The sequence below is a fragment of the Siphateles boraxobius genome, unplaced genomic scaffold (genome assembly GCF_051911475.1).
Source record: "Siphateles boraxobius isolate OS27281-9 unplaced genomic scaffold, OSU_SipBor_1 35, whole genome shotgun sequence".
NCBI lineage: Eukaryota > Metazoa > Chordata > Actinopteri > Cypriniformes > Leuciscidae > Siphateles > Siphateles boraxobius.
In genome coordinates this window covers 17,305,697-17,594,054 of record NW_027508975.1, presented here as the reverse complement: position 1 = coordinate 17,594,054, position 288,358 = coordinate 17,305,697, and the positions used below count along the sequence as shown (strand labels likewise).

General features: G+C 43.5%; 2 protein-coding genes and 1 long non-coding RNA gene across 21 annotated transcripts; 2 read left to right on the top strand and 1 right to left on the bottom strand.

Annotated features, from left to right (window-relative positions):
- Positions 1-46,209: 46,209 nt before the first annotated feature.
- On the top strand, positions 46,210-51,445 carry LOC143702590 (CCN family member 2-like). Of its 2 annotated transcripts, none has more exons than XM_077196576.1 (5): positions 46,210-46,349; positions 47,218-47,434; positions 47,611-47,862; positions 48,168-48,379; positions 49,870-51,445. In XM_077196576.1, exons 1-5 carry the CDS (start codon positions 46,293-46,295, stop codon positions 50,173-50,175), a joined length of 1,044 nt encoding a protein of 347 aa, XP_077052691.1. In that variant the 5' UTR covers positions 46,210-46,292; the 3' UTR covers positions 50,176-51,445. The 2 variants fall into 2 exon arrangements, with proteins under 2 accessions (XP_077052691.1, XP_077052690.1); XM_077196575.1 differs by having other exon boundaries at positions 47,611-47,874.
- A 9,763-nt stretch (positions 51,446-61,208) lies between these two features.
- Positions 61,209-209,435, top strand: epb41a (erythrocyte membrane protein band 4.1a). 18 transcript variants are annotated; one of them, XM_077196632.1, is made up of 22 exons: positions 74,563-74,694; positions 93,735-94,135; positions 100,196-100,927; positions 101,908-102,012; positions 102,563-102,605; positions 102,707-102,782; positions 112,378-112,596; positions 112,883-112,970; positions 113,710-113,862; positions 114,788-114,885; positions 115,002-115,177; positions 134,635-134,873; positions 135,547-135,621; positions 135,915-135,953; positions 148,940-149,002; positions 152,944-153,114; positions 177,463-177,516; positions 189,916-190,044; positions 191,844-191,942; positions 192,364-192,444; positions 192,777-192,893; positions 206,941-209,435. In XM_077196632.1, exons 2-21 carry the CDS (start codon positions 93,743-93,745, stop codon positions 192,873-192,875), a joined length of 3,132 nt encoding a protein of 1,043 aa, XP_077052747.1. In that variant the 5' UTR covers positions 74,563-74,694; positions 93,735-93,742; the 3' UTR covers positions 192,876-192,893; positions 206,941-209,435. The 18 variants fall into 18 exon arrangements, with proteins under 18 accessions (XP_077052765.1, XP_077052747.1, XP_077052748.1 ...); XM_077196633.1 differs by lacking the exon at positions 135,915-135,953; XM_077196635.1 differs by lacking the exon at positions 148,940-149,002.
- Positions 209,436-230,812: 21,377 nt separating this feature from the next.
- LOC143702611 (uncharacterized) lies at positions 230,813-237,443 on the bottom strand. The gene is made up of 2 exons (XR_013190470.1): positions 232,861-237,443; positions 230,813-231,853 (listed from the first exon to the last, which is right to left on the bottom strand). It is a non-coding gene; the product is annotated as an uncharacterized LOC143702611 (long non-coding RNA).
- Positions 237,444-288,358: the final 50,915 nt, after the last annotated feature.

The following is a 288,358-nucleotide window of genomic DNA, read 5'->3' as shown; positions in this document are numbered from 1 at the left end:
GTTACGAGACGACAAAGAGCCCCCAGCACAGGTCCTTTGGATAGGAACCAAGTTTCTTTCCATATGACCAGAGCACGAAGGCAGTGCCGCGTGACTTTGATTGTGCAGAGTGGATTTCCCCTCGGGGAGAATCCCTTGGTCCTGAGCCACCACTGTTGTGGTCTCATGTACAACAGGCCGCAAGGTATAACATTGGACGCTGCTGCTATCAGACCCAACAGTCTCTGAAACTGCCTTACAGTGAGTAGCTGGCCTAGCTTTACTTGTTTCATGGCTGAAAGAATCGAAGCGATGCGGGTCGGAGAGAGTCGTGCCCGCATCGTGACCGAATCCCAAACGACGCCTAGAAAAGTGGTCTTCTGAGAAGGTGATAATACACTTTACTTTGCGTTCAGCCTCAACCCCAACTTTCTGATATGTGCGACGACGACATCTCGATGCCGAATTGCCATCTGCTCCGTTTGAGCTAAAATCAACCAATCGTCGATATAATTGAGAATGCGAATGCCCTGAAGTCTCAGAGGCACTAGTGCTGCATCCATGCATTTCGTGAAAGTGCGGGGAGATAATGCTAGACCGAACGGAAGAACCCAGTATTGGTACGCCTCGCCCCCGAAGGCAAACCTCAGGAACTTCCTGTGTTGTGGAAGGATGGAAATGTGGAAGTATGCGTCCTTTAGATCTATCGTCACAAACCACTCCTCGGACCTGATTTGTGACACGATCTGCTTGATAGTGAGCATCTTGAATTTGAGCTTCCCTACTGAGAGATTTAATAGGCGCAGATCTAAAATTGGATGCAACCCCCCATCCTCCTTTGGAACGTTGAAATATCGGCTGTAATAACCTAGCTCCAAACTGGGAGGAGGAACCCGTTCTATAGCCTCCTTTTGAAGGAGCGTTTTCACCTCTTGTTCCATTACCAGAGCCTACTCGGGGCCCACCACTGTGGGCAGAACCCCTCTGAATTTTGGTGGACGACACCTGAATTGGATTGCATAACCTTTTTCTACTGTCTGCAGGACCCATTGAGTTATTTTTGGAAGGCTTTTCCACTCTGCCAGAAATTCTACTAAGGGTACCAGTCTCTCGAGACTGGCCTCTGGTGTAACCTGAACAGCAAACACAGTGCCCTGTAACGGCGCACCGGCAGGGAACAACTGGTTTGACTGCCCTGAGACCCTCCTCAGAGGGAACGAGCGTCCCTCGGGAAAGCGCTCGCTGGGACCGTCTACGCCCCGGCATAAAGGGGGGTTGGCAGAACGGGCCCCTGAGGGCACAGAGGAAGAACGGGCACCGTAAAAAGAGGTGAACACCTTTCTCCCTCGGTGGGGACCACCCTCAGTGTCCTGACCCTTATGACGTCAGGACTTTTTCTTGGCCGAAGTCTTTTTAGCCAATGTAACTGTCCTTAGATCAGTTCTACCGCCAGAAGGCTTCTGCTGAGAGTGCCGCGTCTGGTCCCACTGTCTAGCAGGGGGAGTGCGAGACGCGACACTCTGCTTCTGCTGCGCCCTATGCGAAGAGCTCATAGACGGCCGGGACTGCTCCCCCCCAGCAGCCCCGGGGACGTGAACTTTTAATGGAAGAAACCTTTTAAAAGAACCTGAACTTTATCAATGACAGAATTGACTGAATCACCGAATTACCCCGCAGGGGAGAGAGGAGCATCTAAAAGAAAAGCTTTTTCTTTCTCTTTCATGGTAGATAAATTAAGCCATAAATGTCTCTCTGCGGCCACCAAGGCTGCCATAGATTGACCCATTAATTTAGCCGATTCCTTGGTGGCACGCAGAGATAAATCAGCAGCCTGACGCAGTTCTCGAACCACGTCAGAACTGACCTCCTCACTCTCGCTCACGTCCTTTAGCAGATCAGCCTGGTATGCCTGCAAAATAGACATAGTATGCAGACATGACGCAGCCTGACCTGCCGCTGTATACGCTTTACCCACCAAAGCCGAAGTATTTCTTAGTGGCTTGGAGGGTAATGCCGGTGCTTTAAATGATGAAGCAGCCTCGGAAGAGAGATGGCTCGCAAGCGTCTCTTCTACCCGAGGCATAGCGCCATAACCATAAGATTTAGCCCCCACTATATTGGAATATGTAGATGTTTGAGGGCTAAAAATTCTGTATGAAACCGGCTTCTTCCATGATCTCGAATCCTCAGTATGGAGATCATGAAAGAACGGTAAGCACCGGCGTGGAGGTTGTACACGGGAAGGGATAAATCTCTCATCTAATTTAGATTTAGTAACAGACTCCTGCCTAGCCATTGGCCACTCAATGCTTAACTTTGACACAGCTCGAGTGAGAACCTCCATCAGCTCTTTGTTTTCGGGAGTGTGAGGTGGCGAGTCTTCCACATCTCCCGTAACAATACTGACAACATCCAGCTCCTCAGAACTGGATAGTTGCAGTATTGGTGCCTCAGCCCGGGCAGAAGAAACCACAGAGCGTGCTTCCGAACCCGCTTCCGAGGCACTGGATCTAACAGGTGAAGGCAGAGATAAGGCAGAGCCCGTCTCTAACCCCGCTGTTAGATCCATTTGCGATCCCCACGATAAGCGTCGCCGCTCTGCCTCGGCAGAAGCGGGACCTGAACCGCGGGGAGCGCGCACCAAACCACTCTCCTCAAAGAGTGCCCGGCGGGAGCGGAGCTGCACTCCCAAACAAACAACACAAAGATCGTGTGTATCCCCACCCGTTAAATAGCGCGTACAGGGATGAACACACCTTCTAAACTGCTGTTCGCTCGGCATTTTATATATTGATTGTGTGGTGTAAATTGTGATAACTCCTGCCTAGCAAATACTAACGACAGAAACTCAGTGTTTACACTCAGACAGATTCACATATAGCGCTTACTGAAGGCACAGAAGCTGTTGTACTTGTGTTTTGGGGTGCTTTTATAGTTTCCTGGTCGATGACGTCACCCGCCTATGACGTTCCGTCTCTCCATTGGACTGATTCCATATGTGGTTCATGACGCACACACACAGGGGCGTCCCCACAGCGTTCGACGCAGCTCGAGTTCCCTTGAAAGGGAACTCCTCCGGTAGCCCCTTAAATAAAAAAACGAACAGTCCCTTAGTTAAAGTACAGTTAAAGGGATTTTTCAAGTATAATAAATAATATCTACATTTGAACATAGTAGTATATGGCAAGTGCAAAAATAAGGTATAAATAGTAAACTATAAGTGTAACGTTTTGTACACTTAAAGAAAACTTACAAGTATACTTGCAGTATAAACTACTAAACTAGTAGTATACTGAGAGTACACTTCAGTGTGTACTTTCATAAACTAAAAAAATTACTACTTGTATTAAAATAGTAAATTACTAGTGTAAGTTTACTTGTAGTACAGATGCATTACAAATGAGAAACCTAGTTGTGTACTTAAAGTTTACTACTGTTACACTTATAGTACATTTAAACGTATACTTTTATATACTAAAAGTGGCCAATTTACTGCCAAGCAGTATTGAAATAGTACACTTACAAGTTCACTACAAGTAAACATTGATATTATTATACTTACTATATTATGTATACTTAAAAATATACTTGAACATTACTTAAGTATACTACATAAAATTAACTTGAAATATACTTCTTTTTTGTAAGGGAGTGAAGGCCTGGTTTCACAGACAGGGCTTAGATTAAGCCAGGATTAGGCCTTAGTTCAATTATGACATTTAAGTAGCTTTTATTAAAAAAAAAAAAAAAAAAAACATGCCTAATAGCATCCTAATAGAATCCCATTTACACCCTAAAAGCAATCACTAAGTTAAGTGCTCTAAATATACAGTAGTCAACATTTGAAGTTGATCAAAAAAGTTAATCAAAGTTGTCCTAAAACAAGAACAGGTAATAAGATAAGATATATTTTATTTGTCCCTGAAGGGAAATTTGTTTTGGACTCTGTCTGTCCCACAGCTTTACAGAGACAACACAAAATACAAAGAATAAACGTCTATCAACACATCCTCTCACAAAACATGCTCTCATATACATTAGACAGGTATGTAGTCGGCACATTAACGCCTTTCATTGGCAGTTAAAAAAAATATATATATATGGTGAGAGGCATAGGACCATAAAATCATTGAATCATCTGAATGTAATGGTACCTACCTGCCTGTCAACATATGCATTTTCTTACCTCATCAGCACGTCATCAGCACGTTTCATGCTATGCAGAGTTAAGCCCAATTTATACTTCTAGTAACACTTTACAATGAGGTTCATTAGTTAACATTAGTTAACTACCTTAGTTAACATGAACTAAGAATGAACAATACTTCTGCAGCATTTATTTATCTTAGTTAAAGGGGTGGTTGATTGCGATTTCACTTTTGTCATTTTAAATAGTGTGTAATGTTGCTGTTGGTGGATGAACAGTATCTGCAAAGTTGCTGCACTGAAAGATGTAAGCAGAGATATCGTTTTTTAAAATCAGGAAGTTTAATGCCTACAAAAACGACCTGAATGGGACTACAACGAGATACTCCCGGGTTTTATACGTAACTAACCCATAACCAACCCTCCCTCCGGAATATTCAAAAAAGGGGGCATGGCCATATTTCTGCTGCTTTGTTGAAGAGGAAGAGTTATAGTGGAGAGCAGTAGCCATGCCGTCGAAAGTGTGTTATTTTCACCCAGCTGTCAGGTCTTCTGTGTTCGGGCTTACTACGGACGCTGTAGTTCGTCAACAATGGCTACAATTTATGTTTGATTATGTTCCTGAAGATTACAACCGTAATCTAGCTCTCTGTGCTGCGCATTTTACGGAAGACAGCTTCCAGAATCTCCACGAATTCAATGCCGGATTCAACTGTTACTAAAACATGAAGCAGTTCCAACTTTAAAATCTGAGGCAGCAGTTGTTGGGCCACAACCTGTAAGTAAGACTTAATCATTTTAAATGTATTTGCATGTATAATTTCAGACGTAATGTAAGGATGTAAACAAATGCCAGCGCTGGCTTTAGTAGCCACTTAGTTATGCTATTTCGTTTATGACAAACGCGTACGAACCTTTTGGACCTGAATTTGTAATTATGTACTAATTTTGTAAATGTATTTTCCATGTATACTTTATGACGTAATTTTTCGATTTGATCAAGAACGTAAACCAATGCCAACGCTGTTTGTTTATAGTAGCCAGTTAGTTTGATGCTATTTTGTGTGTGTAAGACAAATGTGTACCTAAAGAAAACGATACACTGAGTAAACTAAGTTTTGTGAATAGATAAACGGTTGTTCATTATATCGATAAAACAATAACTTTAAAAAACGGTATTACTCTGTCATTTATTCAGATATATTAAATGTTTAATGAGGAGAAAACCGTATCTCAAAATCTATAAGCAGCAGTAGCATTTTCAAGTAACAGCGTATCGAAATTCTTATATAATAATAGTAGAATAGAAAAGAATAGAAAAGAATAGAATAGAATAATAATAATAATAATAAAATATACCAATAAGAAACGTTTTGTAAAAGCCGTGGGGAGGTTCTGCTTGACTCTCTTCATTGCCTCTTTCTGGGTCTGATTCTGGCTCAAACTGATAGCCAATTACAACACACCGGCCCAACTAACCAATCTGAGCCCATTGCCTGTTTCTGAGGGAGTGGTTTCATAGAATCAGGAAGTCAACCGGTCGTTCAAATGACAGAGGAGAAAGCGTCTTACAAAAAAGGTGAAATTTATGAAAAATAAGGCTTTTAAAAAAAAAACACACACACTTAGACATGTTATATTGCACCCCATAAACACAATCATGCAAATAAAAAAAGCACTAAACCACCCCTTTAATATTAATTCCAACATTTACTAATACATTATTAAAATCAAAGGTTGTATTTGTTAACATTAGTTAATGCACTGTGACTAACATGAATAAACAATGAACAGCTGTATTTGTATTAACTAACGTTAACAAAGATGAACTAATACAGTAACAAATGTATTGATTATTGTTAGTTCATATTAGTTAATGCATTAACTAATTTTAACTAATGAACCTTATTGTAAAGTGTTACCAACGCGTCAATTCTACGTGGACTGCAAGCGCTGTGATTGGTCTATTAGAACCCCTCGCTTGGGTTTCAGATGCTCCCTCTGCGTGTGTAATTGCACGTAAACGCGGACAATGACGCAGAAGTATAAATGAAAACCAATGCGTAGGCTACAGCATAGAGGCTCCGGCGTAGGTCCGCAGCAGAAGTCTAAATCAGCATTTAGGCCGTGTGTCCACCAAAGTGTTTTTAGTCAGCTGAAAACGCCAGGTGCTCTGGTGAAAACGCCTAGCTGTGGGGGCCTGAGAGCACTTCGGCAGCACAGTGGTCTTTTAATTTTAGTTGAGATTAGTTTGCTTGCTATGATACGTACGGAATAACTGTGGAAAAGTTACTAGCATCTCATTTCACAGATAGTTTGTCTCTGTATGTTTCTACAATTTTTTTTAATACAATGGAATTTAATAAAATTTTTCCTCTGGCTCTTGTTTTAGATTATTTTGTTCCATTATTATGTTGTTGTCGTCTGTTGCCATTGTACAAGCAGCAGGATGTGGCGTTTGGTTGGTGGGATATTTGTCCCACCCCCCTCCTCCACTGTGATTGGACGGCTGAGTAAAAAGTTGAACATTCTTCAACTCTTGGCGACCGGTAAAAGACGCAGAACGCTCACCATGAAATAGACGCTCAGCACCTCGTCACGCTACTGGTATTTTAAAAACTTTGGTGCTCCCATTGAAAACTATTGGAATGGCCTTAGACGTCAGTCACAGAGCACAGCAACTGAAACAGCAGCCCCCTTTACAGTCCCTCCTGAACCAAAACAACGAGCTTATGCTGCGTTCACGTCATAACTACTGTAATTTGGAAGAGATGGAAACCCCTGACGTTATACGCAGGGCGGTTCGTGACTCGAATTTATCAACTCGATTTATATAGATTTTCGATTTATAACTTTATTTATATAGCACCACTAAAAACAACAGACCAAGGTGTTGACCCAGGTTCTGTACACTATATCAGAAGTCATCAGCATTTAGCACCAAGTACAACATAGATTACAAAATAAAACACAAAACAGACCAGAAACAGCATATATCAACTACAGTTATAAGCCAAAGAAAAAAAACAAAACGTTTTGAGCTTTGCTTTAAACTCATGCAGTGAAGAGGCAGTTCTAATAAGGACAGGTATGCTGTTCCAAAGTTTTGGTGCAGCAACGGCAAAAGCTCAATCTCCTCTCGTTTTTAATCTAGTCCGAGGAACAGTTAACTGGTTCTGGTATCTGGTTGGATGACCTAAGAGACCTTCCAGAATTGTGACTGGATAATAGATCAGTCATATATACAGGAGCCAAATCTATTCAGGGATTTAAAAACAAGCATCAATACTTTAAAATCAATTCTGTAACGGATTGGGAGCCAGTGCAGAGATTTCAGAATTGGAGTAATGTGATTTTGTTTGCGCACACCAGTAAGAAGCCTAGAAGCTGCATTCTGTGTCATTTGCAAACGGTTGAGTGATGCTTGGTTAATGCCCAAATACAGGGAATTACAGTAGTCAAGCCTTGTTGAGATAAAGGCATGTATCACCTTTTCAAAGTCTTTAAAATAGAGAAATGATTTAACTCTAGCTAGGACTCTGAGATGAAAAAAAAACTGGTCTTGACTACCATATTAATCTGTTTGTCAAATTTAAGAACACAATCGAATGACACGCCCAAATTCTTCACTAATGGTTTCAAACATGGAGACGGAGGGCCAAAATTTAAGCAGCGAGAACTAGCAGCTTCTGATGGTTCAAAGACTATAATCTCAGTTTTGTCTTCATTAAGGTGAAGAAAATTTAGGGACATCCAAGCCTTTACCTCCGCTAGACAAGCCAACAGAGTATCCAAACCCATGTTGTTTGCTCCCAGGGGAAAATAAATTTGGGTATCGTCAGCATAACTGTGAAAGGAGACGCCATGTTTACTAAATATCGACCCCAGGGGAAGCATATACAAAGAGAATAAAATCGGGGCAAGAATAGAACCTTGAGGGATCCCACATATAAGAGACACTGCATTAGAAGTAAAGTCACCAATACTAACAGAGAACCTTCTACTACTCAAATAGGAATTGAAACTATTTAAGGGTCATTTCCCCGAATGCCCACCCAGTGCTCCAGACGTGAGATGAGGTGATGGGGGAAGAGCGTCATGGGGGGATCCTGAAGGTTTGAGCTTGTCTACAATATCTTGTAAAGCAGGCAGAGTTACAGGCTCAAAGTGACTTAGGATACTAGTGCAAAGTGGCGGGAGAGAAGAGTCATAAAATGCAGTGGAGATATTTAGCCTAATATCACTTATCTTATCCACAAACATTTTTAGAAATGTGTCACACATAGCCAGAGATTCTGTGGGGTAAAGACCAATGGAGGGTTTTAACAGCAGCATTTATGTTGGAAAAAAGTGCTCTTGGGTTATGATGATGTTTTTCAATCAGATCTGAGAAATACTTATTTTACTATTTTCACCCCATTCTGATATTCCTGTAGAATATCTAGTATCCCTGAGAATTCAGTACAGGTAGTCGGTGTGATTTTACGAGACCATCGAACAGCCTTAGTGGGTCTTGTAATATTAAAACAAGTGGGGACTCTAAAAGTAATGATCGGAAATAACATGGTCATCTATTGCAAGGTCGCTGACTGTCAGGCCATGTGAAAGCACCAGATCAAGAGTGTGGCCCTGAATATGGGTGGGAGCATTTACAAACTGTACCAGATCAAAAGAGTCAATAAGGCTAAAAAATTATTTGGCTAATAAATTATCTGAACAACACACATGTATGTTAAAATCCCAGAGAATTAACAATCTATCAAAATTGGGGATAATCCAGGGGAAAAATCTGAAAACTCATTGATAAAGTCTTTGTGAGGTTTAGGTGGACGATAAATTACTGAAATCGCCACTGGATTATCCAATTCCAAGACAAATAATTGAAGTTCAAAACTTGAATAGGCATTAGTCGCTAACATCCTACAGCAATTCTGTTTAAAAATAGAAGCCAGTCCTCCCCCTCAGCCCACAGAGCGAGGAGAGTTTAAAAATTTACAGTCAGTTGGTGCAGTAAAAGGGCTCCTATCCCCTGGAGAAAGCCACGTTTCCGTGATGAACAGAAAGTCTAGGCTGCGTGAAGTAAAAAAGTCATCGAGAATTACCGTCTTGTTAACCACTGACCTGGCATTGATCAAAGACATACTGATCTGCCGCGGACTCAACGGTCCACTGTGTTGCCCGGCAAAGTGGATGGAGGTGACTAGTGCAGACGCCGCCTCGGCGCAGACGGGGTGAGCGACTCTTTGGAAGTTGATACGGTGGATCGCCTACGATCGGTATATTCCACGCATGCAATCGTTCCAGCGAGCGCCCCACAGTGAAGCGGCAACGCCCTGCCATGTAAGCGCGAAGGCCAACGCCAGGCGGAAAATCCTATTCAGCCATCAGGAGAAGCTTAAACATCACTGCAACAACTCCGAGTCTTCCCCATCTTTTGCGACGCTTTCTTTGCGGCAAAGGACAAGGCGGGCAGCACAGATAATCAGGTATAGTCATCGAGGTGGAGGCAAACTGAGTACCAGACTTGACATCATGGAATAGCTTTTCAGTGATGTCTTTAATGTCAAGCAGCGTTTGACGATCATATGTTAAAAGTGATGAAACATTTTGTAAAATAGCTAACATAAAACACGTTAAAACAAAAAAACGGGCAGGTATAATAGACAACAGACGTCAGGCCATACACACCGGCGCCATCTTTTCCCTGAGGGGTCAATTAAAAAAAAGTTAAAACCATCACCGTCGAAATGAATCTACAGCAGTCAGGTGGTACTTTAAGTTGTTTATGTTAATTATTATTATAATTTTATGTGCTTTGAGACATGAGGTGTAGTTTTGCAAACTCTACTGTATGTGATCATGTGTTTTAAAGAAAGCGTGGCTTTTGAGAGCGCTCTGAGAAAAGGTGGGATATTATGCTTTTAAAGCTAATTTGCTATTGGCCAGGGGCGGTTCTAGGGTGAGTGGATATCCGGGGCTTAGCCCAGAGAAATCAATGTATGTGTCAGGATACAAGGAATACACTTTAAATGAAATGTTTAATATTTGTTTTTTTGTTTTTCTTTAAATTTTTTTTTTTAACAAGGTAAATCTTTCTGGCTTACTAAAATTAAAAGTTACAATATCACACAGAGTTAAACTGAAACATCAATCCACCCTCATCAACAAAAATGCAATAATGCATTCCAAAGTAAGAATACCAAACATTCCAAGATGCTATTAACAAACAAAGGGAACAGAACAGGTCAAGTTCAACATCAGGTCAAGTGCAATTCAATTGCAATTGATAGCAATTACACAGCACTTAAAATTTGCATAAAAAACTCGTATGAGGCTAATGTATCAAATATCATATTTGGAATACAGAAATAAGAAATATTGAAAAAATTAGAATGGTACTTTGCCACTAGATGGCGGCAAGCCACTGCCTTAATTAGTGAGTCGGTTTATTCAATCGATTCGTTCAAAACAGATGATTCATTTAGAAAAAAATTAAGAAATCAAGGGTTCAATGTTACTTTATTATGTTTTTTGAAATGTTTTTGGAATAGCGGGGTCAGTGAATCGTTTACAAGCAAATTCATTCAGTAAACACCGTGATGCTTTGTTTGAAACCATTTTCGTTAGTGAAATATTTTCTTTACTTTTCTTATCTTTTTTATCTAATTGTTGCCCTGACACAGGCAGGCCATGCTAACCAAACATATAACGCTCTAATTGTGTGTGTGTGTGTGTGTGTGTGTGTGTGTGTGTGTGTGTGTGTGTGTGTGTGTGTGTGTGTGTGTGTGTGTGTGTGTGTGTGTGTGTGTGTGTGCGTGGGTGTGTGTCCTGTTGCTATGCACCCATTAACTGTTAGACGATCAAAATGTAAATCAGACACAATTTAAAACCGAATAAGAAATATAATACTATGATTAAAAGTTACAGATACCAGCTGAAGCTGTTGTATCTTGTTTTAGTGCTGGCCGGGGGTGTTTTACTTCCTTTTTTTTGAAGAATTTTTATATACCCATTTTACTAACTTACACATCAACAAACCGCCTGGCTCCAAAATATCTAATTTCATTGGCTGGATGATCGTACAGATGCTGAACTTCTCATCGATGGTTGGCCAGTTTACATGTCAGTCAGAAGCACTAGCCTGAGTGAGCGGTTCTTGTCGGTTGTGAATGACAACGCGTATATTGAAAGACACTGTAAATGTGAGAGTCGAGAGATAAACATTTAATTCATTAAATTCTAATAAAAAATATTTTAATGCGCATGAAAGCTCAGTGATGGTGCGCACAATGCATAAAATGCATGTAATAAAAACATTCGGGGCTTTACTGAAAACATTCGGGGCTTCAGCCCCCTTAGCCCACCCCTAGCGCCGCCCCTGCTAGCCGCTCCAAAAGTTGCCTACCCTACCTTTAAGCCTGGTCTGGGAAACCGGGGGATAGTCTTCTTGAAAATGATTTTCTTGTTGAATTTCAATGTTTCATGATGACTTTAACCTCGTTCCTAAATTTTCAGGTGCTGCTGAACTGTTACTGCTGTTTAATAACAGGGGTCTCATTAAGAGATTAGAAAGGGTTGCATATGGTTCATTGACCTTAGCTCAGGGATCAACTATTAGTAATATGTTTAGACCACCTGCAGGCTGAAATGGTTTACAGGTGTCTGTACATGCATTCTTTGTGGATTTACATGCTTTCATTGTTTCTTATGGCAGTTAGGATCAGTCATGTGGCAGCTTTAAAATGTCAAATGTCTGTGTGAGATAGATGCTTTAGAGAGGCACATCTGGGCTGCAGACTTGAGATCTTTCATTGGTAATATTGACATTGGTGGAATCTGGAAGCACAGGATGTTCCGGAATTAGTGGAACATTGAACATTTAAACATTCTATTTTCCTTTTCATGTTGGGGGCCGACAGTAAAATCTCCACCTTTGTAAAAAGCAAGGCTTTCTCGAGTTCACGAGGATGCATTGATTCCATGCCAATAGCAAATTGCACCCCAGATCACCTTTACTTGCAGATAATATAATATTAATTAAATAAAAGGCCACAGGTATGCATTCATGAATAGAAAGTACACTTATATAATAATGTGCACTTTATACTAATGTTTTGTACATTGTAAGTTACTGTATATTGTTTAAATTATCTTTTGTCATACTTCAAGTACCTCATTATAATTTAACTGTAGTATGTTATTGAATATTACAGTACAAAGTTAAAGTTAATTTAAAACGAATCCTGAAACCCTAGTGATCAGACATTAATAGGACACAGACTTTTGAATCTCATGTGTGTTTCATTAGTTCATCATACAAACCACAAGCATTGACAACTACATTGAGCTCTATTATGCATGATTTAACAAAGGCCAATTTCCTTTAGCAAATCTCAGAGGCGAATTACAGCAGTCAGCAGTCTTGATTCTCTTCATCCTCGGTGTATTTATTGCATCATGCATCCAATATAAGATCCCAGGCCAGTGCCAGAGGGAAAAAACTGTCAGATTCCAGAAAGGGAGCAAAAAATAGAAAACATTTTAATTTGAAAAAAAAAAAAAATCAGCTGTTTAAACTTTACTCATCACTAGACGATACTGCAGAACACCACAAAACCACAGGTATGGGACACAAAGTGCTTCTCAAAAACCATCCACGTTGAGACAAGAGGGAACGGGAAAGTGGAAAGAAAAAACAAAAAAGGATGATGATGCAGACAGGCCAAGTGTGTAAGGAATGTACCAGCAGCTTCAACAACATCCTGAGGGAAAAGAGAAAAAAACTATTTTTAGCCGAGTACGATTCACCTCATTAGAGACAAGGTGCTTTTGTCATCACAGTGGGCTACACGAAATTGTATTACATAAAGTCCAACAAAGTGGGCTGCTAAAGAAATATTTCACCCAAAAATGGAAGTTGTGTCAGCATTTTCTCAGCTTCATGTGTTTTCAAACCCATTTGATTATTACTGGAGCACAAAATGTGTTATATAAAAGGTGAATAATTGAAGAATATATTTTTCAATGTAATGAAAGTTCGAGTCGGTCAAGTTTTACATGCTGTAGCTTGTGATGAACAGACACTTCAAATATTGGTGCATTCATGAGAGAAGTATAACAATGTCTGATTCATGAACAAATTATGAGTCACATCTTCTCAGTCTCAGAAAGATCAGTGAATAATGACTTCTAGTCAAGTTTGGATTGCAAAAATAAGGCAATCAGTTTCCAAAAATGTTCTAAGCAAACTGAACTGAACTTGAACTTACAGTACATGTGATTGCATGGAATAGAGAACCCAGTACATTACTCAACTTTGTTTCTTTTGTGTTCCACAGAGTAAAGAAAGTCACGTGAGTGTTTAGTGACATAAGGGTGACAAAACAAAGATAACAGAATTTTCAATTTTTTTAATGACCAGTGCATTAATGTCCACACATTTATATGGATTTTGTCTATTTGAAATGTTCGTCTACTATGAAACTTTAAATGAAGCCTATAAGTTTTTCCTCTTCTCTATTAGACAGTGTGCTTTTACTTTCTTCTTTCTTACTTTCAGTTTTTAGTGCACTTGTGTTCAGTCACAGATTGAATGGGCTCTTTATGTATGTTGGGAAATTTCGTTGGTGTTTTAGATGTTGAACATACTCTCTAATATTAAATTAGCTTTGACGGAATTGTGCTTGACCATTTCAGACAGATTGACATTTCAGATATTGTTGCAATTTATTACAGCCAACCAAAACTATTTGAAAACCACCGTCATTAGAGGGAGTATTGGATTTGTACAAGGCTCTCATTGACAATGTCTTACATAAATGTTTTGGAGTTGGATAAAAGAAAATGTTAAAAGTTGGACTCCCTCTTGTTTAAAAGAATGTGCCCAATAAAATAACAAATTGTTGGATTTCTTTAAATGGATTTTGGGGGAAAAATAATTTATAATATCATAAATCTGTCCCTTTCTTTTCAATATGTATGCTAAAGTTTACAGCAACCAATGAATCTGCTGTAAAGTGCATTTGGCGTATAATATCAAATAGACAACAATAATGGCTTCTATCTTCCATCATTAACATCATTATCTTCTTTAACTCTGCAAATAAATAAAGGTTCCATAAAGGAACCACTTTTGGTTCCTCAAAGAACTTTCAGTGAACATTTCTGAAGTTTTTTTTCTTAGTTATTTTTATAGGACATTTTAACAAGAACCTTTTTTCCCACTGTAGAAGCTTGTACAATTTAAAGGGTTAGTTCACCCAAAAATGAAAATTAAGTCATTAATTACTCACCCCCATGCTGTACCAACCCCGTAAGACCTTCGTTCATCTTCGGAACACAAATGAACATATTTTTGATTAAATCTGAGAGGTGGATCACTGCTACATAGGCTGCCAGAGGGAATGAAACTTGACGGCCCAGAAAGTCATTAAAGAACATGTTTAAATATTCCATGTGCCTACAGTGGCTCAACTATAAGTTTATCAAGCGACGAGACTACTTTTTTCCCGAAAAAAACCCCATAAATAACGACTTTATTCGACTATTCCTTTTCTTCCTTGTGGGCCTGAGACGAGAGTTCAAGAGATTTCCACGACGCATGCGCGAGAACTGAGAAGAGGACGTTCTTCTTCTAATACTTCTTGTTCAGTTCTCGCGCATGCGTCGTGGAAATCTCTTGAACTCTCGTCTCAGGCCCACAAGGAAGAAAAGGAATAGTCGAATAAAGTCGTTATTTATGTTTTTTTTTTTCGGAAAAAAAGTATTCTCGTCGCTTGATAAACTTATAGTTGAGCCACTGTAGGCACATGGAATATTTAAACATGTTCTTTAATGACTTTCTGGGCCGTCAAGTTTCATTCCCTCTGGCAGCCTATGTAGCAGTGATCCACCTCTCAGATTTAATCAAAAATATCTTCATTTGTGTTCCGAAGATGAACGAAGGTCTTACGGGGTTGGTACAGCATGGGGGTGAGTAATTAATGACTTAATTTTCATTTTTGGGTGAACTAACCCTTTAAACATTCCATGGATGTTACGTTCTTAATGGATGCATAGATGCCATTAAAGAACCTTTATTTTTAGGAGTTATATGACATGCCCATGCTCAGGCTCAGGCTCACAATAGGAATGAAAGCAGAACATGCATGGGACTTATTTTACCTCACTTCTGAAATCCACCATTATGTCTCTTTCAAGTCTCTCTTTTGGGTTTCCTCTGAATAAAAATGGCACTACTTTATTTTTTTATAATTTTGTACTTCCTCTACTCCCATTTACGTATAAGACGTCCATTTATTACGCCAGTTCTAAATCCATCAGTTATACTGTAACTTCCTGAAAAAAATGCTGGTGTCCGCATCAGGCCTATTAACTTGCTTAATCAGCAAGACTTCCTTGGACAATCAGCTTCAGCATTCCACCTTTTGCACTCCTGAAATCCCCTACCTTCAGCAAGAGGAGCCATATAGAAATCAGATGGAGAGTAAAGCAAAGGCAGGTGTGAAGTATGACATACTCATGAGAACAGGTGCTTACATCTGCATTAAATCAAAAGGGGAGATTAACTAAAACTAGAGCCGCCTAATGAAAGTACCTTTAGCATAAGCATGAAAATACACTCAAAGCTCTGCCCTGTCTGGGCCTCTTTGAAGTGGGAGGTAATGAACTGAGAACAGGATAAGTGCACTGATGCTGAATCAGAGATCTTTACAGAGATGACATTTATCCTGCTGTCCCATAGCACACCACCACCAGAAAATATGGATCTGAACACCTCTGATCGAAGAAAGAAATGCACTGTGCTTCTTTCTTTTTAATTTATTTAGAATGTTGGTTCAGTAGGTAGCACTGTTGCCTCACAAAAAAAAAAGGTGTGTGGAGTTTGCATTTTTGCCCTGCATCAGCGTGAGTGTAAATGTTTTTTATTTTTTTCGGGGTAAATGTCCAGTGATGTTTTTCTCAAAAGCATCATTATCTTAAGTGGATTGTAGAAACTACAGGCACCAATGATATCTACATGTACATACAGTATCTACTGATGTCTACTTAGCCTTACAATACGTTTAGCAAACAGTAGGTTCCAGGATGCCCCATAAATAGGATAATGATGGATGGATTGAATCTCATTGCGAGTGAGATGTTCTGCTCTAGCATAATTTAGAGAGGTAAAGGATCTAAAGGTAACCCTTGAGGAACCCCAATATAAAACCTTTTAATCTTTAAACTGCCATTTTGTCTAATAGAGCTAAATAGTCAAAGGCAAATGCAAATTTCAAACAAGGTCTTCAATTGTTTATTGTCTTTTACAGGTCAGGAAGTCTATACTTTAACACCCCTTTGCTACAGTGGTGATTTTGCAATGTGCTGCATTTTAAATTGTAGTCAACAAAATCAAGCTTGCTTTCATAAACTTCCATAGAGAATGTTTGGATGCCTCTAAAACACATGCATAATTTTCTGTAAGGTAACTGTAAACTATCCCATTCCTACATAGAATTATATATCATCCATGTTTGTTGCTTTCATGAAAGCAGTGCTGCAAAGGTTACCTGCTGAGGCTACCAAGAGGAACCAAGATGCCTGGTCGGATAAGGGCAAGCACCTCATGTAATGGAGACTGCAGAGAGGTCAGAACCCATCCTCATATCCTTCTCTCTCCACACCAAACAGGGCCAAAACACTTCCGTTAGACCACTGGATAGATGCATGTGATTTGGGTTGACAAAGTTAACATGTCTCTGGTGAAGGGTGTTACATCTTCCTGACAGTGCAAATGTAGTGGACTGTTTATTTTTAAGCTGTGTAGTGTGATTACCGGCAGATTCTCCTCATAGTTAATCGGTGTGGCATGGAGTTCACAGCTACAGCAGCTCTGCTGAATCACTGAGAACCAGGAAAAGACCACAGGGCTGCATCCCAGTTTGTATACTTAATCTCTGCACAAAGTAAACACTTAACAAATATTTCATTATAGTCAATGTTTTCCCATTGAATGTTTTCACTGGGAAGGGCTGAATAAAACGATGAAATGGATTAAAATTAATATTTTCCCTGTCTGCTGCCTTTGAGTCATTAGTCACACAATAAGGCTCTGGTACAACTTTGTTTCCTGGTGGACTGTTAAAGATCAACACACAGTATAAACAAAACGTGGAAAACCTGTTGAAGTCAGCCAATCAGATTCAGACTTTCGCCTTTGTGAAAGTGTTTCATAAGTGTTTTTATAAACTTCTTTGATCAGAATTGAAAGCTAAAGATGAGCAAAGATGACAGCAAGCATGTTTCACACTTCCATGTGGTCCTGTACCAGCCAAGAAACTACAATTGAGATGAATGGAAATGCTAACATAGCTTTGTCCATCTATTAGACCTCCTTGGAACATACTACATGTCGTAAAATAGTGTATTGATACCATAAATCCCCTTTTTGCAAACACTTTAGAACCTCCAAGTGTCTGTAAGTAAGGTGTAAGATTGTAATATTTGAGATGGTACAAGCTTATCCTAATTATGGAATTATGAATGTTATCAAATTTGCTGCTTGGAGCATCTAATTATCACTCAACATCTGGGCAACCAGAAATGTTGTGTCCCATCCTGCTGTAGTCTGAAACCGGTAGAAAACTAGCACAGAGCAGCCACCAGTCACAGATATGACATAGACCGAGAGTACAGTTAACAGCCTGTCCTGCAGCAACAGAGTCATGGCAACTCCACAGTCACACAGCTTGAGGATATTTATGGCACTCCTTAGTTACGGTTCTGTTTTTAACTTATTATGACCATTCTGGAGTATCCCGTTGTCAAAGCACAATCCCCATCCCACCACTCCGTAGGAGAGAAAAGAGACCACGGTGCGCTGCCTGCTGTTACATTCCTGCACCTCAAGTCCCCCAGCCCTGAGAAATAAAATTCCCATGAAAACAAGTGACCTCGTAGCACAGAACAGCTGGAAAATGCCTCTGTTTGCTGCAGATATCGACACATTTTAGTGGGCCAAACGTTCACTATTATAAAAGTGTGAAATGCAAACATTGTTAAAAAGCTTTAACACACTGTAAAGCAGAAAGACATGTTCTGAGGTTTTGGTGTGATACATTTGTTTAGCTAGCATGAAATATGAATAATTCTAAGTGTAAAACGTGCAATCAGTAGTTTTGGAGCTTATATAAAATGTTTTACACATTAAGAAATTAATTTATGAATTTGTTTTTTTTGAAGACTCATGAGACAGTACTCATAATGAAACACTACATCACACTGGCCTGGCCTGCCTATAAAAGGTCACCTGTAGAACACATTATCCTCTTCTTTGTCTTCAGGGATTGTTTGTTTGTGATGTGTTGAAGGTGACTGTGGATAGTGCTATTGTGTAGAATTTCAGGAAGTGTGTGCATACGTGTCAGCGCTATCTGACACCTGATGGCTCACAAGAACTGTGTGTTATTAGAATGGACAAGGAGCATGCTCACTTAGTCCTCAGGGGGGGCTGAATGTGAGCATTGCAAGAGTTTCTCCATGAAATAACACCACTCTCGTTTGTCCCTTTACTTGAGGGAATTGGGGCAAGCACCTGTGCCTTCTGCCAAGGCGAAGAGGAAACTGTGTTTTTGGGGTTTACAGTGGGAGCTTGCCAAGGAATTTGAGGGAGGTATGGACTTTTCTTGTTCTTTGGTGGCTTACGAGGGCGATCTGCTGGACGAGGATGTGTTATCACTCACATCCTCTGATCCAGCAGGCAGCTCACTTTTGGCTTTGAGCCAGGAAGAGCAGGATGTGGCTGATGAGGGAGAAGATGATACTGAGCCCTCTTGGCTTGCCTGCCCCCCATTTTATGAGCTTCTTGAGGTTATGTCCCGTGTCACTGACAGATTAGATCTGCTTTACTGGCGTGAGAGATTTAAACTCACTCGTGGCAGGTTAGATAAGCGTTTTTTTATCCGGATATAACCACCATGCTCCTGTGAGCCTGCCGTTTCTACCTGATATCCACGCTGAGGTAGAGAGATCATGGAGGAAACCATATTCTGCCCACATCCATCCATTTCAGCAGGGAAATTATGCGAATGTGGAAGGGAAGCAGGAGCATAGATATGTGTTGAAGCTCGCTAGCATCTCTTCCACAGGGGGCAATCTGTTACATCTTGGTTGAATGGCAGAGCATACAGGGCAGCGGGTTAGGCTGGGGCTGCCCTGCACATGATGGCTGTGTTGCAGGCATATCAGGCTGCCCAGCTGAAGGACCTGGACCAGGGTCAAGATTTACTCCCTGAGGCAGTGGCTGAACTGCGCCACACTACAGACTTGGCTCTCCGGGCCAGCAAACAGACTGCTGCTGTGACAGGCAGATCGTTGGCGGCGATGGTGGCCACGGAGTAGCATGTCTGGGTGAACTTGTCCGACCTCGGGGAGAAAGAGAAAAACTTTATCCTCAATGTGCCGGTTTTCGCCTTTGGAACAACTGTTGAGACGGTGGCTGGGAAGTTTAAGAATGTGAAGTCAAGGTCTGCAGCCTTAAAGGGGCCTGACCCCTCTGGGTCTCGGACCGTAGACAGGGCCAGAGGGGTAACACCTGCCTCTTTTCCTCCCCCCCCTGAACATGGGTTAATGAGCTGATGAGTTGAATCAGGTGTGTTTGATTAGGGAGACATAGAAAACGTGCAGTGTTGGTGGGTCGCCAGGACAGGTTTGGGAACCCCTGCTGTAGAGGACAATCATGACCAAGCTCTGTTAGAGCCTAGTCCAGATAGTGATACCACATGGAATGGCTCTCTCTGGGTCTCCTTGTTAGTTTGTCTGTTGGTTGAGTGTTGCTAGGTCTCCTTTCGTCTCATTGAGACTGTCGCTCTCCTGAGTTCCACCTTGATAATGATATCAGGTTGTATGGTTCTTTCTGAGCATCCTTGGTAGGGCTATCCTCAGCGTAGAGTGTAGTTAGGCCTCCCCTCATTCTAGAGGGTCGTCATGCTGAGTGTGGCAAGGTGTGATGAGGTCCTGCTGAGGCGTCCACTCCTAAAGGCTCCACCTTAATTGTAGTATCCGGTTGTATGGCTCCTTTTGAGTCTCCTTGGTAGGCTAGTTCTTAGTGTATAGTTTAGTTAGGCCTCCCCTTGTTCTAGAGTGGTGGTTCTCAACGGGGGCGTTCAGAGAACAAAGTGCTGAGGATCCAGATTTGACACTAAAGATCCAGGCAAGACAAAATGAAACATGTGATTACTTGCAAAATAATTGCCTACAACATTCTAAAATCTGCCAGTTTAATACGACATGTAAGCTATGTATCGTTTATTTTGCAACGACTCTATTATTTTTCCAGTAATAGACCTGCGCTCAAGCACTGACTAGAATCCAGCGCTGACAAGAATCAGCATTCACGTGCTCAAAAATGTGTTTTGCGCTGACAACAATCCGGTGGTGGCTAGAATCCGCTGCGGAGGAATGGAAAGTTGACCAGCCATTATAAAAGTATTGACTTAAGAACGTCCCGGGTTACGTATGTAACCCTAGTTCCCCGAAGGGACGGACGCTGCGTGTAATCGCAGTGGGAACGCCCCCCAGCGTAGCGCGTCTGAAGCATGAATGAAATCAGTCAATGGAGCGTCACAGCGGGTGACGTCACCGACCAGGAAGCTATAAATATCCCCTGAATACACAAGCCACCAGCTTCTAATGTTACTAAAGCAAGCGATCCAAGGGGATGCCGAGAGTATGGCAGGACACGCAGCGTCCGTCCCTTCGGGGAACTAGGGTTACATACGTAACCCGGGACGTTCCCCTTCAGGGACTACCGCTGCGTGTAATCGCAGTGGGAACGCAATACCCACATCCCCATACGACCAAATCCCCGTCGTGTGTCATAAGGAGACACAAGCCGACGAGAGAACCTGAGCCCCGGGAGTGGAGCTAAGGTCAAGGGAATAAAATCTGACGAAAGTGTGCGGTGAGGACCAGCCTGCCGCATCACAAACGTCCTGAAGAGAAGCTCCTGAAAGAAGAGCTGTAGAAGCAGCCATACTCCGGGTGGAATGAGCCCTTACAGCCAAAGGTGAAGGCTGATGGGCCGAACCGTAAGCAAGCGAGATGGCCTCGACCACCCACTTGCTCATCCTTTGCTTAGATGCTGGACACCCCTTCTTAGGTGACCCAAAACAGACAAACAATTGTTCTGATTTCCTCCACAGGGCAGCTCTGTGGACATACGCATCTAAAGCCCTAACAGGACACAGCAAATTAAGTTTCTCCTGGTCTGACGTCAAAAAAGGCGGAGGACAGAAAGCCTGCAGAACTATAGGTCTAACCGAAGTGGTTGGTACCTTAGGAACATACCCTGGTCTCGGACAGAGAAAAGCTTTTACCATACCAGGAGCAAATTCCAGGCACGAGGGAGCCACCGAAAGTGCTTGAATATCTCCAATTCTTTTTAGAGACGAGACAGCAAGAAGAAGGATAGTCTTTAGTGTAAGGAACTTTTCCGAAACTTCCTCGATGGGCTCGAAAGGAGCTAGGGAGAGACCTTCCAAGACGATGGCCAGATCCCAAGCTGGTACCCTCGTGCGGACTGCAGGCCTCAGCCTCAAGGCGCCACGAAGGAAGCGAGATACAAGTGGGTGTCTCCCGAGAGAACCTCCACTCGAAGGGTCGTGGTAAGCAGCTAAGGCCGCCACATACACCTTCAGTGTGGAGTGAGATAACCCTGTGGAGAGCCGGTCCTGCAGGAAATCCAGCACTGTACCAACCGGACAGTTAACTGGGTCCTGCTGGCGCTCTCCACACCAAGAGGTGAAAAGTTTCCACCTCGCGGCATATAACTTCCTTGTGGCGGGAGCTCTGGATTGGAGGATGGTCTCAACGACCTCAGTCGAGAGACCAGAATCTATGAGCTGGGCCCCCTCAGAGGCCAAGCCCACAGCCTCCATAGTTCTGGGCGGGGGTGAAAGATCGACCCACTCGCCTGAGAGAGTAGATCTCTCCTGATCGGTATCTCTAGGGGAGAGCCGTCGAGGAGAGACACTAGGTCCGCAAACCATACTCGGGCCGGCCAGAACGGGGCTATTAGCAGAAGACTGAGCCCGTCCCGGCGAACCCTCTCCAGAACTCCCGGGAGCAGAGCGATCGGGGGAAAAGCGTACAGACGTGACCTCGGCCACGGATGTACCATCGCGTCCAACCCCAGTGGGGCTGGCAGGCTGAGAGAGAACCACAGTGGACAATGTGATGTCTCTCTGGAAGCAAATTGATCTACCTCGGCACGACCGAAATGTTCCCATAGGAGCTCCACCACCTCGGGGTGAAGACTCCATTCCCCGGGCCTCGGCCCCTGCCTCGACAGGATGTCTGCCCCCTGATTTAAGTACCCTGGGAGATAAATAGCTCTCAAAGAAAGAATTCTCCCCTGGGACCATAGGAGAATCTGACGTGCCAGTTTGTAAAGTGGGCGAGAACGCAGACCCCCCTGATGGTTGATATAAGAGACCACCGATGTGTTGTCTGTTCGAACAAGAACATGGTGGCCCCTTAGGTCTGGGAGGAAGTGTTTCAGAGCCTGAAACACTGCCAACATCTCTAGACAATTTATGTGCCATAGACGGTGATGGTCCCCCCACAGACCCCGAAGCTGGGCAACCACTCATGATCGCCCCCCACCCCGTGAGAGAGGCATCTGTCGTTAGCATAACGCGACGACAAGGAGCTCCCAACACCGGGCCTTGGGACAGAAACCGAGGATCTTTCCACATAACCAGGGCGCGAAGACATCGTCGCGAACTCATGATCATGCGAAATGGATTTCCCCTCGGGGAGAATCCCCTGGTTCTGAGCCACCACTGTAACGGTCTCATGTGCAGGAGGCCAAAAGGTATCACGTTGGACGCAGCTGCCATGAGACCTAACAGTCTCTGGAACTGTTTTACAGTGGACGACTGGCCTAGCTTGACCTGATCTACTGCGGCGAGAATCGAAGCAACACGAGCAGGTGACAACTGTGCCTGCATCGTCGTCGAATCCCACACTACACCGAGAAAAGTGGTTCTCTGTAATGGAGAAAGAACACTCTTCTTGGCGTTGAGCCTCAACCCCAACCTCTTGATGTGAGCAAGAACGACATCCCGGTGCCGAACCGCCTGCTGTTCTGATTGAGCTAGAATTAACCAATCGTCTATATAGTTCAGAATACGAATGCCCTGCAGCCTCAGCGGGGCTATAGCTGCATCCATACACTTCGTGAACGTGCGGGGTGACAGTGCTAGGCCAAACGGAAGAACCCGATATTGGTACGCTTCGCCCCCGAAAGCGAACCTCAGGAACTTCCTGTGTTGAGGGAGGATGGATACATGGAAGTAGGCGTCCTTTAGGTCTATCGTGACAAACCAGTCCTCGGATCTGATTTGTGACATGATCTGTTTGAGAGTGAGCATCTTGAATTTGAGCTTCCCTACAGTGCGATTTAAGAGACGCAGATCTAGAATGGGACGCAGCCCTCCATCTTTTTTCGGAACGATGAAGTACCGGCTGTAGTATCCTAACTCCCTGCTGGGCGGAGGAACCCGTTCTATAGCCCCTTTGTGCAGCAGAGTTTCTACCTCCTGTTCTAATACCAGAGCCTGCTCGGGGCCCACCACCGTGGGCAGAACCCCTCTGAACCGAGGTGGACGCGTTCTGAACTGAATAGCGTACCCGTTCTTTATAATATTCAGGACCCACTGAGAAACATTGGGAAGCATTTCCCATTCCGCCAGGAACTCTACTAAGGGAACCAGCCTCTCGAGGCTGGCCTCTGGATGAACATCCCGAGTGACAGACACAGCGCCCTGTAACATACTGGCAGAAAACAGCTGGTCTGAGCACTCCACAACCCTCCTCGGAGGGGGCGAGCGTCCCTCGGGAAATCGCTCGCCGAGTCTCTCTACGCCCTGTATAGGCAGGGTTAGTAGAACAGACCCCTGAGGGCATCGAGAAAGACAGGGCGCCGTGTTTTTGAGCGGCGAACTCAAGTCTTTCCCGATGGGGACCACCCTCAGAGTCCTGACGTTCAGCCCGTCAGGACTTTTTCGACGCGGCCTTCCTGGCGACAATGACTGACCTCAGATCAGTCCTGCCCCGAGAAGGCCGCGCCGGAGACCGCCCCGCCTCGTCCCTCCAGTTTGTCTGCGGGGGGGCACGAGACGCGTCACTCCGCTTCTGCTGTGCTCTTTTAGAAGACGAACTCGACGGCTGGGACTGCCCTCGCTCAGCAGCCCCAGTGACGCGCACTTTGAGAGGGATAAACTTATGAAAAGCAGCCGCCTGTTTTTTCTCTTCCTGGAACCTCTCAGTGACAGAGTGAAGAGCGTCACCGAAGAGGCCCGCAGGCGAAACAGGAGCATTTAATAGGAGAGATTTATCTTTTTCTTTCATAGAGGTTTGACTCAACCATAAATGCCTTTCTGTGGCCACCATGGCTGCCATAGACCGGCCAACAGATTTAGCTGTTTCCCTGGTGGCCCGGAGAGTGAGATCAGCAGTCTGCCTGAGCTCATTGATCATATCTGCCGAAATTTCTCCCCCCTCACACACATCTTTGAGCAGGTCAGCCTGATAAGCCTGCATAATGGCCATTGTATGCAAACATGCAGCCGCCTGCCCAGCCGCCGAGTAAGCCTTCCCCACCAGCACAGAAGTATTTTTCAGTGGTCTAGAAGGAAGAGCCGGTGCTTTAAGCGAAGATGCCGAGGCAGGAGAGAGATAGCTCGCGAGCGTCTCCTCCGCCTTCGGCATCGTCACATATCCAGCAGACTTTGCACCAAAAATATTACCATAAGCATTGGATTGATTGGTATATATTCTGCTCGAAACCGGTCTAACCCAGGTCTTTGAAACCTCAGCATGAAGGTCTGGGAAGAATGGTAAGCACCGGCGAGAAGGCTGAGGACGTGCAGAGAGAAATCTATCATCTAGTTTGCTTTTATTTCTAGATTCTTGTTTATCAGTTGGCCATTCAATACTGAGTTTTTCAACAGCCCGAGATAACACATCCATTAAACCTTCTTCAGCAGTATAATGAAGTGAGCTAGTTTCCTCTGATGCCAAACTTTCGACATCCAGATCCTCAGAACTGGATAATCTAAGTTCCACATCATCGCGTGCCTCCACCCGGGCAGAAGTAACCGCCGCAGCGCGTGCTTCCAGAGCCGGGTGAGAGGCACTGGATCCCGCCGGAGAAAGCTGAGATAGGGCGGGGCCCGTCTCAGCGTCGCCGGTGAGATCCATCTGCGAACCCCAAGTCAAGCGCCGCCGCTCTGCCTCAACAGAAGCGGGACCCGAGCCCTGGGGAGCTCGCAACAAACCACTCTCCTCAAAGAGCGATCGCCGCGAGCGCAGAGTTCTCAAAGGAAAACGCTCGCAATGCTCACAATCGACTCCCTCGAGAGCCGACTGGGCATGCTGAACTCCCAAACAAGCTACACATAACTCGTGAGAATCCCTACCCGTGATGTAACGTGTACAGGGGGGAACACACTTTCTATACTGCTCGCTCATTTTGTTTTTTTTATATATATATATATATATAGTGAAAACTCCTGACAAAATCAGACAAACACAATCGAAAGATATCAGACACACACAGAGCGCTGCTGAAGTAACAGAAGCTGGTGGCTTGTGTATTCAGGGGATATTTATAGCTTCCTGGTCGGTGACGTCACCCGCTGTGACGCTCCATTGACTGATTTCATTCATGCTTCAGACGCGCTACGCTGGGGGGCGTTCCCACTGCGATTACACGCAGCGGTAGTCCCTGAAGGGGAACCACTTATATATATTCAAATATTTTCAATAAATCATGTTCCCATTCACTCAGGCGACGAATTTTAAAATTAATTAAACTAAAATCTATTTATAAGGTAAAACCTTTACATTTTTGGGCATTAACTAATGCCAATGCCTAATGCCAAAATGTTTTCTTTGTTCACCAAGTAATTTACTGGTCAGGCATTATTGTTAACTCGCAAGACTGTAAGGAGAAGATGACAGTTTGATGGATAATTTAAATGTATTCTGTAATCACATTTTGGTAATGTATTATTTCGCCACATCTGAGCACAAAACGCTGCTTGGATAGTTTCAAGATAGTTAAAAATATTTAATAATAGAATAATAAATTAATTGTTCATATGTGTTTATTCTTGTTAGAATAATTCTTTTTTTTTACTGATTATGAACACAAATTAATCATGACAAACCAAATTAATTGTAACGGTCTTTTTTACTGTCCAATGACAGCCGATCTTATATCTACTTTGAGTGGCATGGGAGAGAGTCAGAAGTTCATTTGTTCCCTGTACGAGTTTATAATAGCATATTTTAACAAGATTTTCAAATGGATAAAGAAAAACAAAACTGCCAAAATATTTTTAAATGTTGGCTTTATTGAAACTATGTTTTAAACATGTCAATAAACAGTCTCATATGTCTATTTATTTTTAATATAGGCCTACTATTTATTCATTTATTGTTCTATTTTATTTAACATTTTTACATTTAACATGAATAATCAAACATTTAAAGTAACACTAGGTAACTTTTCAACCTTCATAATATATTTCCAAGTCTCTTGTGATGGTACATCGACTTACAATAGGTTGAATGACACGTCTGCCATAGCCTGACGGGGTCTGTAGCGTTTTTAATCGCACTTTTAAACTTCGGGTTTCGGGTAGTAACCGGCGAACAAAGAGAACTACAAAATTCGACTGCTTTACGGCATATACGTCACTTCCACCACCACCGCCACTTCCTTAAAATCGGACGTGCGAGCCAAATGTTATAATCATGGCCGAAGCAGCACAGAAAAACAAGAGAGCAAAGGATTTATCGGAGCAAAGCAAAAAGAGAAAAAGAGAAAGTGATCGCGTTAAAGGCAGAACGAGGATCAACATTGGGCCAGCGTTTTCTCGCTAGTGTGAGCTGAAGGAGGAGGAGGGGTGCCCAACTGATGCGGACTAGTAAGTACAGGTCCTTCTCAAAAAAATAGCATATTGTGATAAAGTTCATTATTTTCCATAATGTAACTATAAAAATTAAACTTTCATATATTTTAGATTCATTGCACACCAACTGAAATATTTCAGGTCTTTTATTGTTTTAATACTGATGATTTTGGCATACAGCTCATGAAAACCCAAAATTCCTATCTCAAAAAATTTGCATATCATGAAAAGGGTCTCTAAACGAGCTATTGACCTAATCATCTGAATCAACTAATTAACTCTAAACACCTGCAAAAGATTCCTGAGGCTTTTAAAAACTCCCAGCCTGTTTCATTACTCAAAACCGCAATCATGGGTAAGACTGCCGACCTGACTGCTGTCTATAAGGCCATCATTGACACCCTCAACCAAGAGGGTAAGACACAGAAAGAAATTTCTGAACAAATAGGCTGTTCCCAGAGTGCTGTATCAAGGCACCTCAGTGGGAAGTCTGTGGGAAGGAAAAAGTGTGGCAAAAAACGCTGCACAACGAGAAGAGGTGACCGGACCCTGAGGAAGATTGTGGAGAAGGACCGATTCCAGATCTTGGGGGACCTGCGGAAGCAGTGGACTGAGTCTGGAGTAGAAACATCCAGAGCCACCGTGCACAGGCGTGTGCAGGAAATGGGCTACACGTGCCACATTCCCCAGGTCAAGCCACTTTTGAACCAGAAACAGCGGCAGAAGCGCCTGACCTGGGCTACAGAGAAGCAGCACTGGACTGTTACTCAGTGGTCCAAAGTACTTTTTTCGGATGAAAGCAAATTTTGCATGTCATTCGGAAATCAAGGTGCCAGAGTCTGGAGGAAGACTGGGGAGAAGGAAATGCCAAAATGCCTGAAGTCCAGTGTCAAGTACCCACAGTCAGTGATGGTCTGGGGTGCCATGTCAGCTGCTGGTGTTGGTCCACTGTGTTTTATCAAGGGCAGGGTCAATGCAGCTAGCTATCAGGAGATTTTGGAGCACTTCATGCTTCCATCTGCTGAAAAGCTTTATGGAGATGAAGATTTCATTTTTCAGCACGACCTGGCACCTGCTCACAGTGCCAAAACCACTGGTAAATGGTTTACTGACCATGGTATTACTGTGCTCAATTGGCCTGCCAACTCTCCTGACCTGAACCCCATAGAGAATCTGTGGGATATTGTGAAGAGAAAGTTGAGAGACGCAAGACCCAACACTCTGGATGAGCTTAAAGCCACTATCGAAGCATCCTAGGTCTCCATAACACATCAGCAGTGCCACAGACTGATTGCCTCCACGCCGCATTAAAGCGGTCATTTCTGCAAAAGGATTCCCGACCAATTATTGAGTGCATAACTGAACATAATTATTTGAAGGTTGACTTTTTTTGTATTAAAAACACTTCTTTTATTGGTCGGATGAAATATGCTAATTTTTTGAGATAGGAATTTGGGGTTTTCCTGAGCTGTATGCCAAAATCATCAGTTTTAAAACAATAAAAGACCTGAAATATTTCAGTTGGTGTGCAATGAATCTAAAATATATGAAAGTTTAATTTTTATCATTACATTATGGAAAATAATGAACTTTATAACAATATGCTAATTTTTTGAGAAGGACCTATATATTGCTTGCATACTATCTCTTTGGTTTTTTTTGTCTGCCTGACTATGTTAGGGAAGCTATCTTATCCTCCGTTTATCTTCATGAATCAAGTAATGATAGTAGAGTAGCAAATTATCAATCTGGTAGTAAACGATATTCTAGTTTTTGATGGTTAGCTATCGCTAGCATTCTTCGTTCTGATTTGAACTTTGCAATCGATGAAATGCAAATAGCAAATGTTTGACCTAGTGTACTCTACTCAACGTGTACAAAGAAACAAATCAAATGAAAGCCTATGTCTAAACGGCGTGTACAAGTTTGGTAGGGGTTACATTCTTGCAAGTAAATATATAAGATGTACAAAATCATATTTTAGGATACCTAACATGTCTGTGATATTTGTTTATTTGTCTTGCCTCAACCTATAATTCAAATCGATTTGTAAAATTTGCAGATTCATTTATGGTAGCTTGATATTATAATATTGACGATATACGGTTATTATCTACAACTCAAAGATTGCATTGAAGTATCTTGTAAACGTGATCATCGCGATCATTTGTCGTTAGAAAAAAAATAAAACCCATGAAATTATATTCATATGACATGCTGAAATATATGCCACTGTACCTGGGATGAAGACATTTCACACGCGACGCAAGCAGAACACCTGCATGTGACCTCCTCCTACAGTGTTCAGGGCTATCATGGTTGTCAACAAATGCACGTGCATGTAGGATGACAGAGTTTACGACAGTAGTAGAGGACAATACTGTTTCCCAACCGTAGGGGGACCCCGAGAGCAAAAGTTACCTGGTGTTACTTTAACATAAAACAAGAATTGCACAACAATTTAAATGTCATTTGTCCATTTTAAAATGATTTATTGATTTACATTTTTATGTTTTAATCAAACTGATTTATCCTTTTCCTTATTCTTTCGGTTTATAAGGTGTCACAACAAATCCTGCATTCCTAGTCTTCCATACATAATAGCCTCTGTGACATTTAGTCACTTATCAGTTCAAAATCACAGTCCACAAACAGTGCATTTAAAAAAAAAAAATTTGTCCACTTTTGCGCAGGCAAATACACTATCATGAAAACAATTGAGCAAAATGGTGCCGCCGAACAAGAAAAAATGACATTGAATACCTTAATTATGGTTTCAAACCTTCTTCCACCAATGCAGAGCTTCCAAAATGTTTACTCCGTGAACAAGTTTTTTCAAATGAAGCCATGAAACCTTCACGTCTGAAGGAGCACCTTAGGAACCACGTTCTTCCAGGCCTTAAAAGATCATCATGGTATGAGAACCATCAGCAGTCTCTAGAATACCAGCCAAAATGATAGTAGGCCAATAGCGTCATATAAAATCTCCCTGCTGATCACCAAATGTGGACAGCCATTCACAATTGGAGAAAAGTTGGTTCTTCATGCCATCAAACAGGTAATCTCCACCGTGTGGAGCGTGATCCCACGAAGGTGCTGAAATCAATCCCTCTCAGCAATGACACTGTGACATGCAGGATAAATGAAATTGGTGCAGATACAGAGGAGCAGCTATGTGCCATCCTGCGGGACTCTCCATTCAGCCTTCAGCTGGACGAGACAACCATCGCTGACAACAACGCTCTGCTGATGGCCTATGTCCGTTATAGGGCCTCGAGATGGCAGAGGAATTTTTTTTCTCTAAATATCTGGAAACCTCCAGACCATTTTTAACTCGCTTTCTGCTTATCTACTGGAGAAATGAATTCCCATCTCTAACATCCTTGCATGTGCCACTGATGGTGCCCCCGCTATGGTTGGCAGGTACCGTGGGTTCACCGCTCTGCTGAAGGACCAGGTGCCGCACAATCACAAACACAGTCACAATCCACTGTGTTTTGCACCGCCACAAACTTGTTGTCAAACAATCCAGTTCTCCATGAGTCTCTCCATGTTGCAGTCAAAGCAAGAAACAAAATAAAAGCCCATACACTGAATGACAGACTGTTCTGACAGCTGTGTCAGGAAAACGATGAGACTTTTTTAGCGGCTTCTTCTCCATACTGTTGTCCGCTGGCTCTCAAAGGGAAACTGCTTTGCTCGTTTTTGTGAGCTGTTTGACAGCATCGTTGAGTTCCTGGAGCAGGTTGATGGAGCTTTCTGGGATAAGGTGTCATACAGCCGCTGAAACATCATGTACCTCGCAGACTTTCTTGAGAAAATTAATGAAGTCACGTTAAAGCTCCAAGGAAATGACATCACTCTGGTCAAATCCAAGGCGGTTATCCACAGTCTCACCACAAGGCTAGATCTCTACGGGCAGAGTAAAGGCAGGAGGCAGTTTGCTAATTTCTCACAGCAGGCCAAGGTGATATTTTTTTTCAGAAACAACACTAAATAGATATAACAGGCCCACTGTTATTATAATTAGCCTAATATATTTTATATCCATGAATACCATTTGTAATGTTTATTATTTCGAGTGATTATATTGAGTCTGAAAATACAGACCTAAAGCACACATTACCTCATAAATATAAATAAACATTTTAGTAGAATAATAAGCAATAAAACAACTAATTGAAATATATAATATCAAAAAATATTCATGGAGATAAGAGAACCATTGAACTGTAAAATAATACTCATTATAGGTGTCTGAGGCCCCATCTACACTACTACGTTTTAGTTTAGAAACGGAGACCTTTTGCTACGTTTGCACCTCCCGTCCAGACTAAAACAACAAAAACAAAGACCTAAAACGGAGAAGTTTAGAAACGCTTCCGACCCCTTTTTGCATTTTGAATCTCCGGAGGCCATTTTAGTGAAGACGGGTCAAAACGGAGGACTTTAGAAACGATGACGCAGAGGCTCACGCTCGGCTCTCTGATTGGGTGTCATACAATGGAAGAAAACATACAACAACAGCCTGGACTACCAGTTACGTTAGTGCAAGTAAATTCTGCATTTTAAATAAAGGATAATGTAGAGCGAGGCGGTTGTTATAGCGAATACAACTGGCTGATGCGAAGCGGAGAGGTCTTGAATCAGCCTGAAGGGGTTGTATTCGCTATAACAACCGCCTCGCTCTACATTATCCCGCTTATTACATGGCTACCTACCAAATAATTTGACACAAAATATTGATTTAAAAAGGGGTTTATTGATTTAAAAACGATTGTATTGCTTCCGCTAAAGAAAATAGTCCGTTCCGTCTCTACTGTTAGAATCCATGGCAATGCTCTGTTTTTCATGGCAACGGTGTGTTATGCCTAAAAAGACTTTGGTTATACTTAGCAACGGTCTGTTATCAAGAAAATAACAGACCGCATTCTACATTAGAATTCAACCAAGCCATGTAATAAAATGCTATAACTGGCTACATGCGCCGGAGGCAAGCTATTATTCGTGCGATCTGTGACAATTCTCGTGTGCAGAGGCGGTATCTACTATACATGGAGCATCGGTTTTGGGTTAAGCCGGGAAGAACCAGCGCGTGGTGGGATAATTTTATCAATGAACTTGTGGTTCCTGAGGAATGGTGCAAAAACTTTAGAATGTCCAGAATGGCACTTATCAACCTCTACGAAATCTGAGGAATAGTCAATCTGTTTCCTGTTTAAACCGGCACGCGCATGCCCAGTGTAGGTGAATGGTCACGTGTTCCTCGTTTTCAGTCGTTTTAATGTGGACTGAGATCAATTATAATACGCAGCTAAAACGCTGGTGTGGACGGAGATCATATTCGTTTTAAATCTCCGTTTCTAAACTAAAACGCAGTAGTGTGGATGGGGCCTGAGGCTCTTACCGATGACCTCCTCCTAGTTTACACTGACCACCTGAGGATGGTTAAGGCTGACATCCTCAACCTTGTGTTAGGGTTCTGTCACTTCTGTCTAATCTATTTCTTGGTTTTGTGACAGAGCCCTGACACTCCTGTTTTGTCTTGTACTGTGTAGCACACATCTTGTGTTTAACACTAGCTGTGTGCTTTCATGTTGTCATGTTTCGTGTGAACACATGGCTTATTAGTGTTCCATTAGCTGCGTGTTCATGTCTCGTTTTGTGTGAGCACATGGCACAAGGAAACATACATGACAAGCCATATGCTCACACAAAACGAGACATGAACATGCAGCTAATGAAACACTCATAAGCCACGTGTTCACACGAAACATGACAACACGAAAGCACACAGCTCTCCTGTCTATTGTCTAACCCTGCCGATCTTGTTACCTGATTATTGATTCATTTGCCCCACCTGTCCTCCCTCGTTACCTTTTTTTGTTTGCTTCCCTATTTATTCTCTTTGTGTTTTCAGTCCTGTGCTGGAAAGGAGTGAGAAACCAAATGTTATTTGTGTGCAAGAAGCATGGCTTAGGCCTCACTTAGGTTTTATATTACATGGATATATGGCAGTACGCAGGGAATGTGGCACTGGAGGTGGTGTAGCTATGTTTATTCAACAGGGAAAATGATGTAGGATTATAAATATAAGCAAAGAATATGAGGTGATTGTAGTTGAAGTAAGGATAGGAAAAACAAAAATTTTGGTTAGTGAACTATTATAATCCATGTGGGAAATTAAGTAGAGGCACTTGAAAAGATAATTGGTGAAGAAACACAAGACAGTTTGGTGTGGGGATTTTAATGTGCTGGTGCACACACTGATAATAATGGGAGTGTGGTGGAAGAATTTATAGAGGATCAAGATCTAGTTTGTTTGAATGATAGAAGAGTAACTAGAGTAGATGTAGCAAGAAGGTTGCAATCTCCAATTGATCTCACTTTGGTATCTCAACAAATAGCAAGAGTCAGTAAGTGGGATATTGTACACGATACCACAGTAGGTAGTGACCATTACCCAATAATCTGTGAAATATATAGTTGGAGGAAATAGGTTTCCCTAGATGGAAATTAAGAAATGCCAACTCTGCACTTTATAATATGACATGTAGTATGAGGTTAGAAGGAATGAGTCAAAACAGGTATGATAGTGTAGATGATTTTAATGCAAACATAGTAGAAATCATGCACTCTACTGCAATAGAAGTCATTGGTGAAGGAAGTGGATTAAAACAACATAAGGTAGTCCCCTGGTGGTCAGATGAATGCAATAAAGCAATTAAGGCAAGAAACAGAGCTTTTAGAAAAGTTAAAGGATCTTTTTCTTTTAATGACCAAATAGAATTAAAAAAGACACAAGCAGAAGTTAGACGAGTGTTTAGAAAAGCTAAGCGAAATTGCTGCAAGCAATTTTGCTATAATGTGGGGAGAGAAACACATATCAGTCAAGTGTGGGGTATAATACGAAGGATGGGAGGGATTAGGATGGAGTATACATTGCCAGTTATCAAATATAATAAGAAAATTATGATAACAAATAAACATAAGGCAGAGGCTCGAGCAAAAACATTTATAAAAGTTCATAGCTCTACAAATCTGACACCTGATGCAAGTGTAGCAGGGTATGTATAACCCTTGCTGTTATTGGTTGGTGTCATGCTAACCCTGTGAGCAGGGGTTAAATTGGGATTTATTATGTGGGGGTGCTCTCCCTAGGGGGGTCCGGGGGCATGCCCCCCCGTGAATTTTTTTTTGAAAAATAAACCATTAAATAGCACTTTCTGGAGAGTTTTGTGCAAAGAAATGGAGAAATTGAGTATTACATGATATGTGAAAAACTGCAAGGTTAAGAGCATTTACTTTGCAACAGGTATTAGGACATTTAGCATTTACATTACTGCTAATCAGTCATCACTTGATTACACGTTGTAATACCTTGTTATGATATAGTGACCCATACAATGTGCCAAACATAATGTGCCACATGGAGAGACAGTGCAGCATATGACAGTAGCAACAGCTGAGAAGATTTGGGTCTGTGGTGACCAGGTCCACCTCATACAAACTTCCTTCTCCCATTCTCTCTCTTTACTACGACAACGCACACACACACACACACACACACACACACACACACACACACACATTAGCAATTCTCTTGGCGGTTTGCTGATAATCCGGTATCTGAAGTAAAATGCTCAAAACATCTCCTGAGAAAAATCACATGGTCAACCTAGTCCTGGTTATTTAATTTTGATTTAGTCTTATTTTTCTTACCTTGTCATTCAAGGCCAGGGCACTTTTTTGACATTTCTGGAACATCCACATCCCGCGCAACCACGGTCTCCCAGGAACATTCATTATTGCTGCGTACATTTATCCGTGTCAGATGCGCATGCGCGAGCGGTGCGCGATCATGGTCGACTGACAACGAGATTAAGCAGCTGAACAAAAATACGGCCGTGTTCCGATTTTTCTCATCTCAGCTCCGCCGAGACAAAATAGACATGCCATTTCAAAAATCTTTCATTTATTGTCAGAAATATGTTTTCAAAAGCATCACTTTCATCAAATTGTATGTGACATAATTTCCAGTAGGCAACTGACTGCAAACGAGCAGGCTTATGTGCCGGGGCTGAGCCCCGGAGAGCCCCGGCCCAATTTAACCACTGCCTGTGAGCCTATGTCCGTTATAGGGAGCCTATCAGTGCCCAGTTTGGGGAGTATAAATGAGTGGTTTGTTGGCCAGGTATGTGTCACTATGGGTCCTGTCCATTGTAAACTTCATGTTGTGAGTAATGGTAGGTGTAGTAGCGTTGGGTTTGAACCTAAAACTTTGAACTTGATTGAGATGTTTACATCAATATATTTGTGGCTGGCAGGAGAGTTTGATGCATCCTCTGGTTTTGCTCTCTAGTGTGCACTGGCTCTTGCAATAGCTGCTAGATAAGTTTATGTATATTAAAAAGTGTTCTTTGTTAATGGGAGACTGAATTGCTTGCATGTTTTTAGTGTGTTGTTTAATAAGCGGCAGCATTCTCATAAGGCGAGTGACGATGTGTAGTACAGTGCTGCAAACCTCCTGTGGTATGTATGATTTTAAGTTAATTTAGTTTGTTTTTAATTCTAAGTAATTGTTTCTTATCTTTGGAAGGTGCGACAATGTCCAAGGGTTCCTGTGATTTATTTGAGGGCGGGATTTAAAACTTCTAATGTGACTGCACTGCTGCTTTGCCTGGGTCTCAATTGAATGCTCTTGTTGGCGACGCTTGCTTTATTTTTGTTTTGTCTAAAACTTGAGTTAATTTTGTTTCTGAGTAAATGTATTTGTTATTTTGGTTTATGAATGTGTACTTTTGTTTTACAAGTATAGAATCTTTTATATGTCAGTAGTTTGTGTATTTTCTTTCCATTGTTTCATTGGATCGCTGAGTGGGAGGGGTTGGCCGTGGTTATAATTTGATTTTATGTATTTGCAGGTAGTGCGGTTAATAATTTATCACTGTGTGTATTGGATATTGAGTGTGGGGTGGAAATCCAAAGTGTCTCTGCTGGCCATCTTCCTCTTTGTGTCTTTAGTAAATGTTATTTGGTACGGTTTACTAGTGAGACTGTTGCATTAGGTATTGTATGTCTTCATTCTCTTTCTTTTGTATCTTAATAAAGTGACTTGTTGTTTGTGTATTTTAGTCCACCCATCCTTGCTCACCCCTGCATTTGGCAACAAACCTGTGTGCCCTGGTATAGGGTTGTTATTTTCCTGGTGTATTCCAGGTGGCGTAGTCTAGCATTGATTATAGGATCTTTGGTCCCCTTGCGGGTATTATACATTTATTTTCAAATGTCCTCCGCTTCGCCACATTTGGCGTAGTCGGCCGGGTGCCATAGCTCGGGGTGAGCTTGTATAATTTTTATTTTTTTTGTGGAGGGTGTTTCGAAAATATATTGTTTGTATTTCTTGTTTTTTTTAAAGGCAAAGCAGCAGTGTATTTCAGCTGTGGGCCAGTCTCTTCTGTGGTTATTTCCCTCTACAATGGGTAAGTAGTGCGGGGGAACCCTTGTTATGTCAAGTTTGCAGAAACCCTTGGGCGTGGTCAAATGGTTGAACAGGAGGGACGTAGCTCTTGCATTAAGTTGGACGCTAGTGAGGCCATTAGATGGGAGCAGGAGGGAACTCCAGGGGGTGTTTGGGATCCAAGCCAGTTCTCCTTGTTCCTGTAATGTAGTATGGGGGGGCAGGGGAGACCGTTGTAGAGCTACATGGTGGAGCTGGGTGTTTTGAGGGAACTGTTGAAAGCGCAGCAAGCCCAATTGTATCAGCTCTTTGGAAATTGTGGCCGGGTCATGGGTCTCAGAATGTAATTAAGCCCCTTGGGTTCGTGTTTCGTGCAGATTGTATTTGGCATTTTCAATTAGCAACAGTAAATTGATCAGTGTTTTCTCTATGATCGTGTGCTTTTTGAGCCTTCTAAATCTAGCCTACTAGTGGGATTGTTGGCCTCCCCATTATCTGTGTAGGTAAGTTGGGGCACTCTCGATGGCAGGGAACGTGGCTATTATTGTGGTGCAAAATTCACGCTTTCGTTCCATTTTATTAGCATCCAGGTCGCCAGTTTCCCTTCAGGGGTTGTCTTTCTTTTTAAAGGTTTAGGCTAATATCTGGTTAGTTTTTAATGTCCATCACTTGTCAAACACCGTGGCGGATGTGGTAAGAGGTGCTATGTCATCTTCTGGCGTAATATCCGGTGATGTATCGGATTCCCTTTAGGCCTTGGGATGATTCCTGAGGTTTGTTCATCGTCAGGGCGACGATGCATAATGCGGAGGTGGAATGTAGCAGGGTATGTATAACCCTTGCTGTTATTGGTTGGTGTCATGCTAACCCTGTGAGCCTATCAGTGCCGAATGTAGCAGGGTGATGTATAGCCCTTGCTCTGATTGGTTGGTGTCATGCCAACTCTGTGAGCCTATCAGTGCCCAGTTTGGGGAGTATAAAAATGTGAGTGACATTAGACCTGCCACTCTCCGGAGCTCTCTGTTTATGGATTGGTATAGACTCTGGTTCCTATGTCCTAAAGTGACATGCCAGGAGTGTTATTACAACAACAGAAAAGAGGCAATTGACCTCCACTGCCATGATCCTGAGTAACGCAAGGTCGCTGAGGAATAAAATCGCCGAACTTTGAATTCTAACGAGGGAATACTTTCAGTACTGTGAGTCCCGTATTATGCTTTTTACAGAGACTTGGTTACACCCAGAGATACCTGATAGTCTTGTTGGAATAGAGGGGTTCTCACACATTCGCTCTGATAGGAGTGAGCTGTCTGGAAAAATTAAAAGGGGGTGGGCTTTACCTGTACATAAATGACAAGTGGTGCAGACAGCACACAGTTCGGGAGAAAATCTGTAACTCTGATGTAGAACTGTTTTGTGTAATTCTAAGGCCGTTCTATCTGCCACATGAGTTTGGTAATATCCTCATCTGCTCTGTTTATATACCCCCCAATGGTAATGCCCGAAGAGCTGCAACACAGGTGGCAGACTGTGTTCATGAACCACTACAGTACATCACATCCCAAATGCCCCTATTTTCATCATGGGAGATTTTAATCATTAAGGCTTTGAACAGTAGCCTGTATTAAATGTGATACCAGGAAGAATATGACTTTGCACAAATGCTATGGTAATTTAAAACATTCATACACAGTTATAGCTAAACCCCCCAGTCTAACTCTGACCATAATACTGTTAATCTGATCCCTACATACAAGACAGCCCTAAAGAGTTGAAAACCCTCGCTTAAATCTCATGGTCAGAAGACAGCATTGAAACACTGTAAGGTTGTTTTTTATACACGGACTGGTATATTTTCACTAGGGAGCAGAAATTACCACAGATTACATCAAATTCTGTGTTGACACTGTGATCCCAAAACAGAAAATAAAAGTCTACCCCAACAACAAACCTTATATCATAGAGGAGGTGAAGGACTGTGTAGCAAGCAGGGTGGGGCTAAGAGCCGTGAGAGAACTGTGTGAGGCCGGTGGTGTGATTGATGATGAATCCCACCTTTGGCTGAACCGGTCTTGTATCTCTCATGGAGGAGCTTCGGAAGCATAAAAGGAGGAGTGACGACATTGAAAGATGAGAGAGGACCAGGCCTGGACTTTTTTAATGTTATGTTTTGGATTGTGTGTGTGGCAGTCGTCCGTGAGGGGCTGCCACCATTACTTTCGTTTTGTGTTTGTTTATTTTATAATTAAATTCTGAACGTTCGCCAGTTCCTGCCTCCTTTCCATAACAACATAACCCTGCCCACAGGAGAATTATGATTTTAGACCTATTTTTTGTTTATTTTATAATTCAATTGTGAATGTTCGCCAGTTCCTGCCTCCTTTCCATAACAACATAACCCTCCCCACAGGAGAATTATGATTTTAGACCTATTGTTTGTTTATTTTATAATTAAATTGTGAACGTTCGCCAGTTCCTGCCTCCTTTCCATAACAACATACCTCGTTACAGACTGTATTAACAGAAAAAAAACAGGCATGTAAGACCAAAGATCATTTACAACTTAAAACTGTACAAAAGGAATTGAACCAGAGGCTTAAAAAGCAAGGGAACATCATAGGGAGTTGAGAGAAGAAAGCCTCCAAACCATGAACTCTAAAAAATGATGGGACTCAATGAAAATAGACATGAAACCCACAAAGAAATCTTTGCATGTTGAATGTAGATGAACTGGCAAAAGCAAAATGAGTTTAATTATTTTTATAAGAGGTTTGACAATTATGATTTCTCAGCTGAATGTGACATGGTGCTTGATAGTATTGTGATTGATGGTGCTGATAGGCTAGAGATTTACCCTTAATCCATCAATAAGGTGTTTAAGCAAGTCAATGTCAATAAGGCCACAGGTCTAGCCCATTCGGACCCTTCGTCCATTACAATGGACATCACATGTCAGCCCCTTTTTTCCCCTTCTGGAGCATTTCACCTAGTTTAAAGCCTGCAGTCAATGAGATTGGATGTTTGTCATCAAATCAAATGTGAGTAAAGCTCTGCATGTAGTAATTTAAAAAAACAACAACACTACATTGAAGAGAAGCATGGCAGCATTTCTCTCCAAACACAGAAGTAAGCAACATTTTCTATGGTTTTATTTACATTTTTTATATGTTTGTATTTCATAGTTTGTCTGTAAAAAAGAAGGATTGAGTCATATTCTTCCTGGTATCACATTTAATACAGGCTACTGTTCAAAGCCTGGCAATGCAGTATTTAAATTAAATGATTAAAATCTCCCATGATGTATACAGGCCACCAGGGCACCATAAAGATTTTATCAAAGAATTTGCTGACTTTCTATCAGAATTAGTATTGACTGCAGATAAAGTCCTAATTGTTGGTGATTTTAATATACATGTAGATAATGGAAAAGATGCAATGGGATTGACATTTAAAGACATTCTTAACTCTATTGGAGTTAGACAACACGTGTCAGGGCCTACTCATTGTCGTAATCATACTCTAGATCTAATATTATCACATGGAATCAATGTTGATGCTGTTGAAATTCTGCAGCAGAGCGACGACATCTCAGATCATTATCTAGTCTCATGTAAATTACATTTACCCAAGGCTGCAAAGCCAACTCCGTGTTACAAGTATGTTAGACCTATCACTTCTGCCACTAAAGATTGCTTTATCAATAATCTTCCTAATCAGTTTCATCGTCTCAGCATCCCAGATAGCTTAGAAGAACTTGATATTGCAACAGAAACTTTTAACTCTCTCCTTTCCAGCACTTTAGATACAGTTGCTCCGTTGCGCTTAAAGAAGATAAAAGAAAATAGTCCAACACCGTGGTACAACGAGCATACCCGGGCCCTTAAGAGAGCAGCCAGAAAAATGGAGCGCAACTGGAAGAAAACAAAACTAGAGGTATTTTGGATTTCATTGAAGGAGAGCTCGATTGCTTACAGAGAGGCTTTAAAAGCTGCTAGATCTGCTTATTTTTCAACCCTATTAAAAGAAAATAAACATAATCCAAGGTATTTATTTGAAAAAGTGGCTACACTAACGAAAAAGAAAGCTTCAAGCCCAGAAGTTTCCAACAAACACAGCAGTAATGACTTTATGAACTTCTTCACTTATAAGATTGATAATATTAGGGACAAAATTATAACTATGCAACCGTCTACTACAGCATCACATCAGGGAGTGCATTATAGTCTCCCCGAGGTAAAATTTGATTCATTTGTTGCCATAGGAGAGGAAGAATTTAGCAAAATTGTTAATTCATCTAAATCGACAACATGTATGTTAGACCCTATACCGACTAAACTACTGAAAGAGATGCTTCCAGAAGTCATAGATCCTCTTCTTAACATCATTAATTCAACTTTGTCTCTAGGATACGTACCAAAAACCTTTAAGCTGGCTATGATTAAACCGCTTGTTAAAAAAACGCAACTTGATCCTACAGAATTAGTCAATTACAGGCCGATCTCAAATCTACCTTTTCTGTCAAAGATACTAGAAAAGGCAGTATCCTCACAACTGTGTTCCTTTCTTAAAAGAAATGGTATCTGCGAGGATTTCCAGTCGGGATTTAGACCGCACCATAGCACTGAGACAGCTCTCATTAGAGTCACAAATGATTTGCTCTTATCATCCGATCGTGGTTGTATCTCTCTATTAGTGTTACTTGATCTTAGTGCTGCATTTGACACCATTGACCACAACATTCTCTTAAATAGACTAGAAAACTATGTTGGCATTAGTGGAATTGCATTAGCATGGTTTAAATCATATTTATCTGACCGCTATCAGTTTGTAGCAGTAAATGAAGAGATGTCTTATCGATCACAAGTTCAGTATGGCGTACCACAAGGCTCAGTACTAGGACCGCTGCTGTTCACTCTGTACATGCTACCTTTAGGAGATATCATTAGGAAACATGGAATTAGCTTTCACTGTTATGCTGATGATACTCAGCTCTATATTTCTTCAAAACCTAACGGAACTCACCAATTCACAAAATTATCGGAATGCATAGTTGATATCAAAAATTGGATGACTAGTAATTTCCTACTACTAAATTCTGAAAAAACAGAGATTCTAATTATTGGACAAAAAACTTCCACACGTAATAACCTCTAATACCGTCTAACACTTGATGGCTGCTCTGTTAAGTCTTCGTCGTCAGTTAGGAACCTGGGTGTGCTCTTTGATACCAATCTTTCATTTGAAAGTCACGTGTCTAGTGTCTGTAAAACCGCATTTTTCCATCTCAAAAATATATCTAAATTACGTCATATGCTCTCAATGACAAATGCGGAACAACTAGTTCATGCGTTCATGACATCAAGGCTAGATTATTGTAATGCTCTACTGGGCGGTTGCCCTGCACGCTTAATAAACAAACTACAGCTAGTTCAAAACGCAGCCGCTAGAGTTCTTACCAGAACCAGGAAGTACGACCATATTAGCCCGGTTCTGTCAACACTGCATTGGCTCCCTATTAAACATCGTATAAATTTTAAAATATTGCTGATTACTTACAAAGCACTAAATGGTTTAGCTCCCCAGTACTTGAGCGAGCTCTTAACGCATTATAGTCCTTCACGTCTATTGCGATCTCAAAACTCCGGCCAGTTGATAATACCTAGAATATATAAATCGACTGCTGGCGGTAGATCCTTTTCCTATTTAGCACCAAAACTTTGGAACAATCTTCCTAACATTGTCCGGGAAGCAGACACAGTCTGTCAGTTCAAAGCTAGACTAAAAACGCATCTCTTTGACCTAGCATTCACATAACACTCTATAGCCTTCTATAATTCAATATTAGGCTGCTTAGATTAGGTCAGCCGGAACTGGGAACACTTCCCTCATATCCTGATGTACTCGTTACATCATAAGAAGAATGGCATCTACGCTAATTTTAGTGTCTTTGTTTATCCCGAGGTTTTCCCGCAGCCTGCTGGATCCAGGCCATTTCCAGATCTGACGAAGGACTTTCGCCTGGACCTGATGACAATGCAGAGCTGAAGTGCCAACTAGCCTCTCCCAATGGAGGATCCCTATACCACTCTACAGATAAAGCGTTGTGGAATTTTTCGGTTTGCGTACCTTCCCAAAGTGATAAGATAAAATAAAAATTCTGCATCAAGATTTATAGACAAGTAGTTTGTTTAGGCATGGTTTGTAAGGAATTACAAACCTGCGCACATATATTCAAACGCACATAACTATAGAATCAATTCTTAATGCGCATGTGAACGCCATCAGCGTCTATCACAGGTTCACGTTTAAAGTCTGTTTAGAGAGAACGGTGTCGTCTTAGCGGCCCCTAATTGAACAACAAATGATCATTTAGACGGAAGTGAATCAATCAAAACTAACTTTAGCTGGAAAAAACAATTTTCAAGAGCCACTATAAAACCAAACCAATCTCTGTTACCTTAAATTATATGTTTATCTCTGTAAAGCTGCTTTGAAACCATCTACATTGTTAAAAGCGCTATATAAATGAGGATGTCTTGACTTGACTTGATTGAACTTATTAATTAAAGTTAAAAATCATTTGTAGAATTGCAAGTTTTAAGTCCATTAGAATGTATAGTGGGTTCAAACACCTGTTTCTGAATCACATGTCCAGTAATGCTGATTGAAATGTCTTTAAAAAATCTGTATCACAGTACTAATACATTTTTAATTAATGTTTTTAAACTTTAATATGCAGAATATACAGTTCTTGAAGTGCTTGAACATGTAAATGATGGAAATATCTCAGATGTTGACTTTATGTGAAGTGATTAGGAAGATGGAGATGGAAATGCGGATGATGCTAGATCTCCGACAATTGATAAGTTTATAATGAAAATTAGGGATAGTTAGTTAAGACTTTCATACAATTAGATGGCCCTAAATGTATTGGATATTGATTTATTGGATATACAGTTTCATTTCTGTCCTGTAAAAATAAATTACAATATAAAACTTGTATAACGTTGTTTGTAAGGGACAGTTTTTGGTAATAATTTCAGGGGAGGAGAGAGATGAGCCACTACCAGTAGTAGGGTAAGAAATTGAAATTGAGGCAGAAGAAAGTCAGAATCAAGAAGACAGAGAAGATTATGACCATGAGGCAGATGTAGAACCAGTACTTGGTGATGTTCCTTTTACAAACATCACACAAAAGAGTGATATTCAGTGGTGTTGTCAGACCCGCTTTACCCCAGGAAAAACAATGTGGAAAAAGTCCCACCACTTAGCCACTAACACCACACGGCTACTTCAAGTAGTATGTTCCAAGTCAGATGTTTGAGCTGATGAGCACAATTACCAACATAAGCAGAACAAAATGGAGATTGAAGTCCTTGTCGGTCTACATATGGCAATATGAGTTCTTGGTCTTCCAAGAGTGAGAATGTTGCTTGATTTCATCATGTTGTGGCCTGATTTCGTTGTGTTGGTTGATTTCGTCGTGTCGTGGCTCAATTTCACTGTGTCGTGGCTTGATTTCGTCGTGTCGTGGCTTGATTTCGTCGTGACGTGGCTTGATTTCGTTGTGTCGGGGCTTGATTTCGTTGTGTCGGGGCTTGATTTTGTTGTGTCGTAGCCTGATTTTGTTGTGTTGTGGCTTGATTTCGTTGTGTTGTGGCTTGATTTCGTTGTGTTGTGGCTTGATTTCGTTATGTTGTGGCTTTATTTTATGTCGCGGCCTGATTTCATTGTATCGTTACTTGATTTCGTTGTGTTGTGATTTGATTTCTTTGTATCGTGGTTTGATTTCGTTGTGTTGTGGCTTGAATTCACCGTGTCATGGCTTGATTTCGTCATGTCGTGGCCTGATTTCGTTGTCATGGCTTGTTTTCGCCGTGTTGTGGCTTGATTTTGTTGTGACGTGGCCTGCTGTGATTTTGTTTGTTGAAATTTGTAATATTTGTATTTGGTCTCATTTATAGAAGCCCAAATACAAATACTGAGAAAATTTACTTTTATATTTTTCAGAAACATCTCTGCTTTTCTATTAAGAACATGTAGAGATGAGCTGACACCTGCCTGGTGCCCCATTTTTCAGAGGTCCCTACATTCTTACACTGTACCAACACAATGGAAAAAGGCAATCATCACACATGTCCCAAAGAAACCCTATCCACAGGAGAATTATAATTTTAGACCTATTGCCTTAACTTCTGTTGTGATGAAGTGCATGGAAAAGCTCATTATGATCAAACTACAGCTGGATGTAGGCCCACAGCTAGATCTCTATCAGTTCACATACAAACACCAGAGAGGGCACAGATGCAACCAACAGTATAGTGCACCTAGTGACTACACACCTTTAGAATCCTAGGACCTATGCTAGACTATTGTTTGTAGATTTACTTCACCCTGCAACCTCATGTTTTCTCGAAAACCCTGCAAGGGATAAATGTCAACCTTTTCCTTATTAAGTGGTTTCACTAATTTCTGACCAATTGCAGTCACAGCAGGTCAGGGTGAACAGGACGTTGTCTGAACCTTTGACCAGCACCATTGGCACCCCTTAGGGGTGCGTTAGTTCCCCAGTCCTGTTCACACTGTACACTTATGAATGGACAATGCACTACAGTTACACTTACATGATTAAGTTCTCTGATGACACATCCCGGGTCTCATATTAGACACATCAAATTCAGTTGCATATAAACATGAGGTTCAGAACTTTGTCCAGTGGTGCGATAAACATTTTCTTACTATCAAAGATAAGAAAACAGTGGATATGGTGTTTGACCCCAAATCCATTAGAGACCACTTACCAGTGGTCATCAATGACCAGAATATAAATTGTGTTTAACACAAGAAAGAAATTAAGGTTTGGAATAACATGGAGAAATAAGAATAACATCAGAATATCACCAGATTTTGGAGTCTTCAGAAATGTAAGAGTCTAGTTTGAACCACTTGCTGTTGTTGAGCACATTTTGTCTCTTTCTCTGACTGACACGCTTTAGGAAATAGCTGCAAAAAATAAACAATTTCATTCAACTATGTTTCTTTCTCTGCACATGACGATTTCATGAGCTTGTTTTGTATTTCCACTAAACACACTGTCTCTGTGTAATTTTGTCCCAACAAACATTAAATTGTGGACCGTGTCATATCCTGCCCTGCAGGCCTGTCTAACATGACCTGGTGGGAAATATATATATATATATATATATATATATATATATTTTTTTTTTTTTACTGTTTAATGCAATACCGTTTGATGTCAGTCCAAACATGAAGTATGCACGCATATTTTCACACATCACTTGTATGACGTCTAAACATTGTTGCATTACAACAGTATCTGATAAACATTCTAATCTATCATCTGCCAAAACATCTTTAACCATCCTGTAGATTGGCCTACATTAATTTTCCGATAAACGGCAGTCAAACCATGTGCAGAAACCAGACTTTTTCCCATGTGCACGCTCTGGAATCTGTGGTATGATTAATTGAAATGCTGGTCTACAGCATCTCTTGCGTTTTCAAACATTATGGAAAACCATCTGGAATTGAAATATTTTCACCCCTCTGGGTCGCGTGGCATGGCTTGACTCCGGTGGGCTACACCCCATTCTGGTAGTATTTAAAGAGGGGCTCTCTGCTCTCCACTTCACAACAGTCCTGCAGTCTAACCGTGATCACAGACACCAGAGAACCAAAAAAAAAAACGTGGAGTGTGCTTCTGTTGGGAACTCTTTGAGGAAATGGCTGGAACAGTATTCACCAGATCATGCATTGTTCTCTGCTTGCTTATACATATGGTGAGTGAACACATGATTAATATATTCAAAGTAAAAGGACCTGTGTTGCTATAAGCTTTATGCAGAATTGACATGAATTAGCTGATTTGATTATGTAAGTTAATTATGTACTATTTTACTATCATTTCAAATTAAATAATGAGACACATAGGAATTAAATTATCAGTGTACAAGTGTATGTTTGTGCTACTATCTGCAAAGTGAGGCAGTTAGTTGGGGATGTGTTTCACATCTTAAATAGTTTTGGGTAATTGGTCTAATTAGTTTCATTTAATGCATTATAATAAAGTTTCCCATGATAACATGAGAGGGGATTATGTAAGTCACTAACTGGTTTGTGTTCACATGTGATGCTCAGAACAGTGATCTCAATGCAAACTGAATCATTTGAAGGAAAATATTTTGCATACTTTTAATGTATAATATTTATATATACAAGCGGTATTTAATAAATTTGCCTAATTTACTATTATTATTTACTGTTTTATATTCAGTATATCAGTCACTTTTTAAATCTGTCATATTTTTGTCCTGCTTCATATGAGAAGTTATACTAGAGTAATTCCAAAACATCACTTCCCAGTTGACAAATCTACATAATCTGTAATGCATTTTATCCCACCATGTGGCCATCAAGAGTATTGCATATGGACTGTATGATCTGTTAATTTGTCACAGGCAAATATACACATTTTAGAATAAACAGCTGTCAAACAACAGAGAAAACAAAACTTTTGCTCTGTGCATGCTCTGGAATCTGGTATGATAAAACTGTTATTACCACAGATTTATGAAAGAAAGCTTCTATGAGGGATTGCTAAATCTGATGCAAGTTGAAACCCTAACATTGTGTCATTGTTCTATGCAGGCGATGTGTCAGGAATGCTCTCAGCCCTGTGACTGCCCAGCTGAGAGCCCTTTATGTCCTGTAGGCACCAGTCTAGTGCTGGACGGCTGCAGCTGCTGTAAAGTCTGTGCCCGGCAGGCAGGAGAGCCCTGCTCTTTCCTGGAGCCATGCGACCATCATAAAGACCTATATTGTGACTATGGTGTGCTCAGTGACACTGAGACAGGCATCTGTATGGGTGAGTAAATGGGTGCAATGTTGTGTTTTGGAATGTAATTACACATTTGTTATACAAAGAGGAGAGAATTGAAATGAAAATCAATGTTTCTGCATATATTACACAACACTTTTTGTCCACAAGTGGGAGCATCTCATTGTTATGAAGTTGTCTTATGTCTGTTGTATGTGTTGCAGCTCAAGAGGGTCAGACGTGCGACCTGGGGGGTGTGATTTACCGCAGCGGTGAGACGTTTCAGCCTAGCTGCAAACATCAATGTGTCTGCATGAATGGGGAGATTGGCTGCGTACCAACCTGTGCAAGCAACATACGGCTGCCCTCTCCAGACTGTCCCTACCCACGACGTGTCCAAATCCCCGGCAAGTGCTGCGAAGAGTGGGTGTGCGACCAGATCCCACAAGAAGACACCTTCCAGTCAGCAATGGCTGGTAGGTCAATCGGCAAGTCAAATTTTCCTTCATTTTGCTTCACCATGTAGAAACAGCTGCTTCTTTATCAAATCACTCAATCTCCCGAAAGCTCCTGTCATTGGGTATGGGGAGAAGGGGGCCACCTATGAATAAAAATAATGAAAAATGGTCCTGGCGGGCCCTGTGAATTTCCACATTTGAGGTCTTTTTCCATAGCAAACTTATTTTACGAGCCGCTCTGTATGACAATCATATGCTTTCCATTTTCATATAAGTTATTGTCATTGGCACATGGATTTAACATCCACTTTCTCTTCTTTCAGCATATAGAGAAATAACTGATCAGGGTGTCCAGTCTGAGAGTGCAAGGGACAACTGCATCGTTCAGACCACTGAATGGAGTGAATGCTCTGCAACTTGTGGCATGGGTGTGTCCTCTCGTGTAACCAATGACAATGAGCAATGCCAGTTGGAACGGCAGACCCGCATGTGCATGATCCGCCCCTGCCATGCAGAGCTGGAAAAGGACATAAAGGTAAGAAGGGTTGAGAGCACAAAGTAAAGCTGAAAGTATACTTCCCTTGTCCATGTTCCACTCCGGACTGTGGACAGTCCCCATGAAATGATTGTAGTCCTCTATGCATTGCGCATGCACTGAATGTGTCCATCCATGCATATGATCAACAGAGTATACTTTGAAAGGCTTGTGTGATTAATTGTGAGTTAGATGGAGCTGAAGTATACAATGGGCTTTAAAGGGTTAGTTCACTCAAAAATGAAAATTCTGTCAGTAATTACTCACCCTCATGTCGTTCCAAACCCGCAAGTTCATATCCGGAACACAAATGAAGATATTTATGAAGAAATTCGAGAGCTTTCTGACCCCACATGCAACATAACCACCACTTTCAAGGCCCAGAAAGGTAGTAAAGACATCTTTAAAATAGTCCATGTGACAGTGGTTTAGCCTTAATATTATGAAGTGATGAGAATACTTTTTGTGTGCAAAAAACAAACAAATTATCATCGCTTCATAACATTAAGGTTGAACCACTGTAGTCACATGGACTATTTTAAAGATGTCTTTACTACCTTTCTGGGGTAAGAAAGCTCTCAAATTTCATCAAAAATATTTTCATTTGTGTTCTGAAGATGAATGGTCTTACAGGTTTGGAACGAGATGAGGGTGAGTAATTAATGACAGAATTTTCCTTTTTTGGAAACTAACCCTTTAAGGGCGAAACTATGAAGTCCTTGACATGATATGCAGGGGAAATTAGATGCATATTAAGAATTCACTGCTATGACTTATTCACTTGTTCCCTTGTTTTAATTTAGTTAAATCATGGCCATGTCACAACCAATTTTGTGAAAAACAAATGAATACAAGTTGGCCACAATTTACTTAAAATGAGAAAAGTAATTTATGCAATGTAGGGAAAAAGCCTTAATTCGTGGCCATGATTTTGACATCACAACAGGTCATGTGAGGGGCTCCATACGAAAAATACTTTACGCAAGTATTTTATATGTGATTGCATTCTGAAGTGTTTTGCAAATCATAATGTGATGCAAGTATGCATTGTTCCATGGTGCATTATGGCGGCCACTAGTGTAAAATGGGTTGTTGTGCAGTTCAAGTGAACTTCTGTCTGGGTTCCTGAAGAAAATCAGAGCAATTTTGTTAATCAAAATAAACTAAATAGTTAAGCAGGTTAGTTAAACTGTCAACATGATTATATGTAATGGCACAACATTTTAAGATTAAAAACGAAAGTTTTTATTGTACAGCCCGTCTGCATGCGCAAGTGATTTGAGCAGGGAAAATGTAGTATAGACCTACCTGGGCCTTTATTCTATCGGCTCCTTGAATAGGTATAAAGTTTGCTACGGTTAGAGTATTACAAAAACGCATGCCTAATGTGACCCAGTGCATGCCGAGAGTTTGTTTATGATCTTCACATTTTTCAGTAAACCTATCAAAACCGTCTTAAATATTAATAGCCCACCTCTTCCCCATTACAGAGAGGGAAGAAGTGTGTGCGGACCCCAAAGAGCCAGCACGGGATGCGTTTCGAGTTGTCTGGATGCCAGAGTATCAGGCTGTATAAGCCAAAGTTTTGTGGGGTGTGTACAGACGGCCGCTGCTGCACACCTCATGCCACCGTCACAGCCGAGGTGGAGTTCCGCTGTCCTGAGGGTGACACTTTCAGGAAGAGGATGATGTTTATTAAGACCTGCTCCTGTCATCACGACTGCCCCCGGGAGAACGATATCTTCCTTGCCTCAAACTCAAGGAGAATGATTGGGGACTATGATAATGACATGTGAGGAGTTGTCCAGTGTAACACACACACACTGACAATCAAGCACATGTGCACATGAGGCAGCTCCGTGTTTTACTGAACCCTGAAATACTCACGCCCTGTGAGCATAGAAAACTAGAATGTTTGACATGAAGTGGGCATTGTTTATGGCCCCGCAAAACTTCTCTTCTCTTGTTTGTAATTTTTGATGCTCTGAAGTCATCTGGCTGTTTGACTGGTCATGCTACAGCAGACTTGAAGCACTGAGAACTTTGTGTTAATAGGATAGTTCACTCAAAAATGATAATTATGTCATCATTTACTCGCCCTCATGTTGTTTCAAGCCTATGAGCTGTTTTCTTTTTTGTTTTGGGAACACAATAGTGGAGTTTTTGAAGAATCTTGATGCAGCTCTTTTCCATAATTATAAAAATTCATAGTAATCACATCTGTAAAACTCAGAAAAGACACCAATGAAATCAAAAGAAATATAGGACATACAATTTTTAGACAAATTTAAATCAGTAACAATTTGATCACTATAAACTGTTATTGTGTAGAGAACGGGTGAATGAAGAGTCTTTAAAAATTCTCTTTTTTGTGGGTGACATAATTTAGGTTTGGAATACTGTGAGGTTAAATAATAATATTTTTTTAACGATTTGTATTATTATTATAATTTTAATTATAATTATAATTAATTATTATTTTGGGTAAACGATTCCTTTAAGACATTGTGTACTAATGGAGTAGTTAATTTCAAGAACGTTTTCCTCAATACAGGAATAGATTGAAATGACAATAATGTAATCATACAATTGATATATATTTTTTCTTTAATTTGTAAAATGTCATTAGGTCATCATTATTTACAATTATTTTTACCTTACAACAAGGAATAATATTTAACAACTGACGTAATAACTTTCAATGTTTGTATCTAATTGAACACAATCTGTCAAGTATGAAAATCTAAAATGAGTCCCAAAGTATTTTGGGAAGAAAACATTCTAACAAAAGAGGCTCAGATAATGAGATACTGCCTATGCTGTTTACTGTTTATTTAATAGCAAATGAATGAAAAAGAATTGAACAATGACGAATACACCTTGTGTAAATAATGTAAGACCGTGTACAGATTGTACTAATTTATGTAACTGTCGTTTAACTCTTAAATGTAGTTTTGTACGTGTACTGTATTACTCTGTGTTCATTGTAATCACCTGGCAATGATACCAGAGAGTTATTTTCTGATGCACTTTTATTTTCCAATAAAGAAATTATATTTTTATATATACTCTGTGGATTATTGGAGTCACTTAATCCTATATACCAACAAAAGCCAACTGCACGTTTAATGTGATACATAGGTATAATTAATACAATTATAGAGGTCTAAAGAGGTAAAAGTGGTTTGCATGGCTCTGTCATCCAAGCTCACAATACCATCCCTTTGGCCGTATTTACATGACTGCAAATGACCCAATTCCAATTTTTCCTCCTATGTGGCACAGATCACATATGACTCACGAATTTGTAAGCAGGAAAAAAGCACATGTATTCCGATTCTCAGATCATGGAAATAAATCTAAATCTCAATCAGACATGTGCATTTGCATCTGCCATTTAAGCGGTCAGATCAGATTTTACCCTGTCAATGCGAGTCATACATCATTGAAAAAGCAACAGTTGCGAATGACACCATCCACGATCACATGACTCGTTTCAATGCCCAGGCTGCAACAAGGGCTCTCTCCTCTTTTCTTCTCTGCAGAGAAAAAGCATGCTTTAAGAGACCAATGTTTTGCTGACCTTTAAAGATGGTGCGGAAAGCAAAACTAGTATTATTTTCTGCCCAAGCAGTACGTCTTGGGTTGTTTCATCAAGTGTTTAGTAGTCAATGCAGATATCGCATATGGGCAGTGCTGAGAGTAACGTGTTACAAAAGTAATGCATTACAGTAACATATTACTTTTTGCTGTAACGCAGTAGTGTAAGGCATTACTAATCAATTTTCAGTAATATGTTACTATATAATATGTTCAGTTACGGTTGCGTTACAACACACTTTTAGTTTTAATTGTAAAAAACAACAACAAAAAAACAGCAAGACCGCGAGACATTAACGAATGAAAAATGCAAGTAGGCTAAGTTACCTGTTCGTGGTAGTAGTGAATGCGCCAGAAAGAAATGCACATTTCATACAGATAAGCAGAGAGCAGTCTGTTTTCTTTCGTTTAAAGAAATTTGTGTCTTCTGTTTGAGGTCTCTGTGAAAGTTTCAAAACAGTCTTTTAGTGCCGCTTCAGAGCGGTCGCGTCCGTAACGGAGAACTGTCACGTAGGCCTACATTGTTTTTTCCTCATAAATGCGAACACGAAAAATAAAATAAAATGAATATTTTATGTTCTGTGGAGAGCCAACCCTTCTTCATCCGGTGGGTAGTATTAGCCTACTTTTGATTTGCGCAGTGTAATTCACAGAATTACAAAAAAATATTTTGCCACCTAAAAGTTAAAAAAAAAATTTGTCACGCATGAATGCGTGTATTTCCCTAATATTAAATATAAAACGCATGTGTAGACTGATATTTTTACAATGTCTGCACTCTTTTAAGGGGGTATCCTATGGATATACAGACGTTTCAATATATTGGTATTAAATGCATTTTCTGAGAATTTATATTTCAAGTTTTGACTGCAAATGTTACGTCCAAAACGCTGGAATTCCCCAATTTTAAATAATTTATCCTCAACTAGTTTTGTGGTGTAGGTCTACGTATTTTATAATGTTAACTTCAAAATTCAAATAATACTAATAGTAATTTAAAGATGTGGTAGCATTGGATCTGGACGGGATGAATAACTCTTGGAGTTGGAAGGGGTGTGTCGCGATTCTGCAGGTTCGTGGATCTGAGAGTCGCGATTTCGGTTTCATATCGCATATCGTTACAGCCTTAGAATGTTAAGTTCTACTACTGTATAGCTATTTTGGTGAAAGTAACTCAAAAGTAATACAAGAGTAATGTAAAGCATTACAATTCTGAGACAGTAATATTGTATGGTAATGAATTACTTTTAAATTACAGTAACAAGTAATGTATAATGTATTACAGTTTGGAAGTAACTTGCACAACACTGTCTGCATATGGGTCACTTTTAATAGAAGATGTAAGCTGGTCATCAAAAAACTAATTGGCTATAGTGAACAAATCAGATGTGGGCATCAATACCTGCAGTGTAAATGTGGCCTATGAGTCTTGACTCTTTCCTCATGTTCTTTGTTGTTATAAATTAACCTTAACCTAATGTCAAAATGATGGTAAAGTTACATGAATTGTTGGAAATAATATGTAGGCTAATATAAATATTCCTTCAATTGATTTTAATATTTTTTTCTGATGTTGTTCACTAAAATAAATCACCTAGTTAACATTAGATGAATAAGAATTAGAAGGAATTATAAGCATTTCAATCAGACAACTCTTGGAATGGTTTTAGCAAGTGTGGGCAGGAAAAGAGAGAGATGGTGCTTGATTTATATTTCTAGCAGAGGCTCAGTATGCTGCAGTTCGTTGTGTTATTGAGGTTGGCTCAAAGGCAGGCGGTTCATTCAGCTAATCTATAGATTGACTGTCTCTCAGCTGCTGAGACAGTGGCTACCATGTGTTGCTATTTGTCCATCCTTTAAAGGGATAGTTCACCCAAAAATGAAAATTCTGTCAGTATTTACTCACCCTCATGTTGTTTCCAACCCCGTAAGACCTTCGTTCATCTTCGGAACACGAATTAAGATATTTTTGATTAAATCTGAAGGCTGGATCACTCCTTCATAGGCTTCTTAAGGGATTGACACTTGTTCCTCGAAAAGTTATTAAATACATCGTTAAAATAGTCCAAGTGACTACAGTGGCTCAATCCTAAGTTTATCAAACGACAACAATACTTTTTTTGCGCAAAAAAAAAAAAATAACGACTTTATTTCAACTATTCATTTCCTTCACTAGTGTAATAACGTAAGCTTCTGTTGTTGTACGTCACACGCATCACCCACATGACCAGCCTCGGCCAATAGTGAGCCTTTGTGTGAGTAGTTCTATGCAATCACGCTATGTTAACTGACTAGAGTTCCCTATCGGTCAGTCACTACAACGTAGGTCATGACTGACCAATAGGAATCTCGCTAGAGAGGCCAATCTACTTCGAGTGAAACTAAAACAAGCCAATACACATTGGCGTGCAATCATTTGTATCAGCTGCGCGCCCTCGTTAGCGCGGGTATAAACGAGCAGCTGGTGCGATTGCACCCTAGCTTTTTGCTTCGGAGCCAAACACTTCGATGTCTCTGCTTTCAGTTGAAACCAACTACTACGAGCCTTTCTGGACCTCTCCTTCCCGGTGCGGGCGTGACAGCACGGCAGCGCGAGCAGTTTCTCTTTCTCTCTCTTTCTTTTTTTTTTATTTTAAAAACTGAGCAAAGAAAAAGAGCTGTTTTAACAGCTGGTGAGGTGCGCTTCAGAGCGCTTAAAAGCTGTTATAACAGCTGGTAAGGTGCGCCTGGCAAGCGCTCAAAAGCTGTTGTAACAGCTGGTAAGACCTCCAGCGAGAGAGATCCAGCGCACAGACGGGTGCACATTCCCGTCTGTGATCGCTGTGGCTGTTCCCCTGCGTGCTTCAGCACCAGTGAGAGTAGTCCCTAAAAGAGCTCACACAGATAGTTCGCGTCTTTTTCAAGATGACGTTCTATCTGTGTGTTTCTGGATGCGGTCGTTACCTGGGGTCGCGGGATGGTCACGATCGCTGCCTCGTGTGTCTGGGCCTCGAACACGCACAGGCAGCGTTCGTGGATGAGTCATGTACCCATTGTGGGAAGATGACCATCTCGGAGCTGAGGTCGAGACTCACGTTCCTGCAAAGGGGCGGAGTCCCCGTGCCTGCACCTCGTTCCAACCCCCCTTCGCGGGTTGCTTCGGGCAGTGACACGGGTGACCTGAGGATTACAGTGAGCGCGCTTCCTTCGGGGAACCAACCCCCTAGGAACCCTCACTCCTCTCATGCTCCGCAACCAGTTGAGCTGCCAACGGAACGTTCTGGACCGTCCTCGAGATGTGTACCGGTCGTTTCGTTCGGCGCTCCCTGCGACGACCAGATGTCGATCGCTGCATCGGAGGGTGGGTCAGACCTCTCTGCGGACGACGGCTCGGAGCCGCTGCCTCCTTCAGGTGTGTCAGCGGTGCCCGAGTCGGACCCGGAGATGATGGCCATGCTTTCCCGGGCCGCCAACAGGATCGGGCTCGTGTGGAACCCTCCACCGTGTCCCGAGCCCTCGAGGTTGGACGATTGGTATCTCGGGGTGGCGCGCGCTGGTTCTCAGCAACCCACCCCAGTGCCTTTCTTCCCGGAAGTGCATGAGGAGCTCACAGGGACGTGGATGGCACCTTTTACTGCCCGAAACCGTCTCGGTGGCTCCTCCTCCCTCACCACCCTTGATGGCGGGGCAGCTAAGGGATACGCGCGTATCCCGCCAGTGGAACGGGCCGTTGCTATGCAACTGTGCCCTAACTCCACTTGGCGTGGAGAACCGTGTCTTCCTTCCCGGGCCTGTAAGTACTCGTCGGACCTGACCGGCAAGGCTTACAAGGCCTGTGGGGAAGCTGCCTCTGCCATGCACGCTATGGCGTTGTTGCAGGTTCATCAGGCCAAGGCACTGAAGGACCTGCACGAGGGTGGTCATGATCCACAAGTTCTCCAAGAACTTCGTGCCGCAACTGACCTCGCGCTTCGTGCGACGAAGGTCACTGCGCGGTCAGTGGGTCGTGCGATGTCCACACTAGTGGTCCAGGAACGCCACCTCTGGCTGTGTCTGGCTGACATGCGGGAGACCGACAAGATCAGGTTCCTTAACTCCCCCGTGTCCCAGACCGGCCTCTTCGGCGACGCGGTCGAGAACTTCGCCCAGCAGTTCTCGGCTGTACAGAAGCAGACTGAGGCCATTAAACATATCCTGCCGCGGCGGTCAGCTGCTGCCTCCAGCCCACCGCCCGCGGCTCCTCGGTCTGCTCGTCGCCGTGGGCGTCCGCCTGCGTCTGCCCCTGCTCCCGCGCCGCAGCAGCAGCCTCCATCCAAGCGGCACCGTGGAGCCAGTCGCAGGCAGGGCGCCCCGCCCGTCCAGGCCCCCGCCAAGAGGGGTGGCAAAGCCAAAGGTAAGCGGCCCTAGGACGGGCGACCCAGAGGTGGAAGGGACTGCTCTCCAGGAGACGATGACTGCATCGCTCCCTCCCCCGGAAGAGGGCCGGGTGGAAAATCCTTTGTTCCGTTTTGTTTGTGTTCCGCCGCTGGCCTTAAAACCAGCGGTACCCAAATTTTCAATAAAAGAGCAGTTTCTATCATCTCTGGGTCCGAAGAGGGCCCGGAGAGTAGTGGGGGGTCAGAATCCTCACCACTCTCATCCGCCTCTTCTATCGCCAGCCGGCAGCTGCGTACGGTCCGAGAACGCCATCGAGCCGCCTCCCGCACCTCCTGCCCCGTGGAACCAGGTAAGTGCTGCACAGCACACTCAGACCCCGCTACGGGCCGCCTCCCAGAGAGAGCCTCCCGAGCTGCGTCCCTGTGTTCCACCTCGCTGCCCCACTCCGGGTACGCCTTCGGTCCCTTTGGTCCCGCTTGTACGGTCTCTGCGAGCCTGGTTAGCGCTCCCCAGGCCGTCTCGCTGGCTCATTCGAACCATCAGGCTCGGCTATGCGATTCAGTTCGCCCGGCGTCCCCCCAAGTTTCGGGCCATCCACTCCACTACAGTGAGAGCAGCCGATGCCCATGTCTTGCGTGCGGAGATCGCAGTCCTACTGGCGAAGGATGCGATAGAGCCGGTCCCTCCAGCCGATATGAGGTCAGGGCACTACAGTCCCTACTTCATTGTACCCAAGAAAGGGGGTGGGTTACGACCGATCTTGGATCTGCGAGTTTTGAATCGGAGCCTCCACAAGCTACCGTTCAAAATGCTCACGCAGAGACGCATTTTCGAATGCATCCGTCCCCAAGATTGGTTTGCAGCGATCGACCTGAAGGACGCGTACTTTCATGTCTCGATTCTTCCTCGACACAGGCCATTTCTGCGCTTTGCGTTCGAGGGTCGAGCATATCAGTACAAAGTCCTACCCTTCGGGCTGTCCCTGTCCCCCCGTGTCTTCACGAAAGTCACGGAGGGGGCCCTTGTTCCCATGAGAGAACAGGGCGTTCGCATCCTCAACTATCTCGACGACTGGCTCATACTAGCACACTCTCGAGATCAGCTATGCGAACACAGGGACCTAGTGCTCAGGCACCTCAGCCAGTTGGGTCTTCAGGTCAACTGGGAAAAGAGCAAACTCTCCCCTGTGCAGAGGATCTCTTTTCTCGGTATGGAGTTGGATTCGGTCGCCCAGACAGCGCGCCTCACAGAGCAGCGTGCTCAGTCGGTGCTGAACTGCTTGAACACTTTCAAGGGCAGGACAGCGGTCCCACTGAAACTCTTTCAGAGGCTCCTGGGGCATATGGCAGCAGCATCAGCGGTAACCCCGCTCGGCCTGCTACATATGAGACCGCTTCAGCACTGGCTTCACGGCCGAGTCCCGAGATGGGCGTGGCATCATGGCACTCACTGGGTGGCAATCACACCGGCGTGCCGCCAGACCTTCAGCCCGTGGTCAGACCCCTCGTTCCTGCGGGCAGGAGTCCCCTTGGAACAGGTGTCCAGGCATGCTGTGGTATTCACAGATGCCTCTGCCACCGGCTGGGGTGCCACGTACAACGGGCATGCAGTGTCAGGGGTGTGGACGGACCCTCAACTGCATTGGCACATCAACTGCCTCGAGTTGCTAGCAGTACATCTCGCCCTGACCCGCTTGAAAAGACGGCTACAGGGCAGGGACGTGCTGGTCCGTACGGACAACACTGCGACCGTTGCGTACATCAACCGACAAGGTGGTCTACGCTCCCGTCGCATGTCGCAACTCGCCCGCCATCTCCTCCTCTGGAGTCAGAAGCATCTGAGGTCGCTTCGAGCCATGTATGTCCCCGGCTTGCTCAACCGTGTGGCCGACGAGCTATCACAAGCTGTGCTCCCGGGAGAATGGCGACTCCACCCCCAGGCGGTTCAGCTGATCTGGAGAGAGTTCGGGGAGGCTCAGGTAGACCTGTTTGCCTCCTCAGAGACCTCCCACTGCCAGCTGTTTTACTCCCTGACCAAGGGAACACTCGGCACGGACGCACTGGCACACAGCTGGCCCCGGGGCCTTCGCAAATATGCGTTTCCCCCAGTGAGCCTACTTGCGCAGACACTGTGCAAAGTCAGGGAGGACGAGGAGCAGGTCCTTCTGGTGGCTCCCTATTGGCCCACCCGGACTTGGTTCCCAGAACTCATGCTCCTTGTGACAGTCCCTCCCTGGCCCATTCCTCTGAGGAAGGACCTTCTGACTCAGAGACGGGGCACCCTATGGCACCCGCGTCCAGACCTCTGGAAACTCCATGTCTGGTCCCTGGACGGGACGCGAGGGTTTAGGTGACTTACCCCCTGAGGTACTTAACACCATCACTTCAGCACGGGCGCCGTCCACGAGACGTGTTTACGCCCTGAAGTGGAACCTGTTCGTCGAGTGGTGTTCTTCTCGCCGAGAAGACCCCCGAAGATGTCCGATAGGGTCTGTGCTTTCCTTCTTGCAGCAGGGGTTGGAGCGTAGACTGTCTCCCTCCACCCTCAAAGTACATGCTGCCGCTATTTCAGCTTATCACGACCACATAGATGGCAAAGCAGTGGGAAAGCACGACCTGGTCGTCAGGTTTCTTAGGGGGGCGAGACGATTAAATCCTCCTCGACCCCCCTCCATACCCTCTTGGGATCTTTCCCTGGTGCTTCGAGCACTTCAGGATGTTCCCTTTGAGCCTCTGCAGTCAGTAGACTTAAAGCTTCTTTCCATGAAGACTTTGCTGCTGGTTGCACTGGCCTCTGTCAAGAGGGTAGGAGACCTGCACGCTTTTTCGGTCGACGAATCGTGCCTAGAGTTCGGGCCGGGTGACAGCCACGTGGTACTAAGACCCCGGCCTGGCTATGTGCCCAAGGTTCCTACCACTCCCTTCAAAGACCAGGTAGTGAACCTGCAAGCGCTGCCTTTGGAGGAGGCAGACCCAGCCCTGGCTTTGCTCTGTCCCGTTCGCGCTCTGCGTATGTACGTGGACAGAACTCAAAGCGCCAGGACCTCAGACCAGCTCTTTGTCTGTTACGGAGGCCAGCAGAAGGGAAAGGCTGTCTCCAAGCAGAGGATGGCCCACTGGATAGTGGATGCCATCGCCTTGGCTTACCAAGCACAAGGCGTGCCCTGCCCGCTCAGGTTGCATGCACACTCCACGAGAGGCGTTGCATCCTCCTGGGCGCTGGCACGTGGCTCCTCGCTAACAGATATCTGTAGAGCTGCGGGCTGGGCGACACCTAACACGTTCGCTAGATACTATAGCCTACGTGTAGAGCCGGTGTCCTCCCGTGTTCTCACCCTAGACGGGTAGAAGCACTGAGAGGTCTGGCTCTGTCGGCTTGCTGCACCCTACTGTGCACCCTTATTGCTCCAGAGTAAAACCTGTTGAGTCCTCCAAAACCCCTCGGCCCGGACTTGGCGGAGCGTCCGGCGCCAGGCCCTTATCCGCTGAATCCTTGAGAACCGGATCTGGGCTGGGTTCCATTTGTGTGACCCTACGGGGATCCCATATGTGTATATTCCACGGCTGCTCCTATCGGAAGCCCGTGTCTTTCCCTTGGGCTAAGTCACCCTTTATTTCATATGCAGTACAGCCTTTGGCTAGTCCATATGCATTTCCACATAACTCTTTGAAGAAGTGGCTTCCGCAGCGTTCCTTCCTAAACAGAAAGGGCACGCTTTCCCAGTGTTATCCAATATCTCACTGTATGGGTTATTACGGAACAACAGTGTCAGACTCACTCTGTGTAAGCCTCCGCCTATCGTCCTTCCAGGCAAGAAGGTGTAGAGGCTTGCACGGGGGCGCTGGATGGGGTGCAGCGGCTGTGGGGCTTTGGTAGGGATTCCTATTGGTCAGTCATGACCTACGTTGTAGTGACTGACCGATAGGGAACGTCTCGGTTACATATGGTAACCCTCGTTCCCTGAGGGAGGGAACGGAGACGTAGGTCCCGTCGCCACATCCGCTGCCGCCCGCCGGGGCGGCCAGCTTTCTCAGGCTTGGCTCCTCAGCAAAAAACTAGTGTGCAATCGCACCAGCTGCTCGTTTATACCCGCGCTAACGAGGGCGCGCAGCTGATACATATGATTGCACGCCAATGTGTATTGGCTTGTTTTAGTTTCACTCGAAGTAGATTGGCCTCTCTAGCGAGATTCCTATTGGTCAGTCATGACCTACGTCTCCGTTCCCTCCCTCAGGGAACGAGGGTTACCATATGTAACCGAGACGTTTTTGAGTTCTTTTTTTTGGAATTTTCAGTGTGACATCTATTTACATTACAAAATGGCATCTAAAGTGCATCAATGACACATCTACTGTTTCAAAAGTAGCCTATACATAGACTTATTAAACTGCCTCATGATTAGGCTACTTTTACAATGTTGTTTTGAACTTTTGAAGCTTGACAATTTTGGATTTGCAGATTTTCAGTGGATGGACAAAATGACAAGAATTTAAAAAATAGCCTAAGCTATATATAGCATATCTTCATTTGTCACAGTATCTTCACAAGTCTTTGGAACAACATGAGAGTGAATAAATTTGGACAGAATTGTTAACTTTAACATCCCTTTAACCGGTATGATAAATGTCACAATGCAAAAATTCATGAATCCTGAATTAATGCACTCTCATTATACTTTCATTCTTTACAGTATTGTTGGAAATTGCACATAGGCATATCCCTCCTAGAGTATCCAAACGTTAAATGTCTTGATCAAGGGCTCAGTAGTGGGTAGTTCATAGATAAACCCTGCTGGGATTTCAATCTACAACCATTTTTTCAGTCAGATGTTTAACCACTACATAACCCACACCGCAGAAAAGGAATCGTGATTTGAACATTAAGGGGGCATCACCAGAGAAGAGCTGTGACGCTGGCCTACGAAAGAGCACAGCGTCGACAAAAATATTATAGGCTACTGGAAAACCAGCTCACAGGGAGAAAGGACAGCGCCTTTCCTTTGCCGCAGGTAAACACTTCTGGGTTAGCCGTTTAATCCGGCTGGTCAGAATAATGAAGATAAATATCACCGACCAGTATCGCTATTTCGAGGACAGCATGTGCGACTGTCTATTTCTGAGGTGTAAAGTCGGTGTATGAGGCTGATTGACAGATAATGTTGCTATAGTTACAGCGGCCGGTGATCGTTAGAGCGGTTCGCGCTGTCAGCTGGATCAGCGCGTGCATTGAACGGATCTAAATAAAACACTTTCAGCTGGATTTTTACGTAAACAGAGATTATCATTCTGCTCCTTGTTAGCACGCTTACTAACACTGCATTAAGCTGCCGTTAGATCTGTCATTTCGAAGTCGTGCTAAATTGCTGTTGTCATTTAGTTATATTTCATAATATATCCAACCATGCACTTTCGGTTAATGTTAGTTGTAGTCGTGTAAAAAAAGAAAAGAAGAAAAAACACATCTGAGGCATGTGGCTTCATTTCTATCCGTGTCAGTATTTGTAAATTATGTAATATGCATTATTATGGTGTTATTTATCGTACTGCAGAGAAATGAGCAATATCTCGGCCCTCTCCCCCAAAATGTCGTGTGGATTTAAACGTGCTCAATGGAGAAGATGAAGAAGGAAAAAAAAGTTATTGTTCATTAGATTGATTTTGTTTTACAGCTGCTTTGGGCATTTGTACATGGATGTTATGACGAAAATCATTGGTTGAGGCAACCAAGAGTTTTTTTTTATTACATGACATTAAAAGGTCACAGGACTTCCTGATTTTGTTTCCATAATGGTGTGAATTATGATGCTATGCTATCATAAGATGTAGCTGGCAAAAGGTATTTGAAACGAAACCCCAAATTGCATTGGCACTAACTGGCTCATCAAGCCGTGAAAATTGGGTTAAATTCAAAATCCCAATACAAGCTTTTATAGAACACACATGGATTGATGTAGGCCTATCCATACCACAACTTTTTAAATGCCCATAATCCTATTGAAACATAGCCTAATGTTACATCACAAAATATTGGGAAAATAAGGAGAAATGGAGAGGGTTGGACAAAATATATCATTAATGACCAGAGAGTTTTGCTTTTTGTAATCAAAAAGATACATTCACAGAGAAACACATAACCAGTGTTGGGGGTAACTTATTACAAGTAACTTGAGTTACATAATCAGATTACTTTTTCAAGTAACTAGTAAAGTAACGCATTACTTTTTCAATTTACAACAAAATATCTGAGTTACTTTTTCACATTTATTGACTGACAGCTCTCCTGTCCCCATGTTGAGAGAAATAAAGAGAGGTGTTGTGTGCATTTGCATTGAACATGCATTTACTCATCTCACTTGCACAAAAACATTCAGTATTCCTCAAAATGAATAAAAACAGTAAAATGCAATCTCAGAATTTTGTGCAAAAGTTTTATAATTAACTATGTTAAATTACACAAATATACTTTATTTATTTAATCTCACTTTATTAACCAATGTCTTTGCTGCTGACCTACAATGATCTAATTCAACCATACTAAGCAAAAATGACTTTAGATTAGGTTTAGAAATAAGAGTGTTGAACTTCCTTCTCCTGTATCCTATTGTTATTTAATCAAGAACAGCAGCAGCTGAAAGGTTTGTTTCAGCTGCGCCCTCTACTGTACATTAGTAAATATGCATTTCCTTCAGCCTTAGGCTTATTCATTTAACTTTTGATGTGAAAGGGCCTTAACAATTGGCAAAAATAGATTGTTTTAGCTGTTATTAAAAAACAAACAAACAAGCCCATGCAGATGAGAAAAAGTTACGCAAAAGTAATGTAACGCATTACGTTCCATAAAAAGTAACTAAGTAACGTACCTAGTTACTTTTTTGGGGAGTAACGCAATATTGTAATGCATTACTTTTAAAAGTAACTTTCCCCAACACTGCACATAACAAATGTACAAAATGCTTGTTCATGATGTTCAAAATGTTTAATCAAAATGTGCAACAATTACCTTTAGGGCTACAATAGCTTATCACTGGGGTAGTACCCTTTAGCCTAAGGAACAACATTGTACCTCACACCCTTAAATTAATACTATGAACTTTTATGGGCAAGGCACATACAGGTAGATGCCCCTTTAAGGGTACATGCCCCAGTGACAAGCTGTTATACCGCTAAAGGTAGAATGTTTGGCCATTTTTATCTGAGAGAGCAGGTTATATGAACATGTTATGTAATGTATTAAAGGGCAGGTGATTTGGGGTCTGGGCATACAATAACCAGGTTTATTATTTTTTTTTTAAAGTAGAAATTGTAGTGGGGTAAAACTGTTATTAAAAGAGATGCTCAGGTGGGCATTGTTTCATAAATTGGAGACCTGGAGGTGGTGGTAAGTATGGGTGATCTTTTAATGTGATTTTGGTGCTACAACAGATTTGAGATTGATTCAGTCCTTTAATAGCTATGTAGTCTGCATATCTGAAGATGTTATTGACATGAAATGGGATGTGAAGTGGTTTGTCTAGGGAAAAAAGCAACTGAGATGAATGTTAAGTTCTTAAGGCTGAATGCTGATTGTCATATTCACTATTTTTCATGGTTTGACATTGTCTGTTATTTTTCTGTACTTTCATGTCTGATATTATACCCAGTCTTTCATTTTTAGCAGTGGCCTAAAAAAAGTTTTTTTGGGGGGAGGTGGGAGTCGGACTGAATGTAATTGTTAAATAACCATTTAACATGACGATATAACAATGTATCACTATTCCTTAGCTAAAAAGTGGAAGTTGAAAATTCAACTGTTAAAGCATTAAATAAGGTACCATGAATCAGTGAATTTGAGTTTAATGTGGGTATATTTTCAGTAATAGATTAATCATTAAACAAATCTGTTATTTTTTTTAAATCAGCCATTTATATTGATGTGATTCAAAGATGAAAGCCATAATACTAATGTTGTCCCCAAGAGGGAGCCACAGGATAACAAATCATTTTTAAGATCTCAGTTCAAAGGCTGTGAAAATTGCTCAATAAATTGACAAGTAAAAAAAGGACTTTGAAATTGCAAATAGGGAAACCAATAAAAGGCATGACTCACATGCAGCTAGCCAAGTCCATCAAAGCTCCATGATCCTTATATATTTTATTCATTTGAATGCCTTGTAAAATGATTTTTTGTACAAATAAAACCGAATTTACTTTCATTTATTTTCATCAAGAGATATAGCGCCTTGAAAGTCGATAATGGTCCAATTACATGAATCAACTATATTGATTCGCTAAAATCAAAGGAGGGCGGGACAATCTGAAACAATCCAATTAGAGTGCAAAAGTCACAAGTTTCAAAAGTTTACTGACCTACATAGATCTATCACATAGACACCCATTTGTCTGGCGCCGTGCACACATAAAACGGTGATTTGAAAAGTCGATGATTTTTAATAGGTGCTAACATGACTACCAGTCGAATAGTAGCCTATGGCTAAATAATGCTTTTTCGTAATTATTTTGCTATATATATATATATATATATATATATATATATATATATATAACTTATTTTTAACATTTTGAAGTAGCCTTCTTCTCGTGCTAGCACCCCCTATTGACCAGCCGCCACTGTTTAGCATATAATGCTGTTTATCTTGAACTTGTTATATATATATTATAATTTTATGACAGTTTTCTGGTTCTTTGGTTCTAACACGTTTTTGGACAATTAAGCCATGCATAAACACATATGGATTGCATTGGACCTAGAGGCATTTATTTTACAAAATAAAATTATGAAAATAAAGTATGTAAGCAATAAGGTACGAGAGGTTGTGCTGTATCGTGAATAAGTCACGGCTGAAGGGGGTTGTTATGCATGACGGGAAGCGGAAAAAATAGTCCCATCCTGTGCTGAGGGCACGCAAGGTTTCTCGCTCTCTCCCTCTCTGCCGTGCGCGCGGTACACACTTTGGAGCAAATACAGTAGGCTATGTTCTGTCTCGCATACGTGGCTTTAGATTGCAGGAGATTTTATCTAATTTACGGGCACCAGGGAGCCGCTATCAATATGCAGGATTTTGATAGGTTAATTTTTTTTAATCAATTCAGCCCAACTCTAAAAAGGAGGACAAGGGAGTGTCCGGCTTGAGGCTGCGTCGGACGCCGGACAAGGGGCTTAAAATCCGGACTGTCCGGCCAAAATCTGGATTTATGGCCACCCTGCCTGTGAGGTTGGGTGATTTTAGGGAAAGTGCGGTGCAAGCATAGTCTGGCCTACGTTAGGACGCTCCCTAACATATTTGAGGGTTATTGTAACAAGAGATGGATTTATTTGGATTTTGTTATTTGCAACCCCTTCAGCTTTTAAGCTGCTCGTTGACGTGCGACTTAAGCATAATTCCTTGCTCTAAAAGAACCAATCCATGGGTGTACAGCTTGGCAGCTGAGAACTTAAGTGGACTAAGTCGCAAGTAGTGCTCCGCTCTGAATGGGTTGGTTCTAGTATACTCTCTTTTCAAAGCTTGGAAGTTGAGAGTTGAGATGGACTAAGTCACTGAAAGCAGCCCACTCCCTCATTTGTCGCCCTCAACAATTCATTTCATTGGGGAATAATGCAGGGCTATGAAAGTTGTTGATGCTTTTGTCTAACTCTGGGTCAAGGCCCATCGAGATCTTCAGTGTTTGCCTGACAAGATTGTGCTTGATAACGTCACAGCTTTGGGGCAGGCATTGGTCATGAGGGTGTAGTGTGTATTAGCATCTCCATAGCTTCAACATCTGACACAGCGTCTCGTTCCCTTCACAGAGAACTGGGAAACATGGGTAACCCTAAGATGCTTTTTGTTCTCTTGTCAAAAAGAAGTACACTTAACATATATTTAAAAAGAGTACTACTCATTACAGAAATAATATAGGCCTACTAATTATATTAAATACAATCTGTTGAACGTAAGAGTGATTTGACCCATTTTAAGTAGGATCTAAGTACTTATTTATATATAATTTCATATTTACTTCTATTGTCTTTAAAATATGGTTAAAGTATACTATTGAAATTATTGACTAGCATTTATGGTGAACTAAAATATACTTCAATTTTTATTGAAACTTGTACGAAACGGGTCTTTAAATAATATTATTTGTAATCACATTAGTGATGATGAATTTGCAATTTAGTACATTTAAAATATATTAACTTAATGTAATCTCAAATAACACACTACAGCTAAAATTATAATCAAGTACTTCATATGTGGTTTAGAATGCTAGTCAGCACATCAAAAATGTGTACTTTAAATCATGACGAAATATTATTAAAACATAATGGTTTAAAAGTCTAAAGTGGACAATCTTTAAGTTCACTTAAGTGCCTTTTATTTCATTAATATTATATAATTTGCAAGTACAGTTTTAAGATTTGAATTACACTACAAGTGCACCTTCAATACAATTAAGTACACTTATTTTTCAGAATGTTTATTAGAGCTGTATAATAAAGTTATATTGCAAACTATGGCACTTTGTCACCTGTACCAGAAAGTAAGTATATTAACTCTCCCCTGTCTACATTCTGTATAAATTACCACATAAAAAAAAATACACAATCAAAACACAATGCCCCATAGACTTCCATTGTTTAAGTGTTCTGTCAACACATTTTGTTTTTCACAGTAAGGATTACTGTACCTTTTTTTATTCTGATGAAAAGTAGCCTTTGGAACAGAGTTTAAGTTCTTTTTCTCTATAAATCTACCTCTTGGTATGTCATTCATATGCTCTTTTGGATCAAATCATGGTCTTCATTATCTTCTGGAAATAGAATTTAGGGGAACAAGATAGGCCGTAGAGATGAGCAGCTATAATAATGAAACATGAGCTTAATGGGAGTTTGGTTTCATTCTTGGCAACATTAAATATTGAACACTTTGAGTGATACGAGCAAGAAAAAGTATTAATAGAGAGCTAGCTCATATTTTCACTCTCTGTCTTCCATTTTTTCAGTCTTCTGAGGTGGAGAGAATGGTCATTGTTGGAAATTTGGGAAATTTTATAATAAACATAAATTTTCCAATTTATGACAAGTCCTAAACTATGTTTTGGTGTAGAAATTGTTTGTAAAATGTTTTTTTTTTAAATTCCTTACCCAGTAAATTTCGTAAGTCATGTGGCCTTTGAATGTCATTGTGGACAATGTGCGGCCTTGACGTCAATGATTCTTCGTACAAAATCAAATTTTGAAATCAAAATTAATATTAATATATTACCTTGAATAGGCCCAAGATTGGTCTCAATTGGTTTCAATCGTTACATGCCATCTGCAGCCAGTAATTCAGCGCACAAAAATCTTTATACTATGCAAGCGAACCATTAAGTTGGTGTCATGTTTTCTTTTACATTCAGTAATTTTGTTCATGGTTCTTTCGTTTTTTTTTTAATGAAGGAATATCAACTTTCACTAAGTGACATATACATTTGATTGTACTTATACAAAAGTTAAACAAAGTTTTACTAAATACACTTTTATATCTGGCTGTATATGTATTGCTAATACTTTTTCTCTGCCTCTCTTTTTTATCTTTCGCATCCTGGATTGGATTATCCTTCATTGGCTGATGATTTTGCTGGAAATGACTCGGTGTGATTTGTGGTGAGTTTGTCATATTACTGCCTTTATTTATTTTGAGATTTGCAAAGCTCAGCAGAACAAAGACTTGTTATTCATTGTTTCAGGTCACATCATGGTTCCCTCAATAAACTCCACATTTGCTCACAAAGTAAAGACATTGCTTTTGAAACAAGGATTCAGAAAGTACCAATATTAATATTTTGTCTGAGACAGACAGATGACACTGTACTGAGATTTAGATCAGTCTTATCTGTGCTGGCAGATGAGGCCTGAAACACAAAACCTCAGGCTGAAAAGGTTATCACATCACTATAAAAGCTTTTTACACTCTTCAGACACTGACAGATGATGGTAACCGGGAACAACTGATAGATAAAAAGAGACACTGCTTAAGAAGGGTTTGTACTTTCAGAAATTCTTATTAAATTAATTCTTATTATTTTTAATTAAAATAAGGCATTAAAGATTAAATTACATTCCTTTTTTGAATTTATGTTTTGCCTGACTTTATTGTGACAGCTCACAGCAGGACTGAGGGTTTTATGGTTGAGTCATCTATGTATGTGTTTCATGGATAAACATGCAGCCAAAGTAATTACATACAAGAGATTCATCATGTCAACTTTCAACTACCTTTGCAATGATCTTACTGTATACATATTTTCTTCAGAGTATTAGTGATATGATTAATCAGTGTATCAAGTACACACTAAGCTTTATTTTGGATGTGAATGTGTACATGCAGGTCATTAGGAAGCTATGCGGTGTATGAATGTTTGGGTCAATGCCAGTCTTTTTGTTTTATGGTCATTTTATATTGACAGTGTATAATATATGCAGAATTGCCGTCTTTGAAAAACTGGAAATATTGCAAATATAGGGTGAAAATAGTTTTAATACATAGCAACGAGAAAATGGTTTTCCTTGATAAATATCAAGCACATTTCTTTATTCATTTTTCTCTACATTTTCTAAAGAACACATCTTTTTATCATGCAGGATAAAGATATTTTATTTGCTTCATCTTGTGAAATAGAGATTCAAAAAATGACATTAAATTATTAGCTCCCATGTAGTTTTACATAATGTCAGCAGATGGAAGCAGAGAGTCTGATGGGGAAATTGAGGAACAGGTGGTCACTGGCTTGAGCTCTGGATTAACAACATGCAAACAGAAAGAAAAAAACATCCTCCCAGGAAGAAACAGTGAAACTCAAAAACACCCAGAGTAAGAGAACATTTACTGTGGATGTTTTCATCACATCAGCCTTTTGTGTGTGTGTGTGTGTGTGTGTGTGTGTGTGTGTGTGTGTGTGTGTGTGTGTGTGTGTGTGTGTGTGTGTGTGTGTGTGTGTGTGTGTGTGTGTGTGTGGTATGCACTTTTGAACAACATTTCCCAAAAAAACACAATTTTATATTCATATAATTCATCATTAACAATATATGATGTGATAACATTTATAATACAGTTATTTGATAAATAAAATATATTTAAATTAAAAAACATTTATATATTTAATATTTATTTTATTTTAGATTTTAATTTTGTATGATGCCCAACTGTTAAACTTTATATTTTGTTACATTTACATTTACATTTAGTCATTTAGCAGACTCTTTTATCCAAAGCGACTTACAACTGAGGACTAAAGCAAGCGAGTTATTGTTATTGTCTTACAACTATGACTTATTCTATCTTACCTCTGAGCAATGAAGTCCTCGAGTCTAGAACCCTAGGAAAAGATATTAGGCTATTTAACAACAACTGAGCTGACAACAGTCAAAATGCATTATGTCTCAGATTTACAGGCCCCTATGTAAGGGGGGTCATAAGTCAACACCATTGCTGAGTATTTTCTCTTTAAAACGGCAATGAACAGTCTCAAAACGCGGTTTGAAATCCCTGGTGTTTCTGACGTCACAAACTACTTTGTAACCAATCACGTCAATGAGTGATGTCAACTAGTGGATCTCTGAGCTGGTGTGAGTGAGTGGAGGCGGGGATAATTTGCATATTCATAGAACTGTGTATACTAAATGAAGCAAGGGTTTAGAGTTACATTCAAGCTATTTTAAGGCATGAAGAATAATTTTTTTCAAGGAAAAAACACTTATATCATTTTGGTGATCAAAGATGAGTTTTAAGAGATAAAACTATTGACTGCAGATGGACTTTAAAAGAAAATAATGCTTATAATAAATGCTTATTATTTATAAATATACGTCCACATTATAATTGTTATTTTTCAAATGAACAGTTATGATGCACATTCAGCCCAATCTCACGGCAATTCGTACGGATTTTACGAGGTGGCTAATTCGTACGAATTCATACGACCTCACTCGTACGAATTGGTAAGATTTTTGCTAAATCGTACATATTTTACGAGTTGCCCAATTCGTATGAATTTGTACGAATGACCTACCCCTGACCCCGCCCCTAAACCTACCCATCACGTGGGTTTAGACAAATCGTACAAATCAGTACGAGTGAGGTCATACAAATTCATACGAATTACACACTTTTTAATCACTCGTACAAATTCGTACGAATTGGTCGTGAGATAGCGTTGGCACATTGCACAATTTGCAATGCAAATAGGTCCAATCTTTGACATACGATATTACTAAAGATACTAAACACAGGGACATTGTACATTGTAATGCCATCAATGCTTTTGTTGTGTGTAATATTCGTTACAATTTTATTTTCTTACTACTTTCTGTATTTTCATGTTATTTATGATAGTTATTTCAAAAGTGTTATCTTCATTACTATGTGTATATATAATGCTATGACTAAAGACCCTATCCCTGTAATGAATTATGGGTGTAATGGGTTGTGTTTGAAACACAGCCAGTGTGTTGACAATTTTTGGCTGCACTAACGATCCCCAAAATCTCTTGACCATATTGGTGTGAGCATGTCTGACATGACATCATTCATTCAGTAGGAGGTATCCTATGGCCTATCAGTTTTGAGATATTTGACTAATGCTGTGGTGGTTGACAGAGCAGTAATTAGGGGTTTCGTGCCCAGCTGGTGCCCACTATCACAGCTGTTAATGGAGAAGATCTGGGGGTGGGGAGGAGACGCAGAAGGTTCTAGAGGGACAGGGTGGGGTGGGGTGGGGTGTGTGTGTGTCTCCTCTCTGTCGCGACCATCTCTGGGGACTTTGACTGTCTGGTTGGTGCTGTCACTTTGTTTTAGCAGATGTATTGCAAAGCACCTGCCCTTTACATTATCCATGGGAACTTGAAGGGCCAATGCTCCTGATGTGGGAAACCACATTAGAAAGTGACAGACAGAGATCCATATACTATTAATTATCCATGAAACCAGCCACTGATAAAAGATCAAGTTTTGTTTTAAGAACCAAAAAAGATTCAATGATGTCCTGCTACTGAATAGGTCCCTCTTAGATTTTAACAAAAACAATAACACATATTTGTGACATTTTTCAAATGTTTATTTTATTTTATCATTATTCTTGGCTGAATGCTTACAAAATAAATAGGCTTAAATGTGAACAAACAAAAGTGCACATGCACTTTTTGTTTGTGCAGTTACTAGGGCGGCACCATCATGCATTATTTACTAGTAGTGATGGATGATGGCTTGTTTGTAGGGCAGAGACACCTAACCCTCCAGTCATGATTATTGTGTGGATAGACAAAATGCTGAGATTTACAATCCTATGAAGACATTACTGTATATGTCCATTAACCTCACATATCTGATGTAACTGAACCCGAACTACACCAGAAAGTTTTTATCTGAGATTTGTGATACTAATTCATTACATTAATACAATACAAAAAATAAAATAAAATAAAATTACACACACACACACACACACACACACACACACACACACACACACACACACACACACACACACACACACACACACACACACACACACACACACACACACACACACACACACACACACACACACATGTAGTGTTTCCATATTTTATGGGGACTTTCCATAGACATAATGATTTTTATACTGTACAAACTGTATATTCTATTCCCTTCACTAACCCTACCCCTAAACCTACCCATCACAGAAAACTTTCTGCATTTTTACATTTTCAAAAAACATCACTTAGTATGATTTATAAGCTGTTTTCCTCATGGGGACCAAAAAATGTCCCCACACGAACAAGGATTTCAGATATTGCCATCCTTATGGGGACATTTTGTCCCCATAATGTAGGGTTTACCAGGCCACACATACACACACACACACACACACACACACACACACACACACACACACACACACACACACACACACACACACACACACACACACACACACACACACACACACACACACACACACACACACACACACACACACACACACACACACACACACACACACACACACACACACACACACACACACACACACACATTTACTATGTACTTACTTTAACAATTACTAGGTGTGCATGGTAACACCTTATTTTACAGTGTCCTTGTTACATGTTACATAATAGTCAACATTTGAAGTGGATCAAAACCTTTCATCAAAGTTATACGTGAATTTTGAACAATACCCATTCTAGTCTTAGGACAACTTTGATGTACTTTTTTGATTCACTTCAAATGTTGACTACTGTTACTTTAGTAATTATTTACATGCAACTAACGTAAACCACACCCTCAGCCCAACCCTAACAAGTAAGTACATGTAGTTAATTACTGTAATATTACTCAGTACTTAAATGTATATTTACACTGTAACTACAGTGAATAAAAGTGACACTTGAAATAAAGTGTAACCGTGCACACTTATTGTGTTCATGTTGTATTGCAAAACAGTTTTACTGCTAGTTATGTCTGTCTGACTGAGTCTGGTAAGATGTCAAGAAAAAAAAAAAAAGAAGATCAGATCTAAAAGTATCTACATTCCCTTTATGTGATAAACTAGTTCTATCAAATGGAAATATAGGCCTTATGTAAATCTTTTAAAGCCACTGTTGAATTGATGGTGGTTTGTCTTTAATCCAATTAAGTAAAATACATCTTCGACCAATATAAAGCAACATGTGCTAAAGTTATGTCCCCTGTGCAAGTGTCAAGTTATTGCGTACCAGACCTAGGATAAAGCAGAACCATGGGCCTTTACATATAGTATAACCATTATGTTCTCTAATCTCCTTTGGACCTTGCTCCAGAATCGTGAGATTAACGGACATAAGCAAAACACTACTTTTACACTTTGGGCAAATTGACAGCTTTGCGGATTAATTTTAGTTTAAGGGTTAGTTCAGTCAAAAATGAAAATTCTGTCATAATTTACTCACCCTCGAGTTGTTCCAAACATGAATACATTTCTTTGATCTGCTGAACACAAAATATGATATTATGAAGAATGTTTGTAACTGTTGTGGGGTACCATTGACTTCTATGTTATAGAAAAATATATGTAAGTTAATGTATCTTACAATATATGCAACCAAAACTGTTTGGTTAAAAATATAATTCAAAATATCTTCTTTTGTGGTCAGCAGAAGAAAGAAAAGGTTTAGAACAAATTGAGGCCGAGTAAATGATGACAGAATTGTCATTTTATTGGTCAATTGTCTAGGTCAATTGGTACTTGCAGTTTGGATATTTTTCAGCCTTGTTTTTTTTTTATGCCAGATCGATCTTGAGAAATGTTTTTCCAGATCACTAATCATTTTCCTGCCGATGTAAAGCGGATTCATTTGTAACCGGTACAGTAGTCTGGGAAGGATGTTCATTTTAATTCATCCTATCCGACCCAGCCCGACCCTTTGTTTACAGTTTACGTCACATTAAGATGTTATAGCCTATTTAAGTTTGCAGAGACATGAATTCCCAAATAACAGAACCCTTCAACTGACCACCTAAATGGGAAACTGGGCAAGGCATTAATATTGCCAAGTGCACCAAGAGACAATACTTTCAGACTTTGAACTGAAAATGTCTGTTATTGTAATAACAGCTGGCTCCGACTTCTCAGGTTCTGTCAAGAAGTAGTTTTAAAAAATATATATAAGTAGGCCTACAATGTAAAAACATGTAACGTTAGCCTATGTGCACAATAACTGCATTGTATCGAATGATCAAATTGTATCAAATTTAACTGAAATGTTAGTAGGCTACATAGAAGTTAAAGACACATATAAAATGAGACCAAATATTTACATTTTCAGTGGAAGAACAAGTTGCGTTCACTATCACAAAACAGCATAACCTATTATGTAAGTGTCTGAGATTCATCCAGTTGAGTCAAACAGTAAACACTTTTTTTTCACCTGAAATTTGCAAAGCATTTGATATGGGAGATAAACTGTAATATAAGCTAAAAGCTGATCAAATGTTGTTCCTTTTTTAGTCAGTCATGCCTAATTTGGAAACAAAGTAGCATCTGAAATTAAACAGTTACAAAACGAATCCAGTTGATCCCGTTTCTAAGTCTCCTTGGTTACGATGCTGCTGCAGCCTCAGCGCCAGGGACCGTAGCTCTGTGATCTCACATCTGATTGGCTCATGTCTACCTCTGCTTGTCTCCCATTGGTCGCTTTTACAAATACTCTTGGCTCATTGAATAGATTGCCCCTCCTTTTTACTAGAATCTATACAGCGTTTTAAAAAAAGGTTGGATAATTTTGTACATGGTTTTGCTTGTGTGATATCTGTGGAAAAGCGATTTCAGGATATTTTGTAGTGGATTACTTCTAACCGTTGATGAATTAAGGGAAAGGTAAGATGGGAATCTTGATGCTGGATTATGTATTGTGTGATGCTCGCGAGGACGGGAATATGTTGACATTTTTTTCACATTCGGCGCCATTTTCAGACACTCCATTAACGCGCACGGCGCACCTGCTCACGCACTATAATTATCAATATCACAGCATTTTGATCGACAGCTGTCAAAAAACTACAGACGTTTTAAAGTTATAGTCGATTGATGAGCGCTTTGATTTATTGTATTGTTTCGGTGCACTGTTGGTGGGCTGACCGTGTCTCACATGTTGGATAGTTTAAGACACCCATAATGCTTTCATTTTTATCATGCGCTTTGATTTAGTAACTTAATACAGCAATGTACGTCTGGAAAAGGGTTAATTTCTGTGTAGTTTATGTCCGTTCGGTCGTGTCGTGGGAAATTGTCCCGTTCAGGTGTATCAAAATAAAGCGCATGTCTAGGCTACCTCATGCACGTATATTTACTGTAAACAATATTATATTGCTATGTCAGTGTTTATTACTAAAGATGGTTGTGCATGACGCGGTTAGATAATTAGATACTCTATCCTCAAATTAAAAGACGCTCATATTACATTTCTTTCTTTCTTTCTAATTCTTTCAAAACTTGTCTTACTGATTGAGTCAATATTATTTAATATGACAGAATAAACCTGGCTGCATTACATCAACAACAAAAAAAAAAATAGTTTCAGATCATATTTTGCACAGTTTCACTTTACACAGTGCATCATCAGTCTGTGTGAGAACTGCAAAGCTGATATTATTATATTTAGAGGCCCTGTGACACTGGATATGTCATAAAGACTAACAGTCTTGAAGTCAACAAATCATATGCTGTGACTTCTGGTGACTTTGCATTGCATTTCATTCAAACCCAGAGGCCTTGTTATTTTAATACCTACCTTAACTTTATTGTTTCTGAGGCTTTAGCCTCAGCTTGTGCCCATTCAGAAATGTTATGCAATCAAACCCCATTTATAAATTGGATGTGCTGTAAGCCTTCCCATGTATTTGTATGAAGAAGAAAAAATGACAGAGATGTGTAATAAAAAAAGTGCCTTTTCCTTTTGATTGAACAATGTTCTCTCTGATGTGATTTTCTGACTGCGCATGTTCTTTGCATGGCTTTTGTTATTGTTCTGCCATGCAGCAAAGGCACTCAGGAATATCTGTTTATAAGCGAATGTGAAGTAGGCACATGGTTCCTTTTAAGGTCTTTCCTGACGTGTGTTCTTGATGGCCCAACAACTTCTGCATATAATGCAATTCAGTCTAGATGGTAGATTAACACACCACCAGGGTTCATCTGGGTGTGTGTGTTTTGCGCTGCTGGTTATACTGAATTAGACATTCTTAGCAGAATTACTTTATAAGTTCTGATGTGTTTGTGTTCATTAGCCCATGCACACTGTAGTGTTAATAGTTGAAGTGTTATAGGGCCCTGCGTGTTATGCTTAATAAAAGTATAGCCGCGTATAGGCTGCGTTTCTCAAAATTCTAAGTAGATGGAACCAATGATGTCTACGATCGAAAGCTTAAAATGCTTTTGTGAAACGCAGCCCTATAAGTTGCAAACAAAATTGTATTCCCCTGAATCAAGTTTCTTTGTACATTTTGAGTTATTTTCTTCTCTTCTGTTATGTTGAAACAAATGTTTTCAGGTTCTTCTTTTTCCTGTCTTTCTGCTCTCCGTTGTGTCTTTCTGCTTCTGTATGTCTGTTTTATTCTCGCTGCCTCGAGCGACCGCCCCCATCCGTTTTGTGTCCATGGAGATCAGGTGCACTGTGGCGGTCTGTGCGACCATGTGGTCATTGATTGGTTTGATTGTTCTGAGTACATCCTCCTGAGCCCCAGTGTGTGTGCAAGTTTACGCCTCCTGTAAAGCAAATTAAGGCTTCTTAATTTGGTTTATCAAATTTTTGTCTTACTGGAAGTTTGTTTATTTAAATCTTGGGTCTGCAAAGGTAAATTGTGTGATTTTGGCACCATTAATGGCACCAGATGGAATTACGAAAACGTTTTTTCTGACTTTTTAAGGGGACATGATATTATTTCCCTTTTTACAATATGTAGCCTAATCTTGAATGCAAATCTCTGGTGTCCCCAGAATGTCTCTGTGAAGTTTCAGCTAAAAAAAACCCAGATAATTTATTATACCATTTTTGAGTGGAAGGAAAAACATGCTGTTTTCGTACATGTATCTTTAAATGCAAATGAGCGGCTGCTCCCCACCCCATTTTCCAGGAGAGGGCGGAGCCTGTACTCTGTAACTCCTACCTCCGATACTCTGCCAAAAACTAAGACATCTGTTTGGTTTTGATTATCATCTCTATCGCAGTCACCTGCACGTGACATTGCAGTTCTTCATCATCATGAAAGTTAATTATCTGCATGGGTTTTAAAGCCATAAAAGTGTAAACTTCTGACAGTTCACATCCAAAGCACATGCACAGAAAGCTGTCTGTCAGATGGTGCGTCCTGAGTATTAAACTGATTTCTCGTCAGTGCCGAATCCACCGGCGTTGTACTTCGGGGCAACCCGAGTTCGAGTCCTGGCTCGTGGACCTTTCCCGATCCCATCCCCCCTCACTTCCTGTCTACTAGCTACTGTCCTATCCTAATAAAAGGCAAAAATAAATCTTAAAAAAACACAACAACAACAAAAAAAACCTGATTTCTCTTACACATCTTATTGCACTTAAACTGTCACATACACACAAGGTTATGTCAAAAACACACAAAGTTCCCAAACACATGTTATGTCTGTGAACGTAAACAGCAGGGAAATATATCTCATGTGTATATTAGATCTGTGTTTTAAAGTGAAAGCAGCGTAATAGCCTATACAGTACCTACTGCTCTTAACCAGTAGGTGAACCAAACAACAACAGAAAAACTGAAAATCACTCACTTCCCTGATTAAATAACTATTAGCTTTAATAAGAATACATTTCTTACTTGAAGGCTGCTGTTAAATGCTCTGGCGAGGAGATAAACATGGCGGACTGTGTACAGCTTACTCAGGGGAGGAGCTAAGCTAATAGAGCAGTTTGTCACCAGTCATGGGCGGGGCTTACACTCACGTAAGAGAAGTGGGAAATCTGGAACCGCTCGCTTGGAGAGACTGTTTATGATTTATGGGGATTATAAAAAAGGACTGGGTGGATTATTATTATTAAAGGCTGGTTGTTTACACACACTGTGGACACACATCTGTGTTCAAACACCTTATAAAAGTGAATTTTTGCATAAAAGGTCTCTATTAAATAGGTCCATATTAAAATGTGAATTGTGCTTACCTATACAAAACTCAAAATGCTAGGTTGTTGGTTGTGAGCGTGTTGCTAGGTTGTTAAAATGTCCTCTAGGTTGCTGGTTACATAGGTTATGTACATAGGTAGCTGGTTATAATTACATGCGTAATTATAATCAGGCTGCAGCGGGTTTGGTGTAGTAATGTAGAGCTACAGTCTTTATGTCAAAGTATTCACCTTATTCCTAGCGTAAGAACGGGCCATTGTAACGTGATTGTATCAAGGCTTTCGGTCTCACCCGTTTCCATTTATTTTAGCTGTCTGTTATGCTGCTTAATATTGCAAACTTTTAGTTGTTATTTTATTATTTTAATTTATTAACGTAATCATAAACAAACTGGTTTGTAGTGCGAATTATTTGATAATTTACAGCATTTTGTTATTGTTCCTATTATCTGCCTATGGCAGCAAATGAATCGGAAGTGTCCACACAATCACAGAAAATAGCTTACGTATAATTAAACATTTGAAGGATCCCATAGTGCAAAAAAATATTTTAAAACATATTTCCATATTTGTTTCAAAATACAAATGTCCAAAAATATACTACTAAAATAGATTTTCTATTTCCTTTTTTAATATATTTATTAAATATATTTAAATATTTGTAAATATATATTTGTTTTGTCCAAAATATATTAAAATATATTTTGCATTTACCTAAAATATATTTTATGGTTGGAAATGCATTTGAATTGAAATATTGGAATATTTTGAATATATCCTCCTTATGCACCACTGTTTACTACATATATTATTATTTTAAATATATAGTTTGTTCGACTGAAACTTAAAGTGTATGTAAATGTAGGGGTAAGTGTACCCATTAAGCCCACCAAAATCTAAGTCTAGGCTTTTTTCATAGATATTGACATGGTTTATAAGGAAAATAATTAGTTAAAATGCAATATTTATCTCTCATTTGAAAATGTATCAATTAGTTGATGTACATTGTAGAATATAAAATTAGGAAAATTTAGGAATAAAGTGAGAAGTCTGGCATGGCCTTAATTGGTACTTTTGGCACCATTTGAGCCCGCTTGTGTTCCAAATAAGCCCACATCATCATTTATTCACAAAATATAAAAATTAATTGATTTTAAAGAAGTAAAACATCAATATATTTATTCAGTGACAGGGAAGTATTAAAAAAAATCCTTTTGCTTATGTTTGATTAGAGCCCTGGGTGGGATGGGTGGGTGTTAGTGGCCGGTGGTCTGGAGCCTTAAGTCGTTTTGACTGGAGTTGTAGCTAGAGTCAAGCTGGAAGTTTGACCGGGTGTATCTCGGAAGCCAAGCCGAGTTAGGGCTCCATACTCGTGGCTTAGGGGGGCCTCCTATTGGGCCCCCCACACCGGGAGTCTGGAGCCTTAAGTCGGCTTGGCTCCCGAGTTATGCCTGGTCAAAGGTGGAAGTTTAACCTGGTATATCTCGGGAAGGAAGCCTAGTTGGGGCTCCAGACTCTGGGGTTTCGGGGGGTCTCCTAGTAGACCTTAGGTCGGCTTGACTGTGGAGTTATGCCCGATCAAAGTTCAACAGGAAGTGACCATATCTCGGGAAAAAAGACGAGTTAGGGCTCAATACTCCCGGCATAGGGGGCCCACTGGGTAACCCCTCCATGCCTGAGATATATCCAGCTGCAGACCCGCAGCACCACCAGTTTCAGAACCCCAGTGCCAGAACCCCGGCGCCAGAACCGGAAGTGAGGGAGGGGCGGAATTATTTACAATGACACAAGCATGGTTATTTTTGCAAGTAAAAATATTAAAAATTGTTGCACCTTTTAAATAATATTTAGGGTATGTTTTTATTACACAGTGAGTCACTGCTCGTTGTATGAACTATAACTGGTATGTGACAAATAAAGAGCAAGACAGTGCTCGTGTTGTTTGAAGACGTGAGAGTGCGCGCGCGCGGCCGGGGCTCTCTCTCTCTCTGCTCGTTAAGCGCCCTGTCATGCGCAGCAGTCATTCTATTCCGCCAAAAAGCGGACGATCTGATGGGTTTTAGAAAATTTAATACAACCTGAAACTAAAAAACAGACCCGACCTCAATTTGAGACCGGACTTATATTTACCCAGACCTGCAGCCACGCCAGGCGTGTAAAGAGACAATCGTCTATTTGGGACTCGGCTATTATTTGAAGTACGGTACATTTTTATGGTTTCTTTTAAAACAATGCCGGATTTTCTCTCTCTTTTTAGATTTTTGACATTATTTTACATAAAGAAAAATGCATGCTGCACATGTTCTTGTGAAATAAAGTATATTTTATATAAAATGACCATAAGTTTCAAGCATTATTTTCACGATTAGGAAGTAACTCTCATAATACAATAAAACGGATAACTATATAGAATTATATTACACAAAATCAATGTTTTAAATGCTTATTGTACTATACCTTAATGTATCATTATAATAAGTATAAAGTATGACATTTCGTGTGTAATAATGACGTTTCGTGTCTAAGCAAATTACGCTCCAAAACGTTAGGTGGCGTTACTCGGTTTAGAACGTAAGCTCCGCCCCTCACTTCCGGTCCTGGTGCTGGTGTTAGAACGTAAGCTCCGCCCCTTACTTCCGGTTCTGGCGCTGGGGTTCTGAAACTGGTGGTGCTGCGGGTCTGCAGCTGGATACTATTGCCATGCCTGGAGTCCGGAGCCCCAACTCAGCTTGGGTCCCAAGTTTTACCCAGTCAAAGCTGGATAGGAAGTGGCGGTATCTAGGAGCTGGACAGTCCCAGGGATTCAGGACTGTGGGGAATGTAGGGTCCCTCTGGGACCTCTCCATGACCGAAATCTCAAGCCTTAACTCAACTTGGCTCCCAAATTATGCCCGGTTATACATAAAGGACTTTAGGACAAAATGAGCAAAAATGTAAGATATGTTTACAAATACATGCATGGACTTTAAATATACTGTGGACTAAGTATCATAGTAACTTTCATTTTCATTGTGTAAAGATTAACTTTGAACAGAAGCTAATAAAACTCATCTTTCCATTTAAAGGAAAATTATATAAAATGATAAAGTACTATTTGTTAATAGAGTGAATGCATTAACGTCACTTTCCCACCGGAACACGCCCCCTCAGCCGGACTGAGTGGCAGAAGAGCTGCTGCGTGACTGGATTTAATAGGGAAAACTGCGAAAACGCAAGTAAAACAAACGATTATCAGTTTAAACTAAAGATTGGACTCAATATAGTGTTCCTTACAACTTACTAAAGATCCAGTGATCCATGGATATTAACATGCAGCCAAGAATCGTGTTTCCTGACATTTATATGTGCCTGATTTTGACACCAGGGAAATACATACAGCAAATTTGCCTGTGAATGCTTTATATAAATACAAAATAGGCAGGTCTAAATCCAGGTGATCACTTATCAATGTTATATAGCCTATATCATCATATCGTCTAGAGACTTAAAACTTGTATAGTTTATTGTCAGTGTTTATTTAAAAATGTCAAATTATACAGAATATACAGTGGTAAATATTTGATTGATGAGTTGTCACTGCAATATATAACAATACAATATATAGAGAATGATTTTACCACTAAATTCAGCATATTGACACAAAAATGATAACTGCAAATCCACCTTTCGCCGCCTGGAGTCCAGTTGTTTCTATGAATTGCAGCGATCTATTTGCTTCTCTGTTCTGTAGCTTTAGGTAGTCTGTAAAAATATTCCTCATATTTCTTGTCAAATCTAGTTGTACAGTCAGTCTCAAAGCTCTTTCCCGTTTTAGACGCGTTTTGTGTGTTTTTCCGCAGCATTCACACTCAAAACCAATGCTGCCGCTCAGTCTTTTTGCCACTTGTGGGCGTAACTGGCCAACGGTGACGTCATGTGCATTCCCTCTATACACAAAAAACAACACATTTATCTCTTATTTGACATAATATCAATGTAGTTACCAAATAAATGGCTGAAAATTGCAGAAAAACACCAAAGTTTTGCAGTGACTTTGTGTAAGGTCCCCTGAGACAGCACGCACATGGGTGGGGCTAACTCAACATTGCCAAATGTGATTGCTGATTGGTATGCAATAAAAAAAGCCAGGGAAGTAACAAATTACTGGATTGATTAAAATAATGAGCAGGATAAAATATGATTTACTCTTTTTTTTTTTTTTACTTCAGAGTTGAAAGTGGGCTTAAAGGGTACATGGGCTTAATGGGTACACTTACCCTATTCAGGAAGTCAGCATGCTAATAGCTTACTTACAGTCTCAGCATATTTAAACGTAAAAAAAACACTCAAAAAAACCCCCAAAAAAAACACACTTAAGCTTTGGGCAAAGAATTGGGCAAACGATGATATACTGTCTCCATTTTTCTAATTTCTATAGCAATGTAAATCGGGTTTGCTCAGGCTAGAGTTTTCTGGGTCATTCACAGCTGGCTTCTGTCCTTGAGCGCAGGGTGAGCAAAAACTGGATATCTAAAGATGGAGACCAACACGACAGTGAGAGAGTGAGAGCAAGAACAACTGACGGTGAGATCCAGATGCTTGCTCCCTCTACATTAGAAGAGAGAGAGAGAGAGAGAGAGAGAGAGAGAGAGAGAGAGAGAGAGAGAGAGAGAGAGAGAGAGGGAGAGAGAGAGAGCTTCTCTCTAATCCTGCACAGGACCCCGATTAATTTTAAAGCTGCTTTCCAGTCTTAAGCTCACTTTCTGCATCCAGTTACAAAAGCGCACAGCACTTAGGCTTTCTACTACACTGTTTACTCTGTCTTTCAATTGTTTACAGTCACCGTACCCCCAAACTGCCTCTGTTACTGAGCCATCAGTGGTAGGTATGAATTAAGAAGCAATTATGAGATGATATTGTTGTTGCGTATCTGATAAAGAGCCAAAATTGTTTGCATGTGCATTTTAATAGTTCTTCTAAAAATGAAAATTAATCTCAACCTCGAAGAAAGACATTTCTAAACTTGTATTACTTTTTATTCATTGATAAACAAAATCAAATGTTTTGGAGAATGTTCACATTGCTTTTTTTCCACATAATGAAAGTGGACGGGGGCTGGAGCTGTCAAGCTCCAAAAAAACCTTTTTCACAATAGTCCAAATAATCTGAAGTCATACAATAGCTTTGTACGCATCATCACACATATCATACAGTATACCCAGTGTTTCCCCTAGAAATTTTTCCAGCAGCGGTGCTGTTATGTGCCCGAGGTTGTTACCAAGCCGCGCGCGTGGTGGGGTCCGGGGGCATGCACCCTGGAAGATATTTTTTTAAAATAACCCCTTAAACCATGACTTCTGGCAAGTTTTGTGGATAGAAATGGACATTTTGAGAAAAACAAATATGACATACCATCAACTGATTCAAGGCATGATTATTGCAGCACGTACCTTGAACTGCAGTCACAAACAGAAACCTTCATTTTATAATTTTAGACAGGATTGTTCATGTTTCTTTTGTGTTCATTTTCAGCTTGGTAGAAATTGTTTAGTGGAAAAATGAAACGGCACAACCCAGAAAAAGATAATTTACAATTTATTGAAAATTTTATCTTAATGGGAAAGGCCACACCCAATCTGTGAGCACTTAATTTTTCTGGGCTTTTTATAGAAGATCTCTAAGGCTCTTTGGTAATTGAATGATATTGTGGGGGTATTTTTTGTTTTTGCAAGAAGTCTTATGCTCATCTAGCCTGCATTTATTTAATAAAAAAAAACAAAACAGAAAAAACATTAGCCTAATATTGTGAAATATTATTAAATGATGTTCTTTTTAACTTTTTATTAATCAAAGAATCTTTGAAAAAAAAAGAAAAGAGCATCACATATCATCATATTAGAATGATTTCTGAAGGACACCAACAAGTTTAGTAGACTCATCTGAAAAATTAAATATGATTTAACGTTAACTATCAGGACTATGATCAGTAGCTGATACTTCCTCGTCCTCATGGAGAGCGCAGTTCGTACCGCTTTCTCCTTTCCACAAGCGCTTGCTCTCCCGTGGCGTCTGTCGTTGCTATGCAACCATAAACAGAGGCGCGCTTGGAAAAAAAGAGCGCGCCGGCCGCATTTGAAATAATGGCCGTTTCTCAAAACCAAGAATGCAAAGAACGGACTTGTGTTCTTGGGGAGAACGCTCTTGCTAGTTGTTCTTGGAAGAATGAACTTACAAGGTGACGAGCACACAGAACGCTGCTGACAGTTTGAGGCGATGTGTTCTTGCTGGTATTGTGCAATACCCCCCCACAGCGCCGTCATCAGTACCCAAACATAACAAGAATTATTGATGATAACAGCCAGGTTTTTAGCATGACTGGCCGGTTGGCTCGCTAGCTACACCCCCGTGCGCTTATGGAGATTCTTCTCTACCGAAAATGTTTGAGCATATTTTCGATTCGCCATAAATTTTCGTAAAAATGGCAATATTTGAAATCTACACAGTAGATTTCTCGCATCAAATGTTCTCAGAAGTGAATTTAGTGATGAAATAGCATACGAAATTGTAGAAAAACGACGTACTGTTGTTCTGCCTTTCTGCTCCCCGCTCCTTCCTTGAATGCCGAAATGAATGCTGGGATATTTCTGCCGTCAAGTTCACACAAGTTACCAACCGATGCATCCTCGGTAAAATGGGCGTGTCAAGAACACTTCCGGGATTTTTAACCGTTCTTGCCAAAATGCAAACTTGTGTATTGAGACAGTACTTGGGCAGCGACTGATGACGTTTCACAAGTCCACAAGAACACAAGTACAGACAAGAACGCATATTGAGAAACGGCCAATGAATTTGCACGCGCAAAAAACGCGCTGTGAACGGCCCCTTATGGCAACGTGACATTAGCCTAATCGAAAATATTTCCATATGTGGCTCTTTCCTCCTTGTTAACAAGTGGATTCAGAGCCACCGCATGCAGCGCCGCCGGTCGCCATGTCTCAGTGTTTTTAGGCGTGTACTTGAATGAAGAGAATGTCGTGATATTACTGATCATGGAAAGATTTTGCAGCGGCGCTGAATACATTGTAGGGGAAACACTGATACCGTTACTGTGATATAAAACTACTAATTTCTATGTTTTTGATTTTGGTCTTAAAACTCACCTCTGAACTGAAAGCGTCAGTTTTGTGCCACTGAAGGTGTGAATATTTGTGTGTGTGTATAAATGTAATGTCACACAGAGCTGTGTGTGTGTACATCTGCCTCTTGTGAGGTTCGCACTTCCCATTTTTATACCCACTCAGCAGCTCCTGACCCTACCAGCCAATCAAAAAGCAGCATTCCAGTGCTGAAGCTGTTATTGCTGGGGATTTAACCTGAGATTTCCAGCACTCATCATATTCTCTCAGTCTCACACTCCCTTAAGGCCCATTCACACCAACGACGATAATTATAATGAGGGTCAACACATTTTTATTTCAATGAAATGAATGTACTATATTTTAGTTTGATAATGTTTTTCATTTAATAGGTTGTATTTTTAAGGGATTTTATGGTACTAAATTATATTTATGCTGTATTTATAATCCATTTATTCAATTTTTTAGCCTATACCCGAAAATCTATACCCCTAAAGTCGTAAATCTTGAATGATTTAGAGCAAAGACTTAAGTTCTTAAGACTTATTTATTTTAAAAGATGACACTTGGCACTTTTTAAATAAGTTTAAAAAAAGTGAACTTAAAAAAAAAGTTTTTACATTTACATTTTTTACATTTTACACAGAATTTAACATTTATTGTTATGTAAAATACACATTATTGTGCACATACAATGCATTTTAATTTTTTATATGAAATATATATTTTCAAAAACACGTTTTACTTTAAAACTGCAAGAAAATAAAATCCATAAATCTAAACAAGCTGTGTTCCAAATTTGAGCTTGATATCATCTTGATTTATTTTGGCCGCAGTACCAAAAGTTTTCACTAGATGAAATTCAGCTCCCATTCATTTCCAATGCAGTAATTGTTGACGCGAGAAGCACAAAGTGTGACAATTTTTTTCAGGACCATTTAACCTTTTCGAATCTAATCATGTTCATGATTTTTTACCAAGTTTCATATCATTCTGATGAAGTAAAATAAAAAAAAATTAAATTGACCGAAGAGTGATATACATATATATTTTAGAATTCCTCACATATGTGGAACCCCTTGTTCTGCTATTTTAACCTATAATAAATATATCATAAACACGTTTAAGTTCAGCTTAAAAGCTGTGTCATAGCATACATTTAGGAAAACACAGTTATGTTCAAGCTCGTTGACATGGGCGTAACATACTTATTATGGACACACAGCATCAGTCAGCTGGCTGAGTATGTTCTCAAACTGTATATAATACGTTTCTATGAAATGTTCAATCTATGTTCAAATGTTTGTTTTTAAAAGACAGATCTGTGTTTGCTGGAACGTTTCCACTTGAATCTCCAAATTAGCTTAATGTTTGTAAATAAAAGTGAGTATAGTCTAGAAGTTTAATGTTGTTCTGTTTTAATTAATTACAGTGATGCTACACTATTGAATATCCACACATACTGTTGTTGGTAATCATTGAAACTTGTTATTGCTTTGTCTCAGCATTTGGTCTGAGCATTGATAGACCGATATTGATATGATTATTCTGCCAATATTTGGCAGTTTTGAGATTATTGACATTGATCGAAAACTGTAACTGTGCTTACTTGATTACTGTAACTGTAATGTGATAGTTATTGAATATATATCAAATATCATCAAAAGGTTGAAGAATATTGAAGTATATTTTATTTTAGCTACAGAGCCCAATTCTTTCCTCTTTCAGAAAAGAGCAGCCCTAGCGTGAAGATAAATGTGTAAAGATAAACAGTCATGATGTGTCAAATGAAATCTGATATTTTGACGTTTGTGAGAGTGATGATGATGAGGATTGCTTTGAGTCAATAAGTGTGTGTATTCCTCTATAGAGGTTGTCGGTCAGGTCAGAGGCGAAGGGTCTCGCATATGTCCACATTTCACAGTCTCTGAGAGGCCAAAACACCCCACACACCATCTGTCACCGCTGCACCATCTGATTTGTGTGTGTGTGTGTGTGAAAGATAAGGATGATGGCCACAGATGTGTTTTTGATGTTAGTGTTTCCTTCTGCATTTTGGTGTACAAACATTTTTCATTTAGAAATTGCCAGTAAATTTAAGAAATAATTACAAAGAAACAGAAAATAGCACATCGAATTAAACATTAAATTTTTATGTAGAAAGACTCAAATATTGTTTCATTATTTAACAACTTTTTTTTTTTTACAGTGTAGGATCTGAGTGCAGTGATCTGTAATACACTGCAAGTCTTGTAGTGAGACATAATTGAATGAGTGTGTGTGTTTCTGCACTTGATACATAAGAGGATGATGGTGTGTTAGTGTGTGTGTGTGTAGCTGTGTGTTTAGGTGAAGTGTAAAGGGATGATGTTGTGCGTGGGCAGGTCTGCGTTGATTTTAAGGATGATGTTGTGATGTGTGTGGATAATTTAGAGAGCTGTAATTAGATCAAGTTGTGTGTGTCCAACAGCAATAATGGAATAAAAGTGTGTTTTGGTTCACATGGGGTTCACATGTGTATTTTTAAGAGTTATGAGTGATTTTATTTGGATAAGAGAGCTGTGTGGTGTATTGATGGATGGCAGATGCAGGAAGATGGATAAGTGTGTGTGTGTGTGTACATTATGGGGAAAAATGCCCTAATTTTTTGGTCCCCATGAGGAAAACAGCTTATAAGTTTTACAGAATGATGCCTTTGAAAATCGAAAAGTCTTCTGTGAGGGGGGAGTCTTCTGGTTAGGGGATATAATATATAATTTGTACAGTATAAATAAAGAGCATTATGGAAAGTCCCCATAAAACTTGAAAACCCAACGTGTGTGTGTGTGTGTGTGTTTGTGAGAGTGAGAGAGAGAGAGAGGGGGAGGGGGAGAGAATGTTAAAGAATGGATTAGTGTCAGTGCAGTGGTGTTAGTGGCCAAAGGATCCAAACAAAAGAGCTAGAGAGAGAGAGAGCTAGAGAGAGAGAGAGAGAGAGAGAGAGAGTTTGTATAATGGAGTATTTTTAACATTAATTATTTGATCAAATATTTATTTAAATGTGTTAAATATTTATTTTATTATTATACATTTGATTATTATAAAAAAACTGGAGTATTGTTTGTATTTAATAATTTTATTTACTTATTCAATATTAATTTAAATACGATAATATTTATTTTCAATTATTTTTACTACATTAGTAACATTTATTTATTCATTCATTCTTCATTAATATCTTTTTTTTTATTATTACATACCACATAAAGTCTACCGATATTTGAACTTTGGCTTTTCTATTCCTGATTGTTGAATGTCTTTTTTTTTCATTCACTCCTGATAAACTCAGAGTTGGTGTTGTTGTCTGATGTTTAGAGAGGGTTCAGGACTTCAGCGTGTCTAATATGTCTCTGTCTCGGTTTAGTGTTTGTTTCTGGCATTGTTATCTCAGTAAATCTATGCCGTTACGCCCACGGCCCCTCCTTCCTCCACCCCGCACATTAATAGCGGCCGTACAAAAGCATTGTAACACAAATGCATGTAGACAGGCCTCATATTGGCAGTGAACATGATATTAATGGTGTGAAAGGGCCTGTATAACGTTGATTTGGGGGAGATATTGGACGGCCTGCGGGAAAACTAGTATTGTGTTTGTTTGTTTGTTTGCTGTTATGTCACTGGACGCATCCAGACACCCTGCTCACCTGTTCCTTCAGGCCATGAAAATGAGATGGCTTCTGTAGAATTATACCTCTTTCCACGGGCACAGCGTGGAATACAAGACGGTACAGATTGTAAAATGGGCTCTGCACCTGCTGGTCTCAAATCAGGAACTGATGCAAAACAAAACTAGATCACTACCATCATTATTAAGTTATTTACACTGCAAGCACCCGATGCGGAGCATTGCAACACCTATTCAACTGACAGACACCCTATTGCTATTAGCCCTATTATACCCAGCCTATTATAATTAGTTACACACAGGCTGCAACCGAAATCTCATACTTCCTTACTATATAGTAGGCAAAAATCCATAAAACAGTAATAGTGCCCGTATGACCTGCTTCCAGTGAGATTCTGAATTGCATCCAATGGACACTTTACTGTCCCATGAGGCCATGGGAGAGGATTTGTGAATGGCAGGGAAGCGATGCAAATTGTGCTGGTAGGTCCAACCCGATCTCACGGCAATTCGTACAAATTTTACGAGGTGGCTAATCCGTACGAATTCATACAACCTCACTCTTACAGTTTGTTTCAAAGCAGCATCACATTAATAAACAAGAAAATAACAGTGTTAACGTTGTAAAATTCATATATTATAAAATTAAGTTTAATTTTTGCTGTAAAGCAGGCCTACAGAAAACGGTTCATAATTCAGCTTGCCTAAATTTAGTTCAGGGTTTCAATTCAGTTCAGTAACTGTCAATGTTGCAAAGTTCATTAATCATGAAATATGCTGAATTCAGCTATAAGCAACTCTACAGAAGACAGTAGTGTCATTTTTCAGCTCAAGTCAGTTCAATGTTGATTTTATTCAGTTCAATAGGTGTCGATGTTTTAAAGTGTCATTATTCAACAATTCAGTTCAAATTTTGTTCTAACCCGATAGTCTCAGTGTAGTTAAATTGATAATATTACTGAATATTAACTGTTCAAAAATATGTTTTCAAAACTCGTAAACAGAGATCATCAGGTTTGTTTGTGGACAGGTTGTTGTACTCTGTGTGTCATCATTTGGCCCTCAGGTCAGTGGAAACATGGGCCGGTTCTAAAGGAGTTTCGCAGATCCCCTAGCAGAGCACTAGCCTAAGTGTGTGCGTTTGCTGTAGGGTCAGTGTCCATCTACACTTAGACAGATGTGAAGAGGGAAGATTTGTGAAACACACTCTTTGTAGTAAAGCATTTTTTTTGGCTTGCATTTGTGCAGCTGGATGGTTCAGTCCTTTAGCAGGTGGTGGGTGTCTGTAGTTTATTTGTTGATGGCTTTAAGTAGATAAAACGAGAAGCTCAGAAGTTCACTTCCTGTTTGGGTTCATTTCAGGATGGGAGGTGTAACAATTTGCATTTGGCAATCACAGACACCTGCACAAAAGAGTATTTCATCGTGTAGGGAATATGAGTGTATGTTTCTCTATTGAAGAGACTATTGAAGAGGGAACGCAACGCACACAAACAATTATGTTGTTTTTCCTAGAACCTGAACAAACCTCAACACCTCAAACACATTTAGTGACAAGTTCCTTGACCTTATTTTTACGTTGCTTTCTTGAGAATAAAGTAAATGGAGGATATTTGCTGTAAAAGGGAGGTTAGGTCCTAAATGCTTCTTAGTGCCAGATTAGTTTATTAAATACTCACACAAACACACACAGCCATTCTGCATGACTGTCTTCTTTAGTCCACTGTGTTTGCTGTCTGTCCTCAAGAGACAGCTTGTGCTTAAACTTGAACCCTCATAATGAGGCTTTGTAATTATTTTGCTAATGAATGGGAAAGAATGATGACTGAATGGCAGACCTGTGTGTGAATGTGTGTGGACAAAAGGATTCAATAGGAAGCTATTTGAGTCTGTGTTTATTTACTTGTCTGTGTGCTGTGGTCTATTAATTGTTATCACTATTAATGTCAGCAAAACTAAAATAAAAACAGCCTTTTTTATAATGTGGTGGAACCCACATATCAGACCTTATTATAAAAAAAGACCCAAATTTCAATGCAATACTACACCGGAGGGAGACTATTTGTAGGTGTTTTTTTTTTTTTTTTTGACAAGGAGGGATAGAGAACAAAGGAGACAGATGCATGGTCCGGGCAGAGAATGGAATGGATTATGTTTAGTTGGGAATTGGTTAGAGGAACATCTTCGAGTCGTGTTTAAGGTTTCTTATGCTGAGCACTCAGGCAGTTTAGTCTGAATCTTAATGGGGCAGCAGTACAGTGAAAGTGCTTGTTTGCTGAGATCATGTTTTATTTTTAAACTCAGCAATTCTGCTTTTATGTAACTCAGGTGCAGCTGGTATCCAGCAGCCATTTGACCAGCTTGTTGTGGTTGTCCAGGTCTAAGCTGTACATGTACAGAGATCACAGCAGCACAATTCTGAGATCTTTGAATAATATTAACATTGTTACGTGGTGTTCAGCTGCACACTGATTACATTAAACTCAAGTATAATTCGGCCGTCCGTTTTCGTGACGATCCGCGCACTGTCCGTGTACTGTCCGCCGTGAAGTAATTTTCGTCACCAGGAGGGTCCGCGGGTCACTGTCTGCATGGAGTCCTAACCATTGGGAGATACGAGGGTCCGTGGCTCTACCATTGGAAAAAGCGCAACGGCTTTTTTACAAAAATTTAAATCCTGTCACCATTTACTAACCCTTAAGTTGTTTCCAAACCTGTATGAATTTCTCGCTTCTGCTGAGCTGAACACAAATAAGATATTTTGAAGAATTTCTGTAACCAAACAGTTCATGGGCCCCATTGACTTCCATAGTATTTTTTACCCAATGCTATGTATCTACTGATGACACCTTAGTGAATCCACTGTTGTCTTGGTAACCCAGGTCAAGCTGCATCAGGTTTTGTAAACCTTATTTAGACCATCACCCATAATGTTTTAGTATGTAAATCTTCTGTGATGTCATTAGGTCTGGGGTAGGCTGGCTCACATAACACCTTCAATGTCTAAAGTGGTTCATGTGCGCTCATTGGATTAGATTTAACACTGAAAGCGTGATTTTGTCGTAATTGGATATGGCTTCACTGATTATTTCAAAATAGACAGATGCATTCTAAAAGAGCACATTAGATTTACTTCGTCATGTGTTTGCTGTGTACAAGTGTGTGAAAGAGCGTGAGAGGTCCATTTGTTATTTTGTTTAGTCCTATTCACACTCTTCAGGGTTCAGTGGCGATGTATGGCTGTAGTTTTGTGGTATAGTTCTTAGCTCGACTTTCACAGAATCTCTCATTGCACCCATATGCTGGGGTGAGTGAAAAAAATCGATTCACTTCAGGGATAGTGATTCTTTCTTGAACGATTCTGCTTAATTCACAATGATTTAGAATCAAATTCATGTTTTTTATTCTAAAAAATGTATTACAATTTAGTTTATTAAGTTTAAATAAAAAAAATAAAGTTACTAATTTAAATTATTATTAATGGGATAGTTCACCCAAAGATGAAAAGTCTCATAATGTACTCCCCATTTACTTAGTTTCTTCTGTGCATTACAAAACAAGAAATTCTAGACATGCAAATACAAAGAATGAGGACTGAAGCTTTTAGGCTTCAAAACAACACAGAACACCATAAAGTATCATAATAGTTGTCCATACACCAAAACATGCTATATTTTACAGCTTTAGTTAAATGATAGCTTTGTTGGTTTGAAAGAACATTCCAAAATGTAAATTATCCAGATATATTCTTTCTGTCCAGTGGATTATTAACCGCCTTTACTGAATTATTGAATCAGTTCTCATGAACATATCATTCAACTGATAAACTGATTCTTTGAGTTGCTCATTAATTGGACATCAATACATCTCTGATGAACTGTCATGAACATCTAAGGCAAGAATCTGATTTACCATGTGGGCAATTGGGCACATGGCCAGGTGGCACCATGTCCTGAAGTGTGTACGATTTTGGCCACGATTTGGCCACCTGAGACAAATTTTGCGAATCCTTAAAGATTCCTCTGATCCTAGGCCAATATCTGTAGTCTTTGATCGCTATTTTGACATGTTGACAGACAGCTGATTAATTAATGACCATTGAGGTCAAATTTTACCTCCAATGAAATTCTGCCAGTTTCAGAAGTTTTGAGGTACAGTCCTGCTGTGTTTCTTCTCTTGCAACAACCGTCAAAACCTATAGGAGCACATACTCTGATGACGCAATTAGTGCAACAACAACAAACCACCACTCGTTCCATACACAGTCTTCGTTTTTTCCCCATTTTTCTTTTCAAGACAAGCCATGATCAGAATTATCGCTAGAGATAATTTTTGTTTGCTCGTTCCCATTTCAATCCCGCATGTAATTGCAGCTCACCGTCAGCGAACGGGTCACGGATTGATGATGTAAAACTACAGACGAGTCTTCTGTTTTGAATGAATCTTGACTATTGTACAGTCTGATGTTAAAGACAACTGAGATCCCACAGTGTGACATGTCTTACTGCGGGGATCATGTTTGTACAGTCTGACAAGCAACAATCGTAAAGGACTATTGGAAATCGTACAGTGTGCACCCGCCTTTAGAAATGCTTACAATGTATTGACCAAAAATGTTACAATGATTTTATAGTATTGTGTTTGCACATTCCTCATCATTAAAAATCTCCTCCTTTCCCACAATTAGTGATAGTGTGGATTACGTGTACATTAAGGTTACTGAGCTTTGGCATTTTTCTGACCTGGGACAGCCTTGCACATTTACTTCATGTCACGTGAAAGGTATGCGCTAGGTATTGGGACAGGCCCATACTGTGAAAATCCCCTGGAAATAGTATAAAATCCGGACACTTTTAAAATACTATTTTCACTCTCCAATCTTAATCTCATTATATTTAAGATGAATATTATTTGAATTTGTATGTAGTCAGCAATTATAAAATGCTATAAATTTGATACGTAACTTTAACTGAAAGTTTTCTTGCTCCAGTGACTGCCATGACGACAGACGAGGCGGAGAGCGTTCAGAAGAAACAGGTGGTTGAACAGCAGCAGGAAGAAGAGGACCCCACTGCACAGGAGCCAGGCCCTACTGATACAGCTCAGGATAGTCCCTCCGGCACCTCGGCGCCCCCTGGGGGCTCGGAGGAGGAACAGCAGCTAAAGCCACGACAGCGCACCTCCGCTGGCCGTGGCCTCTCCCGCCTTTTCTCCTCCTTCCTGAAGCGTCGCTCACAGTGCTCCGAGGGCGAGGGGGTGGAGACGGAGAGGACTAGAGAGAAGGATAGCCAGGAAGAACCCAAAGCTCCTATAGCGGACCCCGAGCCAGAACTGCGTATAGAGGGCGATGTTGCTCTAGACCAGCACTCAATCAGCAGTACTGAAAACCAGGTAAGAAAAAGAATACATTGTCATTATAAGCCATTATTTGATGAAAGCTGCCTATCTGTAATTTTTAACATGTTTGCCATTTAACATTCTATGGTCTTAACAAAGAGTGATTGAATGATGTACAACAGAAATTCACTCATATTAAATCTATATTTGATTAGTTATCAAGACACACGTGATCCATGCTGTCTATTGCGCTTTTTCAGATTGTAGAGCCATGAGGTTGATATCATTACAAATTATGTTTTTTTTTTCTCGGATGAGAATTTGCTGCTAATCAGCACATTTTGACAGTTTAGATAGTGTGACATGAAGTGCAAAAGCCTTGATTTATTAGATCATTAAATATGCATTTGTTGAATTTGACATCATACCTGTTTGAGGTGTTTTGACTTATTGAAATATAATTTTATTTCCATTAACCTCCCCCCAAACTTTTTAGTGCAAACAATTATTAAAAGGTCAAAAACGCCATAAAAGTAGTGAACCAATTATACTGAAACACTGGAAATGAAATGAAATGAAATAGGCTATTTAATTTAAAATAACATGAAAATTAAAGATTTCATTCAAGCCAAAAAGCAAAAATAAAGTTCCCTTTCAAGGAAACTCGAGCTGCGTTGAGACGGGGTGGGAACGCCCCTGCGTGATTGCGTCGTGAAACAAGTGTATAATCAGTCCAATGGTGTGACGAGATGTCATAGGCGGGTAAAATCATCGACCAGGAAACTATAAAGCACACCTGAAAACAGACTGTGCTAGCTTCTGTGCCTTCAGCAAGAGCTCTCTGTATACTGTCTCTGTCTATTTGGTGTTGTCTGTTATTGCAAGCATGAATATTCAAACAATATATATGGGTCAATGACGTGGCGTGTCAATTCCGGTGTCCAAAGCATATTAATTACATTAAAAATGTATCCATTTTTAAATGCACTTCATTAAATGACTCAACTTCCCCCTCTTTAATTACTCATGTGAGAATTCAATATAAATAATTAATCTTGAAGGAACTATTGAGCTCAAAAGTCCCAAAACTGTCCTGGCTTAAAATCTGAATACAAAAATACAACAAAAATGTAAAAAATATTATTAAAAGTATTTATTATGGGCATAACTGTATTAATTTTTTCAACGATACCTACAAATATAGTGATAATACTAAGTTTATTTAAATTTTTATGACATAAAGACTTTTGTCTCCAAATTGTGATTTCTCTATTGTCATTCCTGGATAACAGACACAAATTACCATTTTGGACCATAATGCATTTTGGTATGTCAAGTGACATAATATTGTATCAAAAAGAAGACCCTGAAGGAGCACCAGAACATGTGCAAATGTGAGTAAGCTTCTCTTAAAATGTTGATATTTTGACCTTTTCGGTCACTAGTGCACTTTGCAGCAATATCATGTGTCCTTTTGGATAACACTAATAAAACATTTATAATGTTTTATATAAAAAAACTATCTATTTGATCTAAAATATTACCTTATAGCGATAATAGCTAAGATGTAATTTTCAATGGTGGTTAAATTAGTGCCTGATTATAAAGAAAAAATACAACCCCAAATCAGAAAAAGTTGGGACATTTTGTAAAATGCAATAAAATCAAGAATCTGTGATTTGTTAATTCTATTTAAACTTTTTTTTAACTGACAAAAGTACAAAGAAAAGTTTTCCAATGTTTTCGCTGACCAACATAATTGTATTTTGTAAATATGAACATATTTTGATTTTGATGGCTGCAACACACCCCAAAAAAGTTGGGACAGAGACATGTTTACCACTGTGTCACTTCACCTTTCCTTTTAATTACACTTTTTAATCATTTGGGAGTTGAGGATACTAATTGTTGTAGTTTTCCTAGTGGAATATTTGCCCAATCTTGTTTGATACAAGACAGCCGCTCAACAGTCTGTGGTCATCGTTGCCTGATTCTCCTTTTCATGATGGGTCTTACATTTTCCAAAAGAGACATATCTGGACTGCAGTAAACAGGCAGACACATCCCTTCTATGGTGCAGAGTGTCTAGAAACCACTCAGTTTTAGCATGTGCAGAATGAGGCCTGGCATTGTCTTGCTTCCCAGGAAAGATGTCATCTTGATGGCAGTTTATGTCTCTGTACAATCCAAATACATGCCTCCATGTCAATGGTACCTTCAAAATAATGCATGTTACCCATACCGTTTGCAATGATGCACCTCAATACCAGGACAGATGTTTGCTTTTGCACCTGTCACTGGTGAAAGTCTGGTTGGTCCCTTTCGTCTTTGGGACTGAGAACTCGGTGTCCATTTTTTTTCCAAAAACAAGCTGAAACATGGACTCATCTGACCACAGCACACATTTCCATGGTCTTCTAGACCATCTGAGATGAGCTCAGGCCCAGAGAACTCGCCGGCATCTCCACAAAGAATTGATGTATAGCTTTCTCCTTGCGTAACAGAGATTCAAGTGGCATTTCTTAATGCAGAGTCAGACTGTGTTCAGTGAAAACGGTTTTCCAAATTACTCCTGAGCACATGTGGCTGTATTTAACGGATCAGCATGATGGTATCTTGTGCAATGCCATCTGAGGGCTCAAAGGTCACCTACATTCAACAGAGGTCTTCTGCCTTGCCCTACACAGACTGAGATTTCTCTGGATTCCCTGAATCTTGTGACAATATGAATGGAAGATGATAAACGACATACATTCTTTGCAATCTTGCATTGAGAAATGTGATTTTTTTAATTGTTTAACAATTACCACCACACCATGTAGCTAAAATGAAAAATTGAACATTACAAACAAACCACAAATAGAAACAAGGCCCAGTGCTTAGAATCAACCATTTAATTATGATCAAGAAACACTGGCAGTACAACCAAAACAGAGGTGTAAGTGGAAAGAATAGCCACATAATTGGTTTGTTTTGGTCTTGTAAATCCATAAATGTTCCAGCAGATGATGGATAGCTTAGCCAGCAGTTGATGATATTAATCATTGCTATATAAAACTAAATAAGCTATGTGTTAATATTAATAATAATAAAAATAAAAATAAAAATAAAAATCTCACCATCGGCATTGGCGTGTTCCACCTCTTTAGGTGACGGCTTACAAAAGAAATCTGTCAGCGTTCGTTTCATCTTCTTATGGAGACGATCACACGCGTTGTTCAGGTTCGATAAAACAGAACGAGCAGTGCGCTGCATTTTTATGTTGCTAGACAACCACCGAAACAGCTGTCCTGTCAGTCAAGTAAACGTCAAATCAGCCTTTTAAATTTCGCGTAATAGTCAGCACCCAAATATATTTTTAGGTCGCAACGATTATATTTCAGGAGCATATGCGGCCAAAATGGCTTTGATTTCGAGCATTGATGTTAATTTCGAGCCCTGATGTTTCTTGTAATGTTATAGCCATAGTTATTTATTTCTTGATTTTGGTGTCTGCGTTTTTTAAAGCCGTCTCCCGCGGACGCAGTGACGTTTTTAAGCGCGAACCCGAATCGCCGTTGCTAGGAGGGCGCCAGCGCCTCTGCCTCGTGAGTGGATGATAGCCCTGAAGACGCCTAACACCCGAATCATCCCGCGAGCTGTTCGTTTAATAGTCGACTCGGAAGAAAGCGAACATTTTAACAAAAATAAAAAGCGAGGCGGAAGAAATTTTGCCATTGCGCACCGCCACAATAAAAAAAACATAGAGGAAACACTGCATTGTGGAATAACTCCCCAAATTCCCTGAAATATTACCGATAACATGATGAGCTAGCTGCAGGCGTTTCAGCTAGCTCCGTTCCGGCAGTCTGCGGTGGATCTTGTCTTCGACTGGATGAAGATTCAGCAGCTTTGAAATATGCAGTCATTTTAGGATTTTTTTTCAATATATCTTGGTCCCGTTGTTCTCTTAACTTTAGTAATTTACGTTTTTGTGCTCCACTTTCATGCTTTCTTTCAGCCATTCTGCCACTATGCCGTCCAGCAATAGCAGTGAAGTAAATGAAAATGATTGACATGATTTGACCAGCAGCAGCTGATTGGATAACCAATTCACTTCCACGGAGAGCAATCGCGGAAATACGGAGCCCGGGAAGTCACCTGTGGGGAAAAAAAAAAACAATCCGTGGCGACGGTTTTGCAATCCGTTCGCTCAGTTTATAAACCGTACTCACGAATTCTCAAACTGTTCCCTCGGTTTAACAAATCGTGCCCACGGATTAATAAACCGTACCCACGAGTTTCTAATCCGCGGTCTCAGATTTGTAAACCGTGCCTTCAGTTTTTGCAATCTGTACCCACCAATTCATAAACCGTGCCCATGCTTTCACAATCCGTTCCCACGGGTTTGTAAACTGTACTCACGGATTTGTGGCCTCTCCCCCAGTCTGTGCCGGATGATTCAACCTGGCCTCCTGTTTAGGGATGCTTTTCATTATGTTTAAACTTAGTTTTTTTAAATGGATAATTTCTTGAATTTTCTAAAAAACGACGTATCTTTAAAGTAATTTTTTGGGAGGAAAAAGCTCAGTATAATAGAATAAGCAAAAAAATATGACTTCACATATGTACCCTGTAATTATTAAAAAGCCATTATTACAAAAAGGTACGCAGTATATTTTCTTGATAAATTGCTCCCAAATGTAAGATTGTTGTATCATAATAGTAGAATAAGTACCCCTTAGTTCTGTAATACTTACAGTATAAATACAGTATATATTTTTTATTCTCCTGGTTGTTACCCCTTTATTTCCCAAACTTTACATATTGTTCCCTTATATTACATGTAAGTACTTTATAGGTACACTATAACAGAAAGTTACACTGTAAAATCTCTTTAATTACGCAGTACTTTCCCGGCATTAATCTAAAGCGTTACCCAATGTTCCTCGGTAAAGTCACTTTTTTGCAAGCTAACTAAAGATCAATGGTCAATGCATGGCTTTCCTGAGTTAAATGTAACATTACGTGTCATTGTTTGCAAGCTGATTTAGCAGCTGAGAAGCACTAATTAAACTTCTCTGTTTTAGTCAGTTATTTCGGCCCTTCAAAACTCTTTTGTGACGAAATCAGAAATTAATTTCCAGACGAATAGTTTCGGTTGCCAAAACTTTGGTGCATGCAACACTACATAAAAAAAAATATCATAAAAGTAGTCAATATGACTAACTTCCAAGTCCTTTGAAGCAACAGTATGTAATTTTCTTTTCTGTTGTATATAATATATAATAATAGTAATGCTGCTGTTAATGAGTTGAAGTGGAAGTTAATAGGAAGTCCCCCGGTTTCAAAGAGAAGGCTTAAGTCCAGTCCCAAACTAAAATGCATTATATAGCTGTTTTAAGTGAAAACAACTAGCAACTGTCTGTGAAACCAGGCCTTTCTAAGATTTTCTACGTTTTTTTTTTAAGCAAAAAGTATGAGTAACACTTATCCTACTGGTGTGTGGGCTTAACAACATGTCAGGTATGACCTCAGGATGACAACTGGATGTTCAAACTGTTCGCATGTAGAAAGGGATGTCTGTCCAAAGGCTAACTGGACTGTGGAGCTTCACACATCTGACATTCACACGTTTGTGTTACGGTCAAAGGTTGCATGTTAAAACCTTCTCTGTGCAGCTCTCATCTGTTCCAGCAGCACTAAAAGCTTTCTGAGAGGCTGTTCATACTGAACAGGCACTGCTAACTGCTGTCAACATGCCTCAGCTTTTTCCTTTCCGCTAGCTTTTTATTATTTATTATAATCTCTTTTTTCACTTGAATAGAGACATTAAACCACGTGTTATGGTTGCGAAGATTTTACAGTTAAAGTCACAATGCTTTAAGTAGCTTTAACGGTTCTATGCATCACTTGTTGATTGGATGTTGCGATACAAAAAACAAAAAAAATCTTTCCTGGAAAACTAGTTTGTTTATTGTTTAAAATGTTGGGCCAGTTTCTTGAAGGGAGGTTAAATTCCATTCTTGGAAAAACTGAAAGAATCATTTTTTATGAATCCCTAGGCCTAGACATTGTTGATTGTGTATTATCTAAGCTTTGGTTTTTCACACGTTTAATTCTGTCTTCCTCCAGCAAATTGTAGCAGATCAGAAGGAAGACGCAGAGCTGGATTCAGGCAAAGGAGAAAAGGGGGAGAAGGGGGAGAAAAAGGAGAAGAAGGTTAAGAAGGAAAAAGAAAAGAAGGAGAAAGCAGACAAGGAGAAGCCAGAGAAGAAGGAGAAGCCAGAGAAGAAGGAGAAGCCAGAGAAGAAGGAGAAGCCAGAGAAGAAGGAGAAGCTGGAGAAGAAGGAGAAGCTGGAGAAGGAGAAGCTGGAGAAGAAGGAAAAGCTGGAGAAGGAGAAGCTAGAGAAGGAGAAGCTAGAGAAAGAGAAGCTAGAGAAAGAGAAGCTAGAGAAGAAGGAAAAGCTAGAGAAGAAGGAGAAGCTAGAGAAGAAGGAGAAGTCGGAGAAGAAAGAGAAAGCAGAGAAGAAAGAGAAGGAGAAAAAAGAGAAGGAGAAGAAAAATGAGGACAAGGCCAAAGGAGAGGAGGGAGATAAAGACAAGGACTGTGAGAAGGAAAAAGAGAAAGTAGAGGAAGAGCCAAAGCCGGAAGATGCAGGTGCAGCAGAAACTAAACTAAAGGAGGAAGGAGAAAAAGAGGAAGAGAAAGATGATGAGGAAGAGGAGGAGGAGAACGCAGTGGAGGAGGAAGAGGAAGAGGAGGAGGAGGAGGAGGGGAAGAAGCAGAAAGCATCTCGCCGCCCCAGGATCATGCACTGCAAAGTCAAGTTGCTGGATGATACCCTCTTTGAGTGTGAACTGGAAGTAAGCGACAAGCACACACAAAACACACAACCGCCGCTTTTGTTGCTAATCAAGTGTGGTGTATCATTGTATAGTCCCGGGAGAGTGACTCTGAAACTCAAGCATTGCTCAAGGGCTTTTACTTCATTTGCTAATTGACTCTCAGACTACCAAGGGACTGTTTCTGCTGATGTGACACTTTGGCCTGCTTTTGTTGCGATCGTACTGTGGCTCTTAAAAACCGACTGAGCTGACTCCATGTCTACCGAGAAAGCATTCTAAGCGAAACAGAACATCCTTATTAGAAGGAACTTGACCTGCAAGTCTCGCTTTACATTCACAGCTATTTCTGACGTTAGCATGTAGCAAGCTAAGATAACAATTCGATTTCATGACTCACACAAGAGTCTATCAGAATTGAATCTACCTTATTTTTAACGTTGTAACTTGAATGTGTTCAGTCTTCAGGTCTCAAGCCCTTCCAGTTATTTTAGCTGTAACAAAAATTTGTTGTTGTTATGCTGCGTGATATAGCTAACTGTTACTTGTTATCATATTATATAAATTATTATCGTAATCATAAACACACTGGTTAGTAGCACAAATTACTTTAACATTTACAGCATTATGTTATTCTTCCAGTTTTTTGTTGAGTCTCCACACATTCAAAGAAAATAGGTTACTTCCGGCATTGAAAAATAAGGTGGATACCAACTTACAAAGACAACTATTTATGTAGAACATACATTATATGCTTCAAAAATAGTAAGTGAAACAGTCAGCATAATTCAACAATGTTTCAAACAGAAATGTGCTACATTCTTGTCACATGACCTCCTTTATTTGCATGTGATCTATTTATCTTGTAAAAATATCTTAACCTTTAGCAGTCCCATAATAGTAATTAAATAAAAAGTAATTTGCTTTAAAAACACAAGTCTGCTTAAAACACTAAAATAGGACTATGTTGTTATGTTTTAACTACATTTCTTTGTTTCCAGAAACATGCCAAAGGCCAGGAGCTGTTTGCAAAGGTGTGTGACCACTTGAACCTATTAGAGAAGGACTATTACGGTCTGGCCATATGGGAGACTCCAACCATAAAGGTACCTCAATCTGTTGGCACTCACTCACATTCTTTTAATATTTACTGCTATTTTTTTTCTTGACAGATTTTTTTCTTCAGGTTTAATTTAGCTTTTGAAATGTTCATATATATTTTTTAAATGATTGACTGTATGTATTTTAAAAATAGATTTGCTTTCTTTATACTTATCAGGAGTTTTGTTTGCACTAAAGGCCTGATCACACCAAGAACGATAACTATAACTTCACAGTTTTAATACTGAATCTCATTATATGAGAATAGATATGTCTATAGCTATAACAATAAATATAAAAAGGACAATATCTGAATCACTTAATGAAGATGATGAACAATAAAAACATTGAGAGCCAATCAGAATACATCCAACATTAAAGAGCTTGAGTATTTAAAACGGCAAATGACTCAAATGCAGAACTTGCTTACAATTATACAGAACATATGGCGGGGAAGCCTATTACTATTGTACTACTATTGTTGTAGTTATCTTAGTTATCATTATCGTTCTTGGTGTAAACAGGCCTTTAGTTAAAGCTTTCTTTTTCTTTCAGACATGGCTGGACTTTACCAAGGAGATCAGACGGCAAGTACAAGGTGAGTAATCGATCAAGCTCGTTGGTATATGTTATAATTATCAGAAAGTCAGTCTCTATTTTCTGTTGTTGCTATTTTAAATCATGTTTACATATATCTAGGCACCAACTATGATTTCACATTCAATGTGAAGTTCTACCCACCTGATCCTGCCCAGCTATCAGAAGACATCACCAGGTGAACAGCACTTTCTTTATTCTATATATAATGTGCAGACACACCACAGTCTCTCTGGAGTTCTGGCCATGCGATTTGAGTTTTTCATTGACCTTTGCATTCACCCATCTTTTCCTCTGTCTTTCCTTAACGTTTCTTTTGCCTAATGTCTAGGATTATAGCCTTATAGAAATAAAATCGGTTTGGCAATATGGCTTAGTACGATTATCAAATCACAAAGGCTGCGATCTAATAAAATATATTATAGACTTCTGGGTGTCATGTTCTTGTCCTCTGTGTTCATCACCTGCCACATTAAGGCACATTTTGACAGGATGTAAGGTGGCTCTTAGCCAAGGTCGGTTTACTTGGCGCCATGACCAAGTATTGCGATGTTTGGCTTCAGCATTGGAAGGCAAGCGTAGTATGACCAATAAGTTGCCGCCTGTTCTAGCAAAACATTACACGCAGAAGACAATATTCCTCCGCCCAGGCGAGCAACCACCAAGAAAAGGTGCTAACACCAATTCTCGCCCAGGACAACGGGAAGCTGCTAGGGACTGGAAGATGCTGGCTGATCTTGAACAACGGCTTATTTTTTCACCTGAGATTGCCACCACTAACCTACGACCAGATATTGTTTTGTGGTCTGGATCAGCACGCATTGTTCAACTGATAGAGTTAACAGTGCCATGGGAGGATGCGGTAGATGAGGTATATGAGAGGAAGAAATTGCGTTATGCTCATCTGGCCACTGAAGCAGAACAGCGAGGATGGAGAGTTCAGGTTTATCCAGTGGAAGTGGGTTGTCGAGGTTTTGTGGCACACTCTACAACCCGGTTCCTCAGAGACGTCGGATTCAGTGGTCAAGAGTTGCGTCGCACAGTAAAGAACTTATCTGAAGCAGCAGAAAGGAGCAGCAACTGGCTGTGGTTGAGACGGAAAGATTCTAGCTGGCTGAGTACAGGCCGCCATGCTACGGTTTCGTAGAATTCTTGAAACCTTGAAGGGTGTTGGTTTATTTGTATAGGTTGTATAGTATTTACAGTCATTACGTTCCTGTGTATATTGCGTGAATGACGGGATGTTGGGCAGATATTGTGTTTTGCAGTAGGTGGTATGCCATACGGAACCGTTGCCACTGAAACTGCATATTAACGCACCAGTGGGGCTCGACAGCCTTAGTCAAACGGGTTGGCGCGTATGGTTGGGTTGCGGAGAGATTGTGAGATTGTGGTTAGGTCTCAGCAGCACTATTGGTTTATTTGTAGAGATTGTATAGTATTTACAGTCATTACGTTCCTCTGTATATTGCGTGAATGACGGGTGGTTGGGCAGATATTGTGATTTGCGGTAGGTGGTATGCCATACGGAACCGTTGCCACTGAAACTGCATATTAACGCACCAGTGGGGCTCGACAGCCTTAGTCAAACGGGTTGGCACGTATGGTTGGGTTGCGGAGAGATTGTGAGATTGTGGTTAGGTCTCAGCAGCACTGTTGGTTTATTTGTAGAGGTTGTATAGTATTTACAGTCATTACGTTACTGTGTATATTGCGTGAATGACGGGTGGTTGGGCAGATATTGTGTTTTGCGGTAGGTGGTATGCCATACGGAACCGTTGCCACTGAAACTGCATATTAACGCACCAGTGGGGCTCGACAGCCTTAGTCAAACGGGTTGGCGCGTATGGTTGGGTTGCGGAGAGATTGTGAGATTGTGGTTAGGTCTCAGCAGCAAGAGGGAAGTAGAGGTCAGTAAGCTGGGCTGAGTTGAGTGGGGGACGGAGGGGGGTGACTCTGAGACGCCAGAGTCACTGTCGAGCCCTCTTGAGGTGTCGTGGGCTAGTCGACGAAACACTGAGGACGGAAGGTGCCCACTTGAAGACCCTAGAGATGTTCCCTACTCCGCTCAATCCAGAGGGTTGTTATGGGGGGACCGTACTGTGGTTGCAGCCGTTATGTGTGCTGACGCGCAAATACACTATTAACACCAGACACAAGGAGATTCACGTCACCAGATGGAAAGAATTGTAAATGGATGGAGAAGCATAGGTTACTGTAAAGCTACGTCTTAGTTGGTGCTTATCTTGGCGAAAGCCGAGTACAAATCAGCATGAAGTTTTAACATCTACTCTCGTGTAATGGAAATCATGAAGATCTGGATACGTCCAGTGACTGCGGTGAATAGTGCTGCTGGCAACAAGGGAAAGACCTTGTGACAGCCTGGAGAGACAGCTGACAGGAGGAAAGAGACCCCAATGGGGCTGGTAAGGGTTAGCTACCCTTGTCGGCAGTATCCAGCTCTGTGTTTACAGGATGCTGGAGACACCCGCCCAAGGCTTCTGAAAAATTAAAGAGGAAAATACCCCTAGAGTCTGCGAGAGCAGGGGCGGAAGATGACTCAATGGCGGACAACATGGTTAACGACTTTGGAATGGAAACGGATATGAGTTTGGAGAGTACTTCACAAAAGACTAGTTCAGGTTCAGCAGTTAGCAAAGCCATTGAACTCCAAGCTTGTGTCTGTGGCTGGAGCAAGGCGACAACGGTCAGGGGTTTGAAGATTCATCAAGGGAAAATGAAATGCTTGAGGGAGAAGGGACAAGGGCCTCGCATTGATCAGTACTTCTTACGGAGTCAGTCAAGTCAGTCGAATGAAATCCAGCGACAGGAAGCAAACCACAGTTCGCAGGATATCAGCACCCCTGTCATAGAGGAGATGAGGGTTTGCACAGTTAGTGATGAACACATTGATTCTTGTGAACCCAGTCAGACTAACCAGCATAAGAGAGAAAAGAACCTCAACGGGCATAGGCCTGGAGTTAGATGGCCAAGAGCTAGTGAGAAAACTGCATGGGACACGGTAAACACAGATCTATGCTTTGCATTGGAAAGATTAACTGGTACAGTTGAAAAGAAGCTGAATAAATTTGGGGACATCATTTAAGCATATGGAAGTGAGAGGTTTGGTGTGGAAAAAAGGAAGGAAAAAGTACAAACCACTCCTGGATTGTCTAGACGGCAGCAGAAAATTGAAGGGTTAGCTAGAGAAAGGAGACAGCTGAGGAAGCAATGGAAAAGAGCGGAACAAAGTCAGAAGGAGGGACTCAATCTCTTACAAAGGGCCATAAAAGATAAGCTTGCAACATTACGCAGAGCTGAGCGCCTACGGAAACGCTACAAAAAGAAGGAACGTGCGAGGGCTAATTTCTATAAAGATCCATTCAAATTCATAAAGAAGTTATTCACCAGTGAGAAGAATGGCACTTTAAAAGCGTCTAGGGTTGAGCTAGAGAGATATTTGGAGGAAACGCATACAGATGCAAAAAGGCATGAGCCTATGTCAATTCCGTCAGACATCCCACCTGTCAATCCACCAGAATACCAAATGGAGGTCTGTGCACCTAAGTGGAAAGAGATAGAGCAGGTTGTGAGAAAGGCAAGGGCTTCATCATCTCCAGGGCCTAATGGAGTTCCGTACAGAGTGTACAAGAGTGCTTCAGGAGTTCTAAGGATTCTGTGCAAATTGATAAAAGTGGCTTGGGAAAAGCAGGTTGTACCTAGATCATGGTGCCGAGCAGGGGGAGTCTTTATACCCAAAGAAAAAGATGCTACAAGCATCAGTCAGTTTCGCCCTATTTCACTATTAAACGTCGAAGGCAAAATTTTCTTCAGCATTATTGCTCAGAGATTGTCAACCTACCTATTAAAGAATGGCTTCATTGACACTTCAGTTCAAAAAGCGGGCATTCCAGGATTCTCAGGATGCTTAGAACATATCAGTGTTATCTGGCAACGATGCAATCAGCTAAAAAGGAGAGGAAGGAGCTCCACGTGACATTCCTGGATTTGGCTAATGCATATGGTTCAGTGCCACATGAGCTTCTTTGGGCATCATTTGATTTTTTCAGGGTACCGATGTCGATAACAAATTTAGTGAAAGCCTATTTTGGAGATTTGCAATTTAGTTTCTCAACTCCAGATTTCAGCACTACATGGCAATGCTTAGAGGTTGGAATAATGGCAGGATGCACCATTTCTCCACTGGCTTTTACCATGGCAATGGAAGTAATCATTAGGGCATCAAAATGGGTAGTAGGAGGAGAGCGCTTGACCAAGGGACCAGGGATGCGACTACCACCAATCAGAGCATACATGGATGACATGACAACCATGACTACAACGGTAGCCTGCACTAATCGGTTATTGGGGAAGTTAACAGATAATATTGAATGGGCACGAATGCAATTTAAGCCCTCTAAATCAAGGAGCATCACAATAGTTAAAGGCAAGGTAGTAGATAAAATATTCTTCATTAATGGTGAGGCAATACCAACAGTTTCTCAGAAGCCAGTGAAGAGTCTAGGGAGATGGTACGATGGGGATCTAAAGGACACAGTTCGAGTGGGAGAAGTTAGACGACAAGCAGTTGAAGGGTTGAAGAGCATAAACAGCTGTGCTCTACCAGGCAAACTAAAACTCTGGTGCTTTCAGTTTGGTCTACTGCCAAGGTTGCTGTGGCCACTGACTGTGTACGAGGTTTCTTTGACAACAGTGGATAAGCTGGAAGCGTTAATAAGTTCATACATCAGGAAATGGTTGGGAGTTCCACGCTGCCTCAGCAGAGTGGGACTTTATAGTGAAGGAGTATTGCAGCTGCCAGTCTCTGCTTTAACCGAGGAGTTTAAGTGTGCCAAGGTCAGACTGGAAATGACTTTAGCAGAGTCACGCGACAAATGTGTAAGGGAGGCAGCCCCTGTGGTAAAAACTGGTTGAAAGTGGTCAGCAAAGAAATCTGTAGTAGAGGCAAAGGCTGACCTTCAAATTGGGGATATCGTGGGACAGGTACAGCATGGAAGAGGGGGTTTTGGGCTCAGTTTAGCTCCTCCTAAATGGCACAAGGCAGGCCCAGCTCAAAGGAGGAAGCTGGTAGTCAACGAGGTGCGAAAGCAGGAGGAGAGGATGAGATGTATAAAGGCCATTTCCCAGGCCAAGCAGGGAGAGTGGATGAGATGCGATAGTGTGGAACAACGCAAAATGGGCTGGCAAGACCTTTGGTCAATGGAAGAGAGTAGGATCAGTTTCCTTATTAGGTCAACATATGATGTTCTCCCATCACCGCAGAACCTAAACCTCTGGGTAGGAGAGGATCCCTCTTGTCCTTTGTGTTCATCACCTGCCACATTAAGGCACATTTTGACAGGATGTAAGGTGGCTCTTAGCCAAGGTCGGTTTACTTGGCGCCATGACCAAGTATTGCGATGTTTGGCTTTAGCATTGGAAGGCAAGCGTAGTATGACCAATAAGTTGCCGCCTGTTCTAGCAAAACATTACACGCAGAAGACAGTATTCCTCCGCCCAGGCGAGCAACCACCAAGAAAAGGTGCTAACACCAATTCTCGCCCAGGACAACGGGAAGCTGCTAGGGACTGGAAGATGCTGGCTGATCTTGAACAACGGCTTATTTTTCCACCTGAGATTGCCACCACTAACCTACGACCAGATATTGTTTTGTGGTCTGGATCAGCACGCATTGTTCAACTGATAGAGTTAACAGTGCCATGGGAGGATGCGGTAGATGAGGCATATGAGAGGAAGAAATTGCGGTATGCTCATCTGGCCACTGAAGCAGAACAGCGAGGATGGAGAGTCCAGGTTTATCCAGTGGAAGTGGGTTGTCGAGGTTTTGTGGCACACGCTACAACCCGGTTCCTCAGAGACGTCGGATTCAGTGGTCAAGAGTTGCGTCGCACAGTAAAGAACTTATCTGAAGCAGCAGAAAGGAGCAGCAACTGGCTGTGGTTGAGACGGAAAGATTCTAGCTGGCTGAGTACAGACCGCCATGCTACGGTTTCGTAGAATTCTTGAAACCTTGAAGGGTGTTGGTTTATTTGTATAGGTTGTATAGTATTTACAGTCATTACGTTCCTGTGTATATTGCGTGAATGACGGGATGTTGGGCAGATATTGTGTTTTGCGGTAGGTGGTATGCCATACGGAACCGTTGCCACTGAAACTGCATATTAACGCACCAGTGGGGCTCGACAGCCTTAGTCAAACGGGTTGGCGCGTATGGTTGGGTTGCGGAGAGATTGTGAGATTGTGGTTAGGTCTCAGCAGCACTATTGGTTGATTTGTAGAGATTGTATAGTATTTACAGTCATTACGTTCCTCTGTATATTGCGTGAATGACGGGTGGTTGGGCAGATATTGTGATTTGCGGTAGGTGGTATGCCATACGGAACCGTTGCCACTGAAACTGCATATTAATGCACCAGTGGGGCTCGACAGCCTTAGTCAAACGGGTTGGCGCGTATGGTTGGGTTGCGGAGAGATTGTGAGATTGTGGTTAGGTCTCAGCAGCACTGTTGGTTTATTTGTAGAGGTTGTATAGTATTTACAGTCATTACGTTACTGTGTATATTGCGTGAATGACGGGTGGTTGGGCAGATATTGTGTTTTGCGGTAGGTGGTATGCCATACGGAACCGTTGCCACTGAAACTGCATATTAACGCACCAGTGGGGCTCGACAGCCTTAGTCAAACGGGTTGGCGCGCATGGTTGGGTTGCGGAGAGATTGTGAGATTGTGGTTAGGTCTCAGCAGCAAGAGGGAAGTAGAGGTCAGTAAGCTGGGCTGAGTTGAGTGGGGGACGGAGGGGGGTGACTCTGGGACGCCAGAGTCACTGTCGAGCCCTCTTGAGGTGTCGTGGGCTAGTCGACGAAACACTGAGGACGGAAGGTGCCCACTTGAAGACCCTAGAGATGTTCCCTACTCCGCTCAATCCAGAGGGTTGTTATGGGGGGACCGCACTGTGGTTGCAGCCGTTATGTGTGCTGACGCGCAAATACACTATTAACACCAGACAGAAGGAGATTCACGTCACCAGATGGAAAGAAGCGTAAATGGATGGAGAAGCATAGGTTACTGTAAAGCTACATCTTAGTTGGTGCTTATCTTGGCGAAAGCCGAGTACAAATCAGCATGAAGTTTTAACATCTACTCTCGTGTAATGGAAATCATGGGGGCCCTAAACAAAACATTGTGAGGGGGTCCCTGTCAGTGCATTCAGAAAAACACCAAAATGTCTAGAGCAGTGTGTGATTCTCTTGTTTTCCTATGTTGTTTGTTTAACATTAAATGACAGAGACAGCAGCAGGTTTATTATTATTATATTGTCTGATATATATTTACAAGTGTTCGATTATTTTCCCAACTGTTTATGTTCACTTAAGACAGAACTGACTGCATTTAAATGAAAACTCGCCAAGACGGACATTTTAACACAAAATGTATTTGTCCGTTTAAGCACACGCCGAAGCCCATAGTAGACTGTAGCCTACTTGTTCATGGTTCGTTCTATCTCGGATCACACGCACAGAAAGCTGCTTAGGAAACGGTGTCTCTTTCGCAGCTGTTTTATACAGTATATATATATATATATATACTGTATATAAGGGTCAAATCGTTTGGCCAGAGATCCAGAGAGACTGTGATGTGAGTGGACAGTCTGCATACAGGTCCTTCTCAAAAAATTAGCATATGGTGATAAAGTTAATTATTTTCCATAATGTAATGATAAAAATTAAACTTTCATATATTTTAGATTCATTGCACACCAACTGAAATATTTCAGGTCTTTTATTGTTTTAATACTGATGATTTTGGCATACTGCTCATGAAAACCCAAAATTCCTGTCTCAAAAAATTAGCATATCATGAAAGGGGTCTCTAAACAAGCTATTAACCTAATCATCTGAATCAACTAATTAATTATAAACACCTGCAAAAGATTCCTGAGGCTTTTAAAAACTCCCAGCCTGTTTCATTACTCAAAACCGCAATCATGGGTAAGACTGCCGACCTGACTGCTGTCCAGAAGGCCTTCATTGACACCCTCAAGCAAGAGGGTAAGACACAGAAAGAAATTTCTGAACAAATAGGCTGTTCCCAGAGTGCTGTATCAAGGCACCTCAGTGGGAAGTCTGTGGGAAGGAAAAGGTGTGGCAAAAAACGCTGCACAACGAGAAGAGGTGACCGGACCCTGAGGAAGATGGAGAAGGACCGATTCCAGATCTTGGGGGACCTGCGGAAGCAGTGGACTGAGTCTGGAGTAGAAACATCCAGAGCCACCGTGCACAGGCGTGTGCAGGAAATGGGCTACAGGTGTCGCATTCCCCAGGTCAAGCCACTTTTGAACCAGAAACAGCGGCAGAAGCGCCTGACCTGGGCTACAGAGAAGCAGCACTGGACTGTTGCTCAGTTTTGCATGTAATTCGGAAATCAAGGTGCCAGAGTCTGGAGGAAGACTGGGGAGAAGGAAATGCCAAAATGCCTGAAGTCCAGTGTCAAGTACCCACAGTCAGTGATGGTCTGGGGTGCCATGTCAGCCGCTGGTGTTAGTGCACTGTGTTTTATCAAGGGCAGGGCCAATGCAGCTAGCTATCAGGAGATTTTGGAGCACTTCATGCTTCCATCTGCTGAAAAGCTTTATGGAGATGAAGATTTCATTTTTCAGGACGACCTGGCACCTGCTCACAGTGCCAAAACCACTGGTAAATGGTTTACTGACCATGGTATTACTGTGCTCAATTGGCCTGCCAACTCTCCTGACCTGAACCCCATAGAGAATCTGTGGGATATTGTGAAGAGAAAGTTGAGAGACGCAAGACCCAACACTCTGGATGAGCTTAAGGCCGCTATCGAAGCATCCTGGGCCTCCATAACACCTCAGCAGTGCCACAGGCTGATTGCCTCCATGCCACGCCGCATTGAAGCAGTCATTTCTGCAAAAGGATTCCCGACCAAGTATTGACCATTGTGTGCATAACTGAACATAATTATTTGAAGGTTGACTTTTTATTTTGTATTAAAAACACTTCTTTTATTGGTCGGATGAAATATGCTAATTTTTTGAGACAGGAATTTTGGGTTTTCATGAGCTGTATGCCAAAATCATCAGTATTAAAACAATAAAACACCTGAAATATTTCAGTTGGTGTGCAATGAATCTAAAATATATGAAAGTTTAATTTGTATCATTACATTATGGAAAATAATGAACTTTATCACAATATGCTAATTTTTTGAGAAGGACCTGTATACTGTATATATATATATATATATATATATATATATATATATATATATATATATATATTTATATATACTTATTATATGTGAATTGAATTGGAACCACAATAATAATAAAATTCATATTTTTATAAACAGCCATATAGGACAGTAATTTCTCTCTCTCTATTCCTCTCTCTCGCTTACTCACACACTAATTTTAAAACTAATCTCTAATACTTGCCAGATTAAATCATTAATAAAATGGAAAGCCTCCTGTTGTTTCGTACCAAGTGAGCATGCAATTCTCTAGCCAGTTTCATTTTCACACTCGTAAATTACAAAACCCCTTTCACCCTGAATAATCACAGCGGCACACTGACGTCACTTTACTGCTGTTGTCACAGTACCAGTTTTTAACTCTTGTGTATTACATTCTGCTACAAAAACTTGTCCCAACTTGTAACATGTGATATCCTGGCACTTAATGTTATAATGTCTTTGAGTTTTTGAGCTTAAATTAAATTACTTGCACTGCGCAGGTACTACTTGTGTTTGCAGCTGCGGAAAGACATCAAGAACGGCCGTCTGCCCTGCTCTTTTGTGACCCTGGCCCTGCTGGGCTCTTACGCCCTGCAGTCTGAGTTGGGTGAATACGACCCAGAGGTTCACGCCAGTGACTATGCCAAGGAGCTCCAGCTGATCCCAGGGCAGACCAGAGAGCTTGAGGAGAAAGTCATGGAGCTTCACCGCACATACAGGTGATCATGACTGTTTCTTGTTGGTGGGGTGATGATTATGATTTATTTACATACATATATACTTATGATAAATTGATGTTTGGGAAACTTTTGTTAGCCCAGGGGAATTAAAAGTACATTTACTAGAGGTTAGGATTAAAATATATGTTTTTGTGCTTTTTGCACGTTTCGTTATTAAGTTAATGTTATGATCCTGAGTAAAATTAGATAGGAATTTAGTGTGTTGCACTTTCAAATATACTGTCTAGTTTGCAGGATATATGTAGCATGTTTTTTCCCCCTGCAGATCTATGAGTCCAGCTCAGGCTGATATGATGTTCCTGGAGAATGCCAAAAAACTGGCCATGTATGGGCTTGATCTCCACCAGGCAAAGGTACAGTAGATTGACAGAAGGCACTTTCCAAGAATGCAATTCGAAAAATAAGGGTTTAAAATAGTTAACCTTCAGAAAATGTTTGCAAATGAGTTGTTTTATTGTTTTTCCTTCTTTATATGTTTGCAACACAGCTTAAAATCAAATAAATAAAATCTTTAACATTTTTAAATAAGTTAAATGCAAAAATATTATATGCCAGCATTATTTAAATGAAGTTGGTTTTGTAGTTATTGATAAACATTTATTTGATCATTTGTTTTTTGCAATAACTTTGGTTGTTGATCAGGTTATAATAATAATAATAATAGTAATAATAATAATAATACATACATTTACAAGCCTCCATTTACTGCAGCGTGCTGTGACTTAAAATACATTCAATTACATGTCTCAGTTAGACAATATGACTTTCCCCAGAATTGATGAAACCACCTGCTTTATGAGAAATCATCATTCTGAGCTGTCATAAAAAACATCCATCATATCACAGGAGTGCTTGTGATAAAAGCATTGCATGTCCTGCCACTGCTCAGATTTGGTAGCTGGAACAAGGTCAATCTGTTTGCATCAAGTCTTGGATTTAAATAAATGATAGAATTCACTTTTTTAAAAGTGAAGCAGGGGCGCTACCTAGTGGTAGAGCTTTGTAAAGTGCAAAATGCTTGTTTACACTGGGTTTTCACTACCTCAAATCTTGAGTCTAAAGATGATATCAACTGTTTTCTCTTTCTGTCAGGATCTGGATGGGGTGGATATAATGTTGGGGGTTTGCTCCAGTGGCCTGATGGTGTATAAGGACAAGTTGAGGATTAATCGATTCCCCTGGCCAAAAGTTCTCAAAGTCTCCTACAAACGCAGCAGTTTCTTCATCAAGATACGGCCATCTGATGTATGTGTACACAGACTTAAAATACTGAATTTATTCAAGCCACATTACATTTAGTTTCAAGGTATTCTTTTTTTTTTTGGAACATAAAGAGCTAAGTCTGACATCACTATATTGTAAAGATTATTATTAAATAAGGGTTTTTAATAGCAATTAAATAATAATTGATTATTAAACAATCGTTTTTAGGATATGTCATGGTGGAACATAATTTTATCAAAAATAATATTTAAAGTTACAGCTCACTCAGAAATGAAAGGAAGCTGTCATTGCTCACCCTCATATTGTTTCCAAACCATACATCTTTCATTCTGTCAGATGAAACATGGCTACATTAGACATGCTTTGTCTAGTTTGGCGTCACAAGATGCAAGGAATCAATTGTGTTTGGCATCATATTAATCAGATGTAGCATTTTTACAGCAAATTGAATTCTTTGGAATAAAATTTATTATAAAATATAATCAGTATCATATCAAATTTTATATCAAAAAGCAGTTTGACAGTTCCTAATCTTTTTTAACAAATTGATTGTTTCAATAAATACAATGGAATAAACATTTTCAATTTTAACCATTCTTTTAACATATTAGCCAGATACTGATGTTTGGAATGTAAAATAAAATATATTTTTTTTCACAGTCTAATGTTTAATACAACATACATTTAAAAAAAAAAACATTTTAAAATTGTTCATTTTGTTTATAATGTATTCAGTTAATTCTTTCAGAAAATTCTTTGAAATTGCAAAAATTAAACGCTACATGAAGTCAATGAGGCTCACATATACTCTATATCTATTTTGTTAATTTCATAATAATATTTATTAACTATTGGTGATTTTTCTGTTCATGACAATTACCTGTATGTGCAGTTATCATTTATTGCAATACATTTTCTTTTTAACACTTTAAAAAAATTTTTTTAGCTGGAACATTACGAAAGCGCCATTGGCTTTAAACTGCCCAACTACAAGGCTGCCAAAAAACTGTGGAAAGTATGTGTGGAGCATCACACATTCTTCAGGTATAAATATCAAGCAATGCGTCACAACATGTATTCACATCTTAGTGACTGTTTGTTTTTATAAATTAATTTGAGTTGTCATACTTTATGAAGAGATGTAAACTCTTCTGTCCCAGGTTGACATCCACAGAGGCGGCCACTACTCCCAGGAAGTTCCTGGCTCTGGGATCAAAGTTCCGCTACAGCGGGCGTACTCAGGCTCAGACCCGTCAAGCCAGCTCCATGATTGACAGACCTGCCCCCCATTTCCAGCGCTCTGCCAGTAAGAGGGCATCCCGCAGCTTAGATGGAGGTGTGCAACCATCTATGAAATTATTTTTCTCTTCCATTTTGATTTACTGTATTCAGCTCTGATTGCCTATGGGTACAGCCAGGGTCCGAAATTAGCACCCGCCAAGCGCCAAATGCGGGTAGATTTTCCGTTTGGCGAGTAAATCTCAAAAGGCTATCCGCCACACTGGCGGGTGGATGTTCCAGACATCCAAAGTCTTGCGGAAGTTTCGGGAGTCTCCCGCATATTGATAGCGGCTGCCTGATGCCCGCAAATTAGTTCAAATCTCCAGGAATCTAGAGCGAGCGAGAAAGAAAGAGCGCGCTCATACTGTGCTCCAAACCGTGTAGCGCGCGCACTGCAGAGAGCGAGAGACCTTGTGTGTGTGTGTGTGTGCCTCAAGAAGCGTGTGTGAACCTTTTCCACACCCAAAATAGACCAACACTAAATATATTATTTTAACTTAAAGAATTAACAAATTAAGATGACAAAAAGAAAACACTGAATCAGTTTGAAGCTTTGAAAAAACCGCTTTTTTTCATCAGACTACGTTTTTTCGTCAAATAAAAATAGCAGGCCTACCTCAATCCACAGCTTGTCTAGTTTTTACTTAAAAAAGTAATATGTCTACATGATGTGGGGTGAGTCTGGATCTCCGAGTGGCACAGATGTCCCGGGAATACAGAGATGACGTCTCGCTAGAGTGGCCAATTTCGGAAAGCGCCTTTCATTTGCTTGTGGATGTTTGCTTCGCCAGTGATATTGCATTGTACTTGCACTAGGCCTACTGCTATTTTAATACCACGTAGCATATTTTGCAAGTAACTTCGTCGCCCTTTCTGTCAAAATGGTCCCACACAGTAGCTACTTCTTTTCGCTTGCCTTGCTTCATTGTGCTTGCTCAGCGAAATATGTCTTTAGGCGCGTGTGGTTGTGCGTGTCGACGCACCCCATGATTTAACAAATACAGGGTATATATACTGTTTTTTTTTTACCATGCAGCAAACAAACAAAAAAGCTAAATGTGTGTGTGTGTGTGTGTGTGTGTGTGTGTGTATATATATATAATTTTAAAACATAATTTTATGTTTACTTTCGGTAAAGTATCTGATAGTTTTACAAAACCTTCAAATGTACTGTTATGAGCACTAGTTCCATGCTCACATCTTCACGTCTTATATTTGTTGCTCTGATTTGACTTCTATGTACTCTTATTCATTCAACATAATACTTATCTCAATTAAATGTACTGAAATGAATGTATATGTGACACAAAAAGGCTGTTTATTATTTTGGCCGGTAAAAAATATGCTTGGCTGGTGGATTTTTTCATCTACCAGTCCCCGTGGCAGGTGAGCCAAAAAGTTAATTTCGGACCCTGGGTACAGCAAGTTATATTGAAAATACAGGCAGATGATTGGCAAACTTTGTTGGATTCTGGTCAATCACTGCTAGTCACCTCAGGGAGTTTGACATCACAAGTATGATACTTGCTTTTGCTCTGCTTGAGATCTCATTTGCTCTTTCATTCTCTCTCCTTCTTTCATCCCCTCTCTATTTCTCTAATGTACTTTCCTCTGGAAGGTTCAGACTCCTTATGTAAGTTGTTCTGCAAGCAATCTGTTTTTATTTTAGCTGGGAGTATACGTCGTTTGTCTCTGCTAGCTGTACACTGAAGGACAGATAAATTCTGCATTCAGGCTACTCTCTCTGTGTCCACAGCAAACAAACCCACTAACAATCATATGTTGGACAGCTTTCTCAGTCGTCAAGCATGGGTTTTGACCCCTGCTGGCTATTCTTGGACAGAAATGTTAAGTCATGTTGTCAATTGTGTATATATGAAATGAGTATGTGATTAAACTGTGTCAAATTCATTTCACACTCTTGCTGCCATATAAGATTAGCCTGGTCCTACCAGACTCTCGTACATTTCAGTTGTACATAGAGTCTGGCTGCTCTCCATTGACAAGCGCTAACTTCCTTAAAGGCGGGTACTCTGTTGTTTAAAACTATTGGTTCTGCCCAGAGCCACTCTGAATCTGCCATAACCAATCGCTAACGTCTGGTCGTGACGCACGACTAGCGCACAACCTCAACATCATCGTTCTTAGCCACTCTCTCTGTTCGCTGATTGGACCGGTAAAAAATTGACCAGATAAAACCCACGAATATACCACAAACCCAGGCGTAGTACTGAAGGAAAATGAAAATTGAGTGGAAGTACGTAGAGGGCGGACCCAGGATAATATAAGATACCTCCATTTGGCCAAATTCCAAAACAACATATCATACTTCATGAAAAAAAACCCCACAATGCATACTCTAAAAAAAAGAAGGAAACTTTAGATAACTTTTAAAAAGAGTACTAATTATGAAAACAATATACTTTAAAAGTACTTTATTTTAAAATTCTTTAAAAGAGTATATTTAAGTGTGAGATTAATGTTTTTGCAATTAAATGAAAATGTAGTATAGTTAAATTTTTTATAGTATTACATAAATACAATTAGCTGAACTTTAGAGGGCTTTTTGACCCATCTAAGAACATTTTTATATGCAATTTCATAATTACTTGCATTGCCTTTGACATATGGTTCAAGTGTACTGTTTAATTTACTGACAAGCATTTATGGTAAACTAAACATGTTCAATCGGCATTTTTCAGGTCAAGGAATCTCTGAGAAGGGACATACAGTAATCTAGTGATTGTAGGCGTTAGTCAGCATCTGTCGGTGCTGTTGAATTGGACTTTAAATGGATAATTCAACCCCCCACATTTTTTTTTTTGCATCATTTACTCAACCTCAAGTTGTTCCAAATCTGTATGAATTTCTTTCTTCTGCTGAACTAAAAAGAAGATATTTTGAAGAATGTTGGTAACCACAATGTTGACGGTAGCTAGTGACTTACATGACTTACAAAACTATGACTTTGGAATTTAATGGTTACCAACATTCTTCAAAATATCTTCTTTTGTGTACAACAGAAGAAAGAAACTCATACAGGTTTAGAACAACATGAGGGCGAGTAAATTATGACAGAATTTTCAATTTTGGGTGAACTATCCCTTTAAGAGGCCCTTTATTTAATTATTGTTAGATTATCTGCAAGTATTTTTTTAGAAAGTTAGAAAGGTAGAAAGGGCAGAAAAAATGTAGTACTACAAAGTCTTTAGAAGTATTTGTTCTATTAAATGTATTATATTTATATTAGTTACATTTTTTGTGTTTAATAGGGTATGGAGTATTCATTTTAGCAACATGCTAAAATCAGACTCCATTGGAATCTTCTGGTCCTAAATGTACTGACAGTCCTTTTCAGAGTTGCTACTTATGGAGAGTTTTCCAAATCAGTCTCTTGAGGTTGCATTTTGATTAAAGCAGCTGGCTGTTTAGATGGTGACAGCTCGCTAGAGATTGGAACAGAGCCACGTGTCTCTGAGGTAAAGAGAAGTCGTTTTCTTGTGGTATAAATAAACTGTGGTTGCTTTAGGCAGTGCAGGTGAACTCACTGTGGGAGAAAAATCACAGCTGTGGTGTGATCCAGAAAAGCAACCCTAGTTAACCCACTGATCATTTAATTATTCATCCTTAGGTAGAATACGGACACATACTTAATTACTTTCTGGATTCATCAGAGATGCACACCGTTGGTTATTTATTACATAAAAATTCCATGAAGTGAATCTTACATAGTCTTTTAAAGATTTCAGTTGTTGCAATTCGCAAATGACCCTCCCTGAAATGTTTATAAAAGGAATAGCAAGAAAGAATGATTGCTGTTTTGATTAGTAGTTTGATTAACAAGTTGGTTCCTGAAAATTTTAAATGAAGGTAAGTTTGGTATTGTTTATTCTTGTGGATAACAACTCCAAGCATGTACCTGTGAAGATAATAAAGTCTATGCAGAGTGAGATTTCGAGTTCCTAAAGCAATTGTTTATGTTGCAGTTTGGTTCTCAGGCCAGGCTTTGCCCAGAGAATTTCTCACATGCCGACAGGAGCTTGATCAACTCAAAAGGAGTGACAGGGAAAAAAATTGGAAAGAAACACTGCAGAATGATTGGTTTGTGCTCCTTGGCTGCACTCTTTCAGAAACCTCTTTTTCATGAGGTGGAGCTTTATTCCCTCAGCTTGTTCTTCTTTCCTCCTAAAGTTTCTACTCTTACGAAAAACAACAGCATCTGTCACTTTCTTTACATGATTTGGAAGATTGTTTCATATTTGAGATGAATCAAAAGACTATTTTAACTTGCCCCAAAAACAACATGCTGTTATATATATATATATATATATATATATATATGTGTATATATAAAATTTATATTAAGTATTTTTTAAATTATTTTAAAAACATTTTGCTCTGCTTTAAAGAAGTACACTTATTTTAATGTGTTGACTGACATCACATGTAAAGTACTTCATTAATTGTAGCGTGTTATTCAATATTACATAAAGTTCATATATAATAAATGGTACTGAATGCAACTTCATTACAAATGTGTAATTACAAATATATTTAAAAACATAACATACAAGTTTCAATAGAAATTGCATTAAAGTATGTTTTATGTTTATTAGTAAATTCGGCAGTACACTTGAAACATTTCAAAGACAACAGAATAATGAAATTACATATAAATTCTTAATTCCTACTTACATGGGCTAAAAAACACTCTAAAGTTAATCTGGTGGCATTTAAAATATAAATACAAACGTCTCGGTTACGTATGTAACCCTAGTTCCCTGATAGGGAACGAGACGCTGCGTGAAACGCTGTGGGAACACCCCTGCGTTGTGCGTCATGAAGCACATATGGAATCAGCCCAATGGAGAGATGGAACGTCATAGGCGGGTGACGTCATCGACCAGGAAACTATAAAGCACCCCATAAACACAAGCGCAACAGCTTCTGATAGGCCTGAAGGAAGCGCTAGCGGGAATGCCGGGAGTATGGTGGAATGACGCAGCGTCTCGTTCCCTATCAGGGAACTAGGGTTACATACGTAACCGAGACGTTCCCTTTCAAGGGAACTCGAGCTGCGTCAAACGCTGTGGGAACGCTAATACCCACGTCGCCATAGGACCAAGTGACCGCCATGTGAGAACTAGCGCACAGAGGACGAGAGCACCTGTGCCCCAGGGGTAGAACTTAAGTCTAGGTCGTAGAACTTAATGAAAGTATGCGGTGAAGACCATCCAGCCGCATCACAAACGTCACTGAGGGAAACTCCTGACAGTAAGGCTTTAGAAGCCGCCATACTCCTGGTAGAGTGGGCTCGTACAGCCAAAGGTGAAGGCTGACCAGCCGACTCATAGGCAAGTGAGATAGCCTCAACCACCCACTTGCTCATTCTCTGTTTAGACGCGGGACACCCCTTCTTGGGTGGCCCAAAGCACACAAATAGTTGTTCTGACTTCCTCCAAAGGGCAGTTCTGTGGACATAGGCGTCTAACGCCCTAACAGGGCAGAGTAAATTAAGTTTCTCCTGGTCAGACGACAGAAATGGAGGAGGATAAAAGGCGCAGAACTGTAGGTCTAACAACATTAGTAGGGACCTTGGGAACGTAACCTGGTCTAGGATGCAGAAAAGCCTTAACCATGCCAGGCGAAAATTCCAGGCACGAGGGTGAAACCGACAGAGCCTGCAAATCTCCGGTTCTCTTTAGTGAGGAGATAGCAAGAAGAAAGATAGTCTTAAACGTGAGAAACTTCTCAGGAAGTTCTTCGATATGTTCAAGAGGAGCTAGGGAAAGACCTTCTAATACGATGGCCAGATCCCAGGCCGGCACCCTCGTACGAACTGCTGGCCTCAGCCTCAGTGTGCCACGAAGGAAACGAGTTATAAGCGGGTGTCTCCCAAGAGAAACTCCACTGAAAGGGACGTGGTAAGCAGCCAGTGCCGCCACATACACCTTTAGTGTGGAGGGGGATAGCCCTGTGGAGAAGCGCTCCTGCAGGAATTCCAGCACTGCACCCACTGGGCAGTTAACTGGGTCCTGCAGGTGCTCTCCACACCAAGAAGTGAAGAGTTTCCACTTCAAGGCATAAAGCTTCCTCGTGGATGGAGCTCTGGAGTGAAGAATGGTCTCAACAACCTCGGTTGAGAGACCAGAGTTCATGAGCTGGGCCCCCTCAGAGGCCAAGCCCACAATGCTGGGCGGGGGTGAAATATCATGCTGCCCGCCTGAGAGAGTATATCCCTCCTGACCGGGAGCTCCAAGGGAAAGCCGTCCAGGAGAGAAATCAGGTCTGCAAACCATACTCGGGCCGGCCAGAACGGGGCTACTAATAGTAGGCTGACCCCGTCCCGGCGAACCCTCTCCAGAACTCCAGGTAGCAGAGCAATCGGGGGAAAGGCGTACAGATGTGACCTCGGCCACGGCTGCACCATAGCGTCCAAACCCAGAGGGGCTGGATGGCTGATAGAAAACCACAGATGACAATGCGTGGTCTCCTTGGAAGCGAATAGGTCCACCTCGGCGCGACCGAAACTCAACCAATGGAGCTCCACCACCTCGGGATGGAGTCTCCAATCCCCCGGCCTCGGCCCCTGTCTCGACAGGGAGTCTGCTACCACATTCAAATACCCAGGAAGATACATTGCTCTCAGAAATAGTAACCTCCCTTGGGACCACAGGAGGATCTGATGGGCCAACTTGTAAAGCCGGCGAAACCGCAGGCCCCCCTGATGATTTATATAAGAGACCACCAACGTGTTGTCTGACTGAACTAACACATGATGACCTCTCAGGTCTGCTAGGAAGTGTTTCAGAGCCTGGAACACCGCCAACATCTCTAGACAATTTATAAGCCGTGATAGATGATGGTCCTGCGACAGCCCTTGGGCTGGACGAGCACTGGTGACCGCCCCCCACCCTGTGAGGGAAGCATCGGTCGTTAGCGTTAGGCGACGACAAAGAGCCCCCAACACAGGCCCTTTGAATAGGAACCAAGTTTCTTTCCACATGACCAGAGCACGAAGGCAGCGCCGCGTGACTTTGACCGTGCGGAGCGGATTTCCCCTCGGGGAGAATCCCTTGGTCCTGAACCACCACTGTAGCGATCTCATGTACAACAGGCCGCAAGGTATAACGTCGGACGCTGCTGCCATCAGACCCGACAGTCTCTAAAACTGTTTTACAGTAAGTAGCTGGCCTAGCTTTACTTGTTTCACAGCGGAGAAAATCGAAACGATGCGGGTCGGAGCGAGTCGCGCCTGCATCGAAACCGAAACCCAAACGACACCCAGAAAAGTGGTCTTCTGAGGAGATAATACACTTTTCTTTGCGTTCAGCCTCAACCCCAACTTCCTGATATGAACGAGAACGACATCTCAATGTCGAACCACCATCTGCTCTGTCTGAGCTAAAATCAACCAATCGTTGATGTAATTGAGGACACGAACACCCTGAAGCCTCAGGGGCACTAGTGCTGCGTCCATGCATTTCCTGAAAGTGCGGGGAGATAAAGCTAGGCCAAACGGAAGAACCCTGTGCTGGTACACCTCGCCCCCGAAGGCGAATCTCAGGAACTTCCTGTGTTGTGGAAGGATGGAAATGTGGAAGTACGCGTCCCTTAGATCTATCGTGACAGACCAGTCCTCGGATCTGATTTGTGACACGATCTGCTTGATAGAGAGCATCTTGGATTTTGGCTTCCCTACCGAGCGATTCAATAGGCGCAGGTCTAAAATTCGACGCAACCCCCCATCCTATTTTGAAACGATGAAATATCGCATGTAATAGCCTGACTCCACACTGGGAGGAGGAACCCTCTCATAGCCTCCTTTTGAAGGAGTGCTTTCACCTCTTGTTTCATAACCAGAGCCTGCTCGGGGCCCACCACTGTGGACAGAACCCCTCTGAATCTTGGTGGACGACACCTGAATTGGATAACATAATCCCTTTCTATTGTCTGCAGGACCCAATGAGATATTTTTTGGAAGGCTTTTCCACTCTGCCAGAAATTCTACTAAGGGTACCAGTCTCTCGAGACTGGCCTCTAGTGTAACTTGAGCAGCAAACGCAGCGCCCTGTAACGGCACACCGGCAGGGAACAACTGGTCTAACCGCTCTGAAACCCTCCTCAGAGGGAGTGAGCGTCCCTCGGGAAATCGCTCGCTGGGACCGTCTGCGCCCCGGCACCGAGGAAGAATGGGCACCGTAGAAAGAGGTGAACACCTTTCCGCCTCGGTGGGGACCACCCTCAGTGTCCTGCGCGCCGTGGGGCCAGGACTTCTTCTTAGCCGAAGCCTTCTTAGCTAATATAACTCTCCTCAGATCAGTTCTATTACTGGGAGATTTCGGCTGAGAGTGCCGCGGCTGAGCCCACTGTCCAGCAGGGGGAGCACGAGACGCGACACTCTGCTTCAGCGCCCTATATGATGAGCTCGCAGACCGCCGGGGCTGCTCCCGCTCAGCAGCCCCAGGGACATGAATTTTTAAAGGGAGAAATTTCTTAAAAGCTGTTGTTTGCTTTTCCTTCTCCTGGAATTTATCGATGACAGAATTTACAGCATCGCCAAATAAACCCAGGGGGGAGAGAGGAGTGTCTAAAAGGAAAGCTTTTTCTTTTTCTTTTATATTTTTCTGATTTAACCACAGATGTCTCTCTGCGGCCACCAGAGCTGCCATAGATCGACACACTAGCTTGGCCGACTCTCTGGTTGCGCGCAGGGATAAATCAGCAGCCTGACGCAGTTCGCGAACCACGTCAGCACTGACCTCCTCACTCTCACTCACGTCCCTCAGCAGGTCAGCCTGTATGCCTGCATAATAGACATAGTTTGCAGACATGACGCAGCCTGACCCGCCGCCGAATACGCTTTACCCACAAAAACCGAAATATTTCTAAGAGGCTTGGTGGGTAATGCCGGTGCCTTAACAGATGATGCAGCCTCGAGGGAGAGAAAACTCGCAAGCGTCTCTTCCACGCGAGGCATAGCCGAATAACCATATGATTTTGCCCCCACAATATTAGAATATGTTGAAGTCTGGGGACTAAACACTCTATATGACACCGGTTTTTTCCACGATTTCGACACCTCAGTGTGGAGATCGGGAAAAAACGGCAAGCACCGGCGTGGAGGTTGCACTCGTGACGGCAAAAATCTCTCATCTAATTTTGATTTAGAAACAGACTCCTGTCTAGTCACTGGCCATACAATGCTGAGTTTTTCTACAGCTCTTGTTAATACCTCCACTAGCTCATCACTTTCGGGAGTGTAAGGTGTCGAATCCTCCACATCTCCCTCATTTATAACTGGTGCCTCAGCCCGAGCGGAAGAAACCGCAGCGCGTGCTTCCGAACACGGGACTGAGGCACTGGATCTCACAGGTGAAGGGAGAGATAAGGCAGAGCCCGTCTCTAACCCCGCTGAGAGATCCATCTGCGATCCCCACGATACGCGTCGTCGCTCTGCCTCGGCAAGGGCGGGACCCGAACCGCGGGGAGCGCGCACCGAACCGCTCTCCTCGAAGAGCGCCCGGCGGGAGCGGAGCGTCCTTAATGGCAGACGCTCGCAATGCTCACAATCAGCTCCCTCGAGAGCTGACTGGGCAAGCTGCACTCCCAAACAAACAACACAAAGAACGTGTGTATCCCCACTCGTAAAATAACGCGAGCAGGGAGGGACACACTTCCTAAACTGCTGTTCGTTCGCCATATCTCTCTTAATATATATATATATATATATATATATATATATATATATATATAAATTGTTTGTGTGGTGCAGAGTATGTAAAGACAGACAATATTCACACAGGGACAGATTCACATATAGCGCGACTGAAGGCACAAAACGCTGTTGCGCTTATGTTTATGGGGTGCTTTATAGTTTCCTGGTCGATGACATCACCCGCCTATGACGTTCCATCTCTCCATTGGGCTGATTCCATACGTGCTTCATGACGCACAACGCAGGGGCGTTCCCACAGCGTTTGACGCAGCTCGAGTTCCCTTGAAAGGGAACCATAATATTTATATGTATTTTTTTAAGTCCGAAAACATTACATTCAGTTATATCATTACATTCAGCCACAATAGCTGCCTCTGGTGTTTGTGCATTCAGCACGCTGAGGCAGCCTTTGTGAATAGCTCATGTTCCCATTGCGGGAATATGAATATGGCAGTGTTAAGATTGAGACTCACTTACCTTAACCCTCAGGGGTCTGAGGGGTTTTCTGGGTCCTGGAGGTGTTCTGACATTTGTGCTTTTTTCAGTTATTTATAAACATGTTAATGGCAAAGGTGTAAATTCACTCTATATAGCACAAACGGGGCTACCGTAATATGTGAGCAACATGTCTGTACATGTTTGTATTTTTGAGAGAATATTGTTTATGCATGGTTATTGAAAAAAAATAAAACTTAAAGTGTCTGAAATAAGGCCACAAAACACATACTAAATATGTGTCTACAAGACTTTTGACTAATGGGCATTGTTGCCAAGAGTTTTTGCTTCAAAATGATCTGAAAATCATCCTGCCTAATCATTTACACAAAACAAAACATTGATTTAAATTTTATAAGACATCTTTTGTTTGAAAAGGCAATATGCGTGGAGGCGTGTTCACACCTGAGAAGACAAAGGTCGTATAATGTGCCACATACATAATGAGCTGCTTAGCCCTTTCACACAGGAGTGTCACAGGGTCCCAAAGAACACAAGGACAAAAGAAATTATCTATATATACATATTTTACAATTAGAAATTGCAACCAATTACAAATAGGTTACAATTACAACAACAATTACAATTTTAACAATATTTCAAGTGTATTCTTTCTTTGTAAAAAGTATACATTTTATCATACGTATTAATAAGGTAAGGATTCATTATTTTGAATATTGGAACTAACACTATAATAACATCTTAGTTGATAATTCAATATACCTACTTTATTTTTGACAAAACATCATATAGTATATTTAACATGAGCAGAAATTGGTGAACAAAAGCTTACCTATTTAATGTGACAGTAGTCTTTTTTTACAGTCAAAACTTTATAATCTATCCAAAACTAATCACAAAATCTTGTCTAAACATTCATATTTAGTCTGTAAAATATTGTGTATGATATATTAGCATATACATGTTAATTTGCAGTTTGTTGCTTATACAGACATTTTATTTCAACATATTTCAGTCTATTTTTACTCATCTTAGTAGGCTATAGCAATATAGTTTGGATGTGTTCATGTAAATTTAATAACATGTTTACTAATGTAGATGGGAGAGTGAATGAACGGCACAGATACGCGCTGTATAACTGTAGTAAACAAAGCGTGCGGGCCTGTGCCGTTCATTCATCATTTAGCCTACACACAGACACGCAATTCATATTTAAACAGTCTTTTTGCGGTTTATAGACACTATTCAATATCGTGATTAGAACAAAGCACTTAAGAATAAATGACTTACTACATCAGCTGGATCCGTTGCTCCTCGAAATGAAACTACCAGCACTTCTGGTACATTTTCCAGGGTTATTAGATAGTATTATTCCTCACAGGGTAGGGATACGCTGTGTTCACAGCGGTAGTAAGAAACTTACTAAACATGATTTTATAATCCAGCTGGTGGGCGTTGGCATATTTGCATGGCTTGCCTTAGATCATTTGCGTTTGAATACCGCGCGCTCTCCGTGGGCGTGGCAAATTAACGCGTAATGAGGTATAATGAGCTGGAAAGACAAATACTGACATCTCTCTCTTTTCATACAGATTACATAAACTAAGAATAATTGTTTTTCAATATAAATACTTCATTTAAAAGAAGAGAATTCAGCTTCATAAAGATAAATCTCTCGTATCTCTGTGACAAGTATTGACAGAGTTACAGTTCATTTTTCGGACGTGTTTCAGAATGGACCTCACTGACGAGGGAAGGTAAAACTCGCATCATGTTTATTTTTCTTTATTTGACAAAAAGCACAACACTTTGTTTTTATTGTGAGTACCCACAAAAAAATAGACACTTAACAGGATGTAATGATGTACAGCACTTATATGTAAGATCAAAATCAACAGATTAATTTGAGTCTCTTTTCCACTGATAAGGAAAAAAGTGAGCTGGTATCGCCGGCGATACCGCCGACCCCAGAGGGTTAAGGGAGGTGCAGTCCCCTCGCCTATGCCCCGATCTAGTGCTTATTCTAGACCTCAGAATAGGCCTACTTCGGTGCTTAGCCAAGGTTATCTGGGGGTTACCGTGAGGGGTTCCCCGCCGAAGCTCCTCTGAGCGCTCTGTGCGGCAACTGACCGCGCCTTCTGGGCGACTAAAGAAACCGCGCGTTCCGTCGGTCAGGCGATGTCCACCTTGGTAGTCCAGGTAGTCCACCTTTGGCTCAACCTGGCGGATATGAGGGACACCGATAAATATCGGTTCCTGGATGCCCCTCTTTCTCAGGTTGGGTTATTCGGAGATTTGGTCGAGAGCTTTGCCCAGCAGTTCTTGGCCGCCCAGAAGCAGACAAGGCCATCCGGCATATCCTGCCCCAGCGGACCGCTGTTGCCTCCACCTGTTCGCCGGCCGCAGACCGCAGACAGGCATATTAGTACAAAGTCTTACCTTTCGGGCAGGCCATGTCGCCCCGCGTCTTCACGAAAAGTCACAAAGACGGACATTGCTCCCATGTGCGAGCGTGGTGTTCGCATTCTCAACTACTTCGACGACTGGCTCATTCCGGCTCAGTCGAGAGAGCAGTTGTGCGAAAAACGGGGCATGGTGCTCAGTCACCTCAGCCACCTAGGGCTTCGGGTCAACTGGGAAAAGAGCAAACTCACCCCCGGGCAGAGGATCTCTTTTCACGGTCTGGAGCTGCACTCGATCAACATGACAGCACGTCTCACAGAGGCACGCGTCCAGTCAGTGTTGAACTGCGTGAACTCGCTCAGATGCAGAACAGCGGTACCACTGAAACTTTTTCAGAGGCTCCTGGGGCACATGGCATCTGCTGCCGCGGTTACGCTGCTCGGATTGCTTCATATGAGGCCGCTCCAACACTGGCTCCATGATCGAGTTCCGAGATGGGCGTGGCAGAGCGGCTCGCGCAGGGTCCAAGTTACCCTGTACTGTCGCCAAACTCTCAGCTTGTGGTCGGACCCTTCGTTCTTGCGGGCAGGTGTTCCCCTCAAACAAGTGTTCAGGCATTCTGTGGTCACCACGGATGCATTTGCTACCGGCTGGGGGGCCACGTACAGCGGCCATTCAGCTTCAGGTCTGTGGACGGGGCCTCAACTGCATTGGCACATCAAATGCCTCGAGTTTTAGCAGTACATCTTGCGCTGGGCCACTTCAAAACGCTGCTACTAGGCAAGTATATACTGCTTTGCATACATCTACGCTCCCGCCGCATGTCACGACTCACCCACTATCTCCTCCTTTGGAGTCAGAAGCATTTGAGATCGCTTTGTGCCATTTATATTCCAAGTCTGCTCAACCGTGCAGCCGACGAGCTCTCACGGCAGAAGGTGCTACCAGGAGAGTGGCGACTCCATCCCCAGGTGGTCCAGCTGATATGGAGGCGCTTCGGGGCCACACAGGTAGATCTGTTTGCTTCCCCGGACACGTCCCACTGCCAGTTGTTCTTCTCCCTGACCGAGGGCACCCTCGGCACAGACGCACTGGCACACATCTGGCCCCGGGACCTACGCAACTATGTGTTTCCCCTAGTAAGCCTTCTTTCACAGACCCTGTGCAAAGTCAGGGAGGACGAGGAGTAGGTCTTGCTAGTTGCACCGTATTGGCCCAACTGGACCTGGTTCCCGGAACTGGTGCTCGTTGCGACAGCCCCTCCCGGGCCCATTCCTCTGAGAGAGGACCTGCTCTCTCAGAGACGGGGCACCCTATGGCACCCGCGTCCATGTCTGGTCCCTGGACGGGACGCGGAGGTTCTAGGTGACCTACCCCAGGCCGTAGTTCACACCATCACTTCCGCTAGAGCCCCCTCAACGAGGCGCCTCTATGCGTTGAAGATGAACCTGTTCATTGACTGGTGTTCTTCTCACGAGGAGAACCCCCGAATTTGCTCGATCAGAACTGTGCTTTCCTTCCTGCAAGATGGGTTGGAGCGAAGGCTGTCTCCCTCCACCCTTAACCCTCTGGGGTCTAAGGTGTTTTTGGGGTCCTTGAGATGTTTTGACATGCCCTGACATTTGTGTTTTTTTCAGTTGCTTATAAACATATTTATGGCAAAGGTGTAATTACACTCTATTTAGCGCAAACAGGGCTACCATAATATGTGAGCAACATGTACATGTTTGTATTTTTGAGAGAATATTGTTTATTTTGACTAATGGATGTTGTGGCCTAGAGTTTTTGCTTCTAAATGATCTGAAAATCACCCAGCCTAATCATTCACATACAACAATAAATTGATTTACATTTTGTAAAACACTTCTTGTTTGGAAAGGCAAAATGCGTGTGGGCGTGAACGGCCCAACCCCTTATCATGAATAATTCACACATGAGAAGACAATGTCTCGCATAATGATGAGCCTTTCATTCAGGTGTGTCACACAAAAAAGAATGTGAGAAGGAAAAAGTAAATAAATAAATATAGTGTATATACATATATATATATATATATATATATACACTGCCGTTCAAAAGTTTGGGGTCGGTACGGTTTTTAATGTTTTTAAAAGAAGTCACTTATGCTCACCAATGCTGTATATTTATTTAATTAAAAATACAACAAAAAAATCAGTAATATTGTGAAATATTATTACAATTTAAAATAACTTTTTTTTAAATATAATTTATTCCTGTGATTTTAAAGTTTAATTTTCAGCATCATTACTCCAGTCTTCAGTGTCATATGATCCTTCAGAAATCATTCTAATATGATGATTTGATGCTCAAGATGTCATGTGGATGGCGGATGAACCCAGGCGCAGACAGTATGCAATCACAGAACGTTTATTGTAGACAGAAAACAGGAAAACAAAACCCACGAGGGGGCAAAACACGACTAGGACAAGGAATGGATGGCAGACTAGACTAGACAATGACTGTACAATAAACTGACAATTCTTCAAATAAACATTCACAAAGACAAGACTCTACACTAAGTACTCACGGGTAAGAAATGGCAGGTATAGCAACAGACAGATTCGGCAACATACAGCATAAATTAGGCAATGAACTGACACAAGACAGCAAACACAAGGGGACTGAATACCAAGAAACTAACGAGGGGAACAGGTGAAGCTAACAAGGTAATCATGACTAAACAAGGATAACAAGGGGGCGGGGTAGCAAGACGAGACAACACAAGCACATGGCCCAAACAACAGACCATGCGCTTGTACATAAAACATGGGTCTGTCATGATCCTGCCACAATACTAGAAGAATACAAGGACATGATGGCAGAATCATGACACAAGAAACATTTCTGATTATTATCAATGTTGAAAACAGTTATTTATATTTTTATTTCAGGATTCTTTGATAAATAGAAAGTTCAAAAGAACAGCATATATCTGAAATACTATCTTTTGTAACATTAAACACTACCGTTCAAAACTTTGGGGTCAGTAAGTATTTTTATTTTATTTTTGGGGGGAAATAAATAAAATACATCAATACTTTTATTCATCAAGGAGGAACTAAATTGATCAAAAGTGACAGGAAAGACATTTATAATGTTATAAAAGATTATATTTTAAATAAATGCTGTTTTTAACTTTCTGTCAATCAAAGAATCCTAAAACAAATGGCACACAACTGTTTTCAACATTGATCATAATCATAAATGTTTCTTGAGCATCAAATCATCATATTAGAATGATTTCTTAAGGATCATGTGACACTGAAGACTGGAGTAATGATGCTGAAAATTCAGCTTTGATCACAGGAATAAATAATATATTAAAATCGAAAACAGTTATTTTAAATTGTAATAATATTTCACTATATAACTGTTTTGTGTTGTATTTTTAATTAAATAAATACAGCATTGGTGAGCATAAGTGACTTATTTTAAAAACATTAAAAATCGTACCGACCCCAAACTTTTGAACGGCAGTATATATATATATATATATATATATATATATATATATATATATATATATAATCCATATAAGTCAAAAGCACATTTTTAGTACATAGTCATGCCTGGAAACATATCCTGTTCAAATAGGCTATATGGGCCACTCTACAGAATTTGTTCAAAGTTATAGTTGGAAACATCTTGAAAAGAAAATCGTCTTTTCCCATAAATTTCTTATAAAGTATTCTTTTTTAAAGTACCCTTACATTGGAACAAAAACTATAATAACATCTTAGTTGATGAGTTTATTTTTGACCGAAAATACTATATATTTACATGTGAGCAGAAACTGGCTTACAAAAGCTTATTTGATGTCTATTTCAGAATTAAAACGTTATAATCTATCCAAAAACTATTAAATGTTTTCTTTCATATTTCATCTGTAACATAAACAACAGCGCCCATATGTGCCCTTAATTCATTCACACACAGAAACGTTAAAATTTAAATTAAAATTTAAACAGTCTTTTTGCGTTTACAGACACTATTCCATATCGCGATGAGAACAAAGCACAATAATATAAAACTTACTCACAATTCTTGGCTAGATCCGTCGCTCCTCGAAATGAAAATAAACCAGCACATGTTCTGAGGTATATGTCTGAGGCATAGTACATTAATCTGATGATTACATTTGTTGTGTTATCGCGTTTGCATGTTTTGCTTCAGATCATTTGCGTTTGTACACCGCGCGCTCTCCGTGGGCGTGTCACATTAGCAGAATAATGAGCTGAGAGAACGATAATGAGATCGGCTGACACCACTCTCTTTTTTTATAGATTACATAAACAGAGAATTTTTATTTTAGTTTTGAATTAGATATTTTAAAAGAACAAACTTAAATGATTATAAAGATTTATTGCTCATTGCTTATTGCTCATGCCTGGGTGAATAGTATTCGCTGAGCTTTGTTTAAGTTTAGAGACGTGCTCCAGAAAAAAAGTTAACGGAGACAGAGAGGCAGAAAGCACACCGTTTATTTTCTTTATTTTACATAAGCACAATGTTTTTTTTCGATTGTAAGTGGACACATAAAAAGTACATATTCAACAGTTTCTTTTTTTTTTTTACATTTCTTAAGTCTGTATGATCAAAAATATTTGAACTCTATTTTGCTGCTATGTGAAAAAAATCGAGCAAACCGCGCCGGCGCGTTTGCCGACCCCAGAGGGTTAAAGTGTATGTTGCCCCTATCGCCGCACATCACGATGCAGTTGAGGGTAAGTCGCTGGGAAAGCACAACCTGATCGTGAGGGGGGTGAAGAGACTAAATCCGCCTCGCCCACTCTCTATACCCTCTTGGGATTTGTCTCTAGTCCTTTTGGCACTTCAGAGACCACCCTTTGAGCCTTTACAATCAGCTGAGTTAAATATTATGTCCTGTAAAACAGAACTCCTGGTTGCATTGGCCTCCATCAAGAGGGTAGGGGACCTGCATGGATTTTCGGTCGACGAATCATGCCTGGAATTCAGCCCGGCTAATCTCACGTGATCCTTAGACCCCGGCCCGGATACGTGCCAAATTTTCCTACCACTCCCTTCCGGCATCGGTTGGTGAACCTGCAAGCGCTGCCTTCAGAAGAGGCAGACCCAGCCCTGGCTTTTCTCTGTCCTGGTCGCGCTCTGCGCCTGTACGTGGACAGAACGCAAAGCCTCAGGACCTCAGATCAGCTCTTTGTCTGTTACGGAGGCCAGCAAAAGGGAAATGCTGTCTCCAGGGGAGAGGGACGTTGCGGAAGCCACATCCTGCCCGAAGGGAGGTACCCTGTGGAGAATACACATATGGACTGGCCGGTTAGGGGCCAGTCCAGAATGAGAAGGGGAGGCTACACCAGACAGTGACGGCTGAGCGGACTCTGCCAAGGGAAAGACACAGGCTCACCGTAGGGAGCTGGTCGTGGAAGAATACGCATATGTGATTGCCGCAGGGATAATCACATATGGAACCCAGCTTCTGGATAGTGGATGCCACTACTGAATAGTGGATGCCATCGCCTTGGTTACGAAGCTAAAGGCGTGCCCTGCCCGCCCGGGTTGAGAGCCCACTCAACTAGGAGTGTCGCTTCTTCCTGGGCGCTGGCACACGGCACTTTACTGACAGATATCTGTAGAGCTGTGGGCTGGGCGACACCTAACACGTTCGCTAGGTTTTATAGCCTCCGTGTTGAGCCAGTTTCTTCCTGTGTGCTCGCTTCAATCAGCCGGTAACACCGAAGTTCCCGCTCTAGTGTTGGCTTGCTGCGCCACTCCCCTCCACATGGAGCGGATACGTGCGCTTTTTGCTCCAGTCGAGTTCCCAAATTAGGGAAATCGTGTAGAGTTCCTCCACACCCCTTCAGCAGTTGGACGTTGCAGAGCGTCTGACGCCAGGCCTAGTGCGCTTGTTTAACTTGTGCTAAGCTGGGTTCCATATGTGGTTATCCCTGCGGCGATCACATATGCGTATTCTTCCATGACCAGCTCCCTACGGTGAGCCTGTGTCTTTCCCTTGGCAGAGTCTGCTCTGCCGTCACTGTCTGGTGTAGCCTCCCCTGCTCAGTCTGGACCGGCCCCTAACCGGCCAGTCCATATGTGTATTCTCAGATGTGGCTTCCGCAACGTCCCTCTCGCTTTCCCAGTGTTATCCAAGAGTTCCACTGCGTGGGGTATAACGGAACAGCAGTTTGAACTTCCTCTACGCAGGCCTTCCGCCTCAGTCAGTTGGTGGTCTGAGAGTCTTCTGTAGGGCGCTGGATTTGGCAGCAACCGTGGCATTTTCCATAGGGATCCCAATTACGTTGTCACGTCGACGTAACGTCGAAACGTGAGCAACTGATAGGGAACGTCTCGGTTACTAATGTAACCCTTGTTCCCTGAAGGAGAGAACGGGAGACATTACGTCCCGTCTCCACGGTTGCTGACCATCGCTGTAACGGCCGTCACGATCTCGGCTCGTCAGCGAAAAACAATGAGTGCGTGCACCCGCTTCCTGTTTATACCCGTGCTGCGGGGCGGGGCGCGTGACACAATTCGCGCACGCCAACGTTCATTGGCCCGTTCTGTAGACACTCGAAGATGATAGGGCTCCCTGAAGTGATCCCAATTACGTTGTCACGTCGACTTAATGTCTCCCGTTCACTCCTTCAGGGAACGAGAGTTACAGTAGTAACCTAGACGTTTTCACTTATAGTATATTACTTTAAAGTGTATTATTTCCATGATAAGTACTCTTTTTAATTATCACAATAAGAATGTGTATTACTGATTGTGTGTCTATGTTTCTCATCAGAGGTGCACAGCAAACACCTACACTGGTTTTATGGCAGACAAAACTCAAACAACACTATGTTAAAGTGAGCTTATTTAATTTTACTCCATGACTTTAATGTAACATACAGAACTCCTCTGTCCCATACATTTTTCTCTGACAGCCATGGTTTCGACCCCTGATAAGAATGCTCGTCCCGTCAGTGCTCCCATTATGTCTCCCATCTCCCCGGGTGATGTGGCTCCTTCCCCAGTGGCATCTGCTGCCCGCACTGACCGTAAAGAGACGTCCACGCCCACGGGCCGTGTACGCTCCTCTGAGAGGAAGAGTGAGGTGAAGGCCCATGTGACAGATGGCTCCAAAACACACAGCACCAAAGCAGAGGGCACACCTGAATTCAAGGTATGGCAAACATACAAATATGTACTATATTTTGTCATTATAAAATGAAATTTATTTTAAATCATAATTAATGCTTTTATTTTATTCATTATTTTTTAGGTGTTTTCAGACCTGTAGACATTTGCTTTGTTTTCAGAAACAGGGAATTAATTTGTTACAATGTTGCATTTTCTTCTTGGTTCAGTTCGCTTTCACAAGGCAATATTTCAAAGCGTACCAAAATGTGTTAGTCACATGTGAGTAAAGCTTTCTCACATCAACCGAACCACCCCAGAGTTCGTTTGCAATTGGCCCGAGACCACCTCGTTCAGGCGATCTCGGAGCGATTGTTTGGTACGATTACTGTGTTCATATATGCCTAAACTAGGGAGAAAGTGCACCAGGTTCCTAAACAAATGCTCCAAATCAGCCAGGTGTGAAAATGCCCTTTAACTATATTTAAGAAATACTTTGATCCATGAACCTTTTTTATAAACCTGCAGTACAGACTGATCAGAAAGCAAGCCTAAAGATACCTGTAAGAACCCGCAAGGCCTTTTCATAACTAGAATGATTACAGTTCCAATTAGAAAGAAAAAGCATCTTTACTTGAGACCACACATGTAAGATGAACATGATGTTTAGGTCTGTTTGAGACCGCAAGAGTATGCATACTCTTTTTGTGCTGCTACAGACGGTAGCCCTGCGAGAACGGCGGCACCGTGATGCCCCGGTGGTGACGGCCACCAATGGGGAGAGAAAGAGCCAGGTTTGTGCTCATTATTTCAGCCAATCACTAAGGCTGTTATAATATGCATAAAAATAATAACAATTATAATAATAATAATAATAATAATTTGAAAGCAATTTATAAACTTGTTAAACTATTAGTGCATCCTGAGAATATTATAGTATCATACAATTAAGACATAAATTAACAGCTGTAAGAAAATCATAACCATCTTGAATCTTGTTTTTTGATGCAGTAAGTGAGTAGCAAAGAGGTAACTTGTTTTGTAGACACTTACATACCCTCTTCCTTCCCCTCTGGGGTCTAAACAGTCGCCACGGGCGGACACTGAGATGGTGCGCATGAGGAAGGTCAGAGCTCGTTCCATACAGTTATCACAGCATCTCCTCACTGCCCATGTTTTACAACAAAAATATAATTTATTATTTTTTCTCATCTGCTTTGGCTGTATCTTGCTTGCACTTGTTTGAGTTAGGCTGTGCCAGACAGCACTGTAGCTGTCAGATACATACCTATTCAGGCTGCACCAGTGAATCAGTGCATACTGAGGTTTACAGAATGAATGAAGTACGGATGAACATTATGACATTTACATTGTTATTGTGGCATTTACTCTAGCATGCATTGTCTGTTGCACTGTCTTTTACATAGATGTAGACCAAAACTTTGTTTTTTAGGAAAGCCAAACTGTTCACCTGCTGCAAACCTGAGTTACTCCAACTTTAAATCCAACTGAGATAAATAATATTTTAAATAAACACTTTTATTTACATTTATACTTTTAATTCATTAACATTTTTGAAGAAGCAATTTAAAGCATATTTTAAGGAATGTTTAAAACAACCAAAGGTCTATCAACAGAAACATGTTAATGTATAACAAAACTGAAGAACAAAATCAATTAGATTTATACACCACCAGTCAGAGGTTTGGACATACCTATTTTCCGGAAAAACCCATGCCCTGGATGATTCCAGCAGTATATATTGAAAAATGGATAGTGCCAAGCACTGAACCCTGAGGTACCCTTGCGATACCCGAAGAATTTACCTGTAAGGCGGGAATTAAATAATCATGAAACCCCCCTGTTAGGGTCATTCTCACCTCAGATTTGAAAAATACAAAAAAAGGGCGTGTAAAGCTGTGGAAAAGTGGGAGTGTAGAGGATGGAAGTAGGGAGACCAATAAAACACAGACCTAATACACGCACATTATACAGACAAATGATTATTGAAATATGAGCTGAGAAAAAACAACCAAACAACAGAGTTGGGGACTCCTTGGTGTATTTTAAAAACATAACCCTATGACAACAAATTTACAAAATTCTACTACTAACCACCAACAACTATCATGAACAAATCAAATACGTTTTGATAAATATATAAATTCTTAGAAATATCAACAAATCAGCATTATAACTTAAATAAGCAGAGTTATTGGTCCATATGAAAAATTAGGAAGATTGTCATTACGTTGCAAGTACTACAGTCTCTGAACAAACGACACACATCAGTTTAACATATAAGGAATAAAGGCATAGTTACTTTTTTGTCCATTATTCTTTGAAATTTCAGAATACAGTCTCTTCAGTGTATCAGAATAATCCATTATGTCATTGCGTTCATGATCATTGTCCTTATTTGCACATATATATATATATATATATATATATATATATATATATATATATATATATATATATATATGCACATATATATTTCATTTGAAGAAGACATGATGAAATATGTTCATACATGGTGCTGTGTTACATTTGGAGCATTAGGGTATATGAATTTTGTGATTAAAAAACTTGAAACATGCTTGCTCCAGTCCATTTATGAACTATGATTTGTACTGCAAGTGTTGTTAAACTCGTAATGCTCCGCACATATGTGTTGGTAGTCAAACTCCTGCTCTGTCCTCATTGTGGGGAAAATGCAAACAAGACTTCTGTTTTACTATACTGAAGAAACATACACTTATCACTAATGACAAATTAACAGAGGCGAAGCAGTCTTTTGTGACATTTGAATTCTCTACTAATCTTAGATTAATCTAATCCCATGCATAATACAGTGCAGTGATTGGATTAAAAAAGTTCATTCTCATGAATAATGTGGAGAAAAGCTCAGAAACAGTTAACATAGACACATACTCTCCAAACACGGCAGCCAATCACCACTCCGAATTACCGCACTTTTCATGATGTTGGTTCAAATTTCCTTTTAAACCGGAAGATTGTAATGGCTCAAAAAAAAAAAAAAAAACATCTAACAAATTGTGTGTTAGGGTTTCATGACCCTTTAAACAAGCAGAGATTCATGTGATGCTCAAGTTGGAGTGGATAGAAAAGTGGAAGTGACTGACAGTGTCAAAGTCGAACAAAATGAGAACAGATTATTGTTAAGATGCTCCTTTCACCTGCGAGGCTTCATTTAAGGATAGCAAGGCTGAATATGTTGAATGTTCGCTTTAAAGGGACATTGTGTAGGAATTTCTCCTATCTAGCGGTGAAATTGTTGTTCAAACGAATTGTGCTCTCGAGTGCCTCGCTTTTTCGAATGTGTGTTGCTTCTACGGTAGCTGTTATGTACCAAAAAGCTATGACAGGATGTCTTCTAATAGCACTTCGTCGAGTTTTCCTTCGGGTGAACAGGTTTGTTATTTCAATCAAACAAACTGCAACTTGACACAACGGACAAACGAATGTTACAGTATGAATAAAACAGTGCAATGCAGCCTTTTAAACTTGCCGGGGCAGTGACAAGCGCCTCTCACTGCTCTGCTCTGGTCCTCCGTTTCTGCTGCTTTCAGTTACTTGACGCTGGCTCTGAACGAAAACGCAGTGGCCTAGTACTTTTTGACCCTCTCTGCTATTATAGTTTTTCAAGATGGCGGAACTACATGGAAGCCTCCGTGGACCTCCCGTCACATGTATATAAAGATAATAAATTCTTCGTTTACGATGATAAGTCAGATAATTGGCAGAGGTATTTGTACACCATTGAGGACATATTTATGAATAAAAATAATGATTTTAGATAATAAAATAAAAAGTTGTATTAACAACTTTTAATAACAAACTACACATTGTCCCTTTAAAATCAAGTCAGTCAAGTTAAATCCTTACTGGTTGCTGTCTTGAAGCTTGTTCTGTGAGAAAAAAAAAAGAGAAACCTTGTTAAAAACAAGTTGCTCTAGTGTTTTTTGGAAGAAGACAGACTAGTCTGCAGGTGGTCTGGAATTTAAAGTTAGTTACACAAGCCATTTTGAATGTGGTGGGAAAAGTTCCAGTGCGTAGTGATACGTTTATGATGCATGTGAGTGCTGTTGGGTGGGAGAGATGCTGTGTAAAAGATGGGAGAGAAAAGGATCAAAGGTAGGATGGTTCGAGAGGAGAACTTTAGAGACTTCTGCCTCCATAAGAGGAGAGTAGAGATTTGCATGCGAGTCGTGGGTGTTTGTTAGGTTTTTTTGTGTGTGTTGAGAATTGGCTGCTGCTGATTGTTACTTGATCTGTGAAAAATTGGCAAAGTGGTTAGCCATTAGCAAGGATGTGGGAGGGAAGAGGTGAATGTCTCCTCAGTTTGCAAGTATCTGAAGTACTGTTGATCTTGTTGTGTAGTTGGATGCTTTTGCAGTGGCAACATTGGCTGAATAAGATGACTGCAAAGCAATGGATCTCTGACTAATATGCATAGGCTCTCTAAAGATGTGGTCTTACCTGACAGCACGTGCAGTGTGTCATTTTCAAAAACCAGAAGCCCAAAGGCCTAGACTAAATGTGTCTGGCTACATTTTATACAGAATCTACTCTAGAAAAAGCTGTAACATACAATAAATTTAATATTTTTAAGACCACCAGGACTCATATGTGTGAATTGAGACTTATCCTTAATTATTCAAACTCGTAATTCAAACTCAATAATTACAATTACAATGGAATAATTGTTGTTTATGAATTATGATTTCTGTGTGAAAACCACACACAAGTTTTAGTCAGCAGAATTTTTTGGGATTTGCATAATTTTCTCTTGACTGCAATGAATAGCATACTAGCCTAGAAGTGAAAGAACAGATTCAAAGGTTGTTAAAGTGGAACATATAGTATTATTTACATTTATTTAATCCTGACGTCATGACCAGGAAGATATAAAAGCACATTCGGTGCAATGCTCGCGTTAGCTTATAGAGACGAAGCAAAGTCGATCGCAGGGATGCAGGAAGTATGGCAGGGAGACGCATCGTCTCGTTCCCTTCTCAGGGAACTAGGGTTACAGTCGTAACCTGAGACGTTCCCTTTCGAGGGAACTCGCGATGCGTCGATGGCGCTTTGGGAACGATAATACCCAATACGCCATAATTACAAAATGCCAGATGATAAAACTGTCGGCAAATTAAGTAAAAAGCACCTGGGATCCTGGGGCAGCTTCCAGATCCAGGCTATAAAACCTCACAGATGTTAGCGGCGAGGACCAACCCGCCGCATCACAAACCTCCTGAAGGGAAACACCTGATAAGAGGGCTTTAGAGGCCGCCATACTTCGGGTAGAGTGAGCTCTGACCACCAAAGGACATGGCTGGCCAGAGGACTCATATGCAAGAGAAATAGCCTCGACTATCCACTTACTGATTGTCTGTTTAGAAGCAGGAAGACCTATCTTAGGTGAACCAAAACAGACAAACAACTGATCAGATCTCCTCCACGGGGCAGCCCTGTGGACATAAGTGTCCAGTGCTCGCACTGGACACAAGAGATTCGGTTTTTCCTGGTCCGAAGATATAAACGGAGGAGGACAGAGTGCCTGCAGTACAATAGGCCTTGGAATATTGGTTGGCACCTTAGGGACGTAACCCTGCTTAGGTATAAGAACGCCTTAACCATACCCGGTGCAAATTCCAAACAGGTGGGAGACACAGAAAGAGCCTGAAGGTCTCCGACTCTTTTTAGGGATGAAATGGCTAACAGAAAGATAGTCTTGAAAGTCAGAAATTTTTCTGAATCTAAATCTAGGGGCTCGAAGGGAGCCCCAGACAGGCCTTCCAAAACTATGGCCAGATCCCATGCCGGCACCCTAGTTCGAACTTCAGGCCTCAACCTCAAGGTGCCACGAAGGAAACGAATAATCAGGGAGTCTCGACCCAAAGATGTAATACCCACAGGGGCGTGGAAAGCCGCAATGGCCGCCACGTAAACCTTTAAGGTAGAATGACATAAACCTGACGTGAAACGAGACTGGAGAAACTCAAGTACTGTGTTGACTGAACAGTTAACTGGATCTCGCTGCTGTTGGTGACACCAAGACGTGAAAACTTTCCACTTAAGTATATATAATTTCCTCGTGGCTGGAGCTCTGGAGCTAAGAATAGTCTCAACGACCTCAGTCGAGAGACCACTCTCTAAAAGTTGGGCCCCCTCAGAGGCCAAACCCATAGGTTCCAAATCTCCGGTCGGGGGTGAAATATTGTGCCCCCTGCCTGAGACAGAAGGTCTCTCCTGACAGGAATCTCGAAAGGAGGGCCGTCTAGGAGATGAATTAGGTCCGCAAACCAAAAACGACTCGGCCAGCGTGGAGCTACTAATAATAGACTTTCTCTGTCCTGGTGGACTCTCTCCAGAACTCCTGGGAGCAGAGCAACAGGGGGAAATGCGTACAGACGTAGCCTCGGCCACGTCTGTACCATAGCGTCCAACCCCAAGGGGGCTGGTTGCGTGAGGGAGAACCAAAGTGGACAGTGCGTCGTATGCTAAGACGCAAACAGATCCACTTCTGCTTGGCCGTAAAATTCCCAAATGAGCTCTACCGCCTGCTCCTATATTGTGGTACCCTGGGATAAACACTGCCCTCAGGGAGAGTATCTTCCCTAGGGACCACAAGAGGATCTGGTGCGCCAGTTTGCAGAGTGGACGCGAACGCAGACCCCCCTGTCGATTTAAATAAGAGACCAGTGTTGTCTGTACAGATGAGCACATGATGGCCCCTCAGGTCTGGGAGGAAATGTCTCAACGCATTGAAGACGGCCATCATCTCCAGGCAATTACGTGCCAAGAGAGATGATGGTTCCCCCAGAGACCCTGAGCTGAGCGGCCTTCCATTACCGCTCCCCAGCCGGTGAGAGAAGCGTCTGTCGAGATAGCAACTCGATGGCAAAGAGCTCCCAACACCGGACCCTGGGACAGGAACCAATGTTTCCTCCATATAATCAAGGCGCGGTTGCACCGCCGCGTGATCGTGATCATACGAAGTGGGTTTCCCCTTGGGGAGAACCCTCTGGTCCTGAGCCACCACTGCAAAGGTCTCATGTACAGCAGGCCAAAGGGGATCACATTGGAACCCAGAGGTTCGCGAGCCTGTCCATCATCCTCAAATGTGGACAGATGGGAGCGGAGCATGCGGAGCGGGAGACGCTCACAATGCTGACAGTCAGCCCCCTCGAAGGCTGACATAGCATGCTCCACTCCCAAACAAACTACACAAAGCTCATGTGTATCTCCACCCGTGATATAACGAGGGCAAGGAGAAGCACAGGCTATGAATAGTTGTTTCGCCATAATACAAATATAATGAGAGACAGACAACAATAAATATAACAGACAGTTTTGACACAGAGCGCTTTGCTGAGGCACCAAAGCTGACGCGAGCATTGCACCGGATGTGCTTTTATATCTTCCTGGTCATGACATCACCCGCAGGTGACGCTTCATTCATTCCATTGGACTAGTTGACAGTAGTGCTTCAGACTCAGTCACGCAAAGGCGTTCCCAAAGCGTCATCGACGCATGGCGAGTTCCCTCGAAAGGGAACAGGATTAACACATTAAAAAAAGTTTTATTTTAAAGTGCATTTTAAATTATTTCAAAGCACATTTTTAAAAATTGTACTTAACTCTTTCTACACCAGCATTTTCTTTAAGTTGCCAGCCACCACCAGCATTTTTTAACATTTTCACAAAAAATGTATTTTGATGTATGAATATCTGAACTTACAATATATCAAAAGAAATACCTCTGCTTTTAAACAACAACTACAACAAAACATTTTATTCTAGCTTCATGCATTCTTTTTTTCAACACTTCAATGTGAAAAAGCAACATTTTGAGCAAAAAGATGAGTGAAAACGTATAACAGTGAAAACACGGAATGCCGGAAAATTCTGTCAATGGCGGGGAAGCGTTTTCTCAGAAATGACGGACAATTTCTGTCAATGGCAGCCTTTGCAGGGAAAGAGTTAAGTGTGTTGTTAATAAACATCAACGTAGTCATGAAAGTGTACTTTCTAAGTACACTTAAATGTACTTAAATGTGATTTAATTAATATTATATCATGCAAGTTCTTATTTTAAATATAGTTTTAAGATTTTAAAGTACACTGCAAGTGCACATTCGATACAATTAAGTACACTTCTTTTTCACAAGGGTAAGCCTGTAGATCAAAAGATTTTTAAGATCATGAGAGAAAAAAATGTGGTTACCTAAGTCCAAACTGTTGACTGGTTGTGTGCTTTTATATACTCTAGCTCATTTGGTTATAGACATTAGACAATGCTCACTAATATTCATCTAATTACGTCTCGGTTACGTATGGTAACCCTTGTTCCCTGAGTAGGGAACGGAGACGTCTCGTCGGAGGAGTTTCCAACGAATTGGGATCAGCTTGTGCAAACAAGGGAGACCAATTGCCTTCGAGTGAACTAAAACGAGCCAATGAATATTGGCATGCAAGATTTGCATTCCGCGCCCCGCCTGCCAGTGCAGGTATAAAGCGGAAGCAAGCGCACGCACATTTGCTTTTCGCTGAGGAGCCGGACGGTGTCCAGTCCTCCGTGAAGGTACAGCAGCATGGCGACGGGACGAGACATCTCCGTTCCCTACTCAGGGAACGAGGGTTACCATACGTAACCGAGACGTTCCCTGTCGTTCCGGAACTCCTACGTCTCGTCTGAGGAGTTTCCAACGAATTGTGATCCCTAATAAAATGCCATGGTGCTGGCCCCTTCCAGCGCCCAGCTTAGCTTCCCGCCGGAGCAGTTTATTGTCGTCTTTGGTGGGAGCTAGCTAGGAAGAATTACACTGCTGTTCTGCAAGACCCTCTCAGTGGATATGGATAACGCTGGGAAAGCGTGCCCAACCTGTAGGAGGGAACGCTGTGGAAGCACCTGCCCGCCCGAAGGGAGGCACTGGAATACACATGTGTACTAAACCGTGGGGTAGTGAAACACATGGCGGTCCTTGAGGTAGTCCCATCCCGAGGGGTGGGATTGTACTCAAGGACGACAGAATGGTCTGTCGAGGGTAAGACACGATGCTAGCCCTGAGGGAAGCTGGATTGTGGAAGAAATGGGTCGCCATAGGGACCACTGTAGGCCACCCAGTCTATAAGCAACTCCTACGAGAGGTAATAGACCTGGCGCCGGGCGATCCGCCTCGCCTGGTGCCGAAGGGGTGATGGAGGAACTCACGAGGTTAACCGTATGTTGGGGAACCAACAGAGTAAAAAGACGCATGTATCCGGCCGTGAGGCGGGAATGGCGTAGCACACGGTAGTGAGTACACGGGATGAAACAGGTTCAACACGGAGGCTATAGAATCTAGCAAATGTGTTAGGTGTCGCCCAGCCCGCAGCTCTACAGATGTCTGTCAGCGAGGCGCCTTGCGTCAAAGCCCAGGAGGAGGCAACACTCCTAGTAGAGTGTGCCCTCAACTTAGGTGGGCAAGGCGCCACCTGATCTACAAATGGAGTGTTAGGAACCAAGTTCCATGAACCAAGTCTGGTTGGGCCAATACGGCGCAACAAGCAGGACCTGCTCCTCGTCCTCCCTGACCTTGCACAAAGTCTGTGCGAGAAGGCTCACTGGGGGGAACGCATATTTGCGAAGGCCCCAGGGGCCAGCTGTGTGCCAGTGCATCCGTGCCGAGGGATCCTCCGGTCAGGGAATAAAACAGCCGGCAATGGGTCATGTGCGGAGAGGCAAACATATCCATCTGAGCGGTTCCGAAGATTCCCCGTATAAGCTGAACCACGTGGGGATCCACGTGGAGTCGCCCTTCTCCCGGAAGAGACGGCTGCCGTGAGAGCTCGTCGGCTACTCGGTTGAGCGCACCAGGGATGTGAATGGCCCGAAGCGACCTCAGATGCTTCTGACTCCATAGGAGGAGATGACGGGCGAGTCGCGACATACGACGGGAGCGTAGACCACCTTGGCAGTTGATGCAACGGTCGCAGTGCTGTCCGTACGGACCAGTACATGCTTGTGCAGAAGCAGCCCCTTGAGGCGGCACAGGGCTAAGCGCACTGCTTGCAACTCTAGGCAGTTGATGTGCTAAGCGTACTGCTTGCACCTCTAGGCAGTTGATGTGCCAATGCAGTTGAGGCCCCGTCCACAGACCTGAAACTGCATGCCCGTTGTACGTGGCCCCCCATCCGTTGGCAGAGGCATCTGTTAAAACCACAGCATGCCTGGAAACCTGGACTAAGGGCACTCCGACCCGTAGAAACGCAGGGTCCGACCAAGGACAGAAGGTTTAGCGACAGTGCGGGGTAATGTTGACCCGGAACGTGCCGCTCTGCCACGCCCATCTCGTGACTCGATCGTGAAGCCAGCGCTGAAGCGGTCTCATATGTCAGTCTGACTGAATGAGTCCAACTCCATACCGAGATAAGAGATCCTCTGCATGGGGCAGAGTTTGCTCTTGTCCCAGTTGACCTGAAGCCCCAAGCGCCTGAGGTGCCGGAGCACCAAGTCCCTGTTTTCGCACAACAGGTCTCGCGAGTGAGCTATAATGAGCCAGTTGTCGAGATAGTTGAGAATGCGAACGCCATGTTCTCTCATGGGAACAATGGCCGCCTCCACGACTTTCGTGAAGACATGGGGCGACGGGGCCAAGCCGAAGGTAGACGCTTTACTGATATGCTCGACCCTCGAACGCAAAACGAAGAAACGGTCTGTGTCGAGGAAGAATCGAGACATGAATGTACGCGTCCTTCAGGTCGATCGCTGCAAACCAATCCTGGAGACGGATGCATTCGAAGATGCGTTTCTGCGTGAGCATTTTGAACGGGAGCTTGGGGCCCGACTCAAAACCCGTAGGTTCAGGATCGGCCGTAACCCACCGCCTTTCTTGGGTACAATGAAGTAAGGGCTGTAGAACCCAGACCTCATCTCGGCTGGAGGGACCGGCTCAATCGCGTCCTTCGCCAGCAGCACGTCGATCTCTTTCCTCAAGACAGGGCACCGGCACTCCGCACATGGGTGAAGCGGATGCCCCTGAACTTGGGAGGACGGCGGGCAAACTCTATTGCATAGCCGAGCCGAATGGTACGAATGAGCCAGCAGGACGGCCTCGGAAACGCTAGCCAGGCTTCGAGAGACCGCACCAGCGAGCCCACACGGACCACCGGCGTACCCGCGGAGGGTGAGCGAGGTGGAAGGTAGGGACCGGACTCCGGACGCATTACTGTGGCCTGAGAGAGAGTTCTGGGTGTGTGGGGCAACACCTACCTGCTTCCACCGGGGGGCAGGCAGCAGGGAAGGCCTGCAGGCGTTCGGCTGCTGGCTGTCTGAGGCGAAGAAAGGAGGGGAAACGAGGAGCGAGGCCCGGGGGCGTCGAGTCCTGGTTTCCGCACCTCCTTGCCTAGCGGGAGAGGAGAGTGACGAGGCCGTAATGGTGTCACTGACATCTGAGCACTGGGGTGAGGGGAATGAGAGTGGTGAGGCTATGTGGTGGCGCACACTGTCATTCTGACCCTCTTGGACAGGGGAGACTGGGAGCGGCGAAGCAATTGATCGTTGACCTTGGCTACCAGTCTCGACCGTGAGTGATCCAGAGGAAGTAGAAAGTGCTCTTTTGTTGAAACTTTGGGTGCCAAACTTTGGCAGAACAGAAAGAAAAGGCAAACAAAGATTCTCCACCCGGCCCTTCTCCAGGGGAAGGTGAGGAACAGATGTACCCGTCCAAAGAGCAGCCACGGCGTCCTCTGGATCGCCCGTTTCAGGGTTGCTTCCCTCTCCTCTTCCCGGGGGGTTTAGACGACTCCCGAGTGGGCTGGCCAGCTCTCTTGTGGCCGGCACCCTACTGCCTTTGGGGCTGCTGCTTAGGCTGGGCAGGGGCGGAGGCGGAGGCGGGAGGAGGGCGCACTTGGCGACGAGCAGCCGGAGGCGCTGCTGACGGGGACGGGCCAGCAGCAGGCCGTCTCCGGAGCATAAGAACTGTTGGGCGTAGCTCTCCACATTCCTCGCCGAAGAGGCCACCCTTGGATATGGGGGAGTTCAGGAACCTACTTTTGTCCGACTCGCGCATATCGGCCAGGGTGAGCCAAAGATGTTGCTGCTGGACCACAAGAGTGGACATTGCCCGGCCCAGGGAACGTGCGGTGACTTTCGTCGCCCGGAGGGCGAGGTCCATCGCCGTACGCAGCTCTTAGAGCCCCCCTGGGTCGGTACCACCCTCCTGCATGTCAGAGAGAGCCTTGGCCTGGTGGACCTGGAGGAGCGCCATGGCATGCAGGACAGAAGCAGCTTCTCCACACGCACTGTAAGCCTTTTCAGTAAGACTGGAAGAGAACCTACATGCGCGGGAGGGGAGCGTAGAGTTACCCGCCAGGTGGACGCGGTCTTAAGACAAAACTGCACAATGCTACCGACCGTTCCACTGGGGGGATGCTCACGTATCCCTTGACTGCTCCGCCATCGAGGGTGGTGAGGGAGGAGGAGGAAGTCGCATTTGTGTCTGGCCGCCATGGGGGCCGTCCACGATCTCTTCACCTCGTCATGCACTTCCGGAAAGAAAGGAACCGGGGCGGAGCGCTCAGAACCAGCACGAGCCCCCCCGAGAAACCAATCGTCCAGCCGCAAGGGTTCGGAACACGGTGGAGGATTCCACACGAGCCCGACACTCGCGGCCGCCGTTTCGGCTAATGTTGCCACTTCGGAAGGGGGCAACGCAGTCGGGTCGTCATCTCCAGAAGATGACCGTTCTCCCTCGGTTGCAGCGATCGACGTCTGATCCTCTGGCAGGGCCCCGAAGGAAACGACTGGTACCACACGAGATGGGCAAGCGCGCTCCTCCGGAGGCCCCAATGGCAGCGATGCGGAGGAATGAGGAGTCTACGGGGGTCTTGCACCCGGCGGATCATTCCTCGCTGTAACCCTCAGACCACCAATGGGATTAGCCGAAGTAGCCTTCTTCTGAAGTGAACCAGAAGAAGAACTAGATCGGGGAATCACCAAAGGGACTCCCCCTCGAGTGAGGGTTCTCAGTCTCAATCACCGCGACAGTTATGTTCCCGCAGTGAGAACATGATTCATTCACGAACGCTGCCTCAGCATGCGCGAGGGCCAAGCACGAGAGGCAACGATCATGACCATCAACCAGAGGCATAATTTGACCGCATCCAGAAACACACGGATTAAACGTCATCCTGAAAAGGACGCGATCTTAACCTGTGTTGCTTTTTCAGAGAATGCTCTCTTATTGTGCTGAAGCGTGCAGGGATCAACGCGCCAACACAGCGGGGAAACTGCAATCCCGCTGTGTGCACTCAACCAAATACCAGCTGTGAAAACAGCTCTTTTGAAAGATGTAGATCGCGTGTAGTCAAAACCGGCACCCGGGAGCTCACGAAGATCACTGAAGCGTCGTCACACCAACACTGAGAGATCCAGAAAAAGGGCAGACTCGTTGAGCGCGAAGAAAACACTTTCTCGAAGCTCATCCACTCAGAGGACACAACCGGTCGGCTCCGAAGCAAAAAGCAAATGTGTGTGCGCTTGCTTCCGCTTTATACCCGCACTGACAGGCAGGGCTCGGAATGCAAATCTTGCATGCCAATATGCATGTGCTCGTTTTAGTTCACTCGAAGGCAATTGGTCTGCCTAGCGTGATCCCAATTCGTTGGAAACTCCTCCGACGAGACGTAGGAGTTCCCGAACGAAAGGAAACCAAGATTATCCAAAACATTTTCGAGACAAGAATTACACTGGTTGTGTTAGTGTTGCTGGATCAGAGTAGTCAGGACGCTCAATCAAATGAGAGTTGCAAAGTGAATAGTGTTTCACAAATGATGGCAAAGAGGAGTTTATTTTAAACTCATTATACTTTCATAACTTTACCCATTGCACAATTATTCCTGATCTTGCAGTCACCCCTGACCTTTGACCTCTTCCCCCGTGTCTAGCTGCAGTGGGTCATCCATATTTGATTTGTCTCCATCCCTCCACATCCCCACACACTGAATGCAACTGCAGTTCAAATCATAAAAAAATACCCAAGAATCATTTCTGATTTTCTCTACGTTCAAACACTGCCAACTTTTTCCCCCCTGTTCTTCACAGAAAAGAGCTAAGAAAATTGAGGGTGAAACTATTTATATCAAACATAGCAATTTAATGTTGGAGGTTTGTATTGAAACTCTGGAAATGTCTTGTTTTTGCCGCTGCATGTCTCACTGCATGATATTTTGTTTCATCTTGTTTCTTTCTTCATTCTTCTCACCGCACACTCTCTTTTGTGTTTTGTAGCTTAACCCTAAAGGCTTGGCATGCACTATTTACCTCACTAACTGTAATGCAAGTACTTGCTTCTATTTATTCTTCATTTTTTTAGCACTATTTCATTAAATATATGATTGGGAATTTTGATTTAACTACTTTTATATGAAATATATTTACTTTTTTTTTTCTTCAGTTCATAATTTAATGCAAAATTGATCTGATACAAAAATGTAGCAAGTAGTTGTTGTTTTTAAAGCACTGAAAAATACATCTTTAGATACATTTTATTTAATTTAGCAGTAGACTCTATGCTTATTCTGTTCCAGCGTCTCTAAATATTTCTAATCGGCTTTTCACACTTTAAATTAGTAAACAATTTATAACCCTGTATCTTGTTTCCTGTTTACATGCTTCATACTTTACTCTGGATTATTAAATTAATCCTGCATGGTCAGATTTTGAGATTTCACACTAGATTTAGCCTGCAGGCTGACCTGAAAATTGACGTCATGGCTAAACAGTTCAATACTAATGATTAAAAAAGAACACCATGTGTACAGAACTATCCAACTGTTGAATTGTTTGTCACATAAATATGCTAATGTATATAAATGCCAATAATACAGTCTCTTCATCACTAATTAATGTTTTTTGTCACGGTTATTTTTAATGCTTTACCCATTATTTTTAATGGCCTGTAAACTGAATCTAAACATAGTGACTGAGCTAAGCACATGGATATTTAATCAAATTTAGGATTTCATGACTTAAAAATGGTCTTTAGTCTGGGTTAAAAAAAAATGTTGCCCAGGATTAAACATAGTGCGATAAGCCCATAAATATTCTGTAAACGTGTACTGTTTAGCCAGATTTAAATTATAATCATTGTCTGTCCATTTAGCTACTAATTCATGTTTTTATTTATTTATTTATTTGTTATCAGATCACATGATTATATTAGTGCTTTGCAGTGTTCTATTATACAGATTATACAGCCTGTCCCAGTCATATATTTACATACTACAATAAGCTACAAAAGCTGTTTGTTTCTGTTGTTCTTGTGAGGTCTGATGAGTCTGATAATGAGTCTGACAACCAGATGGATTTTGTGATATTAACCCCTTCAGCCACACCATGACCTTTTCTCTAACCCCGTGACCTCTGTATCTAACCAAACATCTTGTATAACACTGTGTCTCCATCACATATACTATTATTATATTAAGTGTTAAGATTGTTGTTGGTGTTTGAGCCAAGCACTGTTTTGCACTTTGCTTTGTTTTATAAATCAACTGATTAACAGACATGTGTCAAATCTATCATATGCTGCATTGAATTGTGACAGCATATGATTCATATAGTACGCTATAGCTTTAGAATAGAATATAGACCAGTTTGTAAAACAGCATGTTTAGAGATCAGGACCCAGCATTTGACCCATGTCTGAACTCAAGCTTTGTTCACACTGGAGCTTGAACAGCTAATGTTAAAACCGATGAAGTGCTTACATGATTACCACCTCATCTACCTTTTAGAGAAGAGTTTAATTAATGAAATAACAACAGAAATGAGATCTTTTACAAACTAAAGTGAGCTGCCTGCCAGACTAGTTTTAAGGCATCATAAGCAATCCAGGAAAGTTATACATAATAGTGCCACATAAAATTGTTTTTATTTATTATCTGAATATGTTAGCATGTTGCTAAGCTACAGTAATTTAATACATGTAAAAAAAAATATTTGATATATCTTCTGCAAATTATAGAATACATTCAATATTACCTTACATTTCTGCCAGAAAGGTTTCTTTGGAGGCAGAATAACAATTGCTGACTATTTCATTTTACATGTATGCTCGACTATGTGTTCAGTGCATGTGATGTAAATTTTATCATTAGCATAGTACAGTATGCTTGCTGCTAGATTTTTCTAACCGTGCATACTCTGTACGCTCAGCTCACACATGCACATTTTGTCCACAAGGTGGAACAACAAACTACTGGAGATGCAATAATAATAGTTGTCGAGTGCTTGTGTGAGGGGAGATACACGCAACTCTTTAGCAAAGACATTTTTATCGCTCATCAAATTATCCAATAATCGACAAAAACTAAACTTTCTAGTCCTCATGTGTCGAATAGCTGTGTTCATGTACGCTATCAAATGAAGTATACCTTGAAAGATGGTGCATTCGTCTACATATCCTAGCATTCTTGTCCAAACTAAAGGCCTATTTTGTGGAACACTTACGATACTTTAAAATACTGTCTAGGTTGTCAGCTCATAAGATTTAAGAACAGAACCATTTGCTAAATATTAATAGCAGTTTCAAACTTCTAGCCTGCAAACTTAAATTTGACACACTGTAATGCAGTAGCTTTTTTTAGTTTGTTACCCAAAATATATTAAAAATGTATAGTCCAAAAACATGTTAGCTTTGTTTATTTTCACGTAGCAACTGTCTGTCTGAAGTCATTGAATGTAGATTATGAGGTCTGGTTTCTCATGAGAGTGTTTCACTCTTGCAGATGTTCTGTTGGGCACTGAGACACAGATCAGTTCTCTCCATTTTATTTCCAAAGTCTCATCTGTCTACCAGAAATGTCTTAAAGGAATAAAGATCAGCTGAGATTTTAGACCATCTGTCTCTCTCTCAAACTCTGTACACACTGATCATTTGTTTTGAGAAGTCACAAAGACTCCTCTCAGAAATTAATATTCATAGCGTCATAGTGTCTGAGCATAGCTGATTACCCAATGCCACTGAGAGGAGATGATGGGTGACAAATCAAGCTGCAGGTGGTGAGAAAAAGGGGAAAATGCAATTAGAAGACAGTGAAAGTGGAAGAGAAGAGACCTGTGTCTTGGTGGCCCATTGGCGATCTGTAGAATGGCTTTGTGTGTGACATTCGCTTGACTGAAAACCGATGTGACTAGGGATGGGAATCATAAAAAATGTAATGATTTTGGTTCCTTAGTGACTCATATAAAATAACGATTCAGTGAGTGAATTAGTTGATGAGTTCAAACCCATGAGTTCAAGACTTATTTGTGGTTTTTTTTGTTTGTTTTTTTGTCTGATTAAATAAAAATAACTGCTTCAATCTTTCACACCTTCACACTGTACATGTGTTGTTGCGTGCAACCAGCGAGGACAACACAATATACAACACAGCACATTTATACTGTGTTGTTCTCGCTGGTTGCACGCAACAACAAAAGTACAGTTATTTATTGTTTATTGTATTATTATGTACACATTTTTAAAAGTAAAGTTTTTAATTGTCATCTATGGTTCCATGAAGAACCTTTCCATTGTACAAAAGGTTCTTTAGGTTCTTTAGATAATTAAAAAAAATGGTTCTCTTAACAACTGTTTACTGTTGAGGAACCCAAAATAGTTCTTCTATGGAAAAAAAACCCTTTGGAACCTTTATTTTTAAGAGCGATGCACAGTCTTCCCCATCATCGATTTAGACTACAAGCTCACAACCCAACCCAGAGGGAACCTATGGAGATTTAAGAATCGTTAACGGAACCAAACATCTTAAAATTATCAAGTGCCAGTGTATTGATAAAAAATACTTGATTCCCAACCCTAGATGTGACATCCCTTGAGTTTTGAGTAAAATTGTGATTTATGTAAAATCATTAAACTAATGAGACATCTTCATTTGGTTATTTCTCTCTCTTAATCTCTTCATCTGTTCTACATCTTCCTGTGTTCTATCTTTTTTTCTCAATTTTGCAATTGGTTCCTAAATTTCTCTTCTATCCTTTTGCGCTTTTTCTTTTGACCTTTTTGGTATACTTTCTTTCCGCCTGGACCTCTATTTCTCTCTCAGGATGTGGAAAAGACACAGACAGAAATCATGCGCCATCACACGAGTATCAGCGAGCTCAAGCGGAGCTTCATGGAATCGGTGCCTGAGCCGCGGCCCAGCGAGTGGGACAAGCGTCTGTCTACCCACTCGCCCTTCCGCACAGCCAGCTTCAATGGTCAGCTGCAGCCCGACGTGAGTATTGGGGTTACGCACAGTGTTAAAGGTTACACTTCATTTTTGGATTTAGAGTCTTTGTATGCCTTGTTTGAAGATAAGATTTAAAAAGCCTGTGCTTGAAGATAGATTTGATAGTCATCCATCTTTGTCAGTGGTAGTTTTATACCGCAGCACTGCATTTTCAGACTGGGTTGGAAAATTGATGACCAAAATGCTTTTCTCCCCTCATTTACATTCCATATCTATAAATTGACTGACTGCTATGACATTTTTGGGAGTTATCAGTGTGCCAAAAAGTTGCGTTGACAAGGTACTGGGTTAATGCAATGAGCACTTTTTTCCAAGATTTTTCCAAACTTTGCCAGTTTACTGAAATCAAATCTTAGAGATTTACTTATTGGTCACTGGAGAGTAAACTATGCATCCATGAGCAGAATTGTATATTTAGCTTTCTGTTCTGGGCTATCTCTGTGAAATTATAGTTCCCTTTCGTAGTCACTCCGAGTTACGTCGGATGACGACGAATGGGGGTTTCGCCTAGAAAGCCAATCATCTTCGTGTATTATAAAACGAGCCAATGGCGATGAAATGCCATGGGTCTGCGGAATTTGCATAGCGTAACTCCGCCCCACCTCGTGGGTATAAAAGGAGGACGCTCGGCAACATGCAGATATGTTTTCGCTTCGGAGCCAAGAGCTTCTCTTCACTCCACAAGCCAATCCTGACTTCATCTTCTGTGACGAGCGAACTCTCCGGTGTTGGTGTGACGGCGGTACCCAGCGAGTTCACATTGCCTGCGATCTGAGCAGTGATCTGCCAGTCTGTGTGTTTCTCCCTGGTCGCCTCAGCATCGCTGAGTTTTTTCTCTAAAAGAGCTGCACGTGGCACGTCTTTTTAAAGATGTCTCGTCCGTGTTCTTCTGGGTGCGGTCGTTTCCTGTCTTCCTTTGATGGGCACAATCGCTGCTTTGCGTGTTTGGGCTTAGAACACGCTAAAGCAGCGCTTGTGGATGACTCATGTTCCTTCTGTGGGAACATGGCCATCGCAACACTGAGGTCTAGACTCAATGATCTCATTCGGGAGAGAGTCCCCTCATCCACACCCCGATCTACATCCTCCACGAGAGGCTGTACTTCGGCTGGTGGACAGGGTGATCTGAGGGTTACGGTGTGGGACAATCCGACGATGCGTCCTCGGACCACGCCCCCCTCTACAGTGTTGCAACCCGCGAGTGCCGCGGTGATTCTACCGGGTTCATCCTTCGATGCCCCGCGTGTTTCATTCGGCGCTCCAGAGGAAGACTCGATGTCGATCGCGGCATCACAAGGCGGGCAAGAGTCATCGGGAAGTGACGATGCGGCTGCGTTGCCTCCTTCTGGAGCTCCAGCGTTGCCCGTATCAGATCCCGAGATGACGGCCATGCTCTCCCGGGCCGCCGCGAGCATCGGGCTTGAGTGGAACCCTCCGCCCTGCCCTGAGCGCTCGCGGATGGATGATTGGTTTTTGGGTGCGGCTGCCGCCTCACGGCCACAGCCAACCCCAATGCCATTCTTCCCGGAGGTGCATGAGGAGTTGACGAAATCATGGAAGGCTCCCTTGACCTCCCGTGTACGTTCGTCAGCTTTCTCCGCTTTTCCTCCCCTCGATGGGGCAGCCGCCCATGGGTACACTGGGATTCCCCCGGTTGAATGCTCTGTTGCCATGCAACTATGTCCTCAGAGTGCTTCATCTCGTGGTAATCCTAAGCACCCGTCCAAGGCCTGTAGATTCTCGTCCACCTTAGTGGCGAGGTCTCACAGAGCTGCAGGACAGGCGGCTGCCGCTCTGCATGCGATGAGCACCTTGCAGGTCTACCAGGCCCAGCTGCTCAGAGATATGCACGAGGCGGGGACTGACCCAGGGCTTTTCAATGAGCTGCGTGCCGCCACTGACCTCGCTCTTCGAGCGACGAAAGTGGCCTCACGCTCCCTGGGTCAGGTGATGGCCACCTCTGTGGTCCAGGAGCGTCACCTATGGCTGAACCTGGCTGATATGCGGGACGCCGAGCGTACCCGTCTGCTCGACGCCCCCATATCCCAGGCCGGCCTCTTCGGCGGAGCGGTTGAGGACTTTGCCCAGCAGTTCTCAACCGCACAGAAGCAGTCTGAGGCGATTAAACATATTCTGCCCCGACGGCCTGCTGCTGCCTCCACCCAGCCGTCGGTACAGACACCTCAGACTGCTCGCCGCCGAGGGCGCCCTCCTGTGGCTCCCTCCCCTCCCGCACGGCCCCAGCAGCAGCCTTCACCCGGGCCGCGTCGTGGAGGAGGCCGCAGGAAGGCACCACAGCCCTCTCCAGCCCCGCACCCCGCTAAACGCCAGGCTAAGCGGCGCTCCTGAGACGGGCTGCTCAGTGATGGTGTCGGTTTTTTCCCAGGAGGTGGTTGCAGGCCCCCTCCTTCCCCCGGCGGAGGGCCGGGGGAGAATCTTTTGTTCTCCCGCTGCCCACCCACGGGTGGGCAGTACCCTATTATGGTCAAAGAAAGAATCAATACACCCATCACTGAGCACACAGAGCCGGTTGACAGTGCGCGACGCCCCCGGGCCTCGCCGCTCTCATCCCCCTCTGTCACAGAGTTCTCGGACCGCAGTGTGTGCCGCCTCCGGGCCTCGCCACTCCCGTCCCCCTCTGTCCCGGAGGGTGCGGGCGACAGTGTGTGCCGTCTCCGGACCTCACCACTCTCGTCCCCCTCTATCGCCAGACCCCTGGCAGAGCAGACCCCCGTGGAACGCTGGTCCTTCCCTGGTCTCCTCTGTCAGGACGCGGAGCATGACCGCGCCCCCGCTCCGGGCCGCTTTGCCACCCTCGCCTGGGCTGGTCACTCCGCTTCGCTGCCCCTCCGGGGGGACGCCTGTGGTTCGTATGACCCCGCTGGTTCAGTATCTGACAGCTTGGTTGGAGCTTCCCAGCCTTTCTCGCTGGGTCGCCCGAACTATCAGGCTCGGCTATGCGATTCAGTTCGCACGGTCTCCAACCCGCTTCAGGGGAGTTCGCTTCACTATGGTCGGTGGCAATGCCCCTATCATGAGAGCGGAGGTTGCTACCCTGCTGGCGAAGGGTGCAATCGAGACTGTCCCTCCAGCCGAGATGAAGTCAGGGTTTTACAGCCCGTACTTCATTGTCCCCAAGAAATCCGGTGGGTTACGGCCGATCCTGGATCTGCGCGTCTTGAACCGCTCCCTTCACAGGCTGCCGTTCAAGATGCTCACGGCCAAACGCATTTTCGAATGTGTGCGGCCACGGGATTGGTTTGCAGCCATAGACCTGAAGGACGCCTACTTTCATGTCTCCATCTTACCTCGACACAGACCGTTCCTACGGTTTGCTTTCGAGGGGCAGGCATACCAGTACGCGGTTCTCCCCTTCGGGCTAGCCCTGTCTCCTCGCGTCTTCACGAAGATCGTCGAGGCTGCCCTTGTTCCCCTTCGGGAACACGGGGTTCGCATCCTGAACTATCTCGACGACTGGCTGATCCTAGCTCACTCTCGAGACCAGGTTTGCGAACACAGGGATCTTGTGCTTCGGCACCTAGCCCGTCTGGGCCTTCGGGTCAACTGGGAGAAGAGCAAACTCTGCCCCGTGCAGAGGATCTCTTTTCTCGGTATGGAGATCGACTCGGTCGCCATGTCCGCGCAGCTTACGAGCGAGCGCGCACACTCGCTGCTGACTTGCCTTCGACAGTTCGATGGCAAGAGTGCGGTCCCACTGAAATTGTTTCAGAGGCTCCTGGGGAATATGGCATCCGCAGCCGCGGCAACGCCGCTCGGATTGCTTCATATGAGACCGCTTCAGCTGTGGCTTCGCGATCGAGTCCCGAGGTGGGCATGGCATCACGGCACGTTCCGAGTCCCAGTGACTCCGACCTGCCGTCAGTCCTTCACTCCGTGGAGGAACCTCAGCTTTCTACGGGCCGGAGTTCCCCTAGAACGAGTTTCCAGGCATGTTGTTGTCTCCACAGATGCCTCTTCCACGGGTTGGGGCGCCATGTGCAACGGACATGCTGCCGCGGGCTCCTGGACAGGACCCCAGCGCCTTTTGCACGTCAATTGCCTCGAGTTGCTGGCAGTACGCCTTGCCCTGCACCGTTTCCTCACGTTGCTCAGGGTCAACACGTACTAGTCCGTTCAGACAATACCGCGACTGTAGCGTACATCAACCGTCAGGGTGGTCTACGCTCCCGCCGTATGTTGCAACTCGCACGCCACCTCCTCTTATGGAGTCAGAAGCACCTGAGGTCCCTTCGTGCTATCTACATTCCGGGACATCGGAACTTTGCAGCCGACGAGCTGTCACGGTTTCGGCCCATCTCCGGCGAATGGAGACTCCATCCCCAGTCGGTTCAGCTGATTTGGGACCAGTTCGGGGACGCACAGATAGATCTGTTTGCCTCTCACGACTCGACCCATTGCGCCCTGTTCTATTCCCTGACCGAGGGCTCTCTCGGCACGGATGCACTGGCGCACAGCTGGCCGCGGGGCCTACGCAAGTATGCGTTTCCCCCAGTGAGCCTTCTCGCACAGACCTTGTGCAAGATCAAGGAGGACGAGGAGCAGCTCATTCTGGTTGCGCCGTATTGGCCCACCCGGACCTGGTTCTCCGAACTGGTGCTCCTCGCGACAGCACCTCCTTGGCCAATTCCTCTGAGGAAGGATCTCCTTTCTCAGAGACGGGGCACCCTTTGGCACCCTCGACCCGATCTCTGGAGGCTCCACGTGTGGCTCCTGGACGGGACGAGGCAGGTTTGAGTACCCTGCCACCAGCGGTGGCGGCTACCATCACTTCCGCTAGAGCATCGTCCACGAGACATGTCTATGCGTTGAAGTGGAACCTCTTCGTCAACTGGTGCTATCTCGTCGAGAAGACCCCAGGAAATGCTCGATCTCTGTCGTGCTTTCCTTCCTGCAAGAGGGGTTGGAGCGAAGGCTGTCTCCCTCCACCCTGAAGGTGTATGTGGCCGCTATCGCCGCATATCACGAAGCAGTTCAAGGTAAGTCTCTGGGGAAGCACGACCTGATCGTCAGGTTCCTGAGAGGAGCGAGGAGACTAAATCCTCGTCGCCCTCCTCTCCTTCCCTCTTGGGACCTCTCAGTGGTCTTAAATGCCCTGCAGAGGGCTCCCTTTGAGCCTCTGCAATCAGTGGAGCTTAAGTTCCTGTCTATGAAGACAGCGCTCCTGGTTGCATTGGCCTCCATCAAGAGGGTAGGGGACCTGCACGCATTCTCCGTTGACGAAGCGTGCCTGGAATTCGGGCCCGGTCACTCTCACGTGATCCTGAGACCCCGGCCTGGATATGTACCCAAGGTTCCCACCACTCCCTTCCGGGACCAGGTGGTGAACCTGCAAGCGCTGCCCCGGGAGGAGGCAGACCCAGCCTTGGCACTGCTCTGTCCAGTACGCGCTCTCCGCGCTTACGTAGACAGAACGCAGTGTTTCAGGACCTCAGACCAGCTCTTTGTCTGTTATGGTGGGAGACTGAAGGGAAAGGCTCTCTCAAAGCAGAGGTTGTCTCACTGGATAGTGGACGACATTGCTTTGGCTTACCAACAGCAAGGCCGACCGTGCCCCCTTGGTGTGACAGCCCACTCCACCCGGAGTGTGGCTTCCTCTTGGGCTCTAGCGCATGGCGCCTCGCTGGCAGACATTTGTAGAGCTGCAGGCTGGGCGACACCCAACACATTCGCCAGATTCTATAATCTCCGAGTGGAGCCTGTGTCCTCTCGTGTACTCGCTTCAGTCAGCTAGTACTGGACCCGCTCAGGTGTCTTCGCTTGCTCGCCTTTCCACTCCACGGACTGGATACGTGCGATTATTCCTCAGGTGAGCCTTCCTCTCTGAAGCCCTGAGTTCCTCCAGCACTGTTGATGCTGGTGCCAGTGTCTATTGCCTGGGCGTCGGCTAGGTGCCTCCGTGTGCATGGTTCCTCCCCCAGTAACCCCTACATGTGTATTTCCGCTGTAAGCCTCCTTGAGCATGTGTCTTTCCCTTGGCAAGCCACCTTGCCCTCCTGGAGTTGAAAGTTGCCACCCCTCGGGCTGGTCACTCCAGTGTTCCTCCATATGTAGCCCTCCGGCCATATGCGTATCTTAAGTCCTCCCTGCGGGTAGGCATGCTGCGGCATATCTCCTCTGAGATATGCTTCCCAGTATACCTTGGTATTCCTGTGTTAAGTAGGACTCCTTCGTCTGTGCCAGTATCACGACAGGGGGATCAGACTTTCGCAGGGCACTGGAAGACAGCTGTGAAGGTGGCGTGATTTCACGGGGACCCCCATTCGTCGTCATCCGACGTAACTCGGAGTGACTACGAAAGGGAACGTCTCGGTTACATATGTAACCCTCGTTCCCTGAGTAGGGAACGGAGACGTTACGTCTCCCTGCCACTTCCGCTGTACCGCTGGGTAGACGCCTGAGTTCAGTCTCGGCTCCTCAGCGAAGACATATCTGCATGTTGCCGAGCGTCCTCCTTTTATACCCACGAGGTGGGGCGGAGTTACGCTATGCAAATTCCGCAGACCCATGGCATTTCATCGCCATTGGCTCGTTTTATAATACACGAAGATGATTGGCTTTCTAGGCGAAACCCCCATTCGTCGTCATCCGACGTAACGTCTCCGTTCCCTACTCAGGGAACGAGGGTTACATATGTAACCGAGACGTTTTTTTACACACATTTTTCAACCATTTCTTCAGTGTTGCCTATTTTTGTAGACTGCAATACCATTATTTGCATTTTCTATATATTCTTCATCTATTCTATCTTATCATCTACTTATTTTTTTTATATTCCCCCTTAATGGCAAACAGTTGTTGATCACCTTTATATTTCAGTCAGAATGTCTCTTCCTGTGAAAAGTAAACCAGACTTTATACCACTAGTCAAAATTATGCACTAAATAATGTGCTAGGTGAAACTTTACATGTTATATCACAGCCTACGTATGATGCAGTCACTATGATGCACATTGTGCAACCCTGCAAGTACAGTTCCCTTGAATGGGGTTTCGCTTAGAAAGCCTATCAACTTCGAGAAATATAAAACGAGCCAATGGCAAGGAAATGCCATGGGTCTGCGGAATTTGCATAGTGTAACTCCGCCCCACCTCGTGGGCAGTGTTGGGTAAGTTACTTTAAAAAAGTAATTAGTAATCACAAAAAGTAACTGAGTTACATCATTAAAAAAGTAACTAATTACCAGGGAAAGTAACTATTGCGTTACTTTTAAAAACAAAAAAATGTTTAAATATGTGAAATATTAGGATTCATTAGTTTGAATATTGGAACAAACACTATAATAACATCTTAGTTGATAATTCAATATACCTACTTTACTTTTGACATCATACTATAGTATATTTAACTATGAGCAGAAACTGGTGAACAAAAGCGTACCTATTTAATGTGACAGTAGTCTTTTTTTACAGTCAAAACTTTATAATCTATCCAAAACTAATCACAAAATCTTGCCTAACATTCATATTTAGTCTTTGTTACAATGTACAGACATTTTATTTCAACATATTTCAGTCTATTTTTACTCATCTTAGTAGGCTATAGCAATATAGTTTGGATGTGTTCATGTAAACATAACGTTTACTAATGTAGGTGCGAGAGTGAATGAACGGCACAGACACGCGCTGTATAACTGCAGTAAACAAAGCGCGTGCGCCTGTGTCGTTCATTCATCATTTAGCCAACACACAGTCTTTTTGCGGTTTACAGTCAGACACTATTCAATATCGCGATTAGAACAAAGCACTTAAAGGGTTAGTTCACCCAAAAATGAAAATTATGTCATTAATGACTCACCCTCATGTCGCTCCGAGCCCGTAAGACTTCAGAACACAGTTTAAGATATTTTAGATTTAGTCCGAGAGCTTTCTGTCCCTCCATTGAAAATGTATGAACGGTATACTGTCCTTGTCCAGAAAGGAAATAAAGACATCGTCAAAGTAGTCCATGTGACATCAGTGGGTTAGTCAGAATGTTTTGAAGCATCGGAAATACATTTTGGTCCAAAAATAACCAAAACTACGACTTTATTCAGCATTGTATTGTCTTCCGGTTCTGTTGGGGATCCGCGTTCACGAGTCCGCAGTGATGCTGATGACATAAGACGCTGCTGACGTGTATCTGGTGCGTCCGTGTATTCGGGTTCAAATAAATATGGCAAAAAAATGCAAGTCTTCCTCTGTGTGGAAATCCTTAGACATGTTAGTGAAGATTGTTTTGTTTCCAGCGTGCATCTCCCTCAGACTGTAAACGAAGCTCGGGCGCACCAGACACACGTCAGCAGCGTCTTACGTCAGCAGCGTCACTGAATGCGGATCCCCAACAGAACCGGAAGACAATACAATGCTGAATTGTATTCAGCTCACCTCGCACAGCTCATACCTCAGATCGATTGCTTTTGTCCGCCTCGCTGCCTGCTGTGAGCTGTGAGTTTGTTTGCGTCGTGGCTGTCTAAGCCTCGTATTAGCCTCGTATTTCCTTCTGTTTTTCCGTATTTCTCTCTTTATTCTGTTCTGAACCATCATTTAACTCATAATTACAACTCGGACTGTTGGCCATTATACGGCTGGAACCGCAAATACGGTTTGAACATTGATTGTTGGTCGTAGAGCGAGACACTGCTTCACTGCTGCTCGCCCTGCGATCGACTGCTTTTGTCAGCCTCGTTGCCTGCTGTGAGTTTGTTTGTTTTCCCGTCTATCGTGCGTCACTGTTACAACTCGGACTGTTGGCCATTATACGGCTGGAACCGCAAATACGGTTTGAACATTGGTTGTTGGTCGTAGAGCGAGACACTGCTTCACTGCTGCTCGCCCTGCGATCGACTGCTTTTGTCAGCCTCGTTGCCTGCTGTGAGTTTGTTTGTTTTCCCGTCTATCGTGCGTCTACATTACACCCATACCACTAAAAAGACGGTTTTTACCCAAGACTTGAGTCATAAATTAGTATAAATATTAATAGCATCACTGGTTGCATCATTGCTAACTTACTGTCCATCTGTTAAAATGGCGAATATATCAGGTGTATGTTATCTACCTTTTGGTGCAGATGAGAACAAATCTGAATTGCTCGCGGTGCAGTCTGAATTAGAAGCTGTAGAAAAGCAGATCCGTGACCTTATAGAGAGACAAGCTGAGCTGAGAGACCGGCGTTTAGCTCTTGAAACATCACGCGCTGATGCACACGGATCAGTGATTAACGTTAGTAACCCGCTGACGCTGACCTCGTCTACTCCGTGCGTTTCTCAGCATTGGTCCCGAGCGTCCAGGTCACGATCAGCCATGGTTTCATTCACTCCGGCTCCAACACACCACCACGAAGCCTGGGTGGTTCCGCGGAAGCCGCGAGCCAGGACAACAATCTTTTCGCCCCTCCCGGTTTTCTAGATCTCCACTCAGAACCGATTCTCCCCTCTTCGTGAAACGGAACGCGATGCTGTGATCATCGGCGATTCCACCGTCCGACACGTCCACGCTACGTTAGGTAAAAGTAAGGTGCACAGTCACTGCTTTACTGGTGCTCGTGTTCTCGATATCACTGCGCGGGTAACTGAGATCTTGAACGGTGACGACAGCGTCGGAGCTGTTGTGCTGCACGTGGGAGCTAACGACATTAGGCTGCGACAGACGGAGGTTCTGAAGAAAGACTTCAGGAGCCTTATCGATACGGTCGCCTGAAACATCGATTATTGTGTCTGGACCGCTTCCTACGTACTGACGAGGGCATGAAAAGTTCAGTAGATTATTTGCGCTAAATGAATGGTTATTGTCATGGTGCAATGAGCAGAAACTGATTTTTGTAAATAATTGGAATCTGTTTTGGGAGCGACCACGGCTCTTCCGCGCTGATGGCTTACACCCAAGTAGAATCTTCTGTCGGATAACATCTCCAAGATGTTAAATACCGTTTGACTAGTAACCAAAAATCCAAATCACAGTCTCTACTGCACCAATTTAATTGATATTAATACTAGTGTAGAACATTGCATAGAAACTGTGTCTATTCCTCGTTTACTAAGATCAAATAATAAATCTACTGCGGGATCTAGAAAAAATCTAATTGTTATTAAAACAAAAAATCTCGCTAGTAGTGAACATAAACAATTTCTAAAGCTAGGTCTCCTAAACATTAGATCGCTCACACCTAAGGCGGTTATTGTAAATGAAATGGTCACAGATAATAATTTCGATGTTCTGTGCCTTACTGAAATCTGGCTTAAACCAAATGATTATTTCGGTCTAAATGAGTCTACTCCGCCAGGATACTGTTATAAGCATGAGCCCCGTCTGATCGGTCGTGGCGGCGGTGTTGCAACAATTTACAGAGATACCCTTAATGTTACTCAGAAAACTCGTCATAGGTTTAATTCGTTTGAATTGCTTGTGCTAAATGTTACGCTCTTAGATGTAAGAAAAAAAACCACATTATCTCTAGCATTGGCTACCGTATATAGACCTCCAGGGCCTTACGCCAGTTTCCTAAAAGAGTTTGCTGACTTTCTATCAGATATTTTGGTCAACGTCGATAAAGCATTAATTGTTGGAGATTTTAACATACACGTAGATAATTTAAATGATGCGTTAGGGGTTGCGTTTACAGATCTATTAAACTCCTTCGGGGTCAAGCAAAACGTCACCGGACCAACTCATCGTCTTAATCATACACTCGATTTAATTATATCATATGGAACCGATCCAACCGATATAGATATTGTACCGCAAAGTGATGATGTCACTGACCACTACTTGGTAACTTGCATATTACGCACTGCTATAATATGTCATGCTGCGCCACGTTATCGACCAGGTAGAACAATTCGTCCATCCACCATAGATCATTTCTCAAATAGCTTATCTGATCTGTCCCAGCTGCTGCCTGAACCCAAACAAACAGATGAACTAGGCGAACTAACTAGCACTATGAGCTCCATTCTCTCTAGAACATTGGATATTGTTGCACCCATTAGATTAAAAAAGATCAGAGAAAAAAGTATAGCACCATGGTACAATAATACTACGTATGTTTTAAAGAGAGAAATCCGTAATTTAGAGCGTAATTGGAAAAAAACTAATTTAGAGGTCTTTAGAATCGCGTGGAAAGACAGTATGTCACGTTATAAAAAGGCCCTTAAAACGGCCCGGGCGGAGCACCTCAGCAAATTAATAGAAAACAACCGAAATAATCCAAGGTTTTTATTTAATACCGTGGCTAGACTAACAAATAAACAGACGTCGTCTGAACAAAATACCTCGTTACAGTTTAGTAGTAATGATTTCATGAACTTCTTCACCGAGAAAATTGAAAGCATCAGAATCAAAATCGTAAACGTTCGATCTCTGCTCGCGCCTTATAATTCAGCCGCAATTATCACCCCGCAAGAACAATTACAATGCTTTACAACCATAGAACAAAAAGAGTTAAATAAACTTATCACTTCATCTAAAACAACAACATGTTTATTAGATCCTATACCAACTGAACTACTGAAAGAAGTGTTACCTATAGTGGAAGAGCCTCTTCTCAATATTATTAACTCATCTTTATCTTTAGGTCATGTTCCAAGAACGTTCAAGCTGGCAGTTATAAAACCTCTTATTAAGAAACCACAATTAGATCCAAATAACCTAGCAAATTACAGACCCATTTCGAATCTTCCATTTATGTCAAAAATATTAGAAAAAGTTGTGTCCGCTCAACTCGGCTCTTTCTTGCAAGGAAACGACATCTATGAAAAGTTTCAGTCTGGATTCAGGCCACATCATAGCACTGAAACTGCGCTTGTTAGAATCACAAATGATTTACTTTTAGCTTCGGACCAAGGCTGTATCTCAGTACTAGTTTTACTTGATCTTAGTGCTGCGTTCGATACTATAGATCACACAATACTCTTAGATCGACTACAAAATTACACTGGTGTTCAAGGACAAGCATTACGCTGGTTCAGGTCATACTTATCTGACCGCTACCATTTCGTCTACTTAAATGGAGAAAAATCGATTATAACTTCAGCAAACTATGGAGTGCCGCAGGGATCTGTGTTAGGCCCTTTATTATTCTCAATATTTATGCTGCCACTTGGTAATATTCTAAGGAAACATGGAATTAGTTTCCAGTGTTATGCTGATGACACTCAAATATATATTTCATCACGGCCAGATGAATACGCTAAATTATCCAAATTGACAGATTGTGTTAATGATATAAAAGATTGGATGACGCGTAATTTTCTTTTATTAAATCCAGACAAGACAGAGGTAATACTTATCGGTTCTAAAAACCGTCCACAAAACCCTTCACAGCACGACTTTAACATAGTAGGATGCCCTGTTACTTTATCCGCTACAGTAAAAGACCTGGGTGTTATACTAGACCGCAACCTGTCTTTTGAAAAGCATATTTCATATGTTACAAAAACAGCCTTCTGGAAAAAATGGCTTCTGGTCATTCCTAGGATATCCAGATCCACCAAAGGAGGCAGGGCATTTTCACATTTAGCTCCGAAGCTCTGGAATAGCCTTCCTGATATTGTTCGTAGCTCAGACTCTCTCTCCCAGTTTAAAACTAGACTGAAGACGCATCTATTTAGCCAGGCATTCATATAAATTTTTTATCTTACAGTTACTGTAAATTCGGCCTCTAGTTCATAAACGCCAGAGGAGAACTGGCCCCCGACTGAGCCTGGGTTCTCCCAAGTTTTTTTTTTTCTCCTTTGGGTCATTTCATGGGGTTTTAGGACACCATTAGGTCACTGGATGGAGTTTTTTCGGTTCCTTGCCACTGTTGCCTTTGGCTTGCTCAGTTGGGGATATTCAAATTAATTAACCAATCATACCATTGATCAGCTCTACCAAACTAGGATGTCTTTTTTTCCAGTAATAAACAAACATTGTTAAGTTGTTTTGATTGATACTGTGAAGCAGCTTTGATACAATCTGTATTGTGAAAAGCGCTATATAAATATATTTGACTTGACTTGACTTGAATAAAGTCGTAGTTTTGGTTATTTTTGGACCAAAATGTATTTCCGATGCTTCAAAACATTCTAACTAACTGACTGATGTCACATGGACTACTTTGAAGATGTCTTTATTTTCTTTCTGGACAAGGACAGTATACGGTTCATACATTTTCAATGGAGGGACAGAAAGCTCTCGGACTAAATCTAAAATATCATAAACTTTGTTCTGAAGATGAACGGCGGTCTTACGGGCTTGGAGCGACATGAGGGTGAGTCATTAATGACATCATTTTCATTTTTGGGTGAACTAACCCTTTAAGAATAAATGACTTACTACATCAGCTGGATCCGTTGCTCCTCGAAATGAAACTACCAGCACTTCTGGTACATTTTCCAGGGTTATTAGATAGTATTATTGCTCACAGCGTAGGGATACGCTGTGTACACAGCTGTAGTAAGATACTGACTAAACATGATGTGTTTTATAATCCAGTTGGTGGGCGTTGGCATGTTTGAATGGCTTGCCTTAGATCATTTGCGTTTGAATACCGCGCGCTCTCCGTGGGCGTGGCACATTAACGCGTAATCAGGTATTATGAGCTGGAAAGAAAAAGACTGACATCTCTCTCTTTTCATACAGATTACATAAACTGAGAATATTTTTTTTTTTATATAAATTAATTCATTTAAAAGAAGAGAGTTCAAGCTTCATTATGGAAAAACACTTGTGCCTGTATGACAAGTATTCGCTGATTTACAGTTAATTTTCGGACGCGTTTCAGAATGGACTTAACTGACAGAGAGAAGGCAGAACGCGCATCATGTTTTTTTTCTTTATTTGGCGACAAGCACAACACTCTATTCCTAACCTGTCCCGCTGGGTCGCGGAACCATCAGGCTCGGCTACGCGATTCAGTCCGTGCAATCTCCTCCCTGCTTCCCCAAAGTCTGTTACACTATGGTCGGTGGCAATGCCCCTGTCATGCGCCCGGAGGTTTCTACCTTACTGGCGAAAGGTGCGAGGGGCGGGTTCGAGGGGCGGGCATACCAGTACGCGGCCCTCCCATTCGGGCTAGCCCTGTCTCCTCGCGTCTTCATGAAGGTCGTAGAGGCAGCCCTTGTTCCGCTACGGCAACATTGGGTTCGCATCCTGAACTACTTCGACGACTGGCTGATCCTAGCTCACTCTCAAGACCAGGCTTTCGAACACAAGGACCTTGTGCTCAGGCACCCAGCCCATCTGGGCCTTCGGGTCAACTGGGAGCAGAGCAAACTTTGCCCCGTGAAGAGGATCTCTTCTCTCTGTGTGGAAATCGACTCTGTGACCATGTGCGTGCAGCTTACGAGCGAGCGCGTGCAGTCACTACTGACTTGCCTGAGACAATTCGAGGTGCGGTTCCACTGAAATTTTTTCAGAGGCTCCTGGGGCATATGGCAATCGCAGCTACACCGCTCGGACTGCTTCATATGAGACCTCTTCAGCACTGGCTTTGCGATCGAGTCCCGAGGTGGGCATGGCAACAAGGCAAGTTCCGAGTACCAGTTACTCCGACCTGCCATCAGACCTTCACCCCGTGGTCGAACATCAGTTTTCTACGGGCCGGAGTGCCCTTAGATCGAGTTTCCAGGCATGTTGTTGTCTCAACAGATGCCTCCGCCCCAGGCTTGGGCGCCATGTGCAATGGACATGCTCCCGCAGGCTCCTGGACAGTACCCCAGCGCCTTTGGCATGTCTTTGGCTACCATCACTTCCGCTAGAGCATCGTCCACGAGACATGCCTACGCGTTGAAGTGGAACCTCTTTGTCAACTGGTGCACTTCTCACCGAGAAGACCCCAGAAAATGCCAGATCAGTGTCGTGCTTTCCTTCCTGCAAGATGGGTTGGAGCGAAGGCTCCCTCCACCCTGAAAGTGTACGTTGCCACCATCGCCGCACATCACGACGCAGTCGAACGAAAGTCTGTGGGAAAGCATGACCTGATCATCAGGTTCCTGAGAGGAGCAAGGAGACTGAATCCTCCTCGCGCTCCTCTCGTTCCCTCTTGGGACCTCTCAGTGGTTTTAACCGCCCTGCAGAGTGCTCCCTTTGAGCCTCTGCGATCAGTGGAGCTAAGTTTCTGTCAATTAAGACAGCGCTCCTGGTTGCATTGGCCTCCATTAAGAGGGTAGTGGACCTGCACGCATTTTCCACTGACGAAGCGTGCCTGGAATTTGGGCCGGCCTATTGTCACATGATCCTGAGACCCCGACCTGGATATGTGCCCAAGGTTCCCACCACTCCCTTTCAAAATTAGGTGGTGAACCTGAAAGCGCTGCCCCTGGAGGAGGCAGACCCAGCCTTGGCATTGCTCTATCCAGTACGCAACCTCCGTGCCTACGTAGACAGAACGCAGTGTTTCAGGACCTCAGACCAGCTCTTTGTCTGTTATGGTGGGAAGCTGAAGGGAAAGGCTGTCTCACTGGATAGTGGACTCCATTGCTTTGCCATACCAGCAGCAAGGTCGACCGTGCCCCCTTGGTGTGAAGGCTCACTCCACCCGGAGTGTGGCTTCCTCTTGGGCTCTAGCGCATGGCACCTCGATAACAGACATCTGCAGAGCTGCAGGCTGGGCGACACCCAACACATTTGTGAGATTCTACAATCTCCGAGTGGAGCCAGTATCCTCTCGTGTACTCGCTTCAACTAGCCGGTAACTGGATCTGCTCAGGTGTCTTTGCTTGCTCGACATTCCACTCCTCGGACTGGATACGTGCAATATTTCCTCAGGTGAGTTTCCCCGAGAAGCCCCGAGTTCCTCCAGCACTGTTGACGTCAACGCCAGAGTCTATGCCTGCGGCAGCTTTCGCATTGGCTAGGTGCCTCCATGTGCATGGTTCCACACTGGTGACCCCCACATGTATATTTCCACTGTAAGCCTCTCTGAGCATGTGTCTTTCCGTCATTGCCACCCCTGGGGTTGAAACATTCCACCCTGCGGGCTGGACACCCCAGTGTTCTTCCATATGTTTCCCGCCCGGGTCATATGTGTATTCTTAAGTCCCTCTTCGGGCTGGCACTGATTGCATATTTCCACTGAGATATGTTTCCCAGTGTACCTTGGTATTCCTGTGTTAAGTAGGAGTCCTTCGTTCGTGCTAGTCTCACGTCAGGGAGCTCAGACTTACGCAGGGCACTGGAAGAAAGCCGAGTGGCGTGATTCGACTGGGAACCCAGGGAACAAGGGTTAAATCCGTAACCAATGCGTTTTTTGATGTGACAGGCAGTAAATTAGACAAGTTCAGAACTTGGAACTGAATGCATACGCTCCCAGCCTGGTAAAATCATTCTGAATCAGAAAACGAACACCTCATTCTAATGAAGCTCAACTTTCTTTCTTCTATGGAACACAAAGGAGAATTGATCTTACGACTGAAAAATTGCTGTGTTGATAAGTCTTGTAGTTATCTGCCATTTTGTCTGTCAAACATACTGAACTGTCTATGACATACAAACCTCCTTTTTTGGCAGTTTCCTAACATTACCAGTACTCGACATTAATGCTTGTCCAGGAAAATTGGATTTTTTGAAGATGCAAGTGAAAGAGTTTGCAAAACGGACGAGGCCTGATTAAAAGATCAATAACATCAACATGGGGTGGGGTGGGGGGAGGGGTTTGGGGTGGTGGTTACTTTGTTGCTGTGGTTCTTTTTCTTTTTACTTTCTTTTTAGTTATATGTTGGTAGGGAATGTGTAAAAGATAAAAGTGCAGACATTGTTTTCTCTTTTATGCTTGTCTCTTCAATGATTTAATGTACACTTTTCTTTGTCTGTACAATAAATATTGTTATAGAAAACAAACAAAAAAAACACATCATCAACAACAACAAAAAACTGGGGAAGCACCACCAAAAATCTTTGTGCGAGTATGATTCTGATTTTATTACATTCAGTGTAAACGACCATTGATAATGGATAATGTATTGATGGCAACAAGGTCGCTGGTGTTGAGACTCGTGCAGCCTATCTCTGTGTGAGAAATATACACTCCTGGAAGAATCACGTAATATTGTGCAACAGCACACACAAGAAACTCACAGAAATGTAATATCAAATGATATACAGTTTAACAGATATACTGTTAAAAGTTTGGAAACCTACAGTTTTTCATTGTTAATTCTTTATTGTTAAAATATTAAGCAGCACAACTATTTTCAACATCGATAATAATAAAAAGAAATGTTATCATTAAATCAGCATAATAGAATGATTTCTGAAGGATGATGTGACACTAAAGACAGGAGTAAAATTCAGCCTTGTCATCACAGGAATAAATTACATTTTAAAATATATTCAAATAGAAAAGAGTAAAACTTTTATACTTTTAATTTGTAATAATATTTCACAATATAACTATTTTACTGTATTTTTGATTAAATGGTGAGCATAAGAGACTTATTTTATTTATTTTTTGTCAATGTTATTTAACAGGTACTTTAGTTAAGCAACATCACACAATCAAGTTTTTCGAATCAGAACAATTGCAAATGTGACATCGATTTTTTTTTTTTACAATAGTTCAATAAGCAAGTAAGTAATAATAACTTGACTTACATTTTAGACACAATATTGACTGTTTTTGCTTTATTTCGCCAACGAAAATAGATCCAAACAAAGCCACAGCAGAACAGTTGTCATCTCTGAGCAACAGTGGTATTTCGTTACTGAATGATTCAGCTTTTTTGAACAAATTGGGTTAGTCAAAAATTCAATGACCCATTCATAATAACAGTCACTTGCTTTATTCTTTAATAAATCAGCCATTTGAACAAATTGGTTCAATGACTTGCCGCCACCTACTGGCAGTGTAGTTTCAAATTTAAAAGTATCAGTGCATTTTTCACAATATTATATCTTTGTATATTCATTTTCATTTTTAAATGTAAATTATTTATGCAGTTGTTATTTTGCAGTGTAAATGCATTCATTAAATTGTTTGAACAGTGATGAGAATATTGCTTCAGACTAAATTACATTAACGCCACAAAAACAAAAAAAAACAAACAGACAAGGAACTTGTTATTACTTAGAAAAGTGAATGACTGATTGACTTATCCGAAGGACAAGCACATAACAAATAACAAGGCTTAATTTCAAGCTCTGATTATGGTAAAAGGTGTTGTTATGGTACATGTTATTACGTATCCAATGGAGTTTTCTCGTTTGGTTTTGTTCCCGAAATCTTGAAAAATACAGTAGTTGGACTCTGCAGTATGCCACATGAACATCCAAAAGGGGAAATAGTCCAAAAGCAAAAATCAAAAATCTCTCTGTTTGCAGAAAAGAATAGTAGGATACAGTATCATGGAAGAATAATTGATTTTAAATCGCACTTGTCGTTCTTTATGGCATTGTTTATTTTAAACTTCAGTGATTTGTTTTCTCCATTAAATACAAAGACTGCAAATACTAACTTTATTTAGAAAAAAACACAAAGAACAATTATTTAGCCTATTTGCATATGCAGAAAGCATCTGTTGCACATTTTTCCTGTGTTAATGTCCATGTTTATGACATGTATTGTCTGAGTTTGTGGGGTAGATTTCCCCTTGTAGTTTCACTATTTTCTCAACTTCTACTGTTATATTTAGTGTTTCAACATAACAACCTGATTTAAAAGCTTGTGCTTTCTGTTTTTTTGCATGATGATAAATTGCATTTGAAGTAATTTATTCCAAAGTCATCAGGTACATCAGTGAGTGAGCTGATTCGCAATGTCATTTTGTTTGATGGATAGTGTACCCAGTGAGTAACTCTTTTCCATGCAATTAGACCTCATGCAAACTGAGGTTCCCTTTCGTTGTCACTCCGAGTTACGTCGGATGACGACGAATGAGGTTTCGCTTAGAACGCCTATCGACTTCGAGTATTACAAAACGAGCCAATGGCAAAGAAATGCCATGGGTCTGCGGAATTTGCATAGCATAGCATTTGCATCTCCGCCTTACCTCGTGCGTATAAAAGGAGGACGCCGGCAACAGGCAGATATGTTTTCGCTTCGGAGCCAAGAGTATTTCTTCACTCCACAGTCATCTCTGACTTCGCTCTACGAGACGAGCTTCTCTCTTCGGTGTTGGTGTGACGGCGATCTGCAGCGAGCTCACAGTGCCTGCTGATCTGTGCAGTGATCTGCCAGTGTGTGTGTGTGTCTCCCTGTGTGCTTCAACATCACTGAGTTTTTTTCTCCTCTCATAAAAGAGCTCGCACGCAGCACGTCTTTTTAAAGACGGCTCGCCCGTGCATTTCTGGTTGCAGCGGACTGGTATCGGACTCTGATGGGCACGAGCGCGGTCTAGTGTGTTTGGGCTTTGATCATGCTTGAACAGCGCTCGTGGGTGACTCATGTTCTCGCTGGGAACGTGATCATCGCGTCATATATAGGTCGAGACTCTGTGAACTCGCAAGAGTGAGAGTCCCCTCATCCACCCCCCGATCTTCGGCTGGTGGCCAGGGTGACCTGAGGGTTACGGTCTGGATCAAGGCGCCGACTATGTGTCCGCGACCCCAGCCCCCCTCTTCAATGACAGTGCCCGCTAGTGAACTGCTGATTCCCGCGAGTCTACCCTCTGGTGGCCCGCGTGTTTCAGTTGAAGCTACAGAGGAAGATGCCATGTCTGTTGCAGCATCACTAGGTGGGTTTGAGTCTTCTGGAAGTGAGGGCTCGTCACAGCTGCCACCTTCCGGTGTGCATACGGCTGTGCCTGAGTCTGATCCGGAGATGACGACCATGCTTTCCTGGGAAGATGGGTTTTGGGTAAGGCCGCCGACCCTCGTCCACGGCAAACCCCAATACCTCTCTTCCCGGACGTGCATGATGAGATCTCGAAGTCCAAGAAGACCCCCTTGTCTTCTCGGGACTGCTCGCTGATCTCATCCGCCTTTCCTCCCCTCGATGGGGCCGCTGCCCATGGGTACACTGGGGTCCCCCCGGCTGAACGCTCTGTTGCGATGCTATGTGTCCTCAGAGTGCTTCTTCTCGGTGCAATCCTAAGCACCCGCCCGTGGCCTGTAGTTTTTCGTCTACGCTTGTGGCGAGATCCTATAGCGCCACGGGACTGGCAGCCGCCTCACTGCATGCCATGGTCATTCTGCTGGTCCCCCTGACCCAGATGCTCATGGACCTGCACGAGGGCGGGACTGACCCAGGGCTCTTCACTGAGCTGCGCGCCGCCACTGACCTTGCTCTCTGAGCGTCGAAAGTGGCCGTACGCTCCCGGGGTCAGGTGATGCTCACCATTCTGTGGCTGAACCTGTCTGATGTGCTGGATGTCGCGCGAACCCGTCTGTCCGACATTCCCATATCCCAGGTCGGCCTCTTCGGCGGTGCGGTTGAGGGCTTGCCCAACAGCTCTCAGCCGCCCATGAGCAGACTGAGGTTGATTCTGTCCCGACGGCCCCGCCGTCCGCTCAGATCCCTCGGTCTCCCCACCGCCGAAGGCGCCCTCCCGCGGCTCCCACCCCGCCCGTTCACGGGCCGGCTCTGGGGGCCGCGGGCGGATGCCACAGCCCTCTCCAGCCCCGCCCCCCGCTAGACGCCGGGTTAAGCGGCGCTCGTGAGACGGGCTCCTCGGCGATGGAGCAGACTGAGGTTGATTCTGTCCCAACGGCCCCACCGTCCGCTCAGATCCCTCGGTCTGCCCACCACCGAGGACGCCCCCCCCCCCGCGGCTCCCACCCCGCCCGTTCACCCAGGTCGGCTCTGGAGGCCGCGGATGGACGCCACAGTCCTCTCCAGCCCCGAACCCCGCTACACGCCGGGTTAAGCGGCGCTCTACAGATGGGCTCCTCAGAGATGGGACTCAGTTCTTTCCAGGAGTTGGTAGCAGGACCACTCCTTTCCCCGGGGGAGGGCCGGGGAAGAATCCTTATTCTCCAAAGAGCTGACTCTCCCGTCTCTGAGCACAGAGTTCTCGGACGTCACAGAGCGCCGCCCACAAGCCGTGCTCTCCTCGTCCCCCTCTGTTCCAGAGGTGGTTGACACGGCGTGCCGTCCACGGACCGCTTCGCCCCTGTCCCCGTCTGTCGCCAGACCCCTGGCAGAGCAGGCCCCCGCGGGACGACCAGCCTGGTCCTCCCCTGGCCCCCTCTGCCAGGGCGCGGTTGCTAACTGTGCCCCCACATCGAGCCGCTATGCCGTCCACGTCTGGGCCAGTTACTCCGCTTCGCTGCCCCTCCGGGGGGACGCCTGTGGTTCGCATGATCCCGCTGGTTCAGTTCCTGGGAGCTTGGTTAGAGCTTCCCTGTCTGTCCCGCTGGGTCACGCGGATCATCAGGCTCGGCTATGCGATTCAGTTCGCACGGTCTCCTCCCCGCTTGGGGAGTCCGCTCCACTTTTGTCGGTGGCTATGCCCCCATTAGGAGAGCAGAGATTGCCACCCTGCTGGCGAAGGGTGCAGTCGAGACTGTCCCTCCAGCCGAGATGAGGTCCAGCTTCTACAGCCCCTACTTCATTGTCTCCAAGAAAACCGGTGGGTTACGGCCAATCCTGGACTTGCGCATGCTGAACCGCTCCCTTCACAGGATACCGTTCAAGATGCTAAAACGCATTTTCGAATGCATACGGCCCAGGATTGGTTTGCAGCGATCGACCTGAAGCACGCCTACTTCATGTCTCTATTCTCCTTGACACAGACCGTTCCTTCGGTTTTCTTTCGAGGGGCAGGCATCCAGTACGCGGTTTTCCCTTTCGGGCTAGACCTGACTCCTCGCATCTTCACGAAGGTCTTCGAGGCTGCCCTTGTTCCCCTTCGGGAACACGGGGTTCGCATCCTGAGTTATATCGACGACTGGCTGATCATAGCTCACTCTCGAGTTCAGGTTGCGAACACAGGGACCTGGTGCTTCGGCACCCAGCTCGTCTGGGCCTTCGGGTCAACTGGGAGAACTTTGCCCCGTGCAGAGGATCTCTTTTCTCGGTATGGATATCGACTCGGTCGCCATGTCCGCGCAGCTTACGAGCTAGCGCGCGCGCAGTCACTGCTGACTTGCCTGAGACAGTTCGAGGGCAAGAGTGCGGTTCCACTGAAACTTTTTCAGAGGCTCCTGGGGCATATGGCTTCTGCAGCCGCGGCAGCGCCGCTCGGATTACTTCATATGAGACCGCTTCAGCTTTGGCTTCGCGACCGAGTCCCGAGGTGGGCATGGCAACACGGCACCCTCCGAGTAACAGTTACTCCGACCTGCCGTCAGACCTTCACCCCGTGGTCGAACCTCAGTTTTCTACGGGCCGGAGTGCCCCTGGAACGAGCTTCGCGGCATGTTGCTAACGACAGATGCCTCCTCCACGGGCTGGGTTGCCATGTGCAATGGACGTGCTGCCACGGGCTCCTGGACAGGACCCCGTCGCCTTTGGCATGTCAATTGCCTCGAGTTGCTGGCCGTACGTCTTGCTTTGCGCCGCTTCCGGGCCGTGCTCAAGAACCAACACGTACTAGTCCGCTCAGACAATACCGCCACTGTAGCGTACATCAACCATCAAGGTGGTCTACGCTCCCGCCGTATGTCGCAACTCGCTCGCCACCTCCCCATATGGAGTCAGAAACATCTGAGGTCGCTTCATGCCATTTATATCCCCGGAGCCCTGAACTGTGCAGCCTACGAGCTCTCACGGCTTCAGCCACTCCCTGGAGAATGGCGACTCCATCCCCAGTCAGTCCAGCTGATTTGGGACCAGTTCGGGGACGCACAGATAGATCTGTTGTAGACAGGACGCAGTGTTTCAGGACCTCAGACCAGCTCTTTGTCTGTTATGGTGGGAAGCTGAAGGGAAAGGCTCTCTCAAAGCAAAGGTTGTCTCACTGGATAGTGGACGCCATTGCTTTGGCATACCAGCAGCAAGGTCGACCGTGCCCCCTTGGTGTGACTGCCCACTCCGCCCGGAGTGTGGCATCCTCTTGGGCTCTAGCGCATGGCGCCTCGCTAACAGACATCTGCAGAGCTGCAGGCTGGGCGACACCTAACACATTCGCCAGATTCTATAATCTCCGAGTGGAGCCAGTGTCCTCTCGTGTTCTCTCTTCAACCAGCTAGTACCGGACCCGCTCAGGTGTCTTCGCTTGCTCGCCATTCCACTCCACGGACTGGATACGTGCGATATTCTCCTCAGGTGAGCTTCCCCGAAAGCCCTGAGCTCCTCCAGCACTCCTGACGTCAGCGAGAGTGTCTATTGCCTGCGCGTCGGCTAGGTGCCTCCCGTGTGCATGGTCCCTCCTCTGAGCGACCCCCACATGTGTATTTCCACTGTAAGCCTCTTTGAGCATGTGTCTTTCCCTTGGCAAGCCACCTTGCCACCCCTGGGGTTGAAATATTCCACCTGCGGCTGGACAACCCAGTGTTCTCCATATGTCTCCTTCGGGTCATATGTGTATTCTCTAAGTCCCCCCCTCTGGGTTGGCAGTAATTGCATATTTCCCCTAAACTTTGGGATATGCTCCCCAGTGTACCTTGGTATTCCTGTGCTAAATAGGAGTCCTTCGTCCGTGCCAGTCTCACAACAGGGATCTCAGATTTACGCAGGGCACTGGAAGACAGCTGAGAAGGTGGCGTGATTAGACTGGTAACCCCATTCGTCGTCATCCGACGTAACTCGGAGTGACAACGAAAGGGAACGTCTCGGTTACGTATATACGTTACGTCTTCCTGCCACTTTCCGCTGTACCGCGGGGGTCGCCTGAGCTCAGTCTTGGCTCCTCAGCGAAGAAACATATCTGCCTGTTGCCGGCGTCCTCCTTTTATACCCACGAGGTAAGGCGGAGATAAGCTATGCAAATTTCGCAGACCCATGGCATTTCTTTGCCATTGGCTCATTTTGTAATACTCGAAGTCGATAGGCGTTCTAAGCGAAACCCCATTCGTCGTCATCCGACGTAACGTCTCCGTTCCCTACTCAGGAATCGAGGGTTACATACGTAACCGAGACGTTTTCAAACTGTAAAAGGACGCAAATGTACCAACAAGTAGTCCATCCGATTTGTGCTATATTTCGATACTTCTAAAGTAGTTTAGTTAGCTCTTCTATTCTTCTAAATGTCTCCTATTGTGTTTCACAGAGAAAAAAAAAGGAAGTCATAGGTTTGGAATAACACTAAGTAAATGTTGATTTATTTTGCTGAACTGATTGTTTAACATGATAAATTATGCGGAACTTTATAAGAGAGTAAAGAGACTAAAATATTTTGGTTTTACTTTGCAGTTTTCACTGATGCAGAAGGCATCTAGTTAGTCACTTACACATGTTGGTCTGTGACACCTTAATAAGCACTTTATTTATAAATGCTTAGATTGTTTGTGTGTGTGTGTTTGTGTGGGCATGTGTGCACAGGTGAAGATGCCTCCTCTCCTACCCATTCACTGTGTAGCGGCAGGTATATCAGAGGTAAACGTACTCTCATGACTGACGTTTCTTTATGTAGATAAAGAACAACACAAGCAGAAGCATAGATGGCCGCTGGACGCTCATGACCCAGTCAGAGTAGGAGAACTCCTCTCTCTCTGAATCTGCTCATTGCCCGCAGCTTTTATAGACCCCCTGACCATGTCCCTGACCAGTAGCTTTATACTACTGCTTCTGCTCTCTGAATGGCTACTGACGGCTTTCCTCTGCTTTGATCTGCCAATCGCATGGCTGGATTACACTGCATAAATATGCTGCATGAGTCTGTTAGTTCAATGACAACCAAAGTAGATATAAAAGGGAAACGTAGTAAAAAAGCAAATAGGAAGAGGAAACAATAGGAAACTGATGTCTCCTCCTCTTCATTTCATTGTCTTTTCCCCCTTTTTTCCTCTTGTTATCCATCCTTTCCTTCCCATTGTAAACTCTCCTCCATCTCTCCTCGCAAAGTCTTGTCCTGGATCACAGTCCTGTCCTCCTCCACTTTCATCCATAGCTCCATCTCCAACTCGATCCTCCTCCTCTCCAAAAACAGGAGTGTCTAGAAATCCACGCCCCTCCTCTGCTGAGGCTTATTACATCATGTACCATTCTCAGACCTGAACACAATACACTGCCACATGACACACTCCTCCATTCTCTCAAATTCTCTCAAGGCAGTGTGCTCTTCTAGTTTAGTTACGTAAAGTTTTTTTATAAAAAAAATATTTAGTATATTATACAGTATATAGTATACAGTTTTCTGAAGCACTTGTCTAATATTGATCATCTCTTTGTTTAAGTGTTAGCACTAGAGATTGTAAGGAACTGAATGGTTCTGACTTCGTAATCATTCAATTTGTGGTTCCTTTACAAATTGTATGGAATCATTCCCTATAATTGGCCTGATATATATATATATATATATATATATATATATATATATATATATATGTATGTATATATATTTTTTAAACAAAAATATTAAACGCTTTAAAGTAGGGTTTATTACAATAAAACTCATAAATAAAACACTAAAAACTCTTTAAATATAATAAAACACAAAACGCAACTGCACAGCATGAATTAACATCCATGTCTTGGTTAATTTCAAGATTTAGATGACAGAGGAATTGACTTGAATTGACCAACTCTCGACCTGTGTTCAGAAGCATAGTTTCATGTTAGTATGACATTTAGGCTTCAATAGATCATGCTCTTGAGTGAAAAAAGCAACCTAACATTCAGTGCAATCTATATCTTTCATTACATATACAAATTTCATTCTATCTCATTTAGTTTGTCGAGAGAAAAAGTGGCTTTAAAGAGTGCGCATGTGCGCTAGTATCATGTGCGTTTTATCATGTTCGATTCTGATCACAAACTCTCAACTAAAATAGTTCCCTTTCAAGGGAACTCGAGCTGCGTTGAGACGCGGTGGGAACGCTCTGCGTGATTGCGTCGTGAAGCACGTGTATAATCAGTCCAATGGAAGATCTAGACATCATAGGCGGGTGACGTCATAGACCAGGAAGCTATAAAGCACACCTGAAAACAGACCGCGACAGCTTCTGTGCCTTCAGCAAGCGATCTGTGTGCTCTGTCCTTGTCATATTTATTGTTGTCTGTCAAGTTGCAATATATATATATATATATATATATATATATATATATTATGGCAAAAGAGAGCAAGCAGCTTCGTGTTGTTCCCTGCCCACGTTATATCATGGGTGGGGACACACACATCAGCTTTTTGTTACTATTTGGGAGTGGAGCATGCCACAGTCAGTTCTCGAGGGGGCTGACTGTGAGCACACTCCCGCCGGGCGTTCTTCGAGGAGGACGGTTCGGTTCGCGCTCCCCGCGCGGGTCCCGCTGTTGCCGATGCACGGCGGCGACTCGCATTTTGGGGTTCGCAAATGGATCTGACAGCGGGGGTTGGGACGGGCCCCGCCCTATCTCAGCTTTCACCTGCCAGATCCAGTGCTGGCGATTTCCAGTTCCGAGGAATTGGTATCGTTAGTGTTTTGTTTAGAAGAAAAAGACAGATGTTTGAGTTTTCAATAAATTAATAAATAAGTCAGCTCATAACTCCGTTGAATAAAGAGGAGCTTTAAAAGGAGGTTTATCTAGTGCTGTTGCTAGTTAAATATTTTCTGGCCAGCTGAACATTATGAGAGTGAAAAAGAGAGTTTATTAGATGAAATATTTCTAAAACAGAAAAACTCTGTATCTCAGCCTCTTCGTCGGGGACTGCCGTTTTTTCCCTATCTCCACACCACACTGAGGTGTCGAGATCGTGAAATAAGCCGGTTTCTATTTTATGTGTTTAATGCCCAAACGTCTAACTATAGTAATGCTATGGGTATTAAGTATCATGGTATTACAGTGCCTCGGGTTAAAGAGACGCTTGCTAGCTTTCTCTCTCCCGAGTCGGCGTCATCATTTTTAACCCCGACGTTACCCACCAGCCATCTTAAATAAATAAAGAAAAATTTTATTAGGCAGCGCTGGTGGGTGAATTATAAAGACATGGATGAATGTGAGGTTGTCAGCACTGACGCTATTCGAGAATTGTGTCGTGCAAAAACAGATAAACTATACTGGGGAGGGATAGTTTCGAGAAATCGTTTCTCCTCTGCGCCCTCTGGGGGGCGACTCTCTGAGGAGGGTCGCAGCACGGCCAGTTCGGTTGTTTTCCTGCTGGTGGCCACGGAGTGATACATATATATACATTTTTCCGATTTAAAAATAAAGAAAAATAAGATAAAATTATGTCTGTTCTTCTGGACGCTGCGCTTTCAAAAAACTAAGAAATAAACCATTCAGCGGCGTTCCAGAGGTTTCTTCCTCACCAATCTAATGTTCCTGAGACTGCTGGGCGGAGCAGTCTCGGTCTACTAAGCTCCTGGCAGCACAGAGTGCAAAACGAGCATCACCATTTGGGCTCCTCCACAATCGAGGGGGACTTGGGTGGCGGTAGCAGTCTAGCCAGTTAGAGATATGCAAGATCTGAAGACTATTTATCTCTAAAAAAGCTTGGACAAATAGGAAGCCCTGACGCCGAGGCTATCAGGCTTCTAAAGGGTGGTCCCCTCCAGGGTAGGGATGGTTTTATGAAATCGTTTCTCCTCGGCGCCCTCTGGGTTATTTAGAGGTAGGCAAGATCTGAGGACTGTCGTCATCTCTAATAAAGCTTAGACAGGAAGTCCTGTCGTAAAAACGAGGCTATCAGGCTTCTGAGGGCTCCATCGGGGCAGGGACGGTTTTGAGAAATAGTTTCTCCTCGGCGCCCTCTGGGGTGTGACTCTCTGATGAGGGTCGCAGCGCTGCCAGTTCGGTTGTTCCCTGCCGGTTCGCCGTTCAGGGCACCGAGGTGTCAGCGTCCCCATACGATCCTCCGAGGAGGGTCGTAGAACGGTCAGTTCGGTTGTTCCCTGCCGGTTCGCCGCTTCAGGGCACCGTAGTGACTGTTCAACCAAATCCAGAGGCCAGTCTTGAGAGACTTGTTCCCCTAGTAGAATTTCTGGCAGCGTGGAAACTACTGCCACATATTTCTCGGTGGGTCCTGCACACTATAGAAAAGGGTTCAGAATTCGGTTCTTGTCCGCCCAGATTTCTAGGGGTCCTCCCCACTGTGGTGGACCCCAGGCAGGCTTTGGTTATGGAGCAGGAAGTACTGACACTTCTGCAAAAGGAGCTGTAGAAGGGGTTCCTCCTCCCGGCAGACAGTCAGGATTTTACTGCCATTACTTCATTGTTCCAAAAGAGGATGAGGGGTTGCGTCCTACTCTAGACCTGCGTCAATTAAACAGCAGGTTTCAGAATCTTAAGTTCAAAGTATGCTTACGCTAAATATGATTGTGTCACAGACTCAGTCCGAGGACTGGTTTGTCACAATAGACTTAAAGGACTTACTTATCTATCCATCCTCCTCACAGGAGATTCCTGAGGTTTGCTTTCAGGGGCGAAGCATACCAGTATCGGGTTCTTCCTTTCGGCCTAGGTTATCACCCCGCACCTTTTACAATATGCGTGGATGCAGCTCTGGCTCCTCTGAGATTCCAGGGCATTCGCGTATTAAATTATATCGACGATTGGTTGATTTTAGATCAGTCCTAGCTTTTGGCAGTTCAACATCGAGATGTCCTTCTGTTCAACATCGAGATGTCCTTCTGTCCAACATAAGGGGGTTGGGGTTGCGGCTCACCACCAAAAAGAGTGTACTCCTCCCAGCTCAGAGGACCACTTTTCTAGGTGTATTATGGGATTCGACAACAATGCAAGCACGTCTGTCTCCTGCACGTATTTCTGCGATTCTCACAGCCGTAAAGAATGTAAAACTAGGTCAGTCACTTACTGCAAAACAGTCTCTGAGACTGTTGGGGCTCATGGTAGTTGTGTCCAACGTAGTTACTTTTGGCCTTCTGTACATGAGACCCCTGCAGTGGTGGCTCGGGACCAAGTGGTTTTCTCCGAGGGGAAATCCGTTTTCGTATGATCAAGGTCACGCGGCTATGCCTTCGTGCCTCGGTCATGTGGAAGAAACCTTGGTTCCTCGCCCAGGGCCCAGTGCTGGGGGCTTCTTGTCGACGCGTCACGCTATCGACGGATGCTTCCCTCACAGGATGGGGGGCGGTCATGAGTGGCCGCTCGGTGAAAGGTCTTTGGTTGGGGCTCATGGCAGTTGCGTCCAACGTAGTTACTTTTGGCCTTCTGTACATGAGACCCCTGCTGTGGTGGCTCAGGACCAAGGGGTTTTCTCCGAGGGGAAATCCGTTTTTGCATGATCAAGGTCACGCGGCTATGCCTTCGTGCCTCGGTCATGTGGAAGAACCTTGGTTACTCGCCCAGGCCCAGTGTTGGGGGCTTCTTATCGACGCATAATGCTATCGACGGATGCTTCCCTCACAAGTCGGGGGCAATCATGAGTGGTTGCTCGGCGAAGGGTCCGGACTAGAGGCTGACATTTTTTCGGGAATCCCACGGGTCACGGGATTCCCGTGGGATTCCTGCAGGATGGGAGTCATCTTTGCTATCAATCACGGGATTTGGACGGTACAGGATAAATGGTTAACGGGAGCAGACGGGAGCGGGAATCAACCAATAGCAAAGACGACAAAAAAAGAAAAAAGTAAATGCATCATTTTGTAGTTTCCTTTTAATACGCCTACAATGTAACGCAATTAAAAAATAACTACACGACCCAGCCGTCCCAGAAGCCATCAGTGCTTTTTGTCACGGCTTACCGCCGAAATTCAAAGAGCAGTGATGGAGGGAGCTAACAGCCGCGGAGAAGTCGATGTGGCAAAAAATGATTTACAGCGCAAAGTCAGAAGTAATGACATGTCTATTAAGTTCACAGAACTGGTCGGAAAGTCTGAATTATTAATTAAGTTTATGAGAGTAGAATGTGACGGTGATAGCACAATGTACGCTGCTTGTAAGACATGCTTAGTCTTAGTCAAGTACGCAAGTGATTCAGGGACGAGCGGTCTGAAGAAGAACACTTGCAAGGCAAATTCGGGAAAGAATCAGGCAAGCATCGCTTCGTTCATCAAGCGAAAATTGCCGTATATGGGAGCGGTACAGGAGCGGGAGTCAGTTTAAACAGGAGCGGGATGGGATTGGGAGTCAATTTACCAGGAGCGGGATGGGATGGGATTATTTTTTAAACTTTGGTCTGGGAGTGGGACGGGATAAGATTTCTTTCTATGGGAGTGGGACGGGACAGGAGTGAAAATCCACTCCCGTGTCATCCTCTAGTCCGGACAACACACTGATGGTCTCGTATATCAGAGCAGATATCCTGTTGAGGCAGGGGCTGTGGCCTGGGGAATGTAGACTTAACCCCGAGGTGGTGGAGCTTCTTAGGGAGAACTTCGGTCAAACTACAAGTCGACCTTTCGCATCGCTTGTACAATGCATTGCCCTTGTGGTTCTCCCTCACGCATCCAGCTCTGCTTGGACTGGATGTGATGTAATAGGTGTGGTTGCCTCTACACCTATACGATTTTCCTGATATCTTTGCTCCTGGGAGCTCTGGAGTTGTGGATACTGTGGGCTCAGCCTCTGAGGGGGCCCAGCTCATAGATTCAGGTCTCTCAACAGAGGTCGTGGAGACCAAACTCCAGTCTAGAGCTCCCTCCACGAGAAGACTAAATATGCTGTTCTCTGCCTGGTGCAGAGAACGCCTTCTGAATCTTGTTTCTGCCCCGTTGGTACAGTACTTGATTTCTGTATGAATGTTTCTTTGCTGGGTTATCTCTGAGGAGAGATCCTTAATTTAATCTTCTCCGTGGTACATGAGGCTGAGGCCTGCACGTACTTGGATTTGCACCTGCTATGGTGATAGTATTTCTTCACCCCAGGTCGGGTTGTATTTCTAGGTCCCTACTAAATGTGCGTGTCATTTGTGCAGCAGGCCTTCTGTCCTCCACCTTTAATACCCCAGATCAGGAAAAACTTAATCTGTTAAGCCCTGTCCGGGCTTTGGATGCGTATGTCCACAGAGCAGCTCAGTGGCGTATATCAGAACAATTATTTGTCTGCTTCGGGTCACCTAAGATAGGTTGCCCGGCATCTAAACAGATGATGAGCAAGCGGGTAGTTGAGGCTATCTCACTTGCTTATGAAGCGGCCGGACAGCCTTCACCTATGACTGTTCAGGCCCATTCTACAGGAGTATGGCTGCCTCTAGGCTTTCATTCCTGGTGTTCCCCTTCAGGACATTTGTAATGCGGCAGGCTGGTCCTCACCACATACATTTGTCAGATTTTATGACTCACACCTCTCCACTCCTGGGGCTAGGTTGCTTGCTTCTTATTGTGCGCAAGGACTTCACACAGAATGGGCATTTGTCTTTATGGCGTAGTGGGTATAGGGTTCCCACCGCGTCTCAACGCAGCTCGAGTTCCCTTGAAAGGGCACGTCTCAGGTTACGTATGTAACCCTGGTTCCCTGAGAGGGAACGAGACGTTGCGTTTTCCTGCCATACTTCCTGCATGCCCTGATCGACTTGCTTCAGGCTTATCAGAAGCTGTCGCGGTCTGTTTTCAGGTGTGCTTTATAGCTTCCTGGTCTATGACGTCACCCGCCTATGATGTCTAGCTCTTCCATTGGACTGATTATACACGTGCTTCACGACGCAATCACGCAGAGCGTTCCCACCGTGTCTCAACGCAGCGTCTCGTTCCCTCTCAGGGAACCAGGGTTACATACGTAACCTGAGACGTTTCTTTGGCTGTGGTACTGCAGATTTAGTGGCACACAAAACACTGTTTATTATTTAAAAGTATTAGTTATTTAACTGTTAACAGAAATGAACATCATGAAAATCATTAAAAATGGAACCGTTCTGAATAAGAACCAGTTCTTGATTGCCAACCTTACTTAGTAATGAGTGATATTTGCGGATATAGTATCTAATCTAGCCAATGACAGAGTGTAGTTCTGTGACAGACACATCCACTGATCTGATCCTCTGAGGATCTCGCATAGTGGTCCAACCCACCCAAACCCTGCTGTTTTTTATGGTGTTTTTCTGTCAGTGATGGATATTTGCACTGCCAAAAAAATGTATGCTGCCAATCCTCATGTCAATCAGATGTCCACCATGCCACAAACACCAAAAAAACCCTCAAGGCCTTTGCTTCAATCCATCTGGCCTGCTTAAAACACTCTGGTCAGATGCCGAGCCCGGACCCATCAAACCCAGAAATCAGTACTACCCCCATCGATCTCTTACCATGTCTCTCCCCATACCCCATGTCTGTTCATTGTTCTTTGTCTCTCTTGGTGTCCTGTTGCCCTGCGCAGAGATGGAAGTGTGCAGCAGGCACGTGGAAGCAACATCAGGTAAGGGTCAGGTGGGCACCCGTGCCAGGAGGGCTGCCGCTACTGCAGCATATGGAGGAGGATGAAGAGGATGATGACCATAATGAAGAAAAAGACATTGAGGCTCAGAGACATGCTGTCCAAGTCTCCGTAGCCGTGTCAACAGTAGAAGAGAGCCGTGCTGCCCTAGTCTGTCCACTGTACCCAGTGGTACTGCATCGCCCTCCAGTCTCCTTCCTGTTGAGCAACCTTCTGGTCTTGACGCTGATGCTGTGGTGGCTTGTCTTCATTTGAGAGAAAGTGAAAGAAAAGAAATAGATATCAGGGAGGCAGGAGAGCTGAGCTTTTCTGGATTATGAGACAATGAGGGAGAGAGGACAAGCTCATTCCTGTTTTTCTGTTTGTTTCTCTTGGATTCTTAATGATTTTACCACTTCACAATGGATCCTGATTGACACTTTATGTACTGTGACACAAAATCCCTGGATGTAGGAGCACTATGTTTTCTTAATATGGTGTAAATATTCACTTAATATTTCTCTGGCTTTTCAGATTACCTTAAATTAATTTTGAACTCACTGCTTAAAATAACCATTCAATTTCAGTCAAATTATTATATATATATATATATATATATATATATATATATATATATATATATATATATATATATATATATATATATGTATATATATTGGTTTATTGGTGTTTGCAAGGTATGAATTAAAATGATACTGTTCTTATTCTTATTTTTCTTAATTTCTGCAATTAATTTGATCTTAAAACATTTACCACACAGACTAAAACTTTGTCTTGAAGATAATTTCAGGTTTAAGTGTTGTCTTTGTAATAAAATATTATAATTTTGGAAATGTCCCATTGACCGTCCTAAACTATCATTCGAAAGTTTATTTTCCAGTTAAAGTTTAACTGATAGTATTGATGTCATTATTGCATTTGCATATTAAGTTGTGAGTGGTCTATTTTATACATTTATTTGCATACTGATTTGCAACGAAATCCTAAAACCTAAGCTTACCTGGAACTTTAACACCATTCTTTTACTGCCTCACAAACACTGCTAATTTCTTCAGTAAATGCAGTTGCAGCTTGCTTTTTTGTTGTTGTTGCTCCTTTTGAGGTAGTTTTCTTTACCTTGTGACCAGTGGGTTTCTTTGGACAATTTTCAGCACACGGTGCACTTTGCTTCTCTTTGCAGATATAAATCTCTTCTCCATTGCCAGCCAATGCATAATGAAGGGACAATTTCTGTAATATTACCAAAAACTAGTCTACTTCTTTGTGAAGTGTATTTATGTTTTATCAGCCCTTATTAGTAGGTCACCAGGGCTTTAATTACACACCCATTGAATATTATAATTTTTCTCCTTCCCTGGAACACAAGTATGCATAAAAAAAATTAGAACTACTGTCATGCTAGCTTTAATTTTGTCTTGTGTTGTATAACAATCAAACCATTTGACAATTGCACTTTTGTCAGAGTAGATGATGGTATATTTAATTTGACATTTCAGATTACTGAGACAGTTCTAGTAAAGTGTGTAGATAGCATAACACTGTGATTGCAGCCTGAAAATTATGTTCAGTACATATTTGGTGTGTTCACTCTGTTACCTGATTTGCATAATTTATTTAGTTTATCAGGTGTAAATAAATGGCACTGTCAGTAGGTACAAATTATTCTCATTCAATTGGATTTTCTCAGGCTTTGTTTTATTTAGTTTCTAATATTTCATATCCTCATTTTCATTTGCTTCAAATTACATATGACGTCTGCTTTGACTAAGGTCCATTCCATGATAAAGACAATCCATGCTACAATCAATAAAATTTAAAAAATAACTTTTCTATTAATTCATTTTCACATCTAGAACATCATGCCATTCCCTAATATTGATTTCTTGTGCACTACTTTATATTCCCCATATCCACTGCAAAAATTGTCTTAATTATTATCATAATGGTCATCTATAACCATAATATCTTTTGTGATTTCTTTGTTATAGCCAAATTATATTTATTCCAAAAAAACTGCAACTACTTTATTTGATCCTCTTAAGAAGACAGAAAAACATATATCCAAGATTCCAAATATTCATAATCAATTTTTCCTCAGTATAACTAAGAGTATATGGATTATAAGACTGGTATATAATACACTTTTTAAAAATCTCTTTTGCAACAGATTTTGTGGTTCCTTTGATGGTAAGGATTTAATCCAAAATATTTCCCCGAAAAATGCATAATTAGATTTAGACTAACTAGAGTTCCCTTTCGAAGTGGAAGTCTACACTGCGTCATCTGTTGACACTATGTTGACACAGCTTTGCGTGAGCCAGTGTCCGAAGCATGCGTCGATACTGCCAATTTTGATTGGCTTCAGCAGTCAGATGAAGTCACAGGTGCGCAGACCAGCTTTAAAAGGGCGCCCATGGAAAACATCATCAGCTTCTTTGTCTGGAGGATGTAAATCTAGTGTGTGTATGTTTGAAAAAAGAAAATATCATGCATGTCAGCTAGATTTAGGAGATGTGTCACGCCATGCAAGTGATTTATTACTCTAGATGATGTACACGATCTCTTTAGGAGTGGAGCACACTCGGCCAGCACTCGAAGGCGGTGTTGCAAGTATTCCAAGCCAAGCTTTTGAAGGATGCTGACCAAGGCGAGGGGGTGTCTCCAAACGTAGGCGAAGTGGCATGTGTGGCTAAACCTCTTGGGGCTCAAGGAGCAAGACAGATCTTTCCGCCTTGATGCCCCCTCTCTCGCTTTTTGGCACCGCCGTTGAGATGGTGGTCCAAAAGTTCAGGGAGGCGAAGGTTATGTTGCAGTGGCATTTGAAAAGTACATACCTCTTAGAGGTCAGTGTCCTTCAGTCCCCTCTTTTGACCCTGTAGCCAAGCCCAGTTGGCAGCAGGGTCAGAAGGGAAGTGCTTCACCTCCGAGGAGTCTGGGCTCGAAGCAGCCATTTTTGCTGGAAGCCGAAAAAGGATCTCAGGAAGGTCATGACGGCTAAGAAATAGTCAAGCCGTGAGATATCTTCCCCCTACACACACCTCTTTTTTCTTTTCCTTTACCTTTTCTTTTCCTCCCCTACCCTTTCTTTTAGGGGTTTTGGAGTTAAAGAGGTTGTTCAGTATTTGCTTAAGAATATATACAGTATCTTCTCTTTTGTCTCTTGCTCCCAATGATAGAGTACTTTGTGACTTATGTTTGGCCCCTTTTAAATTCACTAATAACTGTGAAAGGAGACTTGCAGACCTAATGTGATTAGTCACATTAGTCAGGAGCTGTTCTTTAAGCGCCACATGGTGAGCCCTTGAATTTGACACAGCATTTATTTCCCATCGTTATCTGTCAACCTGATGTCGCTTTTTTGGATACAGTATTTGACTTACAATGTGCCAAATGTTCCTAAATCAAATGCTTTTTTGGCGGAGTGTCTATGGATAAAATATTAAAAAGCAAAACTAAAGTAATTTGTGATGGTTTAGAAAAGCATCATTTGCATATCTGAGCTGAGAATTATGGGTAATAGGGAGTGGTGGGCTGCTAGGGGTGATGATGGCTTCATTCAGGTTCTCTCAGTCAAAAGTATGTATGTAGTTTTGGAATAAACACTCCTCACCCTTAATAGAGGAATGTTTGTGAAGCTCTCTGATAGATTTTGCTGTCCATGGGGCTCTGCTCCATGGGTATGCCTTTCTGTGCAGCATAATTTAATTCCAACTGAGATAATTGCCATTCTCAGAACATAGTTGTCAATTATATTCCTTGTAATTTATGTTAATATACTTATTTTATACCATCTTTTTTGTGGCTAAACATCCAAAAGATGCTAAAAAAACTGTGTTCCTGAATTACTTTACTGCTGTTGTATTAGTAAATCAAGTGCCTAAACGGTCAAATTCACTCTCCTAGCAACATGAAAAACCTGTTCATATTTTGAAATACATTAATTCAGTTCAACACAAGCTCTATGTCTATCCAGATTACTGGCATGTTACAATGATTGGTTACAATGCTCAAACTTAAAAAAACATACCTGGAGTAGACTTAAATGGAATATTGAAATTGTAATTGGGATATATTTGATTAATTGGGCAGCACTAATTGTAACATATTTCTCTGTAGTATTCGCTCATTTTTGTGGCAATTTTATACCACTTACATTTAAGAAATACAATCAGTGTGCCATATTGAAAGTTTTTTACATTAGTTTACCACTTTACTTAACATAAAATAACGTTATTTGATTGGAAAGGTTGATAAGGTAACTATGAAATATGTATGAATGTATTTTCTGCCTGTTCTAGTGTTTTTTTAAAAAAAAAACATTCAAAGTTACACTATACTATGTATTTTCTTTCTTGTCTAGTAGCTTTTTTTTATATAGTCAGCACAGAATATCAATCTTACAGTATAATGACTTGACCAAAGGTTCCTGATGGTGTTCGGTAATTGGTGGTGTGTGGAGGTGAAGTTAATGTAGTGAGAAAAGCAATTCTCTACTCACTCTCTACTGTGTCTTGACCCCTTTTACAGTCTCCCGTGGTGAAGACAAAAACGATCACTATTTCTGATGTCACCAACTCCCTTCGCAGTGAAATCACCACCAAGGACATCCCGATAGTCCACACAGAGACCAAGACTATCACCTATGAATCTGCACAGGTGAGGGGAGTCGATTTCTGAATCAACCCTGTTGTCTGATGTGAAGATTGCTGTGTTGCTGTCATCATTTTTGTTTCTCCTGGGTTTGTTTAATCTTTTCCTGTGCCAGTATTTGTCTGAATTTGTCACAAATGTAATGAATTTAACACTGGGTTGCAAACTACTATAAGCATCAATCAATACATAGGTGTCTAAATCGCACAGTATTAGTGATTTTGTTATTAATAGGCATTGGTCAATGTTGGATATTTTATTGACCAATATTTGACTTTGGTAGTTTTGCATATATTCACACACATCTGTATTCAGAAAAGAACATATTGCTGTTTAGAACCTCTTATTCTGTGCTGTATGTATTCATTTTTTGTTGTAATATATTGCAGCGCTGTCACTGCATTTCTGAGTGAGTTATCTATTAGTTGTACAGTATCTCTCTCAGCTGTACTACCTAACCAGAAGCTAGTTTTTCAAAGAATGTCTAACCAGCATCACAGTAAGGGGTTAATTTGATCTCTTTCAAAAAACTTTCATCCATCTTCATAATGTATATTATAATGCCTGAATTCACTTCTAGCATATAAATCTTACTGGTTGCATTTTATTTTACAGTATGTGCACTTACAGTGTACTTACACAAGAAATTACTCAGTAAGGTAACTACATGAGTAATGGTTAGGTTTAAAGGTAGGTTCAGGGTTAGTACTTAGTTATTACTCTGTTATTTTAATTACTAAAATAAGTACATAGTATGTGCATGCAGAACAGGACTGAAAAATAAAGTGCAACCTATTCCCTGTCACGGCCAGGAGTTTGCAGGAAGGCAGATGAAGACCATGAATTAAGTTACAAAACACAAAGTTTAATGATATAATTATACGGAGGCGAACAGGCTATAGCAACACTCACTTGACGTAATCATAATAGACCTGAGACCGGACAAAGAGTGAAGACAAGTATACAACTAATAAATCAAACACAAATTAGATAATTAATCAAACACAGCTGAACAGAACAAACTCAAAATAGTGTCGTCATAGAAACAAAGGAGGTGCTGGAAAAAAAACAAAGGAAGATAGAAAACTAGTAAATACAAACTAAAAGTCCATGATATAACTTAACAAACTGAACATAACATGACATTCATGTTTAGCATTTCTACTCTCATTTAAAACTTATTTTTTCAAACCAAATTATTCAAATTCATAATATTCATGGTCATATTAGCTATTGGCAAAAAAATATTATTATAATACAAACTACCATTTTAAAACCATTTACTGGCTTTTTGGTTTTACACATAATTTCTATATAACAATACATTTCTGATTATTTTAGCAGGAAGCATTTGTCTTATATGAAGAAAAAAAATATTTCCATGCTTTTGAAACTTTGCATTCAGTCGCAATACTTTTGTTTTCTCGTAACACATTTGCATTCTCACGCAAAACATGTGTTCCCCTGAGAAACTTAGCATTCTCAGAGCGAACACAAAACTGGTGATTGAAATAATTTGAGATGGGAGGAAAAGCTGCTTCAATGCTTCTGCGAGAAAATGCAAATGTTTTGCTAGCACTCGCAAAGTTTCTCAAGGAAATCCAAAACTTTTGCTACAGAACACAGAAGTTTTGCTAGTTTCCATTGAAATAATACCCCCCCCCCCCATCTCATGTATTTTCCTTCAACATGTCCCCTATGGGGCTCCATAGTTTTAGGAAATAGCCTTTGTGAATAAACAATATAAAATGAAAGATATATAACAGAGGACTATTCTAACCAAATGTGTGTTTGTTTGCTAATAGCCTAATGCACTGTCAGAGAAGGAGACTGGGATGCTGTTGAGTGCTCAGACCATCACCTCAGAGACTGTGAGCACCACCACCACAACCCAGATCACCAAGGTACCTGTTTTTCACATCAAGTTATGCCTAAACTTGCAATGCATCGGAAAGTCCTGCATCATCTGCTGCTTAAAGAACTAACCGAAGTTAAATTATCTTATTTAAACGCAACATAAAACACATTTAAATTATCAAAATGATAAGATTGCTGCAAAACAAAGAAAACTTTACAAAATCCAAGTTACATGTTACACAAATTTGCATGTGCTGCATACTAAGTTAGGTAATTGTTCACAATGGTGCCATAAGGCTGTGTACATGAGATAATGCCATTGTTAATTACAATTTATATCACCATTTCACAGTATCTTTCCATTTTGCAAGTTAGTCCAAAATTGCCGTATAGTGCACAGATGAAATATTTTCTTCACTGTGTTTCTGGCTTTCTCATTCTCTCATTCTCTTCCCTTTCTCTGCTCAGACGGTGAAAGGCGGGATCTCAGAGACCCGTATCGAGAAGAGAATCGTGATCACTGGAGACACTGAGATTGACCATGATAAGGTGAAATGGACATGCAGTTAATAACCATGTCGGCTAAAAAGTAGATGCAAAATATTTTTAAAGACATTCTCATTCTACAGAGCTTTTTAATTGGACAAAAATTTGTAGACGACCCTAAGAAGGAGATGATATCATCAATATTTTTTCCTAAAAAAACAAAATGCATATATCAGTTTTGATGGTTCTGATAACCTCAATGCTAACATGCATTAATTAAAAGCCACAAAAATTAAATTTTGATTTCATGGGGCCTTTAAATGTATCACAGGAACAATTGCTACATGTTTTTAGCCTTGCGGTTTGGTTTAAATACTGTCCTCTCTGGTCACCAGGCTCTTGCTCAGGCTATAAAGGAAGCAAAGGAGCAGCATCCTGACATGTCTGTCACTAAAGTGGTGGTGCATCAGGAAACAGAGATCACCCCTGAGTAACTCCTGTATGAGACATAGGTTAGTATCTACGTGCACAAGCACAATCTGTGATTATAAGCCCTGGGTCGGTAGCCTTAGTCAAATGATTACAGCAAGAGAGAATAATATTATATGCATTTAATTTACTTTTTGTACATTGGAAATATTAAAGTGATCTGCATGCCAAATGACATCTTGCAGTAATGCTTCTCCATCGTCACTCAGCATGTTTTATTCAGTTCTGATCTATATAGGAGTTATTCAGTTCTGATCCATATTAAATGAGCAGAGTGGAAAGTGCTGCTTGTTGAGCTGGAAGTTGCAGTTTTGTAAAGGAGGAAAACGCCTCGGTTACGTATGTAACCCTAGTTCCCTGATAGGGAACGAGACGCTGCGTCAAGCTGTGGGAACGCCCCTGCGTGTGTGCGTCATGAAGCACATATGGAATCAGTCCAATGGAGAGACGGAACATCATAGGCGGGTGACGTCATCGACCTGGAAACTATAAAGCACACCCAAAACACAAGCGCGACAGCTTCTGATAGGCCTGAAGGAAGCGCTAACGGGCATGCCGGGAGTATGGCAGAACGACGCAGCGTCTCGTTCCCTATCAGGGAACTAGGGTTACTTACATAACCGAGACGTTCCCTTTCAAGGGAACTCGAGCTGGGTCAAGCTGTGGGAACGCTAATACCCACGTCGCCATAGGAGCAAATGAACGTCATGTGGGAACTAGCGCACAGAGGACGAGAGCACCTGCGCCCCAGGAGTGGAACTTAAGTCCAATTCATAGAACTTAACAAATGTATGCGGTGAGGACCACCCAGCCGCATCACAAACATCACTTAGCGATACTCCTGACAACAATGCTTTAGAAGCAGCCATACTCCTATTAGAGTGGGCTCGTAAAGCAAAAGGTGAAGGCTGACCAGCCGACTCATAAGCAAGTGAGATGGCCTCAACCACCCACTTGCTCATTCTCTGTTTAGACGCGGGACACCCTTTCCTGGGTGGCCCAAAGCACACAAATAACTGTTCTGATTTCCTCCACAGGGCAGCTCTGTGGACGTAAGCGTCTAACGCCCTAACCGGGCAGAGAAGGTTAAGTTTCTCCTGATCTGATGACACAAATGGAGGAGTACAGAAAGCCTGCAGCACTGTAGGTCTAACAACATTAGTAGGGACCTTAGGGACATAACCTGGTCTAGGGTATAGAAAAGCCTTGACCATACCAGGCGAAAACTCCAGGCACGAGGGTGCAACCGACAGAGCCTGCAAATCTCTTAAGTGAGGAGATTGCAAGAAGAAAAAGAGATTTAAACGTGAGAAATTTCTCAGAAACTTCCTCAGTAGGTTCAAAGGGGGCCAAAGAAAGCCCCTCTAGTACAATGGCCAGATCCCAAGTCGGCACCCTCGTACGGACTGCAGGCCTCAGCCTCAAAGTGCCACGAAGGAAGCGAGTTATAAGTGGGTGTCTCCCAAGAGAAACTCCATTGAAAGGGACATGGTAATCAGCTAGTGCCGCCACATACACCTTTAGTGTGGAGGGGGATATACCTGCAGAGAAACACTCCTGCAGAAACTCCAGCACTGCACCCAGTGGGCCGTTAACTGGGTCCTGCCGGTGTTCTGCACACCAAGAAGTGAAAAGTTTCCACTTCAGGGCATATAACTTCCTCGTGGACGGAGCTCTGGAGTGAAGGATGGTCTCAACAACCTCAGTTGAGAGACCAGAATTTATGAGCTGGGCCCCCTCAGAGGCCAAGCCCACAGTTTCCACAACTCTGGGCGGGGGTGAAATATCGTACCGCCCTCCTGAGAGAGTAGATCCCTCCTGATCGGAATCTCCAAGGGAGAGCCGTCCAGAAGAGATATTAGGTCCGCAAACCATACTCGGGCCGGCCAGAACGGGGCTACTAGAAGTAGGCTGACCCCGTCCCGGCGAACCCTCTCCAGAACTCCTGGTAGCAGAGCAATCGGGGGAAAAGCATACAGACGTGACCTGGGCCACGGCTGTACCAGAGCTTCCAACCCCAGAGGGGCTGGCTGACTGATGGAGAACCACAGATGACAGTGCGTTGTCTCCTTGGAGGCGAATAGGTCCACCTCGGCGCGACCGAAACTCAACCAAAGGAGCTCCACCACCTCGGGGTGGAGTCTCCATTCCCCCGGCCTCGGCCCCTGCCTCGACAGGGAGTCTGCTACCACATTCAAATAACCAGGAAGATACATAGCTCTCAGAGACCGTAACTTCCCCTGGGACCACAGGAGGATCTGACGGGCCAACTTGTAAAGTGGACGCGACCGTAGGCCCCCCTGATGATTTATATACGAGACCACTGACATGTTGTCTGACTGAACTAGCACATGATGACCTCTAAGGTCCGCTAGGAAGTGTTTCAAAGCTTGGAACACCGCCAACATCTCTAGACAATTTATATGCCATGATAGATGATGGTCCTGCCACAGACCTTGGGCTGGACGACCACTCATGACCGCTCGTGGCTTTGATCGTGCGGAGGGGATTTCCCCTCGGGGAGAATCCCTTGGTCAAGAGCCACCACTGTAGTGGTCTCATGTACAACAGGCCGCAAGGTATAACGTTGGACGCTGCTGCCATCAGACCCAACAGTCTCTGAAACTGTTTTACAGTGAGTAGCTGGCCTAGCTTTACTTGTTTCATAGCTGAGAGAATCGAAGCGATGCGGGTCGGAGAAAGTTGCGCCCGCATCGAGACCGAATCCCAAACGACGCCCAGAAAAGTGGTCTTCTGAGAAGGAGATAATACACTTTTCTTTGCGTTCAGCCTCAACCCCAACTTTCTGATATGAGCGAGAACGACATCTCGATGCCGAACCGCCATCTGCTCTGTCTGAGCTAAAATCAACCAATCGTCGATGTAATTGAGGATACGAATGCCCTGAAGCCTCAGGGGCACTAAAGCTGCATCCATGCATTTTGTGAAAGTGCGGGGAGATAAAGCTAGGCCAAATGGAAGAACCTTGTACTGGTACGCCTCGCCCCCGAAGGCGAACCTCAGGAACTTCCTGTGTTGTGGAAGGATGGAAATGTGGAAGTACGCGTCCTTTAGATCTATCGTGACAAACCAGTCCTCGGATCTGATTTGTGAAACGATCTGCTTGATAGTGAGCATCTTGAATTTTAACTTCCCTACCGAGCGATTCAACAGGTGAAGATCTAAAATTGGACGCAACCCCCCATCCTTCTTTGGAACGATGAAATATCGGCTGTAAAAACCTGACTCCAAACTGGGAGGAGGAACCCGTTCTATAGCCTCCTTTTGAAGGAGTGCTTTCATCTCTTGTTCCATTACCAGAGCCTGCTCGGGGCCCACCACTGTGGGCAGAACCCCTCTGAATTTTGGTGGACGACACCTGAATTGGATAGCATAACCTTTTTTACTGTGTGCAGAACCCACTGAGATATTTTTGGAACGCTTTTCCACTCTGCCAGAAATACTACTAAGGGTACCAGTCTCTCGAGACTGGCCTCTGGTGTAACTTGAGCAGCAAACACAGCGCCCTGTAACGGCGCACCGGCAGGGAACGACTGGATTAACTGCTCTGAGACCCCCCTCAGAGGGGGCGAGCGTCCCTTGGGAAAGCGCTCGCTGGGACCGTCTGTGCCCCGGCATGAAGGCGGGGTTGGCAGAACGGGCCCCTGAGGGCACCGAGGAAGAGCGGGCACCGTGTAATGCGGTGAACACCTCTCTCCCACGGCAGGGACCACCCTCAGCACACAAGCGTCAGGACTTCTTCTTTGCCGAAGCCTTCTTGGCCATAATAACTGTCCTCAGATCAGTTTTGCCAGAAGACTTCGGCTGGGAGTGCTGCGTCTGGTCCCACTATTTGGAAGGGGGAGCGCGAGACGCGACACTCTGCTTCTGATGCGCCCTATGTGAGGAGCTGACTGACGGCCTGGACTGCTCCCGCCCAGCAGTACCGGGGACCAGAATTTTAAGAGGCATACATTTCTGGAACGCCACCGACTGTTTTTTCTCTTCCTGAAATCTATCTATGACGGTATTTACTGAGTCACCAAACAGACCATGAGGAGAAAGCGGAGCGTCCAAAAGAAAAGCTTTGTCTTTTTCTTTCATGCCAGAGAGATTCAACCATAGATGTCTCTCTGCGGCCACCAGGGCTGCCATAGTACGGCCCATTAGCTTGGCCGACTCCTTGGTGGCGCGCAGAGATAAATCTGCAGCCTGACGCAGTTCGCGAACTACATCAGTGCTGACCTCTTGACTGTCACTCACGTCTTTTAATAAGTCAGGCTGGTATGCCTGCAAGATGGACATCGTGTGCAGGCACGCCGAGGCTTGACCGGCCGCCGAATACGCCTTACCCACTAAAGCTGATGTACTTCTAAGAGGCTTAGAGGGTAAAAGTGGTGCTTTAAAAGAAGATGCAGCTTCAGCAGAAAGATGACTCGCAAGCGCCTCTTTCGCTTTGGGCATCGCCCCGTAACAATGAGATTTAGCCCCCACAATATTTGAATAAGACTGAAGTTTGAGGGCTGAAAACACGATAAGAGACCGGATTTTTCCAAGATCTCGAAACCTCTGTGTGAAGATCAGGGAAGAAGGGCAAGCACCGGCGTGGAGTTTGAGAACGGGAAGGCAAAAATCTTTCATCTAATTTAGATTTTTCTCTAGACTCCTGCCTAACAGCTGGCCACTCAATGCTTAATTTAGAAACAGCACGAGTGAGCACCTCCATAAGCTCCTCACTTTCGGGAGAACGAGATGGCGAATCATCGACATCTCCCGCATCCAGACTAATAACATCCAGCTCCTCGGAACTGGATAGTTGCAGTACTGGGGCCTCAGTTCGGGGGGAAGAAACCGCAGAGCGTGCTTCCGAACCCGAGACTGAGGCACTGGATCTAACAGGTAAGGGCTGAGATAGGGCAAAGCCCGTCTCAAGCCCCGCTGTTAGATCCATCTGCGATCCCCACGAATGACGTCGCAGCTCAGCCTCGGCAGAAGCGGGACCCGATCCGCGGGGATCGCGAACCGAACCACTCTCCTCAAAGAGTGATCGGCGGGAGCGGAGCGTTCTAAGAGGCAAACGGTCGCAATGCTCACAATCAGCCCCCTCGAGAGCTGACTGGGCATGCTGCACTCCCAAACAAACAACACATAGGCTGCGTGTATCCCCGCCCATTAAATAGCGCGAGCAGGGAGGAACACACTTCCTAAACTGTTGTTCGCACGCCAGTGTCTCTCAATATAATATATATATATACATATATATATATATATATATATATATATATATATAGTTTTTTGAAATAGTGAAACTCCTGCCTAGTGACAGACAAAAACACTTGAGACAGATCCACATATAGCGCTTACTGAAGGCATAGAAGCTGTAGCGCTTGTGTTTTGGAGGTGCTTTATAGTTTCCTGGTCGATGACGTCACCCGCCTATGACGTTCCGTCTCTCCATTGGACTGATTCCATACGTGCTTCATGACGCACACACGCAGGGGCGTTCCCACAGCTTGACGCAGCTCGAGTTCCCTTGACAAGGAACCTGAAAATGTATGATAGATTTAACTATTTAAAAAAAATGCTAAAGTAAATGAAAAGTTATTATTTTTTATCCTTCATTCATTACTGATTTTTGATTTTGCCATGGAGATGAAAGCTGTTAAAAGAAGACTGCTGTGCATATAAGCAATTCAGTGACAAGATAAGAGATTGCAGTGAAGCTACAAAATAAGATATGCCGCAGGCATGCACTTTTTGAAAATCTTGTGGCTGAATTGCTTAAATCTTCTGCATTCTAGTTAGAGCTTATTTTATTCATATGCCTGACAGAAAAAAATAAAGTTCTGGATTTCTTGCTTTATATAAAGTGCAAAAACGTCTCGGGTTATGGATGTACACTGAATCAGTTGGGGACGCTTTGGGGACATGTCCCGTGGTGTCACCAGACAGAACCCTGGTGTCTGAAGCACGTATGAAATCACGCCAATCTTATTGAAAATTGAACGTCAGTGCATATAAAAGGTTCAAATGTTAGACGACTCCCGCTTTCCCGCTCACAGAAAATGTGATTTTAATGTGATTTTAAACCTTTTCTATTACACATGCATGCAGCACAGCGCTTTAATGGTTTAAAATCACTTTTTCTGTTAGTTTCTGAACCTGAATACCTGAAAATCTTAAAACACTGTTTATTTCAATCATATATTTGTTCAGTTGTATTTATTTGTTGCGATTGCTAATTTTTTATTTGTTATTTTTTAATTACTGATTGTTTACTTGTTTTTAATAATGCTTAAAATTTATATTAGTTAGGCTAGTTGTTTTTGCTATGATATTTTTAAACCATAGGCAAAAGTTCCTTGTGTAGGTGTTTTTAGCCTATTGATTTTTGTTTATGATATTCAGCTACGATTAAATGGTTTGCTATAAGACATAAAATAAATGAAAGATATCTAATTTTTTTTTTTTTTTTACCTTATTGGAATTGAAATTTGGAATTGATAAGAGTCGGAATCGTTAAAATTTAAACAATACACAACCCTATTCCTTACCACTATTTTTTATTAGTTGTTTAATAATTGTAATGGCACTCCTGCTGCCAACCTAATACCAATAAGATTTGCGTGATTTCACATGTGACACCAGATTCCGCAAGACGCGTCCCCATAGCGTCAGCAACTGACGCAGTGTTGAGTTCCCCTTTAAAGGGAAGAACTTTTGCCAGAAAAATAATTTCAGTCTGTGTTTTCAAGAGAACACTCTTGAAAAAGGTCACCAACCATTGTTTTAGGATATACATTCCAAATTGATGATTTCGTCCCATAACATGCTTCCCCTTTCAATGTTGCATGTACTCAATGTTTCAAGCAATGCATTACTGCTGTACAAATATATTATTGTGTCATCGCTCCCTCTGCAGCATAGGTCTCTTAGCTTGATGGGTTTATGGGATGTATTTTGAATCTCCCCTTATATGGGCAATTAAGCCATACCATCTCCAGTGCTACTTTAAACCCATTACAGCCTTTCAGAGATTTTTGTCTTCCAAAAACTGTGTAGAAATTGCAGAATACTGCAAGCTTACCACAACAAACAAACCAAAAGTTCCCTTAACAAGATGGTAATGATGGAAACCTTCCACAGCACATCTCATACAAACAGAAAGCAGTCCATAAAATCTCAAAGAATTAGACACAGACGGGTAAAGTGTATGATTTACTGTTAGCATTAACTGCGCTCTAATAAAAACCTCAGTCCTTTGGACAGCACTGTTATACCGTTGTATTTATAGCTGTTATACATGCTTGTAGCAGGGTTGGTGGCATTCAGGATTATAAATTCCAGTTCAGCTCCAGAATTTCAATTGAGATAGCATGATGCATATAATTTAATTAGATGATATTAATATTAGAATTTATGAAATATTAGATGATACATAATATTGATTAGATGACATTAGATTATATTAATAGTCAGTTCCCTTTCAAGGGAACTCGAACTGTGTCGAATGACACTTTGGGGGAACGCCCTTAGCGTAGCGTCTCTGTAGCATGAATGAAACTAGACCAATCCTGATTGGTGTTGCGTCATGACGTAATGTGTGACGGCATAAGCGGAAGCTACAAAAGGACGCCGGCACACAACAGTGTTAGCTTTTTGCTCTTCAGCAAGTGCTCTGTGTCAAACTGTCTGTCCCGTTTGGTGTTGTTTGTTCCATAAGAATTGTCCTAAATAAAGCTGCAATATAGAATCTATACGCTTATTTCACGCAGCCGTTATTTTGAAATCAAAAGCGAGGCTCCGGTCGGAAGAAAACCGGATGTGTCGGCTTTAATCACAGGAGATCGCGAATGCGATGGTGTATTGTTGTGTTTAATGTAGAAATGAGTTATTCTAAAACTGTACATACATGTCTTTCATACTTTAGACTATATACAGTGAAAATAATTTATAAAGAAAATATTTTTTTATATGTAATTCAGAAAGTAAAAAAAGAAGCAGGAACGAACTATATACACATCCTATATAGTATATTAACATCCAATAGTGTAAATCGCGGCAGCAGCTTTAGGTTGGTAGTCCAAGGCATCGTTGTTTATCTTTACTTCCCACCGGAGCCTCACTTTCGATTTCAAAATGGCGGCTGCGTGAAATCAGCGTATAGTGGCTCGGATAACGGGTCTACTCTGCAATAAAGATTCTGTGACTGGGATCTCGCGTTGTCGAGGCAGCGCGTAGAATAAAGGTCTGCATTGCAATACAGAATCTATAGTGGCTCGGATCTCGCGTTTGCCGAGGCAACGCGTTGATTACGGGTCTACTCTGCAATAAAGATTCTGTGTCTTGGATCTCGCGTAGTCGAGGCAGTGCGTAGATTAAAGGTCATACATTGCAATACAGAATCTAGTGACTTGGATCTCGCGTTTGCCGAGGCAGCGCGTAGATTACGGGTCTACGTTGCAATAAAGATTCTGTGTGTGTGCGAGGCATTCACAGTCAGCTCCTGAGGGTGCAGGCAGCTGTTCATTGAGAAATATCTCGATGCTATATCCGTGCGCTGTCGGATGTTTGACCTGTTGACTTTCTTCTTGAGGGATGAAAGCCAAATACATATTGTAAAGACTTGAATCTCGCGTTTGCCGAGGCAGCGTGTAGATTACGAGACCGTATAACACAAACAGTATTGTCTGGTAATTAAGGCTGCATTTCATTTTAAGAAATTAAAATGATGAAATATTATCTGACTTTAAGGAAGTTAGATATTTTATTCCAGCCTACCATTCAGACTGTGTTTCACTTATACGTGTTTATGGCTGCATTTAATTCTGAGTAAATTAAAATGATGAGCAGCGAACGCACGCTGCTCTGTCTGCCCCACAGGCTTGCGGCCATGCAGTGTTCCTTCTGCACATCAAAAATTGTTTTTCGATTTTTTCCCCTGCCGATCCTCCGCTTCAGGGTATCAAATACGAGACAAAAATAGCAGGGCTATCCCCCACCCCCCGTTCGAGAACGAATCCCGATTGATACCCGAAGCCAGGCTCTAGAGCCTGGTTCCTTTGGTAAAATATTTTGATGCATGGAAATATCTCACAAATATTTCTCCCTGGCCCCTGTGCACCATTCAAAAGGGGTAGAGGCTGCAGTTCGGTTTCCGCCCACCAAGGTTCAACGGGGTGGTCTATGCAGGGTCGGGTATTGGAACGAAGTAAAGTTCCCGCTGGTAAAGGAGGATATAGAGCGTATTCCTCCACCAGACAGGGAGTCCGGGTTTTATAGCCGCTACTTTATAGTTCCCAAGAAAGATGGGGGGTTGTGTCCAATAATAGATCTCAGGCACTTGAATTGTTCTCTGAGGAGATTCAGGTTCGAGATGCTCACTATCCCCATCATCATGAGTCAAATTTAATCCAAGGATTGGTTTGTCACGATAGATCTAAAGGACGCATACTTCCACATATCCATCCTTCCATCTCACAGGAAGTTCCTGAGGTTCGCTTTCGGGGGCGAAGCGTACAAATATCGGGTTCTTCCGTTCGGCCTAGCTCTCTCCCTTCTCACATTTACCAAATGTATGGGTGCAGTTCTAGCACCACTGAGGCTCCAGGGCATCAGGGTGCTCAATTATATCGACAACTTGCTGATTCTGGTCCAGTCACAAGAGCTGGTGGTTCGGCATTGTGTTGTCGTCCTCTAGTGATGCGCGGGTCGGCTTTTTTTCCAAACCACGGTCCCGCTTTTATGAAATTATTTGGCCCGCACCACTGTATCTATTTTTACAACCCGCCCCGCACCCACGACCGTAGGCATTGTAATGTAAATGAAAACAGCCTTTATTTCAGCCTGAAAGTGTTTGGAAACATCGCCCTGTAAACTGGCAACAACATTGAACCATAAATTATTATGAATATGAACCATAAATCAGGTCATATTAATAAGATACATTTTCAACTTTTACAAAGCAGCGTTTGTATTCATCTAAAAGGCTAAACCATTTTTTATTTCTTAGACCCCCCACAAATATGTCTTGACATGCTGGATGTGCCCGTTTTGTGGCTCTCCTGTTTGTATATTTTTCACACAAGTTGCACTTCACGTAGCCGATACTGCTGTTGTCTCCTGCTGCAACTATTTCTGAGAACCGGTCCCAAACATTAGATTTAGAGGCCTGACCTTTTTTTTCTTTTAATTAGGTAAATTCCCAACCTCAATTTCTCCTGCACCTCGTCTTCCATCTCCACTTTTATTTCTCCGTTCTTGTTGTCGTGGCTGGCGGCGGGAGCTTTTTGGTGCACCGCTTTCGTGACGTGTCACATGACGTCAAAGGTTTGGGGACATCACGCAAGTTAAGTTGCTACGGCATTCGTATTGTAAACTTATCAAAGAACCTAATAAAATATGCAAATGGACATTCCCAAATATTTAATATAGGCTGGAAATTGCAAAGCAACATACATGGATTTTTTTTTATTTTGTTTTTAATGACCTGCCCCAACCCGCCCCGCAAATAAAGTGACAATTTCTTTCTTTTTGTTACGAGTCGACCCGCGCATAACTATCGTCCTCACCCACATCCAAAGCCTGGGGTTGAGACTCAACACGAAAAAGAACGCATTGACACCAGCCCAGAGAACCACGTTCCTGGGAGTGGTGTGGGACTCGGTCACGATGCGGACACGAGTGTCTCCTGCACGAATCGAGTCCATTCTGGCCACAATGTCCAGGATAAAGCTAGGCCAAGCCATTACTGTGAAACATTTTCAAAGAGTGTTAGGGCTCATGGCGGCCGCGTCCAACATTATTCCATTTGGCCTGCTGCACATGAGGGCCCTCCAGTGGTGGTTGAAAACCGAGGCATCAGGGTTACGCGCAGATGCCTTCGTTCCCCTATCTATGTGGAAAAAAGCTTGGTTTCTGTCCCAAGGTCCAGTGTTGGGAGCGTCATATCGCTGGAAAACCGTTTCGACAGACGACTCCCTCACGGGCTGGGGCGCGGTCATGGATGGCCGCTTTACGACAGGCCTATGGCAGGACCATCATTCCTCCTGGCACATAAACTGCCTGGAGATGTGTGCGGTGTTCCGAGCTCTGAGGAGTTTCCTGCCGGACCTCAAAGGTCAGCATGTCCTTGTGAGGTCAGACAATATGTCGGTAGTGGCCTATATAAACCATCGGGGGGTCTGAGGTCTCGCCCTCTATGCAGACTGACGCATCAGATCCTCCTGTGGTCCCAAGGGAAATTGTTATCTCTAAGAGCAACATACATCCCTGGGAGTCACAATCAGGAACAGACATCCTGTCGAGACAGGGGCTGAGGCCCGGGGGATGGAGACTCCACCCCGAGGTGGTGGAGTCGATATCTCAGAGGTTCGGCCCAGTGGAAGTGGACCTATTCGCGTCTCCAGAGACGACCCACTGTCCATTGTGGTTCTCCCTCTCTCATCCAACCCCGATGGGGTTGGATGCTATGGAGCAGTCGTGGCCGAGGCTGTGTCTGTATGCATTTCCCCCGATCGCTCTGCTCCCGGGAGTTCTAGAGAGGGTCCGTCGCGACGGGATCAGTTTACTGCTGGTAGCCCCGTTGTGGCCGGCCCGAGTATGGTTCCCAGACATTATATCGCTCCTAGACGGCCCTCCGTGGGAGATTCCCCTCAGGAGGGACCTGCTGACACAGGCAGAGGGCTCAATATTTCACCCTCTGCCCGAGTTATGGAAACTGTGGGTCTGGCCCATGAGGGGGCACAGTACCTAGAGGCCGGCCTATCAGCTGGAGTAGTGGAGACCATACTCAGCTCTAGAGCTCCCTCCACGAGGAAATTGTACGGCTTAAAGTGGAATGTCTTTACCAATTGGTGTAGAGAGTGTGAGGTGGATCCAGTTTACTGCCCAGTGGCTTCAGTTCTGGAGTTCCTCCAAGATCGCTTTTCAGCTGGTCTTACCCCATCCACAATAAAGGTGTTTACACACCACAAAAAACAATTTCCACGCTCCTCTGGGTGATGGGCCTGTGGGGAGACAGTAGTTGGTCGTACGTTTCCTCCGTGGGGCTTGGAGGATGAGGCCTGCGGCTCGTACCAGGGTTCCCACATGGGACCTGGAGGTGGTTCTCGAAGGGCTGGCTTAGGCCCCCTTCGAACCACTGGAGTCGGCTGAGGCCAAGAACTTTTCCCTAAAGGTGTTTTTTTCTGTTGGCCATTACTTCTCTGAGGAGGGTAGGAGATCTCCAGGCGCTCTCTATATCCCATGGGTGCCTGGAGTTTGCTCCAGACGACATTAAAGCCATCTTACATCCCAGGCCGGGCTATTTGCCTAAGGTGCCATCTAATGTGGCACGGCCTACGGTTCTTCGGGCTTTTCATCCTCCACCTCCCGTGACGGCAGATGAGGGGAGACTTCATCTGCTCTGCCCTGTCAGAGCTCTAAAAATTTATATTCAAAGATCCTCTTCATGGCGGAAGTCAGACCAGTTTCTGGTGTGTTTTGGGTCGCCCAAGAAGGGTCTTCCCGCCTCCAAACAGACCATCAGCAACTGGATTGTCCATGCTATTTCTTTGGCCTACCAGGTGCGCAATTTGCATTTGTAATTTGCAATTGGCATGGCGTCCTCTAGAGGCCTCCTCTCAGGGGTCCCGATCCAGGAGGTCTGCGATGCAGCAGGATGGGCCACCCCCCACACCTTTATTAGGTTTTACAGTCTGGACATTCCGTCTACGCCTGGCACTCTTGTGCTCTCGTCCTAAATGTGCCTGTGAGCAGCTTCACACTAGGACAGGCAGGGCGCATTGTGGCATAGTGGGTACTCGTTCCCCCAAAGTGTCATTCGACGCAGTTCGAGTTCCCTCGAAAGAGAACGTCTCAGGTTACGACTGTAACCCTTATTCCCTGAGAAAGGGAATGAGAACTGCGTCCCTTCGCCACACTTTCCCCTTCCTGGGAGCGCTTGCTTCATCACAGAAGCTAACACTGTTGTGTGCCGGCGTCCTTTTGTAGGTTCCGCTTATGCCGTCACACATTACATCATGACGCAACACCAATCAGGATTGGTCTAGTTTCATTCATGCTTCAGAGACGCTACGCTAAGGGCGTTCCCCCAAAGGATCATTCGATGCAGTTCTCGTTCCCTTTCTCAGGGAACAAGGGTTACAGTTGTAACCCGAGATGTTTTTTTTGTATAAGAAAATTGTATAAAATTTAGTTTACAACATTTAATGAATTATTTCTTTTATGGACTAGGATGCCAATGAAAACAATGTTATTTTAGTATTATTTATATACTATTAACTAATATTTTGACAGCTTTTATTTTTATATTTTCAGTTTTCATTTCAATTTTACTTTAAGTTTTAGTCATTCATGTGCTTTGGTCATTTTTATTAGGATTTTGAATATTTTTATTTAGCTTTAATTTATATTTCTTTTAGTTTTTGTTTTAGTAATTTTTGTACTTCAACTTAGTTGCCAAGGCAACTTTTCTAAGTTTTTTAAGTTTTCCTCTGATATTTATATTTTATTTTATTTCAGCTTTTTTTTCAATTAATAATTTTTTTAAATAGTTTTAGTAATGATAAAGACTAACATCAGAATACCATAAGTCAAACATAAAAAAATAATCAACAGAATGTTCGGATTTTTGACTACAGTCAAACAATTAACACAAGTAAAAGTTTCTTAGTTTAATCCTTTTTAGACCATAGTTTTGAGACATACAGTATGTGTAATGGAAAACTAGTCCAAGAACTCTCAGAGTTAGGTCTGTAAATGTGGGACTTTTGGTCTGTTTATGTGAGGTATTGGGCATCTGGTGCTGTTTAACCAGCTGTCAGGGTGGTATGTATACAGTCACAGAACTCCCAGAGGATAATGGTTAATGCTGCCCTGCTAGTTTGTTCCCACAGTGGCCTGTTGTGTGCGTGCAGAGACCCGGTTCACCCCCCCCCCCCTCCCCCTCCCCTCCCCCTTTTTGTCACTGATCCGTGACCCATTTGGGATGTGTTTTTCTTTTTGCCCGACCGGAAATGTTCTTTCGCGCATGATTGTTGATCACTCTTTGATCTCACATCAACGTAGGGTGAAGAAAACGGGACCAGTCAGGTTTATGAATGTGAAAAAACAACGCAAGAGCCCTCACATCCAGCCCCTCCCCATCAACCCACTAAGCCCACCAAGTTCCTCCCACGAAAAACACTTCCTGTAGCAGCACGTCCCACCCAGCAATTGCCGTCTGTGACCACCATATTCCAGTCCCTGAACATCTGTCAGATCTCAAGTGTCTTGTACTGCAAAACTGAGCATCTACAACTACTCCTGTCCAGTGTCCAAAAGCAGAATTCAAAGCAAAGATTCATCCAATTCCCAACATCTTCCCAAAGAACTGCCTGACCTCCACAGCGTTCAAGACATTCCATGATGGACTGAACCATGTTACAAAATAGTTTTGTAAAACAGTGGCAAAAGAGCATCTTTTTATCTGTAATTCATACAATGTTTTTAGGGTGGATTCCAAAGGCATGGTTTACATAATAACAACTGGGCAGTGGGAATTTAAAGGACAATTTTCTAAAGTGTCAATTTGTATTTTTTTTTAACTTAATTTAATTATTTTTGCAATTGGTTGATTTAACATCTGATTATGTTGTTACAGGCATTTTTTGTTGTTATTCAGACAGGGCAAAGGAGCATCTGTTATAATGTGAAACACTTGTTAAAGGGGAAGTTCACCCAAAAAATACATATTTTAATTCTTTTCAACACAAAAAAAGACATTTTGCAGAATATTCATGCTGCTCTTTTCCAAGTCTCAATGTTATTCTAACAACTCAATGTTGTTCCAAGCTGGTATGACTTTCTTTCTTCTGTGGAACATAAAAGAACATATTTTGAGAATGTATGTCTATACAATGTACGTCGATAGTCAACAGAACTGTTTGATCACCAGACTTCTTTAAAATATGTTCCTTTGCGATCCATAGGAGAAAAAGTCATACAGGTTTGGTATGACATGAGGGTGAGTAAATGATGACAGACATTTAATTTTTGAGTGAACTTTGCCATTAAGTTGTTTCCCCTTCTCAGTTGTTCTCTAATTTCATTTTCATCCATAATGACATCAATAATGTCAAATGTCAACCGTTGTCATGAGTCTTGCAATTGAAACTAACGCATCACTTTGAACATGGAAATTGGATTTTAGGGACTGCAGAGGAGGGGAAGGTTTTCAATGGTTAAATTTAATTTAAATTCCTCACACAAACACCTTTTATGATGCCCAATTCACTTTCATTGAATAGAAAAGAGCTGCATGTACATTATGCTAAACCTCTGAATTTCGCAGAAGAAAGAAAGGCATACAGGTTTGGAAAAATATGATGACAGAATTTTAATTTTTGGGTAAACTTTTCTTAATTCAGAACTCCATCCTGTTGTAAAGTCCCATATTTTATGTTCCTCTTGAATGTGAAGGTATTATTTTGTTCTTGGTGTAAAAATAATGTGTTAACTTTATTCAGAATGCTGGAGCAAATTCAGATGTTTTCTTGTGTTTAAAAGTTACATTACTTTACATATTTGTTAAGGCTTGTATACATTTTATTTTGTTTCATTGGTAATGTTGTCATACTGTGTCATCATGGATTTGGGGTCCAATGAAGATGGGGTAGGGTATCGTAGTTAAACTACATTCTATGATATTTCTATTTATTTTCATCAGTTTTGTTTTCTTGTTTGTGTGTGTACTTTGCATTTTAGATGCCCTGCTCTCTTAAATACATCTTTGATGGGTTTTTTTGTTTGTTTTGTATTAGATCCAGAATCCCAAACACCAGCTCCTGCCAGTTTTAAAATGGGATTTGCAGGGATAACTCTATTCATTTTCAGTATATTTCTACTTTTCTACTAGAGGGGGCAGTATGTTCTTACCAATGAGTCTATAGCAGATCTGCAAAGCCTTCAAAATGAGCATCCACACACAACATGAAATGGTTTTTAGTTGAATTGGAATTAAGTCAGATTTAGTTAATTGCAACTATGGTAAGTAAATGTGCCAAACATGAATCTGAAAGCGATCAGACGGATCTTACAGCGAATTAAAATGTTTCCATCATTCATTGAGACATTCAATTTTAAAGACTGACAATTCTGGTGCAGTAATTCAATTCTAGAAAATCGAAGTGGGAATTTTGTGGATTTTATATTGTGCATCAACACTGCTGGTGGCATAAGGGCTCCTGTGGTAGAGCATACTGCCCCACGTCAAGCTGACAAGTCAAGTATGTCCAGTTTTTAATGTCTATTTTTAAATGTTACGCTTTTATAATAGTTCAAATAGTATCCTGAACAGAGACCAGGGTGTTGTAGTTCGTTTGGTGTGTTGTTTTCTTCATTGTGGCACTCCTTTCCTATGCTAGTCTGGGGTGAAGAAAAGAAAAGAATCATACGTTTATCCTCAGAGGTTATTTTTCTTCTCATCACACAATTGTTTTTTGTTTGTTTTTTGCCATCACTGAAAAAAAGACAAATGTACAATATATGGACTAAATAAACTCCCAACATAGACACATTCTTCACACTTGGTTTCATGACTTTTTGTTATTCACAACCTCCTTTATTGTCTCCTTGTCTGTTTCTTAATACATGTTCCATATCTTCTTTTGGTGTTTACTCGGTACATGTTTTTACATTTGTAATATTTCATTAAAATGAAACTACTTCCTTTTCAGGTGACATCAGTCTCTCTTTTTAAACTCCTCGCCTCCAACCCACACCCATTTTTCACAATCCAATCAATAGTCCTGCACAACTTTTTACCCTTTAACACTCTGTTTCACATTGAAACATGCCATGTTACAGAAGTAACATGAGATGTAAATGTGATCTACCTCATGTAATTTAGATTTCATGGTGATCAAGTCTCTAATAGCTCAGACTCTAGATAAGGCAGACTCCAGATAACCATTTTATAATTCAACTCAACATATTAACACAGAAATCACTTCACACAGCAGAAAAACTGCTCGACATATTCCTTCTGTTACAGGCGCACACATGCATATGTAAGATGTGTGAAACAGGCATAACTCTTCTAACAAGCACTGCATTTCTTTACTAATGTTTAGCTTGATGAAAGCACTGGTGCAGTTAATGACTTTGACCTCAGTTGATTACCTCATAACCCTGGAGACAGGATGTGTGAAGTGTGAACACAGAATGACGCAACAGAATTCAGAATAAAACAAGATTCATCAGGAAGGTTATAGAAAAATCTGGAAAACAAATTTAGCTGGATATGACTGCATTAAAACAGAGACGAATGTTGGCGATTTTCTTGCCTTTACTTCATACTCCTGCATCATGCACTTAATGCTTCGGTTCAGTTGCAAAAAATGGGCGGCACTAAAATATATGGCTGTTGAATTAATTTATTACACTGCATTCAGGGTTCTTACTGGCCATAAAATATCTAATGTTTAAAATTTTAGAATTAATATAATAAAAATTCGAAAATATTTCCCCCCTAATACCATAAACAATAAAAGTATCATAATAGTCTTACAGTATATGTATTATTTTGCAGTTTCTGGCTGTCTATGTAAAGCAACTATTATTTGGAGCCTGTTAGGTGTTAATTGTGGACCCTATGGCAATTCAAATAATATCCATATTTAAATAATAAATTAGATTTAGTGCATATCAAATCTGCAGTGTTGAAAATAATATCCCAAAAGTGTAGCAGTGATAAAAATAGCAAAAAAACGTCTCGGTAACGTATGGTAACCCTCATTACCCGAGGAGAGAACGGAGACGTGAGTCAGAAGTGATTCTGACGAATGGGGATCGCTTGCGAGAGCCTATCTACTTCGAGTCTAACTAAACGAGCCAATGCACATTGGCATGCGATAATTGCACCAGCTGCTGTGCATCGTGGCGCGAGCATGTAATGAGCAGGAGGTGCCTCGCATCCTTGTTTTTCCGCTGAGGAGCCTGAACTGTGTGTCAGGTCGGCCGTACAGCGGAAGCTCAGCAACTGTGGTGAGGGGACTCGCGAGAGGCACTGTGACGGATACACATATGGACTAGCCAAGCAGGGTAGTACAACATATGGCAGTCTCTTGGGTGGTTCCAGCCTAGTTATAGAAAGACACAGGCCCGTCCACAGAGAAGCTGATTGTGGAGGAATATACATATGGACACCCAGCCTAACACAGGTTCCAATATGCATATGATTATAGGCCTGGCGTCAGATGCTCCGCAACATCTGACTGCCGCAGTGGTGACGGAGGAACTCACAGGGTTAGCCATTTCTGGGGAACACTACTGGAGTGAATAGATGCACGTATCCGGCCCATAGGGGTCGGAGTGGTGTTGCAAGCCGACAATAAGAACGTATTCCTCGCGCGACTGGCCAGTGGGGGTGAGTATATATGGGAAGATACCGGCTCTACACAGAGGCTATAGAATCTAGCGAACGTGTTAGGTGTCGCCCAGCCCGCAGCTCTACATATATATGTCATCGAGACGCCTTGAGCCAGTGCCCAGGAGGAAGCAACACTTCTAGTTGAGTGTGCTTGCAACCCAAACGGGCAAGGCACGCCTTGGGCTTCGTAAGCCAAGGCGATGGCATCCACTATCCAGTGGGCCATCCTCTGCTTGGAGACAGCCTTTCCCTTCTGCTGGCCACCATAACAGACGAAGAGCTGATCTGAGGTCCTGAAGCTTTGCGTTCTGTCCACATAAAATCGCAAAGAGTGGACGGTAGAGATGCGCGGATGGGCATCTATTATTTCATCCGCAACCGCATCACAAAACTCATCATCCGTCCGCCATCCATCCGCACCAACGTTTTTGACCAATTTTCCCACCCGCCATCCGCTGATACAAGGCGCTGCTGATACAAGGCGCTGCTGATGACAGCCGCGAGACTAGAAACCGCCCGCCACCCGCCCGAATTTCATTAAAATATTTTTTTCCGTCACGTCATCCGCCCGATCCGCGGTTTATCCGCGGAGTCCGCGGCTATAACCGCCAAACGCGCATCTCTAGTGGACGGGACAGAGAAAAGCTAGGGCTGGGTCTGCCTCCTCCGAAGACAGCTCTTGCAGGTTCACTACCAGGTCCCTGAAGGGAGTGGTAGAAACCTTGGGCAAATATCCGAGCCGGGGTCTCAGGACAACGTGAGAGTTGGCCAGCCCGAATTCTAGGCACAATTTGTCGACCAAAAATGCTTGCAGGTCCCCTACCCTCTTAATGGAAGCCAGAGCGGTCAGGAGCACTGTCTTTAGTGACAGGATCTTGAACGTGGCTCTGCAGTGCGCTGAGCACCAGAGACAGGTCCCAAGAAGGTAAAGAGGGGGGGCGAGGTGGATTTAGTCTCCTCGCTCCCCTAAGGAACCTGACGATCAGGTCATGCTTTCCCAATGACTTGCCTTCAACTGCATCGTGATGTGCGGCGATAGCAGCAACATACACTTTGAGGGTGGAGGGAGACAGCCCTTCGCTCCAACCCATCTTGAAAGCACTATTCTAATCGGACAACTTCAGGGGTCTTTCCGGTGGGAAGAAAACAATTCAACGAACGTTAGCATGTTCTTTTCAAAGCGACCATGTAGCGTTCCAGACCCTGACATAATGATATCAGGTCAAAATTTGCAAGTTGTGACTGAATATAAGTATCTGGTTGTTTGGATTGATTCGAATCTCTGTTATAGAACTCATGTAAAAAGTATGTGCAAACGAGTTAGATTTAATTTAAGTAATTTTAGATTTGTTAGGGAATCATTCAACTTTGAAACTGCTATGATATGTATGAATGCCATGATTATCCCGCATTTTACATACTGTTTGACAAGCTGGGCACAAGCTAAGTCTACAACGAAGTCACTGGAAAGTCTTTATAAACATACTCTTAAAGTTTTAGTTCAGAAACCTAATAGTTTTCACACCTGTCAAATTTTAAATACCCATAGACTTCTGAGTTGGGATAACTTGATCACTTACAGTAACCTTTGTCTAGTTTATAAGATATTGCATAGCACGGCTCCACCTCCACTGAAGAGATTTGTTATGCAGAGAGCAGGCACTCATGTCACTAGAGGTATTACAAGAGGGGACTGTATCATTCCCACTCGAAAAAGTACCTTTAGTCAGTCAGCGTTCTCTGTAACAGCAACTAAACAGTGGAATCTATTGCCTAGGCTGATAAGAGAAACAAACACGTATCGTTATTTTACTGGTCAGCTTAAGAACTGGCTAATTGATAATCAGATATGTGCACATTAGACTACTGACTGCCTGCTGAAAATTGTTGCTTGCTAGCAGATTGTCTTGTGTCAAACTTGGTTATCTCTCATTTTTTAGCCTATGTTGTGTGCTGATGTTGCTTGTTACTTATTGTTGTGTGTTGTACTTGTCGTATCATTACTTTTCTATGTTGTCATTATTTGTGGACTGTAAAAAGTCATTTTTTGTTTTTATATCTTGATTTTAGGTTGCCTTAATAATAACTGGCCAGGGACAACAGATGAAAATTAGCCTGTTGAGCTAACTCTGGCTCATTTACAGTTATTTTACTGTTAATTAATGAGCACTGTCCCTGTAAAATAAACCAATAAATGAAATGAAATGAAATGAAATGAAATAAACAGGTTCCACTTCAGAGCATAGAGGCGCCTCGTTGAGGGGGCTCTAGCAGAAGTGATGGTGTCTACCACCGCCTGGGATAGGTCACCTAGAACCTCCACGCCCCATCCAGGGACCAGACATGGAGTTTCCAGAGGTCTGGATGCGGTTGCCATAGAGTGGCATCTCTGAGAAAGCAGGTCCTTCAAGGAGGTGCTGTCGTGAGGAGCATGAGTTGTGGGAACCAGGTCCGGTTTGGCCTTACGGCGCAACTAATAAGACCTGCTGAGAGCTCTTCGGCTGCACAATTGAGCACACCAGGGATGTGAATGGCACAAAGTGAACTCTGATGCTTCTTACTCCATAGGAGATGGCGGGCGAGTTGCGACATGCAGCGGGAGTGTAGACCACCTTAACGGTTGATGTACGCAACGGTCGCAGTGATGTCCGTATGTCAAGTCAAGTCATCCTCATTTATATAGCACTTTTAACAATGTAGATTGTTTCAAAGCAGCTTTACAGAGATAAACATATAATTTAAGGTAACAGAGATTGGTTTGGTTTTATAGTGGTTCTTGAAAAAAAAATTTCCAGCTAAAGTTAGTTTTGATTGATTCACTTCCGTCTAAATGATAATTTGTTATTAAATTAGGGACCGCTAAGAAGACACCGTTCTCTCTAAACAGACTTTAAACGTGAACCTGTGATTGACGCTGATGGCGTTCACATGCGCATTAAGAATTGATTCTATAGTTATGTGCGTTTGAATATATGTGCGCAGGTTTGTAATTCCTTACAAACCATGCCTAAACAAACTACTTGTCTTGTCTATAAATTTTGATGCAGAATTTTATTTTATCTTATCACTTCGGGTAGGTACGCGAACCAAAAAAATCCACAACGCTTTATCTGTAGAGTGGTATAGGGATCCTCCTTAGGGAGAGGCTAGTTGGCACTTTAGCACTGTATTGTCATCCGGTCCAGGCGAAAGTCCTTCATCAGATCTGCAAACGGCCTGGATCCGGCAGGCTGCGGGAAAACCTTGGGATAAACAAAGACACTAAAATTAGCGTAGATGCCATTCTTCTTATGAAGTTACGAGTACATCAGGATTTAAGGGAAGTGTTCCCAGTTCTGGCTGACCTAATCTAAGCAGCCTAATATTGAATTATAGAAGTCTATAGAGTGTTATGTGAATGCTAGGTCAAAGAGATGTGTTTTTAGTCTAGCTTTGAACTGACAGAGTGTGTCTGCTTCCCGGACAATGTTAGGAAGATTGTTACAAAGTTTTGGTGCTAAATAGGAAAAGAATCTACCGCCAGCAGTCGATTTAGATATTCTAGGTATTATCAACTGGCCAGAACTTTGAGATCGCAATAGACGTGAAGGACTATAATGCGTTAAGAGCTCGCTCAAGTACTGGGGAGCTAAACCATTTAGTGCTTTGTAAGTAATCAGCAATATTTAAAAATGTATACGATGTTTAATAGGGAGCCAATGCAGTGTTGACAGAACCGGGCTAATATGGTCGTACTTCCTGATTCTGGTAAGAACTCTAGCGGCTGCGTTTTGAACTAGCTGTAGTTTGGTTATTAAGCGTGCAGGGCTACCACCCAGTAGAGCATTACAAAAATCTAGCCTTGATGTCATGAACGCATGAACTAGTTGTTCCGCATTTGTCAATGAGAGCATATGACGTAATTTAGATATATTTTTAAGATGGAAAAATGCGGTTTTACAGACACTAGAAACGTGACTTTCAAATGAAAGATTGGTATCAAAGAGCACACCCAGGTTCCTAACTGACGACGAAGACTTAACAGAGCAGCCATCAAGTGTTAGACGGTATTCTAGGTTATTACGTGTGGAAGTTTTTTGTCCAATAATTAGAATCTCTGTTTTTTCAGAATTTAGTAGTAGGAAATTACTAGTCATCCAATTTTTGATGTCAACTATGCATTCCGATAATTTTGTGAATGGTGAGTTCCCTTTCGTTGTCACTCCGAGTTACGTCGGATGACGACGAATGGGGTTTCGCTTAGAAAGCCTATCAACTTCGAGTATTACAAAACGAGCCAATGGCAAAGAAATGCCATGGGTCTGCGGAATTTGCATGGCGTAACTCCGCCCCACCTCGTGGGTATAAAAGGAGGAAGCCGGCAGCAAGCAGATATGTTTTCGCTTCGGAGCCAAGTGTATTCTTCTCTCCACAAGCCATCTCTGAATTGTCAGCTTTACAAACGAGTACCTCGAGTGTTGGTGTGACGGCGATCTACGGCGAGAGCGTGCTTCCTGCTGATCTGTTGCAGTGGTCTGCCAGTCGGTGCGTTTCTCCCCGGGTGCTTCAACACTTGAGTTTTCTCTCACTAAAAGAGCTTACACGTGGCACGTCTTTTTAAAGATGTCTCGCCCGTGTACTTCTGGTTGCGGCAGATTGGTATCGGACTCTGATGGGCACGAGCGTTGCATAGTATGTTTGGGCATTGATCATGCTAGAGCAGCGCTCGTGGATGACTCATGTTCTCTCTGTGGGAACATGACCATTGCGTCATTACGGTCGAGACTCGGTGAACTCGCAAGAGTGAGAGTCCCCTCATCCACCCCCCGTCCTGCGGCTGGTGGCCAGGGTGATCTGAGGGTTACGGTCTGGAACAAGGCGCCGACTATGTGTCCGCGACCCCAGCCCCCCTCTTCAATGACGGTGCCCGCTAGTGAACTGCTGATTCCCGCGGGTCTACCCTCTGGTGGCCCGCGTGCTTCAGTTGAAGCTACAGAGGAAGATGCCATGTCTGTTGCAGCATCACTAGGCGGGTTTGACTCTTCTGGAAGTGAGGGCTCGTCACAGCTGCCACCTTCCGGTGTGCATACGGCTGTGCTCGAGTCTGATCCGGAGATGACGGCCATGCTTTCCCGGGCAGCCGCGAGCATCGGACTTGAGTGGAGGCCTCCACCCTGTCCTGAGCGCTCGCGGCTGGACGATTGGTTTTTGGGTAAGGCCGCCGACCCTCGTCCTCGGCAAACCCCAATACCTTTCTTCCCGGATGTGCATGATGAGATCTCGAAGTCCTGGAAGACCCCCCTGTCTTCTCGGGACCGCTCGCTGGTCTCATCCGCCTTTCCTCCCCTCGATGAGGCAGCTGCCCGTGGGTACACTGGGCTTCCCCCGGTTGAACGCTCTGTTGCCATGCAACTATGTCCTCAGAGTGCTTCTTCTCGGGGCGAGCCTAAGCACCCATCCAAAGCCTGTAGATTTTCGTCGACCCTGGTGGCGAAGTCTTACAGAGCGGCGGGACAGGCGGCTGCTTCACTGCATGCTATGGCCACTCTGCAGGTCTACCACGCCCAGATGCTCAGAGACATGCACGAGGGTAGGACAAACCCAGGGCTCTTTGATGAGCTGCGCGCCGCGACCGACCTTGCTCTCCGGGCGACGAAGGTTACCGCGTGCTCCCTGGGTTTGGTGATGTCCACAGCTGTGGTCCAGGAGCGACATCTGTGGCTGAACCTGGCTGACATGCGGGACGCTGAGCGGACCCGTCTGCTTAACGCCCCCTTGTCCCAGGCCGGCCTCTTCGGCGGTGCAGTTGAAGACTTTGCCCAACAGTTTTCAACTGCCCAGAAACAGACCGAGGCCATCAGACACATTCTGCCCCGCCGGCCCGCTGCTGCCTCCACCTTGCCGGCCGGGCAGACGCCTCGACCTGTTTCCCGCCGAGGGCGCCCTCCTGCGGCTCCCGCCCGGACCACGCAGCAGCCTCCACCCAGGGCCGGTCGCGGAGGAAGCCGTAAGAAGGCGCCACAGCCCTCTCCTGCCCCGCCCCCCGCTAAACGCCGGGCCAAGCGGCGCTCCTGAGACGGGCTGCTCAGGGATGATGATTGTTTCACAGGAGGTGGTAGCAGGACCACTCCTTCCCCCGGTGGAGGGCCGGGGGAGAATCTTTTGTTCTCCACTCCCCGCTGCTCACCCACGGGTGGGCAGCACCCTAATGTGGTTAAAGTCAGAAACAATCCCCTCTTCCCTGAGCTCACAGAGTTCTCGGGCGACACAGAGCGCCGCCCACAAGCCGTGCTCTCCTCGCCCCCCTCTGTCCCAGAGGCGGTTGACACGGCGTGCCGTCCACGGACCGCTTCGCCCCTGTCCCCCTCTGTCGCCAGACCCCTGGCAGAGCAGGCCCCCGTGGGACGACCAGCCTGGTCCTCCCCTGGCCCCCTCTGCCAGGGCGCGGTTGCTAACTGTGCCCCCTCTCCGGGCCGCTATGCCGTCCACATCTGGGCCAGTTACTCCGCTTCGCTGCCCCTCCGGGGGGACGCCTGTGGCTCGCATGATCCCGTTGGTTCAGTTCCTGGGAGCCTGGCTAGAGCTTCCCCGTCTGTCCCACTGGATCGCGCGTACCGTCAGGCTCGGCTATGCGATTCAGTCCGCACGGTCTCCTCCCCGCTTCAGGGGAGTCCGCTCCACTTTGGTCGGTGGCAATGCCCCTATCTTGAGAGCAGAGATTGCCACCCTGCTGGCGAAGGGTGCAATCGAGACTGTCCCTCCAGCCGAGATGAGGTCCGGCTTCTACAGCCCCTACTTCATTGTCCCCAAGAAAACCGGTGGGTTACGGCCAATCCTGGACTTGCGCGTGCTGAACCGCTCCCTTCACCGGATGCCGTTCAAGATGCTCACCGCCAAACGCGTTTTCGAATGCATACGGCCCCAGGATTGGTTTGCAGCGATCGACCTGAAGGACGCCTACTTTCATGTCTCCATTCTTCCTCGACACAGACCGTTCCTCCGCTTTGCTTTCGAGGGGCAGGCATACCAGTACGCGGTTCTCCCTTTCGGGCTAGCCCTGTCTCCTCGCATCTTCACGAAGGTCGTCGAGGCGGCCCTTGTTCCCCTTCGAGAGCAAGGGGTTCGCATCCTGAGTTATATCGACGACTGGCTGATCCTAGCTCACTCTCGAGATCAGGTTTGCGAACACAGGGACCTAGTGCTTCGGCACCTAGCCCGTCTGGGCCTTCGGGTCAACTGGGAGAAGAGCAAACTTTGCCCCGTGCAGAGGATCTCTTTTCTCGGTATGGACATCGACTCGGTCGCCATGTCCGCGCAGCTTACGAGCGAGCGCGCGCAGTCACTGCTGACTTGCCTAAGACAATTCGAGGGCAAGAGTGCGGTTCCACTGAAACTTTTTCAGAGGCTCCTGGGGCATATGGCATCTGCAGCCGCGGTCACGCCGCTCGGATTGCTTCATATGAGACCGCTTCAGCTTTGGCTTCGCGACCGAGTCCCGAGGTGGGCATGGCAACACGGCACGTTCCGAGTACCAGTTACTCCGACCTGCCGTCAGTTCTTCACCCCGTGGACGAACCTCGATTTTCTCAGGGCCGGTGTCCCCCTGGCTCGAGCTTCCCGGCATGTTGTTGTCTCAACAGATGCCTCCACCACGGGCTGGGGCGCCATGTGCAATGGACATGCTGCTGCGGGCTCCTGGACAGGACCCCAGCGGCTATGGCATGTCAATTGCCTCGAGTTGTTGGCAGTACGCCTTGCCCTGCACCGCTTCCGAGCGTTGCTCAGGGGTCAACACGTACTAGTCCGCTCAGACAATACCGCCACTGTAGCGTACATCAACCATCAGGGTGGTCTACGCTCCCGCCGTATGTCACAACTCGCTCGCCACCTCCTCCTATGGAGTCAGAAGCATCTATGGTCGCTTCGAGCCATCTTCATTCCCGGAGCGCTGAACTGTGCAGCCGACGAGCTCTCACGGCTTCAGCCCCTCCCTGGAGAATGGTGACTCCATCCCCAGTCGGTTCAGCTGATTTGGGACCAGTTCGGGGACGCGCAGATAGATCTGTTTGCCTCTCACTACTCGACCCATTGCGCCCAGTTCTATTCCCTGACCGAGGGCACGCTCGGCACGGATGCTCTGGCGCACAGCTGGCCACAGGGCCGCAAGTATGCGTTTCCCCCAGTGAGCCTTCTTGCGCACACTTTGCGCAAGGTCAGGGAGGACGAGGAGCAGGTCATTGTGGTTGCCCCTTACTGGCCCAACCGGACCTGGTTCCCCGAACTAGTACTCCTCGCGACAGCACCTCCCTGGCCGATCCCTCTGAGGAAGAACCTTCTTTCTCAGGGACGGGGCACCCTATGGCACCTTCGTCCCGATCTTTGGAACCTCCACGTGTGGCTCCTGGATGGGACGAGGCAGGTTTGAGTACCCTACCACCAGCGGTGGTGGCTACCATCACTTCCGCTAGAGCGTCGTCCACGAGACACGTCTATGCGTTGAAGTGGAACCTCTTCGTCAACTGGTGCTCTTCTCACCGAGAAGACCCCCGGAGATGCTCGATCAGTGTTTTGCTTTCCTTCCTTCAACAGGGGCTGGAGCGAAGGCTGTCTCCCTCCACCCTGAAGGTCTATGTTGCCGCCATTGCCGCACATCATGACCTCATCGAAGGTAAGTCGGTGGGGAAGCACGACCTGATCATCAGGTTCCTGAGAGGAGCGAGGAGACTAAATCCTCCTCGTCCTCCTCTCGTTCCCTCTTGGGACCTCTCAGTGGTTCTAACTGCCCTGAAGAGTGCTCCCTTTGAGCCCCTGCAATCAGTCGAGCTTAAGTTCCTGTCTATGAAGACAGCGCTCCTGGTTGCACTGGCCTCCATCAAGAGGGTTGGGGACCTGCACGCATTCTCCGTTGACGAAGCGTGCCTGGAATTTGGGCCGGCTTACTCTCACGTGATCCTGAGACCCCGGCCTGGATATGTGCCCAAGGTTCCTACCACTCCCTTTCGGGACCAGGTGGTGAACCTGCAAGCGCTGCCGCTCTCCGCGCCTATGTAGACAGAACGCAGTGTTTCAGGACCTCAGACCAGCTCTTTGTCTGTTATGGTGGGAAGCTGAAGGGAAAGGCTCTCTCCAAGCAAAGGTTGTCTCACTGGATAGTGGACACCATTGCTTTGGCTTACCAGCAGCAAGGTCGACCGTGCCCCCTTGGTGTGACGGCCCACTCCACCCGGAGTGTGGCGTCCTCTTGGGCTCTAGCGCATGGCGCCTCGCTAACAGACATCTGCAGAGCTGCAGGCTGGGCGACACCTAACACATTCGCCAGATTCTATAATCTCCGAGTGGAGCCTGTGTCCTCTCGTGTACTCGCTTCAACCAGCTAGTACCGGACCCGCTCAGGTGTCTTCGCTTGCTCGCCATTCCACTCCACGGACTGGATACGTGCGATATTTTCCTCAGGTGAGCTTCTCCGAAAGCCCTGAGCTCCTCCAGCACTCCTGACGTCGGCGCCAGTGTCTATTGCCTGTGCGTCGGCTAGGTGCCTCCCGTGTGCATGGTCCCTCCTCTGAGCGACCCCCACATGTGTATTCCACTGTAAGCCTCTCTGAGCGTGTGTCTTTCCCTTGGCAAGCCACCTTGCCACCCCTGGGGTTGAAATATTCCACCTGCGGCTGGACACCCCAGTGTTTTCCATATGCTTCCTTCGGGTCATATGTGTATTCTCTAAGTCCCCCCCCTCCGGGCTGGCATTAATTGCATACTTCCCCTAAGCTTGGGATATGCTTCCCAGTGTACCTTGGTATTCCTGTGTTATATGGAGTCCTTTGTCCAGGCTGACAGGGATCTCGATTTACGCAGGGCACTGGAAGACAGCTGAGAAGGTGGCGTGATTAGACTGGTAACCCCATTCGTCGTCATCCGACGTAACTCGGAGTGACAACGAAAGGGAACGTCTACGGTTACGTATGTAACCCTCGTTCCCTGAGTAGGGAACGGAGACGTTACGTCTGCCTGCCACTTTCCGCTGTACCGCGGGGATCGCCTGAGCTCAGTCTTGGCTCCTCAGCGAAGAAACACATCTGCTTGCTGCCGGCTTCTTCCTTTTATACCCACGAGGTGGGGCGGAGTTACGCCATGCAAATTCCGCAGACCCATGGCATTTCTTTGCCATTGGCTCGTTTTGTAATACTCGAAGTTGATAGGCTTTTCTAAGCGAAACCCCATTCGTCGTCATCCGACGTAACGTCTCCGTTCCCTACTCAGGGAACGAGGGTTACATACGTAACCGTAGACGTTTCGTTAGGTTTGGAAGAAATATAGAGCTGAGTATCATCAGCATAACATGGTATGTATGTAACATAACAAGTATGGACCAGTACGTGCTTGCCATGGCGGCCCTTTGAGGCGGCCCAGCGTAAGGTGTACTGTGAGCAACTCTAGGCAATTGATGTGCCAATGCAGTTGAGGCCCCGTCCACAGACCTGAAACTGCATGCCCGTTGTACGTGGCCCCCCAGCCGGTGGCAGAGGCATCCGTGAAGACCACAGCATGCCTGGACACTTGTTCTAGGGCAGCGGTTCTCAAAGTGTGGGGCGTCCCCCACTGGTGGGGAATAGAGACGTGACAGGTGGGGCCCGTCAAACGGGAGGAAATTTTCCTTTTTATGCCTTTATATCTTTATTTGTTCATGGCGAGTCGGAGGCAGCGGGTATTCCACATATTCTCGAACCAGCAGCCATTCTGCGTTGAGAGCGCGACCCTGAGCGGAATGAGCGAGCGGAGGAATATTCATAGATGTGCTCTCTCTCTCTGCTCACATGCTCTGATCGGAACAAAGGAATATTAAAATGATTAATCATTAGTTTATATCTTATACACAGCCCATCATTTTAATCCCATATCAAACACAGTAGGCTATGTTATGTCTATTTTAATTTGTGTAATATATATATATATATATATATATTTTTTTTTTTTTTTTTTTTACATTTTAAGTACAATATTATGTTAGTCCACAGCCCCCCAACGAGGGGGTGCTGATGCTATGACGAGTGGCACTTTTATTTATTTTCTATTTTTGAACTTGATACAAATTTGGACGCAACTGCACTTTTATTTTCTGAATGAAAATTCCCTCTTGTCCAAAGTGGGGAATGACCGAAAAAGTTTTAGAACCACTGTTCTAGGGAAACACCTGCCCGTAGAATTGAAGGGTCCAACCACGGGCTGAAGGTTGGAGGCAGTGCGGGGTTACGTGCACTCGGTAAGTGCCGCTCTGCCACACCCATCTCCGGACTCGGCCGTGAAGCCAGTGCTGAAGCGGTCTCATATGAAGCAATCCGAGCCGCGTTACCGCGGCTATGGATGCCATATGCCCAAGGAGCCTCTGAAAAACTTTCATTGGGACCGCTGTCCTCCTTTTGATTGTACTCAATCAGTTCAACAATGACCGGACACGTCAGCCAGTCGTCGAGATAGTTGAGAATACGAATGCCGCGTTCTCAGAGTGGAACAATGGCTGCCTCCGAGACCTTCATAAAGACGCGGGATGACAAGGACAAGGACTTTGTACTGATATGCCCGTCCCTCGAATGCAAACCACAGGAACGGTCTGTATCAAGGAAGAATCGAGACATGAAAGTACGTGTCCTTCAGGTAGATCGCTGCAAACCAATCTTGGGGACGGATGCATTCGAGAATGCGTTTCTGCGTGAGCATCTTGAACGGGATTTTTGTGACTGTTCATTCAGTATCATTGCCGTGCCACTCTATTCGGTGGATCACTGATCGATTGCTCCTGTCTGCCTCGCTGCCTGCTGTGCTGTGAGTTTTGTCTGCTTCGAGGCTGTAAGCTCCGTCTAAGCCTCGTATTAGCTTCGTATTTCTTTCTGTTTTGAACCATCATTTACTATCATTTCTAATTGTTTATACTACTAATTACAGCTTACTTATCATTCGCTAGCTTCCGTTATTCTTAGCACGACACAGTAGTAACTTGCTAGTCTGTTAACGCGCCACCTGTGCGCTCAGTTTATTTATTTATTTTTCTTGCGCGCGCCCGCGCCTCTGAGTTAATAAAAGCCCTGGGGCCTCATTTATAAAACTGTTTGTAGGATCCTTACTAAAAGTGTACGTGCGCCAGAAAGCTAAAAATGGCGTACTCAAAAAAATATTCAGACTTATAAAACCGTGCGTACGGCAGAACCTGCGCAGAATTCAATTTATAGATCCCAGTTAGCGGAAGATTGTGCGACATCTGTATTTCGTAATCTTTAAGCTTAAGATTAGGACTTATAATGAAGATTTACGGTTTTAAGATGTGTTATGCTATGAGTCAGTTTCACTAAACTCCTCCCCAAAACAACCATATATGGAGCTTACAACGCCTAGTTTTACTATGCATATCCTCATCTGTATATCATTTGCATATGATTATTCATCCACGTGATAACATGTTTAACGGTACAAGACATTAGGAAAATATGAAATGCTGCTGTGCTGTCACATTAGTTACATTAATAAAAACTAGTAGCCTATCCTTGCCTTGTTTTTGAATAAATAAATCAAATAGTATAGAATACATTTCGGAGAAAGTTTTTCTTAATCTTTTCCACTGGCCAAAGAGTATTTTTAATTGATTTATGTTTTTAATGGAAACATATAGACCTTGTTGTGCATTATTTGCACGAAACCATTTTCTCAGACAATCTGCTATTATCATGATAAGCAATTATCTCTTTAGTTAAAACATTAAAACACAGCATGAGAGAGGAAAAGTGTTCGAAAGCATTGCATCCACAACAAATATTTATATTTATTGAATATAAAAAATGTTATAACTTCTCAGTAATGATTTCATGTAATTTAAGTGTTTAACTAAATTAATCAGAATGGCATATTTAATCCAAATATTTACAACAGAAGTAAAACAAAGTTTAAATCATTGTTTTATTTAAACTGTTATTGTGAACATGAACTGTATTTAAGATTAGGACTTATAATGAAGATTTACGGTTTTAGATGTGTTATGCTATGCGTCAGTTTCACTAAACAGCCGAACGCACTAGCTGGCGCGGACATTTAAGAAGGGATGGATGTTTGCTTCATGTGATAGGCTTGGTTTGTGAAATTATATTTGTATTATTTTTCTGTATATGTATAATTTTCTTTAGATTTTCTGTCTAAAAGTGACCAAAAAGACATTTAACTCCAGCTCACCATCGGTGTCGCCAAACTGCTCCATCTCCAAAATGTTTGTACGCATGGGTCAGAGTTTGCGTGCAGGTGCGCAAATTTTCCCGTCAAGTTTGTTTTTATAAATCACAACTTGTACGCCTCTTTCAGGGCCTGTTTTGTGCGTACGCAATGGTTATAAATGAGGCCCCTGGTGAGTAAGAATCAGTCAAGAAACACGGTTAGTAATGTCTTTTCCTGTTATTGTCACCTGCACTTGATGCCACATGTTTAGTATAGCCTTCCCCGTCGGCAATATAGGATATATATGTGATAATTTCAAAAGGAAACAGTCAGGCTGACGGAGAAGATTTCAGAACTAGAGACACGCATCCAAACTTCAATTGAGGATAGTAAGTGTGCAAGAGCTTTAGATACTATTTTGGATGCGCCTAGCATAGTGAACCCTTTACATGATTCGGTTCCGGCTAAATTATTGCTTGTGCAGCCAGGCAGATGGGTGACAGTGAGGGATCGCTCTAGTCGCGTATCAAAAAACCACTCTTCCGTTCCGATTACCACAACAAATCGATTTGCCCCACTCAGTGAAACACCGACTGAGAATTCTGTTGATTGTGCCCTGGTAATTGGTGATTCTATTACACGGAACGTGAAAATAGAGACACCAGCCAGCATAGTCACATGTTTGCCGGGAGCCAGAGCGCCTGACATCAAAGCAAATTTAAAAGTGCTGGCTAATGCTAATCGTAAATTCTCTAAGATTATTATTCACGTCGGCACTAATTATGTTCGACTTCGCCAGTCGAAGATCACCAAAATTAACATTAAAGAGGTGTTTGAACTCGCAAGTACGATGTCAGGCACTGTAATTTGCTCTGGCCCCCTTCCTGTTCGAGGGGGGTGATTAGATAGTTACTAGATTGTGTTCACTCAATGGCTGGCTGTTGACCATCTGCTAGCGGCCTCGCGTCAACAAGGTCAGATAAATACCATCACATAGAGGCTCTTTCACCTAGATATCATCATATAGAGACTGTGTCTGTTCCCCGAATTTGGAAATACAAAAAACTTCCAAACCTATCTAAGGTTAAAAATGTAATTGATGTTCAACAAATAAAAAACATATATAATACAGATGAGCAAACGATAAAGCTTGGGTTGCTGAATATTCTATCCCTTACTTCAAAAGCACTTATTGTTAATGATATGATTTCAGATTATAACCTAGATGTGCTGTGTTTGACAGAAACCTGGCTAAAACCAAACGATTACATTACTTTAAATTAGTCCACCCCGCAAGATTACTGTTATAAGCATGAACCTCGTCCGAAAGGCAAAGGGGGAGGTGTTGCTGTAATTTATAGTAATATTTTCAAAACCACTAAGAAATCTAGTTTTAAATATACTTCTTTTGAAATGTTGGTGCTTAATGTAAAAATATATAGTGTAAACGGTAAATCAAGTTTGAGAATTCTGCTGGCTACTGTATACAGGCCACCAGTGCACCATAAAGACTTTATCAAAGAATTTGCTGACTTTCTATCAGAATTAGTATTGGCTGCAGATAAAGTGTTTTTTGTTTGTGATTCTAATATACATGTAGATAATGAAAAAGATGCATTGGGATTGGCATTTAAAGACATTGTAAACTCAATTGGAGTTAGACAACACGTGTCAGGACCTACTCATTGTCGTAATCATACTCTAGATCTAATATTATCACATGGAATAGATGTTGATGCCGTTGAAATACTGCAGCAGAGCGACAACATCTCAGATCATTATCTAGTCTCATGTAAATTACATTTAGCCAAGGCTGCAAAGCCGACTCCATGTTATAAATATGTTAGACCTATCCCTTCTGCCACGAAAGATTGCTTTATCAATAATTTTCCTGATCAGTTTCATCATCTCAGCATCCCAGATAGCTTAGAAGAACTCGATATTGCAACAGACACTTTTAACTCTCTCTTTTCCAGCACTTTAGACACAGTTGCTCTGCTGCGCTTAAAGAAGATTAAAGAAAATAGTCCAACGCCGTGGTACAACAAGCACACTCAGGCCCTTAAGAGAGCAGCCAGAAAAATGGAGCGCAACTGGAAGAAAACAAAACTAGAGGTATTTCGGATTGCATGGAAGGAGAGCTCGATTGCTTACAGAGATTTTTTAAAAGCTGCTAGATCTGCTTATTTTTCAACCCTATTAGAAGAAAATAAACATAATCCTAGGTATGTATTTGAAAAAGTGGCTAAACTAACGAAAAAGAAAGCAAGCCCAGAAGTTTCCAAGAAACACAGCAGTAATGACTTTATGAACTTCTTCACCTATAAGATTGATAATATTAGGGACAAAATTATAACTATGCAACCGTCTACTAGAGATGCGCGGTTGGCGGTTATAGGCGCAGACTCCGCGGATAAACCGCGTATCGGGCGGATGACGTGACGAAAAAAAATATTTTAATTAAATTCGGGCGGGTGGCGGGCGGTTTCTAGTCTCGTGGCTGTCATCAGCACCGCCTTGTATCAGCGGATGGTGGGCGGCTGCGGTTTTGAAAATTGGTCAAAAACGTTAGTGCGGATGGATGGCGGACGGATGATGAGTTTTGTGATGCGGTTGCGGATGAAATAATAGCCCATCCGCACAACTCTACCGTCTACTACAGTATCGCATCAGGGAGTGCATTGTAGTCTTCCTGAGGAAAAATTTGATTCATTTGTTGCTATAGGAGAAAAAATCGTTAACTCATCTAAATCGACAACTTGTATGTTATACAAGAACATACATGCTATTCCGACTAAACTATTGAAAGAGATGCTTCCAGAGGTCATAAACCCTCTTCTCAATATCATTAATTTGTCTTTGTCTCTAGGATACGTACCAAAACCCTTTAAGCTGGCTATGATTAAACCGCTTGTTAAAAAAACGCAACTTGATCCTACAGAATTAGTCAATTACAGGCCGATCTCGAATTTGCCTTTTCTGTCAAAGATATTAGAAAAGGCAGTATCCTCACAACTGTGTTGCTTTCTTGAAGGAAATGCTATCTGCAAGGATTTTCTGTCCGGATTTAGACCGTACCATAGTACTGAGACAGCTCTCATTAAAATCACAAATGATTTGCTCTTATCATCCGATCGTGGTTGTATCTCTCTATTAGTGTTACTTGATCTTAGTGCTGCATTTGACACCATTGACCACAACATTCTATTAAATAGACTAGAAAACTATGTTGGCATTAGTGGAATTGCACTAGCATGGTTTAAATCATACGTATCTGACCGTTATCAGTTTGTAGCAGTAAATTAAGAGATGTCTTATCAGTCAAAAGTTCAGTATGGCGTACCACAAGGCTCAGTACTAGGACCGCTGCTGTTCACTCTGTACATGCTACCGTTAGGAGATATCATTAGGAAACATGGAATTAGTTTTCACTGTTATGCTGATGATACTCAGCTCTATATTTCCTCAAAACCTAACGAAACTTACCAATTCACAAAATTAACGGAATGCATAGCTGATATAAAAAATTTGATTTCCTACTACTAAATTCTGAAAAAACAGAGATTCCAATTATTGGACAAAAAACTTCCACACGCAATACCTAGAATACAGTTTAACACTTGATGGCTGCTCTGTCAAGTCTTCGTCGTCAGTTAGGAACCTGGGTTTGCTCTTTGATACCAATCTCTCATTTGAAAGTCACGTGTCTAGTATCTGTAAAAGCGCATTTTTCTATCTTAAAACTATATCTAAATTACGTCATATGCTCTCATTGACAAATGCAGAACAATTAGTTAATGCGTTCATGACCTCAAGGCTAGATTTTTGTTATGCTCTACTGGGTGGTTGCCCTGCACGCTTAATAAACAAACTACAGCTGGTCCAAAACGCAGCCGCTAGAGTTCTTACCAGAACCAGGAAGTATGACCACATTGGCCCGGTTCTGTCAACACTGCATTGGCTCCCTATTAAACATCGTATAAATTTTAAAATATTGCTGATTACTTACAAAGCACTAAATGGTTTAGCTCCGCAGTACTTGAGCGAGCTCTTAACCCATTATAGTCCTTCACGTCTATTGCGATCTCAAAATTCTGGCCAGTTGATAATACCTAGAATATCAAAATCAACTGATGGCGGTAGATACTTTTCCTGCTTGGCACCAAAACTTTGGAACAATCTTCCTAACATTGTCCGGGAAGCAGACACAGTCTGTCAGTTCAAATCTAGACTAAAAACACATCTCTTTGGCTTAGCATACACATAACACATTATAGATTGCTATAATTCAATGTTAGGCTGCATAGTTTAGATCAGCCGGAACCAGGAACACTTCACACAAATCCTGATGTACTTTGTACATCATATGAATGATGGCGTCTACACTAATATTAGTCTCTCTGTTTATCCCGAGGTTTACCGCAAACTGCCGGATCCAGGCCATATCCAGATCTGATGAAGGACCATCACATGGACACGACGACAACGCATCCCTGAAGTGCCAGCCTCATCAACACGTGAAGGCCTCATGGACACCTCAACAAACTCATCTCCATACCGGCGTGATGACTCCGACCCCTAACCAGATGAACTGGATAAATATTGTGAAAGTTCTGATCCAATCTGACTTCTGACCTATTATGCCGCCTAAATCATAATCACACACTGTTCGTTTGTTGGCCAAAGGAGGACTGGCCCCCTGACTGAGCCTGGGTTCTCAAGAGCAGCATCCAGGTTCCCCTCCAGGTCGCCCGTCTCAGGGACGCTTTCCGCACCTCCTTTTACGGGGACGAGCCGGAGGCGTCTGAGCGGGCTTGGCCACCCTCTTACGAGCAGACTTCCGTCCTCCAGGGGTAGACTGCTGCCCTGAAGGAGGAGCGGCCACAGGAGGGCGCCCTCGGCGACCAGCAGCCGGAGGCTCTACGGCCACAGAGGACGAACCAGCAGCACTCTGTCTCCTGTGCAGGACATGCCGTATCGCCTCCGACTGCTTCTGGGTGGTGGAGAACTCTTGGGCGAAACTCTCCACCGCGTCGCCGAAGAGGCCTCCTTGGGATATGGGGAAGTTGAGGAGTTTGTTCTTCTCCGCTTCCCGCATATCCGCAAGGGTAAGCCACAGGTGGTGTTCCTGGTCCACGAGCGTGGACATCGCCCGACCCAGGGAAAGTGCGGTGACTTTCGTCGCCCAGAGGGCGAGTTCCGTCGCCACACGCAGCTCCTGCAGCAAAGCTGGGTCGAGACCACCCTCCTGCATGTCATGGAGTGCCTTGGCCTGGTGGACATGCAGCAACACTATGGAATTACTTTTGTGCCAATAATAATGAACGTAACTTTTCAAAAAACTGATGAAAATATAAATTGAAACTGAAAAAAATATCTTTGAAACTGAAAAAGAATAAATCGCGGGCACATTTTTTTACTTCGTTCTTAATACACGGCATGTTTTGCTAACTATTTCTCATATTTCGTTTGCTGATCTGAACTTACAAATGCGCTTCCAGAGTTTTCAGTTACGCTTCTGAAGTTTTCGTTTACGCTCCCTGGGTTTTCGTTCGCAGTTCTGACACATATCTCTCGGTGGGGGCGGGGCTAGTAGCAGTGTGTTCTCATTGGCTACTGAGTTTTTGATTGACAGCTTCGTGACTTGGAAGTGAAGACATCAGTGTTGTGTTTACATGTTTGAATGTGAGCGTCTGTAAGCGCAGCTTTCTATTTCATTTTACTGATATTAAGTTATGTTTGTTTTTTAATTTTATCTGTATTTACCTGCTGCTACTAGCTTTTAGGAGTGCAAGAGATCTATTGAGTCTATTCACTATTCAGGTGTAATTGTACATTAAAATAGGCCTACTGTATAATACTGAAAATATTGTATAGTGTCCAATGTTTTCGGAGAATATTTGTTTATTCCTGATGATTCTTTTGCATGTTAGGCTCTGATTAGGTTGAGCTGTTACAATTTAAAAAAAATACTAGCATAGTGTGTGATATTCAGCCGTCGAGAAGAAAGTTTCACTTCAACCAGGTAATCAAGGTTGGCAACCATGTCCATCACATTACTCATTGTCAGCATACGCATTTACACCATCAACATTAATGATCACTTACATAAGAGGAATTTAAACAATATAAAAATTAAAATCGTGGCCTGTTGTCAAATGATACAGAGGGCATTTCATTACATATGTCATACAAAGAATGTTTTTTATCATGCTGATAATTTTATTTAGTTATTTAATTTAGTTAATATTATCTTCTAACATTTAAAATTGTAAATTTAAAATTAAAATTTTAACAATCATCAACAGTTTCAATTGCGATTTATACAACCAGTTAAATGAAAGTAATTACAAATATGAATTCAAATAAATGTACATTCTTTATTGTCAATACGGCATATACACAAGTATCAAAGTGAAAGTCTTGGATGCAATAATGTTGTGACAGGAAAGACCAGAATCCACAAAACATTACCTGCATACTATACATGTAATGCACAGTATTATCATGATATACATTACTATACAAAATGCACAATTACAAATACAGAATACATATTTAAAATTCATATACATTTTAAATGATGCTATGATCCTTTGAACAGTTCCTGTTATAGTAAAAGTAACAAAGCAGTGACTGGGTGGGTACAAGGATAGTCCGCCCAAAAAATGAGAATTCTCTCATCATTTACTCACTTCATGCCATCTCAGATGTATATGACTTTCTTTCTTCACATAAACATAAACAAAGATTTTTAAGGAAATAATCCATCTCTGTGAGTCCATATAATACAAGTGGATTGTAATTCATGTACATATGACAGTTGGTCGGAAGTGAGTTTTAATAGTTTTAAACGGTTTACAATTTACATTATTAGTATTTTTCTTGTCTAGCCTATTGTTTCACTCCAGAAGTGATTGATTCATCCACTGAGGTCGCATGGACATCACGGTCACTTTGTGTGGTTTTTAAAGCATCTTTAGGACTCGCAGAGATGGATTACTTTAAATCTTAATTCGTGTTTATCCGTAGAAAGAAAGTAAAATGCATCTGGGACAGCATGAGGTTGAGTAAAATAAGTGAGAATTGTATTTTTGGGTGAACTATCCCCTTAACATTCATATGCTGTTGGTATGCTAATCCATGATCAGCATAAACTAATATAAATTAAGTGCAACCTCTTGTGTACTTGTGAACTGTGTTTGTTTTGATCTAGAGGAAATTAAAATATTTGCTATTTTATAAAAACAAAATAAATCAGGTGTCTGAAGATCAAGATCCCAGTCATTCAAATGTGATGTGTCTGAACAAAGTCTGATGTGGACAGTGTATCTCTGGTACTATCACTCCATCCTCTGTGTCAGCATCAGAAGTTTGTTTATGGAAAAGTTGCTCAACTCCCTGGAAAATGAGAAAGGAAACATATTATAATCAATACAAACTGATTTGAACTCCCACATACAGTAACAAGTTGAAGACTTAAAATATTTATTTCAAACAAATTATATAAATGTTTTAAGGGATTTTACAGTACTAAATATTTACATCTGAGTCATGCACCATTTATCATCTGTAATACTGTTGTGTAACCAGTAGATGGCTGTTATAGCCCTATATATAAACATATATCCATGGCTGTGTATTCCCTAGTTGCTGGATGTTTTCAGTCATAATTACTTGCATGTATTAAGTTTTGAATTTGGACATATATTTATTATTAAAGAGTATTAAAGATTAAACATTTTTCTCAGAAATGTTAATTTGAAGTGAACATTTTTGCATTATTATTAGTCAAATATGGACACAGAAAAAGCATTTTGTTACTCATACTAGCTACATATAATAGCTTTATCAGTCATCTTTATCACACAAAAGTAATCAGAATAAATATTGTGACCAGGGTGATACTTCAAAATAATTGTGTGTTTACATATCATGAACAGAGACGTGGTCTGAGTTCAAAAACTCTGCATCACAAATTCATCAGAAATTGAGAAATTCAGGTTTAAATAGCTTTATTGGCATGGTAAAAAAAGGCTTTACATTGCCAAGGTTGAATCAGGCAGTGATTGACAGCGCTCTAGTCCAATGGCATCGGTCATTGTCTGATACAGTACTTTTTGTACTGTAGGCTACACAGTACAGATACTGTACAGTACTCTAGCCCAATGTTGTTTGGGGTGGCTGGGGGGAATATTATCTAATCGAAGCAACTATGATCTAATCAAAGACATAATCGTATGTAGATAAACAAGTCATGTAATGATTGGGCTAACCGTTGAAACAAGACAACACTGTATAATGTTATGGGCTCACTGAGCTCTAAAATGCCTCACCACCTTAAAAAGCAAGTACTGCATTATAAATAGTATTAGTATTGTATATATAAAAAATAAAAAAAGACTTACCACGAGTATCCAGTATCCTGATAGTGACGATGACTAATGATAATGATATCATTCGTCTGTAGGCTACTATTCCTTCTATAAGAAATCATCTCAACAATATAGTGTACCAGCAAATAAATACACAAACTTAATATCAGTAAAATGAAATAGAAAGCTGCGCTTACAGACGCTCACATTCAAACATGTAAACACAACACTGACGTCTTCACTTCCAGGTCAGTAATCTGTCAATCAAAAACTCAGTAGCCAATGAGAACACACTGCTACTAGCCCCGCCCCCACGAGAGATATGTGTCAGAACTGCGAACGAAAACCCAGGGAGCGTAAACGAAAACTTCAGAAGCGTAACTGAAAACTCTGGAAGCGCATTTGTAAGTTCAGATTAGCGAAAGAAATATGAGAAATAGTTAGCAAAACATGCCGTGTATTAAGAACGAAGTAAAAAAATGTGCCCGCGATTTATTCTTTTTCAGTTTCAAAGATATTTTTTTCAGTTTCAATTTATATTTTCATTAGTTTCTTGAAAAGTTACTTTCATTATTATTGGCACAAAAGTAATTCCATACAACACCATAGCATGCAGGGCGGAAGCGGTGTCTCCACACGCCATGTAGGCATACCTGGTCAGACCAAAGGAAAACCTACAGGCACGGGAGGGGAGTGAAGGGGCACCCCGCAAGGAGGAAGCGGTCTTAGGACACAGCTGCATCGCTATAGACCGCTCCACTGGGGGGATTCCCTCGTACCCATGCGCCGTCCGCCATCGAGAGTGGTGAGGGAGGAGGAGCGAGGTTGTCTACGTCTGGTCACCAGAGGGGCCAGCCAAGACTTCCTAAACTCCTCATGCACTTCCGCGGGGCAACAGCACGACCCGCTCTGAGACACCAATCATCTAGCCGCGAAGGTTCGGGACCCGGTGGAGGGTTCCACGTGAGCCCGACATTCGCGGCCGCCCGTTCGAGCATAGCGGCCATTTCTGGATCATGCTCAGCAGGGGCCACCACACCCGAAGGGGGTAGTCCCACTGAGTCGTCACCAGAAGATGACCGCTCTCTCTCCGATGCAGCGATCGACATCTGGTCCTCAGGCGGTGCCCCAAAGGAGACAAACGGAACCGCACGAGGCGGTCCCGGAAGCTCCCCCGGGACAACCAATGGCAACGAGCTACTAGAGGCGTGAGAAGCCCGTGAGGATCTTTCACCAGACGGAACGTTCTGCCCGGTAACCCTCATCCGCTCACTAACAGGAATCACCGAAGTAGCCGTCTGCCGAAGTGAACCGGCAGATGAACTAGATCGGGGATTCTCTGAAGGGACTCCCCCATGTTTCAGGGTTCGCAGTCTCGAGCGCAGCATCGCCAGAGTCATGTTCCCGCAATGACAACATGACTCATTCACAAACTCTGCCTCTGCGTGCTTTAAGCCCAAACACGAGAGACAGTGTTTATGACCATCTTCCTGAGGGAGAAGTCGACCGCATCCAGATACGCACGGGTGAAACGACATCCCGAAAAGGAGGCGAAACGCCCGTGTTGCTCTTTTAGAAAAAGAAAAGAAAAAAAGGTCTTTTGCGTGCCGAGGAACAGAGGGACCACCGCGGCAGACACAACGGGGAAACTGCAAGCCCATGTGCTGAACTCACCCAAACGCAGCCGTTAAAACGAGTCTTTGTTTTCTTCAGAGAGGAGAACCGCCAGCAGTAGGAAGCGATGGTCACGAACGCGCCGTCACACCAGCACAAGAGGATCTTCTCTTCTTTAAAGAGGACTCGTAAGTTTAACTCACTCTTCGGTACACAGCAGCTCAAACAGAGACACACTGGATGGCTCCGAAGCAAAAAGCATTGCGCAATGTTTACTTCCGCCTTTTATACCAGCGCTGGTAGGCGAGTCGCGGTATGCAAATCTTGCATGCCAATGTCTATTGGCTCGTTTTTTATTCTCTCAAAGGCAATTAGCTCCCTAGCGTGATCCCAATTCGTCAGGGAACTCTCCCGACGACACATCGGAGTTCCCAGGACGAAAGGGAACTGCTCTCTCTGGTGCTGAAGCACCCAGGGATGACCGCGGCTACACAAACAAGACGATAGTGCAAGCCTGCTGTGAGCACTCACATTCTCATTGAAGTTGCAACATTATGAGTTGTGAAAACAGCTGTTTTGCTCTTTGTGAGATCGCGGCCAGCGCTGTCTGCGCTGTAACACCAACACCAGCTTGAAGAGGCATTCTCCTGAAGAAGCAGACTCATCTTTTGAAGTTAAAACACTCTCAGATAAGATTGAAGAGCAGAAACAGCATTCACCGTCTGGCGCCGAAGCGAAAGACTGCTCATTATATGCCCGCGCCACGATGCATAGCAGCTGGTGCAATTATCGCATGCCAATGTGCATTGGCTCGTTTAGTTACACTCGAAGTAGATAGGCTCTCGCTAGCGATCCCCATTAGTCAGAATCTATTCTGACTCACGTCATAGTGAACTGACAAAGGGGAACAAAACAAAAGCTGAAGTCAGAGAATACATCTCATTTGGTTGGTCTATGAGCTGACCGAATCAACAGGTTAAACTGTTTGAGTAATATTTAACATTGAATAATATTTAATTACCTACAAATGATTTTGTCAGCATATTAACTTCAGTAAAATGTGAACCTGAAAAATTAACATGAATGTCTTTGTATTCCCATTATTTGATTTTAGAGTTTTGGACCCCATTGTACTTTCATATCACCAATGAAGTACATACATTATAGTGCATATTATAAATGCAAAGTGGAACACAACTTCAAAGTCTCATGTTCTTTGATATCTGCTTATTCCACTTGAGATTATCCTCATCATATCATGTATGCTGATGGTGTACGCTCACATATTTATGTTCTGATCATGTCTGCCTTGTTGGCACATTTCTCTTCAGTCTGTCAGAAGGTATCAGGGATAAATATTTAAGAGCTTTAGAAATTCTCCATCCCTGTAACTCGTGAGCTGAAGTCAGTTGGAATTATCCAGGCAATTAGTTTTTCCTGGAGCTGTTATTTATGGGAATACTCTGAATGTTTTGAATGTTTAATCTCTGGCTGCCAATTAGCATTTCTCTAAAAGGTCAGCGAGAGGGCAGGACCTCAACCATTGTAGCATTAATGTATTTGTTCAACCAGCCAATAGGGTCTGAGGCTGTCTTACTCTTGAACATCAGAAATTTACATTTTTATTTAAGGTGTTTAAGGTATTTAAGGTATTTCCACAGTCAGTTTGAGGCCAGGGACCTCTCATTTATTGAACACAAGTAGGATCAGATTTGATCCCAAATTCCATGGATTTCATCCTTCATAAAAAGGCCACAACTGATGTGAAAATGTTCTTATGCGTGCACTAACTGTAGAGTGGTCATATCCGTGATATAATCTATTATTGTATCTTAAAATGTAAAGGTAAATAGACAATCACAATACGCATTAACATTATTATATGTGCAAAAGAGCAACCGCTTTGTGATAATTGCAACATTTAAATGAACTCATTAATTATATGATTTACTGGAAAAAGTTTAATCACAAAAAAAAATCTTAGTATTTTGTCTTGTTTTTAGTCCATATATCAAATCAAGATACATTTACATGTAAAATGACATAAGATATTATGTCTTGTTTTCTGAAAAAAAAAATAATAATAATAAGTGAGTATTTGCTTAAAACAAGCAAGATTATCTGCCAATGGGGTAAGAAAATAAGTTATTAAACAATAAGTTATAAACATTACTTTTTTCCGTTTGAATTTTTAAATATTTCGACTGGAAACAAGACGAAGATACTAAGTAAGTAAATGTTTTTGTTTGTTTTTTGCAGTGTATTTACTGTCAAATTAGGATGAAGAACTTTGTTAAAAAAGGTATGTTCTCTTAAGTATGCATGTTTGGCATATTTAAATGTCGGGGGCAGTGTTGGGGTAGTTACTCAAAAAAAGTAATTAGTTACTATAGTTACTTCTGTAAATTGTAATGAGATGACTTTACTAGTTACTGCGTTTGAAAAGTAACTTCACTACTTATTACTTTACTTTCACGATTCTTAATTTACCGTGTAGATACATGGACAAACATAACCCTATCATCACTTAGCCTGTCTGCATAGTGTTTATTGTATAAATGTATACAAAATGGCATGTAAAACCATATGAAAGAACAATATCCCTGTCTGCACAAAGAAATATGCCTCACTGTAAAATCCACAAACAACAGGATAAAGGAGGCTATTTTGGGGTCATTTTAAAATGGGGTCAACGCAAGTTTCAAAAAACAGGCTTTGGGAAATATGAGAATAAAACTCTTCTCCTGAGAACAAAATCAGCTTTTTAGACTCATGAAAAAATAAAAATGAAGTGGTCAATGAAAAAAATATAAAAATAAAGGTCACTTTATCCCATAAAATTAAATCTTAATTTAAAATGCACTTAAGCCCATAAAAAGGAAACAGAAAATGCAATTAATTAAATAAACAGAAAATTAACTTCATCCAAAAACATTATTTTTCCCTTAGCTTGCTCTCCTCTGCCTCCTGCAGATGTGGCTTCCAGAGGCAGGGTAACATACCAAGTCACAAACTCTTGAACCTATTAATAATGTATTATTGTGTATTATATATTGTGTACAATGCACAAAACAAAAAGTGCAACAGTGAAAACAAAGTGCAACAAAAAGTTTAGTTTATCTCATAAACTTTATCCCATTCAATTAATTTTTCTCTCTATTCTTCGAAATAACGATTGTATTGCATAAGTAAAAGTCTTTTTGACGGAAAACCCTGCAACAAGCCTGTTCATTTCATTTTGTGTTACCTGCTGCGCTCCAAGACTTGAGAAAAGCTTAGCTTGTTTAGGTGGGGTTGACTGATGAGTGACTCCTTCAAATGACCGGCGAGCAGGATCTTTCGCCACAAGTTTTGTATTGCCATGCTGGGTTGACAGATGCTTAGACAGGTTACTCATTGAGTTGGCTGCAGTTGAAAGACACTTGTCACTTGGGCATTTTACATGAATATTTTTGTCCTTTCGAGGAATAAACTGAAGGTAATGTGAATATCGCCACTGGCCCGAACCCCCTGTCTCGGTCTCCGTCCCCATTTCCCTCTCTCCTTCGCACCAGCAGCTACGTCACTCAAATCGATCTCTGTGGCAATGGTGCCCAGGCAAGCACACACACAGGCAGCACGCACGCATGCACCACTTAAACAGACAGAACTTCACACACAGGCAAACGCGGCTTGGGTAACAAGGGAAAGCCCGTTCCTATAGTCTAGTAAAGTAGTGTAGTTACCGATATTTTTAGTGTAATGCGTTACTTTACTTCATTACCCAAAAAAGTAATATCGTTAATGTAATCCATTACTTTGTAACTCGTTACCCCCAACAATGGTCGGGGGGTCCTGAGCAACTGCCATTAGGATGTATAGAACAGGAATACTACATGGAATTGTCTTTGAGAGGCTAAACATCTGGATTTTGTCTATTCATACACTGGCTTGCTAGAGGAATGTCCAAGTTTCTGCTTTGGTTTGTACACAGAATGTTTAAAATGTTAGTAGCGTGCGCCATTCATTGCAGTGATTAATAATGCAATGAAATAAGGTAACCTTCCAGTGTTAGCCACAAAATGAGGCCAGCACACGATTTTGAATTCATATTCATGATTGCACTTATGAGTGAGTTAAATGATTATTATATATTAGCAGCAGCTGGTCTGCCATATGTGAATCTGCCCATGAGGTGTGATATTCAAGGGTTCATGAGAGGAATTTTAAAAAGATAAAGCAGATTTTTCTGCTTTAACTTTAGGTTCTTTCACACTTAAATGAAAAGGAAGGCAGTTTTCCCACAAGCTGGGAAGTCTTATTCAAATATGACTCTATAGTGTTTATTTTCCTACAGAAAGCATGTGTTTGATGGCTATTGCTGTTTTTGGACCTGATTTTGTGAATGTGTGCAGTCTAAGCAGGTCTATTATAAGTTAAACATGAAATCAGCATTTCTTAATGTGTAAAACGTTTTAAATTGGCACCAAAGTACATACACATTTAATAAATTCATGTCAATGTCCAAATTGCCTTCGTGAAAGTGGAGTGGGAGATGGACGTTGATATTTATCCATGCCGAAAAACAATATTTGAACAAGAGGTATTCCGTCCTCTTCAGCAGTTCAATAGACTTTAAATTGTTTTCCCCTGTCTTTGCATATTATGATTTGGATCCTAAATACCTCAAGAAAAGAATCAGAAAGCCAAAGGAAACCTCTCTGTTCTAGATTTAAAACATCTTGTCTGAGATAAATCATTCTAGAAGGACTATTTATAAAAGAAATAAAAAAAGACAGAGGATATTCTCTTGCTTTTCCCCTTTTTAGAAACCAGATTGTGGGCAAAATAAAATTTTACTGAAATGCTAACACAAGGGACTGGTTTTCTTATTTTCTTCATCTTTAAACATTAAACACAAATTTTTTTTGGTTGGTTTGTTACGTGTTATTTTCCTGCTCAATGATGTCAGTCCTGCCCTAAAGCTAGAGAACGGTGTGTGCTCAGCCATGCAGCGTGCTTACATAGATACTTCTCTTTGCTTTGGTTCAACTCAATTATTTATAATACAAAATTGAGTATGGTTGACTCTTAAAACAAGGAAAACATACTTTTCTACTAATGTAGACTTCATCTTTTGAATTGAAAGTCTTTTACGTAGCTGTGAGATAAAAGCTTCTTCCACAGTCCAGCAAAATCATTTATTGAAAATGAGCTGCAAAAACTGTTTGCATTGGTGCCTTAAAGTTATTATAAAACCACCCATTAATACAATGCATAAAGTCAAGAGAGGGGTAGAAAATGGTCATAAAAAATAGATAATGACTGTTTTAAGTGCAAAAAAAACCATAACATAACATTATAAGTGAACCTCAGGGAAACAAAAAAATATATATATCATGACCCTGTAAGCAGAGGAAACTGTATAAATTGTAAAATTCAGGCAATTAGAAACGTCTACGGTTACGTATGTAACCCTCGTTCCCTGAGTAGGGAACGGAGACGTTACGTCGGATGACGACGAATGGGGTTTCGCTTAGAAAGCCTATCAACTTCGAGTATTACAAAACGAGCCAATGGCAAAGAAATGCCATGGGTCTGCGGAATTTGCATGGCGTAACTCCGCCCCACCTCGTGGGTATAAAAGGAGGAAGCCGGCAGCAAGCAGATATGTTTCTTCGCTGAGGAGCCAAGACTGAGCTCAGGCGATCCCCGCGGTACAGCGGAAAGTGGCAGGCAGACGTAACGTCTCCGTTCCCTACTCAGGGAACGAGGGTTACATACGTAACCGTAGACGTTCCCTTTCGTTGTCACTCCGAGTTACGTCGGATGACGACGAATGGGGTTACCAGTCTAATCACGCCACCTTCTCAGCTGTCTTCCAGTGCCCTGCGTAAATCGAGATCCCTGTCAGCCTGGACAAAGGACTCCATATAACACAGGAATACCAAGGTACACTGGGAAGCATATCCCAAGCTAGGGGAAGTATGCAATTAATGCCAGCCCGGAGGGGGGGGACTTAGAGAATACACATATGACCCGAAGGAAGCATATGGGAAACACTGGGGTGTCCAGCCGCAGGTGGAATATTTCAACCCCAGGGGAGGCAAGGTGGCTTGCCAAGGGAAAGACACACGCTCAGAGAGGCTTACAGTGGAAATACACATGTGGGGGTCGCTCAGAGGAGGGACCATGCACACGGGAGGCACCTAGCCGACGCACAGGCAATAGACACTGGCGCCGACGTCAGGAGTGCTGGAGGAGCTCAGGGCTTTCGGAGAAGCTCACCTGAGAAAAATATCGCACGTATCCAGTCCGTGGAGTGGAATGGCGAGCAAGCGAAGACACCTGAGCGGGTCCGGTACTAGCTGGTTGAAGCGAGTACACGAGAGGACACAGGCTCCACTCGGAGATTATAGAATCTGGCGAATGTGTTAGGTGTCGCCCAGCCTGCAGCTCTGCAGATGTCTGTTAGCGAGGCGCCATGCGCTAGAGCCCAAGAGGACGCCACACTCCGGGTGGAGTGGGCAGTCACACCAAGGGGGCACGGTCGACCTTGCTGCTGGAAGCCAAGGCAATGGTGTCCACTATCCAGTGAGACAACCTTTGCTTGGAGAGAGCCTTTCCCTTCAGCTTCCCACCATAACAGACAAAGAGCTGGTCTGAGGTCCTGAAACACTGCGTTCTGTCTACATAGGCGCGGAGAGCGCGTACTGGACAGAGCAGTGCCAAGGCTGGGTCTGCCTCCTCCGAGGGCAGCGCTTGCAGGTTCACCACCTGGTCCCGGAAGGGAGTGGTAGGAACCTTGGGCACATATCCAGGCCGGGGTCTCAGGATCACGTGAGAGTAAGCCGGCCCAAATTCCAGGCACGCTTCGTCAACAGAGAATGCGTGCAGGTCCCCAACCCTCTTGATGGAGGCCAGTGCAACCAGGAGCGCTGTCTTCATAGACAGGAACTTAAGCTCAACTGATTGCAGGGGCTCAAAGGGAGCACTCTTCAGGGCAGTTAGAACCACTGAGAGGTCCCAAGAGGGAACGAGAGGAGGACGAGGAGGATTCAGTCTCCTCGCTCCTCTCAGGAACCTGATGATCAGGTCGTGCTTCCCCACCGACTTACCTTCGATGAGGTCATGATGTGCGGCAATGGCGGCAACATAGACCTTCAGGGTGGAGGGAGACAGCCTTCGCTCCAGCCCCTGTTGAAGGAAGGAAAGCAAAACACTGATCGAGCATCTCCGGGGGTCTTCTCGGAGAGAAGAGCACCAGTTGACGAAGAGGTTCCACTTCAACGCATAGACGTGTCTCGTGGACGACGCTCTAGCGGAAGTGATGGTAGCCACCACCGCTGGTGGTAGGGTACTCAAACCTGCCTCGTCCCATCCAGGAGCCACACGTGGAGGTTCCAAAGATCGGGACGAGGGTGCCATAGGGTGCCCCGTCCCTGAGAAAGAAGGTTCTTCCTCAGAGGGATCGGCCAGGGAGGTGCTGTCGCGAGGAGTACTAGTTCGGGGAACCAGGTCCGGTTGGGCCAGTAAGGGGCAACCAGAATGACCTGCTCCTCGTCCTCCCTGACCTTGCGCAAAGTGTGCGCAAGAAGGCTCACTGGGGGAAACGCATACTTGCGCCCTGCGGCCAGCTGTGCGCCAGAGCATCCGTGCCGAGCGTGCCCTCGGTCAGGGAATAGAACTGGGCGCAATGGGTCGAGTCGTGAGAGGCAAACAGATCTATCTGCGCGTCCCCGAACTGGTCCCAAATCAGCTGAACCGACTGGGGATGGAGTCGCCATTCTCCAGGGAGGGGCTGAAGCCGTGAGAGCTCGTCGGCTGCACAGTTCAGCGCTCCGGGAATGAAGATGGCTCGAAGCGACCTCAGATGCTTCTGACTCCATAGGAGGAGGTGGCGAGCGAGTTGTGACATACGGCGGGAGCGTAGACCACCTTGATGGTTGATGTACGCTACAGTGGCGGTATTGTCTGAGCGGACTAGTACGTGTTGACCCCTGAGCAACGCCCGGAAGCGGTGCAGGGCAAGGCGTACTGCCAACAACTCGAGGCAATTGACATGCCACAGCCGCTGGGGTCCTGTCCAGGAGCCCGCAGCAGCATGTCCATTGCACATGGCGCCCCAGCCCGTGGTGGAGGCATCTGTTGAGACAACAACATGCCGGGAAGCTCGAGCCAGGGGGACCGGCCCTGAGAAAATCGAGGTTCGACCACGGGGTGAAGAACTGACGGCAGGTCGGAGTAACTGGTACTCGGAACGTGCCGTGTTGCCATGCCCACCTCGGGACTCGGTCGCGAAGCCAAAGCTGAAGCGGTCTCATATGAAGCAATCCGAGCGGCGTGACCGCGGCTGCAGATGCCATATGCCCCAGGAGCCTCTGAAAAAGTTTCAGTGGAACCGCACTCTTGCCCTCGAATTGTCTTAGGCAAGTCAGCAGTGACTGCGCGCGCTCGCTCGTAAGCTGCGCGGACATGGCGACCGAGTCGATGTCCATACCGAGAAAAGAGATCCTCTGCACGGGGCAAAGTTTGCTCTTCTCCCAGTTGACCCGAAGGCCCAGACGGGCTAGGTGCCGGAGCACTAGGTCCCTGTGTTCGCAAACCTGATCTCGAGAGTGAGCTAGGATCAGCCAGTCGTCGATATAACTCAGGATGCGAACCCCTTGCTCTCGAAGGGGAACAAGGGCCGCCTCGACGACCTTCGTGAAGATGCGAGGAGACAGGGCTAGCCCGAAAGGGAGAACCGCGTACTGGTATGCCTGCCCCTCGAAAGCAAACCGGAGGAACGGTCTGTGTCGAGGAAGAATGGAGACATGAAAGTAGGCGTCCTTCAGGTCGATCGCTGCAAACCAATCCTGGGGCCGTATGCATTCGAAAACGCGTTTGGCGGTGAGCATCTTGAACGGCATCCGGTGAAGGGAGCGGTTCAGCACGCGCAAGTCCAGGATTGGCCGTAACCCACCGGTTTTCTTGGGGACAATGAAGTAGGGGCTGTAGAAGCCGGACCTCATCTCGGCTGGAGGGACAGTCTCGATTGCACCCTTCGCCAGCAGGGTGGCAATCTCTGCTCTCATGATAGGGGCATTGCCACCGACCAAAGTGGAGCGGACTCCCCTGAAGCGGGGAGGAGACCGTGCGAACTGAATCGCATAGCCGAGCCTGCCGGTACGCACGATCCAGTGGGACAGACGGGGAAGCTCTAGCCAGGCTCCCAGGAACTGAACCAACGGGATCATGCGAGCCACAGGCGTCCCCCCGGAGGGGCAGCGAAGCGGAGTAACTGGCCCAGATGTGGACGGCATAGCGGCCCGGAGAGGGGGCACAGTTAGCAACCGCGCCCTGGCAAAGGGGGCCAGGGGAGGACCAGGCTGGTCGTCCCGCGGGGGCCTGCTCTGCCAGGGGTCTGGCGACAGAGGGGGACAGCGGCGAAGCGGTCCGTGGACGGCACGCCATGTCAACCACCTCTGGGACAGAGGGGGACGAGGAGAGCACGGCTTGTGGGCGGCGCTCTGTGACGTCCGAGAACTCTGTGCTCAGAGACGGGAGAATCAGCTCTTTGGAGAATAAGGATTCTTCCCCGGCCCTCCCCGGGGAAAGGAGTGGTCCTGCTACCAACTCCTGGAAAGAACTGAGTCCCATCTCTGAGGAGCCCAACTCAAGAGCGCCGCTTAACCCGGCGTGTAGCGGGGTGCGGGGCTGGAGAGGACTGTGGCGTCCGACCGCGGCCTCCAGAGCCGACCCGGGTGAACGGGCGGGGTGGGAGCCGCGGGGGGCGCCCTCGGCAGTGGGCAGACCGAGGGATCTGAGCGGACGGCGGGGCCGTCGGGACAGAATCAACCTCAGTCTGCTCCATCGCCGAGGTGCCCGTCTCACGAGCGCCGCTTAACCCGGCGTGTAGCGGGGGGCGGGGCTGGAGAGGGCTGTGGCGTCCGCCCGCGGCCCCCAGAGCCGGCCCGTGAACGGGCGGGGTGGGAGCCGCGGGAGGGCGCCTTCGGCGGTGGGCAGACGAGGGATCTGAGCGGACGGCGGGGCCGTCGGGACAGAATCAACCTCACTCTGCTCATGGGCGGCTGAGAGCTGTTGGGCAAGCCCTCAACCGCACCGCCGAAGAGGCCGACCTGGGATATGGGAATGTCGGACAGACGGGTCCGCGCGACATCCAGCACATCAGACAGGTTCAGCCACAGACTGGTGAGCATCACCTGACCCAGGGAGCGTACGGCCACTTTCGTCGCTCAGAGAGCAAGGTCAGTGGCGGCGCGCAGCTCAGTGAAGAGCCCTGGGTCAGTCCCGCCCTCGTGCAGGTCCATGAGCATCTGGGTCAGGTGGACCAGCAGAATGACCATGGCATGCAGTGAGGCGGCTGCCAGTCCCGTGGCGCTATAGGATCTCGCCACAAGCGTAGACGAAAAACTACAGGCCACGGGCGGGTGCTTAGGATTGCGCCGAGAAGAAGCACTCTGAGGACACATAGCATCGCAACAGAGCGTTCAGCCGGGGGAACCCCAGTGTACCCATGGGCAGCGGCCCCATCGAGGGGAGGAAAGGCGGATGAGATCAGCGAGCGGTCCCGAGAAGACAAGGGGGTCTTCTTGGACTTCGAGATCTCATCATGCACGTCCGGGAAGAGAGGTATTGGGGTTTGCCGTGGACGAGGGTCGGCGGCCTTACCCAAAACCCATCGTCCCAGGAAAGCATGGTCGTCATCTCCGGATCAGACTCAGGCACAGCCGTATGCACACCGGAAGGTGGCAGCTGTGACGAGCCCTCACTTCCAGAAGACTCAAACCCACCTAGTGATGCTGCAACAGACATGGCATCTTCCTCTGTAGCTTCAACTGAAACACGCGGGCCACCGAGGGTAGACTCGCGGGAATCAGCAGTTCACTAGCGGGCACCGTCATTGAAGAGGGGGGCTGGGGACACGGACACATAGTCGGCGCCTAGATCCAGACCGTAACCCTCAGGTCACCCTGGCCACCAGCCGAAGATCGGGGGGTGGATGAGGGGACTCTCACTCTTGCGAGTTCACCGAGTCTCGACCTATATATGACGCGATGATCACGTTCCCGGCGAGAACATGAGTCACCCACGAGCGCTGTTCAAGCATGATCAAAGCCCAAACACACTAGACAGCGCTCGTGCCCATCAGAGTCCGATACCAGTCCGCTGCAACCAGAAATGCACGGGCGAGCCGTCTTTAAAAAGACGTGCCACGTGTAAGCTCTTTTAGTGAGAGAAAACTCAAGTGTTGAAGCACCCGGGGAGAAACGCACCGACTGGCAGACCACTGCAACAGATCAGCAGGAAGCACGCTCTCGCCGTAGATCGCCGTCACACCAACACTCGAGGTACTCGTTTGTAAAGCTGACAATTCAGAGATGGCTTGTGGAGAGAAGAATACACTTGGCTCCGAAGCGAAAACATATCTGCTTGCTGCCGGCTTCCTCCTTTTATACCCACGAGGTGGGGCGGAGTTACGCCATGCAAATTCCGCAGACCCATGGCATTTCTTTGCCATTGGCTCGTTTTGTAATACTCGAAGTTGATAGGCTTTCTAAGCGAAACCCCATTCGTCGTCATCCGACGTAACTCGGAGTGACAACGAAAGGGAACTGAGTCACTTTTCTATATTCACTCTTAAGAAAATAGTTATCAGATTAGGGTTCTTAGGCTTCTAACAATAACCTTTACTTTCCATACAGAATATGAGCCCAGCGCAGGGCGAAAAGAACCTTAAACTTCAACACAAAGAACCATATCTGGATATAAAGGCTTTTAAGGAACATCTAAATTAAACTATTGATGTTGTTAAAGAACATTTGGTAACACTTTAGTTTAGGGCCCAATTCTCACTATGAACTAGTTGCTTATTATCATGCATATTACTTGGATATTGACTGTTTATTAGTGGCCTACTTATAAAGCACATATTAATGCCTTATTTTGCATGACCATATGCTACATCCCTTAATCCCACCCAATTCCTACCCAATACCTAAACTTAAAAATGACCTTACTGTAAGGCTCGCCCAATCGGTCCAACAATAGTTTCCAATAGAGCAGGTGAAGGTTTCCTGCGTGTTCGGTCTTGTTTAATTACAATTAAACTTTTATCTCACTCCATTTTATCGTGACCTCAAAATTTCAGTTGGAATTCTAATTTGTTATTGACCATTTGTATAATAGTTTATAGACACTTTATTATTCTATTTAACTCTTTACTCTTATTGCCATTCGTTCAGTTACCAATGTTGCTCAGGTTTCAACGCCGGCCGTTTAACACGGCCCATGATCACAAACTCATAAGTCTTGGTCACTGGACAGAGGTTATTGACTACACTGTTTAGAGTTCCCAAGCTCCCATGCTTGCTCTCTCTAAAAGTATTTTTTTTATTACCCATAGATCTGTATGAATTAAAGTAACACGTTCTCTAGTCAGAGGTCATGACCACTACTACAGATATAAGCTGACCAACATTACTTTCTCTGATTTGGTTTTGTCATGGCATGGTTTTCCACGTACACTTAGCTAGAGCAGCGTTTCCCAGGGTGCCGCCTGGCGAGAGCAGGGGTGTCATATAAAAACTCCATCAAACATCTTAAAATTGCTAAAATGTGTAAAAAAAAATTATAATATTGTCACAACGTCTGTCTTGCCGCGTATTCACATAAACACATCGGTTATGTCCGTTCTGTCAACAGTAATGCATGCGATTAATGCTTTTCAGTTTAACGTGTTAAAAATATTTAACGCAATTTTGCGCAGCATCCGTTTTTTTTTAAAGATTGTTTTAAGTTCACTTAAATTAAAAGTTGTTATTTTTTTGGAGCCTAATAAATGTTAAAATTGATAGCTTTCAATTATACTGTAATGTTGAATGGCGATAATTAATGTTTAAAATAGAAAATAAATAAATAATTGAAGACATTTGCTATCATTGGTATCAGTGATACTAGCCTTCTTTCATAAAAAGATGCCATTAAACAATTATTTAAAATATACTGTCTGTAGGAGCTAAATCTAATATTTTAAGGTACTGAGTTGTTTGGTCCCCGTAGTAATTAGGTTGACTCACTTTATTGCTTTGGTGTTATGTTGTTTACTTCATAAGAAATAAGAAGACCATTCTTCCGTTGCATCACCATACACAGTTTGTTGGCTGCACAACACCACAGTACATGATGTCCAATTTTTGATTTTCCATTTCCATATTAAAGGGTAACTACACCTTAAACCAACTTTTTTTAGTTAATGATCTGTAGGAATGGGGCTTTATTAGTGCTATTCTTTATTAGTGCTATATAAAGTGTTTTAATTCTACAATATATGGTGTAAAAACGTCTGAGTGCTGCCCTCTTCAGGTTGAACGGTGGCTAATGCAGTTGCATTTTCCTATTGGATGTTTGCGGTTGTACATGACGAGCAGGTTCCAGCTCACCACGCCCTTGGTACAAGCTACCACGCCCTTTACAGTATAAAAACCATCTTGTTTCGTCCAAACCACCGTAGCGAGTCAGGAGTTGGAATTGCGAGTATTGAAAACGATCAGGATGAATTAATGAATTAACTGGACTTAACACTCTGGTCTTGTCATATTTCATAGCTATACCTTGGGTATCTCCCTACAACAGACATTCTCTACCAGGGACAGTGAGCTGCTGTGCCCACAGGTGCACCTGTTGAGACAGAATAATTTGTAATTGTAGAAGGAGACTTGAAATATCTGTTTTTCGCTTAATTATTAACACTACATCATACCAAAATTAACCTAAATGCATGGGTTTAAAATTTCTGATAGTTCTGTTAGCATTTGCTATGAGCATTAGCCCAATTTAGCCATAATGCTAATGTTTTACCACTCAGACACTGGCCCCATTCTACCTTGCGCGGCTGCTTCGCTAGTATCGTCGGATGGCGATCACGATGCGGGAGTTAAGACCGCAGTTTGAGACAGCGACTCGAATTGATATGGCTCTGGCCCAGTGTCCACAGACAATTCACCCTCCTCCACCTCAGGTGAAGGTGGGGGAAAAAAGTCCTCGACTTCAAATGACAGCTCTGTTGCAAAGCTACTTGCGTCACCCCAGTCACTCTCCATTTTAGGGGGCTTTTACACTGGGCTCGTTTGCTGCGCTCCGAGGCCGAGCGCGATTTTTCCCGGTGCCCCCCGCAGCGTTGGTCTGGTTCACACTCAACTTGATTCTATCGAACTCTGGTGCGTTTGTGTGCATCTTACGTCATCACAAGCGTGCACAACGCATGACAGAAAACTCTACGCGGGTCGATATATTGTGTTTTTTATTAATTTGGTGCTATTATGCATAGCTGAGTAAACAACACAGGTTTACTGTGTGTGTTTGTCGCATAAGGTGTCTTTCCGCTGCTTGCAAAAGGAGATAGTGGAGTTCCATTAATTTGTTGCCCTTACATGTGTTTTATTTAACTAAATACATCCTAATCGGCTAAAACGCATGTGCAGGATACTTTTCTTCCTGAACAAGTGCGCACCCGGGTCCGTGTTGCTTTCACATACAAGTGAACCGCAGCACGGTTCGGGAGCAGCCGAACTCAGACCACCTCCTCCAGGTAGTCTCGTGTTCAGGACCCCAGTGCACACCCGGGTCCACATGACAGCGTTCACATTAGCGATTTTTCATGCGAACCAAGCCCCATTCCGAACTAAAATGCCAGTGTGAAAGCCCTGACAGCAGCTGTCAATTAATCCGTCACTGCGGGTCTCAGGTGCACTCCGGGACCAGAAAATGTACACGGAAAATAAATTGAATTTGAGTACTTGTTGTGTTATTCTTGTGTTAGGAAATACAGGATACATATGGTATAGAATTGCCACCTTAAAAAACAACAACAACCAATGTCCCACTCAATAGTGCTAAATATCAATAAAAATTGAAAAAGGAGAAAAATGCCTTGCAGGTGTGCAATGATAAATTGTTCTAATAGCGGGCAAGGGTTTCCTATTTCTCATTTCCCAAGGACGAAAAAAGGCAACGTATGTGCAAATAAGTGACTCTAAAAAATCTAACACCCAGCAATGAGTAATTTCTTTGCATCTCCTTTCGAATACAACATTCAAATTACTAGACAAAAAATGATATCCTGAGAAAAGTGGATTTTGAGGGGTATAGCTTCATAGACCTCCATTCATTCTGCTCTCGTCCTGTGACGCCCTCATATGGAACCAGAGTGGAACTGCAACCAGTTCAGAAGCCGGAAGTTTACTCCGAGTGAAAGTTCTTCCCTTTTTAGACATTCTCTGGTTTTACCATAGACAGTAAAAGAAATGGACACAGCGACTCCCTTGATTTCAACGGAGAAAACTAAAGCCCGATTATAGCACTCACTTCCTGATGGCTGAGCGTACTGCGCAGGCTCAAACTGAGCGTGACGACAGTCTGACAGTTGTAAATCTTCTAGTAGCTGTGCCAAGTCAAATCTGAATCACCTAATTCCTCAAAAACGTTGAAATATTTTGTCCCGTTGCTTTTATGGACTCTCTATCTATGGGCTTCTCCCTTTACTTTATGCCTCTATGTCCCCCCGATTGCCTCATAGACAGTAAAAGATTGCCTGCGAGCTTCTCCTTCTGTCTATACGGTAATTTCTCTAGAAGTGCGACAGAACGTTGCGTGGTTATGACGCAATCGTTTGCCTATTTTTACAAAAACGGCTTCTACGGGGCCATAACGTAAGATACAAAGTAATGGAGCCTTTTATACATTGTCATGTTTCTTTAGAAATAAATAGTGGACAAATGAAGTCTTTGGACGCCTCAGATGTAAAGTTAATCACTGTCAAAGTGACGCCAAAATGAATGGGAGTCAATGGAATGCCAACAGCAGGTGAAGTTCTGCTACAATGGCGGCCCCCGTGAGGCTTCAGTTTCCAGGCTGATGGATTACCCCCTTGGGTTTTACATACACTCACCACTTTCGCTGTTGCGGTCAAAACCTTTTTAACCTTCCGGGTCCAAACACTTCCCTTCAGCATAAGGAAGGCCACCTTTATACACTGATATCTCTATAATATTCACAGCGCCACTCAATGGTCAAAATGACAACAACACATCAACTTTACAAACACATTTAGGCTCCTACACTGTCTTTATGTTGTTTCTACATTAATTTGGAGATTACCTGTGAAATAATTACATTATAAAATATATTAAAAACTTATATTAAAAACAAGCTATCTTGTGCAATTACAATAAAATCATATGTTATATGAAATATGAAAACACAAATACACTGAGTGAGCAAACATTAAGGTGAGATTTGTAATGGTAATTGAGCAATGTTTATATATGAATAAAAGCCTTAATTAAATATGTCAACAAATAAAGTGATCTCTTCAGAAGAAATTACTGATTCCTAGACTTTCAATGGATGGACAAAAATGTTTTATATTATAAAAAATATCTATATGACAGAATATAAATATAGGCGGTTCATGTGGTCCATGTGGTATTGCAAATCGATACATTTCAAGTTATCATATCAAAGTAGTTTCATAACAACACAAGTGCTACACATTTTTTAAAAATTTCAAAGGGTGCCATGGCTGAAAAAAGGTTGGGAAACACTGAGCTAGAGTAATATTACAATAAGGTAGGGCTCACCCTATATAGGTTGGTCGAGCAACATGCTGTTGTCCTAAACGGAAATTCCCTTTATTAGCCTTTACAGTCCACTTGAACCAGGACCAAGAGTTAGCCGAAACTCTAAAATCTCACTTGAACTTCTTCTCACTTGAAAATCTAACTGAACTTTAGTCCGTTTACTAGTCTAAGTCAATAATGTCAGAGTAAGTCACAATAAAATCAATGTAACAATGTATTAGTCAGGTAAATGTTTCATGCCAATTACATAATACATTCAAAGATAATCAAAACAAAACATAAAATGCTCTGAAATAAAGAGTAAAAGATTCATACCTGACCTCATAAAATACATAAGAGTCTGAAGGACACTCAGCTTTACTGGCTGATTTGAGTACAAATCGCGCCTTTTTCAGCATTTCTTTAAAGGGTCATGAAACCCCAAAAGACATTTTTTGAGATGTGAAACATATATAGAGGTTGCACATCACTGAAAACAATAAAAGCACTCATAAATGTTATCAATAAATGGGAATTGGTTATTCCGGGTTGAAAAGTCGAGGCAACTTCACAGAATGTGATAGGCTATAGCTACACCTCTTCGGAGTGTGTGACTGGCTGTAGGGACGATTCTACATCAGCTAGACCCAAACTAAATTCTGCATTTATTCATGAGAAAGAGTTTGCTCAATCCAATCACTGCGCTGGATTACGAATGAGAATGCGTTAGCCTACAGCGGAGAATTCAAAAACGCGCATGAGAGCGGTTTCTGCGCAGAATGCCGGGATGAGTTCAGCAACGCTGGCAACGTGGATCATCGTACGTTAAAAATATACGTTAAAAAAAGATATACGTTGTTATGGACATATTTCATATACTCTAGTTCTCTAAATATGAACCAGCACCGTGTGTGTGCACATGTCTTCTTCAAATGAAATATATGTGCTAGGGCTGGGCGATATGGCCAAAAATCATATCTCGGTATTTTTTGGTTAAATTGCCATATGCGATAATATCTCGGTACTTTCTACGTTTTTCTATTTGGATAAAGAAAATCTGTATTTATTTAAACAAAAATGTTAGGTAACACTTTATTTCGATAGTCCACTTTAGACATTCAACTAACTATAAATAACATTGCAACTACATGTCAACTAACTGTCATTAGAGTATTAGTAGACTCTGCTAAATATCTGCTAACACTTTATTTTGTTGGTCCCCCAACAGATATTCTACTGACTATAAGTAACTTAGCAACTACAAGTCAACTTGTTCTCCTAACTCGAACCCTAACACCTAACCCTAACCTAACAGTCCGCTGACAGTCTACTACAGCCTACTAATACTCTAATGATAGTTTGTTGACATGTAGCTGAAAAGTTACTTATAGTTAGTAGAATGTCTTAAGTGACTATCGAAATAAAGTGTAACCAAATGCTATTTCACATCCTGCTCAATGATATCCAAACAATGTTGATATTGAAGGATATGGAAACAAATATAGTGAATGTAGGCTATGCAATATATTTGCAAAAAGGTGGTTAAAATCACATTATTCTAACATTGTAACATTACAATCTAAAAATAATGCTTTTGTTTTTAAAATGACTGAAGGCTAAACTAAAAATAACAATAAAAACAAGTGGACAAACTAATTATAGCCTATTAGCCTGCTTTTGATTACCCCATTATAATGCACTTTCATAAAAATATAGCCTACCGAGGGAACAGTTTGAGAATTCGTGAGTACGGTTTATAAACTGAGCGGACGGATTGCAAAACTGTCGCCACGGATTTTTTTTTCCACAGGTGACTTCCCGGGCTCCGTAGTACGGTCTGATCATGAATGCGATGACACAATGGATTACTCTGAAACACAGAAAACAATGATGTAGACCGACAATTCAAAGAACAACTGACAAAACAGTATATGCCTTTATTCTTTCAGTTAAACTCACGCGTCATTTGTCCAAAGGGACTGTAGTGCTTGTTAATGTAGCCTAATGAAAATATTATTAGACCTTTTAAATGTTTTTCTGAGTTTCTCCCTCGTTGGCAGTTTGTAATATAGGGCTAGATTTTTAACCCTCAACTCTGTTTTTTTTTTCTTTTCCATTGGAGGTCATATTTTAATATTCATGTGTCTGAATAATGAGTTTGTTGCAGGTCTGTGTTTTATTGGTTGTTTTCTCCCCTCTTCCCACCCTCTACACTCTCACTTTTCCACAGCTTTACACACCCATTTTTCCAACTCAGAAGTGTGCACGACCAGGTAAAAACAGGGGGGTTTCATGACACTTTAAATACCCAGACCAAGACAAAACATCTCCCAATGTGGAGTATGAAGGTACAATAGGAATTTGCATTGACTATGGTGCTAGACCTAGGTAGTTTACACCTTTTGGGACCTTATTTTAAAGTGTTACAACATTGGAACATTTTTCATTTTAAGGCTTTAAACATTTATTTGCTTTTTTATTTTCACTTTTTCCTGCTATTCAGTTTGTACAGTCAAGGAAAGGGAAGCTTTAATTTCTCCCTCTTGGCGATGAAGGAATAACGGAATGTTTTATTGAGGTGCTTATGCGTGTATGTATGCCGTATGATTCATTTTGTTGCAGTCTCAATGACATGTAAGTGGCCCCTGGGTCTCACCAGCCAACAGAAACAATTTAACAGACAATAATAATATACTCATCATGCTGACAAACCCTCTCAAGAGCTCAGGTGACTGCACTGCATCTCTCTCTCTCTCTCTCTCTCTCTCTCTCTCTCTCTCTCTCTCTCTCTATATATCTCTCTCTCTCTCTCTCTCTCTCTCTCACACACACACACACACACACACATAGTATAATTAGATGTGTCTAAAAAGAGACTAATCATACACACAGGAGTGAAATTGGTGTATAGGAGAAAGACAGACTTTATTGTTCCAAAAGGAGAAATTCAGATGCAAAATGACCAACATCAAAATCCATAAAAAAACAGCCTTTTATACTTGCAGAAAATGTAATCAGGCTGGATACAAGTCAATAAGAGATGACTATAATGTCACATTTTGACAGACTGCATAGATACTAAACTCACAGAATCACACATCCAAATTATGTGCATCCTCAACCCTGTGTATGTTAACTTGTTTACCAGAATTTATCATAATAAACCAAATTAACTAGAATTGATCAAATCTTCTAATAATTCACAAGAGATAGAGAATAATCGAGAAATAACCAATTCTATAGAATGAATCCAAAAATACAATGGTGCATAAAAATAAGCGATCATTGAAGACGCGCCAATTCACTAGAAATTATGTTTTATTACAGTTTTTCTGAATTGCTAAAACAATAAACCCCATTCTCTGAACCAAATTCTAAATAGTCTAAACCAATTTGTCGAATAAATCACATTTTCTGTAAAACATTAAACAAGTTCAGGTATTTGAAACACTGTTTGCAAATCTCATGCACTCTTTTTTCAAAACTCTAAACACACTCACTCACTAAAACAGATTTTGCACTGTTACCCTAAAGGCACCGGGTTGGCGGTGCCACTGGCTTGGGCCGGTCATCGCTGCTCGCAGCTATATTGTACAGTTGGTTTGGTCCGGTTGGTTCGGTTACAGTCGCTGTGTGTAAACGATGCCTACCTGTGTTTAGCATTTTGAAACATAAGTGCATCACAGTGCAAAATCTGTTTTATACTGTATATATATAATAAAAAAAAATATTTTATAACTATATAAATATAGTGTGTGTGTGTATATATATATTATTTAAAAAAAATGTAAGGGACAAGACAGAGAATTTTACTTGCCTGATCTGATTAGAACAATGAAAAAAATAAAATAAAAAATAACTAGGGAATCACTAAAACGAGACAATTATTCTGATTGTATGATTCACTCAAAATATTCCACAACAAATCCTTTAAATTTAATGATATTTAGAACAGAAAAATAATAATAATAAAAAAGCTATAAACAAGCCAAAACAGAATAATTTAAAGCAAAAGTGAAAGTAAGCAGTGTTGGGCTCACGTAACTCTCTCATTAGAATCAAAATGTTTCAACATCTTTGATGCATTTGGATGCTAAACTATTCTTTATTATAGGCTTTGTACTTCACTCACGTTCCAAAATCACAGAAAAAATCATCCTCTTCACATGCACTAAAATGTGCTTGGAAACATCGCAGTGGAGCGGTGCTTACTGTGAATGGTACGAATTGTACTACTGACTATTTAAAAAGAGCAGTGTAATTTTTATATGTTAGGTTGACTATTTTATTATTATATTTTATTAAGGCTATAATGAACAGGCTGCGATGTCAAGATTGGAATGCTGGAATGCAATATGTGTGTGTGTGTGTGTGTGTGTGGCGCATTCGAACAATGGAGACATAAAAATATATTCCGTCATTTTGTTCATATAGGACATCATTCAAACTGCAAAGTGTTTACTTATATTTGTGTACACTCGCAATAAAACACAATATTGTGATTCTGCTAATGGCTGGAATGAGACTGCATTGCTCACCGCCTTTCGACAAGGACTTAACGTCAATATCCATCAACTGATGGTTGTTTATGACGACGCAAGGGGTATTGAGAACTTCATCCGAGTTGCTCAGCGTCTCACCGCTAGCTCTCTCCTGAACCCCGCTGTGTATTTCTGCCCTCTGCACCATCAGTCGTCCTTCCAGCCCCTGAACCTATGCAGGTAGACTCCTACCTCCTAACACATGTGGAGCGTCAGAGGAGAGTTCTCCATCAACTGTGTCTTTACTGTGGGAGAGAGGGACATGTCCTCACCGCCTGTCCAGTTTAACCACCATGCCCAGCGGTGAGTTCTATTCAACTTCAACCTCAAATAAACTCTTTATCCCGTACAACTGTACATGTCCTAACCCCCCGCATTTGTGTCTCAGCACAAGCTCTCATCGACTCGGGTTCCATGGGGAACTTCATCTCCACCCAACTTCTCCAAAAACTAAATGTCTGTAAGAAATGCTGCTCTCAGGATTTGAGGATTCACACCATCCAAGGGAAGCCGCTGGGTCATGGTCGTATCTGGTACTTCTCTCCCATACTGACGCTCTGCATCGGATGCCTGCATTCTGAGGAAATCACGTTCATGGTGCTGGAAGGATCCACTGCAGACCTCATCCTGGGATGCTCGTGGATGTCACAACATCACCGGGAACACCGGGGAAGTATTGCAATCTCTCTGTTCAAAAACCTTCAAAGTCTTGTTCTCTTTCACTCACCACTCCAGAACCACACCATCACCGTTGAGAGCCTGGAGGTGGATCACAAGGTGGAGATTCCTCCGCAATACCAGGCGTTCCAGGATGTCTTCAGAAAGCAGTTGGCAACCCAACTTCACCCACATCGGCCATGGGACTGTGCAGTTGACCTACTCTCTCTGGGAGTTTTCCGACCTCCCTGAAAACTGCTGTTGTCAAGCCCCTCCTGAAAAAGAGCAATCTGGATAAGACCATATTAAACAACTATAGACCGATCTCAAATCTTCCTTTCATAGGCAAGATCATTGAAAAAGTTGTCTTCAATCAGCTGAACAAATTCTTAAGCTCGAATGGATACTTTGACCATTTTCAATCTGGTTTCCGACCGCACCACAGTACAGAGACTGCGCTCATAAAGATAATAAATGATATTCGCTTAAATACTGATACAGGCAAATTATCAGTGCTGGTACTACTCGACCTCAGTGCTGCATTTGACACTGTCGATCACAAAATACTTCTTGACAGGCTGGAAAACTGGGTCGGGCTTTCTGGGATAGTCCTAAAATGGTTCAGGTCATACTTAGGAGGCAGAGGTTATTTTATGAGTATAGGAGACCATAAGTCTGAGTGGACATCCATGACATGCGGAGTCCCTCAAGGCTCAATTCTTGCGCCACTCCTATTCAACCTGTACATGCTCCCAATGAGCCAAATAATGAGAAAGAACCAAATCGCTTACCATAGCTATGCAGACGACACACAGCTCTACTTATCCCTATCGCCTAACGATTACAGCCCCATTGACTCCCTTTGCCAATGCATTGATGAAGTAAACAATTGGATGTGCCAAAACTTTCTTCAGTTAAACAAAGACAAAACTGAAGTCATTGCGTTTGGAAACAAAGATGAAGTTCTCAAGGTGAACGCATACCTTCAGTCTAGGGGTCAAACAACTAAAAATCAAGTCAGGAATCTGGGTGTGTCTCTGGAGTCAGACCTTAGTTTCAGTAGTCATGTCAAAGCAATAACTAAATCAGCATATTATCACCTGAAAAATATTGCAAGAATTAGATGCTTTGTTTCCAGTCAAGACTTAGAAAAACTTGTGCATGCTTTCATCACCAGTAGGGTGGATTATTGTAATGGACTTCTCACTGGCCTTCCCAAAAAGACCATAAGACAGTTGCAGCTCATACAGAACGCTGCTGCTAGGATTCTGAGCAGAACCAGAAAATATGAACACATCACACCAGTCCTCAGGTCTTTACACTGGCTGCCAGTTACATTTAGGATTGATTTTAAAGTATTATTACTGGTATATAAATCATTCAATGGCCTAGGACCTCAATACATTGCAGATATGCTCAGTGAATATAAACCCAACAGATCACTCAGATCATTAGGATCACATCGGCTAGAAATACCAAGGGTTCACTCGAAGCACGGCGAGTCTGCTTTTAGCTACTATGCCAGCCGCAGCTGGAACCAGCTTCCAGAAGAGATCAGATGTGCTCCTGCAGTAGTCACATTCAAATCCAGACTCAAAACACATCTGTTTAACTGTGCATTTACTGAATGAGCACTGTGCCACTGTTCGTCCGACTGTTTGCACTGTATTTTATTTTATGTTTTAATTATTCTGATTTCTGTATTTTATCTTTTATTCTAAACTGTTTTAATTATTCTGATTTCTTTTGATTATTTTAATTTCTTCTATGTAAAGCACTTTGAATTACCATTGTGTATGAAATGTGCTATATAAATAAACTTGCCTTGCCTTGCCTTGCCTACTACCTGGGGCTACTCTGCCCAAAAGCAGAGTATATCCACTGTACAACTCGGAGCAGATGGCCATGGAGGAGTATATCCAGGAGGCACTTTAACAACGATTCATCAGACCATCTACTTCACCTGCCGCTTCAAGCTTCTTCATTGCTAAAAAGTAAGGAGGTTTGAGGCTGTGCATCAACTACCGTCACCTCAACTCCCAGACTGTAAAGTACAGCTATCCACTTCCTCTGGTCCCGGCAGGTCTGGAACAGCTAAGGGGGATCTCGCATCTTCTCCAAGCTGGACTTGCGGAGCGCATACAACCTCATTCATATTCACCGAGGTGATGAGTGGAAAACTGCCTTCGTTACCCCGTCAGGACACTATGAATATCGGGTCATGCCTTATGGCCTGTCCAACTCTGTCCAACTCACCTTCTGTCTTCCAGGGCTATATGAATGCGGTGTTCCGGGAATTCCTCAAACGATTCGTCGTGGTCTGTATATACGATATCCTCATCTATTCCTGGAACCAGGCCAAACATTGCCTCCACGTCACGCGGGTCCTAGAGAACTCCGCCATCACCATCTACATTAAAGGATGCTCAGTCTTTGCCGTTACCAACACTTCCCGAAGGAAAGCTGGTTCCCCTGCCAACTCCACATCGTCCATGGTCACATCTGGGCATCGCCTTTATGACTGACCTTCCACCATTAACTAACCACACCTGTGTATTCGTCATTGTGGATCGTTTCTCAAAGGCATGTAAGTTTATTTCCCTCAAGGAATAAACTGCCTTCGAAGCGGCCGAAGCATTATTCCAGAACGTTTTCCATCACTTCGGCCTTCCCGAAGACATTGTATCGGACCGGGGTCCCCAATTTATCTCTCGGGTATGGCAAGCCTTCAAGCTCCTCGGAATATCCGTAAGTCTCTCCTCCGGTTACCATCCTCAAACTAACGGGCCAGACTGAGCGGAAGATCCTGGAAATCGGGAGATACCTGAGGTCCTACTGCCATCAGAAACAGGACAGGTGGAGCCAATTCCTCCCGTGGGCGGAATACGCCCAGAACTTCTTACGACAATCCATCACAGGGCTCACCCCTTTCCAATGTATCCTGGGATACCAACCTCCGTTATTCCCCTGGTCAGGTGAGCCCTTGGAGGTTCCAGCTGTCAACCACTGGTTCGAGCAGAGCGAGAGGGTTTGGGACTCAGCTCATGTGCATCTCCAACAGGCAGTGCGGAGACACAAGACAAGCGGACACCCGTAGAACATCTACCCCTTGTTACCAACCAGGCCAGAAGGTGTGGCTCTCGACACGGGACATCCATCTCCGCCTGCCTTGCCGTAAGCTGAGTCCCCGGTACATAGGTCCATTCACTATGTAGAGGCAGCTCAATGAGGTCACCTACAGGCTAAACCTTCCACTTCACAACAGAATCTCATAATTTTTCCACGTGCCACTCCTTAAACCTCACTTTGAACCCATGTTTTCTCCTCTCACAGAATCTGATGCTGATGAGGTACCTCTTACCAGCATCGCAGAAGAGGAAGCTATCTACCGGGTCTGAGCTATCCTACTCGCGACAACGGGGTCCTAGGCTGGAGTACCTCATTGACTGGGAGGATTACGGTCCCGAGGAGCACTCCTGGGTAGCTCATCATGACATCCTCCATCCAGCGCTCACACAATACCATACTGAACACCCAAATCGACCGGCTCCCAGGGGTCGAGGTAGGCCCCGTCGTCGTCATCCCATCCAGCCGTCAGGAGCCGCCCGTGGAGGAGGGGGTACTGTCACGGAGTCACCAGATCAGCACGCTTCGCCAACTCGTTCACTCTACCCGGAATTCTGATTCACTGCACCTACACCTCCATCATCATCATCAGCACACTCTATAAAGAGGCACTTCTCCTACACTTTCTTGTCTGGTCTCGTCCTTACGTACACTTAGAGACTCTACCCTGATGTATACCCCTGATTACTTACCTCAGGGATTCCTTAACCGAATTTTGTCTTCTGTCATCGGTCTTCCGCCTTCAGCCAGCCGTATCCTCTTCGACCACCTGCAATAAAGAAACCAAGACTAACACTCAGTTAAGTTCATCATTCAACTCTGATTATCTGCCTCATACTCACCAGTCTCCATTGCTGTCCCACTCCATGCCTCTGCTCAAAGACCTAGTTTAAATTGCTTACCTGTCTGCTTCCCTCTGTTAAGTGACACGTAGCAACAGAAAAACTTTTCATTCAATACTTTGAATGTACTGCTTAATAGTGTGTTTGTGTGTTCAAGAATAAAGTTCAACAATATTTGAAAAACAATACAGTGGGGTCTAAATTTATATCAGTTTTATTTAGGTAAACGGGACATGACATAACATTAAGATTACATGAAAATATTTGTTACTGTTATAAAAACAAGCTTTTGTCAGCATTAGTGGGAGTTGTTGTCAGAGAGTCTGGCAATAAGGAATAAGGTGTGTCGTCATCAAAGCTTGTGCTGCCATTTTTGGGCAACTGCAGTGCCTGACCCAGACTGCTGGTCTCGTCTTGCTCTCGTGGTACTTTTGATGGCACACATGATAAGGTACTGTGTGACATGGCTGCAGCGCTGATCAAAATTGGACAAACTTTCTAACCAGAATGTATTGCATTTGTCAGGCACCGATCAGTCTGCGCGGCACTGCATTAAATTGAACTTCCTTAATAAACCAATCAGAACATGAACTAAGGAATGTGACAGGATCACATTAGGGGAACAGGAAATCACATGAGATGAAATAGGACATATGACTATGACTAAATTTCAAAATAATAAACGGAAACAAATCCTAACCAGATGTGACAGTGTGTAAATCAAGTGAGTGTTATTACTTCCAAACAATGCTAAAGACACTGTTTGGACCATGAACAAAGTGTCCTTGTACAATGTCAGTTACTCCTCACTGTGAAAGCCTGCAGCAGTAATGTGGGCAGATGACACATGTGGAGACATTATTCTGTTTGATGGCAACTAACAGCACTGAAGAGAAATAAACCAGTGTGTGGAGGTGGTGTCTTACAAAGTCATTTCAGTTTTAATTTAAAAAAAGCTACAAAAATAAAGGAACTATCCATCGTTATACAAGCATATCAGTTACAAAACCTGGTGAATTGCCTACCAATAGACTGTATTTTTAGGTACACTCCTGACATAAACATTTTGGGTATAGCACATAGACATTAGACAACAAGACAGCTCACTAGGTTTTGCAATAGAGCTTGACAACACTCACCTAAGTATGAAGAATAAAGATTTCCAATTCCATTACTGAACCTCACCTTGTTTGCCTCACACTGAACTCACTGGAATCTGTTCACTTTGGCTGGAAAGATGAAGAAGAGCAGAAATACTAACTTTCTCTCAGTCTCCCTCTACTTGCAGCCTGGGACCTTGATACACTGTGCTGCATATTTAAGCTTGCAGCTGCAATATCAGTCATGTACTTCTGTTTTCAGTTCTTGTTTCTTGCTATTAGACGCAGAATCTTTCTTTCTTTCTTTCTTTCTTTATAAATCCATGTTCAGTTTTATTATGCAGGCTAGTGGTCAAGGGCAAATTTGAAGTGGATTCACATTAGGGAGTGTAAATAATTTTGGTTTTGTTTATATTTGTTTTGTGCATTGATTACCTTGGTAACACTTCATTTTACTGTGTCCTTTTTACATGTAGTTACTGTAGTAATTGCTATAAACTGCATATTTACCCGGAACTCACCCCAAACAAAACTCTATTCCTAACCCTATAGTAAGTACATGTAGTTAATTAATATTATTCAGTACTTAAATGTATAATAACACTGTAAAACGGGCAACTTTAAAATAAAGTGTAACCATTAACTCTAATATTTTTAGTAATAGGAAGCTGAAACATATTTTATATGATTATAAATATTCAGTGCTTACTGTAAAAAGTAAATTATTTGAAGTACTGCAATTGTAACCATATGTAAATCCTTGTACATGTGAAATGGTATTTACTGTATAAGCAGTATTACCTTGCAAAACCCCCATTTTCCCTTGTAAAAGTGTAATACTTATACTGTAGGCTTATGTTAAATTTTTAGCACTTTTTACAAGCCCGAACAGTAACTGTGTGTATGTAACTACAATCCAACACACTCTCATGGCAATTCATAACTATTTTACATTTTGACAAATTGGTGGCTAATTAATGAATTTGTATGCTGCTTATGCCCCACTGACAGTAATGGTTTAGTGGTGGACCTTTATGCTTACTTTTTGTATGTTACCGTAAAATCACATAGTATGAATTCGTACGCAATCACCACCTACTGCATTCTGTTTTCTCTGTCTTAAACAACAACCAAAACTTTTACAAAATATTCCTACTTTAAATTTAAGCAAAAAAAAAAAAAAAAAAAAACAGGTGAGAAAAGGAACAGATGATTTATATAAGTAACCATATCTGAAAGGGTTTAAGTATTGTGCTCTTCCCCTCTTCATTTTATCTGGTGTTTCACCATCTTTCTTGCTTAGATTGGGGTCGATGGCTGCCGTTCCATCATGGTCGCGATCTGTAGCGCAGAGACTAAGTTGAGAAAACAATGGTCATGTACTAACAGTTTTGCACGGTTTGGGGGAAATCTGAAGAATTCAAAGGAATGGATTTAAACAGGGTAAAACAAATTAAAGTCAGCATGAAATGGAAGTTGCAATAGTCTTTTCTTGTATATTTCTTACAGTGATGCACATGCAAATGAAACGGCTTCTCGAACAAGAAAAAATGTAGAGTGGAACGTGATTTTGTATTTTAGGAATTGATTGGATGGTTGAATTTTTGTTGTTTGCTATAATTAACCCAACTTCAACAAATCCCCGTGAATTCAGTGCGACTTGCAATTTTGACCAATCACCGCAACTTCTGCAACTTTGACCAATCATTGCGGTCTCCTGCAAAGCGTACATCCACTTTCCTCACGCAGCAGCTCACTCTCATCACACAATAGGTAAAAGTAAAACACATTTCAAAGTTACATGCAACATTATGTTTTGCAGCTAGGCGGGCATTATAACGTGTGTTACAAAGTGAGTACATTTGTCTCTGAAGTAAAGGCTGGACTACAATAGAGCAGATGGTGAACAGTATTTTCTCTGGGACATGGTAAGTCCCTTTAGGGTGGACTTAGGGCCTTTTCACATTGTAAACCTATAACATGCACAAAAAAGATATATAACAATAAAAGAAAATTCCCTCTCCTCTGTGAGAGATACAAGACCGGTGCGTCTCACAGGTGTCGCTCATCAGTAATCACTCGCGTCGTTCCCCCGCGGCCCTCAGTATCGTCCTGCTCACCACAGTAAACATAATGAATGGCGACTGTAGAACGCAAAAGCCGAATCCTGGACATTTTTTGCGATCTCGAAATCCCGGGCAGACTTGTGTAGTGGATTTTTCCCTAAACCTAACCTACCCTAGAATAACTTATACTCCAGCGCGCCTATACATTGACGTTAGCTGAGTTCACACTTCCGCGAGTCTACAGTCGACTACAGCTTCAGCTCCCTACCTATACTTCAGCGAGTCTACAACTATAGCTTCCGTCTAATCCTATACTTCAGCGAGTCTACAGTCGACTACAGCATCCGTCTAATCCTATACTCCAGCAAGTCTACAGTCGACTACAGCCATTTTATTAATTTTATTAATTCTAACTTACTTTCTAACTTACCCTAAACTAGCCTGCTGCGCAGCAGTAATATCAGACAGACTCCAGCAAATGTCCTTTAAATGCTTTTAATTACGTCCAGGAGAGTTCTCGAGCAATACTCAGAGAATCTCCCAAGTAAAAACAAGGCAGGTGGATCTCAGACAAATTCCATTGAGAATGCCCCCAGTAAACACTAATACAACAGTTTTTATACAATGGGGAGGAATTTCAAATGACATTAATTTGATTGGTTCTTCATATGCAAACCTTTCTGTTACTTGGTAAAGCAAACTTTGTTATAATGATTACTTCATTGTTAATCTCAAGGTTCTAACTTAGTCATCTGTCTAGTTTCATTTCCCATATGTTATTTTTACACACAGTCAGGTGTTTGACACACATACATTCATCTAAAGTACAGAATGTCTTAGTACAATGTAACAGAGTGTTAGCAGGTTAAATAAGGTTAAATGTTAAAACATGGTTAGCTTAATATTCAGTTTAAAATTTCTACGACACTTGTCACGGAGACTCACTAGTAGATAGCCTTGTTGTTTAACTGCGCTCTCTTACCGGTAGGGCGTGGCTTGGGAATGGCAAATTCAAAAATAATTTCACCTTTCTACTACATACAGTTTTTTACAATCGCTATGACAATTTTTTCAATACTTTTAACCAAATTCCTAAACTCTTGACGCACCAATACACCTACAACACACAATTGGCAAAACAGTTAATTTCATGCTCAAAATCACACATTGTAAACTAAACTCCAACACTAATTTTCAAAATAGCAACAATACACTATGTCTACCAAAACACTGCAAACATGTTTCAAAATCAAATAATTTTTCAAAACACTAAATTATGTTCTTGTCCAACAGGAAGATTTAGTCAATCATAGCACAATGTCATAAAAACACTAACTTCAGATGGAATTACAGAAACTGCATTATTTTATATGTGTCAGGTATGCCCTTATACAACAGACAGTATATTGTATTGATGATAGATTGTGTTTTGGATTGCAGTTTCTTTTGAAGCCTCTCTACAGTTTCATTGGGTTTAGGTCTTTTTCTGCAGAAATTCAATGAAAAAAGACGCATCTCATAGTGCTTTATAGAATGTACGGTTACTGTAATGAAAAAAAGAAGACAGAGACAGAATTGCTGCAATGAAAAAAATAAATAAAAATAAATTTATATATTTGCGCAATTCAATCAGCTGTTTGTAACACCCACTAAACAATGAGTACAACATTAACTGAATGCCTGACTCAATGCCAACAGGTAGCAACTTCAATTTGGTTCAATACACTGAGCCAGATCAATGGGCCAATCAGAAGATACCAAGCTCGAAGGAGGCAAAGCACACACAACACACAAGTTTGAGGTTTCAGATCTGTGTTCTATTGGCTGTTATGATTTTTCCTTTGTGATGTAATGAACAGTAAATAATAAATGACAAAGATAAACCAAATGAAATGTCAAACTTTTGACAAAAAAGGGGAAAGGAACAAGTACAATATGATTAACCCTAATGTTCTTATTTGAAAGAAATTGCTAAACCCAAAAAGAATACAAGTAAAATAAATTCTTCAACAACTTTTCTTTCTTGACTCTCTGGTTGATAAATTCCCTCTTTCCTTTCCGGCTGAGGTTTGAATTTATTAGTTTCTTTAATTTAAATATGACTATTTGTTGTAGATAAATAAGTTTAGTTTCAATTTAAGGTCCTAATTTTCCTGTCTTTACTGTAGTTTAAACCAATTGCTTCAAATACAAACTCAAATCATTATTTTAACCCAGATGATTCAATTAGAGTAACAATTCACATGAATTTACCTAAACCTAAACCAAATAACACTTCTTTTAATATATATATATATATATATATATATATATATATATATATATATATATATATATATATATATATATATATACACAAAACAAATTGTAAATGAGGTCACAAAACTGCAAAAATAAAGATACACACTTCAGTCCATTCGATAAATTCAGTTCAGAAAAGTATACCTTAGTCCATTCAGAGTTCAGAAGGAAAAAGTCACCACTAAGTGGATGAGAATGTAAGAAGTAAAAGATCCGAATTCAGTCCGGGAGGCTCGCCATCTTTCTTTTCTCTCAGCACGGCTTGATGAATCCTCAACATTCACGTAAATCACAGTAGAAAATCCAAACTAACAACAAAAACTGGCCTGTACACACAGGATAACATTTTTAGAAACTCATTTTTAAACTCTGTTTCAACAGTATTTACTCTTCACACCATCATTTAACGTTCATTTACAGGGGTCATACTTCATTTACAATGAACATATCACTGTTAACACACACGTAGGAGTACAACACACCGTTGTAATTCATCACACATATGAAAATAAATCCACAACTCACCGGTTCCTCGGAATTAACAGTGTTCTGTTAATATTTTCTCCAGATACCAACACGAACTATAGCACAAGTGTAGTAACGAACTTCCGCTATTGTCAGAAGTCGGCATATCAGTTTACGGTTTACGGCTGTTCATCCACATCTGCTAATAAACAAACCAGATGAGTGCTGCTGTTGTACAAAAAAAAAAAAAAAAGAGTTCTTAAACACATCAAAGTTTCTAAGAACTGTAGATGGATCTATCATCTAACCCCCGTTTCACACATACTCTGTTTGCAGTGCGTGTTGCGGTCATAGACTGTAAAAAGGTTGCGGTGCAGGAGCAACACGTGCTAGTGCTTTCACATGCGTTTGCAGTGAATAACTGATCCGCGGCTGTACCACAAACACATACTTACTATTTTTATTTAAAATCCAGAAGTTATATTTTTAGTTATATAGTTTATTTTAAAAAAAAAGTTTTCAGCATTGCGATTCTCTTTGTACACATACACTCTTTAATGGACGTATGCATTACTGGTGGATGGTGTTGCCAGATTGTGTGTTTTTTCCGCTACTTATTAAGGCCTGCTTACGGTGGGTTTTATCCGGGTTCCCTTTCGAGAGGTCTCTCCTATTGCGTAAGTAGCTTACGCTATGGGAAAACTCCTTTTCTCGAGAATATTGAAGTCTTTATGTAAAACGCATTGCAGCTGCACAGCTGACAGCAATGAACGAAGGAAGCTCGGTCATTGGCTGTGCTGCGGCAACTTGCTCGAACCAATGACGGGGCGACTCTGAATGCGCGACCAATGAGCGCGCTTAGCGCCCGCGCGCGTCAGAGCCCGCCAAGATGGGTGTGGCCAAGAGCTATTTATTGGGCGCCCCGTCATGAGAGTTCTTTAGATTTAATCTCCTTCAGCGAACACCTTCTTCGCTGGATCCTCCGGATTATTGAAGCCTTCGCCGCCGTCGAAAAGCATACCAGCGGGATTGATACGAGGACGTCGGCACCTTCAGCCGCCTTCGAACGCCATCCTACTGAGCCATCCGGCGTGCCACACACGCAAGTATCTTTACATCTGTTCGCCCCGCGACACTTGTAAAAGAGCAATTTTCTGAGGCGTTGTTTCAAATGCCTTCCTGCGCGTCGTGCAGAGACCTTCTCCCGGACGGGGATCGTCACATCATCTGCGCTCGCTGCCTGGGCCGGGACCACGCAGAAGCTGCTTTGACCAAGGGCGGATGCCCGGAATGTGATGACCTGGGTCTCTCCGCACTGCGGGCTCGCCTCGCCGTTTTCGCCGTGAGCAAGCCCATCGCCCCCACCCCTCTGTTTGAGCCGCGCACTAAGAAAAAGCGCCGCTCACAGAGGCTTCCTGAACCGGAGCTCAGTGACGTCACGCCGAGCCAGTCTCCGCGTGCTTCACCGCCGCTCTTACCTTCCCCACCGCCGGTTCAGTTCACCCAGCCGGACCCACACCCCTCTAGCAGAGCGGTGGGCCTTGTGACTTTCGGTGCGTCCGAGGACGATGGGGGAATGGATGACAGCTTGTCCATCGACGCTGCATCGGACGACTGGCCGGGCTCCACTCTCGACCCCGCCCCGTCGACGCTAGCTAGCACGAGCGGGGGCTCCACCATGGATACGGAGATTATCCGCGTCCTCTCGAAGGCCGTAGAGGACCTCGGGCTCGATTGGTCTTCTCCCGAAGAACCAACCCGAAGGCGACTGGATGAGTGGTTTCTGCAGGGGCGCCAGCAGGCCCCTCGGCAAAGGCCTTCTCCCTTCTTCCCGGAGGTTCATGACGAACTCACCAAGTCATGGAAAGCCCCCCACTCTGCGCGTCTGAAGCCTTCTTTTTCTTTGTCGCTCTCCTCTGTGGACGGCGCGAAGGAAAGAGGCTACGAGGGAACGCCGCCCCTCGAGGAGGCCGTGGCCAATCATCTCTGCCCGCCCTCCACCACCGGATGGAAAGCCAAAGCTTCCCACCCCTCGAAGCCCTGCCGCACTACTTCTGCTCTCGCCGGTCGCGCCTACGCCGCTGCCGGCCAAGCTGCATCAGCGCTTCACTCAATGGCGGTACTTCAAGTGTTCCAAGCTAAGCTTCTCCGCTCTATGGACGAGTCTGGCCCCGAACCCGAAGCCTTTAAGGACCTACGCAGCGCAACTGATATAGCTCTGCGAGCCACGAAGGCCACCGCCCAGTCTATTGGCCGCGCCATGGCTAATTTGACTGTTCTCGAGCGCCATCTGTGGCTGACTCTGACGGAGATGAAGGACGCGGATAAGGCGCCGTTTCTCGACGCGCCTATCTCCACCAGCGGGCTGTTTGGACCGGCGGTTAAAGGTTTCGCCGAACGCTTCACTGAGGCCCAGAACGCTTCACAAGCTATGCGCCATTTCCTGCCCAAGCGCTCCAGCTCATCGCAGAGCAGACAGAGACCGCCACAGCCGCAGCGGGCTAGAACAGCTCCCACCGCCTCTCAGCCCGCGCCTCATGCTGACGCTCGACGCCACTCGCGCTCCCACAACCGCAAGCCGCCTCCTGAGCGACGGGGTCCTCGGCCCAAGATTGTGCTGAACCCTGAGCCTCGAAAGCTGTCTTAGCCACAGGAATGAGAAGAGAGAGTGCGTGTCTCGCAAAAGCCGGACCACTCTCTCTGCAAAAGCTCAAACATTACCCAGTCCCCTTACAAGCGGCTGGAAATGTCCATACAGCAGTCAATGGGCCAGTCACAGAGCTCGCTCACCTGCAAACAAACGCCGTTTTTACGGCGATGCACAGAAAACACAAAAAGAGTCTTTTTCTGCCTGTGTCACTAAGGGTTCACATGTCCACAAAGTGTGCATTCCCAAATACTGTCAAAACAGTGCCAAATTCATTCCCAGCTCAGGCTGCGCGCCCCATGAATGTAGATCACGTGCCTACGGTCATGTACGCACCACTACACACAAGCACTGTTCACACAGTTATGAATTCATCCCCAGTAAAAGCGGGAAACATTATAAAAGTGACGCGTGTGCCTACCACTGTTTATGCACCCCCACTTATAAACACTGTCCTTACAGTGTCAAACACAACCCCAGCTCAGGCTGCGAGTTTTACAGACATAGCGCGCGCTGTTGTAAGCACACACGCGCCCATTCACTCAGCTGCTCAGCGCGCGCCCGCGCCTCTGAGAGCTACGAGCTCAGGCGATTCGCTGGCCGGGTCCCTACGTCACAGCGGCCCGCCCCTAGCCTGTATTCAGCCCATATCTGTACACGCAGCGGCATGGGAAAACATTCCAGATATGCCGAAATGGGTATTGAATATAGTAAAGCACGGATACTCGCTCCAGTTCGCTCGCAGACCACCACGTTTTACGACTGTGGTCGAGACGAAAGTGAGAAAGGAGTGTTCACAGGTTCTACGCACCGAGGTGCGCAAACTAATAGAAAAGGGCGCTGTGGAAACTGTTCCCCCCTCTATGAGCGAGGCAGGTTTTTACAGCCGCTATTTTCTCGTCCCGAAAAAGGCTGGTGGTCTCCGCCCCATCCTAGATCTCAGACACCTGAACAAAGCACTAATGATTCGCTCGTTCAGAATGTTAACAACCAAGCATATCCTCGCGCAAGTACGCCCAGGAGATTGGTTTCTCTCAGTGGATCTGAAAGATGCTTACTTTCACATTCCAATAGCGCCTCATCACAGGCCGTTTCTGAGATTCGCTTTCGAGGGACAGTCTTACCAGTACACAATACTTCCGTTCGGCCTGTCCCTGGCTCCCCATACATTCACGAAATGTATGGACGCAGCACTTTCCCCCTTGAGACGAAGGGGAGTGCGAATACTGAATTATCTCGACGATTGGCTGGTCCTAGCACAATCAGAGAGTCAGTTAATAACACACAGATCTTGGATTATCAGCCATTTAGAATGCCTGGGTCTAAGAATCAATTTTGCAAAAAGCATACTATCTCCCAGCCAGAGGATTTCTTTCCTGGGAATAGTTCTAGACTCAACGCAAATGACAGCGCGTCTCTCATCAGAGCGCGCGCTCACCATCCGGCGCCTTGCAACATCATTCAGGGCGGGCGCGCGCGCCCCCGTCAAGCGGTTTCAGAGGATGCTCGGTCTCATGGCCTCAGCATCGGCCGTACTCCAGCTAGGATTGTTGCATATGCGCCCTCTCCAACGCTGGCTCAAGAGCCGCGTCCCTACTCACGCGTGGCGTTCGGGCCACTTTTTAATCAGAGCGAACCACGGCTGTATAAAAGCCCTGACGCACTGGAAAGCCGCCGACTGGTACCAGTCAGGCGTGAGTCTGGGTGTGAACACAAGGAGAAAGATGATAACGACAGATGCCTCCAAAATAGGTTGGGGGGCCCTTTACGAGGGCAGGCCTGTCTCCGGCTTCTGGTCAAACCCGGAGAAGCGCCTACACATAAACTGTCTGGAGATGAAAGCGGTCGCTTTGGCTCTCAGAGCCCTGCTTCCACATCTAAAAAACGAACACGTCCTGGTCCGAACGGACAACATGACGGTAGTGTCGTACATAAATCGCCAGGGTGGACTCAGGTCGAGCTCCATGCATTCAATGGCCAGGAGACTCATTTTATGGTCCCAGCACAACTTGCGCTCGCTGAGAGCAGCGCATGTACCAGGCGCCCTGAACCAGGGGGCAGACATGCTATCCAGAGACAAGATTCTCCCAGGAGAATGGGCTCTCAACCCGCTGATGATTCAATGGTTATGGAAAACCTTTGGCAAAGCGGAGATCGACCTCTTCGCCTCCAAGGAGAACGCGCACTGCTCTCTTTTCTTCACGAAGAGCACGGACGCGCTCGCCCGGAGCTGGCCGAGCCGCCCCTTATATGCCTTTCCCCCGATCGCGATGCTGCCACAGGTCATCAGTCGGGTCAGAGAGGAGAAAAACGCAGTGCTTCTGATAGCCCCACTCTGGAAGAACCAAACATGGTTTCCAGATCTGATGCAAATGCAATCTGCACCACGGCCGATTCCACTGAGGCCAGACCTCCTCAGTCAGGCCAGCGGGATGATATTTCATCCCCGCCCCGATCTGTGGGCCCTTCATGCATGGCCCCTCAACGGGTTCCCAGGAACCTCACGAGCGGAGCGCTAAAAACCATCGCTGAGGCGCGGGCGCCCTCCACGAGACGCTTATATGCCCAGAAATGGAAAGTGTTCAGTGACTGGTGTAATGCCAAGGGCCTGAACCCTGAGACATGCGAGATTACGAACGTACTCGCTTTTCTACAAGGGCTTCTGGAGGCGGGCCGCACCCCTCCATGCTCAAAGTAAATGTGGCGGCCATCACAGCGTCACACAACCCTGTAATGGAACGTCCATTGGGAAGAAACGACCTAATTATTCGTTTCCTAAGGGGCGCTAGGAGGATGAACCCTTCACGCCCCCCCTCAGTGCCGATCTGGGACCTAGCTACTGTCCTAGACGCTCTTAAAGGGCCCCCGTTCGAACCACTCCGAACCGTGCACCTTAAACAGCTCTCGCTCAAGACTGCACTCTTGCTGGCACTCGCCTCGGTCAAGAGAGTGGGCGACCTGCACGCGCTTTCGACAAGCGCTGCCTGCCTAGAATTCGGACCTAACGACTGCAGGGTCGTCCTTAGACCGAAACATGGGTATATTCCTAAAGTGCTCACCACTCCCTTCAGAGTACAGGTTATCTCCCTAACTGCGCTATCGTCTCCAGCAGACGAACAAGACGCTAATCTACTCTGCCCCGTTAGGGCTCTCAGAGTGTATTTGGAGCGTTCTGCCCTATTCAGACAGACAGAACAACTGTTTGTATGCTTTGGCGGCCGTACGAAAGGTTCCGCCGTTTCAAAGCAGAGAATCTCTCACTGGATAGTTGAGGCTATAGCGCTGGCTTATGAAGCTAAGGGACTTCAATGCCCCTGGGGAGTCAAAGCACACTCCACCAGGAGTGTGGCTTCTTCCTGGGCATGGTCGAGCGGGATACCGATCGAGGATATTTGTGCGGCGGCAGGCTGGGCCTCACCGTCCACATTTATCAGGTTCTACAACCTACAGGTCCCGACATTGCATTCCAATGTACTATCAGCATTATACTAGTTGAACTACGAGTTCGTATCTAGATTATGTATGTGCTTGTGTCACACTGAGCGCCTTCTAGCCGCTCTGTATTTTTCCCACATATAAAGCTCGCCTCTGCCAGCTAGTTGGATGATAACTTTGCTTTTCAGCTCAGGCACCTGCCTCTGGCTATCATAAGGCGAAGTTCAGCACGCACGGCGTTTTGCATGGTGTTCCCATAGCGTAAGCTACTTACGCAATAGGAGAGACCTCTCGAAAGGGAACGACTCGGTTACTAACGTAACCTCGGTTCCCTGAGAGGAGGGAACGAGTATTGCGTAAGCTGCCGTGCTTGTGCTTGGTTAGTTCGCTTCAGTCGTTTTAACCTAAAGAACTCTCATGACGGGGCGCCCAATAAATAGCTCTTGGCCACGCCCATCTTGGCGGGCTCTGACGCGCGCGGGCGCGAAGCGCGCTCATTGGTCGCGCATTCAGAGTCGCCCCGTCATTGGTTCGAGCAAGTTGCCGCAGCACAGCCAATGACCGAGCTTCCTTCGTTCATTGCTGTCAGCTGTGCAGCTGCAATGTGTTTTACATAAAGACTTCAATATTCTCGAGAAAAGGAGTTTTCCCATAGCGTAAGCTACTTACGCAATACTCGTTCCCTCCTCTCAGGGAACCGAGGTTACGTTCGTAACCGAGTCGTTTTCGCTCTATAGAAATCTGGCACCCTATTGAACGAAGTTAAACTGAGGGAGCGTGCCGTTCAGAGACACCAGAATGAACGAGTTCACAGTAACGTTCATCAGGCAGTAATACAGTAGCCTACATTCAGTTCACGTTCGCCCAAAATATGAACGCGTTCAGGCACAACACAGTTTTAGTGAGGGAAAGAACCACAATCCCATAAAGCTTAGCGAAGAGCATAATCAAATTAAAAAATATGGAGAAATATAATAGTTCTCACGTACAAATGTTAATTGTATGCATAAAATAATATAGTTTATTGCAAAATATGCATATATATGGGTGTTTCTGCAACTATGGGCACTTTTGACTATCCCAATTAAAAAAAAAATCAACCTTTATGAATTTCAATTTTAACCATCACAGTCTGTAATACATATAAAATGTATACAAAATAAAATGTAGTCGTTAAGATTTTAATATGGAACATGTTTATTTTTTATGTTTTTCGGGTCATCTTCTTAAAAAGTGTCCTTAACGTTACAAAATGTGAAAAAAAAATGAAAATAGAGCAGTACTTTGGTAATGACATCATGTGTCGGTAAGGACACAATATTAAAAAAGGGTTAAGAAATGGCATGTTTATATACTATATATATATACTTATATATACTTCAGTACTAATAATATACTGAATATTTGTAATTTAATATACAGTAAACCTTGAATTTGTCTCTACCGCAACACTTTACCGCAACACCTAAATATGCTGCGGTAAAGACATGTTGCGGAAATGACATTTTTGCTAATATTTTAGCTAATTGGCAGCTAGCAAGGCCTACCAAATTAGTTTAGACTCTTAGCATCTTAATATACATGAATTCAACAGTAATATACATTTATTTTTAAAATGTAGTTCAAAATACACAATTATTAAGCTGAATGGTAAGGACGCACAATAAATACTAGAGCAGTAAAGATGATGTTTTCCTTATTTTTTTGGTATCTTGTGAGTTAGGTAGTGTGGTGGCCCAGTCTGTCAGCAATGTGCTCAAGTGATAATTTCTGTTTCCATAGAAACTAGACTTGTTTGTGTTCGATACAATTTCATAATAAAAGCTTTTTTTTATTGTTGCTGTAAGGACTCAAAAGTGTGGGACAGGCACATTTATTTAAAAAAAGCATAAAAATGATCAGTAAATAATATAAAGAATTTTAAGATGCTGTAAATGAATCTGTATATTAAACAATTCCATTTGAAATAATGTCAAATTGTAATTACATTATCTTATTTTATGTATCTCAACATTGAGACCACAGGTGTGGGACATTAACAAAAATGGTGTTTTGAGCTATAAATACTTCATAATATTATATTTAATCACATTAATCAGTAATTATATTTTTTGTCAAGGTGTGTAATGGCACTGTGAATATATTTATGAAACATTAAATGACAAATTTTAACATAACTCTAAAATTTCACTGCTGGGACTTAAAAGTGCCTGTAGTTGCAGAACCACCCATATATATATATATATATATATATATATATATATATATATATATATATATAATTAACATTTGTATACGAAGACCTCCGATGCAAAAGCCTCTAAAAGCCACCTCTGTGAATTAGATAATATTGTCACAGTCTGGTGCAGGCAGAAGAAGACGAGAGAGAATCTAAAGTTCCAATGCAAACTTTTACTAACAGCATAACTGAAACAGGTACAGACAGGCAGAAGGTTCACACACACTTATGGTGGGCATACACTGTGCGATTTTCGTCCGATTTTGACCCGAATTCTGACTCGTGCGACTCTTTTTCGAGTCGGACCGATTTTCAGCTTTGTCGTGCGTCGTTTGTCGTGCAGTGTACATGGAGAAATGAGAGGCGATAACCTCTCCCGATCGGCAATCGGATGGTCGGATGAATTTCTGGCATATCAGAAATTTTGGTCGCTCCTCGTGACTATATCGCACAGTTAAAGCAGAGCTACATACCGATTGCCCTAAAGTCAGTGTTTTTCCCTCACTGCGCCTGCGCGAAAACCGAATTTTAACCATTTCAATATGCAGCAAAAAAAAAAAAAAAAAAACGAAAAGAGGGAACTCTTTAAGTTCTGTAGTTCAAACTAGCTACAAATTACTGTTGCCTCCAGTTTGTGCAGTTATTACGCACGTCTTCCAAGCCACCTGCAATGTAACACCGTGCCTCTTTTATTAATTTGTTAAACAATGTTTTTGAAATAAACCTGTTTTTAATTTTCATTGATGACTAATTATTGCAGTGTTCGGACATATTATAGACTGTAAATATAGTTATATGCCTATAATTCATTGTAATCGACCTAAATGTTTTAGACAATTTTCAATGACGATCCTCATTGAAAGGAGTCTCCCCCGGCTGAGCGCCGCTACGTTGGAGTTTACTCCGGTGAATGAGAGGATCGCCTCCCTACTCCTTTGGGTTTTGGGGGGGGGGGAACTCTGACTGTTGTTTGTGCATATGCACCAAACAGCAGTTCAGAGTATTCTACCTTCTTGGAGACCTAAATGGAGTTCTGTATGGGGCTCCAGTGGGGGACTCCAAAGTTCTACTGGGAGACTTCAACGCGCATGTGAGCAATGATGGAGATACCTGGAGAGGTGTGATTGGGAAGAACGGTCCCCCTGATCTGAACCCGAGTGGGTGTTTGTTGTTAGACTTCTGTGCTAGTCATGCATTGTCTATAACGAACACCAAGTTCGAACATAAGGATGCTCATAAGTGTACGTGGTACCAGAGTACCCTAGGCAGAAGATCGATGATCGATTTTGTAATCGTTTCATCTGATTTGAGGCCACATGTTTTGGACACTCGGGTGAAGAGAGGGGCGAAGCTGTCAACTGATCACCATCTGTTGGTGAGTTGGGTCAGGGGGTGGGGGAAGAATCTAGACAGATCTGGTGAGCCCAAACGGGTAGTGCAGGTGAACTGGGAACTTCTGGAGGAGTCCCCTGTCCGCAAGATCTTCAACTCACACCTCCGGCAGAGCTTTTCTGGCATCCCTGTGGAGGTTGAACCTGAGTGGGCAATGTTCAAAGCTTCTCTTGCTGAAGCCGCAGCGGGAGGCTGTGGTCTCAAGGTCTTAGGTGCCTCAAGGGGCTGTATCCCTCGAACACCATGATGGACATCGGTGAAGGAGGCCTTCCGGGATTTGTTGTCTCGGAGGACTCCGGAGGCGGTTGCAAGGTACCGACAGGCCCGAAGGGCTGCAGCCTCTGCTGTGGTAGATGCAAAGCAGCGGGTGTGGGAGAAGTTCGGAGAAGACATGGAGAAGGACTTTTGGTCGGCACCAAAGTGCTTCTGGAGAACTGTCCGCCACCTCAGGAGGGGGAAGCGGGGAACCATCCAAGGTGTGTACAGTAAGGATGGGACTCTGTTGACCTCAACTGAGGAGGTAATTGGGCAGTAGAAGGAACACTTTGAGGAATTCCTAAATCCGACTGACACGCCCTCTCTAGTAGAGGTAGAGTTTGAGGCTGATGAGGGATTCTCATCAGTTTCCCTGGTTGAAGTCACTGAGGTAGTCAAACAACTCCACAGTGGCAAAGCCCCAGGGATTGATGAGATCTGCCCAGAAATACTAAAGGCTTTGGGTGTGGAGGGGCTGTCTTGGATGACACGTCTCTTTAACATTGCGTGGAAGTCGGGTACAGTGCCCAAGGAGTGGCAGACTGGGGTGGTGGTACCCCTGATCAAAAAGGGGGACCAGAGAGTGTGTGCCAATTACAGGGGTATCACACTTCTCAGCCTCCCTGGTAGAGTCTACTCCAAGGTGCTGGAAAGGAGGGTTCGGCTGATAGTCGAACCTCGGATTGAAGAGGAACAATGCGGTTTTTCGTTCTGGCCGTGAAACAACGGACCAACTCTTTACTCTCACAAGGATCCTAGAGTGGGCTTGGGAGTATGTCCATCCAGTCTACATGTGTTTTGTAGATCATCGGGTCCCCCCGGTGATATTGTGGGAGGTGCTGCGGCAGTATGGGGTGAGGGGATCCCTTCTCAGGGTTATCCAATCCCTGTACATCCAAAGCGAGAGCTGTGTCTGAGTACTTGGCAGTAAGTCGGACTCTTTCCAGGTGAGGGTTGGCCTTCGCCAGGGCTGCGCTTTGTCACCAATCCTGTTTGTGATATTCATGGACAGGATGTCAAGGCGTAGTTGTGGTGAGGAGGGCTTGTGGTTCGTTGGGCTTAGGATCTCGACACTGCTTTTTGCGGATGATGTGGTCCTGATGACATCACTGGTCCGTGACCTTCAGCTCTCACTGGATCGGTTCACAGCAGAGTGTGAAGTGGTTGGGATGAGGATTAGCACTTCTAAATCTGAGGCCATGGTTCTCAGCAGGAAACCGATCGAGTGCCAACTCCAGGTAGGGAATGAGTCCTTACCCCAAGTGAAGGAGTTCAAGTACCTCTGGGTCTTGTTCACGAGTGAGGGGAGACTGGAGCATGAGATCGGCCGGAGAATCGGAGCAGCAACCGCACCGTTGTGACGATAAGAGAGGTGAGCCGTAAGGCAAAGCTCTCGATCTACCAGTCAATATTCGTTCCTACCATCACCTATGGTCAAGAAGGCTGGGTCATGACTGAAAGAACGAGAAACGAGATAGGGAGGTGTTCCAGGCACGCCCAGCTGGGAGGAGACCTCGGGTAAGACCCAGGACTAGGTGGAGAGATTATATCTCCACACTGGCCTGGGAACGCCTCGGGATCCCCCAGTCAGAGCTGCTTAATGTGGCTCGGGAATGAAAAATTTGGGGTCCCCTGCTGGAGCTGCTGCCCCCACGACCCGACCCCGGATAAGCGGATGAAGATGGATAAATGGATGGATGTGGTAACCACCCAGAGTTTGGTTCCTGGTTTTCTTTCTTTGTTGGCAATACCACTACTATGCAGTAGGAGGCTCTAGGTGTCATGCTCCCTTGTACAGGTCCTTCTCAAAAAATTAGCATATTGTGATAAAGTTCATTATTTTCCATAATGTAATGATAAAAATTAAACTTTCATATATTTTAGATTCATTGCACACCAACTGAAATATTTCAGGTCTTTTATTGTTTTAATACTGATGATTTTGGGATTCAGCTCATGAAAACCCAAAATTCTTGTCTCAAAAAATTAGCATATCATGAAAAGGGTCTCTAAACGAGCTATTAACCTAATCATCTGAATCAACTAATTAACTCTAAACACCTGCAAAAGATTCCTGAGGCTTTTAAAAACTCCCAGCCTGTTTCATTACTCAAAACCGCAATCATGGGTAAGACTGCCGACCTGACTGCTGTCCAGAAGGCCATCATTGACACCCTCAAGCAAGAGGGTAAGACAGAAAGAAATTTCTGAACAAATAGGCTGTTCCCAGAGTGCTGTATCAAGGCACCTCAGTGGGAATTCTGTGGGAAGGAAAAAGTGTGGCAAAAAACGCTGCACAACGAGAAGAGATGACCGGACCCTGAGGAAGATTATGGAGAAGGACCGATTCCAGACCTTGGGGGACCTGCGGAGGCAGTGGACTGAGTCTGGAGTAGAAACATCCAGAGCCACCGTGCACAGGCGTGTGCAGGAAATGGGCTACAGGTGCCGCATTCCCCAGGTCAAGCCACTTTTGAACCAGAAACAGCGGCAGAAGCGCCTGACCTGGGCTACAGAGAAGCAGCACTGGACTGTTGTTCAGTTTTGCATGTCATTCGGAAATCAAGGTGCCAGAGTCTGGAGGAAGACTGGGGAGAAGGAAATGCCAAAATGCCTGAAGTCCAGTGTCAAGCACCCACAGTCAGTGATGGTCTGGGGTGCCATGTCAGCTGCTGGTGTTGGTCCACTGTGTTTTATCAAGGGCAGGGTCAATGCAGCTAGCTATCAGGAGATTTTGGAGCACTTCATGCTTCCATCTGCTGAAAAGCTTTATGGAGATGAAGATTTCATTTTTCAGCACGACCTGGCACCTGCTCACAGTGCCAAAACCACTGGTAAATGGTTTACTGACCATGGTATTACTGTGCTCAATTGGCCTGCCAACTCTCCTGACCTGAACCCCATAGAGAATCTGTGGGATATTGAGAAGAGAAAGTTGAGAGACGCAAGACCCAACACTCTGGATGAGCTTAAGGCCGCTATCGAAGCATCCTGGGCCTCCATAACACCTCAGCAGTGCCACAGGCTGATTGGCTCCATGCCACGCCGCATTGAAGCAGTCATTTCTGCAAAAGGATTCCCGACCAAGTATTGACTCTTGAGTGCATAACTGAACATAATTATTTGAAGGTTGACTTTTTTTTTTTGTATTAAAAACACTTATTTTATTGGTCGGATGAAATATGCTAATTTTTTGAGATAGGAATTTTGGGTTTTCATGAGCTGTATGCCAAAATCATCAGTATTAAAACTATAAAAGACCTGAAATATTTCAGTTGGTGTGCAATGAATCTAAAATATATGAAAGTTTAATTTTTATCATTACATTATGGAAAATAATGAACTTTATCACAATATGCTAATTTTTTGAGAAGGACCGTATATAGCCATGTAGGAGAAGAAGTTAGGACAGGGTGTGGAGAGGGAAGCATGGTTCTTCTCTTTATGTTCACACAATTTGTTTAGAGTCCAGATTGAGAAACTATTGTTTCAAGCTCAATCAAGTAAGTGTTTTTCTTTGTCTGATTTGTTATGTCAACTGAGGTTATTTCTGTGTAAGCTGTATTTAGTTTGTTTTGGGGGAAGGGGTTTTGGCTATTGTTTGGTTTGAAACCAACATCTAATGCTGGTATGTATTTGTTTTGTTTGTAGAAGGACTCTTTGAATATCATCTGTTTTTCATATGTTCGATGAGGCTCAAGGCTGCAATTCGACTTGGAACATGAGAATTCTATACCCTAAGGATAGTGTTTTCAAAGCTTGACTGCGGTCATATGGGATTTGGAGTCATTGTGGATTACAACTTGTAACTGCTTCACCTCTGTCACGGGACAATTCTTCCTTTGCTCTCCATCGCTCCAATCGAAACATTGACTCTATGATACAAAACCTTGGATGTACTCTATGGATTACAGGACAAAAAACGTCTCGGTTACGTATGTAACCCTCGTTCCCTGAGTAGGGAACGGAGACGTTACGTCGGATGATGACGAATGGGGTTTCGCTTAGAACACCTATCGACTTCGAGTATTACAAAACGAGCCAATGGCAAAGAAATGCCATGGGTCTGCGGAATTTGCATGACGTAACTCCGCCCCAACTCGTGGGTATAAAAGGAGGACGCCGGCAACAGGCAGATATGTTTCTTCGCTGAGGAGCCAAGACTGAGCTCAGGCGATCCCCGCGGTACAGCGGAAAGTGGCAGGCAGACGTAACGTCTCCGTTCCCTACTCAGGGAACGAGGGTTACATACGTAACCGAGACGTTCCCTTTCGTTGTCACTCTGAGTTACGTCGGATGACGACGAATGGGGTTACCAGTCTAATCACGCCACCTTCTCAGCTGTCTTCCAGTGCCCTGCGTAAATCTGAGATCCCTGTCGTGAGACTGGCACGGACGAAGGACTCCTATTTAGCACTGGAATACCAAGGTACACTGGGGAGCATATCCCAAATTCAGGGGAAATATGCAATTACTGCCAACCCAGAGGGGGGGGGGGACTTAAGAGAATACACATGTGACCCGAAGGAGACATGGAGAACACTGGGGTGTCCAGCCGCAGGTGGAATATTTCAACCCCAGGGGTGGCAAGGTGGCTTGCCAAGGGAAAGACACATGCTCAAGAGGCTTACAGTGGAAATACACATGTGGGGGTCGCTCAGGGGAGGGACCATGCACACGGGAGGCACCTAGCCGACGCACAGGCAATAGACACTGGCGCCAACGTCAGGAGTGCTGGAGGAACTCAGGGCTTTTCGGGGAAGCTCACCTGAGGAGAATATCGCACGTATCCAGTCCGTGGAGTGGAATGGCGAGCAAGCGAAGACACCTGAGCGGGTCCAGTACTAGCTGGTTGAAGCGAGTACATGAGAGGACACTGGCTCCACTCGGAGATTGTAGAATCTGGCGAATGTGTTAGGTGTCGCCCAGCCTGCAGCTCTGCAGATGTCTGTTAGCGAGGCGCCATGCGCTAGAGCCCAAGAGGATGCCACACTCCGGGTGGAGTGGGCAGTCACACCAAGGGGGCACGGTCGACCTTGCTGCTGGTATGCCAAGGCAATGGCGTCCACTATCCAGTGAGACAACCTTTGCTTGGAGAGAGCCTTTCCCTTCAGCTTCCCACCATAACAGACAAAGAGCTGGTCTGAGGTCCTGAAACACTGCGTCCTGTCTACATTGGCGCGGAGGGCGCGTACTGGACAGAGCAGTGCCAAGGCTGGGTCTGCCTCCTCCGGGGGCAGCGCTTGCAGGTTCACCACCTGGTCCCGGAAGGGAGTGGTAGGAACCTTGGGCACATATCCAGGCCGGGGTCTCAGGATCACGTGAGAGTAAGCCGGCCCAAATTCCAGGCACGCTCCGTCAACGGAGAATGCATGCAAGTCCCCCACCCTCTTGATGGAGGCCAATGCAACCAGGAGCGCTGTCTTCATAGACAGGAACTTAAGCTCCACTGATTGCAAAGGCTCAAAGGGAGCACTCCGCAGGGCAGTTAGAACCACTGAGAGGTCCCAAGAGGGAACGAGAGGAGGGCGAGGAGGAATCAGTCTCCTCGCTCCTCTCAGGAACCTGATGTTCAGGTCGTGCCTTCCAACAGACTTACCTTCGACCGGGTCATGGTGTGCGGCAATAGCGGCAACATAGACTTTCAGGGTGGAGGGAGACAGCCCTCGCTCCAGCCTATCTTGAAGTAAGGAAAGCACGACACTAATCGAACATCTCCGGGGGTCTTCTCGGTGAGAAGAGCACCAGTTGACGAAGAGGTTCCACTTCAACGCATAGACGTGTCTCGTGGACGACGTTCTAGCGGAAGGGATGGTAGCCGCCACCGCTGGTGGTAGGGTACTCAAACCTGCCTTGTCCCGTCCAGGAGCCTCACGTGGAGGTTCCAGAGATCGGGACGAGGGTGCCATAGGGTGCCCCGTCCCTGAGAAAGGAGGTCCTTCCTCAGGGGAATCGGCCAAGGAGGTGCTGTCGCGAGGAGTACTAGTTCGGAGAACCAGGTCCGGGCGGGCCAGTATGGCGCGACCAGAATGACCTGCTCCTCGTCCTCCCTGACCTTGCGCAGGGTCTGCGCAAGAAGGCTCACTGGGGGAAACGCATATTTGCGGCCCCGCGGCCAGCTGTGCGCCAGTGCATCCGTGCTGAGCGTGCCCTCGGTCAGGGAATAATACAGGTCGCAATGGGTCGAGTCATGAGAGGCAAACAGATCTAACTGTGCGTCCCCGAACTGGTCCCAAATCAGCTGAACCGACTGGGGATGGAGTCGCCAATCTCCCGGGAGGGGCTGAAGCCGTGAGAGCTCGTCGGCTGCACAGTTCAGGGCTCCGGGGATATAATGGCATGAAGCGACCTCAGATGCTTCTGACTCCATATGAGGAGGTGGCGGGCGAGTTGCGACATACGGCGGGAGCGTAGACCACCTTGATGGTTGATGTACGCTACAGTGGCGGTATAGTCTGAACGGACTAGTACGTGTTGGTTCTTGAGCACGGCCCGGAAGCGGCGCAAAGCAAGACGTACGGCCAGCAACTCGAGGCAATTGACGTGCCAGAGGCGTCGGGGTCCTGTCCAGGAGCCCGCGGCAGCACGTCCATTGCACATGGCACCCCAGCCCGTGGAGGAGGCATCTGTCGTTACAACAACATGCCGCGAAGCTCGTTCCAGGGGCACTCCGGCCCGTAGAAAACTGAGGTTCGACCACGGGGTGAAGGTCTGACGGCAGGTCGGAGTAACTGTTACTCGGAGGGTGCCGTGTTGCCATGCCCACCTCGGGACTCGGTTGCGGAGCCAAAGCTGAAGCGGTCTCATATGAAGCAATCTGAGCGGCGAACCGCGGCTGCAGATGCCATATGCCCCAGGAGCCTCTGAAGAAACTTCAGTGGAACCGCACTCTTGCGCTTGATAGTCTCAGGCAAGTCAGCAATGGCTGAGTGGAGAAGGCGACCAAGTCCATACCGAGAAAAGAGCTCCTCTGCACGGGGCAAAGTCTACTCCTTCCCCGGTTGACCCGAAGGCCCAGACGAGCTAGGTGCCGGAGCACTGGGTCCCTGTATTCGCAAACCTGGTCTCAGGAGTGAGCTTAAGACAGCCAGTCACCGAGATAGTTCAGGATGCAAACCCCGTGTCCCCATGGAGGAACAAAGGCAGCCTCAACAACCTTGTGAAGGCGCGAAGAGACAGGGCTAGCCCGAATGGGAAAACAGCGTACTGATATGCGCGCGCCCTGACAGCAAACCGTAGGTATGTTCTGAGTCGAGGGAGAACGGAGACATAAAAGTAGGCGTCCTTCAGGTCGATCGCTGCAAACCAATCCTGTGGCCGCACACATCCAGAAATGCGTTTGGCCAGGAGCATCTTGAACGGCAGCCTGTGAAGGGAGCGGTTCGGACCAGGATTGGCCGTAACCCACCAGACTTCTCCGGGACAATGAGGTAGGGGCTGTAGACCCGGACCTCCTTTCGGCTGGAGGGACAGTCTCAATCGCACCCTTCGCCAGTAGGGTAGCAACCTCCGCTCTCATGATAGGGCATAGCCATCGACCAAAGTGGAGCGGACTCCCCTGAAGTGGGGAGGAGACCGTGCGAACTGAATCGCATAGCCGAGCCGATGGTTCGCGCGACCCAGCGGAACAGATAGGGAAGCTATAGGCAGGCTCCCAACTGTGCTAGCGGCGTCGAGAACCACAGACGTCCCCCCGGTGGTGCAGCGAAGCGGAATGACCGGCCCAGACATGGACGGCATAGCGGCCCGGAGTGGGGGCAAGGTCAAAACCACACCCTGACAGAGGAGGCCAGGGAAGGACCAGCGTTCCACGGGGGCCTGCTCTGTCAAGGGTCTGGCGACAGAGGGGGATAGGGGCGAAGCGGTCGTGGACGGCACGCCGTGTCAACCACCTCCGGGACAGAGGGGGACGAGGAGAGCACGGCATGTGGGCGGCGCTCTGTGACGTCCGAACTCTCTGTGCTCAGAGACGGGAGAGTCAGTTCTTTGGAGAATAAGGATTCTTCCCCGGCCCTCACCCGGGGAAAGGAGTGGTCCTGCTACCAGCTCCTGAAAAGAACTGAGTCCCATCTCTGAGGAGCCCATCCCAAGAGCGCCGCTTAACCCGGCGTGTAGCGGGGGGCGGGGCTGGAGAGGACTGTTTTGGCGTCCGACCGCGGCCTCCAGAGCCGGCCCGGCTGAGCGGGCGGGGTGGGAGCCGCGGGGGGCGCCCACGGCGGTGGGCAGACCGAGGGACCTGAGCGGACGGCGGGGCCGTCGGGACAGCGTCAACCTCAGTCTGCTCCATCCCCGAGGAGCCCGTCTCACGAGCGCCGCTTAACCCGGCGTGTAGCGGGGGGCGGGGCTGGAGAGGGGCTGTGGCGTCCGCCCGCGGCCCCCAGAGCCGGCCCGGGTGAACGGGCGGGGTGGGAGCCGTGGGAGGGCGCCTTCGGCGGTGGGCAGACCGAGGGACCTGGGCGGACGGCGGGGCCGTCGGGACGGAATCAACGTCAGTCTGCTCATGAGCGGCTGAGAGCTGTTGGTCAAGCCCTCAACCGCACCGCCGGAGAGGCCGACCTGGGATATGGGAATGTCGGACAGACGGGTCCGCGCGACATCCAGCACATCAGACAGGTTCAGCCACAGAATGGTGAGCATCACCTGACCCAGGGAGCGTACGGCCACTTTCGTCGCTCGGAGAGCAAGGTCAGTGACGGCGCGCAGCTCAGTGAAGAGCCCTGGGTCAGTCCCGCCCTCGTGCAGGTCCATGAGCATCTGGGTCAGGTGGACCAGCAGAATGACCATGGCATGCAGAGAGGCGGCTGCCAGTCCCGTGGCACTATAGGATCTCGCCACAAGCGTAGACGAAAAACTACAGGCCAAGGGCGGGTGCTTAGGATTGCGCCGAGAAGAAGCACTCTGAGGACACATAGCATCGCAACAGAGCGTTCAGCCGGGGGAACCCCAGTGTACCCAAGGGCAGCGGCCCCATCGAGGGGAGGAAAGGCGGATGAGATCAGCGAGCGGTCCTGAGAAGACAAGGGGGTCTTCTAGGACTTCGAGATCTCATCATGCACGTCCGGGAAGAGAGGTATTGGGGTTTGCCACGGACGAGGGTCGGCGGCCTTACCCAAAACCAATCGTCCCAGGAAAGCATGGCCGTCATCTCCGGATCAGACTCAGGCACAGCCGTATGCACACCGGAAGGTGGCAGCTGTGACGAGCCCTCACTTCCAGAAGACTCAAGCCCACCTAGTGATGCTGCAACAGACATGGCATCTTCCTCTGTAGCTTCAACTGAAACACGCGGGCCACCAGAGGGTAGACTCGCGGGAATCAGCAGTTCACTAGCGGGCACCTTCATTGAAGAGGGGGGCTGGGGTCACGGACACATAGTCGGCGCCTTGTTCCAGACCGTAACCCTCAGGTCACCCTGGCCACCCGCCGAAGATCGGGGGGTGGATGAGGGGACTCTCACTCTTGCGAGTTCACCGAGTCTCGACCTATTTATGACGCGATGATCACGTTCGCTTGCGAGAACATGAGTCACCCACGAGCGCTGTTCAAGCATGATCAAACACACTAGACAGCGCTCGTGCCCATCAGAGTCCGATACCAGTCCGCTGCAACCAGAAATGCACGGGCGAGCCGTCTTTAAAAAGACGTGCCGCGTGCGAGCTCTTTTATGAGAGGAGAGAAAAAACTCCGCGATGTTGAAGCGCACAGGGAGACACACACACACACTGGCAGATTACTGCACAGATCAGCAGGCACTGTGAGCTCGCTGCAGATCGCCGTCACACCAACACCGGAGAGAGAAGCTCGTCTCGTAGAGCGAAGTCAGAGATGACTGTGGAGTGAAGAAATGCTCTTGGCTCCGAAGCGAAAACATATCTGCCTGTTGCCGGCGTCCTCCTTTTATACCCACGAGGTGGGGCGGAGTTACGTCATGCAAATTCCGCAGACCCATGGCATTTCTTTGCCATTGGCTCGTTTTGTAATACTCGAAGTCGATAGGTGTTCTAAGCGAAACCCCATTCGTCGTCATCCGACGTAACTCGGAGTGACAACGAAAGGGAACTAAGGTTTTCATCTAAGGTTTATTTTTATTGCTACTCATTAGACAGTATTGCATTAGTGTGAATCTTTGGGGTATGTTATTGTATATTCAGTGTTGGCTGGGTGGTGTTCATGTAAATACTTTTGTGTGGGTCATCGGAAATAAAACGAAAGCATTTCTATTGTTGTATCGAGATTTATCTTTAAACTGTTTCTTCACTCATTATAAGCTTGGTCTGTGGGTCCCTCCCTCAAAATTATCTTGTAGCTTGTCTCACTAGGAGTGAATAGGTAGACGGTTACAATGTATAATTGCACTATAAGTCATTTCTAAAGCCTTATGATATTATAATTTTTAACTTTTGTTTTATTTGTTTAGCATTGTTTGCTAATGCAAGCATGACTTTTACAAATTCTCTAAAGTTTGAACTCATCTAGCACCGTTTGTGCCATGGACAATAATACCTCAATTGATAGTTCTATAGAAGTGTGCTATCACTTTTCTAAGTGATAAATTATTTATAGAGTTTGGCATCATTATATTATATTACGGTTGTTAATGTTTTATGAAAGCAAATGTTTTATGATCTCTCTGCAAGCAATGTCTCACACTTTACACTAAATGGATGAGTATATAATAATAATAATAATAATAATATTAAAATTAACATTATCAAAATACATACTCAGTGACTGATACCGTTTTTTTTTTAATTATGGAAACTTGTTTGTTCATATAGAGTTCGCAGTTTGAATGTTCTTGTTTGCTTCAATTTATTTTCAAGATCTGATGTAAATTATCCATTGTGCGTGACTAACAGCCACAAGGAAAGTATTTATTCAAAATAAAATGAAACCCTTTTAAAAGTATACAACGCAGATCATCAATACCTAATATTTTCATTGTCATTGGACACACAGTTTGTAGTTCCATCTGTGATGTTGCAGAAATAGAAACCATTCCAAAAATAGAACCCATTGTCACACATCACATTTCACCTTCACAGCTGGTTAGTCCAAAACTCTGATTAACAAGATACCTTTTAGATACCTTTTATCGTGTGAAGCGGCATCACATAGCATCTGATTAGGATCCAGTGATTTTGTCATGTTTGGGGTTATTTTAGGTACTTAGTTTTGCATCATGTCAAATAACACCCTTTAATTGTAAAGAAATTTAAGTTTATCACAACCTTTCTATAAAATCGTAATGATTTTCCATTGGAATCCAGACATGGACGGCATAGCGGCCCGGAGTGGGGGCAAGGTCAAAACCACACCCTGACAGAGGAGGCCAGGGAAGGACCAGCGTTCCACGGGGGCCTGCTCTGTCAAGGGTCTGGCGACAGAGGGGGATAGGGGCGAAGCGGTCGTGGACGGCACGCCGTGTCAACCACCTCCGGGACAGAGGGGGACGAGGAGAGCACGGCATGTGGGCGGCGCTCTGTGACGTCCGAACTCTCTGTGCTCAGAGACGGGAGAGTCAGTTCTTTGGAGAATAAGGATTCTTCCCCGGCCCTCACCCGGGGAAAGGAGTGGTCCTGCTACCAGCTCCTGAAAAGAACTGAGTCCCATCTCTGAGGAGCCCATCCCAAGAGCGCCGCTTAACCCGGCGTGTAGCGGGGGGCGGGGCTGGAGAGGACTGTTTTGGCGTCCGACCGCGGCCTCCAGAGCCGGCCCGGCTGAGCGGGCGGGGTGGGAGCCGCGGGGGGCGCCCACGGCGGTGGGCAGACCGAGGGACCTGAGCGGACGGCGGGGCCGTCGGGACAGAGTCAACCTCAGTCTGCTCCATCCCCGAGGAGCCCGTCTCACGAGCGCCGCTTAACCCGGCGTGTAGCGGGGGGCGGGGCTGGAGAGGGGCTGTGGCGTCCGCCCGCGGCCCCCAGAGCCGGCCCGGGTGAACGGGCGGGGTGGGAGCCGTGGGAGGGCGCCTTCGGCGGTGGGCAGACCGAGGGACCTGGGCGGACGGCGGGGCCGTCGGGACGGAATCAACGTCAGTCTGCTCATGAGCGGCTGAGAGCTGTTGGTCAAGCCCTCAACCGCACCGCCGGAGAGGCCGACCTGGGATATGGGAATGTCGGACAGACGGGTCCGCGCGACATCCAGCACATCAGACAGGTTCAGCCACAGAATGGTGAGCATCACCTGACCCAGGGAGCGTACGGCCACTTTCGTCGCTCGGAGAGCAAGGTCAGTGACGGCGCGCAGCTCA

Bases quoted from the DNA above. Each gene is read 5' to 3' on its own strand.
- epb41a (XM_077196632.1), top strand. From the start codon at position 93,743: ATGACGACAGACGAGGCGGAGAGCGTTCAGAAGAAACAGGTGGTTGAA. The intron at 190,045-191,843 runs GTGAGGGGAGTC...GTTTGCTAATAG, and splicing joins TCACCTATGAATCTGCACAG to CCTAATGCACTGTCAGAGAA. The intron at 192,445-192,776 runs GTGAAATGGACA...TCTGGTCACCAG, and splicing joins CTGAGATTGACCATGATAAG to GCTCTTGCTCAGGCTATAAA.
- LOC143702590 (XM_077196575.1), top strand. From the start codon at position 46,293: ATGGCTGGAACAGTATTCACCAGATCATGCATTGTTCTCTGCTTGCTT. The intron at 46,350-47,217 runs GTGAGTGAACAC...TGTTCTATGCAG, and splicing joins TCTGCTTGCTTATACATATG to GCGATGTGTCAGGAATGCTC. The intron at 48,380-49,869 runs GTAAGAAGGGTT...TCCCCATTACAG, and splicing joins AGCTGGAAAAGGACATAAAG to AGAGGGAAGAAGTGTGTGCG.